Raw genomic sequence first — 288,358 nt, 5'->3', positions numbered from 1 at the left:
CTCAGATGCAGAGCTAGGCTTCACGCGGTGCAGCGATCAAAGAGAAAGAGGAAGTACAGGAATTGCCACTACAGGCCCCTCGCCGATTGACAGCTCCATAGGCTTCAAAAACATGGCCGACGTGTGATAGCATTGGGAAACTACAGGAAAATGGCCACCGAACTACACAAACATGGCCGCCGATTATACATGCAGTCATCCACAGCAAAATAGCGGCTACACATGGCACCCATGCGGCTCCTGGGGCCCCCAGAGGACCCCCAGGTACACTTGGACAGTAAGGGGGGACCCCACTAGAGACCCCCACCAGGACCATCCCCCCCAAAAAACTAGTTTTGCGCAGCTGACGGGGCACCCCCCCGGCCCCCAGCACCTACTCGACACCCCCAAACAGAAAAAACAGGCATGACCACCCCGGGGGAGGGGGGGATAGGCATGCGTGAATAGGGGGGGGGTCTGCATAGGGACACCGATAGTGAGGGAGGGAAGGAAGGGCACTCGGGAGTCCAACCAACCTAGGGAGGGGCCCACATCCACCCTGAAAAACCACCAGAAGGGAGGGGGGGCACTAGTTACCACACCTTGGGCCCGGGTTGGCACCGCTCAAGGCAGACCATTGCACCATCTTGGAATGGGGGTGCTGTCGGCCAGAGGCATGCTGCGACTCAGGTCGTGACCAGGGCTGTGACCAAGGCTATGCGTCCTCGCAAGGCGTTTAACTCAATGGCCAGCCCCGTATGTCACGGCTAACCTAGCACGGAGCCAAGGTCGGGTCGCGCTCGCTGGCCAGACTGGGAAGATTGTAAGGATCTAGGCTATCCAGTCCATCGCCCAGTCCGGCAGTTGATTGTAGTTCTCACGGGAACAGAGAAAAAAAATTCAGTTTAAAAAGGAAAAAATGCTAGGACCAGAGATCTCAGCAAGGAACTTGGTCCTTACTTCTGACTAGGGATAGACCAATTACCGGCAAGGCTGATATATCGGTGGTCGATATGCACTTTCCCGATATATTGGTATTGGCCCCGGAACTGGCCGATATTTTTGTGACGTCATTCTGCCTTCTTATGCCGCGTCCCTCGCCTTGGACAGCCTCATCTAGAGTCGGGACTAGTCTCGTGGGAGTGTATCACAGCTATACACTCACCCACAGCAGCCCGGTGCCAGCCAGCCACCCACATCCACAGGCCCTGTACCAGTCAGTCAGCCACAGGCACTGTACCAGCCAGCAAGTCACCCACAGGCCCTATACCAGCCAGCCAGCCACCCACAGCCCCTGTGCCAGCCAGCCACCCACCACAGAGTGCCAGCCAGCCAGCCACCCACCACAGGGTGCCAGCCAGCCAGCCATCCACCACGGGGTGCCAGTAAGCCAGCCATTAAGCATTAAACAAAAATTTAACATGTTCAGTACCAGATTTGTGTCAAAAATTGTCTTTATTTTTCAATCGGCCGATATTCCATATCGGCCGATACCGATACGTTGTGACCAAAATATCGGTATCGGCCCTGAAAAAAACATATTGGTCTATCCCTACTCCTGACTAGCAGAAAAAAAACTGAATACCTATAGCAGGAAGTGGGAGTATACCCACTGGGACTGCCCCATAGGCGTAGTCAAACCTTTTTCCGCCTAGTGTCCTACTCCTGTAGGGGGCAGCATAAACTCAAGGGTCAAGAAGATCTGGAGCTGTGTCCGTCAATGAACGAAAGAGTAAGAGGAAATTTGCAGATCACTTTAAATTAACATGATGGTACTAATTTTCAGTTCCTCATTGAGCCTCCCCATGGCTCATAGAACTAAGGGTAAATATCCAAAAAGTCTCTCTATGACATAGTCTAGAATATCTTTCACCTTCTGGCAACTGCAAAGAGATGGCTTTGATTCCAAAAAATTCTAAGCCACTGGTGTTTTCATTATGATACTTACTGAAGTGATGCGTTACACTATGTTTCAGACTAGGAGGTCATCTGCTGGAACACCTCCTGTGTTCATTAAACCTCTTCCGTATAGTGCGGATTGTATGACCTACATAGTATAAACCACATGGACACCTTGATCCACAAATGACATATTGGGTGCCACATGTGATAAACTGACCTATTTTGTAGGTTTTTCTATTGGTATTTTTTACATAGTGAGGTTGAAAAAAGACATCCGTTCATCCAGTTCAACCTATGATGTGTGTGTTTGCTGTTAACCGTACATTGTATACCCCTGTATGTTGTGGTCTTTAAGGTGCCCATCTAATAGTTTTTTGAAACTATCAATGCTCCCTGCTGATACTACTGCTTGTGGAAGAGAATTCCACATCCTTACCGCTCTTACAGTGAAGAACCCCTTACGCACTTTAAGGTTAAACCGCTTTTCCTCTAGTTTTAGTGAGTGGCCACGTGTCTTATTATATTGCCTTTCTCTGAATAGTTTGTTCCTTATGCTAGGGTCGCCAGTACAGTATTTGTACATTGATATCATATCCCCCCATTAGTCGTCTCTTCTCCAGAGAGAATAAGTTCAGTGCTTGTAGTCTTTCCTCATAGCTGATGTCCTCCATTCCCCTAATTATTTTTGTTGCCCTTCTCTGGACTCTTTCAAGTTCCAGCACATCCTTCCTGAGGACCGGTGCCCAGAACTGGACAGCATACTCCAGATGTGGCCGGACCAGAGTCTTGTAGAGCGGGAGAATAATCTCTTTATTTCTGGAGTGAATCCCCTTTTTTATACATCCCAGTATTCTGTTGGCTTTGCTTGCAGCGGCTTGGCATTGCATGCCACTGCCAAGCCTGTTGTCTACCAGTACCCCCAGGTCCTTTTCCATCCTAGACTCACCCAGAGGTTCCCCCCCTAGTGAGTAGCTTGCTTTCTGGTTTCTGGCACCCAAGTGCATTACTTTACGTTTTTCAACATTAAACCTCATCTGCCATGTAGTTGCCCACCCCATTATTTTGTTCAGTTCTGCTTGTAAGGTTTCCACATCCTGCATAGAAGATATTGGCATGCTTAGTTTAGTATCATCTGCAAATACTGAGATTGTACTAGATATCCCCTCCTCTAGATCATTTATGAATAAATTAAACAGGATTGGTCCCAGGACAGAACCCTGGGGGACCCCACTTTCCACACCCGCCCAATCTGAGTACTCCCCATTAGTCACCACCCTCTGGACTCTCCCCTGGAGCCAGTTCACTATCCAGGTACTCACCTTATGGTCCATACCTACCTTCCTTAGTTTGTACAGTAAGTGTTTGTGGGGAACGGTGTCAAAGGCCTTTGCAAAGTCCAGATACACCACATCCACAGGCTTACCTTTATCTAGGTTGCAGCTCACTTCATCGTAGAAGGTTAACAGATTGGTTTGGCAAGAACGATTTTTCATGAATCCATGCTGATTACTACTAATAATATCGTTTTCATTACTAAAGTCTTGTATGTAGTCCCTTATCATCCCCTCCAAAATCTTGCAGACTACAGATGTTAGGCTGACCGGCCTATAGTTACCCGGGATATATCTCGGCAGTGGCGGCTGGTGCATAGGGGGCGCCAGGGCGCCGCCCCCCCCCCCCTAAAAAAAGAAAAAAAAAGATAAAAAAAAAGATTACAAAACGAGCAATAAAGTTTGAAAAAAGAAAAAAATTGCGTTCGCCGCCGGCCGATGTGGAGGGGGAGGGGGGGTGGGGTTACCACCCAGAAGAGGCGCCGATTGGCTGCCTTCTGGGGGGCGTGGGGGCGTAACCTGGGCGCAAGGCAGATTGCTTGGAAACCCCCACTTTGTGGATTCCTGGCTGTGATTGGTCCAGCCTCCAGCCTGGACCAATCACAGCATCCAGGACATCCGACGCTGACCCCGCTGACGTCACTCGCAGCAGTGGACCGGACCCGGACGGACAATGGAGTCGGGTGGACACCGGATGGGAGTGACGGCGGCACCGGAGAGGAGACCAGACCACCAGCATCTGATCCAGACGACCGGACCGGTCACCTCACCAGGCCGCAGCTCGAGGAGCGGAGGTCATCTGCTGGAAGAAGAGAAGACATCACCACTGGTAAGTGAGTCCTCGTGGTCCTCCTGTCCTGTCAGTCCTCCATGACTATCCATCCATCCAGCCTTTCCACCGCCATCCCCCTCTGCTCTGCCTCATCCCATGACCATCCATCCATCCATCCAGCCTTTCCACCGCCATCCCCCTCTGCTCTGCCTCATCCCATGACCATCCATCCATCCATCCAGCCTTTCCACCGCCATCCCCCTCTGCTCTGCCTCATCCCATGACCATCCATCCATCCAGCCTTTCCACCGCCATCCCCCTCTGCTCTGCCTCATCCCATGACCATCCATCCATCCAGCCTTTCCACCGCCATCCCCCTCTGCTCTGCCTCATCCCATGACCATCCATCCATCCAGCCTTTCCACCGCCGTCCCCCTCTGCTCTGCCTCATCCCATGACCATCCATCCATCCAGCCTTTCCACCGCCATCCCCCTCTGCTCTGCCTCATCCCATGACCATCCATCCATCCAGCCTTTCCACCGCCATCCCTCTCTGCTCTGCCTCATCCCATGACCATCCATCCATCCAGCCTTTCCACCGCCGTCCCCCTCTGCTCTGCCTCATCCCATGACCATCCATCCATCCAGCCTTTCCACCACCATCCCCCTCTGCTCTGCCTCATCCCATGACCATCCATCCATCCAGCCTTTCCACCGCCATCCCCCTCTGCTCTGCCTCATCCCATGACCATCCATCCATCCTTTCCACCGCCATCCCTCTCTGCTCTGCCTCATCCCATGACCATCCATCCATCCAGCCTTTCCACCGCCGTCCCCCTCTGCTCTGCCTCATCCCATGACCATCCATCCATCCAGCCTTTCCACCGCCATCCCCCTCTGCTCTGCCTCATCCCATGACCATCCATCCATCCAGCCTTTCCACCGCCATCCCCCTCTGCTCTGCCTCATCCCATGACCATCCATCCATCCAGCCTTTCCACCGCCATCCCCCTCTGCTCTGCCTCATCCCATGATCATCCAACCATCCAGCCTTTCCACCGCCATCCCCCTCTGCTCTGCCTCATCCCATGACCATCCAACCATCCAGCCTTTCCACCGCCGTCCCCCTCTGCTCTGCCTCATCCCATGACCATCCATCCATCCAGCCTTTCCACTGCCGTCCCCCTCTGCTCTGCCTCATCCCATGACCATCCATCCATCCAGCCTTTCCACCGCCATCCCCCTCTGCTCTGCCTCATCCCATGACCATCCATCCAGCCTTTCCACCGCCATCCCCCTCTGCTCTGCCTCACCCCATGACCATCCCTCCCACTGCCATCCCTCTCTGCCTCATGCCCTCATCCCTCCCACCGCCATCCCTTTGCCTGATCCCATCTCTCCCACCACCATCCCTCTGCCTGATCCCATCTCTCCCACCGCCATCCCTCTGCCTGATCCCATCTCTCTCACCTCCATCCCTCTGCCTGATCTCATCCCGCCCACCGCCTGATCCAATCTCTCCCACCTCCATCCCTCTGCCTGATCCCATCTCTCCCACCTCCATCCCTCTGCCTGATCCCATCTCTCCCACCTCCATCCCTCTGCCTGATCCCATCTCTCCCACCACCATCCCTCTGCCTGATCCCATCTCTCCCACTGCCATACCTCTGCAGGGGGCATGTACGCTTGTCACTACATTGAAAGGGGGCATGTACGCTGGTCACTACATTGAAAGGGGGCATGTACGCTGGTCACTACATTGAAAGGGGGCATGTACGCTGGTCACTACATTGAAAGGGGGCATGTATGCTGGTCACTACATTGAAAGGGGGCATGTACGCTGGTCACTACATTGAAAGGGGGCATGTATGCTGGTCACTACATTGAAAGGGGGCCTGTATACTGGTCACTACATTGAAAGGGGGCATGTACGCTGGTCACTACATTTAAAGGGGGCCTGTATACTGGTCACTACATTGAAAGGGGGCATGTACGCTGGTCACTACATTTAAAGGGGGCCTGTATACTGGTCACTACATTGAAAGGGAGCCTGTATACTGGTCACTACATTGAAAGGGGGCATGTACACTGGTCACTACATTGAAAGGGGGCCTGTATACTGGTCACTACATTGAAAGGGGGCATGTACGCTGGTCACTACATTGAAAGGGGGCATGTACGCTGGTCACTACATTGAAAGGGGGCCTGTATACTGGTCACTACATTGAAAGGGGGCATGTACGCTGGTCACTACATTGAAAGGAGGCATGTACTCTGGTCACTACATTGAAAGGGGGCATGTACTGTGTGGTCTGTGCTAGGGGGTCTGTACTGTGGGGTTTGTGCTAGGGGGGTCTGTACTGTGGGGTTTGTGCTAGGGAGTCTGTACTGTGGGGTTTGTGCTAGGGAGTCTGTACTGTGGGGTTTGTGCTATGGGGTCTGTACTGTGGGGTTTGTGCTAGGGGGTCTGTACTGTGGGGTTTGTGCTAGGGGGTCTGTACTGTGGGGTTTGTGCTAGGGGGTCTGTACTGTGGGGTTTGTGCTAGGGGGTCTGTACTGTGGGGTTTGTGCTAGGGAGTCTGTACTGTGGGGTTTGTACAAGGGGCCTGTACTGTGGGGTTTGTGCCACTCTCAGTCAGTGTATCCCATAATAGGGCCCCTGCTCCCTTTTATGGGATATACTAGTACTGAGAGACCCCTTAATATGTGATATATTGGGAGAATTGGTTCACGCAAGCAAAATACAGGGGACAAAATGGGTGGGGTCTATAAGGGGTGTGGCTTCTGAGAAATGGGAGGGGCCAAAATAGAAGGGCGGGGTCTTGCGCCCCCCATCTTAAAACTTCACCAGCCGCCACTGTATCTCGGCCCCTTTTTAAATATTGGTACCACGTTGGCTTTTTTCCAATCAGCTGGTACCATACCCGTCTGTAAACTATCCTTAATGATCAAGAATAATGGTCTGGCAATCACCTGGCTGAGCTCTTTAAGAACCGTCTGGTGCAAGCCATTCGGTCCCGGTGATTTATTTATGTTAAGGTTCTCTAGTTTAGTTCTAAGTCTATCTTCTGTTAGCCATGGCGGCAATTCCTGAGGTGTGTTGTTTAGTTTGGCCTTACAAGCTGGGTTAGTGTAGCCCCCCGATTCTTTTGTGAAGACTGAAGAGAAGAAATTATCTAACACTTCCGCCTTTTCTCTGTCCTCAGTGGCCATATTTCCTTTGTCCTCTTTTATGGGGCCAATGTGTTCTGGCCTCGCTTTCTTACTGTTTATATACTTAAAGAATTTCTTGGGGTTCTTTTTACTCTCTTCCGCTATATGCCTCTCGTGTTCTATTTTAGCCGCCCTGATTTCATCTTTACATTTCTTATTGCACTCTTTGTAATGCTTAAATGCTGCCAATGACCCCTCAGTCTTGTATTTTTTGAAGGCCTTTTCTTTAGCACTAATATGCATTTTTATGTTGGAGTTTAGCCACCCAGGGTTTAGTTTTGCTCTTTTAAATTTATTTCCCTTTGGAATGCACTGGCCAATCCCCTTGTTAAGTATGCTCTTGAAGCACTCCCATTTTTCCTCTGTGTTCTTTGTTCCAAGGGTTATATCCCATTTGATATTTTCTAGCAGCGAGCGCAGTTTTGGGAAATTGGCTCTTTTGAAATTCAGTGTCCTTATATTACCCTTGTGTTTCCTATTACTGTAATTAATACTGAAACTTATTGACCTATGGTCACTGTTTCCTAAGTTGCCTCGTATTTCTATATCCGTGAGCAGGTCTGTATTGTTGGTAATCAGTAGGTCAAGTACCGCATTGTTTCTTGTCGGTGCATTCACCATCTGACCCATAAAATTGTCCTGCAGAACATTTAGGAACTGCCGAGCCTTGGCTGAGTGTGCGGTTCCTTCTGCCCAGTCTATATCTGGATAATTAAATCCCCCCATTATAATGACATTTCCCATCCTATCCGCCTCCCCCTCCTCCCTCTGGTTGGGGGGCCTATAGCATACGCCCAATATTACCTTCCCCACCGTGCCTTGCCTTTGAAACTCTACCCATAGGGATTCTGCCTCATCCATAACTCCATTATTAATATCATCCCTCATATTTACCTGTATACTGTTCTTAATATACAGACATACCCCTCCCCCTTTTTTACCTTCTCTATCTCTGCGATAAAGGGAATACCCCTGAATGGTCGCCATCCAGTCATGAGAGCTGTCAAACCAAGTCTCTGTTATCCCCACAAAATCTAAGTCCTCCTCAAACATCAGTAGCTCCAGCTCTCCCATCTTGTTGGCCAGGCTTCTGGCATTGGTATACAAACCTCTTAATTTTGACCGGTTACATATATCCTCATTTGATGTTTTTAGGCTGCTCTCTTGATTTTTTCTCCATACCCACCCTGGGTTTAGGAGCTCCGAACACCCTACCGCTGATGTCCCCATTTGTGCCCTCTGAATCTTGCTTTCCACTGGCTAATTCTACATCTGTACCCTCCCCCCGTCACCTAGTTTAAAAGCCCCTCTAACTTTTTGGCCATCCTCTCACCCAGTACAGCTGCACCTCCCCATTTAGGTGCAATCCGTCCCTACCAAAGAGCCGGTGGCCGACTGAGAAGTCGGCCCAGTTCTCCAGGAACCCGAAACCCTCCTTACTACACCAGCTCCTCAGCCACTTGTTAACTTCTCTAATCTCCCGCTGCCTCTCTGGTGTGGCTCGAGTTACAGGTAGTATTTCTGAAAACACTACCTTGGAGGTCCTAGTCCGCAACTTAGCTCCTAAGTCCATGAAATCATTTAGGACTCTCCATCTTCCTCTGCCTATGTCATTGGTACCCACGTGTACCATGACAGCTGGGTCTTCCCCAGCCCCACCCAATAATCTGTCCACCCGATCCGCGATGTGCCGAACCCGAGCGCCCAGCAAACAACAGACTGGGCGTATCTATTGGGGTGCTCCAGCCCAGGATCAGCCTCCTTGCCTTGTCCCCTTCTACCCCTCCTAACTGTCACCCCTCTATTCTGCTCTGATGCCTGCACCTCCATTACTCCGCCCACCTCTGTGCAGGCCCCTGCCTGCGCCTGACGGGTACGATCCTGGCTCTCATCCGGTATGCTTCCCTAGATTCAGGACCTGAGCTTCCAGGGAAGCAACTTGCACACATTTTGCGCATTTGTATTCGCCCTCGATCGCATGACCGAGGAACGCATACATATCACAAGATGTACACAGAGTCGCATCTCCACACCCGCCGGGCATTGTACGTACTAATCTAATCTAATGGGGATTCAGTGATTTAAGTCTATCCTAAGTGGCTTTTTCCTGGCTTCCTAACTCTACCTTCTCACCCTCTGGTACTCCACTACCCTCACTTGACACTCAGTTGCACAACACTCACAATCTCACAGCCATGTCAGTCGCACAACACTCCCAGTCGCACCACCCGGTCAGTCGCACAACACTCACAGTCGCACCACACTCACAGTCGCACAGCCCGGTCAGTCGCACCACACTCCCAGTCGCACGGCTCGGTCAGTCGCACCACACTCCCAGTCGCACCACAATCACAGTTGCACAGCCCGGTCAGTCGCACAACACTCTTAGTTGCCCAACACTCTCAGTCGCACAGCCCGGTCAGTCGCACAACACTCTCTGTTGCCCAACACTCTGAGTCGCACAGCCCGTTCAGTCGCCCAACACTCACAGTCGCCCAACACTCACAGTCGCACAACACTCACAGACCTGTAGTAATAGGTACTCACAGGCCCTCAGGTAGTAATAGGTACTCCCAGACACTCAGGTAGTAATAGGTACTCCCAGACACTCAGGTAGTAATAGGTACTCCCAGACACTCAGGTAGTAATAGGTACTCCCAGACACTGAGGTGGTAATAGGTACTCACAGGCACTCAGTAGTAATAGGTACTCACAGTCACTCAGGTAGTAATGGGTACTCACAGGCCCTCAGGTAGTAATAAGTACTCACAGGCACTCAGGTAGTAATAGGTACTCCCAGACACTCAGGTAGTAATAGGTACTCCCAGACACTCAAGTAGTAATAGGTACTCACAGGCCCTCAGGTAGTAATAGGTACTCACAACACTCAGGTATTAATAGGTACTCCCAGACACTCGGGTAGTAATAGGTACTCACAACACTCGGGTAGTAATAGGTACTCCCAGACACTCAGGTAGTAATAGGTACTCACAACACTCAGGTAGTAATAGGTACTCCCAGACACTTGGGTAGTAATAGGTACTCACAACACTCAGGTAGTAATAGGTACTCCCAGACACTCAGGTAGTAATAGGTACTCACAACACTCAGGTATTAATAGGTACTCCCAGACACTCGGGTAGTAATAGGTACTCACAACACTCGGGTAGTAATAGGTACTCCCAGACACTCAGGTAGTAATAGGTACTCACAACACTCAGGTAGTAATAGGTACTCCCAGACACTTGGGTAGTAATAGGTACTCACAACACTCGGGTAGTAATAGGTACTCCCAGACACTCAGGTAGTAATAGGTACTCACAACACTCAGGTAGTAATAGGTACTCCCAGACACTCAGGTAGTAATAGGTACTCACAGATACTCAGGTACTACACTACACCCTCAGTCAGTGTTCAATCTCAGTCACCAGTCACCAGTCTTACTTACCTAGTGTGTGTCCCTGACGGTGATTCCTCCCTCCTCCCTCAGACGGTCAGTCTTCCTCTCTGCACCCGCCTCCCTCGGTCACTTTCCGGTTAGCCTTTGTGTCTGCTAGTCTCCTCCGCTCCCTCTCTGTGGGGGGGTCCCGCTCTGCTCGCCGCAAGGGAGGTTTTAATACACGCTGCCCACAACAAGGGAGGGAGGGGGGGTTACCGCACCGCTCGCTGCAATGGAGGGTTTACTGTACGCCGCCCGCAACAAGGGAGGGAGGGGGGGTCACCGCACCGCTTGCCGCCCGATTTTACTTGGGGGGGGTTCTAGCACCGGACGCCGCCGCCGCTCTACTGGGGGGGTACTCACACACACACGGTCTGTCACACACCCGCTCCTCTCACTCGCATGCAGCCACTGATCCCGCGCTCTCTGCTCCACAGCACCACCTGCCAGCCCCCTGACAAGCTCTTTTTCACCATGTTTTATAAATGCACAGGCTTTACAGTTGGGTTTTTTGCATTCATAACTGCCCTGAAAGTTAAACATGGAGGGAATATTCATACTCTTGTGGTGTACCTCTTTTATATTACTAGGTGCTATGCAACTTTTGATGTTCCTGGCCCTCCTAAACACCATATTAGGCCTTGATACTAAGATGTTGGTGAGAGCCGTGTCTTGATAAAAGGATGGGTTTTTGAAAGATACTCTTGATTTTTCAATGTTGGTCATTATAATTAGTAATTAATATTGTGGAGAGGTCCCTGGGGTCCTTTTTAAGATTTATAGGGGTTGTGTCACCACAGTCATTACCAAGATATTTGTCTAAGGCATCCTGAATAAGTTCCTCATTATAGCCCTTTTCCATTAATGTTTTGTGTAGAACTTTACTTTGATTCCTACAGACTGAAACATTGGTACAAATTCTACTTAATCTGTTAAATTGTAAGGTATGTTTTTTTTCCAACTACATAAATGATAGCTCCTAATGCAAATAGGAGTTGCCAGCAGTCTCCTTGAAATGGGTTTTTGAGATGATGTTATCAAGCAAGGTGCAAAATGGGCTCCCATGGCTGTGCCAGGTGTTTGCAAATAATTGAAAGGAATTGAAAATAATTGTGTTAATGCAAATTCTGTTCAGTTACTGATGAACTGAGCTTGGAGAGGGTTAAGAAACTCAGTGTTCTGGAAAGAAAATAATTCAATGCCTCTATACCTGCTGTGTGAGGAATAGATGTGTATAAAGAACACACATCCAATGACAAGCCCATATATTGAGAAGGATATTTGCATTTGTAGGGTTGAAGTAGTTGGTAGTGGATTGGATTGGAGTCACTCAGTGGACTACCTCTGCAGTAGGGCACTCACTGCAACTGCAGCAGTCAGTGCAAAACTGCTAGAAAAAAAGCTAGGCAACAGCTAGACAGTGGATTGGATTGGCGTCACTCAGTGGACTACCTCTGCAGGAGGGCACTCACTGCAACTGCAGCAGTCAGTGCAAAACTGCTAGAAAAAAAAGGTAGGCAACAGCTAGACATTGGATTGGATTGGACTCTTTGCAGTAGGGCACTCACTGCAACTACAGCAGTAAGTGCAAAACTGCTAGAAAAAAAGCTAGACAAAAGCTAGACAGTGGATTGGAGTGGACACTACTCTTTTCAATAATTCCAGTTAAGTAGAACAACATTATAATGCAGAAAGCAGAACATGTCCATGGTCACCTGTTAAAGGTCTTCTGTTTTGTTCATACAATGCTGCCACTTCATAAACATGCTCAGGAGGAGTGGAGGACAGAGGAGCAGAGAGAGAGGTATCTTCTAGCATGGGAAGCAAGTATTTTGTAGCGTGCCTCATTTTCTTTCCACCACAGAGGATGACTTCTTCTGTCAATTACTGCTTCTTTCAAATAGAGAGGAAGTTCATCATCCAGGCTCATAGTTGCAGATTTAGAAGAAATTGAATCCTCTGATGAGGCACCAATAAAACACTGAAAATGTCCTGATATATTCGATGACGATGAAGAAGATTCTCTTCTGTTCGTTGACGTATTTTTGGACATTTTTCTGTTTTTGCAGCATGCTGCTCTTCATAAAAATAGCGTTCTGGTCTTGTCTTTTGGCAGGAACCTCCTGTTTAATATCTTCTGTCAGCCATTGTTTCGCCTCAGCCAATACATCATCAGAAGAGAAAGCATGGTTCTTGAATCGAGGATTCAAAAGACTTGCAAGCACAACATTTTTAATCTCTTAATGCTTCTCAAAACATATATCAATCAAAGGTCTTTGGCTTGACAGACCATCATTTGAAAGTTTGAAAGTTGGAGGGTATTGATGTGCACACTAATATTTCAAAGTAAGTGAATCTAGTGAGGATTTAGGCGGCTGATTTGTTCCCATTTTTCTTGTGGTGGGACGTGGCGACTGTATTTCCTCTCCATTCCCTCCCCCATGTACCATCGGGGAGATTGCGGGCAGTGGAGAGTGCGTCGCACATCCCTCCATTACTGCGCATGTGCGGCCTTTCGCGCATGCGCGGTAGCATCCTCTTGTCTGACGATCTCCGGGCAATAGCCGGAGACGTCAGCAATTAGCGGGGAATGAATGATAGCTGGCGGCGGCTGCAGCTTTGGCGCCAAACCAGCCATTCAAATAGCCCAGTGGTCTGTTAGCACAGCGAGACTGCTGTGTGAGCAGACCAGACGGGCTAAGAGTAAGTACTTCACTCTTCCTCCCAGAAATCAGCAGATAGCAAATAGAAATAGAAATCAGCAGCTATCTGCTGATTTCTGGGAGGAAGAGTGACATCTCCTAATGCATTACTCATAATATTGTCTTTTATAGAATCCCTATATATGTGGACTATATAAACTTCGGGCATTTGAATAACTGGCTGGAGGATTTTTCATCTAACTAGGCATCTAAGCCCACTACAGCAGTCCCAATACCCCTTGAAATCCTGAACTGGTAGGCTATGTTTTTATATCAAACATAGTATCAGCTGTTTTTGCTGACATTTAACTGTCAAGATAAGTATTGCAATAAATGTTCCTCTAATTTCATAGGGGTCCTCCTGGTGAGCAAAATAACTCCCAGAAGGGCAGGGGCAGAGCCAACAGTGGAGAATTTTATTTGACCAAATAAACCCCGGCTATCCTTCCATGCTTCCCCCTTTTTGGACAATAAAGGATTGACACTTATGATAATCTGGGCAGCATACGAATTTTATCTGTGGGAATTGGATCCCATATATGGATAATCCAAACTTTAATTGTTTTTGGACGCTCAACTGGCCCTTAACATATGTGAGACCACTCTTTGATTTGTGAGTATGTGCATCTTTGTAATTCTGAGAAAATGTACTTTTACACAATATATGATTTGATTAAGTCTACTCTACATCTTACATTTATATACATCGCAAGAACTTAAAAATGTAAGCTAAAACAACAATGTTTACAGTGTATTTATACCTTCTATTTTGTTTTCTTGTATGTCAGTACTAACAACCCTATGAATCTTTGTGAACCCTCGGCACCTATCTTTCCCTGAAGAAGCCGTACAGGCGAAATGCATTGGAGATCCCTACCCTGCACCACTGTAGGATAATCCTATATATATATTTATGTGGGACTGGGTGTGGGTAAGGTGTTTCATAGAGGTCCACACATGTCTTTTTAGGACATGTGTAGGTGGTTGTATCAATATATGTTTGTTATATTATATCGTAGAATTTGTATCTTTAAATAAAGGTTTTTTATATTACTTTGTTTGAACTAAATTCATTGTCTCCAGGGGCGGGATATACAGCACCGATATAGCCCCCTCTCTAGCTCCTCAACCATTTTTATATTGTGTGCATGACACCGAGGTATGACATATCAGCAAGCCTCATTGCTTTCCGCATGTTTGCTCCACTTCCTCGAAGTTGCACAAGCATCACTCGGTCTTTGTTGATTCCCCATTCTTCAAGCATGCCTAGAAACATTTCTCTACTGCACTCACTGTGGGATCCTTGCATCACTTTTGTATTCAACACCAATTGCCTTTTTGTCCATCCGCTGTCAATGAAGTGGCATGTAAGAATCATTAGTGACTCTGACTCTGTTTGTGACCAGCAGTCTTTCATGAATGAGAGTGAGTTGCCAGCATTCTCTGGTTGCAGCATAGCCTTTACTTTGTCAACGACCTTTTGGTGAAGCTTTGCCAGCATTTCGGTTCGATAATACTGCTCACACTTCAGTGTGTAGGTTGGCTCAATATGGACATCAACCGCTGAAAATGAGGAGTAAAATATACAAAGTATATTTCCTGCGCCAAATGGAGAAACCTAAAACTTATAAATAAATGATCAAATAAATAAATGTTATTTGCAGCTGCTATAGTAAAGTGCGAGTGCTCAAATGTGAAGTAATCTGTTTGTATAGGATTACCTATACCGCTTGCTTAATTTAAATAATTGCAATATTTAAAAATTGTAAAGTGCGTATAAACCTTGTGATCTAATGCAGATGGTATATAAAATTATATGTAAATGTACTGTACTTAAATAAAATTGCAATAATTAATAAATATGATAATAAATATAAATATAATAAAAAAGTGCAAGTTCATATATAGTGCAAAAAATATAAATATTCCCATAAAATTTCCTTAAAGTTCATGTGCGAAATAAGCTCATGTGCAAAAAATTGTATAATAATGTGACTTCTTGGTGATGAAAGTTCAAAATAAAGTGCACAGTGAATAGTGCTTGGTGCTTCGTGATAGGTTTTTCCACTCTATCCCTGGTGTCCCTTCTTGTGTTCCACTGTGACAAGATAGATGAATTTCACACTCACTGGATTACGTGGGTCCTATGTGCCTTATGACACTAAGACCATAAGAGCTTTGGTGACCCCAGGGCCGGGGTTAATTCCCTCCAGACAGGTACCTTTTCCTGCAGCAACGCTCCTCCTGTCATCCACCTCCAGTAAGGGATGTATAAAAAAAGGGAAGGTCCAGATAGTGCAGTACCGTTTTTGTAAACTGATATTTTTATTGCACACAATCCAGATAATCCATAACAAAGTCCCAATATAAAATAAAACAAGTAGAAACAGGAAAAAATCCAATAAAACGCCGTCACACGCGAGCTACGGTGTGGAGAGCGGCACTTCCTGCTTGCGTTCCACCGAGCTCATGTGACGTCACGACGTGCGTTCCACATAACGCATTTTGTCACTGGCTAGATGTCTTCAGAGGTCAACCGCTGAAATCAGACACCATTGTAAATGGATGGTTATCAGTGACAATCATCTCTGTGATTACTCTGTCCAGCAGTTGGGATCTTCAATCCGAATCTAGACAGTGATGTGTTTTTTTTCACAAACATATCTGTTATTGTTGCCTGGGATAGTGGAGGAGGTACTGAACTGGATAGGAGTGGTGGGGGCAGCATACAGAGGAACCAATCCCCTCCATTTTCCTCCTGCAGCTACAGGAGGAAAAAGGAGGACAGTGATTTTTCTACATGCTGCCCCCGCCGCCCCGCCTATCCAGGTGTACAGGGGAGCCGCACAGGCCCCCTGGAGCATGGGGCCCGGTTGCAATTGCAACCCCTGTAGTTACACCCCTGCAATATGATGAACTCTTAGATGGGCCCAAGGATTTGACGTATTTTTGTTTTTTGCAGTTACTGATCCCATGCTTATGTTTTTTGTACATGTTTTGCACACTGCTGCTTTTCCTGCAGAAGGTTGAGACGAGAAATAGTCCCAGACCACACTTTTACTTTTTCTCTCCTCATCCATCTCCATTTCAATTTGAAAGACACAAAAAAGATTTAAAAAAATGGCTTGCCAAAGTTGCTGCTGCTGCTGGCACCCTGTTGTGGGTTGGTGGCTGATGCCTGGCAGTGTTGGTGGTTGCTTGCTGACACCCTGTTGTGGGTTGGTGGCTGACGCCTGGCAATGTGGGTTGCTTGCTGGCAACCTGTTGTGGGTTGGTGGCTGACGCCTGGCAGTGTGGGTTGGTGGCTGACGCCTGGCAGTGTGGGTGGTTGCTTGCTGGCACCCTGTTGTGGGTTGGTGGCTGACGCCTGGCAGTGTGGGTGGTTGCTTGCTGGCACCCTGTTGTGGGTTGGTGGCTGACGCCTGGCAGTGTGGGTTTCTTGCTGGCACCCTGTTGTGGGTTGGTGACTGACGCCTGGCAGCGTGGGTTGGTGGCTGATGCTTGGCATTGTGGGTGGCTTGGTGTCACCCTGTTGTGGGTGGCTGGCTTGGGGTCACCCTGTTGTGTGGGTGGCTGGCTTGATGTCACTCACTCACCCTGGCCTGTTATGGGTGGCTGGCTTGCTGGAACACTGTGTGGTCACTGGTCACGGTGGCTGGCTTTGTGTCATCTTGGTTGCTAGTTTGTTTGATCGCTGGAACTCTGTTGTGGTCTGGCTGGGTGGATGCTGGCCGGCTGGCACCCTAGCCTGTTCTGTTGTTGTAGGTCGGATGGCTGGCCGCTGGCACCCTGTGGTGGGTGGCTGAGGTCAGGGCCTGTGGGTGGATGGATGGCTGGCACCGTGACCGGACTGAAACTGGCTGTACACGAGGCTGTCTGAGGCGTGGGAGGCGGTCTTAAGGCAGAGAACGTGTGTAGCGCGTCTTGAAATGGCGTTACGTATGGGCCGCGCATGGGAGGCGGCCTTCGAAGGCAGAACGCGTGCGCGCAACATACGCAATGACGTCACGAAAATATCGGCAATATCGGTAAATCCAAAGGCCGATTACAATATATCAGGGAAAGTGCATATCGGCCCCCGATATATCGGTGTTGCTGATAATCAGTCGATCTCTACTATGTAGTAATGTTTTAAACTAGGATAGTGGATCTTTGCTTAATTTCTGATTTGTGTCTGTGTCAGAAAGTAGCCGGTTGGCTTCCTTTATGTAATCATCTCTATTTAAAATCTCTATACCACCATCTTTGTCAGCATTACGAATAACGATCTTATCATTTTTGCCTAGGTTACCCAGGACCTGTTTGTCAGATAATCTCAAGTTGGAAAAGTGATTGTGATTTGGATTCTGATTTATTTTACAAACTCCGAATACACCATGGAATAGAATGTTTTGATGTATTCCCTGTTTGCAGGATGAGGATAAAAAACGGCCTTTATGATGTATGTAAAATAGGATTATAGGAGTGTATATCATAAGGGAAGAAAATGGAGGCACTGAAGACTTTCATGGTACCGCAAGGATTTACAACACCCTAATAATAAAAAATATACATATTTTATTGCTTTATATAAATATTAAAAACCACAACAACCACCCATATAGGGAGGAAAATAGACAACACAGCAATTGTTAGCATAGTTCAATGACGCCACCTAGGCCATAGAATATGAACTGAACACAAACAATTTTCCAATATGAATTCCTCGAACATAGATGGAATATTGGGGTACCTTCCCACACAGAGGGGGGCCACTGATCAACCTCCAATCTTACTCTACATGTTTTGCGATGAATTCGCTTCATCAGAACTATTCGGGAGGAATTGATATATATAAAAATACAAACTGTCAACATTAACATAGCAAAAATAGCAAATATATAATGCATTCACAATGGTAAATAAGCAAACAAGCAATTGGATAACAACTCCATTACCTCGTGGATACATTGACCATAAGTGTATGGCCCAATTCCCTTGCTCATAAGAGGAACCCCAGTCCAAAAGATAAAAGATGTCACATAGACAGAAACCCATTCAATCCCAAGGATAGCTGGGTCTTTTTACAACAAACTATCCGCGATTTAAAATTGTGTAAATGGCAGCCTATGGACTCCAACCTAACTTCTGAACTATTGACAGCCCTTCAATCACTCCAAGCTAATGATAACATTGTCATTAAACCATCTGATAATATGAAAAAAAAACCATCTGGGAATATTGTTGTTATGTCTCACCCCTAATACCGGATCATGGGTCTTAACATTCTTAGAAATCGACAGTGTTACCGTCCAATTCAGGAGAACCAGATTCCAGTCTTTACCAATGAACTCCATAGGTTATGCACTAAGGCAAATATGGATGGTTTGATAGATAAGAACACCTTAGAGTACCTGATCATTACATTTCCACGCTTGGCTACTTTTTATGCACTACCCAAGGTGCATAAGGATTTTACCAATCCCTGGGTAGACCCATCATCTCGGGCAACGAGTCACTAACTGAAAGAGCTAGTAGATTAGTTTATTCATTTTTTGATGCCCTGCGTTGTGGCATTACCCTTCTACATTTGTGACACCTTGGACTTCCTCAAACATGTGGAGGGGACTAATGTTCCCCCGGTTGCCCTGCTCATTGCTGTGGATATAGAGGCTTGCTACTCTAGTATCCCGCATGAGCGGGGCATCCAGGTGAGGAGTCTTTCCTCATGGAACAGGATTGAACTACCTGGCCTCTGAATAGATTTATCCTAGATCTATTGAAGTTAATTTTGACCCGTAATCATTTTATCTTTCTGCATCAATTTTATCTTCAGATTCATGGTGTTGCGATGGGCACATGTTGTGCCCCGGCTTACGCCAATCTTTATCTGGGAGGTTGGGAAAGATACATCTTTGCTAATGATGCGTACATTTCATGGCTTGCCAATATTTTATACTGGATTTGGTTCATTGATGATCTATTAATTATCTGGACGGGTCCCAGGGAAGAATTATTGTCATTCTTCGAAGCCTTAAATGTTAATGATTTTAATCTGAAATTTACACACAGTATTAGTGAACAAAATATATCCTTTCTTGATCTTACTCTCTCCATCAATGATGAAGGATATCTAACCACCAATCTTTACCGCAAACCAAGTTCTGACAATACCATACCACGTGCATCCAGTTCCCATCCAGCTCCATTAATTAAAAGTATACCATATGCCCAGTATTTGCGGATACATAGAAATTGCTCATCAGAAGAGGACCTTATTATTCAGTCCAGGGCACTACAACAAAGAATAATTATCCGCGGATATTCTAAATTCTTATTAAGGAAAGCATTCAATAGAGCCAAAGCTCGATCTAGGTCCAATCTTTTATATAGGGGCATACATAAGACCCAGTCTAATACATTAAAATTTATCACACGTTATTCGGCATATGAACAGCCCTTACGGGCTCTTATGTCATGACATTAGCATTTATTGTCAGAAGATCACATATTATCTAAATACGTATGGCCGACTCCAGAACTCGTGTTCAGATGGGCTACTTCTTTACCCTGACTGCCAGCCATTATTCAGATCGATCTCATTTGGCCTCCGAACCTAGGGGCACATTAAAATGTGAACAGTGTCCCTGGTGCCCCAGGGTAACAGAAGGTGGAGGTATACTTCTACTAATGACAATCGATCATAACATCATGCTGACTGCAGAACTCAAGGTTATTTACTTGATGTGTAAATGTCATGCATTTTATGTGGGAAAAAGCATCAAAGAATTTGGTCAGAGGATCAGGGGCCATATTTATTACTCAGGTAATGGCAAAGTGGTCATCCATGTCACAAGACATATAGGTCTGCACCATAGTTTTGATAGCTCGGTTGTTTCATTTCCTGTTTTGAAAGTGGTCCCCGCCAACCCCAGAGGGGGGAATTGGGACAATCGTATCCGAATCCCTATGGATTGAAAAATTAGCCGCAACTTACCCCCCCCGCATTGAGATTAATTCTTATAAACTTTTTTTATGATCTTTACTCTGAAATCTGTGTGCATGAATTGTGCATAATTTATGTGAGTCATTCGTCTATATGCTAGTGGTATGATACAAGTTCACTAATCAATCATATGGTGGAATCGTACCACTTTTCCAATCACTTTCCCCTATGTTGTTCCTTAAGCTGGATACACACTATCCAACTTTTGTGGTTAGATTTCCTTCAGATTTACCTTTTCTATGTAGTGCAAGGGCCTGCCAGATTGTATACAAATTGAAAGTGTTTAGGTTTGACCTCATATTTTATGGTTTTGGTAAGTCTAAAGGAAAAAGTCTTCAGAAAATCTTATAGTGTGTATGGCCCATTAGTGTCCCTTCTAATTAATTTTTTAATCCATTTTACAACTGACCTTCGTTCATTGTGATTATATGATGGATGACCTGCACAACCATTGTTTTTGACAACCACTGTGATATGTGTTATAGAACTATACTGATTACTTGTTATGTTTATTGACATGTTTTTATTATGTATGTTATTTTTGTTTTTTATTGTGTAATATATACTTCTGTATTGATCCCAATTCCTTCTGCCATTTGGCTCCAGTTTTCCATGGTTGTACCTAGACAACCCTGGTGCTCGGGTTGTCTCCATGTGGTAGCCCTTTTCCAGGTGAGTGTGCAATCCCCCCTAATTCTCTTGCCCCTGGGCTGCCGCTTCTGTCCACCAGACGGAGGTGGTTGCTGTTGTGGATGGTAGTTGGATGGGCGGATGGCATCGGATCGAGAATTGATCAGACTTCTCCCAGCAATACTGCGCATACGCCCTTGATGCATGCGCAGTTCGGGATCAGGTTCAACCACGTCATCCGCCCGCTGCGGTCACGCAGCGTTGGCGAGATGGTCGGACAGGACCCAGGCCATTTTATATTGGGAGCATATCTCCCTGTCTTTTACATTGAATGGCGGCGTTGATTCGAGTCTGATAGCCGAGGTAGGTGTTTTTCACCAGTGACAGAGAGAGATATGTATACATATTCATTGGCATTATTCTTCTTAATTTTTGTATTGATTCCCTATTGTATATTTTTGTATAATTTAGATATCAGTCTCTCCATGTATAATTTAGATATCAGTCTCTCCATTTCTCATTGGACTATCAGAGTGATCCGTATCCCACATAGATTGAACTACATGGTCTTGGCATTTATATAAACCATTGAGGTGAGGCTCTTTGGATAACTATGGATGTATCCTATTACAACCTTTCAAAGCATGTATATTATGCTAGGGTAACATTCCCTTTTATAGGGAATGGAAATATTACCATTATGTTGGTTTTTGCTTCTAGGTCAGCTCAAACTTTTATCCAAAGCCTGCTTGCCCACTTCAACTACTCTCTGGGGCCCACTATCTTCCCAGTTATCATATAGGTGTAGATCTATTTTGCCCTAGAGGTTGTACTTACCTTGCAATAAAACAATACTATTGTTTTACTTTTTTAGTTTTGAATCATTTCTATATATATATATATATATATATATATATTTAATATTTTTAAAAACATCCCTCTTAACTTTGTTCTGGATCATGTTTGAGGAGGTTCGAGGTGTCACATATGTAGGAGGGTAATCCCACAACGCGGGGCATCAAAAAATGATCAACTAATCTACTAGCTCTTTCAGTTAGTGACTCATTGCCCGAGATGAGGAGTCTACCCGGGGGATTGGTAAGATCCTTATGCACCTTGGGTAGTGCATAAAAAGTAGCCAAGCGTGGAATCTAATGATCAGGTACTCTAAGGTGTTCTTATCTATCAAACCATCCATATATGCCTTAGTGTATAATGTATGGAGTTCATTGGTAAAGACTGGAACCTGGCCCTCCTGAATTGGACGGTAACACTGTCGATTTCTAAGTATGTTAAGACCCATGATCCGGTATTAGGGGTGGGACATAACAACAATATTCCCACCCTTATCAGATGGTTTAATGACAATGTTATCATTAGCCTTGAGTGATTGAAGGGCTGTCAATGGTTCAGAAGTTAAGTCGGAGGCATAGGCTGCCATTTACACACTTTAAATTAAATCACAAATAGTTTGCTGTAAAAAGGCCCAGCTATCCTTGGGATTGAATAGGCGTCTGTCTACGTGATATCTTTTATTATTAGGACTGGGGTTCCTCTTATGTGAGAGGGAATTGGGCCATACACTTAAGGTCTATGTATCCACATAAGATAGTGAAGTTGTTATCCAATTGCTTGTTTGCTTATTTACCATATTGTACAATTGTTTGTGTTCAGTTCATATTGAATGGCCTAGGTGCTATCATTGAACTATGAAAACATATAGTTACATAGTAGTTGATGTTGAATAAGAATAATAGTCCATCCAGTTCAACCTGTGTAGGCGTGCGTGGCTGTAATCATCTCTCATACCCCTTAATGTTCTGATCCTTGAGATGTACGTCCAAGAGTCTTTTGAAAGTAGCCATACTTCCCACAGAAACTACCTCTTGTGGTAGAGAATTCCACACTCTTGTAGCCCTAACAGTAAAGAACCCCCTGCCTTGCCTGAGGTCAAAACGCTTCTCCTCTAATTGCATTGTATGTCCTCGAGTCCTCATACAATCCTTGCGACTGAATAGCTTTTTTTCTATGCTGAGAACACCATTGAGGTATTTATAAATTGCAATCATGTCTCCTCTCAGGCGTCTCTTCTCCAGGGAGAATAAATTAAGCAATTGTAGAGGCTCTTCATAATTAAGATCCTCCAATCCCCTAATTAGTTTAGTTGCCCTTCTCTGGACTCTCTCCAGCTCCAACACATCCCTCCTGAGGACTGGAAAACAATTGCTGTGTTGTCTCATTTCCTCCCTATATGGGTGGTTGTGGAAAGAGCAAATGACTCCTGCGCTTAAGGGGTGTCCTTGCGGCTGGTATCCGGAAAATGCGATTCAGGTCAAATTGTAGTAAATTCAGGCTGTGCTGCCACTCTCAACGGGTCGTGGTAACCCAAAGAAGATACTGGAAAAGAGAAATGGACAGAGGGCGCACCAGCCTAGCGCATTATCTTTAAAACAATTTATTGTAATAGACATGTATACACATTATACTCACAAAACGATTATGAAACACGGGCAATAAGCAATGAGGGACCACCAGGGGTCTCCACTGGGCATCCTCAGCTGCCGCAGGCCGTGGAAGGATGTAGACCTCCAAAAAACCGCTTACGCGTTTTGGGGTGTTCCCCCTTCATCAGAGCTAGTTGGGGGAATGAGTGATAGGGCTTTTGTATATTCCAAAAGGTCACATGATCAAGTCCCAAAGCCCCACCCTTTGTGGGTGGGTCAAGAACAATATAAATGTAAAGAAGTATATTACTAATGACAATAAAAGCATAAGCATATAAATATATATAAAACCAATGCATATGCAAAGAAATCAATAAAATTTGATTACCACAATACATGACAATATGACTATGGAAGAGCCAGCCATGCAGTGTTGCCTGACATGGAACAAACATCAGACCCTATTACCTTGTGCGATCATAAATGCCATCCAAATGCAGCCACAGACTTAGTGTATGGTAGAAGAAATCCCCTGCTATATAATATGTTATAGTACATGTCAAAGTTGCATATGCCACAGCTTTCATATAGATTGGAGCCAGAGTGTCATAAAGAAGGGACCGACTGAAATGTAAACCATCAGTGCAGATACTGAGAACAGGATTATGTTGCTATTAGAATCATTACCGGAGCATCCCTGTGTCTGGGGTCTTTGTGTCTCCATTTCCGCTGGTGTCCTATTGTGGATATCCTGTGTCATCCTGAATACTTCCTGTATACATCACTTCCAGTTCCTGTAAGGCATGTGGAAGTGACATAGTCTGTCTGTCAAGACGAATCTCGCAATGCATGGGTGGTTGTGGTTTTTAATATTTATATAAAGCAATAAATGTGTATATTTTTTATTAATACGGTGTTGTAAATCTTAGCGGTACCATGAAAATCCTCAGTGCCTCCATTTTCTTCTCTTATGATATATGAAACTTTAGGGTTCCGGTACAATACTACCCAATATTATATAGCACACAATACCATATAATAGTGAGTGGATAACATGTTATTCATGTCAAATGTCTGGCCCTCTTCATATAACTCCTCCAGTATGTCTAAAATCTCCAGTTCACCAGTATTGCAATAATGTGTCATTTGTCAAATTGGCAATTTGTGGCTCTACAACACTTGGGGGGCTAATATTGTATTTTTCATTGACATTTAAAAAAAAAAAATGTTTGACCGTAATATTCCTAATAAATTTGTGTAGATCTGTAAATAGTTAAAATAAATTGGCTTTACAGCTCTGTAAGAAATGTAGTCCTTTTTGTAGTAGGTTCAGATCACCTTCAGTTAAATTGTGCAAACATAGATTAAATATTTCTACAGTAGCATTGGACTCCCGTTTCCCTCTTTTTCTTTCCACGTTTTCTTCCTCCTCTTGATCCTCTGTATTTTCCATTTTTCTGGGAGGATTGTTTTGACTAAGAAATTCTGGTTAATGGTCAAACAATTAGCATCATACGTACTAAAGAGTCTGTAGCAGGGCCATCTGTGTTTAAAACTTCGAAGGAGTTCACAGTTGCTACATTACAGTGGGTACGAAAAGTATTCAGACCCCCTTAAAATTTTCACTCTTTGTTATATTGCAGCCATTTGCTAAAAGCATTTAAGTTCATTCTTCTTCCTCATGAATGTACACACAGCTCCCCATATTGACGGAAAAACACAGAATTGTTGACATTGTTGCAGATTTATTAAAAAAGAAAAAGGCCCATACACTGATGGAAATCGGACGAAATATCCTCTGATGTTTCTGTCTCTTGCTCAGCGTTCATAACCGTTTTTAGTTGACAGTGCATAAATGTTCAAAAAATTTCTAGTCCGATTTTTTTTTTTGATACATTTGTTCCTAGACTCCTGGGTTGTCAGCCACTTCAGATCATGCACGGTCTTTCGTATCTGATTTTTCATGGACGTACTGCATACACCTTATTCGAACATTCGGACTATAGCTCACTGTCGCTGGAGGCACATTGCTGCGAGCGGGCGGCTTGCATACAGCCCACTGGCAGCTGCATGGTGTTGAACCGTGGACACTCATCGCCAGCTCCTTCTGAATCCTGCCTGGAGCCCTGGATACCATAGAGCTTGAGCGCTCATGCAGCTTATTACAGATGCTACTGTTTACAAGAACACAATGTGAGTGTTTAGGGATACTTTGCTTTTTATCTTTTTTATGATAACCACTTATGGACCGGAAAGATTTACCCCCTTAATGACCAGGAAATGTTTTACGATATGGCTCTGCGTTATTTTAACTGACAATTGCGTGGTCATGTGACACTGTACCCCAAAAAAAAAAAAAAAAATCGATGTGCTTTTTTCCCCACAAATAGAGCTTTATTTTGGTATTTATCACGTGTGCTATCTTTACTTTTTGTGCTATAAACAAAAAAAGAGCGACTATTCTGGAAAAAAAAAAAAAACACAATATTTTTTACTTTATGCTATATACCATTCCAAAAAAAAAGTAGTGTATATTGATGGGTTTGCGCAGAAGGTATTGCGTCTACAAACTAGGGATAAGATTTATGTCATTTTTATTCATTTCTCTTTACTAGTAATGGCGGCAATCAGCGATTTTTAGCGGGGCTGCGACATTGTGGTGGACAAATCGGACACCTGACATTTTTGGGGGGATCAGTGACATTACTACAGTAATCAGTGCTAAAAATATGCACTGTTACTGTACTGACACTGGGTTCCTAGGGGGTGTTTTCTAACAATGGATGGGCTTACTGCATGAACACAGAGACCTGTGTTCCTAAATAAGAGGAACACAGGATCCCTGTGTTCATAACTGACAGAACAGTGGTCTGCTGTGTTTACAATAGCAGACCGCCGTTCTGTCTCCACGGGGAGCAATCGCGGGTGCTGGACTCGCTGATTGGCTTCCCCTGTGGTGAATGGGCGCACCCATGCCCCCACTAGCAGTCCTGCGAACCGATGTACAGTTACATCGTTTCGCGGGACGCAGTAAAACTGCGGCGGGCGGTCATTAAGTGGTTAATAAACAATATTGCACTAGGAGCTGGTACGCTCTGTCTATATTTCTTTTTAACAATTGTGTATGGCCTGTGGCATCAAGTTAACACATGAAAGTTTACGGCCCCCTCTGTAACCTTCATAGGCAAAGTCAATGGAATATGATCAGAGACCTTTACACGATAGGAGGGCCATAAAAGTGTAAAGCCCTTTTATGTCAGGGAATTCTATAAATAGTTTAATGCTCTCTGGAAGTTAAGGTAAAAAAATATGTTCCTAACATAAATTGATAACTGTAGACTGCCAGGCCCCAACACTTTTTGAACAGCTGTCAGCAAACTGCCTGTACAATATCGGTTTAGACCAGTGGTCTCCAAACTGTGGCCCCTTGTTTGCCTCTATCTGACCTTTGGGACACTATTTCTCCAATTGATACCAATAATGAGGCACTATTCTGCCCACTGATACCATCAATGGGGCACTACTCCTCCTGCTAAGACCAATGATGGGGCACAATTCCTCCCACTGACACCGCTCATGGGGCACTATTCCACCCATGGAAATAGTCGATGAAGCACTATTACTTCTATTGATACCAACCATGGGGCACAATTCCTCCCACTGACACCGCTCATGGGGCACTATTCCACCCATGGAAATAGTCGATGAAGCACTATTACTTCTATTGATACCAACCATGGGGCACTATTCCTCCCACGGACGCCGTTGATGGGGAACTATTCCTTCCACTGATACCAACCATGGGGCACTATTCCTGCTGCTAAGGCTGGGTTTACACTGTGTGCGGACATGGCTCATAGCAGGGGTCCGGTGCGTCCCTGTTGTCGGTTTCAGGGACGAATCAAGCCCATGTTTATGCCTGAATTCGGACCTCAAAACGGAGCCAAAGCACTCTGCGGCCGCCCTGGAGATGTGTGAACTGGCTCCATTGAGGGCCGATCCCAGTCTCCTGTCATGCAAATTGGATGCGGGAAACCCGTATCCAATTTGCATGCGTGTTAACCCTGCCTAAAACCTTAAATGGGGCCCTATTCCTCATGTTAAAACTAATGATGGGAAAGTGTTTACTCCTACTGATCCTGGGACATTTTCTCCTCACACTGGCCACAGGCTGGCCCCCGTAAAGTCTGAAGGACAGTAAACTGTTGAGACCACATTCACCAAACCATTGGTAACACAATACACCGTGGATTGAAATTCTGCAGCGCCTGCAAGGTCCCTCTTCTCAAGGAGGCACATGTATAGGCCCATCTAAAGTTTTTCAATGAAAAACCCAGAGGGTTCTTAACCACTTAAGCCCCGGAAGATTTTACCCCCTTCCTGACCAGGGTTTTTTTTTGCGATTTTTTACTGCGTGACTTTAACAGACAATTGCGCGGTCGTGCGACGCTGTACCTAAAGGAATTTGATGTCCTTTTTTTCCCACAAACAGAGCTTTCTTTTGGTGGTATTTGATCACCTGTGCGATTTTTTGATCATGCGCTATAAACAAAAAAAAGAGCATCAATTTTGCAAAAATAACAATATTTTTCACATTTTTTTATATGAAATTCCCCCCCAAAAAAATGTAAAAATTTAAAATTTTTTAACATTTTCGGCCAATTTGTTTTATGCTACATATGTTTGGTAAAAAAAAAAAAAAAAAAAAAAAAAAAAAAAAAAAATCGCAAAAAGCGTATTTTGATTGGTTTGCGCAAAAGTTATCGCGTTTACTAACAAAAGGGAAAGATTTTTGTCATTTTTAGTGTTTTTTTTAACGCGTAATGGCGGTGATCTGCGATTTTTTTTGCGGGACTGCGACATTGCGGCGGACAGATCGGACCCTTGACTGACATTTTTTACACTTTTGGGGTTACCAGTGACATTACTGCAGTAATCAGTGCTATACATATGCACTGTTACTGTAAAAATGACACTGGCAGGGAAGGGGTTAACTGTATTGGAGAGGGAGGGGTTAAGTGTGTCCTAGGGGCGTGCTTCTAACTGTGATTGGCTGTGGCTACTACTGTAAAAACAGAGATCAACGGTCCTACATAGTAGAACCCACTGATCTCCATTTTTACACAGGGGAGAATGACAGGCAGCTTGTTTACATTAGCCGCCTGCCTTTCTCCCTCTCTACCGATGATCGCAGTGTGACCAGCAGACATCGGGTCCGCCGGTCACATGCACAGACTCCTTAGTGAACGAGCCGGGGCGGCCCGCTATTGGCTCACAAGCCGGTGACAGGCTAGTGACGTATATATACGTCACTTTGCCTGGCTGGGGCTGACTGCCGCAGTCTATGTACTTGCGGCAGTTGGCAAGCGGTTAAAGAGCTCAGACAGGTGATTGCCAGACCATTATTACAAGTCTTTAGGGATAGTCTACAGACGGGCATGGTGCCAGCTGATTGGAAAAAAGCCAACGTGGTACCAATATTTAAAAAAGGGCGGAGATATATCCTGGGTAACTATAGGCCGGTCAGCCTAACATTAGTAGTCTGCATGATTTTGGAGGGGATGTTAAGGGACCATATACAAGACTTTAGTAATTGAAACGGTATTAGTAGTAATCAGCATGGATTCATGAAAAATCGTTCTTGCCAAACCAATCTATTAACTTTCTACGATGAAGTGAGCTGCCACCTAGCTAAAGGTAAGCCTGTGGATGTGTTGTGTCTGGACTTTGCAAAGGCCTTTGACACTGTTCCCCACAAACGCTTACTGTACAAACTAAGGAATGTAGGTATGGACCATAGGGTGAGTACCTGGATAGAGAACTGGCTCAAGGGGAGATTAATGGGGAGTACTCGGATTGGGCGGGTGAGGAAAGTGGGGTCCCCCAAGGTTCTGTCCTGGGACCAATCTTGTTTAATTTATTCATAAATGATCAAGAGGGGATATCTAGCACAATCTCGGTATTTGCGGATGATACTAAACTAAGCATGCCAATATCTTCTATGCAGGATGTGGAAACCTTACAAGCGGACCTGAACAAAATAATGGGGTGGGCAACTACATGGCAGATGAGGTTTAATGTTGAAAAATGTAAAGTAATGCACTTGGGCGTCAGAAACACGAAAGCAAGCTACTCACTAGGGGGGAAACCTATGGGTGAATCTACGATGGAAAAGGACCTGGGGGTCCTAGTGGACAACAGGCTTGGCAGTGGCATGCAATGCCAAGCTGCCTCAAGCAAAGCCAACAGAATACTGGCATGTATAAAAAAAAACGGGATTCGACCCCGCAACCGAAAGCGGTCGCACTCCACCCTACGATTGGGGTTACCCTATCTATCGGCAGGAAATTGTGCCAAGTCGGCCGACGAGCCCCGCTGCTGTCCCCCTTGCTCTCGATCGCCGGGAACGAATATACACCAAGCGAGACACTTGGTTGGAAACGGACGCTGGGTATCTAGAGACACCATGTCTGATCAGATCGCGCATTCGGCGCATTGTCCTTCTGGCAAAAGATGCAGCTGGCCCATTACCTACACTCGTTACCCCCGGCAGCCTCCTTCGCAAGAAGCCCTTCGAGAAACTCTGTGCAGAAAATGGCCCACTGCACCACTCAATCTCTCTGCTCTACCGCATGCTGTCATCCCCTGAACCAGACTCTAGGTTCAGGGGATTTAGGGATATCCCTGTCCAACCATCAAGTAGACCGGCTCCTGCTTTTTGCGTATAATAGCTCCACCTGCTCTAAATATCAAGAAGCTGGATACAAATTCCTGACCAGGCGGTACTCGACACCGACTAAACTACACAAAATGTTCCCAGCCTGCCCCAACCAATGCTGGAGATGCGGAAAAAAAGGGTGCGCTCCTCCATATTTATTGGTCCTGCAACAGTATCCAACCCTTTTGGTCCGAGGTGCTGCGCATCTCCCAAAAACTTACCGACCACACCCTCAATTTGGATCCGGCCCTCTTTCTCTTACACCACAACGAGTTTCCGAGGGCGGCGTACCAGAAATCGATTCTGCCCCTTCTACTGACAGCAGCCAGGAGCTGCATTCCTCTACTCTGGAAACAATCTCAACCCCCCACAGTGGCCATGTGGCTATGCAAGGTGGTGGCTATTAACGAAATGGAGGACCTCGTGGCAGCTGAACGTGGCACGAGAGACAAATTCACCAAATGCTGGCACTACTGGCACGAGTACAAGCTCTCCGCGGAATACGGAGATCTGACTTCGGAGTATAGCACACTCGACGGGCGGCCATCCCCACGGCCGCACTCACCCTCTTTCTCTCCCTCCCTGCTGCCCCCCCCCTTCCAACTCCTCACGCCTTCCTGGCCCACTCGCCAAATTAATATCCCTCCCTCCCAAATACACCTGCCCAACGGGCAGGGAAATCACATCTCTCTTACTTCCCCACGGGGCAAACCAACAAGCAACAGATCCCAGGGACAACAAGGCAGCCACTTCCTAACTCGGGATATGCTCCGCAGCCCCCCTATACCGGCCACCTGAGAGACGCCGGCGGGAATGGGCAGTATCTCTGAGTCGTGCTGTACGATCATCTCTCCCTCCCCGAACTCCCAGACCACACAAGCTCTCATTGATACATGACAGTGACCTCTCAACAGGGACCTGGTTCCCACAGACGGTTTTCTACACACAGGACCATAGGCCCTGGGATACCCCTCAAGCCCCCACGGAAAGGGCCGGAGGCCGGCCTTACCGGCCACAATGATCCGCCCTTGACATTAGCTCCCGATCAAACCGTACGCCCCTGGTCACATACCACAAATAATGAACCTAAGAGAGACGCCTGGGATACCCCCACTCTAGGCCTCCCGGGCCCAACCCGGATGGAGGCCACAGGGGACCTTGCCCCCCTCGCACACTAAGCGCCCCTTGCCCCTCATGACTTAGCTCCCCCCCGCTTAGCTGGCAAATCTCCTCCACCCAACCCAAATATCCGTCAGGTCAGACTACTAAAGGCTTCACCCTAGCTACACTTCTCTCTTTCCTTCTCTCCATCCTCTTCCCCTCTCTGCCCTTCCTCTCTTTCCTTCTCTCCATCCTCTTCCCCTCTCTGCCTTTCCTATCCCCTCACTACTAAATGCAATACACAGGCTCCCCCGGAGTCTCATTTGTGTTTGATAAATGTACACCTCTACTGTTGATTGAAATGTCCCCTCGGGGTTTTGCTGTATACTTGCCTTTCAAAAATTCTCTCAATAAAAATCAAAATTAAAAAAAAAAGGGGATTCACTCCAGACATAAAAGAATTTTTGTAAGAACTTACCGTAAAATGCTTTTCTCCGAGTCCTCTGCCAGTCGCCGCCCACTCATACAGTCTTCACTTATGGGGTATTGGTCTTATCCACAGGAGTAAGCTAGGCAGAAGATTTTGTTAGAAATATTCACAAAACTTTGCATAGACACACCTACAGGGGGCTGTCCCTCTGGTCCAATACCCCCGGCTAGCCTCATTCCCAATTCAGTTTGGTAGCAAGCAGTAGTGTGAAGACTGTATGAGTGGGCAGCGACTGTCCGAGGACTCAGAGAAAATAATTTTACGGTAAGTTCTTACAAAAATTCTATTTTCTCTTACGTCCACTGACAGTCGCCGCCCACTCATACAGTCTTCACTTATGGGATGTCCCAAAGCAGTGTAGTCATGAGGGGTGGGAAACGCAACCGTCTCAAAGGCAACGCAGCACCCAAGGTCAGATAAAAGAACCGTATCTGAACCAGAAAGGTAACCCACTGGGTAACAGGAAAGCTCAACAGGAGTGAATAAACCCAGGAAGGCAAAATAACCAAGGGGGAAAAAACCCCAACAGGAGGGGACAGGCTAAAAGCGCCATGTCACCCCCAAAGTACTGCCGCACTCAGAACTGTGAAGCCAAAGGAGGCATCTTCCGATGCCCAAACATCAAATTTGCAAATTTTTTGCAACATTTTGAAAAGGTGTGCACAGACGACCTGGTCGCTGCTTTGCACGCCCAGGACACGGACGCCTGATGGCGAAAGGCCCAAGACGCACCCACCGCTCAGGAGAGTGCGCCGTGACAGGGAATGGCGGAACCCGTTCCCTATGTGAATAAGTCTGTACAACCGTCCGTCTGAACCATTCAGAAATAGTTATCCCAGACGCAGCCATACCCTTCCGAGGTCCCTCAGGAAGGACAAAAAGAGAATCCGACTTCTTTTTAAGGATTTAGTAGACGACAGGTAACCCTGATCGTCCGGACTACATCCAAGGAAAGCAAAAGGCAAACTCCGTAGGATGTATAGGATTCGGACACAGCGAAGGTAAGACAATGTCCCCGTTAAGAGGAAAATCGGATACAACCTTTGGAAGGAAAGATTGGTGAGGTCGCAAGACCACCACATCCCTATTAACAACCAGGTAGGGGGAGCGGCAAGCCAGGGCCGCCAACTCTGACACTCTGCGAGCAGATGTGATCGCCACCAGAAAACCGACTTTCCGTGACAGTGCAGGCAGAGGAATCTCCCCGATGTTCTCAAATGGAGGACGTTGCAAAACCAAATTCAGGTCCGAAGGAGGCAAGAGCGCCCTCCCAGGGGAAGCCAGATGACGCACCCCTTGAACAAAGGTACGGATCAAGGAATTAGACGCCAAAGGGCGCTGGAAAAGAATTGCCAGCGCCGACAACTGACCCTTAATAGTGCAAGACGCTGGACCACACCAGATTGCAGGAAGGCTAACACCCTCGCCACCGCAAAGGAGCGAGGATGAAAATCCTGCGATTCACACCAGGCGAAATAAGCCTTCCAGGTACAGTAATAAATCTTACCGGACGAGGCCTTCCTAGCCTTGAGCAGGGTAGGAATGACTGCCGACGAGAGACCCCGATCTCTTAAGACCCGGCTCTCAACAGCCACGTTGTTAAGGCCAGCGTCTGTAAAGCAGGATGGAAGATCGGCCCCTGAGACAGCAGATCGTCTCGCAACGGGAGCCGCCAGGGAGGCTCGACGACCAGGTGCATCCAGCTTCGGTTCCGAGACCAACCTGCGAAGGAACCTGGACAACAACAGAATCGGGGGGAAGGCATAAATCAGGTGATACAGATTTCAAGGCACTACCAGCACATCCGAGGCGTCTGCCAGAGGGTAGCGCGTTCTTGCCACAAATCTTCCCACGTTGTTGTTTAAACGAGACGCGAACAGATTCACGTCCGGGGATCCCCATCGCGCACACAACATCTGAAAACACCTCCGGGTGTAAGGACCATTCCCCCTGGTCCAGGGTCTGACGGCACAGATAGCCGGCCTGTCAGTTCTCCACACCTGGAATGTGAACTGCCGAAATCGCCGGGACCTGCGTCTCGGCCCACGACAGAATCTTGGTCACTTCCTGGGCCGCCCGGGCACTCCTGGCTCCCCCTTGGCGCTTGACGTAAGCCACCACAGTTGCGTTGTCCGTCTGCACACGCACAGGGCGGCCCCGAAGATGATCCGACCAACGGAGCAAACATAGTCTGATCGCTCGCAGTTCCAAGACATTTATAGGTAGGGAGGACTCCTCCTCCGACCAAGTGCCCCGGGCAGACAAATTGCCCAGAACGCCACCCCAGCCCGACAGGCTGGCGTCCGTGGTGATCACCGTCCATAACAACGGCCGGAAGGATTTCCCTTCCGTCAGAGCCAGAGACTGGAGCCACCACGGAAGATTCGCTCTGACTTGGTGACTCAAAGATATCCTCCTTTCCAAGGACTGAGGATGCCTGTCCCACCTGGCCAGGATCTCCGCTTGCAGAGATCGTGTGTGGAACTGTGCAAACGGTATCGCCTCGAAGGCTGACACCATCAATCCCAGGGACCGCATGCAGGTCTTGAGCGATGAGGATTAGTTGTCCGAGGGACCTGACCTCGTTCTGCAGAGTCCGGAGTTTGTCCTCCGGCAAAAAAACTTTTGCATGGGCGGAGTCCAGAACCATCCCCCGGTAAGGGAGACGAACAGAAGGGGACAATGTTGACTTCTGAAAATTGATGGTCCACCCGAACTCCTGGAGCGCCTGAACCGTGGTTGACAGATCGCGCAACAGAGTTGGACTGGAACTCAACCTTAACAGGAGATCGTCCAGATATCCAAGGATTGCGATCCCCTGTGCCCGCAACAGGGCCAGAACAGGAGCCAACACTTTGGTAAACACCCTTGGATCCGAAGCGAGACCGAAAGGTAATGCCACAAACTGATAGTGCCCCTCCGCGATTGCGAATCGGAGGTACCTCTGATGACCCTCGAAGATAGAGATGTGTAGATATGCATCCTTGAGGTTGATGGAAGCCAGGAAATCTCCCGGGCTCAGGGAGGACACCACCGATCTGAATTCTTGAACCCGCATGAAGCGGTTTAGAAACTTTAAATCCAGAATCGGACGCACCTTGCCCACCTTCCGGGGCACCGTGAACAGATTCGAGTAAAACCCCCAAAAGCTGTCCCGATGTGGCACCGGGACGATCACCCCCTGGGCGAGGAGATGCTCAACCGCCCGTTAAAGATCGTGAAAACAATCTGGGGTCAAATGAAGATTTGAGGGAAAGAATCTGCCTGCTGGGCGCGATCGGAATTCGATCTTGTACCCTGACCAAATGAGTTCCTGAACCCACCTGTCCTGAATCCGGGTCAGCCAAGGTTCGGGAAAACAGCGCAGACGTGCCCCCACCCCTGAAACGGGTGAGGGCGCCCCTTCAGGTCGAGGCGGACTGGGCCGCCCTGCCAGTGTGGGCAGCTTTTGACTTGCCCACTCAAGGCTTCTTCTGGCCACCAGAGGCCTTGAAGGATATGCCCTTGTCTTGTGCCTGAAGGCACGAAAGGACCCCTGGTTAGGTTTAAAGGAAGGGCCCCGCTTACTGTGGAAAAACTTACCCTTGGACACTTGGGGCAGCAGAGTGCTTTTGCCCCCAGTGACCCCCTTAACTAACTCGTCCAGGGAGTCCCCAAAAAAGCGATTCCCTGCATAAGGGATGTCAGACACCGTCTTCCTGGAAGTCTGGTCGGCCGACCAGCTCTACAGCCACACAATGCGACAGATTATTACTGCGACAGCAGATAAGCGTGAGACTAAAGGGGCCTCATCCAAGGCCGCATCACACAGGTATAAAACAGCCTGAATAATTTGGTCCACCATCTCCAAAGTAGCAGGAGGGGCGGAATCAGCCACAAGGTGCGTCTGAGCACCTCAGACCACTCCACCACAGCCTGAGAGACCATTACGGAGGGAAACACGGGTTTCATCAAGGAACCTGCCACCATACAGGAGTGGCGGGTAAGAGATTCCACCCGCCTATCCGCCGGGTCTCTAAACACCAGAGAATCCTCCGTGGGCATCAGAGTGGCCTTGTTTAATCTGGATACCGTGTGTGTTTAACATCTTTTTTTTGGTTTTTCAAATAATACACATTTATCACGACCAGTACATATTAAACATAGACTACATTTATCACATCAAACACACCCTAATAAAAAAAAAAAAAAAAAAAGAAAGAAGGGGGGGGGGGGGGTTGTGGGAGTGGGTAAGGGGAGACCCTCCTGGCGGGGCGGTGTTAGTTTTACTAAACTTCTTTCAGTTTTAATGTTATTTCAATATTACTCCTCAACATATCACTTGCCCTTCTGGTTATGATTATTACCCATCACCTCCAATCCAGTTACTGTCTTAAATTTTTTCCAGATTTACCATATTTTATTACCCTTATTTATCTGCCCTTTAGAGATATACGTAAGATCCTCCATAAGTGCTATGGAGTCGACTTTAATACACCACTCTCTCAAAGTAGGTGGTTCCACTTGCCCCCATTTTACTGGGATAACTGCTTTTGCTGCATTCAAAGGATGTGGTATTATGGAGCTTTTATATACCTTCAGGGGTTCCATAGTACAGTGAAAGAACTCTCCAGGGGTCTCGTGTCAAATCAAAACCCGTTATTTATAGTTAATAATATTTTATCCCAATACTGTTGGATAGCCGGGCACGTCCACCAAATATGCGCATGTGTTGCCACCTGACCACAATTCCTCCAGCACAAAGCTGATCGTGTAGGAAACATTGCATGTATCTTTGCTGGGGTATAGTGCCATCTTGACAAGAGTTTAAAATTAACTTCCACTATTTTAGAAGATATTGAGGAAGAAAGGGCCACCTGTAAAATTCTCCCCCTCTGAAAATCCGATAAAACACTCCCCAAATCTTTTTCCCATTTGGCCAGATAGCTCGGTTCCTCAGGGTAATACTTTTTCAACAATACATTTTAAAAGGCTGAAATGGCATGCTTTAGTGGCTGTTTAATCCGAAATAGCTCTTCTATAGGATTGAGCTCACAATCTTTCCTTATAGGTTTAGGAAGCAAGTTCAAAAAATTCACCAACTGGCCATATCTCCATTCATCCATCCTAGATGGGTGTCTTGGATACAGGATTTCATTTAAGGGTTTAATTTGGTTCTCCTTATAAACATGGCCTATACAGATATCCTCTTCCCAGGACCAATTTTTGAAACCGGGATCTAAAAGGCCTGGAGGGAACATAGCATGTCCCACTAATGGCATCAAGGGTGAATTATACCTCCATTTAAATTTTTTATGTAGAGCATCCCAAACCGATAACGATGACAGTAATTGGTGAAACCAAAGCATCTAATGTTCTATATTTATGTGGTATCCACGGGGACCTAGAAATATCTACCCAGCTTAGTTCCTGCTCTACCTGCACCCAGAGTTTAAACTTATTCATATGCACCAAATCCACCAATCTTGATAAGGCTACCGCATAATAGCATAATTTCATTTGGGGTAACGTGAGGCTCCCTTTTGACTTAATACGAAATAGGGTCGTACTTGCGACTCTAGGTATCTTACCTTTCCAAATAAATTTAGAAACTAACCTTTGAATAACAGAAAAAAAACTAGTAGGAACGCCCAATGGCACCATCTGAAATAAAAATAGTATCCGGGGTAATATGGCCATTTTTATTACATTTACCTTCCCCAGCCACGAGTGTGGAATAGTTGACCACCTTCGTAGGAGGTCCTTAATCCCATTCATTAGTGGTATATAATTATATTTAAATAACCTAGAGATTTTAGGCGTAAGCTGAATCCCTAGATATTTTAAACTCTGTGATTGCCACCTGAACGGAAATGAAGGCTTAATTGTGTCAATCTCTGAAGGGGAAAGAATAATATTCATTATTTCCGATTTATTCATATTAATCTTGAAGTTAGATAATAATTGATACTCCTTCAATGCTGAGACTAAATTAGGTAGAGAGAGAGAAAAGGTTTTTGTAAAAAAAAAAAGGATATCGTCCGCATATGCAGCATATTTATGTATATATTTTCCTATCTGTATCCCCTTAATATCTACACTGTTTCTTGCTGTAGCCAGAAACGGTTCTAGCGAAGCAACAAACAGTATAGGAGAAAGAGGGCACCCCTGCCTAGTCCCATTATACAAAACAATGGGGTCACTCAGGGAGCCGTTTATTTTGACCCTTGCTGTTGGAGAAGCATAGAGTGCAAATATCCGCTCCATCATCTTAGGACCAAGTCCAAAATGTTGGAGAGTCGCCTTTAAGTAATCCCAGTCCACCCTATCAAACGCCTTCTCAGCATCTGTAGAGAGGAAAAGGGTGGACTGGGATTTTAGTCTAACAAAATGGATCAGGGAGATTGCTCTCAGTACATTATCCCGGGCTTCCCGCCCTTGTACAAAGCCAGATTGATCCGAGGCCACCCTTCGTGGTATCAGGGGCCCTAAATGGGAAGCCAAAACTTTCGCCATCAGTTTTACATCTACATTCAGTAAAGAGATAGGACGGTAGCTAGAACTACATGATGGGTCTTTATCTGGCTTTGGCAAGACCGTAATTTGTGCCTCTAATGTCTCCGTTCTTAATTTACCCCCTGTTGAATTTGCGTATGTTGTTAAGAATGGTAGAATTTGTACATTGAATATCTTATAATAGTTTACCATTAGGCCATCAGGTCCCGGTGCTTTTCCTCCTTCCATGGACTCTAATGCTGCTTTAAATTGTCTCTGTCAAATCGTCTTCCAGAGATATCAAAGATTCAGATGGAATAGTTGGTAGGTTAGCCCGTTTAAGGTATGTATTAATCCTTTCACTCTTTGCTTCCTTTGTCAAATGAAAAAGCTCCCCTTTTACATGGTAAAGGTCTGTGTAATATTCCTGGAAAACCTTAGCAATCTCTGGGGTGGAGTGAACCAAAGTACCAGACGATGCTTTAAATATAATTATATACCACTAATGAATGGGATTAAGGACCTCCTACGAAGGTGGTCAACTATTCCACACTCGTGGCTGGGGAAGGTAAATGTAATAAAAATGGCCATATTATCCTGGATACTATTTTTATTTCAGATGGTGCCATTGGGCGTTCCTACTAGTTTTTTTTCTGTTATTCAAAGGTTACTTTCTAAATTTATTTGGAAAGGTAAGACACCTAGAGTCGCAAGTACGACTCTATATAAAAGGAAGCCGTATTTTTAGTTTGCAGAGAGCGTGCCAATTGCTTTCCAGGCTTATCACCCCATTCATAAACTGTACGCGCTATTTTCTGTGCCTGTCTCCTTATATCCAGGTCAAGGAGCATACAGAGCTCCTCCCTTTTCTTTCCAATGGTTCCTGATATTGAGCCTGCAGGGACAGTTTATGTTTAGTCTCCAGTATCTTAATTTCTGACAAAAGTTGTTTCCTTTGTAGACCTCTTTCCTTTTTCCTCCTAGCCCCTAGTTCTATCAGGACTCCTCTAATTTTGGCCTTGTGGGCTTCCCAGAGTACAGAGGGAGAAATGCCATTGAGTTTTCAGCAAAGTATTGCGTCAGGGCCAGGGAGACAGACGCAACATCTGCCGAGTTTACTAGAAGGGCTTCATTTAATCGCCATAAATTAACTTTTTCCGTTAATGATGGAAATACCAATGTAATCTGGGTTGGTGCATGGTCAGAAATTGAGAGTTGGCCTATCAATGCTTCCTTTACCAATGGATACCGTGTGGCCCACCTTAGGGGCCACAGTCCAGCGCGAATCCACTGGAGACGCAAAAGGATAGCGGCACTGAAACCGCTTAGGTACCACAAGGTTGCGCTTTAAATAGCGCCATTGCACGGTCACCGTTTTGTGAAACTGCAACGGGACAGGGAAATACCTGAGCCGCTTCTGGGTTCTGCGGGTCCCAAGGAAGACCGCCTACCCGGCGGGTGGGGCTCATCCTCTAAATGTAGCGTATCTTTAATAGAACTATGAGCGCAGACATTGCAGCGCTTTCACTGGCCAACCCAGAGGGGGAGTCTTCCCCCTCCCCCCCGACTGAGAGGACCGAGACCCCTCAGGGGGTCACTGTCTATGGCAACCATATCTAGCTCCGAATCAGAAGATTGAGAAAACCTGGACCTTTTCTAGAAGCCCCTCAGACATCAACAGAACCACTTTAGACGCTAAAGTTACAAGTGCAGCAGTAAGGGAGCCTATCGCAGAGGATTCAGGAGTACCTGAACCCTCCACCAGAGCTGGGGGGAATTTGCTGTCCTGGGACTCCATAAAACACACTTAAAAATGTTATGGCACTGGCCCTTTAAATCAGCAATAGCGGCGGATCCCACCGCAATGAGGACTAGCCTGTGCTACTAAATACTGAAGAATATAACTGCCAGCAAGATATTATCCCGAAAACATAGCAGAAAAGCCCCCCAGAAGTGTATCTGTACAATACCACGTTTCCAGCTCGATCTGACTGCCTGGAGAAAGGAACTGATGTCACGCCGCTAGAGACCAAAATAGGACTGAGCCAAAAGAAAAATGGTTGCCAATGCAATGAGGCTCCAGGAAAATTGCCGTCGAGCACATGGGAAAATACATTGCCCACACTAAAGATGGCGCCCGAAAGGGCGCCAATTACACTACAGGGAAAATGGCTGCTGATGCCCTTACATGAAGCCGAACAGCCTGCCCACACCCAAAATGGCGGCCCCGCGATTTTTACACCGCTGCGGCCCCCACAACCATGTCTGTACCCCCAAACGTTGCACAAGCACTACCAAGGGACTCAGGGACCCCCGCACCCCCCCACAGCACGGCATGACCGCAATAGCGCCCCCGCAGGGACCGTGAGGGACACACAGGAACCATACAGACAGACATGAGGGGATATCACAGACTCCAAACAGACTGCCATCCCCATGACAGAGGCCCCACATACACCCCCCGACATACAATGCCATAGACAGAGGGGGTAGCATGGTACTCACGGAACCAGCGAAGGCGTGGGTGCCACTCTGACGGAAAGCCTCCCACTCTGGGTGGGGGGTGCCGTCAGCCGAACAGGACGCTAGCAACACGCGGCGTACCGCAGTTGAGACATCCTAGCGAAGTAGCTACTTTGCGGGCTTTGTCCCTGAGGACAGGGACAGGTCGTTTGCAAGGCCAGAGCGTAAGCATAGCCTTCTAAATGCTCGATGGCGACCTGGGATTCCATAAGGCTCTAGTACAACCAGTTCGATTCCCAGCTCCTCAAACGCTGTAGTCTTCCGAAGTCTGACTAAGCGCAGGAACAAATAAAAAGCTATCAGTGTAAAGAAAACACACTTAGCAGAAATAAAAATTAAGAAAACAGAAGAAAAGGCTGAGACTTTAGCCCCAGCTAAGGGAAGCCTGCCTACTCCTCAACTAGGCAAAAGACAAACTGAATTGGGAATGAGGCTAGTCGGGGGTATTGGACCAGAGGGACAGCCCCCTGTAGGTGTGTCTATGCAAAGTTTTGTGAATGTTTCTAACAAAATCTTCTGCCTAGCTTACTCCTGTGGATAAGACCAATACCCCTTAAGTGAAGACTGTATGAGTGGGCGGCAACTGTCAGAGGACGCAAGAGAAAAAGAGATTATTCTCCCACTCTACAAGACTCTGGTCAGGCCACATCTGGAGTATGCTGTCCAGTTCTGGGCACCAGTCCTCAGGAAGGATGTGCTGGAACTGGAGAGAGTCCAGAGAAGGGCAACAAAAATAATTAGGGGAATGGTGGGCATCGGCTATGAGGAAAGACTACCAGCATTGAACTTATTCTCTCTGGAGAAGAGACGCTTGAGGGGGGATATGATATCAATTTACAAATACTGTACTGGTGAGTACCCTAGCATAAGGAACAAACTTTTTAGAGAAAGGGAATACAAGAAGACACGTGGCCCCTCACTAAAACTAGAGGAAAAACGGTTTAACCTTAAAATACGTAAGGGGTTCTTCACTGACAGAGCAGTAAGGATGTGGAATTCGCTTCCACAAGCAGTCGTATCAGCAGGGAGCATCGATAGTTTCAAAAAACTATTAGATGGGCACCTAAAAGACCACAACATACAGGGGTATACAATGTACTAACACACACACATCATAGGTTGAACTGGATGGACTGATGTCTTTTTTCAACCTCACAAACTATGTAACTTGTATTTATTTTAAATGCTAAGGGCAAAACTTTTTTTCTATCAATCAGGTTTTATTGAATGAAATAAAGTATATTACAAAGAGAGACATAGGATTGCAGTATAACGGAGGCTTAAGCCGCATGACATTAATAAATGATTCAGAGAAGGATTGGGAAAAAATGCTGTGGTCAGATGAAACCAAAATTGGGCTCTTTGGCATTAACTCAACCGTGTTTGCAGGAAGAAAAATGCTTACTATGACCCTAAGAACACCATCCCTACAGTCAAGAAAGGAGGTGGAAACATTATGCTTTGGGGCCGTTTCTCTGCTAAGGGTACAGGCAGACTTTGCTGCAGTGAGGGGCCGATGGATGGGCCATGTATTGTAAACTCTTGGATAAGAACCTTCTTCCCTCAGCCAGAACACTGAAGATGGGTCGTGGGTGGGTCTTCCAGCATGACAATGACCCAAAACATACTGCCAAGGCAACAAAGGAGTGGCTCAAGAATTGCTTGATTTTTGGTTGATATTCTGTCTCTATCATTTAAAATACACCTATGATAAAAATTATAGACCCTTCATTTCTTTGTAAATGGGTAAACTTACAAAATCTGCAGGGGATCAAATAAATATTTTCCCCACTGCAAGCATATCATAAAATATACAAGCATTAAAAGGAAAAATACACAACACTGTTATACATGTAAATCAGTATTTATTTTAGACTGGCTTTTTGCTCCATGATGAATAAAACAAAAAAGGCAACAAAAAAACTTGCATACAGAATTAAAAACAAAAAATTTGCAACATACTGATAAAATGTATATTTATACTAAATAGAAACAATTGGTGAATAAAAAATGCCAGCAGCTTTATAATATTTTGCACACATTGTATGGGTAATTAACACTTGAAAACAATGTAAATATTTTATCTTCTGTAAAAACTGTGGAGCATGTCACATCTGCTTTCCGCATCATCATTAGCAACCTTGCAATTAAAAAGAATCTGCCATAAAGCACAGTCACCTATATAAGAAGTCATTAATGGAAGCTCCAAACCACACAGTGGTTTCAGGATAGTGACTTCACAGGGAGTAAAGCTGAAGAGAATACTCTTGGAAGAGGAGACATTGCTATATAATGTTTTAACAAAGCATCATTAGGAAACTGATAAAATTAGTATTGCTGATAAAAAAAAACCTGCAAATTAAAAAGTACTTATTTTGTGAAACTACTAAACAGGAAAGAAAATTAGAGCAGAGTATCCACGTTACAACCAAAGTGTTTACTATTGCAAAGTTTGAGCTGCAGATATTCTACAAAACATCCAATCGTATATATGTTTCATTTAGCACATTTCATATCCAATGTATACATGCAACTGTAAATTAATAAGTGACCAAGCAACATACAAGTACTAAATATTCCCTTTAGCTGAAATTACATATCAATGTACTGCATAGTTTAAACACATTGGTGTTAATCAATTGTGTTCCCTTGTATTTTTTTTTCTTTTATCAAAGTGCTGTGCAATGTTCTTTTTATATTACTATTCATTTTTCTACTTGCCATGGGATAACACTCTAGTCTTATATTCTGTAGTATATAATGCTGAATATGATAACTGCTCGGTTTTGAAACGTGTAAAATCATGGGATCAATTTTGTATGCATATAACTTAAATGTTAAGTTTAATTTAACCACTGCTGATGCCGGTGAATAAAAAAAAATAAAACTATAGAGTCAAATTTTCTGTAAGTGCAAAAATGTTGGACAATTACATAACAGAAATAAAAACCCAAACAATTTGGCTCTGCTTAGTTGGCAGTGAAAGAACTGCTTAACCTTTTATAGTGCTATGTTTTTCTGTAACTGTATGTGATCTTATATTCAGGGTAATATGTCTCCAATGTGCAAGGATTAGTTAGAATTACTCAGGGTATAAACATCAAATGACTGTTGGCTGGGACTGTGACCATCTCATGTCCGCAGTGGCAGTGAGTAAACACTCACCAGCTGACAGTTCTCGGTGGGAACATTGACTGTACTGGTTTCTCACTAATGAGCAGTGCAAGCAGCAAATCCCCTCTCCATGTACTGATAAACTTGCTAGGTCAGCAGAACGGATATAAATCATCAAAACATTCAACTGCCTTCTACATTTGAGTCTTGCTTTTGTAACAATCACACTTATACAATTCTCTCTTTTACCTGCTTTTCTTGCAATGGCAGAACAGCTAGTCTCTAGTTGAGTAACTGAGTTTAATGTGTTTTGTGTCTGTGACTACCACGCACACCTCAACATTATCCACTGTCACGCAGCAAAGTGGAAGCTCCTACTGCATCATTAAACAATATTTTTATTCCTGCTTAGCCATGTCATGCTGAGGAGAGCAATTGATGTGAATTTTTTTTTCTCTCACCACATGAATGGAATAAATAACCAGCTTTTATCCTTTAAAACATTGGTCCTCAACCCTGGCCTACAGGGCCCACTAACAGGCCAGATTTTCAAGATAACTGAAATACATCCCAGGTGATATAATTTGCTGCTCAGTGATTGCAGTATTCTAGTCTGCATCTCCCCAAGGTAATACCTAAAATCTGGCCTGTTAGTGGGCCCTGTAGGCCAGGGTTGAGGACCACTGCTTTAAAAGACCCTTCAAGTGAAGATAAGTAATTGTTTATCTGCCAGGATAGCATAAAACAGTTATTCTTTTTTCTAATAATTATTGAACAGATATAATAAAATTCTTTAAATGGTATGGCAGACCAAAAGGGAGCAAATAAGAGAGGTAAATTAGTATGTTGTTAGGGTGTACATACATTTTATTATCAGGTGTAGAGGTTCCCTTTAGTTAAATAAATATGGCAAAACGAAAAATAAATACAGGCAGCTGCAGGACATGTCAGTCAAGCTTGGACTCCCTTTATATTACAACAGAATTGAAGCCTGCCAACAGCAAGAACTCCCTACCATTTAATTCTGTGATAAATGGTAAGTATACTTGAACTAAGTACTGTTACCCTAGAATGGTGATGGCGAACCTTGGCACCCCAGATGTTTTGGAATTACATTTCCCATGATGCTCACCTACACTGCAAAGGGTATTAGCTTTGTGAGAAATGTAGTTCCAAAACATCTGGGGTGCCAAGGTTCACCATCACTGCCCTAGAACAAAAAAAAAAAAAAAAAAAAAAGACGACTCAATGTGAAGATGGTAGCAGGCATTTGGACTTGGAGCTGTAAATCTGTATCTAGATGCCTTCTGTCATTGTTTTGTGAAGTACAGACAAAAGTAATAATGCAATCTTGTTAGGCTGCCCTTAATTAGTTCTATAAAGTGTACTCCATTAGAAAGATTTAAAGTAGAAACCCATCAGAGAAAAAAAGTTTTCAATGTAAACAATATGAACCAACTCAAGTAAAATCTATGTTCCTACATAACAAATGATAATGGGGATGTGATGTGTCTAATGTAGAAAAATACATGACAACATAGCATCGTCCCACCCTATTGATAATGCATTAGTCTTCTAAAAATATGTTATTATTTATTAAAGAGTAAAAATTAACACTGTGCATTCAGGAGTCTTTCCTTAACATGATAAATAAAAATACACAAGTCTCAAACTTTGAAACATGCACAAGTGCAACATATTAACATATTGGCCTGAATACTGTTAAGAGATCACAACATACAATTTATGTTTTTAGAAGAGCATTACTGTGTATCATTACAGTAGACCTCTTGCCACAGCAGGCAGCTTTTAGGCTGAAGAATAGATTGGAAATAGAGTTAATTATTTTCACAGAATGTCTGGGTCTTGCTAGCACCGGCTGTTTGCATATATTTGCAGGCAAGATGATGAGCTTTAACGGCAAGCTGCCATATATTGGTGTTCAGCTGGTGTACCTTGTTTGTGCAGGGAGTGCGCACACTCAGTGTTTCTAGCACAGTGACTGCGATATCACAAACAGCTCCCAATCATGGCTTACAATTGGGAGCCAGTAGGGTGGGCTCACAATCCATGATCCTGTGACAGCAAACCACAGTGACCACATGTCTGGGAAGGCCATGTAACGCCTCCAGCATTAAAAACCTTTGAAGGGTCAGCTCCCCCCATCTGGTAAGGGTTGAAGAACACAATAGATGAAAAACTGGAATGTCTTAACACACAGATGTATGAAAATATTCCATCCTAATGCTATCCTATCAGGAGAGACATATAAAAGCTACTAATGCCAACTTCTTTAGCTCTGGGGCTGTCCTCCAATGCCAACTTCTTTAGCTCTGGGGCTGTCCTCCTTTCCCTATTTGCCTGTTTAAAGCAGAAGTAAACTCTATAGGGACATGGACGACCAAGTTTGGGGTGGAGAAACTTGACTGGCCTGCACTTCAACCTGATAGAACATGTTTGGGATGAATTAGAATGGAGACTGCGAGCCAGGCTCTCTCATCCAACATCAGTGCCTGACCTCACAAATGTGCTTCTGGAAGAATGGTTAAACATTCCCATAGACACACTCCTAAACCTTGCAAACAGCCTTCCCAGAAGTGTTAAAGCTGTTTTAGCTGCAAAGGGTGGGCCAACTCAATATTGAACCCTACGGACTAAGACTGGGATGCCATTAAAGTTCATGTGTGTAAAGACAGGCGTCCCAAAACTTTTGACAATATAGTGTATATCAAGTTCCATCTCTCTAACCCGACATTTTACATTTAAAAAGAGACTGTCACTTTACTTAGTCAGGACCCACTCATACTTCTCTTCTCCATGTCAATGTCCCCCTCACAGCAACAAAGAACTCAGTGCCAACTGAAATGAGGAGGCCTGGGTACTTCTTCTATACTACAGTGCTTCATCCTAGGGAGAGGAGAGCAACACAATCTGAGAAGGAGCTTACATGATTAGGACTGCAAGGAAGTGTGGGAAAGGTATGGACAGAATAAGTGGGTTGGAAAAGCGGGGCATTTTGTTGCTTTTTCTAGGATCAAAGTGGCATTGTTTCCTAAAGTGGACTTATGCTGACATGATTTGTAGTACTTATATTTTTCTTTTTTTTTGTTTAGTTTAAAAAAATGCTCAATTTTTTAGAGAACAAAAAATTAGTTTATATATCAGTGCAATTTATTTTTGATCACTTTTATACAAGACTAAATGAGAAAATATTCCTGAAATGCGATTTTATCACCAGCTGTTAGATAAAACTATATCTCTGTATGAAACTTTGTTTCTGCTGTTTGATAAAACTATATGAAACTTTTGTGTTCTCATCTTAAAATGAATGGGTCATTGCACATTTTTTACTTGTACTGTAAAAATAGAACTAGACGCATAAAAACAAGTTAAAACTGTACATTTGTCCTAATCTCATAAATAGCACATTAAAATTATCCAACCTAAGGGACAAGTTCTATATACTCTTCATAAGCAATGGTAGGAGCTCCGAACACTCTGCTACCACAGACAAGGGTAACAGTTGATTAATCATAGCAACATGCTCAAAACACCAAATCGACAAACTGATACGGGATGCAGATGAAAGCAGATCCTCTATAGGGTCATTTAACAATGAGGGACTTCTATGTGTCCATGAAAAATGCATCTTCTGAAACACGAGTGAGGTCATTCAATGGGGATGGAAAATTCCTAGGTAGGACACAAGACTGAAAAAGAAAAAAACTCATAGTTATCAAAAAACATACCGCACATGTAGTGGCTTACATATGAAAAATTCTGTACAGGAAAATGATTATTGTTGCACATGACAACCATATTTTTTTTTTTCAAGATATGCACTAAAAAAAAAAAAAAAAAAAAAAAAAAAAAGATTGTCAATTAAGTGTCATTCTGCACAATATGGTCATGCTGACTTTTTAATCTACACCTCCTGACACTGCAACCCCTTAGAGAGTTCTAAAATATTTATTAACCTCCTAAGCCCAGGCACTGCTGAAGTCCCATTTTCCCAAGCCCTGAGTAAGGAGGGGAGTGCAAACCCTTAAAATGTGATGGACTTTTATAGCTAATAAATGTTTTCTGGACTCTAAAATCACTTCCAGAAGTTATTTGCTATTTGGGAATACTCCTGTTGCAGCCCCACTTAAGAAATCCAGCTGAGTTGTAGTAAAGTAGGTCATTCCCATTTCTAGACATTGATAGGAGATCTATTGGCTCCATTATACTGTATGTATTAAGAAACAGGAACCTGACCGAGGTTTTAACCCTTACATGTGCAATGCAGGACAAATGAAAAAATTTGGACACCACACACCAGCTAAAGCAGTGCCACAAAACACTTTTCTGGCCAGCTCACCCAAGACCTAACTTATTAATACAATAAGTAGTTACCTATAAACTATCAAAATGACTAATGATTAAAACAATTACACAATTGTATTGCTGCTCACAATAAAAACTGCATTGAAACTTTACTTGCCAGTTTATATGCCCAAAAAGGTTAAAGTTGTTGTAAACCCTTACATATACCAACTGAACTGAATAGCCCCAGGTAATACAGAGATAAAACAAATCCTCCTACATAAGTTGTACGCTCTCCTCTATGGCTTCCTAAAGCACACATTTTAGACATCATTCTTCCGTTCTAGAAGGCGGGGGGTGGGGGCTGAGGTCATATTCTGCACAGCATAGAGCAGGGAAGTATAATCTGAGAGGAGGGAAGCAACCTCAACTCTACACAGTTTCGCCAAGGCTGCATAGACTGTCCGAAATTATAGCAGATAGAGTAATGACAGAGCAGGGGAGAGGTTTATGGGAAGGCTGGAGGAGTTTTTAAACTAGGATTGAGGGGGGAGGTGAATTAGATTATAATGGGGCAGACAGGTCAGACAGGGGTCAGCCCCTATTGGTGGGTGGATTGGGGAAAGATGGGGGGAGAGTTGGGCAGAGGATAAAAAGGTTCCCATGTTACAAACAACCATTGGAGATGGTACTATTTGTACCAAAACTAAAAATATGGAAAATAAGCGGGCAAAATGTGACAATGATTTAAAGCAAAATAGGCGAGGTGGAAGCTCTGATGCACTAGGAGAACTATGACTTAATTTGTATTGCTGAATCTTGGCTTCATTCTTCATATGACTGGACTATCAATATTCCTGGCTATACTCTCTTTCGGAAAGACAGGATAAAACGGAGGTGTGGTGGTGTCTGTCTCTAGGTGATAAGTGATCTCAACGCGAGTGTGAAAGAGGACCTAGATGATGGAGAGTGTGCTGAGTCTGAAGCAGTATGGGTGGAAATGTACATGGGTGTGCGTAATACAAGGATTATCATTGGAGTTTGTTATAGACCTCCCAGTATTAATGAGGAGGTGGAGACTCAGCTCCTGGCAAAGATAGAAAGGGCTGCAAGGGCTGGGACAATGTTAATAAAGGGGGATTTTAACTACCCAGACATTGACTGGAGTAATGGCACTGCTTGAACAGTTAAAGGGCAAAATTTTATAAACCTATTACAAGACAATTTTATGGTACAGTTTATGGAAGCCCCCACTAGAAATGATGCTCTGTTGGACCTTGTAATCTCAAACCATATTTTCCAAGGATGAGGGCTGCTCTCCAGGATTTAGACTGGGAGGGAATATTGGCATCGATGAGCACAGAACAGAAATGGGAAACTTTCAAAAAGACTTTATACAAACTCACTGTAAAGCATATTCCCATGGGTAATAAGTTTCAAAGCTAAAAATAAAACCTGTGTGGCTCACGGCCAAAGTTAAAAAAGCTATAGATAAAAAGAAAAAGAGCTTTTAAAAAATATAAAAATGAAGGAACACTAGCATTGTTTAATTGTTACAAAGAATATAACAGAATATGTAAAAAGGAAATCAAGGATGCAAAAATGTAAAATGGACAGATTGCAAAAGATAGGACAAACCCCCACACATTCTTTAAATTTATTAACAGTTAAAAGGTTAGGTCTGAGCATGTAAGCCTCTTTACAAAATAATCTGGAGTGGGTGACAGGGGACAAAGAGAAGGCAAATGTATTAAATACTTTCTTCAGCTCTGTGTATACAATGGAACATGGGGGAGCTCATGATCATAATGAGGATGGTATTGACACAGCCCCAAATGATCCACAATGGCTCAAAACTGATATGGTCCAGAAATATTTAGACAGAATACGGGTGGATAAAGCGCCTGGACTAGATGGCATCCACCATCCTAAATGAATGGAGTGCTGTAATTTCAAAGCCTTGGTTTCTAATTTTGAGGGACTCATTAAGGACTGGAATAGTACCACTGGATTGGCATAGGGCCAATGTGGTGCCTATATTTAAAAAGGGATCAAAGTCTTTGACAAGTAACTATAGACCTGTTAGTTTAACTTCTATAGTCTGGAAGATACTGGAGAATTTAATAAAAGAACACATAGATGAGTTCTTGCTGGAAAAATAATATTTTAAGCAACAGACAGCATGGATTAATGAAAGACAGAAGTTTCAAACAAACCTGATTTATTTTTATGAGGAGGTAAGTAAAACCTTGGACAGAGGGGTGGCTGTGGACATAGTATACTTGGATTTTGCAAAAGCGTTTGACACAGTTCCCCACACACGGCTAATGTGTAAGGTAAAGTCTACTGGCTTGGAAAGATCGGTTTGTAATTGGATAGAAAATTGGCTAAAAGACAGGATTCAGAGAGTAGTGGTTAATGATTCTTACTCTGATTGGTCTAAGGTTATCAGTAGTGTACCCCAAGGTTCAGTGTTGGGCCCCTTACTTTTTAATATCTTTATAAATGATATAGGGTCTGGGATTAAAAGTACCATTTCAGTCTTTGCAGATGACACCAAGCTTTGCAGTGGAATAACTTCCTTACAGGATGTCTCCAACTTACAAGCTGATCTCAATGCACTGTTTCATTGGACAACTATGTGGCAAATGAGGTTTAATGTTGATAAATGTAAAGTTATGCACTTTGGGGATAAGAATATGCATGCATCATACATACTAGGTGGCGTAGAACTGGGGGAATCCATAGCGGAGAAGGATCTGGGTGTTCTGGTAGATCATAAGCTTAATAATAGCATGCAATGCCAAACTGTGGTTTCCAAAGCAAGCAAAGTCCTTTCCTGTATTAACAGAGGCATGGACTCCAGAGATATAATTTTGCCCCTGTACAAATCATTAGTAAGACCTCAATATGGACCTCAACTGGAATATGCAGTTCAGTTTTGGGAACCAGTTCTTAAAAAGGATATCGGGGAACTGGAGAAAGTGCAGAGAAGGGCAACCAAAGTGATAGGAGGCATGGAGGAGCTCAGCCATGAGAAAAGATTAGAGGAACTGAATTCTGTATTCTCTCAAGAAGAGGAGATTAAGGGGGATATGATCAACACGTATAAATACATAAGGGGTCCATATAGTGAACTTGGTGTTCAGTTGTTCACTTTGACCACATAACGACCGCCCACCGCAGATATATTGCGGCAGGCAGCCGCTGCTGGGCAAAGTGACGTAGGGGTACGTCACTTGCTCAGCCGCCTGTGGGGGGCGAGTGCGTGCCGCCGGAGGCACGCTCCCGCCCCCACTCGTTCACTGAGATCCCTGTGCGAGTGACCGGCGGCTCCAATGTCCACCGGTCGCGATCTCCCGCAGGAGAGGGATGTAAACACAGCCGTCTGTCATTCTCCCTGATGTACAGTGCATTGCGAAAGTATTCGGCCCCCTTGAACTTTTAGAACCTTTTGCCACATTTCAGGCTTCAAACAAAGATATAAAGCGGTAATTTTTTGTGAAGAATCAACAAGTGGGACACAATCATGAAGTGGAACGAAATTTATTGGATATTTCAAACTTTTTTAACAAATAAAAAACTGAAAAATTGGGCGTGCAAAATTATTCAGCCCCCTTAAGTTAATACTTTGTAGCGCCACCTTTTGCTGCGATTATAGCTGTAAGTCGCTTGGGGTATGTCTCTATCAGTTTTGCACATCGAGAGACTGAAATTTTTGCCCATTCCTCCTTGCAAAACAGCTCGAGCTCAGTGAGGTTGGATGGAGAGCGTTTGTGAACAGCAGTTTTAAGTTTTTTCCACAGATTCAAGATTGGATTCAGGTCTGGACTTTGACTTGGCCATTCTAACACCTGGATATGTTTATTTGTGAACCATTTCATTTTAGATTTTGCTTTATGTTTTGGATCATTGTCTTGTTGGAAGACAAATCTCTGTCCAAGTCTCAGGTCTTTTGCAGACTCCATCAGGTTTTCTTCCAGAATGGTCCTGTATTTGGCTCCATCCATCTTCCCATCAATTTTAACCATCTTCCCTGTCCCTGCTGAAGAAAGCAGGCCCAAACCATGATGCTGCCACCACCATGTTTGACAGTGGGGATGGTGTGTTCAGGGTGATGAGCTGTGTTGCTTTTACGCCAAACATAACCTTTTGCATTGTTGCCAAAAAGTTCAATTTTGGTTTCATCTGACCAGAGCACCTTCTTCCACATGTTTGATGCGTCTCCCAGGTGGCTTGTGGCAAACTTTAAACGACACTTTTTGGTTATCTTTAAGAAATGGCTTTCTTCTTGCCACTCTTCCATAAAGGCCAGATTTGTGCAGTATACGACTGATTGTCCTATGGACAGAGTCTCCCACCTGTTGGCCTGCCAACTCTCCTGACCTGAACCCCATAGAGAATCTGTGGGATGTTGTGAAGAGAAAGTTGAGAGACGCAAGACCCAACACTCTGGATGAGCTCAAGGCCGCTATCGAAGCATCCTGGGCCTCCATAACACCTCAGCAGTGCCACAGGCTGATTGCCTCCATGCCACGCCGCATTGAAGCAGTCATTTCTGCAAAAGGATTCCCGACCAAGTATTGAGTGCATAACTGAACATAATTATTTGAAGGTTGACTTTTTTTTGTATTAAAAACACTTTTTTTTTTTATTGGTCGGATGAAATATGCAAATTTTTTGAGATAGGAATTTTGTTTTTTCATGAGCTGTATGCCAAAATCATCAATATTAAAACAATAAAAGGCTTGCACTACTTCAGTTGTGTGTAATGAATCTAAAATATATGAAAGTCTAATGTTTATCAGTACATTACGGAAAATAATGAACTTTATCACAATATGCTAATTTTTTGAGAGGGACCTGTACTTGGTTCACACAGGCGCATACTTATTTACCTTTGGTGAGTGTGCATTCTGACGGGGGTGGCACTGAGTGATGGTGGAGGTGCACTGGTGTATAGAAGAAGCTTATATTTTCATTATAAAGTCCAAGGATCTTGCACTGTTGTTGGACTTTCTTTTGCATGGGAATCCAGCTATTGTTGACTGGACTACGGTGTATTTTCACACTTGCATACTGAACAATAATACGGTGTCCCTATTTTATTTTATTTGACATATTATATTTATTTATGCATTTCATTATTTTAGCGCTGCTAGTGTCACTGTGTTCAATACTAATCATCTGAATGAGTAACTTGCAAGTCAGCCCGCGTCGCGCCCCCTCCCCCCTGGCCCTGGGGGGGAGTTAGATGATGGAGACTAGGCAGGGGGGGGGACGCCAATAATGAGGAGTGCCGTTGGGAAGGAATGACACAATGGGGTCCTACCAACCCAGGGAGGGGCCTGCGTCAACCCGAGCATTTACCAGAGGGAAGGGGGGACACTACTCACTACAGCATGGAACTTGGCGGGCAGCACTCCAGGCAGACCACCTCACCATGTTGGAATGGGGGTGCTGTGGGCCAGAAGTTTGCTGCGACTCAGGTCATGACCAGGGTTATGCGCCCTCATGAGATGTTTTAACTCGTCGGCCAACCCCCCGTCCAGTGGGGCTATGTCGTGGCCGAACTAGCGCAGAGTTGCGGTTGGGTCGTGCTCACTGGCCGGACTGGGAAGACTAAGGATCTAGGATATCCAGTGTGTCGCCCAGTCCAGCAGTTGATTGTAGTTCTCACTGGAACAGACTTTATTATAGTTCAGAAAATAAAAGAAAAAAAAATGTCCATTTAAAAAAAGAAAAAAAATTGGACCAAAGATCCCAGCAAGGAAATGGGTCCTTACTCCTGAGTAGGCAGAAAAAAACTGAAGTCCTATAGCAGGAAGTGGGAGTATACCCCCCTAGGACTGCCCTGTAGGCGTAGTCAATTATTTTCCGCCTAGTGTCCTACTCCTATGAAAAATAGCATAACCCAAGAGTCAAAGATGATATGGAGCTGTGCCCGTCAATGAAGGAAAGAGAAAAAACTGGATTTTTGTAAGAACTTACCGTAAAATCAGTTTCTCTGAAGTCCATTGACAGACGCAGCTCTTATGCTTCTTCACTATTGGGGCGTCCCAAAGCAGTATAGGCATGAAGGGAGGGAAGACACGCAACCAACAGTGAACGTATGTCCAAGGCTTAAAACGTAGCCAACTGGGTAACAAAAAGCTCAACCCGTACCAACAGGAGCTTACCCCCAAAGCAAAAATTCAACCCTATAAAGAGAAAAAAAACCAAGTCTCTTTTAAACAGCAGCCTGCAAAACCTTGCGGCCAAAGGAGGCATCTGAGGATGCCATTAAATCAACTTTGTAGAATTTCGTAAAAATTGATTTTTGTAAGATCTTACCGTAAAATCCTTTTCTCTTAAGCTCATTGACAGACGCAGTCCTCTTGATTAATATCAATTGGGTTATACTGCCCTCTACAGGAGTAGGACACTAGGCAGAAGAAAACGTTCTGGCCACACCTTAGGGGCAGTCCCAGAGGGTATATCCTCTCACTTCCTGCTACAGGATGTCAGTTATGTCACAAAGCAGTGTCAGAGAATTTAACCCAACCCAACTCAGAATAGAGGGGCGGGTACTGCGTCTGTCAATGAGCTTAAGAGAAAAGGATTTTACGGTAAGATCTTCCAAAAATCCATTTTCTCTGTCGCTCATTGACAGACGCAGTCCTCTTGATTAATATCAATTGGGACGTCCCAAAGCAGTGCCACAAATGAGGGGTGGGATAATGGAAGTCAAAATCCAATCCAGAAGGCCCAACCGGAGCCAACCAGAAGCATCAAGGACTCATCGAGCAAAAAGATGAGACCCAAGTGAAAAACTCAACAAACCCTCGAGGTAGACCAACGGTCTCCTCAAATAGCGGCCTGCAGGAACCTTGCGGCCAAAAGAGGCATCCGCCGATGCCAGCACATCAACCTTATACAATTTTGTAAAGGTATGAACCGACGACCAGGTAGTCGCCTTGCAAACCTGAACCACTGACGCCTGATGGCGGAAGGCCCAGGAAGCACTAAGCGCCCGAGTGGAGTGCGCCTTAACAGGGAACGGAGAATCCCGACCCTTAATAGAATAAGCCTGTACCACCGTCTGTCTGATCCATCTAGAGACGGTCGCAGCAGAAGCAGGCAACCCCTTTCTAGGGCCATCCGTGATCACAAAAAGTGAATCCGTCTTACGAAACGAGTTCGTAGTAGTCAAATATACCCTGATCGCCCGAACCACATCCAAGGAGTGTTACGCAAACTCCCAAGGATGGCTGGGCTTAGGACACAGGGAAGGTAACACAATATCCTCATTCAGATGAAACTCTGAAACCACTTTAGGAAGGAAGGATGGATTCGGACGAAGAACCACCTTATCCTTATGTAGCACCAGATCTGGGGAACAACAGGCCAACGTGGCCAGTTCTGACACCCTGCATGCAGAAGTGATAGCCACCAAAAAGGCCACCTTCTGGGATAGCAAGGGAATCTCCCTAATATCTTCAAAGGGAGGTTTCTGAAGAACCGACAACACCAAATTAAGATCCCAGGCGGTAAGAGCGCGCGCACCGGCGGAGCCAGGTGCCGCACCCCCTGGATGAAATTCCGTACCAAGGAATGAGTAGCCAAAGGCTTCTGAAAGAAGATTGCTAACGCTAAAACCTGACCCTTGATAGTGCTTAAGGACAGTTTCTGCTCAACTCCCTTTTGCAGAAAAGCCAATATTCTGGCCACCGAGTAGGAACGTGGAGGAAACCCAAGGGATTCACACCACGCAATGTAAGACTTCCATGTGCGCTGATAGACCTTTCTGAAAAATCGCTTTCCTTGCTTTAATCAGAGTAGGAATAACTGAAGCCGACAACCCCTTGTCCTTCAGCACCTGGGTCTCAACAGCCAGACCGTTAAGCCAGCGATCGTAAAACAGCATGGAAGATTGGTCCCTGAGACAGCAGATCCTTCCTGAGAGGAAGTCGCCAAGGGAAGTCCACGACCAGCCTGACCAGGTCAGTGTACCAGGCCCGACGGGGCCAATCCGAAGTCACAGGGATGACTGGAATTCCCTCCACCTCTATCCTGCGAAGAAGTTTCGGCAGCAACTTGAGAGGAGGGAAGGCATACAGCAGCTGGTACTGCCCCCACGGGGCAACCAGCGCGTCTGCTAGAGGATCGTGGGAGCGAACTACAAACCTCCGCACCTTCCTGTTGAGCCGAGATGCCAAAAGATCTATATCCGGGGTGCCCCAATGAAGGCACATTTGGTGAAATACCTCTGGATGGAGAGACCATCCCCCTTGATCCAGAATGTGACGGCTGAGGAAATCTGCCTGCCAATTTTCCACCCCCAGAATGAATACCGCGGAGAGAGCTGGAACAAATCGTTCCGCCCAACGAAGTATGCCAGCCACTTCTATGGCCGTCAGGTCACTCTTGGTGCTCCCCTGGTGATTGACGTAAGCTACTGCCGTGGCATTGTCCGACTGAATCCGCACCGGGCTGCCCCGGAGCTGCTCGGTCCAGTAAATCAGACAAAGTCTGATCGCTCTCAGTTTCAATACATTTATCGGTAACCTGGATTCTTCCAGGGACCAGGGCCTTTGAGCAGATAGTCTGCGGAGAACCCCACCCGGATAGTCTGGCATCCGTGGTGACAATAGTCCAATAGATTGGACGAAATTACTTCCCCTGACTGAGCATTGGTGACCGAAGCCACCAAACCAGAGATTCCCTGGTTCGTTCGCTCAGCCGGATCCGATTGTCCAGGGAATCGGGATTCCGGTTCCATTTGAGAAGAATCTCCTTTTGGAGAATTCGGGTATGAGACTGGGCAACCGGTACTGCCTCGAAGGAGGGCACCATCAGTCCCAGAACCCTCATGCAAATCTGAAGGGAAGGCCAGTTGACAGAGAATCACAACTGAGTCGTCGACTGAATCCTCTGGAGTTTCTCCGCAGGGAGAAACACCTTTGCCAAGGATGTATCTAAAGTTAGGCCCAGATAGTCCAGTCTTTTGGTGGGGACCAGGGATGATTTCTGCAGGTTCACCAGCCACCCGAACTGTTCCAAAGAGACCATGGTGATCTCCAAGTTTGGCAACAGAGCCTAAGGAGACTCTGCACAGACAAGAAGGTCGTCCAGGTAGCCTAAAACCGACATGCCTCGCTGTCGCAACAGCGTCAAATTCGGGGTAAAAACACTTTTGTGAAGACCCGGGGAGCAGAGGCGAGACCAAGGGGTAACGCCACAACTGATAATGGTTCTCTCCCACAGCAAAGCGAAGGAACGCTGATGTCCTGCATAAATGGGAATGTGAAGCTAGGTATCTTTGATGTCTATGGACGCCAAACAATCCATCTGATGCAGGGAGGCCTCCACGGTGCGAATGGACTCCCTTTTGAATTTTTGCACCCGGACAAAATAATTGAGGGCCCTCAAGTCCAGAATTGGACGCAGCTTGCCCTCTTTCCTGGGTACTGTGAACAGGTTCGAGTAGAATCCCTGAAACTTTTTCCCCCCCAAGGGACCGGACCACTCCTTGCCCAGCAGAGCCTTTAAGCGATCCGGGATAGTCGTATGTAGGAAGGGAAGAATCGCACCGGTGGAAATTTTTCGAAAACTCGATCTTGTATCCTGCCCCTATGACCTCGCGAACCCATTTGTCTGGATTTCTGGAAAGCCACGGGTCCGGAAACCGGTGAAGACATCCCCCCACCCCAGATATGGGTGGGGGCGCACCTTCAGGCTGTGTGGTCTTATTTTCAGGTCTGGAAGGACCGGATCTTTGTTACCTGACCAGCGTTAAGCCTACAGCACCTGGTATTCCCAGGCGGTTTCTCATACAGGTACTAAACAGGCCCAACCCTGTTTAGTTTCCGAGATCGGGGGCATTCAAGGTGATGCGGCCGTAGGCCCCCTTGAAACCCCCTGCGGGGTCTTTGGAGGAGCTCGCCTTATTACTCGCCTTAGAGGAACGAAACAATTTTTTATGAACAGAAAAAGAAGGTCCCCGTCTGCGACGAGGTTCCCTTACCTTTCGTAGCCTGTGGTAGAAAGGTGCTCTTGCCTCCAATGAGACCCTTGATAATTTTAACCAAGGTAGCACCAAACAGGCGATCCCTTTGAAAAGGGGGGGTCGGTCAAAAGCTCTTTTGGAAGCTTAATATGCCGACCAGCACTTTAACCATAACATGCGCTGAAGGACCCCGCCGAGATCGATACACGCCCCAACAATGGAACGGTGTCCAGGGCGGCGTCACAGACAAGCTGTAGTGCTTGTATATTTGCTCCAGCAAGTCCGATACTGCCGGGGGGAGACTTCTCCCCTCCAGATCTCGGCGTAACAACTTGGTCCACTCGGTCAATGTTTGTGCAACCAGACGAGCGGGATAAAGATTCCGCCTTACGGTCCACTGGATCCCGAAAAGACGGAGCATCCTCCAACGGGATAACAGTAGCTTTATTTAGTCTGGAAACCGGCAAATCCACCAATGGTGGTACCGTCCATTTATTAAGGAGAGATTCTTCAAACGGATAGCGTCTAGCAATGCGTTTGGAAATACCAGGGGTTCGTTTTTGGACAGACCCATTCTTCCTTAATTATATCTTGAAAACATTTGGGCAAAGGAAACACCTTTGCCGTCTTGGTAGGCATGCGAGTACCAAAGGCAATTCTTAAGGTTTCCCGCACAGACACAATCAGTGCATCTACTAGCGCTTCATTTTGCGAGTAGATGGGACATGAGACACTAGCCTCAGAAGAGGGGCCTGCAGCTGCTGCGACAGGCTCAGAATCCGTATCTGAAAATGTCAGATGAGATAGGGGTAGGCGGGGGTCGCTTTTTTGCCCCCCGTCCCTGACAGGCCACCTCCACCCGGGATACAAAAGACTCCAAAACCGCTGACAATGCATCAATAGTAAATGGGGAACTGGAGGGTCCTGCGGCCACCTCAAGGGGATCAGGTGGGGATACATGTGTGGCAGGGTCCATGATTAATCCAAGAACACTTGCCAGAAAACAAGAATTGAAAAAGAAAAAAAAAACTTTTTTTTTGTAATCCCCCCAGCGCCCCTCAGTGTTACCTGCTTCGGACTCCCACAGAGAGAGCGAGAGAGAGAGAGACCCCAAGGGCTCACTACCTGATGCCCAGAAGCTTCTACCGAACTGCTCTCAGTGCTGTCCTTTACAGAACAGGAAGTCTTGTGGATCGTTTTCCCGGGTAAAGGAGGTGGCTCTGCCCCTTTACATGCCTTCCGGCACTCCCACTGCTACTCCTCGGGTAGCTGGGTGTATACAAAATGGCCGCCCCCATGCAGGAGACACCAGGCTATGCCAAAATGGCGGCCCCGCGCGGCCTGCGGGAGATGGCGGCGGCCTGCGGACGGCCTGTGGAAGGATGGCGGCGGCCTGCGGATTCCGTGCGGCCTGCGGGAGGATGGCGGTAGTCCATGAAGCTGCATCACTAGCATTAGGTAGGTGCTTGATCATATCACCCTCTCTTACATGACTACTTCAAACAGTAACGCCAGCGGCGCCCTGTCCCCATCCCTGACTGATCTCAGTCATGGCTTCCTCCTTTTACAGCGCCAGTTCTTTGCAGTGACTATCAGATAGTCAGCTCCCAAACCAAGCCTCCTGGAGTGGTATCTCTTATTCACCAAATCACACTATCAAGAGGGAGATCTGTGAAGCATGTCATAGGATAGGGGGGGAACCCAGGATCAAGAGGGTCCAACCATCCACAGAGGGGCCCGTATCCATTCCCAAAACCCGACAGGGGAGAGGGGGAACATTCTACTCACCATACCGGAACAGGCGGGCACCCACTCCTAACAGAACCCCTCTCCACTGAGGTGGGGGGGCTGTCGACCAATACGGACGCCGCGACTCAGTTTCCGACTGGTCGTAGGCGTCCTGGCGAGACGTTTAACTCGCAGGGCCAGTCCCCGTCCAGTGGGACTATGTCGCAGGCAGACCCAGCGCGGAGCTAGGGCCTGCCTGCGCTCGTAGGCTGACTGGGGTGACCACTGGATCTCAACATCCAGCCTGCCACCCAGCTCCAGCATAATAGTTTAAATGTGTCGCGACCGATCCAGCGCGGAGCTGGAATCTACACGCGATTGTAGGCCGGCTGGGGTGACCACTGGACCTCAACATCCAGCCCGTCGCCCAGATCCGGCATAATTGCTTGAAGATCTCACAGGAACAACTGGAGAAAAAAAGCTAACTAAAAAGAATTTATCTAAAAAATCTTGCCAGGACCAAAGATCCCAGCAAGGAACTTAGGTCCTTACTCCTGACAGAAAAAAACTGACATCCTGTAGCAGGAAGTGAGAGGATATACCCTCTGGGACTGCCCCTAAGGTGTGGCCAGAACATTTTCTTCTGCCTAGTGTCCTACTCCTGTAGAGGGCAGTATAACCCAATTGATATTAATCAAGAGGACTGCGTCTGTCAATGAGCGACAGAGAAAAGTATGTACGGACAACCAAGTCGCCGCTTTACACACTTGAGTAACAGATGCCTGATGGCAAAAAGCCCAAAAGGCACTAAGCACTCTAGTAGAATGCGCCTTCACAGGGAAGGGAGGAACCTGACCATTCAATGAATAGGCCTGAACAATTGTCTCCCTGATCCATTTGGATATGGTCGCAGCAGACACAGCCGAACCCTTACGAGATCCCTCAGTAAGGACAAACAGAGAATCAGATGTCCTAAAAGGCTCTGTGGCCAACATGTAAACCCTGATCGCCCGAACCCCATCCAGAGAATGCAAGACAAATTCCTTGGGATGCTTAGGCTTAGGACAGAGCGAAGGTAAAATATCTTCGTTGAGGTGGAAAGCAGACACCACCTTAGGAAGGAAAGATCGATTAGGTCAGAGAACAACCTTATCTCTATGAACTGTCCAAATAAGGCGAGCGACAGGAAAGCGTCGCCAACTCAGACACTCTGCGGGCAGAAGTGATAGCCACCAGAAAGGCGACCTGAGACAACAAAAGCAGAGATATGTCCCTAATATTTTCAAAAGGAGGCTGTTGAACAGACAAAACCTAATTCAGATCCCACGGAGGCAAAGGGGATCTTCTTGAAGGAGCCATATGACGCACCCCTTGAATAAAGGTGCGGATCAAGGAATTAGTCGCCAACGGGTGTTGGAAGTAAATGGCTAAGGCCCATACTTGTCCTTTAATCGTGCCTAAAGCCAAACGTTGCTCAACTCCTTTCTGCAAGAAAGCCAAGACTCTCGCCACCGAAAACGAGCGAGGATGCAATTTTTGCGATTCACACCAGGTAATATACATCTTCCAAATACAATGATAAATCTTCCTGGAAGTCGCTTTTCTATCCTTCAACAGGGTAGGAATCACAGAATCAGAGAGACCTCTGTCTCAACACCTGGCCTTCAACAGCCACGCCATTAAAGCCAGCGAACGTAAAGCAGGATAGAAGATCGGCCCTTGAGATAGCAGATCCTCTCTCAAAAGGTAGCCGCCAAGGAGGCTCGACGCCCATCTTTACCAGATCTGCGTACCAAGACCGGAAAGGCCAGTCTGGAGCTACCAGAATCACTGGCACCGTTTCCATCGCCAACCTGCGGAGGAACCTCGACAATAGCTGTATCGGAGGAAAGGCAAAAATCAGCCGATATTGGCTCCAGGGCACCACCAATGCGTCTGTGGCGTCGGCCAGCGGGTCTCGAGCCCTGGCCACAAACCTCTGTACCTTTTTGTTCAGACGAGACGCAAACATATCCACCTCCGGGGTTCCCCATCGGGTACACAGGGGGTGAAAAACCTCTGGATGCAGGGACCATTCTCCCTGATCCAGAACCTGACGACTCAGGTAATTCGCCTGCCAATTCTCCACACCGGGAATGTGAACTGCGGAGAGAGCCGGAACATGGTCCTCGGCCCAAGTCAGAATCTCGACAACCTCCCTGGCCGCCCGGACACTCTTGGTGCCCCCTTGATGATTGATGTAAGCCACAGCCGTGGCATTGTCGGATTTTACCCAAACTGGTAGACTGTGCAGCCGAGTCGTCCAATGAAGGAGGCAGAGCTTGACCTCCCTGAGCTCCAGGACATTTATTGGTAAGGAGGATTCCTCTGTTGACCAGCTGCCCTGGGCACAGAGGTTGTCCAGCACACCACCCCAGCCCGACAGGCTGGCATTCATGGTGACCACTGTCCACAACAGTGGTAGAAAAGACCTGCCCTGGCTCAGAGTGGGCAACTGAAGCCACCACAAGAGCTCCAACCTTGTGAAATGGCTTAGACATATTCTGTCTAAGGACTGCAGATCCTTGTCCCACTTGACAAGAATCTCTTTTTGTAGAGGTCTTGTGTGAAATTGAGCAAACGGGACCACCTCGAAGGTCGACACCATCAGCCCTAAAGACCTCATACAAGTCCGCAGGGAGGAGAGATCGGCGTCCATCAGTGACCTGATCTCGCTCTGCAAAGTCTGAAGTTTTCCCCGGGGAGAAAGACCCTTGCCAGAGAGGAGTCCAAAATCATACCCAGGTAATTCAAGCGCACTGATGGGGTCAGTGCAGACTTCTTGATGTTGATGGTCCACCCAAACTCCTGAAGGGTCTGAACCGTGATAGACAGGTCACCCAACAGGGTCTGATGAGAACTTGCCCTCAACAGGAGATCGTCCAGATATCCGAGGATCGCAATCCCCTTTTTGCAGAGCAAGCACCGGGACCAAAATCTTGGTAAAGACTCTGGGAGCGGAGGCTAGACCAAAGGGTAATGCCACAAATTGAAAGTGCTCCTCCGCCACAGCGAAACGGAGATACCGCTGATGACCCTCGTAGATAGGGATGTGCAGATACACATCTTTTATATCGATGGAGGCCAGAAAGTCCTTGTCCCTTGATATTAAAGATGCTACCACCGACTGAATGGATTCCATCTGAAACTTCTGCACCAACACAAAGTGGTTCAGTGATTTGAGGTCCAGAATTGGACGCACCTTGTCCTCCTTTCTGGGCACTGTGAACAGGTTTGGATAAAAACCTTGAAACCTTTCCTGCCGAGGAACCGGCACAATCACTCCCTGTGCAAGGAGATCCTGCACCGCCACCCTGAGATCCTTCAATCGATCCGGAGACAGATGGAAAGAACCTGTCTGCTGGGCGATCTTGTACCCTTAACGAATTAGTGTGTGAACCCATTTGTCCTAAATCAGAGACGTCCAGGGTTCTTGAAAGTAACGCAGACGTCCCCCACACCCGAATCGGGTGAGGGCGTCCCTTCATGTAGAGGAGGACTTGCTGGTCTTGGGATTACCCGACAAAGTCTTCTTGTTCCCTCTGGAGGCTCTGAACGGTTTACCATTGTATTGCGCCCCTGAGGCATGAAAAAGCCGCCTGTGAGCCGTGAAGGAAGGCCGCCGCTTACTGCGAGGACCCTTACCTTTTGAGGGTTGGGGAAGAAGAGTACTCTTACCCCCCGTTAGGCCCTTGATCGAATTATCTCAGGAGTCACCAAACAGGCGTTCACCCAAAAATGGGAGATCCGTTAAGGCCTTCTTAGAAGCCTGGTCTGCCGACCAGCTCTTCAGCCACACCATGCGGTGCATGGCAATCCCCATTGCAGACACTCTGGTAACCAGAGGAGCAGCGACCAGGGCCGCATCACACAGGTACACCATGGCCTGGGCCATCTGGTACGCGAGATCAATTAGAGCCAGGGGAAACTGCCTCAGGGTTCAAGTTACCCCTAAGTACCTTAACCCATTCAATAACCATCTGAGAAACCAGGACACAAGCGAATACGGGTGAAAGAATCGAGCCTGCCAATAAATGTAGGTGGCGGGAAAGGGATTCCAATGGTCTGTCCACCGGGTCTGTGAATGCTGGGGAGTCTTCCACAGGTACCACAGTAGATTTGTTCAACCCAACCAGGAAACAGTGTGATCCACCTTAAGCGACACTGTCCAACGATTGGAGACTGAGTCAGCAAAGGGGTAACGGCGTTTAAAGCACTTTGGCACCACCAGCACGTGCTTAATGCGCCGCCATTGCTCATTCACAATATTGTGAAAGTCTTCGTGACAACATTTTTAAACCCCCCCAGGCGTCAGACGCCAACTATAGCGCCCCCAGCGGGAGCAGGGAGGGCAGGGCCTGTCCTGATAGGCCTGGGGGAGCTTTCAGAGAAAACACACAGCCCTGTTATCCCCAGGAGTGGGCCAACATCTCCCCCTCAGAGATCTGCTTCAGAGACATGAATGGCGTTGCAGCACTCACCATACTATTGACCGGGTGCGCTCCGCTCCAAAACAGCTCGCCTCCCACCCTGAGTGGGGGTGCTGCCAGCCAAAAGAGGTACGATGCAACTCAGGACGTTCCAGGTCGATGCGTCCCGGCGAGGCATCCGCTCGCAAGCTCATCCCCATCCATTGGGGCACCGTCGTGGCGAGGCCTGGCGGACCATAACCTGCTCATGCTCGTTGGCCAGGCTGGGAAAACGTAAGGATCTAGATTATCCAGTGCAAAACCGCAGCCAGCTGTCGCTTGTAGTTCACCCAGAGGATCCCCCTCACACTAGCGACAGTGAGTAAAGAGAAATAAACAAACATTCTTAAAAGAATATAAAAACTGAGACCAAAGTCCCAGCAGAAAACCTAGGTCCTACTCCTTCATTAGGCAGCAAGAAAATGATATGACAGCACAGTGTGTCTGGGGTTATGTTGCAAGGGACAACCCCTATAGGCATTTTCACTGCCTAGTCTATTCCTGTAGATGACGCATATCCCAAAAGTGAAGAAGCATAAGAGCTGCGTCTGTCAATGGACGATAGAGAAATATATAATGTTTGGGGGTTCCAAGGAAATTTGCTAGCAAAGAAAAAAAGATTTTTACGTGTAGGAGCGACGTGTCACAATAGGCTTGGGAAAGAGGTGGTTAAAGCACTCCTGCTTTTCATCCATGTTTCTTTGGGCTCTAGAATATCTTCCCATTTGATGTCATGAAGTATAAAAAGCAGTAAATATTTTATTATATCTTTTCATGTGACAACACTGAAGAAATTACACTTTGCTACAATGTAAAGTAGTGAGTGTACAGCTTGTATAGCAGTGTAAAATTTGCTGTTCCTTTAAAATAACTCAACACACAGCCGTTAATGTCTAAATCACTGGCAACAAAAGTGAGTACAGCCATCAGTCAAAATGTCCAAACTGGGCCCAATTAGCCATTTTCCCTTCCCCGGTGGCATGTGATTTGTTAGTGTTACAAAGTCTCAGGTGTGAATGGGGAGCAGGTGTGTTAAACTTGTTATCTCTCTCTCATACTGGTCACTGGAAGTTCAACATGGCACCTAATGCAAAAAACTCTGAGGATCTGAAAAAAAAGAATTGCTGCTCTACATAAAGATGGCCTAGGCTATATAACAATTGCCAAGACCCCGAATCTGATCTGCAGCACGGTGGCTAAAACCATACAGCGGTTTACCAGAACAGGTTCCACTCAGAACAGGCCTCGCCATGGCTGCCCAAAGAAGTTGAGTGCACGTGCTCAGCATCATATCCAGAAGTTGTCTTTGGGAAATAGACGTATGAGTGCTGCCAGCATTGCTGCAGAGGTTTAAGGAGTGGGGGGTCAGCCTGTCAGTGCTCAGACCATATGCCGCACACTGCATTGAATTGGTCTGCATGGATGTTGCCCCAGAAGGAAGCCTCTTCTAAAGATGATGCACAATAAAGCCCGCAAACAGTTTGCTGAAGAGAAGCCGACTAAGGACATGGATTACTGGAACCATGTCCTGCGGTCAGATGAGATCAAGATAAACTTATTCGGTTCAGATGGTGGCGGCAACCAGGTGAGGAGTACAAAGACAAGTGTGTCTTGCCTACAGTCAAGCACGGTGGTGGGAGTGTCATGGTCTGGGACTGCATGAGTGCTGCTGGGGAGCTATAGTTCATTGAGGTAACCATGAATGCCAACATGTATTGTGACATACTGAAGCAGAGCATGACCCCCTCACTTCGGTGACTGGGCCGCAGGGCTGTATTCAAACATATAGACCCTAAACACACTCCCAAGACTACCACTGCCTTGCTAAAGAAGCTTAGGGTAAAGGTGATGGACTGGCCCAGCATGTCTCCAGACCTAAACCCTATTGAGCATCTGTGGGGCATCCTCAAACGGGAAGTGGAGGAACGCAAGGCATCGAACATCTACCAGCTCCGTGATGTCGTCATGGAGGAGTGGAAGAGGACTCCAGTGGCAACCTGTGAAACTCTGGTGAACTCCATGCCCAAGAGAGTTAGGGCAGTGCAGGAAAATAATGGTGGCCATTTAAAATATTGACACTTTTGGCTCAGTTTGGACATGTTCACTCAGGGGTGTACTCACTTTTGTTGCCAGCGGTTTAGACATTAATGGCTGTGTGTTGAGTTATTGTGAGGGGACACTAAATTTACACCGTTATATATACTTGTGCTACCTTCGTGTCTGCATTTCCTGTGCTTTAGAGTGAACGTAATTGCCCTGTGATCGTTGTTTCCCAAGTTATCCCTTACTTCCACATCTGCTATCAGCTCTGGTTTGCTTGTGATTAGTAGGTCTAGCAGAGCCTTGTTTTTAGTTGGGGCATCCATCAATTGACATACAAAATTGTCCAGTGAGACATTTAAAAGTGCCAAGCCTTAGATGAGCGAGCAGTTCAATATCTGGATAATTACAGTATCTCACAAAAGTGAGTACACCCGTCACATTTTTGTAAATATTTTAATATATATTTTCATGTGACAACACCTAAGAAATTACAGTTTGATACAATGTAAAGTAGTGAGTATACAGCTTGTATAACAGTGTAAATTTGCTGCCCCCTCAAAATAACTCAACAGAGCCAATAATGTCTAAACCGCTGTCAACAAAAGTGAGTACACCCCCTAAGTGAAAATTTCCAAATTTGGCCCAAAGTGTCAATATTTTGTGTGGCCAACATTACTTTCCAGCACTGCCTCAACCCTCTTGGGCATGAAGTTCACCAGAGCTTCACAGGTTGCCACTGGAGTCCTTTTCCACTCCTCCATGACAAAATCATGGATCTGGTGGATGTTAGAGAACTTGCGCTCCTCCGCGTTCTGTTTGAGGATGCCCCACGGATGCTCAATAGGGTTTAGGTCTGGAGACATGCTGGGCCAGTCCATCAATCAGCTTCTTTAGCAAGGCAGCAGTTGTCTTGGAGGTGTGTTTGGGGTCGTTATCATGTTAGAATACTGCCCTGCGGCCCAGTCTCTGATGGGAGGGGATCATGCTCTGCTTCAGTATGTCACAGTACATGTTGGCATTCATAATTCCTTCAAAGAACTTTAGCTCCCCAATTCCGATAGCACTCAGGCAGCCCCAGACCATGACACTGCAACCACCAAGCTTGACTGTAGGCAAGATACACTTGTATTTGTACTCCTCACTTGGTTGCCGCCACACACGCTTGACACCATCTGAACCAAATATGTTTATCTTGGTCGCATCGGAGCACAGGACATGGTTCCAGTAATCCATGTCTTTAGTCTACTTGTCTTCAGCAAACTATTTGCGAGCTTTCTTGTGCACCCTCTTTAGAAGAGACTTCCTTCTGGGACGACAGCCATACAGATACATTTGATGCAGTGTGCGGCGTATGGTCTGAGCACTGACAGGCTCACCCCCCACCCCTTCAACCTCTACAGCAATGCTGGCAGCACTCGTATGTCTATTTCCCAAAGACAACCATTGGATACAACGCTGAGCATGTGCACTCAACTTCTTTGGTCGACCATGGCGAGGCCTGTTCTGAGTGGAACCTGTCCTGTTAAACCGCTGTATAGTCTTGGCCACCGTGCTGCAGCTCAGTTTCAGGGTCTTGGCAATCTTCTTATAGCCTAGGCCATCTTTATGTAGAGCAACATTTCTTTTTCTCAGATCCTCAGAGTTCTTTGCCATGAGGTGCAATATTGAGCTTCCAGTGACCAGTATGAGAGAGTGAGAGCGATAACACCAAATTTAACACACCTGCTCCTCATTCACACCTGAGACCTTGTAACACTAAGGAGTCACATGACACCAGGCAGTGCAATAAAATTCTTCCAGGATGTGAATAAGCTGACCTCGATGCACAATTTAATTGAGCAACTATGTGGTAAATTAGGTTTAATGTTGATAAATGTAAGTTATGCACTAGGGAATAAAAACATGCATGAATCATATTCTAGGGGAAGCTGTATTTAACAGATGCAAAGAGAGCATTGAAAATGGTTGTCAAGGTTTTCATATACATTACCATAACAGAACATACCTTTTAAAATGTAGTCAGTTAGCAATGTTGGAACTTTTTCACTGTCCTCTTTCATTGCACGGAGAACTGACAATATAAAAAGAAAAGATAGTTATATGAAAAAAAATAATTTCAGAGAACAGTAAATAAAATTATAAAGCATGATTAAACTTGCACTAATACAGGACAAAATTCTTTCTGGTTTCCCAAAGCCATTAGATAGTCCCTGGAACACATTCTACAGTACTATTTCTTATAAATTAATAGCCATTTAATCTGCCTTATTTTAAACTCATTCACAACCCACAAAGTGAGTTAGAACTAACTTCTGTTGAAGACTATTCCACATTTTTATTGTTTCTCGTGTTTATCCTGGACCCATAGTGTGGTGGCTGTTGCAGGCCCCTCTATCCTGGACCTGAATTCCTTCTTATCCGTGGCTACTGACCAGTCTGGCTTTCTTGCTGGATGTTTCTTGGCTGCGCTCCCCAAGGGTCCTAATCTTGTACATGTCGGCAGTGTGACAATAGCCCTCTTGATACTATGAGGGATGTTTTTGGTGTTTTTTAATCTAGTTGGCTGACGTATGTTCTACCACTATAAAGAAAGAATTCCATTCTGAAACGTGTTGAGTTTGTGTGTGTAATTGCTCTGGTTTTGATCTGTGATTTTCACAGTATATGTAGAACATAATGTACTCTATTGTTCTTCTCTGAAGTGATCTACCTGTCTGTACTTTTTATTATTTATGCCAAATAAAATTTGCTTACTACTTTTACTGACATTTTCTAATTTTTGATTACATACTACTTGGGCCTATATATTCCTGTTAGCGGGGGACCCCCTTCCTGGTTGTCTAGATTTTTGGGATGGCAGCCCCATATTCCCTTTGAACACACCACCTCTATTTTTTATTTTTATAGCTTGACCCCTTTCTGTATGTGAAGGGTAAAGCCTCGCACACACTAGTTTTTTTTTTTTATTCAACCTAGCAGGAGGAGCCACTGTATTATCAATCTGATGTTAGTACAGCAATTTCCCCTGCTGTTCTACAGTGTTCTGACAGAGGGGACGCCCCCTGCCAGAACTATTGGCTGAGAGCCCTAATCAGCAGACCTTTTTGGGTCATGCCTCTGTGACAGAAGCCGGCTTCTGTCGGACTAACTTCAGCACACACCGGCCAAATGTCGGTCCGTGTGTACTAGGCTTAGGGCTCTTTTCTTTCAGGCCAGAGTGGCCCCCGTGTCTTTTGCGTTGACCTTATAGTAAACAATTTTGCACCTACTTTGCTTTATGCACAACTAATGTATTTATAAAATATGTTCACACATCACCATTAGGGTGCTTTCATACCTGCAAATGCACCCAACGCCAATTATATGCGAGAACCCAAACCCCGGTGATTAGCTGGGGGAGACAGCGCCACTGAAAGTAATGGGAGGCTGCTGGCTCACGCAGCTAATCATAGCCACTCATATGTAATCAATCATGCAGCCTTCACATGCGTGTTATGGGCCCTGGATGCATACTGCGTGGTGTAGTCCTAGCAACCAAACAACAGCTTGTTATTATGAAAAGTCACCCTGGCAACTCCCTCTTCCGCCCTCTGTCCAGAACTATGCTACCTTCCACTCTGTTCTGTGTACATAAGCCAGTAGGATAGACACTGCTTATGCTTGTGCAGAGGGGTGATGTTAAGGAAGCAGGGGACACTGCTATGGGGTTAAGATGGGGCATGGGACACTGCTATTGGGAGGAAGGGGGCAGAGAGCACTGCTGTGGGGTGGGGGGTGGATAGAGAAAACTGCTGTGGGTGGGGGTGGATAGAGAATACTGCTGTGGGGTGGGGGGCGGGCAGAGAACAAAGCCGTAGAGTGGGGGGGGGGGGGCAGAGATTACTGCTATGGGGAAAAAATGTGGGGGGGGCAGAGGACACTACTGTGGGGGGAGGTGTTGTTAAGGGGACAGAGGACACTGCTATGGGCAGGGCTGACACCGGCATAAGGCTGCTTAAGCAGCTGCCTTCGGCACCAGGGTAGGAGGGGGACAGTAAAATCTGAATTCCAAGCCACTTGCTGGGAATTCAGATTTTTTAAATACCTGTCTTCTGATGATCTCCCTTATTTTCCTCCTGCAGCAGCTGAAAGCCAGCTTCTCCTCTTTTCCCTCACTGGCATACAGCTGCTGCAGGAGGAAAATCCGTGGATCAGTTACAGTAAATGCCTCCCCTCCTATCCTTGTTCCTCTTTTTCTGCTGCCCCCCCCATGCGCTCCCCTTTCACCAAAGCCCCCCAACAATAAAATTGTAAAAAAAAAAAAAAATACTGACACCATCCACTGTCCTACTGACAGACACTGTCCACTTTTAAGGTAGGTGAAGTTTATATGTTTTCAGTGAGATTTGTTTTAGTTTTATTATATTTTTCTAAGTTTTCCTTATGGTGCAGTGAGGCATTGCTAGGTAATTTCTGGGGGAAAAAATGGTTCTGAACCCCGGTGATCTTTGAACTCTCATGGTATTCAGGTAGATTTCCTCCCCTCAAAGGTTGCCTGTCTACCGCTGCATAGAGTAGGATTATGTTTCTTTCTTGAGTTTATGATTCTAATACAAGAAAGCTTTCTGCTTCCTACTGAAACTGCAAGATGGCATTGCATATTATTATTACGTTTATACTCCAACTGGACACCAAGACCCTTCTCCGCCATTAATTTAGCCAGAAATTCAAGAAAAAAATGGGGAGAAAAAACTATTTTATTTGACATCCACTGCTCAGATTTAACAGGCTTTTTTTTGCGTCTGGTGTCAGTTCTTTAACCACTTGCCGCAGAATCGCGTACCTGTACGTCATTTTGCTCAAGTGGTTGAACCACTGCAGGCATCACCCTGTTCGATTTTTTTTTTTTTAGAGCGAACGGTCAGCTTTTTTTGTGATAACAACTGATGCGACAAAGCAGCCACTCCCCCCCCCCCCCCCCACTTCTGCCGTTTCGCCCGGGTCTCCTGTCCCACCGGGAGACCCGAATGACCAGCTGACACGTCCACTGGCTGGCTGGAGACCCGAACAAAGCTGTAATCTGCTTTGATCAGGTCTTTGATGTAATAAAACTGGAAACGTCACAACTGCACTTCCGGTTTACTCAAAAGCCAACAGCGCCAGTTTTAAAAAATTCAAAAAAGCAGATCTTGGGGTTTTGAATACTTTCAAGTGCAGAGGGAATGCTTGTGGCCAGTCCACAAGCGTATGCAATTTTAAAGCGTGACGTGTTAGGTATCCATTTACTTGGCGTAATATCTTTCACATTATATAAAAAAAACGGTTTAATGAATAAAAAAAACAAAAAAAAAAAAACTAAAAAGTGTATTTTTTTTTTTTTAATGCGTTTGAAAGACCGCTGCGCAAATACAGTGTAACATAAAATATTGCAGCCATTACCCTTTTATTCTGTAGGGTCTCTGTAAAAAAAAACAAAACTGGATTTTTGTTTTACGGTAAAACCCTTTTCTCTGAAGTTCATCGACGGACACAGCTCTATATCTTCTTTGACCCTTGGGTTATGCTGCTCTACATAGGAGTAGGACTAGGTGGAAACAAAACTACACCCCTAGGGCAGTCCTAGGGGGTATACTTCTCTCTTCCCGCTATAGGACTTCAGTTTGTAACAAGCAGGGGGTGGGAAAAACACAGCAATGCACATAATTCCCAAAAAGTCTAAACCTAGACAACCAGGTAAACCAGGAACAACTGAAGCTCACCAACCAGAAATAATACACCCTCAAGAAGCAGGAACCTCTGTTCACATACTGGCATATCGGATCGCGATTCTGTCCGAGATCCCGAATTATTGCAAATCGCGGGACGCCCGGCGCGATTTTGCCGCGATTATTGCCCAACGAATCACAGTAAAATCTCGCAAACAGAATTGCAGGAGGCCTGTCACCCAAAAGAAGTATCTTAGTTTTGTTTTAACGGTTTTGTCTGAGTTTAAATCTAGGTTTGTCCCAAGCATGTTTAACCACTTAAGCCCCGAAGATTTTACCCCCTTCCTGACCAGGGGGTTTTTTGCGATTTTTTACTGCGTGACTTTAACGGACAATTGCGCGGTCGTGCGACGCTGTACCTAAACGAATTTGACGTCCTTTTTTCCCACAAACAGAGCTTTCTTTTGGTGGTATTTGATCACCTGTGCGATTTTTTGATCATGCGCTATCAACAAAAAAAGAGCGTAAATTTTGAAAAAATAACAATATTTTTCACTTTTTTTTATATGAAATTTCCCCCCCAAAAAAATGTAAAAATCAAATTTTTTTAACATTTTCGGCAAATTTGTTTTATGCTAAAAAAAAGCGTATTTTGATTGGTTTGCGCAAAAGTTATCGCGTTTACTAACAAAGGGAAAGATATTTGTCATTTTTGGTGTTTTTTTTTTAACGAATAATGGCGGTGATCTGCGATTTTTTTTGCGGTACTGCAACATTGCGGCGGACAGATCGGACCCTTGACTGACATTTTTGACACTTTTGGGGATACCAGTGACATTACTGCAGTAATCAGTGCTATGCATATGCACTGTTACTGTAAAAATGACACTGGCAGGGAAGGGGTTAACTGTATTGGACAGGGAGGGGTTAAGTGTGTCCTAGGGGCGTGTTTCTAACTGTAGTGGGACAGGTCTCCTATTGTAAAAACAGAGATCAACAGTTCTACATAGTAGAACCGTCTGATCTCCATTTTTACACAGGGGAGAATGACAGGCGGCTTGTTTACACAAGCTGTCCGCCTTTCTCCCACTCTACCGACGATCGTAGTGTGACCGGCAGACATCGGGTCCACCGGTCACACGCCCGGACTCCTCTGTGAACGAGCCGAGCGGGCCCGCTATTGGCTCAAAACCCGGTGACAGGCTAGCGACGTAGATCTACGTCACTCTGCCTGGCCGGGGCTGACTGCCGCAGTAAATATACTATGCGCAGTCGGCAAGAGGTTAAATCCACTTACGGTTGACTAAGTACCTCTACTGAAAGTATTTTTCAAGAATAAAGGATAACTCCACTTTTGTGAGAAAAAAAAGCAAATAAAAAAAAAAAAATTATAGTGCATGCAATTGTGAATCAAGGCATAGCGTAACTGAATGAGTTTAAAAAACAGAATTTTTGTAAAATCTTACCGTAAAATTCCTTTCTCCGAGTCCTCCGACAGTCGCCGCCCACTCATACTCATGCAGTCTTCACCAATGAGGTATTGACTTCATCTCCACAGGAGTAACTAGGCATAAGACTTGATAAAAAAACAAAGCATTTACATAGACGCACCTATGGGGACTGTCCCACTGGTCCAATACCCCCTGCAATCAGCCAACCCAACTCAGTTTGGTAGCAAGCAGTTAAGTGTATAAGAACCCTAATAGAGGGGCGGGGGCGGCGACTGTCGGAGGACTCAGAGAAAGGAATTTTACGGTAAGATTTTACACAAAATCAGTTTTCTCTTACGTCCTCCGACAGTCGCCGCCCACTCATACAGTCTTCACCAATGGGGATGTCCCAAAGCAGTGTAGACATGAGGGGTGGGCAACGCAACTGCCAGAAAGGCAACGCAGTACCCACAACAGAGAAAGGGACCTTACGTGAACAGAAAGGTAACCTACTGGGTAACAAAAAAGGCTCAACAGGAGCAACAACCCAGGAAAGCAAATAACCAAGGGGATAAACAACCCCAACAGCCAGGGACCCACAATAAAACCAGGGTCCCCTCACGGTACTGCCGCACAGAGAACCTTGCAGCCAAAGGAGGCATCAGCCGATGCCAGAACATCAATTTTGTAAAATTTTGAAAAGGTGTGTACTGACGACCAAGTCGCAGCCTTACACACCTGGGCCATCGAAGCCTGATGTCAGAAAGCCCGGGACACACTCACCGCTCTGGTAGAGTGTGCCTTGACAGGGAACAAAGGTACCCGTTCCTTCAACGAATAGGCCTGTACAATTGTCTGTCTGATCCATTTTGAAATGGTCGCCGCAGACGCAGCCATACCCTTCCGAGGTCCCTCAGGAAGGACAAAGAGAGAATCTGATTTCCAAAAGGATTCAGCCGACGACAGGTAAACCCTGATCGCCCTGACAACATCCAAGGAATGCAAAGCAACCTCCTTAGGATGCTTAGGCTTCGCACAGAGCGAAGGCAAAACAATGTCCTCATTAAGGTGAAAATCAGAAACCACCTTTGGAAGAAAGGACAGGTTACGTCGCAAGACCACCTTATCCCTATGAACCACCAGGTAAGGGGAGCCGCCAACTCCGACACTCTGCGAGCAGAAGTGATTGCCACAAGAAAGGCAACCTTTCTAGACAGCAGAGGTAACGAGATTTCCCTGATGTTTTCAAACGGGGAACGTTGCAATACGGACAGGACCAAGTTCAAGTCCCATGGAGGTAAGGGCTCCCTACGAGGAGGGTCAAGTGGCGCACACCTTGAATGAAGGTGCGAATCAAAGAATCATATGCCACGGGGCGCTGGAAAAGGACTACCAGTGCAGATACCTGGCCCTTAATCGTGGCAAACGCAAGGCGCTGGTCCACACCAGTCTGAAGGAAAGCCAACACTCTCGCCACCTTGTATGAACGAGGAGAGAAGCCCCTGGACTCACACCAGGCAAAATAAGCTTTCCATGTACGGTAATAAATCTTACCAGATGATGCTTTCCTAGCCTTGATTAAGGTAGGAATGACCTCTGAGGAGAGACCCCTGTCCCTCAGGACCTGGCTTTCAACAGCCATGCCATTAAAGCCAGCGACTGTAAAGCAGGATGGAAGATCGGTCCCTGAGACAGTAGATCTCACATTGGCAGCCGCCATGGAGGCTCGACTGCCAGGTGAATGATGTGCGCGTACCAGGACCGGCGTGGCCAGTCCGGTGCCACCAGAATCACCAATGTTGGTTCCGAGGCCAACCTGCGAAGGAACCTGGACAACAACTGAATCGGAGGAAAGGCATACATCAGATGATACTGATGCCAGGGCACCACCAGCGCATCCGAGGCGTCTGCCAGAGGATCGCGGGTTCTTGCCACGAACCTTTCCACCTTATGGTTTAGCCGAGGCGCGAACAGATCCACATCCGGGGATCCCCATTTCACACACCGCATTTGAAACCTCTCCGGGTGTAGGGACCATTCCCCCTGGTCCAGGGTCTGGCGGGTCAGGTAATCGGCCTGTCAATTCTCTACACCTGGAATGTGAACTGCCGATATTGCCGGGACATGAGTCTCGGCCCAAGACAGAATACTGGTCACTTCCTGGGCTGCCCGGGCATTCCTGGTGCCCCCTTGGTGATTGATGTAAGCCACCGCAGTGGCATTGTCCGTCTGCATACGTACAGGGCGGCCCTGAAGACGGTCCGACCAATGGAGTAGGCACAGCCTGATCGCTCTCAATTCCAATATGTTTATGGGGAGGGAGGATTCCTCCACCGACCAAGCGCCCTGGGCAGACAGGTTGCCCAGGACTCCTCCCCAGCTCAACAGGCTGGCATCCGTGGTAAGTACTGTCCACAGCAAGGGCCGGAAGGATTTTCCTTGCGCCACCGCTGGGGACTGAAGCCACCACAGAAGATCCACTCTGGTTTGGTGACACAGAGACACTCTCAGATCCAAAGACTACGGGAGTCTGTCCCATCTTTTCAGGATCTCCGCTTGGAGAGACCTTGTGTGAAACTGTGGTAACGGTATCGCCTCGAAGGCTGACACTATCAACCCCAGGGCCCGCATACAGGTCCTGAGTGACAAGGATTCGTTGTCCCGGAGGGCTCTGACCTCGTCCTGTAGGGTCCGGAGCTTGTTCTCCGGCAGAAACACCTTCGCTTGAGCAGAGTCCAGAACCATTCCCAAATATGGGAGACGAACAGAAGGAGATAAAGTCGACTTCTGCACGTTGATGATCCATCCGAACTCCTGAAGCGTCTGCACCGTAGTGGACAGATCGCGCAGCAGGCTCTGGCTGGCACTCAACCTTAACAGGAGATCGTCCAGATATCCCAAGACCGCAATGCCCTGAGCCCGCAACAGGCCCAGAACTGGAGCCAGCACTTTGGTAAACACCCTTGGAGCCGAAGCGATGGCGAATCGGAGGTACCTCTGATGACCCTCGAAAATGGGGATGTACAGATTCGCATCCTTCAGGTCGATAGAGGCCAGGAACTCGCCTGGACTCAGGGAGGTTACCACCGAGCAGAGTGATTCCATGCGGAACTTCCGACCGCGTACAAAGCGGTTCAGAGCATTTAAGTCCAGAATCTGACGCACCTTGCCCTCCTTTCTGGGCACGGTAAACAGATTCGAGTAAAACCCCCAAAACCTGTCCCGATGAGGCACCGGGACGATCACCACCTGGGCGAGGAGATCCTGCACCACCTGATCGAATGATTTCCTGAACCCATCTGTCCGGAATTCGGAGCAGCCAAGGTTGGAGGAAACCGCACAAACGTCCCCCCACCCCGGAAACGGGTGAGGGCGTCCCATCAGGCAGAGGCGGACTGGGCTGCCGCACCAGCCTGGCCGGATTCTTGCTTGCCCGCCCAGGGCTTTCTGTGGCCACCCTGGCCCTTGAAGGGTTTCCCCTTGTTCTGTGCCTTGACGGCACAAAAGGACACCTGATCTGGTTTAAAGGAGGGGCCCCGCTTACCACGGAAAAACTTGCCTTTAGGATTCTGGGGCAGCAGAGTGCTCTTGCCCCCAGTGACCCCTTTAACCAATTCATCCAGGGATTCCCCAAACAGGCGAGACCCCGCATAAGGGATGTCAGCCACTGTTTTTCTCCAAGTCTGGTCAGCCGACCAGCTCTTTAACCATATCAGGCGACGGTTAATGACCGCGACACTGGACAGGCGCGCAGCCAATGGGGCCTCATTCAAGGCCGCATCACACAATCACATGACTCCTTGATGGATCTGGTCCACCATTGCCACGGTAGTAGGAGGAGCGGAATCAGCCACGAGGGTGCGTTTCAGCACCTTGGTCCAGTCCGCCACAGCCTGAGCCGCCATGACAGAGGCGAAAATGGGCTTTAGCAGGGAACCTGCCACCATGTAGGCATGGCGGGCAAGGGATTCCACCCTCCTATCCGTAGGATCCCTAAACACCGGAGAATCCTCGGTGGGTACTAGAGTGGCCTTGTTCAATCTGGCCACAGTGTGATCCACCTGAGGGGCCACACACCAGCGCGAATCCGTAGGAGACGCAAAGGGATAAAGGAGTTGAAACCTTTTTGGCACCACAAAGGTGCGTTTTAAATGATGCCATTGATCATTCACAGTAGCGTGAAACTCAGCGGGGCAAGGGAACACCTGCGCCGCCTTGCGGGTCCTGAGCCCTCCCCCCCGTCTAGGAGACGGGGGGGAGGGCTCAGAAGTAGAGTCAGTGAGGAGGGAGCAGAGGACTGAAGGCAGCTGTAGGGTCAGCAGCGACAGTAGGTCCACAATGTCAATTGGCAGGTCTGTGCGGGAAAATCTCAGACCAAACAGGAATAAACATAACCGCCAATTGCGCTTAACTTCCGTAAAACTAAGAGGGGTATATGCTAATGCCAGGAGCCTAGCTAATAAAATGGATGAGTTGGAAATACTGGTACATGAGGAGGACATAGACCTTGTGGGAATAACAGAGACTTGGTTCGACCCCTCACATGACTGGCTGGCCAATATCCAAGGGTATTCGGTGTACCGGAAGGACAGGGTAGGAAAAAGAGGGGGAGGGGTATGTCTCTATGTCAAGAACAATATAAAGGTGATAGAAAGGAGTGACATTACGGATGGGATGAGCATGGATTTAGAATCTGTGTGGGTTGAACTCCATAGGGAAGGAGAAAAGGGAAAAGTAATTGTGGGGGTTTGCTATAGGCCACCTAACCAAGGGGAGGAGGTAGAGCTGGAATTCTTAGCACTAATGAGTAAAGTGGCAAAATTGGGATCAGTCGTCATATTGGGGGACTTCAATTATCCCGACATTGACTGGGACGAGGGGACTGCACACTCACAGAAGGCCCGCCTATTCACGGAAACCTTACTGGATAATTACATGTCACAGTTGGTGGATTCTCCGACTAGAGAAAATGCAGTCCTGGATCTATTGATCACTAATGACCCAGACCTAATCTCGCAGGTAGGAGTCCAGGACAATCTGGGCTCTAGTGATCACAGGATGATCACATTTAGTATAAATAACAATATAACAAGGCAAGTGGGGAACATAAGAACCCTAAACTTCAGAAGGGCAAACTTTCCAAAATTGTACTCATTGATGGAAAGGGTAAACTGGGACCAAACCCTGGGATCCCTGACCACAGAGGAAAAATGGGAATGCTTTAGGAACATATTAGGCAAAGGCATCTTGCAGTGCATTCCTATGGGAAATAAATTTAGAAGAGACAAAGCCAAACCTGGCTGGCTAAACCGTAGCGTCAAAAAACTTATTAGGGGAAAAAAATTGGCCTTCAAGAAGTATAAATCAGAGGGCACAGTATCGACTTTCGAGCAATACAAGGAGGCAAATAAGAAAAGTAAACAAGAAATCAAGATGGCTAAAATCAACTTTGAGAGACAAATAGCGGAGGATAGTAAAAAAAACCCAAAGAAATTCTTTAAATATATCAACAGCAAAAAAACTAGGGCAGAGCATATTGCACACATAATTAACAATGATGGGAGGATGGTTACAGAGGACACTGAAAAAGCAACCGTGCTGAATGCTTTTTTCTCGTCAGTCTTTACACAGGAAACGGAGGGGTACACTGACCATGACTGTTTGGTTAGTAGTAATACACAGGACTTGCCACTATGGCTAACAGAGGGTGAAATCAGGGAAAGGCTGGATAAACTCAACACAAACAAATCACCAGGCCCGGATGGCGTACATCCGAGAGTACTCAAGGAACTCAGTAAGGTTATATCCAGACCACTGTTCCTGATCTTTGCTGACAGTATTAGGACAGGAGATGTACCAGGGGATTGGAAGAAAGCTAACGTGATTCCGATATTCAAAAAGGGCCAGAGGCATATCCCGGGAAATTATAGGCCTGTCAGTTTGACATCAATAGTATGTAAACTCCTGGAGGGGATGATAAGGGACTATATCGTAGAGTTTGCTAAAGACAACATCATCAGCAGTAATCAGCACGGGTTTACAAATGGGCGTTCCTGTCAAACCAATCTATTAACATTTTACGAGGAGGTGAGCTGTGAGCTAGATAGGGGGAGACCAGTGGATGTGGTGTACTTGGATTTCGCTAAGGCGTTTGATACAGTTCCCCACAAGCGCTTAATTTATAAAATAAGATCTGCAGGTATCGACAGCAGGGTTTGCTCTTGGATACGGAATTGGGCGTGTCCAAAGAGTGGTAATAAGAGTGGTAATAAACAGCGCATACTCAGACTGGTCTGAGGTAGTAAGCGGGGTGCCCCAGGGCTCAGTCCTGGGACCAACCTTGTTCAATTTATTCATAAACAACATTGAGGTCGGGATCAGTAGTTCGATATCAGTTTTTGCAGATGACACAAAATTGGCCAGAGCAATAACTGCACAGCATGAAGCAGATATCCTACAGAATGACCTGGACAAAATTACAGAGTGGGCAACGACATGGCAAATGAGGTTTAACGTGGAGAAGTGTAAGGTTTTGCACTTGGGGACTAAAAACATAAAAGCACAATACACGTTAGGAGGGGAACCCTTGGGGGAATCAAAAATGGAGAAGGATCTGGGAGTCTTGGTTGATGATAGATTAGGCAACAGCATGCAATGTCAAGCGGCAGCTGCCAAAGCCAGCAGAATATTGGCATGCATAAAGAAAGTGATGTATTCCAGAGATAAGACTATAATCCTTCCACTTTATAAAACTCTGGTCCGACCGCATCTGGAGTATTCTGTCCAGTTCTGGTCGCCAGTCCTCAGGAGGGATGTGTTGGAGCTGGAGAGAGTCCAGAGAAGGGCAACTAAACTAATTAGGGGATTGGAGGACCTTGACTATGAAGAGCGTCTACAATCGCTCGATTTATTCTCCCTGGAGAAGAGACGTCTGAGGGGGGACATGATAGTAATTTATAAATATCTTAATGGGGATCCCAGCTTAGAAAAAAAGCTGTTCATTCGAAGGGATTGCATGAGGACTCGAGGGCATAAAATGCGATTAGAGGAGAAGCGTTTTAACCTCAGGCAACGTGGGGGGTTCTTTACTGTTAGGGCTACAAGATTGTGGAATTCTCTACCACAAGAGGTGGTTTCTGCGGGTAGTATGGTGGCTTTCAAAAGACTCTTAGACTTACATCTCAAGGATCAGAACATTCAGGGGTATGTGAGATGATTACAGCCACACACACCTACACAGGTTGAACTGGATGGACTATTGTCTTTATTCAACCTCACCTACTATGTAACTATGTGTGCCATAAGAGGACACAATGCCCGGAGGATCGGGCTCATCTTCTAAATGGGTTTCTTTTATGGCAAGAATGAGTGCATCCATAGCTGCGCGGTCCTCGGCCGTCCCAGGGGGGAATCATCCACCCCTGCAACCTCCGCCTCCCCCTCAGACTGAGAAGAGCGAGACCCCTCAAAGGGTACGGCACCTATGGCAACCATATCAGATTCAGAATCAGAAGACAAGAACAAACGAGGCCTTTTCCTGGCAGCACGTTCAGACATCAGAATCTCCACTTTGGACACCAAAGTCGCCACTGCAGCAGACAAAGTAGACAGAGCAGAGGATTCAGATGAACCTGAATCCCCCACCAGGGCTGTGGGAAATTTGCTGTCCTGAGAATCCATGTTAAAAAACAAAATCTTTTTTTTTTTTTTTTTTATAAAAAGGTACTGGCCCTTTTAGCGAGCCGCGGACCCCCGCAGCACACCGCTACAAAGACTGTGAACACACAGACCCTCAATCAGGATAACTGATAGCCAGAAGGACTGCACAAGGAAAAATACAGCAGACAGACCCCCACAAGTGTTACCACCGCAGTCAAACTCTCCAGAGTAAAAGGAGAAAGTGATGTCACCGCAGGAGGCTGAACTGAGGCTGCAGGCTAAGGAAAAATGGTTGCCAATAGAAAGTAATGGGAGGTTTTGGTAAAATGGCCGCCGACATGTGCTCGGAACGAACGTTTTGCCACACACAAGATGGCGCCACAAGGCGACAAAAAACACCACATACAATGCTGTATAAGCGCCCACAGTGAAGCCAGACATGCTGCCCACACCTAAAATGGCGGACCGGCGGTTTTTAACCCCGCAGCGGTCGCCACACGTGTCTGTACCTCCAAAAAGCACCCTAAGGTGACACAGAAGAGGGACCCCCACAAAACCTCACAGCCCCGCAGGGACCGGGATCAGGGAGCCCAAAAACGCACAGACATGAGGGGATAACACAGACACACAGGACTGCCAGCCCCAGACAGAGGCCCCACACAGAATGTACTTACCTGTACCCGATGGTGTGGGGTGCCTCTCATCGACGGGAAACCGCCCACCCTCAGATGGCAGGGGTGCCGTCAGCCAAAAGACGCAGGACGGAGAAATGTGGATGAGATGTCCAGGCGAGGTAGCCACCTCGCAGGCTACATCCCTGAGGACAGGGATGGGTCGTTTGCGAGGCCAGGGCGAACACATAGCCTGCTAAACGCTCGATGGCGGGCTGGGATTCCATCAGGCCCTCTGTCCTGGAAAACCAGGACGACCAGTCCGACTCCCAGCTCCGCAAACGCCGTCTTCATCCGAAGATCTGACTAACGCTGACAAAATAAACATCTAGTAGTGCAGAGAAAAAAACACATTTGCAGTAAATAAAATCATAAAATAGAAGAAGGCTGAGACTGAAGCCTCAGCACAGAGAAGCCTATCTTACTCCTTAACTAGGCAGAAGACAAACTGAGTTGGGATGGCTGATTGCAGGGGGTATTGGACCAGTGGGACAGCCCCCATAGGTGTGTATGTAAATGCTTTGTTTTTTAACAAGTCTTATGCCTAGTTACTCCTGTGGAGATGAAGTCAATACCCCATTGGTGAAGACTGTATGAGTGGGCGGCGACTGTCGGAGGACGTAAGAGAAATGACATTTCCTTTTCAATCTACAGCGCTGTAACTTTCTGTAAAATGCAATATGGCTACCTTAAGGCGGTCTGTATCCCCCAGAAATGTATTTTTCTGCTTATGTTATTGGCTTACTGATTTTCCCAGAAGTCAGCACTAAGATACAACTCAGATTTTGGCATCCCCTGCAACAAAAACTGATTTTTTTGTAAAATCTTACCGTAAAATTCCTTTCTCTGAGTCCTATGACAGTCGCCGCCCATTCACACAGACTTCACTAATGGGTATTGCTTCCTCTCTGCAAGAGTTTCTAGGCAAAAGACTTGTAAAAGAACAATTCATCTACATAGTCACACCCATGGGGGCTTTCCTTCTAGTCCAATACCCCCCTGCAATAGCCATCCCAACTCAGTTTGGTCGCAAACAGTATTAGTGTAGAAAAAAAACCCCAAAAGAGGGGCGGGGACTGTCGGAGGACTCAGAGAAAGGAATTTTACGGTAGGATTTTACAAAAATTTTGTTTTCTCTTACGTCCTCCGACAGTCGCCGCCCATTCACACAGTCTTCACTAATGGGGATGTCCCAAAGCAGTGTAGACATGAGGAGTGGGCAACGCAACCGCCAGAAAAGCAACGCAGTACCCACATCAGAGAAAGGAACCTTACATGCACAGAAAGGTAACCTTCTGGGTAACAAAAAAGGAAAACAAATAACCATGGGGAAAAAACAACCCCAACAGCCAGGGACCCGTACGAAAAACCAGGGTTCCCTATGGCACAGCCGCACAGAGAACTTTGCGGCCTAAGGAGGCATCAGCTGATGCCAGAACATCAATTTTATAGAATTTTGAAAAGGTGTGCACTGACGACCAGCCTTGCACACCTGGGCCACCGAAGCCTGATGCCGGAAGGCCCAGGACGCACTCTCCGACCTGGTAGAATGCGCCTTGACAGGGAAGGGAGGAAACCGTTCCCGCAACGAATAGGCCTGTACAATGGTCTGTCTGATCCATTTGGCAATGGTTGCCGCAGACGCAGCCATACCCTTCCGAGGACCCTCAGGAAGTACAAAGAGAGAATCCGATTTCCGAAAGGATTCAGTCAACGACAGGTAAACCCTGATCGCCCTGACAACATCCAAAGAATGCAAGGCAATCCCTTTTGGATGCTTAGGTTTCGCACAAAGCGAAGGTAAAACAATGTCCTCATTGAGGTGAAAATCCGAAACCACCTTTGGCAGAAAGGACGGATTAGGTCGCAAGACCACCTTATCCCTATGAACCACCACGTAAGGGGAACGGCAAGACAACGCCGCCAACTCCGACACTCGGCGAGCAGGAGTGATCGCTACCAGGAACGCAACCTTCTTAGATAGCATAGGTAACGAAATTTCCCTGATGTTTTCAAACGGGGAACGCTGCAACACGAACAGAACCAAGTTCAAGTCCCATGGAGGTAAGGGCTCCCTTCTGGGAGGGGCCAAGTGACGCACACCTTGAATAAAGGTGCAAATCAAGGAATTAGAAGCCACAGGGCGCTGGAAAAGAATAGCCAGTGAAGATACCTGGCCCTTAATCATGGCCAACGCAAGGCGCTGGTCCACTCCAGTCTGGAGGAAAGCTAACACCCTCGCCACAGAGTAGGAACGAGGAGAGAAACCCCTGGACTCACTCCAGGCAAAATAGGCTTTCCATGTACGGTAATAAATCTTACCAGAAGAGGCTTTTCTAGCCTTGATCAAAGTAGGAATGACCTCTGAGTAGAGACCCCTGTCTCTCAGGACCTGGCTTTCAAAAGCCATGCCGTTAAACCCAGCGACTGTAAAGCAGGATGGAAGATCGGTCCCTGAGACAGCAGATCTTCCCGCATTGGCAGCTGCAGATGTCCGCGTACCAGGACCTACGAGGCCAGTCCGGCGCTACCAGAATCACCAGTGATTGTTCCGAGGCCAACCTGCGAAGGAACCTGGACAACAAGTGAATCGGAGGAAAGGCATACATCAGATGATACTGATGCCAGGGCACCACCAGCGCATACGAGGCGTCTGCCAGATGATCACGCATTCTTGCCACGAACCTTTCCACCTTGTGGTTTAGCCGAGACGCGAACAGATCCACATCCGGGGATCCCCATTTTGCACACAGCATTTGAAATACCTCCAGGTGCAGGGACCATTCCCCCTGGTCCAGGGTCTGGCGGCTCAGATCGGCCTGCCAATTCTCTACACCCGGAATGTGAACTGCCGATATTGACGGGACATGAGTCTCGGTCCAAGACAGAATACTGGTCACTTCCTGGGCCGCCTGGGCACTCCTGGTGCCCCCTTGGTGATTGATGTAAGCCACCGCAGTGGCATTGTCCGTCTGCACATGTACAGGACGGCCCTGAAGACGATACGACCAATGGAGCAGGCACAGCCTGATCGCTCTTAATTCCAAAATGTTTATCGGGAGGGAGGATTCCTCCTCCGACCAAGTGCCCTGGGCAGACAGGTTGCCCAAAACGCCACCCCAGCCCGACAGGCTGGCATCCGTGGTTATCACCGTCCACAGAATCGGCCGGAAGGATTTTCCGTCCGACACCGCCGGGGACTGAAGCCATCACAAGAGATCCATTCTGGTTTGGCGACTCAGAGACACTCTCAGGTCCAAGGACTGAGGCAGTCTGTCCCACCTGGCCAGAATCTCCGCTTGGAGACAGCGCGTGTGAAACTGTGCAAACGGTATCGCCTCGAAGGCTGACACCTTCAACCCCAGGGACCGCATACAGGTCCGGAGTTACGAGGATTTGTTGTCCCTGAGGGACCTGACCTCGTCCTGTAGGGTCCGGAGCTTGTGCTCCTCCGGTAAGAACACCTTTGCTTGAGCAGAGTCCAGAACCATTCCCAGATATGGGAGACGAACCGAAGGCGACAAGGTCGACTTCTGAATGTTGATTGTCCAACCAAACTCCTGGAGCGTCTGGACCGTAGTGGACAGATCGTGCAACAGGCTCTGACTGGCACTCGATCTTAACAGGAGATCGTCCAGATATCCCAAGACCGCAATGCCCTGTGCCCGCAACAGGCCCAGAACAGGCGCCAACACTTTGGTAAAGACCCTTGGAGCCGAAGCGAGACCGAAAGGTAACGCCACAAACTGCAAATGATCCTCCGCGAAAGCGAATCAGAGGTACCTCCGATGACCCTCGAAAATGGGGATGTGCAGATACGCATTCTTCAGGTCTATAGAGGCCCAGAAGCCACCACCGAGTGGAGTGATTCCATGCGGAATTTTTGAACGCGCACAAAGCGGTTCAGCGCTTTCAAGTCCAGAATCGGACGCACTTTGCCCTCTTTTCTGGGCACAGTGAACAGATTTGAATAAAACCCCCGAAACCTGTCCTGATGAGGCACCGGGATGACAACCCCCTTGATAAGGAGATCATGCACCACCTGATGCAAGTCCCGCAACCGCCTTGGGGTCAAATTAAGATTTGAGGGAAAGAATCTGTTTGCCGGCCGATTTCCTGAACCCACCTGTCCGTGATCCGGAGCAGCCAAGGTTGGAGGAAACCGTGCAGACGTCCCCCCCACCCCTGAAACGGGTGAGGGCGCCCCTTCAGGCAGAGGTGGACTGAGCCGCCATCCCAGCTTGGCCGGATTTTTGTTTGCTGAACCAGGGCTTCTTCTGGCCACCTTGGCCCTTGAAGGGTTTTCCCTTGTTCTGCGGACCAGAGTAGCCCTGTTCAATCTGGCTACCGTGTGATCCACTCGAGGAGGCACACACCAGCGTGCAACCGTAGTAGCCGCAAATGGGTAGAGTAGTTGAAACTTCTTAGGCACCACGAAGGTGTGATTCAAATTACGCCATTGCTCATTCACCTTATGGTGAAATTTTGCGGGGCAAGGAAAAACCTGCACCGTCTTGCGGGTCCTGTGTGTACCAAAAGAGGACACAACGCCTGGAGGAGTGGGCTCATCCTCCAAATGTAGTGTTTCCTTCACGGCAAGAATCAGCGCATCCATAGCTGCGCGTTCCTTGGGCGACCCAGGGGGGGGAATCATCCACCCCTGCAACCTCCGCCTCCCCCTCAGACTCTTGCGAGTCCTGAGAAGAGCGAGACCCCGAAAGGGCCACGCTACCTACAGCAACCATGTCACACTCAGAATCAGAAGAAAAAGAAATCCTAGGCCTTTTTCTAGCAGCACGTTCAGTCATCAGCACCTCCCATCATTGACACCAAAGTTGCCACAACAGCAGCCAAATTAGTGACGGTAGAGGATTCAGAGGAACCTGAATCCCCCACCAAAGCTGGTGGGAATTTGCTGTCCTGGGATTCCATTGCAGAAATAAAAAAAGTTTTTTTTTGTACTGGCCCTTTAAGAGCGCCGCGGACCCCCGCAGCACACCGCAATAAGGACTGTAAAACACAGACCCCCCGCAGGGACAAAAGCTGACCAGGAAGATTGCACAAGTAGGAAAGTAAAGGAACAGCAGGACAGGACCCCACCAGTGTGTTACCAGCTCCTTCGGTCGCTCTGTGAGAAAGAAGGAAGTGATGTCACCGCCGGAGGCTGAACTGAGGCTGCAGACCCAGGGAAAATGGATGCCTATTGAAAACAAATGGGAGGCTTCGGCAAGATGGCCGCCGACACGTGCTCGGAAAGATCGTTCGCCACACGCAAGATGGCGCCGCAAGGCGCCAAAAACACTACATAGCATGCTGTATAAACGCCCACAGTGAAGCCAGACATGCTGCCCACACTTAAAATGGCGGACCGGCGGTTTTTAACCCCGCAGCGGTCGCCGCATGTGTCTGCACTTCCAAGCACCCTAAAGTGAAATTAGGAGAGGGACCCCCAAAACCCCACACAGCGCTGCTGTGAGAGAATAAAACCCCCGCAGGGAGCCCAAAAACGCACAGACATAGGTGACACCACAGAAACACAGGACTGCCGACCCCAGACAGAGGCCCCACACAGTGTACTTACCTGTACCCGATGGCTTGGGGTGCCTCATAGAAACGGAAAACTGCCCACCTTCAAATGGCAGGGGAGTGCCGTCAGCCAGAAACGCAGGACACAAGTAGTGCATGGACGTACCTATGCTGTGTCCAGTGAGGTAGCCACCTCACATGGCTGCATCCCTGAGGACAGGGATGGGTCGTTTGCGAGGCCAGGGCGAACACATAGCCTGCGAAACGCTCGATGGCAGGCTGGGAATCCCTCTGACCCTCTGTCCTGGAGAACCAGGACGGTCAGTCCGATTCCCAGCTCCGCAAACGCCATCTTCATCCGAAGATCCAACTAACTAGCGCTGATAAAATAAACAGCTAGCAATGTAAAGAAAAAATACATTTTTAGAAAAGAAATCTTAAGAGAAAAGAAGAAGGCTGAGACTGTAGCCTCAGCACAGGGAAGCCTATCCACTCCTAAGCTAGGCAGAAGACAAACTGAGTTGGGATGGCTATTGCAGGGGGGTATTGGACTAGAAGGATGGCCCCCATGGGTGTGACTATGTAGATGAATTGTTCTTTTACAAGTCTTTTGCCTAGAAACTCCTGGAAGCAATACCCATTAGTGAAGACTGTGTGAATGGGCGGCGACTGTCGGAGGACTTAAGAGAAATTAAATTTTTGGTAAAATACTCCCAAAGGGAAATTATGTCTAAAGGAATCCAGACCCTGCCACTTTCCTCATTAGAGCCCTGCAGGTGCAACAGCTGATTGATAATTAAAAAACCACTTTATACCAGATTCATTCTGAACATGGACACAGAAGAACAAATATATATTTCTTCAGGATAACAAAAGGTAGGAATCTACAGCAGTTTGTTAAAATCCCTGCTACGTACATAGATCACTCATTGGGAAATATTTTTTCCTCAACAAAAGTGGAGTTACTCTTTAACTACCATCTCGATAAAATAGTATTTTCTAAGAATAATTTTGAACTTTCCTCCAGATAGTTTGAAGTCATGTCTCAATGTTCTTGAGCTTGGCTTCATATTCTATATACTGCCCTCCTGAACCTTATGTATACCCTTTAAGTATTTAACCCCTTTAACCCTTAGGGCGTACCTGTACTGTATATCTCAGGTTGAAGAGGTTTAACTGGAGTGATGCTTGTACCAGCAGGCAACATCCAGTATCAAAAATTTAAGCTGGCGATGGGCTTTCATATAGAAGTGATCCAGGCGGTGGTGCAGCTGCTCGATCACTTATACAGGGCGTGGAAGGGCCACTACCACGTGTAAGGGGCTCTCCTATGTGATAGGGGAGCCCGGTTCCACTGCCACTTGGATCCCTGGTGCACTCAGAGGGGAGGAAGGTACGTCTATACCCGACTCCCCTCTGTGATGTAAGAAACCGGGAAAGCAATGAGAATTTCCATCACTTTTGATTTTGGTTTGATGTTTACAAGCAGTTACCGGCTTGTAAAGCATCTGGTTAAACCAATCTCGGTTTAATCAGATGCTTTCAGGGCAGAGGAGAGATCTGGGGTCTAATAGACCACAGATGAGAAAGAAAATCACTTGATTTTCTAGCAGTTTGATGGGGGAATCCCTCCTGCTGGGCTATTGTGTTTTCCTGCCTGGGGAGTCATCCTGGCTGAGAGAACACACAGTGAATATTGCTTGCGGCTATAGCTGCTCGCAATAATCGCATGAAACATCTGACTGGCTGATTGTATCCAAGTTGATTGGTCAATCAACTAGGGTACAATTAGCCTGCCCATACATGGTTTGAACCGTCTATAGCCGGCTTAAGGGTAATCAATCTGGAAACTGTTAGACAGTTCAGGGTATGAAGCAGTCAGATCAGATAACTGAGGAATGAGGGTTGAAAGTAGAGGGCTGGCTTAACATTTTTTCAAGTTTGCCAGTGTTCAAACCTCCTGAAAGTGGCAGTATAGCCAAAATGCTCAAGAATTACTATATTTTTGTGTCCCTAAAGAGACAAAAAAGAAAATGCATTTAATGACATATTAATGGATTACAAAACTACAATATTTTTTCCCCCTGGAATTCAGCTTTAAATGTGTTCAATGACTGTCAGTGGAAAGGGCAGGGAGGGTAACATTCACTCATTTTGAAATTATGCTACTACAGTAAGAACTTTTTCACATTCAAGAACAGATGTTGCCAAACATCCATGAACAGGTTTTTATCAGGCATGGGACTGTGATTTATAATTAGAGCAAATGTTGCCAAATGAATTGTGTGATTGAAAACTGCAGAAAGTTTTTATTGTTGTTTGTATTTCTGCTTAGGAGATTTAGCAGAGCCAGCAGGACAGAAAGAGAAGGATAAGAAATCCACAATAATACAACTGTCACCTGGAAAGGGAAAATGCAAGTGGAACATCTGTTGAGATAACAACTGTTTTATTGAACAACTTCACTTTAGAGTTATTTCCTCTTACTTTTTGTACACAACACTCAACACAACACATCTCTGGGACCAAAGTGAACATAAATTATGAAAGAAGTTAATAAATTCAAAAAACTTGATAGGGGTTTTAACAATTTCCGACCCTATCCAAAAGTGAAAAAGTGACTTTAGAAAAAAAGAAAATGTAACACTGTTTTTAACTACTTGCCTTCTGTGCACTTAAACACCCTTCCCATCCAGACCAATTTTTAGCTTTCAGCGCTCGCACACTTTGAATGACAATTGCGCGGTCATGCTACACTGTACCCATATAAAATTTTTATCATTTTTTTCACACAAATAGAGCTTTCTTTTGGTGGCATTTAATCATCTCTGGGTTTTTTATTTTTTATAAAAAAAAAAGAAAAAAGACAGAAAATTTTGAAAAAAAAAAAGTTTTTCTTCTTTTTTTGCGAGTAAATTTTGAAAATAAATAAATTTTTCTCCTTCACTGATGTGTGCTGATGAGGCGGCACTGATAGGCTGCACTGATGGGCACTGATGAGGTGGCACTTATGGGCACTGATGAGGTGGCACTGATGAGGAGGTACTAATATGCCGCACTGATGAGCACTGATAGGCGGCACTGATGAGCACTGATAGGCGGCACTGCTGGGCACTGAGAGGTGGCACTGCTGGGCACTGAGAGGTGGCACTGACGGGCACTGAGAGGTGGCACTGATGGGCACTGGCGGGCGGCACTGATGGGCGGCACTGATGGGCACTGGCGGGTGGCACTGATGGGCACTGGCGGGCGGCACTGATGGGCACTGATGGGCAGCACCATCAGTGCCCACACAGTGCCCATAGTGCTGCCAGTCAGTGCTCATCAGTGCCTAGATGAGCAGGCACTGATGGGCACTGACTGGCAGCACTATGGGCACTGATTGTGTGCACTGATGGGGGGCACTGATGGTGGGCACTGTGGGCATTGAAGGTGTGTTTGGTGTACCTCTAGTAATCAGGGCACTGGTGATCGGTGCCCTGATTACTTTTTTCTGTGTCCCCGGCGCTGTGCAGCTCTCCCTCCTTCCTCACACGCAGGCTCTGTGTGAGGAAGGAGCGCCGGCGATGAGAGATGATCTCATATGTTTACATATGAGATCATCTCTCATTGGACGGCTTGATCACGTGGTGAATGGCCGCTGTGATTGGCCATTCACCACGATCTGTGATCGGCTGTGTCCAAGGGACACGGCCGACACAGATTCCCCCCGATGCGCGCTCGCGGGAGCGCGCGGGGGGGGCGTGTCACTGGAGGCCGTTTAAAAACGGCCTCCAGAAAATTCGAGTCCGCGCTGCAGCCGTATATAGGCTGTAGCGCGGATGGCAGGAGGTTAAACTCTAGCACAAACTAACAATGACATGCCTACTTACTTTTGGTTAGTATCTGGAGATCTTCAACGGAAGGTGGAGTATTTTTTTTCTCATAAGGAATAACTGTGGTTAAATACTGTAAAAAAAAAAAAACACTTTTGTTAATTATAACTCTGCATTTCACATTTGCATCACAGATAACTTAAAGGGTAACTCTACTTTTCATGGAGGAAAAAATAGCAAAGAAAAAATATAGCGTATACAATTGCAACAGAAGTCATATTGTAATTGAATGTTATTAAAAAATACCTTGTAAGGAGTATGTAGTCAACTAAAGGGAAATGTGTTACCATAATCCCTAAACATTGGTTTCAAAAAGGAACCCCAAAAAACAGAGTGTGGGACTTTATGGGTAACAATAAATTATTAGTAAAATAGTATTATTTCTAAAATATTTTATTGAGAGCTGTAGCATATATATGTCTAGTGTCACTAATTCTTAGTGGTACATTATCCAACGCGTTTTGATACATGTGTGATAAATGACATAAATCTTCGTCAGGGATTTCTGATTCCACTCCTGAAAAAGTACAACATGGTATAAGCTTGATAAAATATTCTATACAGAGAAAGCATTTTTATGCATCTGTGGTTCTTCTTTTTTTTTTTTTTTTTTGTACTAATTCTTCTCTTCCACCTTTCTCCCCATACCAGATGAAAGATGAATGAACGGGCTCCCCCCTCTCCTCTCTCTTCTCCTGGTGCGTGGAAATTGAGGGGATAATATGCTTAATATACAATCTATGTTTGTATTGTATATCGTTTCAAATTTAATGTATGAGCCATTTTTGTTATATGGCCAGAACAAGTTATGATACCCTGTACCATGTATAATCATTAAGAATTAGTGACACTAGACATATATATGCTACAGCTCTCAATAAAATATTTTAGAAATAATACTATTTTACTAATAATTTATTGTTACCCATAAAGTCCCACACTCTGTTTTTGGGGGTTCCTTTTTGAAATTAAAAAATACCTTTTCTTTTCAATCTGCAGCCACTGTAATTTTCTGAAAATGCAATGCAATATGGCTACTTGGAGGTGTTCTGTACACAGAATGTGTACAGAACTCCACCCCAGGAACATAATGTCCTGGTTGTGCAATTGGCTCACTGATTTTCTCAGAAGTCTGCACTAAGATGCAAGTCAGATTTCAGGCATCAGTAAAGTGCGCTTAAATCATACAAACACTTGCATGTGATGAATAATTACTATCCACATATCTCTAGAAAAAAATTGAATTGTATCACTGTATATAAATGTATAAAAATACAATGTGAATTAAAATATCAATGTGTATCAATGTATCACTGAGTGCATCACTGCATATAAATCAAAATAATGTGAGACAAAATAGGCTCGGTGAAAAAAAAAAAAAACAAAACAAAAAATTGGAGCAGTAAGAAAATTCCAGTTCCATAAGCGAAAGAGAAAATCCCCAGCCAGTGACACAATGTTAACCGTACTGAAATTAATATTCCTCCAGGTGCTCAGTGATCCACCTTCGTGCTAATTGCTAAATAGCCACTTACCAAAAGGCTGCGGTCATGCAGCATGATACAAAATTCCACCACATATAAAACAGCTCAGAATCGAACTTCAATGTGCATCAAGGATCCAGCAGTGGGGGCATGTATGCAAGGCAACAGATTCACTTGATATGAGATATAATCATGTGCAGAGAAAAATGGATTTTTGTAAGAACTTACCGTAAAATCCTTTTCTCTTAGCTCATTGACAGACGCAGTCCTCTTAAATTAATATCAAATTGGGTTATACTGCCCTCTACAGGAGTAGGACACTAGGCAGAAGAAAACGTTCTGGCCACACCTTAGGGGCAGTCCCAGAGGGTATATCCTCTCTCTCTCTCTGCTACAGGATGTCAGTTATGTCACAAAGCAGTGTCAGAGAATTTAACCCAACCCAACTCAAAAATAGAGGGGCGGGTACTGCGTCTGTCAATGAGCTAAGAGAAAAGGATTTTACGGTAAGTTCTTACAAAAATCCATTTTTCTCTGTCGCTCATTGACAGACGCAGTCCTCTTTGATTAATATCAAATTGGGACGTCCCAAAGCAGTGCCACAAATGAGGGGTGGGATTAACGGAAACCAAAATCCAATCTAGAAGGCCCAACCGGTGCCAACTAGAAGTCTTAAAGGCTCATCAGACAAAAGGATGAGACTCAACTGAAAATCCAACAGAAAAAAACCCTCGAGGTAGACCACCGGTCTCCTCAAATAGCGGCCTGCAGAACCTTGCGGCCAAAAGAGGCATCCGCCGATGCCATCACATCAACTTTATAAAATTTTGCAAAGGTATGCACCGACGACCATGTAGCCGCCTTGCAAACCTGAAGCACTGACGCCTGATGGCGAAAGGGCCATGAAGCACTAAGCGCCCGAGTGGAGTGCGCCTTAACAGGGAACGGAGGCTCCCGACCCTTAATAGAATAAGCCTGTACCACCGTCTGTCTGATCCATTTGGAGATAGTCGCGGCAGATGCAGGCAACCCCTTCTTAGGGCCATCCGTGATCACAAAAAGTGAATCCGTCTTACGAAATGAATCCGTAGTATTCAAGTATACCCTGATCGCCCGAACCACATCCAAGGAATGCAACGCGAATTCCCGAGGATGACTGGGCTTAGGACACAGGGAAGGCAATAAAATGTCCTCATTCAAATGAAACTCTGAAATCACCTTAGGAAGGAAGGATGGATTCGGACGAAGAACAACCTTATCCCTATGAACCACCAGATATGGGGAACAACAGGATAATGCGGCCAGTTCTGACACCCTGCGTGCAGAAGTGATAGCCACCAAGAAGGCCACCTTCTGGGATAAAGTAAGCAAGGGAATATCCCTGATATTTTCAAAGGGAGGTTTCTGAAGAACCGACAATACTAAATTAAGATCCCAGGGCGGCAAGGGTGCGCGCACCGGCGGAGCCAGGTGCCGCACTCCCTGGATGAAATTCCGCATCAAGGAATGAGTAGCCAGAGGCTTCTGAAAGAAGATTGCTAACGCTGAAACCTGACCCTTGATAGTGCTCAAGGACAGTTTCTGCTCAACCCCCTTTTGCAGAAAGGCCAATATTCGGGCCACCGAGTAAGAACGTGGAGGGAACCCAAGGGATTCACACCACGCGATATAAGACTTCCATGTGCGATGATCTTGTATTATATCACCCCTTTACATGACTACTAGTAACGCCCGCCCCTGTCTCCATCCTTGACCCCAGTCATGGCCTCTTACAGCCCTTACAGTAACTATTAGATAGTCAGCTCCCAAACCAAGCCTCCTGGAGTGTATCTCTTATTCACCAAATCACACTATCAAGAGGGAGATCTGTGAAACATGTCATAGGATAGAGGGGGAACCCTAAGATCAAAGGGTCCGGCCATCCACAGAGGGGCCCGTATCCATCCCAAAACCCGACAGGGGGGGAAGGGGGAACATTCTACTCACCATACCGGAACCAGCGGGCACCCACTCCTAACAGAACCCCTCTCCACCGAGGTGGGGGGGCTGTCGACCAATACGGACGCCATGACTCAGCTTCCGACTGGTCGTAGGCGTCCTGGCGAGACATTTAACTCGCAGGGCCAGTCCCTCCAGCGGGACTATGTCGCAGGCCGACCCAGCGCGGAGCTAGGGCCTGCACGCGTTCGTAATCCGGCTGGGGTGACCACTGGATCTCAACATCCAGCCCGTCGCCCAGATCCGGCATAATTTGCTTAAAGATCTCACAGGAAACTGGAGAAAAAAGCGAACTAAAAAATGATCTAAAAAATCTTGCCAGGACCAAAAGATCCCAGCAAGGAACTTAGGGCCTTACTCCTGACTAGACAGAAAAAAACTGACATCCTGTAGCAGAGAGAGAGAGGATATACCCTCTGGGACTGCCCCTAAGGTGTGGCCAGAACGTTTTCTTCTGCCTAGTGTCCTACTCCTGTAGAGGGCAGTATAACCCAATTTGATATTAATCAAAGAGGACTGCGTCTGTCAATGAGCGACAGAGAAAAAGGAGCTGCATTATCTTTAAAACGAGTGGATTTATTAATAAAATATTGCACTTACATAAAACACGAAGCTTTGCGACATTCAAGAAAAAGGTGTGCACGGCAGCCTGCAGTGCGGACCATGGAACAGTGACAAGCATGGCTACTCCATCCTACGGGTTTCCCCCTCTTTTCACGTGTATTTTTCCCGATATTCAGAAATATTAAGTGCAGTAATCTATCGGTTTCTAGTCAGCGCATCCTCATTCTTTTTTTTTTTTTTTTAGATTTCAGGCATTCCTTGCAACAAAAATATAATTTTTGTGGAAATACTCCAATTAGGAACACATCTAAAAGGGATACAGGGCTCAGAAGCTTTCCTCATTAGTGCCCTGCAGCTGATTGAGAATTATGAAACCACCCCCATTAGACTCACTCAGCACAGGGGCACAGAGGAAAAAAACTGATTTCTTCAGAATAAAGCAGGCCAAACAATAGTGGAAAAATCGTTCAAACTCATTTTCAAAAAATCGGCCGTGAAAGCAGACGATGGTACCATTATGTAAAGACCGAATTTCGAACGATAAATCGTTCCATGGACGTTTTTCCTTCAATTTGTCACATATGCCTAGTGCAAAAAGTTTGGTTGAGAAACACATTAACCTTTCAATTTATCGTTCGTTCGGCAGAATTTTACAAACTGTTCCTTCGATTTTTCGGCTCTGAAAAGTTAAAAACGATTTTCTATTTGTGCTCATTAGTTGGGACGAAAAACAAACAATTGGACCAAACGACAGATTTTCGAAAAAAAATTTTGGCTAGTGTATGGCCAGCATAACAAATTATCGAATTCAGCAACAATGTTTGTTAAAATCCTTGCAATGTACATAGATCACCCAGGAGGGAATGTTTTTTTTCTCAACAAAAGAGTTACGCTTTAAATTGCACTTCTAGGAAGTGTACCCTATTAGTAAAGGTGATTCTACTATAAGACCATGAAAAAGGGAAAGCAAAGGGGTGTCCATATGAACCACTCTTCATGTGTTTGCTTCAATTTTGTAAGCTATACTAGAAAAATAAATTTTTCATGCGAAACGCGCTCATTTTTTTTTTATATACAGAAAACAAAAGCCGTAAAGTAAAATTCCAGGCTATTACTAATTAAGCCTAAACCTGCCCCCACTCCTAACTACCCTGTAAAAGGAACATGCTTATACTTACCTCTTCTCAGGGAATTGTAGTCCCATCTTGATCTCTCCAGCAGCAGGCTTCAGGGGAAAGGAGAGAGCAGTGGCAATGGCTGCAATGCCTAAGCGGTGACGTCACCCATAGGCTTACTATGGAGCACCTGTTGTTGGCTGTCCCTCCTCTCCTCTGAAGGTGCTGCTGGGAGCTGATCATGTGACCTAGCTAAAGTGCTCAGAAAAAAACGTCGGTATAAGCATCTTCTTTTTACAGGGTAGTTAGAAAGGAGGTATGAGCAGATTAAAATTTAGTTAGTAATAGCCTGGACTTCTACTCTAAGAAATACTCCCCATCAAAAGCCGTGATAATTACTATAGTATGCCAGACATTTTTTTTTTTCTTTCACCAAGGGTAGAACCTCAGTAAGACTTCCTGAAGTTGGTGCATCAGGGATGACATTTTCTCTCATGTGGATTACTTCACTGTTATGTCCTTTTCTCCCCAGTTACCAACACCTGCCAGACTCTTTGCTGCATAGCTCCCTTATTCTGGACTCCCTTCATTGTGCACTTTAGGCATTCCATAAGCCTCTAAATATTTGCAGACTAAAGAAGGGTTTCATATATTTTGTCCTCTTTAACCACTTCTGGACCGGAAGGTTTTACCCCCTTAATGACCAGGCCATTTGTTTGCGATAAGGCACTGTGTTACTTTAACTGACAATTGCGCAGTCGTGAGACGATGTACCAAAAAAAAATAAAAAATTTTCCCCCACAAATAGAGCTTTCTTTTGGCGGTATTTGATCAACTCTGCGGTTATCTTTTGGGCTATAAAAAAAAATAAAAAACATTTTTTACTATCTGCTATAAAACACAGCCAATATATTTTTTTTTTTTTTTAAATGGGATTTTTGTACTTACTGTAAAATCCATTTCTCTGAGTTTATCGACGGACACAGCGCTCCATAAATCATAACTAGAAGGTACCAGTACAAGGCAAACCAAAAAACACCTGGCTATGCCCATGGGCCGTCCTCAGCTGGTGTACAACCCCCCTCTCTGCTCTAGGTAATCAGTTTAGTAGCAAGCAATATTAGAAGTATAAGAACTCCATAGAGGGGTGGGTGCTGTGTCTGTCGATGAACTCAGAGATATAGATTTTACGGTAAGTACAAAAAATCCAATTTTTCTTTCCTTCATCGACGGACACAGCGCTCCATAAATTATACCTAGTGAAACGTCCAAAAGGAAAATGAGGGGTAGGAAAAAATAACCCAAGGCTGAAAAAATAAGAGCCCTTACCCAGGACACATGAGCTTTATCGGGCCACAGGAGCCCCATTTGAAAAATTAAAGTTTAAAGAGGGAACAGCCCCTCTTAAACAGCACCCTGCAAAACTTTGCGGCCAAAAGAAGCATCCGCAGATGCCAAAGTATCAACCTTGAAGCCTGATGACGGAGGGCCCAAGAAGCACTTAGCGCCCGAGCAGAATGCATCGTGAAAGGAGAAGTGGGAACCTGACCTTTAATGGAAAAGGCCTGAGTCACCGTCCGTTTGATACCTCTGGAGATGGTAGCTGAAGAAGCGGTCAGCCCTTTTCTTGGTCCGTCCATAACCATAAAAGCAACCTCCGAAAGGACTAAGTAGCTGCCAGATACACCCGAATCGCATAAACCACATCCAAGATATGCAAAGCAAATTCTTTGGGATGAGCCAGCTTAGGACACAAGGAAGGCAACACAATGTCCTCAATCAAATGGAAGTCAGAGACAACTTTGGGCAGGATTGATGGACAGGAACGAAGAAACACTTTATCCCTATGGACCACTAAATAGGAACTTCGACAGGATAATGACGCCAATTCCGATACCCTGTGGGCCAAAGTAATGGCCACCAAGAATGTCACCTTCTGGGATAACGTAGGCAAGGGAATCTACCGAATATTCTGAAATGGAGGTTTCCAGAGAACTGAAGAGTACCAAATTTAAATCCCATGGCGACAAAAGAGACCGTACAGGTGGAGTGACATGTTGACCCCCTGAATGAAGGTACGAACTAAAGAGTGCATGGCTAGGGGTTGCTGAAAGAAGATTGCCAGGGCAGACACCTGGCCCTTGAAGGTACTCAAGGCCAACTTCTGATTAACACCCTGTTGAAGAAAGGTTAAGATCCGAGGCACAGAAAAGGATCGAAGATAAGCGCCAATCGACTTGCACCAAGAAATGTACGCTTTCCACGTCCGATGCTTTATCTTGCTGTAAGACAACTTCCTCACCTTCACCATAGTATGGAACACTGATCCAGACAGACCTCGATCCCTTAGTACCTGGCTTTCAATAGCTAAGCCATTAAAACCAGCGACTGTAAAGCAGGATGGTAGATCAGCCTTTGGGACAACTGGTCTTCTCGCTCTTGATTCCTTACCGGAACTGCGGAAGAAGCCTTAGCCGATGAGGATACTGGCCTTACCGTACTCCTTGGACACCTGCGGCGTCTATCAGAGGACCCCGTGACCTTGTCACAAACTTCAGTATCCTTCTGTGGAGCCGAACCTGCTAAAGGAGCTGCATGTAAGACTGTGCAAAAAGAACTGTCTTGAAGGTGGATACCACCAGACTTAGAACCTGTATGCAAAATGGGAGAGAGAACTAACTGTGTGACAGCAGCCGGTGAATCTGGTGAAACCCTAAAGTTTGTGCAGAGGAAGGACCACCCTAGTCAGAAATAGAATCAGACCTAGGTAAATCAATTCTCTGGACAGGGATAGGGGGTAATTCGGACATCACCTGAGACTCAGGACCTAAAAAACCTGAAAAGGACAAGCTTTGTCCCCTTTTCTGGGTACCCCCAAAAGAAACATTTCACAGATCTCCTTGACGCTCAAAGAAGTCCACAGGGCAGGAAACCAGCAAAGATGTCCCCCCCACCCCAATAATGGGTGAGGGCAGACCTTCATGCTGAAGGAGTCTTTTCTGCTGATCTGGGGAAGCTAGCTCTAGGCTTACCAGACCAAGGTTGTTTGGAATCTCCAGGGGAAGATTTAAAATATTTATTTCCCTTATTCTCCGTCCCAGAAGCACAAAATAAATTTCTTTGGGCTGAGGTACATGGCCCCTGTCTGCGGCGAGTCTCCTTCCCTTTCCTTGACTGCGGCAGGAAGGTACTCTTCTCTCCCGTGATACCCTTAATGATGTCATCCAGGGTAACCCCCAAACAAGCAATCGCCTTGAAAGGGCAAATCAATGAGAGCTTTCTTAGAAGCTTGGTATTCGTACCAATTCTTAAGCCACAGCACGTGCCTAATCACCACCGCAAACAGAAAGTTTGGACAGCACAGGAGCTGTATCCAAAGCTGAATCACAAATAAACTGCACCCCATGGACCAACTGTCCGCTAAATCAACATAAGCAGCGGGGACCTGCTCCCCCCTCTGGCACAAAAGCTTGGCCCATTCAGTTAGGATCTGAGACAAAGACTGGCTGCCATGCCGAACCAGCCATACAAAACACGCTGCATGCCACAGCCTCCGCTTTCTTGTCAGCCGGGTCCTTTAAAGATGGGGATTCTTCTACTAGGATTATGGTTGTTTTTTTCAACCTGGAAAAAAGATGGTCCACCACTGGTGGACTAGCCCACTTTTTTAAAAGTGACTCCTTAAAAAGGGTACCGCACAGCAAAACATTCGGGGACCACAAAGGGTAATTTTGTGGTACCTATTCCTTACAGGAACACCTGTCAAAATAACGCAAATAAGGAAACACCTTTGGAGGACGATGCGACTTGTGCATACCAAACGATCAGCTGCATCCTCTATTTTTAAAGTCCCATGCACTGCAGTGATAAGTGTGTCTACCAGCGCTTTTTCTTTCGCTGCTGTGACCATGGAGCAATCATCCTCACTATCGGATGGATCAGGGGGCGTGATAGGACACACGTTTAGGGGGGGGGGGGGGGGGGACTCTGCTGTGCACTCTGCACCGGTCTCTGCACTGGGAACCTCCCTGCACTATACCTACACTGCAAAGAGCACCTAGGGGTCCGCTACACTGGGACCCCTCCAGACTACCAGGGCGGGACACATACTATCCTTGGACAGTGGGGATAGCCGGGGAGATCCCAGGGGTCTCTGCTGCATTCTCTGCACTGGGACCCCCACCGGAGTCTAGGTTCAAACGGGGGGGGGGGATGGGAGTGGGGGGAAGCCCAGCTCAGTGAGGGATTTAGGGATGGGAGGAGGGAACCTGTGGGCAGGTCCCACCGTCCCAGGTGGTTACTCGTATCCACCCGAAAGAAAACCACCAAAAGGGGAGAGGGGGGGACTGTACTTACCCTACCATGGTGTAGGTAATGCTCCATACAGAACTCCTCACCACCGAAGTAGGGGAGCTGTCGGCCAAGGGACCGCTGCAACTCAGACCCAAGCCTGGTCATATGTGACCCTGCGAGATGTTTAACTAGCCGGTCAGCCTCTGTCCGTGGGGATATGTCGCGGCTGACCTAGCGCGTAGTTGCGGTCTGCACGCGTTTGCTGGCTGGGGGGACCACTGGATCTAGATTGTCCAGCCCATCGCCCAGCCCAGCAGTTGATTGTAAATCTCCCGAGAACAAACATAAAAGATGCAAGAAAAGAGAAAATTCCCAGGACCAGAGATCCCAGCCGGGAGCTTAGGTCCTTACTCCTGACTAGACAGATTAAAACTGATTACCTAGAGCATGGAGGGAGATTATATACCAGCCGAGGACGGCCCATGGGCATAGCCAGATGTTTTTGTTCTGGCTAGTCCTACACCTGGAGGAGGCAATATAACCCACTAGTTATCTATTGTGAAATAAATATGGGTTGATGAGTTATTCGCCATGGCACTGGAGCCTTTAGCGGCACAAGTCCGTGCCTCTCCTGAGATAGTGGGCTTCAGACGGCCCCACACACGGATGTCATATCACTATATGTGGATGATACCCTGCTTTACCTAGGTGATACCCCACCCCGGAGTCCCTGCAGGCGGTGATGTCTCTCATAGATTACTTTGGCTCTCTTTCGGGATTTTCCATAAACTGGGACAAGTCGGTCCTGATGCCCTTAGATCCTCTTACCGCACCTCTGCCTGCTTGTGCTTCGTCGGTGAGGGTAGTAGACTCATTTAAATATCTAGGGATTCAAGTTTCCCCTTACCCTACTCAATACCTTGAGATGAACTTGGTACCTCTGTTGCACAGATTTCGCTTCAATGCACAAGCTGGTGCAAACTTCCGTTATCGGTCGCTGGCCGAGTTAATTTAATTAAGATGGTTTGGGCGCCCCAACTCCTATATGTCCTTCATAATGCCCCTTAAGTGGATACCCAGGAGGTGGTTCCGTCGGATGGAATCCCTATTCCGTGAGCTGATATGGTGTAAAAAGGTAGCTAGGATTAAGCTCTCTACCCTTCAATTGGTAAAAGATAGTGGCGGGCTGGCGGTACCTAACCCTAGGGTGTACTTTCTGGCCTCGCAGATTCAACAAATGGGAAGCTGGGGGATCCCAGACCTCTCCGATCCCATCGGAACCCTTTTGGTCCCATCGGGCTCCCCTCACCCGGTACTTGTCCATCTGGAGGCAGGGTTTTCACATATGCCGGCAGGAATGCTGACGATCTCCCTGCTTAGGATGGTGTGGCGCTGTTTCAAGGGGATGCTACAGATAAGGGGCCCCAATCTGGCACAACCAGAACTACAGGGAACTGCTCCGATTGGAGGGTGCAGATGTCTGGGAAACATTGGGCGTCTATTTCATGAGGCAATTATTTAGAGCTCATGTGTTGAAATCTTTCCAAGATCTACAGAGGGAATGTGACAATCCCAGAAAGTACTTTTTTAAATATTTACAGTCGAGACATACCATCTCAACCCAGGCCAAGATTTCCATGCTGCAACTCACTACTCACCGACTTATTGGGGAGGTTTTCCAGGCCTCGGACAAAAAGGGCATGATTTCCGCTGTCTACGCTACCATACTAGGTTCTTTACAAGATCCAGCTACCCTGCCGCCCCGAGCGGGATGGGAGGGAGATCTTGGCCCCATTGATGGAGAAACATGGGAGCTGTGCCTTTCCTTAATCCCATTGGTATTGGTATCAGCCTCGCAGAAGGTCTCGCACCTATTCCTGTTTAATAGAGCCTATAGAACCCCAATACAATTGTTTCACTGGGGCCGCAGGTCCAACTCTCTATGCCTGAAATGTGAAAGCGAGCAAGGTACGCTTATACATATGCTATGGAGGTGTCCCAAATTATTTCGCTACTGGTCAGAAGTAATTGCTACAATATCTAGAGTATATAATTTTCAACTGTTGCGGGATCCTGTGGTCTGTTTGCTTGGTGCTCTGGAGGTGGAAACTCTGTCTCCAAACGCCCATGTGGCTATTCTGCGGTTGCTTTATATTGCTCGTAAGCTTATTGCTAGATTCTGGATCTCCTCCCGGGTACCAAGCGCAGGACAGTGGATTGCACAGGTTAATGCTTCTTTGATTAGGGAAAAACTAACGTATCAGCACAGGAAGGCTCACAAGAGGTTTTCCTCACTATGGCAACCATGGCTAGATGACCCATCACTGGCTCCACCGCAACTGGTCATGAATAGGCTCCTAGAAGGTGTGCTTAGACCAAATGTATCTAGTTATACCTTACAGTGGAATATCTCCTCCCCCCCCCCTATTTTTTATTTCTTTTTTCCCCTACCACCCTTTTTAACCCCTTTCTCTCCCCCCCCCCCCCCCCCCGACTCCCTTTATCTGCCATTCCTCCTCTTTCTCCTCCCCGTGTTATCTGCCGAAATCCTCCCCTTAAGAGTTTTTCCAACTTTTGGTTTTAGAAATGTTGATGAGGTATATATTATTTTGACAAGCTTGGCTGAAACACAAAGTTTCCCAATCATACGGTAGACCTATTTTATGCTCTATACTGCAAATGTTATATTTTTAAAGTGTATACAGACCCATCTGAGTCTTATTTTTCTACTATACACTCATTGTACTAATGTATATGCCAAGTGTCATGTATTCTCTTTGTGATAATTGTACAATGCTCTGTTTAACCTCAATAAAAATTTCATTTTTCTTGAAAAAAAAAAAAGAGCTTTGGTCATACTTCTCATTTAAGCCACATCACAGGGATCGGTTTAACTTTGCCATGAAAAGGGTCTATATCTCTAAATTTATGTAAAAAACTAATTACTGTTGGATATGCACATACAAAACAAGTGACAGATGAAGAAGTGAGAAAATAACTGAAAGACAACAGAAATAAGAGAAAAGAATCCCAGCACCTGTTTCTCACCACCTGAATTCCCAAACGTCTGGCGAAAGCTATTCTGTATGACATTTGACAGACCTTCCATGCTGAAGCGCTATAGAAGCACAGAAGTACAGCAAGCAGTGGAGAAAGGAAGAGAAAGGTTGTTAGTAAAGTGTTTAATAATTGACATGTTATTTCAGACAAACTTGCAAAAAATGCAGCAACACCTTGTAAGCATTAGAAGAGAGGCTGTAACTACATTTATTTGACACTAGCTTGCACCTGGTTCAACTAAGATCCTAAACAAATTCCCTTATAAGCATATTATGATTTTGATTTGAAACAGAAATTAAATTATTACTGAAGTGATGCTGTATCTTCAGACATTGGACCCTTATTTGTCCATTACCTAAAGGATAAGTCCAGTCAAAAACTAAAGCTAAACCTGCTCTTTGCCACATTCTAAGACTAATTTATCTAACCCTGTAAAGAAAAATCACCGTACTTACCTTTTCTACACCCGATCCGGTCCCATGCTGATCTGTCAGTGGCAGCTTCAGCGTGGAAGTGGGTGCAGGAGTGGCACTAGACAACGGAAGCCCCATATTAAGTCTAAGGGTTACGTCACTTTCTATTCATTTCACAGCCATTGTCGGTCCTCTCCTGCACAGGCCTTCCGTCGCTGGAGACCAGACTGGATTGGGGGTAGAAAGGGTAAGTACAGAAATTTTTGCTTTCATGGGTTAGATAAAATAGTCTTAGAATGTGGCAAAGAGCAGGTTTAGCGTTAGTTTTTGACTGGACTTATCCTTCAACTAATCAAGAGCTAAATAACATTAAGTACAATTTATGTAACATGTAAAGGGCGTGTCCAAAGGGTGGTAATAAACAGCGCATACTCAGACTGGTCTGAGGTAGTAAGCGGGGTGCCCCAGGGCTCAGTCCTGGGACCAACCTTGTTCAATTTATTCATAAACAGCATTGAGGTCGGGATCAGTGGTTCCTTATCAGTTTTTGCAGATGACACAAAATTGGCCAGGGCAATAACTGCACAGCATGAAGCAGATATCCTACAGAATGACCTGGACAAAATAACGGAGTGAGCAATGACATGGCAAATGAGGTTTAATGTGGAGAAGTGTAAGGTTTTGCACTTGGGGACTAAAAACATAAAAACACAATACATGTTAGGAGGGGAACCCTTGGGGGAATAAAAAATGGAGAAGGATCTGGGAGTCTTGGTTGATGATAGATTAGGCAACAGCATGCAATGTCAAGCAGCAGCTGCCAAAGCCAGCAGAATATTAGCATGCATAAAGAAAGGGATGTATTCTAGAGATAAGACTAAATTCCTTCCACTTTATAAAACTCTGGAGTATTCTGTCCAGTTCTGGTCGCCGGTCCTCAGGAGGGATGTGTTGGAGCTGGAGAGGGTCCAAAGAAGGGCAACTAAACTGATTAGGGGATTGGAGGACCTTAATTATGAAGAGCGTCTGCAATCGCTCGATTTATTCTCCCTGGAGAAGAGACACCTGAGGGGGGACATGATAGCAATTTATAAATATCTCAATGGGGATCTCAGCTTAGAAAAAAAGCTGTTCAGTCGAAGGGATTGCATGAGGACAAGAGGGCATACAATGCGATTAGAGGAGAAGTGTTTTAACCTCAGGCAACGTGGGGAGTTCTTTACTGTTAGGGCTACAAGATTGTGGAATTCTCTACCACAAGAGGTGGTTTCTGCGGGAAGTATTGTGGCTTTCAAAAGACTCTTAGACGTACATCTCAAGGATCAGGACATTCAGGGCTATGTGAGATGATTACAGCCACACACACCTACACAGGTTGAACTGGATGGACTATTGTCTTTATTCAACCTCACCTACTATGTAACTATGTACATTTCTCAACAACATATACGTCTGACACTGGGCTGATAAATGAATGTTCTTAAGTTAAAACATATCTAAAACCTTAATTTATTTTTTTATTTTTTTGGTTATGTATATGGTAGGAAAGGTCTACAATCCTGTCAGGTTTAACCACTTGCCGACCGAGTACGGTAATAGTACTGCGGCAAAGTGTTTCGTTATCGTCTGACGACGTAGTATTAACGTCGTCAGACACTCCCCCTTCTGGGCGGCGCTTGCGCGCCGCCGGAGGCTCGCTCCCGCTGTTTTCATTCACAGCGGGAGTCGGGCCAGGGGAGGAGCAGCTGCGATCGCCGCTGCTCTGCCCCGATCGCCGGGGATCTAGTGTGGAGATCCGCCCGCTGTGTGTAAACACAGCGGGCGGATCTCCATAGTGACAGGGAGTGACAGATCGGACTGTTCAGCATAGCTGGACATCCGATCTGTCCATGACTCACACAGTCACCTCCCCCCCTACACGTCAGTAAGCACCAGGCATACATTAACCCCTCCCTCTCCAATAAAATTAACCCCTTCCCTGCCAGTGTCATTTTTACAGTAACAGTGCATATATATAGCACTGATTACTGCAGTAATGTCACTGGTAACCCCAAAAGTGTCAAAAATGTCAGTCAAGGGTCCGATCTTTCCGCCGCAATGTCGCAGTCCCACAAAAAAAAAAATCTCAGATCGCCGCCATTACGCGATAAAAAAAAAAAACACCAAAAATGACAGAAATCTTTCCCTTTGTTAGTAAACGCAATAACTTTTGCGCAAACCAATCAAAATACGCTTATTGTGATTTTTTTTACCAAACATAGGTAGCAGAAAACAAATTGGCCAAAAATTTTTTTAAAAATTGTACAATTTTACATCTTTTTTGGGGGGAATTTCATATAAAAAAATGTTAAAAATATTGTTATTTTTTCAAAATAAACGCTCTTTTTTTGTTTATAGCGCAAAAAGTAAAAAATCGCACAGGTGATCAAATACCACCAAAAGAAAGCTCTGTTTGTGGGAAAAAAAGGACGTAAATTTCGTTTGGGTACGGCGTCGCACGACCGCGCAATTGTCAGTTGAAGTCGCACAGCGCCGAATCGCAAAAAGTGGCCTGGACGGAAGACAGCAAAATCCTCCGGTGGTAAAGTGGTTAACTGGGTCCCCACTGGGGAGAATTCCTCTCTCTATTTGTCCTGGCGACCATTGTCACTGCAAAAGAAAGCATTGGGGAATAAAGCATTTACAGTTGTCACTGATCGAGGAGGTGAGAAAAATTTCCTCTTATTTACTGTTAAAGCTCCTCTCCACAGCGCTGATATCGGGTTCCTTTTTTTTTTATATACCTTTTTTATGGCTTAAGTGCCGGGTCACACTTCTGCGATGCGGGAAGGCTGCGAATTCGCAGCCTGTTCCCGCATCGCAAACGCACATCTGGCAGTTCACACTGCCATATGCGATACGCAGGGGGTGTCAATTAAATGTTAACGACACCCCCAGTTTGATCGCATATCGCAGTGATCTGACAGTTCGCACAGGATCGGATCGCACAAGTGTGAACCACTGTGCGATCCGATCCTGATGCGGCTGAAAAAAAGGGTCATGTGCGACTTTTGTGCGGGTGCAGTGCGAATTTAGCCATACAAAGTGTATGGCTGAATGCGCACTGCACATCCGATCGCATGTAATGAAGGAGCAGTGCGCTTCGATATTACATGCGATCGCCGCAAACGCTATAGTGTGAACTGGCACTAAAAGGCTCTGCCCACCCCACCCCACCTCTCAACCTCTGGAATTTACCTAGGCGACTGACACTGTCCAGTTGGTGCCTTGCATGTCGTGCAGTCCCATTCAGTAACGAGTAGGGGCGCCTACACCCGGAAGGGCTGTCAGCTGTCACAGGCAACATGGCGGTGCCGGACCAGTGCAGTGGCTGCAGAGGGGAGGATCCCAGCAGCTCAATTCTGGATCCACTGGCTAGGTAAGTATCCTTACTGTGCTGAACACTGTATTAGGTAAACGGGGGGGGGAAAAGATGGGGGAAGAGGAAAGGCTTAATTTCTCTAAGCATTTGGGTCAGAAAGTGGAGGAAAATATTCCCAATGGAATAACAGCAGTAAAAACTAACCAAGGTGAGTTTCAATCCTTCTCTAGTCTAAAATAAAAAAAATACTGTGTTTCCCCGAAAATTAGACCGGACTTATAATAATTTTGGCTAAAAAAAACACACTAGGGCTTATTTTCAGGGGATGTCTATTTATTTACGGTATGTACAATATTCTACATTTATTTAAATAGTTATGTCAACATGACAATCTTAGCCCCGGTTCACACTAGGGCGACCTGTGAGGCGACCTGGTCGCCTCACAGGTCGCCGCAGGTCGCCTCCCATAGGGAAGCTACGGACCCGTTCTAATAGGAGCGACACAAGTCGCTCCGACCTAGAAAAAGGGTCCGGAGCTTCTTTGGGGCGACCAGGAGGCGACCGCCATAGACTTCAATGTTATGAAGTCTGTGGCGGCCGCTCCGAGGTCGCGGCGCGCTGCTCGCACCGCGATCTCGGAGGTCGCCCCTGAAAGTAGCGTCGCGCCAGTGTGAACCGGCGCTTAAATTGGTTGTAACACTAAAAAAAAAAGATATCCTGATCCTTTAAACCATGATAGACTGCACAGTGCTTGTGCTGTGTCATTTACCCCCCTATATGCTCCAAAAAACATGGAACAAAACAATAAAATGTTTTTAAAAAAGTTCCTGTGCACCCTGTCTTCTCTCCCTCCATCAGCTTAGGAGTTAGCATCATGACATTCTGTAATCCCAAAAATAAACCTTGGTTAACGTATCATAAAATTATGTAACCGGTTATTATATTATATTATATATCAGTATTTTTTGCTAGAAAACTACTTAGAACCCCCAAACATTATATATATTTTTTTAGCAAAGACTCTGGAGAATAACATGGCGGTCATTGCAATATTTTTTGTCACGCAGTATTTGCGCAGCGGTCTTTTCAAACCCATTTTTTTGGAAAAATTATGAAAAATCACATTTCACTGCATTTAAAAAAAACTAAACAGTAAAGTTAGCTTATTTTTTTTTTGTATATTGTGAAAGATGATGTCACGCCGAGTAAATAGATACCCAACATGTTACGGTTTAAAATTGCGCACACCCGCGGAATGGCGACAAACTATGGTCAATAAAAATCTCCATAGGCGGCCCTTTAAAATGTTTTAATGGTTACCAGTTTAGAATTAGAGTGTAGCTCTTTTTTTTTTTTAATTATTGCTCATGCTCTGGCGATCGCGGCGATACCTCACATGCGTGGTTTGAAAAGCGATTTCATTTGCTGCGCGACTTCCATATACGTTTTCTTTCGTGCACGAGCTAATGGCGACGGGGGTGGCTAAATTTTTTTTTTCCAATTTATTTTATTTTTTAATTTTTAGGGTCCGTTCACATGTGAGCGTATGGATCGCGGGCAGAACCGCCGCGGTTCCGCCCGCGATCCGGAGATTTATTGCAAATCGCGGGACGCCTAGCGTTGCCCGTTGATTTGCAATAGCCCCCCAAACGCCGAGCGATGTTGCCGCGATTTCCGCCTGCCGAATCGCGGCAACATCGCGCAAACAAAATCGCGGGACGCAATACGCTCCAAAGAAGCTCTTGTACTTCTTTGCAAATCAACGGGCAACGTCCCGCGATTTGCAATAATCTCCGGATCGCGGGCGGAACCGTGGCGGTTCTGCCCGCGATCCAAACGCTGACATGTGAATGCAGCCTAACACAGGTTTAAAAAAAAAAAAAAAAAAATCTGATCAGTTTTATTGCTGTCACAAGCAATGTAAACATCCCTTGTGACAGCAATATGCAGTGACAGGTACTCTTTATGGAGGGATCGAGACCCCTCCACTACACTTCCATGTATTCAAAACGCCAAAAAACTGGATTTTTGACTTACCGTCACTTTTTGAATCTGCCGCCTTTAGCAGCAGAGTAACCCGGACGTGACGTCATGGACGCCGCCTCCGGGTTACATCATCGGAGACCCGATCGAAGCCGCTTCCGGCTTCGATCGGGACTCCATCCAGCCGGCTGGGTGCTTGGGTCTCCCGGTGGGACGGGAGATCCGGGCAAAGCCGCGAAAGTCGGCAGGAGGGTAACGATCGAGCGACTCCCGAGCCGCATCGGTCATTACCGCCGGAAAGCCGACTGCCAGCTCTAAAAAACAGTACCGGGATGATGCCTCTAGCTAGAGGCATCGCCATGGTACAACCACGCAAAGTCAGCCGACGAAGGTCTACTTGGCTAGATGTTAAGCGCCCATTCAGACTGGCGCGACACGACTTTGTGGCGCAACTTGCACGGACTTCATATAATTGAAGTCAATGCAAGTCACCTCCAGGTCGCCCCAAAGCAGTACAGGACCCTTTTTCCAAGTCGGATGGCGACCGACCGACCGCGACTTGTCAGGCGACCAAGTCGCGCTAGTGTGAATGGACCCTAAGTGGTTAAGAAGAAAAAAAAAACAAAAATACAGCTTATCTTAAATTCTCTGTTCCAGACACTCTAATAAAGAAAAAAGGCTAGGTAGTTTTCTTTGTTTATGAGGGGGCAGGGCACCTGTGTTTGCATAATTAACCCTGTCTGCATTGTGCAGGCAGATCTTTATAATTTGCAACTAGATTTGAAAACTATGATCTAACAAACGGTTAAAGATGTAGAGGCTGGGCTTCTTACACTGTATGGCAGACATGGGAGTAAGTCACACATTTGCAAGTCACAAGCAAGTCTCAAGTCTTAACCTTCAAGTCTCAAGCAAGTCCCAAGTTACTGTGACAAAAAGCAAGTCAAGTCGAGTCCCTGCTAGAAGTCAAGCAAGTCAAGTCATTTATTTTGGTCCAGTCACAAATCAAGTCAAAATACTGATCTACCCCAATTTTCACCTTTTAAATCAGTTAAAAGTCAGTGGTCAGGAAAGGTTTTGTTTTATTTTCAACATTAACAAAACTGCTTAGTGCTTTTCTCTTGGCATATTAAGAAACACTTTGAATGCCCAAACAGCTCAAAATCCTTCGTCCGGTCATGTTTCAACACCACAGTCACTAAAAACAAAGTATTTCCATTGTTAAACAACCAGTGTCCTAAAAATCAGAACACACTGAGGTGTTTTAAGTGACTGTGGTGTCAGAAACATAACAGACACATTAATTTTGCTTTAACACATCTTGAGAAAATGCAAATATTTAATAAATTAAAAAGGTAAAGTAATTTCGAATCATATGTCTCAAGTCATGAATACCAAGTCAAAGTCAAGTCGAGTCTTTAATAATTTTAGTCAAGCAAGTCTCAAGTCCTCAAACTGGTGACTTAAGTCAAGTCATGTGACTCAAGCCCCCCACCTCTGATGTATGGTAATGAGGACAAACTTGGGACAGGCTTAATTTAATATAAAAATGTGAAAAACAAAAAAAACTTTCTGTGCTATCCCTGTGTATTAAGGCCCCATGCACACGGGGCGTTAGAAAAAACGTACGTCAAAGTTAGTTCTGACGCCGGAAAAAGCAGCTGTAAAAACGTGCTTTCAGTAGCTTTTTCCATTGGCGTCATTGCACGTTTTGCCACGTTGCTTTTAGCAGCGTTTTTTTTTCTTCCATTCAAAATCAATGGTTCCCTATGGGAGCCTATTGATTTGAATGGAGGTCGCACCGCAACACCGCAAGTCGGATCCGACTTGCGCTGTGGGAATCTTGAGGGGGAACTCCACGCCAAAATGTGAAAAAAACGGCGTGGGGTCCCCCCCCAAGGTTCCAAACCAGGCCCTTCGGGTCTGTTATGGAATTTGAGGGTAGCCCCATGCCGAAAAAACGGCGTGGGGTCCCCCCCAAAATCCATACCAGACCCTTATCCGAGCATGCAGCCCGGCAGGCCAGGAAAGGGGAGGGGACGAGCGAGCGGCCCCACCCCCCCTGGACCACACCAGGCCACATGCCCTCAACATGGGGGGGTGTTGGTGCTTTGGGGCAGGGGGAGCTCTGCACCCCCCACCTCAAAGCACCTTGCCCCCATGTTGATGAGGACAAGGGCCTCATCCCCACAACCCTGGCCGGTGGTTGTGGGGGTCTGCGGGCAGGGGGCTCATCGGAATCTGGAAGCACCCTTTAACAAGGGGGCCCCCCAGATCCCGGACCCCCTCCCTATGTGAATGGGTATGGGGTACACTGTACCCCTACCCATTCACCCCATAAAAGGCAGTGTATGGAAATAACGACAAGAGACGTTTTGGAAAGTTTATTAAAAATCTTCATCCGACTCTTCTTGTCTTCTCCTCTCCGGGGTCTTCTCCGGGGTCTTCTGCTCTTTTGCTGTCCGCCCTTCTTGTCTTCTCCTCTCCGGGGTCTTCTGCTCTTTTGCTGTCCCCCTCTTCTTGTGTTCTTCTCTCCGGGGTCTTCTGCTGTCCCCTCTTCTGCTGTCCTCTCTTCTTTTCTTCTCCTCTCCGGTCTTCTGCTCTTTTGCTGTCGGCTGTCGGCTGTCTTCTTCCTCCGGTCCTCCTCCTCCGACGTCTCCGCTGATTATGCCTATCTCCGGTCTCTTCAGCTTATTATATAGCCATTAGGGGCGTGGCCCCGATGACGTCATCGGGAGGCCCCGCCCCCTCATGTCACAGATGACGTCATCTGTGACATGAGGGGGCGGGGCCTCCCGATGACGTCATCGGGGCCACGCCCCTAATGGCTATATAATAAGCTGAAGAGACCGGAGATAGGCATAATCAGCGGAGACGTCGGAGGAGGAGGACCGGAGGAAGAAGACAGCCGACAGCCGACAGCAAAAGAGCAGAAGACCGGAGAGGAGAAGAAAAGAAGAGAGGACAGCAGAAGAGGGGACAGCAGAAGACCCCGGAGAGAAGAACACAAGAAGAGGGGGACAGCAAAAGAGCAGAAGACCCCGGAGAGGAGAAGACAAGAAGGGCGGACAGCAAAAGAGCAGAAGACCCCGGAGAGGAGAAGACAAGAAGAGTCGGATGAAGATTTTTAATAAACTTTTCAAAACGTCTCTTGTCGTTATTTCCATACACTGCCTTTTATGGGGTGAATGGGTAGGGGTACAGTGTACCCCATACCCATTCACATAGGGAGGGGGTCCGGGATCTGGGGGGCCCCCTTGTTAAAGGGTGCTTCCAGATTCCGATGAGCCCCCTGCCCGCAGACCCCCACAACCACCGGCCAGGGTTGTGGGGATGAGGCCCTTGTCCTCATCAACATGGGGGCAAGGTGCTTTGAGGTGGGGGGTGCAGAGCTCCCCCTGCCCCAAAGCACCAACACCCCCCCATGTTGAGGGCATGTGGCCTGGTGTGGTCCAGGGGGGGTGGGGCCGCTCGCTCGTCCCCTCCCCTTTCCTGGCCTGCCGGGCTGCATGCTCGGATAAGGGTCTGGTATGGATTTTGGGGGGGACCCCACGCCGTTTTTTCGGCATGGGGCTACCCTCAAATTCCATAACAGACCCGAAGGGCCTGGTTTGGAACCTTGGTGGGGGAACCCCACGCCGTTTTTTTCACATTTTGGCGTGGAGTTCCCCCTCAAGATTCCCACAGCGCAAGTCACCCCGCAAGTCGGATCCGACTTGCGGTGTTGCGGTGCGACCTCCATTCAAATCAATAGGCTCCCATAGGGAACCATTGATTTTGAATGGAAGAAAAAAAAACGTATAACGTGGCTTAACGCACGTTAAGCAACGTTATAGCAAAGTTATTCAGCTTTTAGCAGCGTCAGGCGTTTTTAACGCTGTAACGCTGGTCCTCAGAACGCGCAGGTGGTGGGTTCTTGTTGCAGCCTAAAAACGCCTAAGCCACTTACAGCTCAAAAACGTCTGAGTGTGCATGAGGCCATAGAATAACATGGAGGGGCGTTTTTAGGCTGCAAAAAGAAAACGCCTGACGCTGCTTACAGCAGCGTTAAAAACGTCCCGTGTGCAGGGGGCCTAAAAAAAAACACCTATTACTCAACGCTATATACTATAGGATGCAGCTAGCATCACTATGCATCCAACCACCTGTACAAAATTCAATAAATATATACATAGATATATATATTCACAAAAAAAAGTGCAGCGCTCTTCTTCAATAAAGTACATTCAAATTATAGTGCATAATTTTTATTTTTTACTAATTAAAGGAAGTCTATATGCGCTTGGCAGTGTTATTAGTGGCACCACTCCCACTGGCTGTACATTCCAAATCCGTAGCTCTCAGCTTGGTGTCAATCATATAGGAGGCAAGAGGAAAGAACCATAGTCCAAATCGCTAATAAAAAGTATTTATTCCCATATAAAAATCCACTCACATTTTAGAAGTAAAAAAACAGGCATTTCACAACATAATCCTTGGCATACACAGCTCCACCTAGTCCCAGCGGGATTACATCCCCATCCACCTCACGCGTAGCCTCCAGTCGGCTTTCTCAAAGGTTCAGGAGCCTGGCGTTTGGAGTGTACAGCCAGCAGGAGCGGTGCCACATAGAACACTGTAAAGCGCATATAGACCTCCTATTATTAGTGAAGTCCATTCAAGCAGGTGAGAAGACCCCAATAGGTGGGGTGAAGGGCACTGTGGTGATAAGAGGCAATTACTGAAGAGTTTTTGGTGTATGGGAGTGCACTTTGTTTCACGGATATTGAATCATTTATTCATAGACTGTATATATATATTTAAGAGAGAAGACGGACTTACGTAGATTTATTATATATAGATGATTTTTTACACTGTCTTCAGATATTTATTTATGCACTATAATTTCAATGCACTTTATTGAAGGAGAGTGCTGCACTTTTTTGTAACTATATAGGCTTAGTTTAATATTGTTCAAAAAAGCTTGCAGTCAGAATTGACATCTTCCCCTGAGAAACATCTAAAAATGTAAAAAAAACGTTTGAAACAACATTTTTGTTAGCGACGTTGTGTGAATGGGAATAGATAAACATAGAAGGGTTTTCTCAAAGCTGACTGCCAAAGTAGAAATACACTTTATAAACCAAATATGTTGTTTCACACATTCCTGTAATGTCAAAATGTTAATCTTTTTCTTATACAGGTCCTTCTCAAAAAATTAGCATATTGTGATAAAGTTCATTATTTTCTGTAATGTACTGATAAACATTAGACTTTCATATATTTTAGATTCATTACACACAACTGAAGTAGTGCAAGCCTTTTATTGTTGTAATATTGATGATTTTGGCATACAGCTCATGAAAACCCAAAATTCCTATCACAAAAAATTAGCAGATCATGAAAAGGTTCTCTAAACGAGCTATTAACCTAATCATCTGAATCAACTAATTAACTCTAAAAACCTGCAAAAGATTCCTGAGGCTTTTAAAAACTCCCAGCCTGGTTCATTACTCAAAACCGCAATCATGGGTAAGACTGCCGACCTGACTGCTGTCCAGAAGGCCATCATTGACACCCTCAAGCATGATGGTAAGACACAGAAAAAAAATTCTGAACGAATAGGCTGTTCCCAGAGTGCTGTATCAAGGCACCTCAGTGGGAAGTCTGTGGGAAGGAAAAAGTGTGGCAGAAAACGCTGCACAACAAGAAGAGGTGACCGGACCCTGAGGAAGATTGTGGAGAAGGACCGATTCCAGACCTTGGGGGACCTGCGGAAGCAGTGGATTGAGTCTGGAGTAGAAATATCTAGAGCCACCGTGTACAGGCGTGTGCAGGAAATGGGCTACAGGTGCCGCATTCCCCAGGTCAAGCCACTTTTGGACCAGAAACAGCGGCAGAAGCGCCTGACCTGGGCTACAGAGAAGCAGCACTGGACTGTTGCTCAGTGGTCCAAAGTACTTTTTTCGGATGAAAGCAAATTTTGCATGTCATTCGGAAATCAAGGTGCCAGAGTCTGGAGGAAGACTGGGGAGAGGGAAATGCCAAAATGCCTGAAGTCCAGTGTCAAGTACCCACAGTCAGTGATGGTCTGGGGTGCCATGTCAGCTGCTGGTGTTGGTCCACTGTGTTTTATCAAGGGCAGGGTCAATGCAGCTAGCTATCAGGAGATTTTGGAGCACTTCATGCTTCCATCTGCTGAAAAGCTTTATGGAGATGAAGATTTCATTTTTCAGCATGACCTGGCACCTGCTCACAGTGCCAAAACCAATGGTAAATGGTTTACTGACCATGGCATTACTGTGCTCAATTGGCCTGCCAACTCTCCTGACCTGAACCCCATAGAGCATCTGTGGGATGTTGTGAAGAGAAAGTTGAGAGACGCAAGACCCAACACACTGGATGAGCTCAAGGCTGCTATCGAAGCATCCTGGGCCTCCATAGCACCTCAGCAGTGCCACAGGCTGATTGCCTCCATGCCACGCCGCATTGAAGCAGTCATTTCTGCAAAAGGATTCTCGACCAAGTATTGAGTGCATAACTGAACATCATTTTTTGAAGGTTGACTTTTTTTGTATTAAAAACACTTTTCTTTTATTGGTCGGATGAAATATGCTAATTTTTTGAGATAGGAATTTTGGGTTTTCATGAGCTGTATGCCAAAATCATCAATATTAAAACAATAAAAGGCTTGCACTACTTCAGTTGTGTGTAATGAATCTAAAATATATGAAAGTCTAATGTTTATCAGTACATTACAGAAAATAATGAACTTTATCACAATATGCTAATTTTTTGAGAAGGACCTGTATATACTACTGGCAACATTTTTAGAAGAGCACCACTTTTCCATTTATTGAATTCAAGCCGTTCAAGTACAGTGAATAACCTAAAATGGTACAAAGGTAAGTGGTACCTAACAACTAAAAAATACCGTAAATTTCAATGTTAAATTGACTGCTTCCCATACTTAAGATGTATAAAAACACCCTCCGAGGGAAGTAGTTATACCAGGATTATGGCTGCAACTGCAACCTTAAAGCAGGTGATGGGATTTCTGGTATAAGTGATCGAGTGGCTCTACAGCTACCTGATCACTTTTACAAGCATAGGAAGAAGGTTTCCTTATCCCCACTGCTTTTCCCAGGCTCTCCGGTGTCACTTCCATTCCCTCCCCCTCCTCTGGTATATCAGAAAAAGGAAGTGACAAGGATTTCATCACTTCCAGTTTTGGTTTGTTTAGGCTGCTTGTAAAGCAGCCAATCAAAACTGGCCTCCACAGCAGCTAATCAAACCTGAGATAGAGTAGAATGTGAGGGTATCTGCATGAAGAGGACCTGCCACTGCCCATGCAATCACAAGTGATGTTGATAGCAATAAAGTTCAAGTAAAAATAAATTAAATACATTTTTTTAAAGCTCCTTCATCCCCCTGTGCTCATGCACAAATGAGAACACACACGTAGGTTCTCCCACTCATATATGTAAATGGTGATTGCACCACATATGTGAAGAATCATTGTGAACATGAGAGTGAGAGCAAGAATTTTTGCACCAGACCTACTCTTTAAATCTAAACTGGTAAACCTGTAAAGGCTTTTAAAGCGTTGCCTATGGATAAGTTAAAGAACGGTAGTATTTTTTCTACAGGCATTTGCACTTTTATAGCATGACAGGTTAGGCATCTATTTACTCAGTGTAACATCTTTTATAGTTTACCAAAAATTGTGTATTCTATTGTGTTTGTATGTGCTAAAATTAATGAAATTGTATTTTTCCTGAAAATTTGCATTTGTTAAACCACTGCGCAAATATTGTGACGTAAAAAATTGCAATACCCACCATTTTATTCTTTGGAAACCATTTTTTTTCTGAAAATATATATTGTTAGGGTGATTCTAAGTAAGTTTCTAAGACAAAAATGCAGATTTTTTCACATATGTGAGAATTGTCAGTATTGGTCTTTCAATTAGGAAAAGAAAGTGGGACAGGCTGTCCCTGTCCACTTTCTTTTCCTAATTGAAAGACCAATACTGACAATTCTCACATACATGAAAAAAATCTGCATTTTTCTCTGGCAGACCAAAACCAACCAGAATTAGAAGACAGATTTCTGAGAGGTAACTTGCACGATAGGTAGCTCATAGAACAAGAGATTCAAAAGCACGGCATATCAGTAATTAAGCAAGAAAGCCTCACTTAACTGCGACAAGAACACTTCAACCTGCAGGTCCGACAGCTCAAGGGGAAGGAAGGAAGACATTTCTAAAAATGGCAAGATAAGAAAGATGCATGCTTGAGCCAGGAACTGCCAGTAATGAACTGCTAAAGACTGGAAAAAAATGTCTCTTGAACTGGTTAAAATTTTAAATCTTCAGTTCATCGCCTAGGGTTTTTGTATGTCCACAGGTAGGTGAAAAGATGATACCTCTGTGTGATAGCAGCTATCAAACCTGGAGGAGGAATTATGATGGTTTCAGACACTTTTGCTGGATCCAAATTTGGCAACTTGCACCTTCCCTGAACCAAAAGGCCTAACATAGCATTTTGCAGTGCCTGGTAAGTCAGGGATTTATTCAACCGCAAGACAATAATCCAAAACATACCTCCAGGTTATGCAAGAACTACCTTAGAAGAAAACAACAAGACGGTGGGGGATTCAAATCATGAACAGGTAGCCTAGTCTCCTAACTTGAATGCTACAGAGCTGGTTCAAGATGAACTTTAGCTCAATGGTAGTGCAGATTAGTGAGATTAGTCCACTTCAGCAACTCTGTTTAAGGGTTTGGTGGCTTACTTTTGTTAAAAAGAACAGAAAACTTCACAAAAGACATCAGTTACCCACAGGGGATTTCCCACCATTACTGTAATTTGCACAACAGAATACTTCAGCCTCCTGGCTCACTCTCTTGCCACACGGCTGCTCCAGCTCTTAGGCTTAGGCCTTTGGTCTGATTCTCAGATCAACATACACAGTCCCTTAAACTCCAGCTTTCCCATAGATTACTCTTGATCAGATCCTTGCTGCTCTGTCGCTAAATGTAATCCTGCAGATACAGTTGTGCTCATAAGTTTACATACCCTGGCAGAATTCATGATTTCTTGGTCATTTTTCAGAGAATATGAATGATAACACAAAAACTTTGATTTTACTCATGGTTAGTGTTTGGCTGAAGCCATTTATTATCAATCAACTGTGTTTACTCTTTAAATCATAATGACAACAGAAACTACCCAAATTACCCTGATCAAAAGTTTACAAACCCTGGTGATTTTGGCCTGACAACATGCACACAAGTTGACACAAAGGGGTTTGAATGGCTATTTTTTTTTTGTTTATTCATTTTTCAAAATACACAACATACAAAAAATGCTTTAAAGAAATTATCTTTTCAATCACTTTTTCTCCGCCTTTTCCCTCCCCTTCCCTCCACCTCCCATCCCCTCCCTATCCCTCCCTCCCACCATTCCCCTCACCCTCCTCCTCTCTTTCTCTCCACTTGGTATATTCCTTAGTTTTCTTGAACACATTCCAATCATCCCAGATATTTTCCCATTCTGCCGTTTCTTCTTCACCCCCATTTTTTAAATATTCCATCGTTCTTATTTTCTCTACCCTATTAAACCAATCTCCTACATTCGGTGCTTCATCTCTCTGCCAAAACAGAGGTATCAAGCCCTTTGCAGCATTCATTAAATGTGGTATTACCGTTATTTTATATTGTTTTACTGATTTCTGTATTCCATGAAATAAACAAAAACCATGGCTCCTATGGGACCTCAATATTTGTAACTTTCTTAATTTGGGCTAGTACTTCCTTCCAATATGTTTTAATCTTAGGGCAATTCCACCATATATGTGCCATTGTTCCAATTTCCCCACATCCCCTCCAACAATATTTGGATTTCTCCTTCTGAGAATTAGAAACTTTATCAGGCGTTATATACCATCTAGAAAGGCATTTATAATTCATTTCTGCTGTTTTTAGGTCTACTGCTTCAAACTTTTTCCCAAGTGAAAGTCCCCTCTGTGTTCCCAGCTCTCCTTCCCATTTTTTTATGAACGGGGGTACAGTCGGTTCCATCTCGGACACTAGAATTTTATAAATATTAGAGATGCTATTTTTACTCCCTTCTGAAACACACATTTTCTCAAAGGGTAGTAACTTCGCCTCGGTTCTTAGTGGTTTAGGCAGCGACGCCACAAAGTGTTGCAACTGACTGTATCTCCATTCATCTACTTTCCATTTTTTCTTTTTAAGTTCATTTATTGTGCACATTTTATTTTTAACCAAGATATCTTTTAATCTTATATCCTCCCCTCCCATCCAATGACCCCATAATTTTCCTTGGCCTGGTGAAAAAAAACTTGTGTCTTTTAATGGGATTAATGGTGAATTATATTCCCGTTTTTCTTTTTTGTGATTTAAATCCAAAAGCAAAATCTACAATGGAATGGTTCACAAATAAACATATCCAGGTGTTAGAATGGCCAAGTCAAAGTCCAGACCTGAATCCAATCTGTGGAAAGAACTGAAAACTGCTGTTCACAAACGCTCTCGATCCAACCTCACTGAGCTCAAGCTGTTTTGCAAGGAGGAATGGGCAAAAATTTCAGTCTCGGTGTGCAAAACTGATAGAGACATACCCCAAGCGACTTACAGCTGTAATCGCAGCAAAAGGTGGTGCTACAAGGTATTAACTTAAAGGGGCTGAATCATTTTGCACGCCCGATTTTTCAGTTTTTTATTTGTTAAAGTTTGAAATATCCAATAAATTTCGTTCCACTTCATGATTGTGTCCCACTTGTTGATTATTCACAAAAAATTACAGTTTTATATCTTTATGTTTGAAGCCTGAAATGTGGCAAAAGGTCGAAAAGTTCAAGGGGGCCGAATACTTTCGCAAGGCACTGTATTCTTTTAACTTAGGAATTAACAGATCTTTAAACCTTTTATAATAACTCACTGTAAACCCGTCTGGCCCTGGGATCTTACCTGAGCTAGTTTCTTTTAATACTTTAACTAGTTCTTCTTCTGCAATTGGGTCTTCTAACTGATCTAACTGTTCCTTCTGTACCTGAGGCAATTTCGCTTCTTTCAGATATTTTATAATTTTCTCCCTTCTCCCCGGATCCGTCTTTCCCGCCTCCTCTTTTTTGATATCATACAATCTTCCATAAAATTCTTGGAACACCTTTGCTATTTCTGTTGAAGAATACCTTATTTCTACCCCTTTGTCCCTTATCCGCTCTATAAAGTTCATAGATTTGTTCGTTTTTACTGCCTTTGCTAATGTTTTCCCTATCTTATTACTCCATTGATAACTTTCTTTTGCTATCCTATTGACCTCCTGTTTAGTTTCCTGCTCTAGTAATAGTTTTAGTTCATCTCTTTTTATTACTAGCCTATGATGGGTTTCCACACTCTGTTCTTTTATGCCCCTGTTCTAATTCAAATATCTCTTTTTATTAACCTTTCTTTATTTGCTGATCTTTCTTTTTTCCTCTGAACTCCTTTCGCTATTAAGATCCCTCGTATGTAAGCCTTATGCGTTTCCCATAATATATCTTTAGGGGTTTCTTCTTTTTCATTTGTCAGAAAATATAATTCCAGCTCTTTTTTTATTTCCTCCTCCCATTTTTTTTCCCCTTAATAACTTAATAGTTAACTTAAGAGTTCTTCATTTATTCTCCAGATATTTATCTTAAATTGCTCACCCGCTATTTTCAACTTCATTTTAACAGGAGCGTGGTCCGACCATGATTTTATACCTATTTTCACTTCTAGGACGGACTCTATCCCTCTATGTTCGATCAACAGATAGTCGATCCTAGAATACGTCCCGTGGACCAAGGAGTAGAACGTATAATCCCGTTCTTCTGGATGTAATGCTCTCCATGTATCCAAAAGTTGGGATTGATATCATTTCTTTTCTATTGCTCTTAAATGTAGTCTCTTACTCCTCTGTCCACTCGACGTACTATCCCTCTCTGGGTCTAAGAGAGCACCATGAGTCCATATTCCAAGAGATAAATCAGAAGCCAGGCCTCTAAGGTGGTAGATCGCATCAAGGTTCCTGCTCCTCACGTTGTCGGGCACACAGAGAGGGCTCACTAACATCCAACCACTCAGCTGCTTCTCTGGCTGTATTGAAAAAGCGGGTTTGACCCCTAGCAGTGACTCTCAGACGGGCAGGGTACAGCATAGCATAGGGCAGTTGTATCTTCTGTAAACGCTGCTTGACCTCATGGAATTTAGCCCTTTTCTTTTGGAACTCCGCAGAGAAGTCCAGGTATATGGACACTTGCACCCCATTGAACTTAATCACAGCCTTTTCCCTGGCCAGCCGGAGCACCTTCTCCCAGTCCCTGTAGTGTAACAGGCGGGCCAAGACCGGCCGAGGAGCATTGCCCAGAACAGCCCGCGTGGGGGTACGGTGGGTCCTCTCCACTGCGAAGATAGGGGAGAACACATCCCTCCCAAAGGTATCAACCAGCCACTGCTCCACAAACTGAGTGGGGTCCCTGCCCTCCACCTTCTCAGGGAGTCTCACTATGCGAATATTGTTCCGCCTGAGGCAGTTTTCTATATCAGCCTTGTCCTGCAGAGCCCATGCCAAGGCCGAGTTAGCTTGAGTATCCCCTATAAGCACAGGCAGTCTATCCACCACATCACTAATTCGCCCCTCCACCGCAGTAGTGCGCTCCCTTATCTTCTGGAGAACATGGCGTAACAAGGAAATCTCCTCAGTTAGGCCCCCCAGCCTCTCCTTTACTGTGTACACTGAAGCAGTGCAGTGTTGGACTGCTGCAAGGTGGGCTGGGGGTCTCCCTTCTGCATATCTTCGAGGGGCATAGATGAATTATCAGACACTGGAGGTAGAGGGCTCAGGCTCTGCAACATGGTCAGTGTCCATAGGAGACAGCATGTCTGCCCCTGTGGCCACGGCGCCATTTTGGACTTTAGAGGCCGTGCCGTCTTCCCGGCCTTTCCGGGTCATCATGGCGGGTAGCGCGAGCATAAAAGTATCCTGCGACTCCCGAGGACAGGAGGAATAGGATGGTGCAAGTCACAGGTGGATCAGTGACCGGAGGAAGGATCGGTGAAAGGATTACGTGCAGCTTGTCCGCTCACATGCCCTGCGTGGCCACGCCCCGTGTTCTATTTATTTTTAGTGGCACCAAAATGTGGTGTCTTTTTTCTGTGGTAGTTGAGTGATTTTTCCCACAACAAGCATCCATAACCATGCTGTTTTGATGCCACTAAAAATGAATAGAACACAAAACACATGTGCTGCATTTTGCCAGCATTTCAGTGTGATTTGGAATTGCGTGCAGAATCACGGTGATATTCTGCCCATGATCCCAAATTGCTACATGTGAAAAATCAGGGCCTAACAGACTAACACAACAGCAATTATGGAGGCCTCAGCCTCAACATATTTTATAGGTACAAGGAAGCCCAGGTTTTGTTTAACCCTGTCCCTTAAGACCCTCCAACTCTGTTTTGCCACACCCATTTTTTTCACAGCGCCGCACATAGCACCGCAAGTCACTTCCTCCTCGTCATGTCCCTCATTCTTGGACGCTCAGAAGTTGTGAGGTATGTTCTGTATGTATGAACAATGCACAGTACTGCTTCTCTTGCCTAAATTGCCAGGTTAACAAAAAAATCTGAGTGCTTCCTTCCACAAGATGGTGCCCCTTTGCACCTGCCCAGTAAGATTGGCTATTACAGTGCACCACCCTGTGGTAGGCAGTCCAACGGCTGAGAGGAGAGAACTGTCCACTGTGTTCTGTTGAGGGGGGGGGGGGGACACAATAGCACAGCTGGGGAGATCGCTGTACTAACAAAGTGAGTTTTAGTACAGTAATCTGTCAGTTTTTTTAGTTCAGCCAGTACCCAGCTTTAGACTGGACAATAGCCAACCAAACTTGGCAATGTTTATAACTGGAAGAAGGCAAAACTGAAATCAGGCTAAATTTTTAAGAGGATCTGAGAAAACAGAATTAGGAATGTAATTGCTTTCTATGAGCAACACAGTTTTTTCTTTTTACAGTTTTTAATTTGGTGCTCTTTGTTTTATTTAAAAAGACTTTTACTTAGTACCTGCTGCTGAACCTCCACACAGAACAAAAATTTATCATGGCATAGCAGTGCAAAAAACAAGAACAAAAAGTATTTAAACATACAGTAGCAGCAAGTCAGATGAGTGGGTGCTATGTCCTCCAACAAGCTAAGAAAATGAAATAAAAAAAACTGTGGTGATTAAAAAAAAAAAGAAAATGAAAAAAAAAAAAAAAAAAAAAGAATATTTTTTTTTTTTTTTTCATTGGAAGACAAAAGGTCTGTTTTAGATAATCAACCATGACATCCCAAGGCAGTGCCACAATGGGGTGGGCAAGGAAACTGAAGGGAAAATAATCATCTTGAAGGAAAATACAGGACAAACTGGCTGCAAAACTTTTCATCCAAAATTGCATTGGCTGAATGCTGCCACATCCAGCATATAATATGGTGTCTGTATGAAACGATAACAGAGTGGCTGCCTTATAAAAACTTGAAATCAAATGCGGATTGTAGAATGCCCAGGATACACTCATCTCCCTGCCTGAGTGTACTTTAACCAGAAACAGTTGTTCTTGGTGCTTGATTGATGCTTCATTTGGACAATAGATTTCTGGATTTAGCACAAGATCATAGCAGATGGCACTGCAAGATCTTTATGTGGGTCCTCTACAATTAAGAGCAGGTTGTGTGTTCTATCTAACTCAGCTGTGGAATAGAATACACCTAAACTTCCTTAGGGTGTACTGGTTTGGGACACAGTGACAGAAGCGTGGTGTCCCCATTCAGGTGAATGGCAAACACCTCTTAAGGCATAAAGGACAGTACCAGCATCCAGTGTTATTACGTGACGTACCTTGATTTCCCTGTCCACCAACAAGAGATCTGTTTCACTGTGACAGAATCTTGTGCTGCAACATTCCTGTGTGATGTTGCACATAGGAAATCGCTTTGAATGATGCTACCATTAGACCCAACACTTGGTGAATGGAAGACCACTTGCGAGCATGCAGTAGGCAGATTGACAGCTGTAGCTTCCATAGTTTTTTTACATGGAAGAAAACTTTGGGGTGTCTGGTATTCAAAATCAGCCCCAAGTATTGCAGGTGAAGTGACAGAATTAGCAAGGATTTCTGTAGGTTCAGGATCTACCTGAATTCCTCCAGAGCCCAAATGGTAATAGATAGGTTAGACTCCAGCTCCTAGCAAGACTTTTCCTGCAACAGATTGTTTGGATACCCCATGATCTATATCCTGCTTCCCCAGAAGAAGACTAACACTGGCATCAAAATTTTGGTGAACACAGGAGCCATGGTAGGCCGAGCTACTTGTCCACTGGTCCAATAGGCAAGAACCACTGCTGATTCTGGAAAAAAAGCTATATGAAGGTAAGTGTCCTTGATGTCTATGGATGCTAGGAAGTACCCCTAATATCACCTTTAACTGGATCAACTCTATCTTGAACTTGACGATTTTACCTAAACGTTAGTGGTTTAAGTAGTTTAAGCAAAATCCCTAAAATACTTCTGGGCTAGAAACTGACATCACTAGTCCCTTGACCAGGAGTTTGTCGACAGCCAAGCGCTAACCTCTGAAGATGGGTGTTGGTTGGAAACAAATCTTTGAGGAGGGGGCTATGAAATTTGATTCTGTACCATAAGGCTATATGCACAAGCCCATTTCTCCAGTACACAGACAACCCAGAAGTCTGAGAATAGTAGACATCTTCCCCTCTTGAGCTGGACAGGAGGGGACAAAACAATCTAAAGAGCAGCTATTCAATGGACTTGGACTGCCAGGGGTGCTTGCCCCCTACAGTGGTAGAGGGAGTAGGGTTTAGATCCCTTGTCCAAAATTCCTCACCAAGGAATAACACGCTCATGGGCTAAAAAAGTAAAACCCAGATTTACAGCTGAGGCATAAAAAGGTACTCTTTCTTCTCGGGAAGTTTTTAATGATCTCACCCAGCGACGCAAAGAACAGTCACTTCCCTGTGAATGGCATATCCGTAAGAGACATCCAGTCAACATTTAGGCCACAGCAACCTGCTAATGACCACAGAGGACGCTGACAACCTAGATGCCAGGGAGCCACCAACATTGCATTGCAAACCTATTTTTTAAGCCCCATACCAGCTGACCCGCTAAGTCCGCACAGTGGCGTACCAACGGGGGGTGCGGCCCGCCCCGGGTGCCACGCACTGGGGGGGTGTCAGGCTGTGTCATATCAGTGTGAAGGAGCTGCTCCTTCAGTCCGCGATGCTCGCGGGGGCGGCGGCCGGCGGGAAGAAGGTGAGCACTGAGCAGCCTCCTGTGTGTGTGTGTGTGACTGCATAGGAGAGGAGATGGGACAGCTGCATATAGAGGAATTCACCTTTCCGTATTCCTCCTGCTGCCGTTGAATGGCTGATTCTCCTCCTCTCCCTCCTGCAGTCATTCAGCGGCTGCAGGAGGAATATGTAACGATCAAATCATCTATATGCAGCTGTCCCATCCCCTCTCCTATACAACTTGCTGGCCCCCTAGTGCTCTCCAGCCCCCCCTCCCCATGTTCTTAACACCCCCCCAGTGCTCTTAAAACCCTCCTGCTCTTAGCACCCCCCAGTGCTCTTAAAGCCCCCCTGCTCTTAACACCCCCCCAGTGCTCTTAAATCCCCCCTGCTCTTAACACCCCCTTAGTGCTCTTAACACCCCTGCCCCCAGTGCTCATAAAACCCCCCCTGCTCTTAATCCCCCCATGCTCTTAACCCCTCAGTGCTCTTCCCCCCCCCCAGCGCTCCTTAGCCCCCCAGTGCTCTTGGGCCCCCCCCAGTGCTCCTTAGCCCCCCAGTGCTCTTCAGGTCCCCCCTATGCTCTCTGGCTCCCCCAGTGCTTTCCACCCCCCTGTGCTCCCTGGCTCCCCCCTCAGTGAGTTCCAGTTCCCCCCATGCTCTCCATCCCCCTGGTTTTCCCTGCCCCCCAGTGCTCTCCACCCCCTGCGCCTTCCAACACCCCTACAATGCTTTTCAAACCACTCTTAATTCTCTCCAGCCCCCCCCCCCACGCCCTTAAGCTCCTCCAGTGCTCTCTGCTTGCCCTGTGCTCTCCGGCCCCCCTAGTGCTCTTCTATCTTCTATCATGTCTGCAGTCTCTGACCGTCTTTTGTATCATGTCTGCTGTCTCTGACCATCTCTTGGATCATGTCTGCTGTCTCTGACCAGCTCTTGGATCATGTCCTCAGTCTCTGACCAGCTCTTGGATCATGTCCTCAGTCTCTGACCAGCTCTTGGATCATGTCCTCAGTCTCTGACCAGCTCTTGGATCATGTCCTCAGTCTCTGACCATCTCTTGGATCATGTCCTCAGTCTCTGACCATCTCTTGGATCATGTCCTCAGTCTCTGACCAGCTCTTGGATCATGCCCTCAGTCTCTGACCAGCTCTTGGATCATGCCCTCAGTCTCTGACCAGCTCTTGGATCATGCCCTCAGTCTCTGACCATCTCTTGGATCATGCCCTCAGTCTCTGACCATCTCTTGGATCATGCCCTCAGTCTCTGACCATCTCTTGGATCATGCCCTCAGTCTCTGACCAGCTCTTGGATCATGCCCTCAGTCTCTGACCAGCTCTTGGATCATGTCCTCAGTCTCTGACCAGCTCTTGGATCATGTCCTCAGTCTCTGACCAGCTCTTGGATCATGTCCTCAGTCTCTGACCAGCTCTTGGATCATGTCCTCAGTCTCTGACCAGCTCTTGGATCATGTCCTCAGTCTCTGACCAGCTCTTGGATCATGTCCTCAGTCTCTGACCAGCTCTTGGATCATGTCCTCAGTCTCTGACTATCTCCTTCAGCATGTCTCCAATCTCTTAAACATAAACACATTGATAATAGTATTAGCTATCTGTTTATGCCAAAGGTAGGACTGTGCAGTGGAGGCAGAGAGTGCAAAAGGGGGAACTGTGATTAGAGAGACGGGGGGGGGGGGTGGCAGACTGCAAAGGGCACTGTAATAGGGGGGCTGTGAAATTTGTGCAATAAATATTCTTTTAGACATTACAAATTTTTGCGGTTGTTTTTACATTTTAAAGTGTGGGGGGGGGGGGGTTCCAGATATAGGATCCGCCCCGGGTGCCAAATGCTCTAGGTACGCCACTGAGTCCACATAAACATTGAGACTCATTCCTCTTCAAAACCCTTGTTCAAGAGTTGTGCCCACTCTTTTAGTGCTTCAAGGGCCAAATAAAGGCAAGCAAAGGGCCACCATCTGGCCCCCGGGCCGCAGTTTGGAGAACACTGATCTAGGGCATAGTATACTGGTGTTATATGTTATATATGTTAGTCACATTGAACTAAAATCTTGATCAGAAAATTTGAAGATGTTTAACAACTCACTCGCTATGTTCTAGTAGGTTAGGGAGTTGAGCAGCTTAAGGAAATAGGTATAGGGCCTGACATATGTTTGCTTACTAAGAAGCAAACTTTCCTATATAGCCACCAAAAATTTTGCAGCCACATATTTCTGTTCTTAAAAGTTCCCTTGAATAACAATTGAAAACTGTATAGTTTGAAATCAGGATAGCTGTGATTAAATGGTTCCTGTTGCTAAGAAAAGAAGCTACAAACATGGAAATATACTTATTAAATGGACAAGTAGCAATCATTATGCATCTCATTATCTTAGTTTAAAGGATATGTTCACCTTAAAAATAAATAAATGCAATTTTTTTTTTATCAGGTGGGAGAGCTGCAGATGCTGGAACATGTTAACATATTGTACCCTAAAAACAGGTGAAACATGTAACATGTTAGAAAAGAGAACTTATCCTTTAAATGAAAAAACATCAGAATTCATTAAGGAGTCAATCTACCAAAAACTGTTCTTTTGGCCACTGGCTTGTTTAATCTCTCAGGGACTCCTTTGGCAAGATTTCACAGGTCTACTTTTCTACAATAAATAGTGAAAACTTCTGTCTCCCTCTGTTGAAGGCTACTTTAAATGTATCATGAAAAAGGAGAGGGATGCCATTAAAGTCCATTGTAAAGGGGCTGTTTGGAATTGGAAAGAATGCAGTGCACAATTCAACTCAATAGTGTCCTTTCATAACTGAAATATCAGTTCTAAGTGATCTGTCCATTAAAACAAAGAGCTTCAAGGCTGCCATCCTGATGCTAGTTTTATTATCTAGTGAATCAATGACAAGTATGTATTGAACAAGCAGACAGCCCAGTCCCATTCGGTATACTTGTTCCAGGTTAGTTAACCTGATAGTGAAGCGAAGATCGGGATTAGTGTCTGGGACATACGCCACTATTTTAACCAAGGCAGCAGTCGCAACTCCCATATTTCTGTTCTCACTGGTTCCCTGTAAGTTACTGTAAACTCACAAAGGCATATGGACCTGCACACTATAAAAACGTTTCACAAAGACAAAGGATTAGATAAATATATGTACCGTTCCTGGTAAATGACTTCTTTCCTGCTTGCCGTTCTGTGTACTGTTACTTTTTAGCTTTTTCTTCTTTTTCACATTTTCCTTGTGCTCTTTTTGTTTATTTTGAACTTCAATTAGGACAGAAATGAAGCTGTTCTTTACTTCTTTCTCAAACTCAAGCTCATCTCTTAAGGCCAAATGCTGTACCAGTTCCTCTGAATAATTCTTAATGGCAATCTCAATTTCCTCCAGAAGATCGTTTAGCTCTGGAACAGTCATCTGTTTCACCCCTTCGCAAAAAAGACAGCAAAAAAAATATTTAAAAAAATTACAAAATGTGCATACAAACCTACATTACATCCCTATTCTATTATTTTTCCAGAATGTACAATTTTTTCATGTATTGAATTAAATTTGTACTAAGGTAGATGTAGGATGTATTTGTAAACTAATTCTGAAAATCTTACGGATTTAATACAATGTCATGGAAGCAAAAAACATAAAAACAATATATAGTTAATCTCTTTGAAAAAAAGAAAAAAGTCCATTCGGTTCAACCGACAGAGAAAGAAACACACACTCTATATACACAGTTCTACACCCACAGTTGATCCAGAGGAAGGCAAAAACAACAGAGCATGATCTAATTTGCTCTAACAGGGGAAAATACATTTCTTCCTGATCCCTCAAAAAGCACTGGAATATTCTTTGGATAAACTTTACCCATAGATTATGTATCCAGTTTTATTTTGTGCATTTAGGAAAGAGTTCAGGCCTTTTTAAAACAAACTACTGAGCTGGCAATGGCCAGCTCTTGGGAGGGTATATTCCTTATTGTCACAGCTCTTACTGTGAAGAAGCCTTACTGTGAAGAATCTCTTTCCTACAGACCTAAAGAGTGTCCGCTTGTCCCCTACGATGACCTTAAAGTGAGCAACTCTACACTATACGGACCACTTCTGTATTTAAACATTTTGATCATATCTCCACCTTAATCTCTTCTTCCCAATAGAGAATAAATACAGTTCAGCTAATCTTTCCTCACAGCTGAGCCCCCCCATGCCTCTTATCAGTTTGGTTGCCTTTCTTCAGTTTAATATCCTTGTGAACTGGTGCCCAAAACTGAACTGCATTTTCTTGATAAGGTGTTACTAATGATTTGTACAGGGGTAAAAATATCTCTCACTCTCGGCAGTCCATAACTCTTAATACAGGAAAAAAAATTTACTTGCTTTGGAAACCGCGGCTTGGCATTGCATGCTATTATTAACCTCTTCATGCCTAAAGGCAAAACAAATAATAATGCCCAAGCACAATTTTTCAACTTTTAAATTAGTAAAACCGTACACAGCATCACAACTACTTTGTGCATCCAGGTGGATTATGCCTTGTTTTTTATTTCAGGACAAATTGGGCTTTCATTTGGTATTAAATGGTGTCTCCAGATTATTTTTTTTATTATCAAAGGAAAACTAGCCCAAAATAGTTTAAAAAAAAAAAAACACTTTTTTTATTTTTAATTTAGTTGTATATTTCTTGTTACTACCATAATCTACCACCAAAGAAAAACCCAAAATACATTTTCCTGCTTACATGTGTATGTTATTTGTTGTTTGTACCCATAGTACAGCAGCAGTGTGAATTTTTTATTTTTGTACTGACCCTTACTTGACCCAAACACTAGCCCTGCCACTAACCTAGATCAGGGCTGGACAAACCTCATGAGTCCGATCTGATCTGATCCACGGGATGGATAGAAAATAGAACCACCATCCGTCTGTTTTTGGCGGACAGGATCAGATGGTGGCAGATTACTGCTCCATAGAGGAGACTGAAGGGTCCCATCAGGTCTGCCTGAAAAACTGACAGGCGGACCTGATCAGACAGCCCGTGTGAAAGGGGCCTTCGGCTGTGTGGCTGTGGCATGGCGATGAGGAAAAAAAAAAAAAAAAATTATATATTTTTAAATTTTAATAATTGAAAAAAAAAAAAAAAGAAAAACAATAAATTATTATTTTTTTTTAATAATAATTTAAAAAAGAAATAAATAAATAATAATAATAATAACCACACTCCCTGTCCACTTACCTTTAAGCAAAGGTAAGTGGACAGGGAGATGAAGCCTGCAAAAACTTCCCTCTCATCTCCTCTTGGGAAGGAGATGGACAGGCATTGAGGACAGGCAGGGGAAACAGCTCATTAGTGACTGCTTGTCAAACTACCGGCCACCACAAGAGGGCGCCAGTTCCCTGTTCTCTCACTGAAGAAGGCCGAAAAGCCGCGGCCTCAATTATCGGATGGTGTGGTAGTCCATGCACTCGGTGAGTGGGTGGGGAGGGGGAGCAAAAGGGACAGGACACCTCCTGCAGTGCACCCCAGGCACCAGGTCGCCAGTGCGACCTGGCGCCCGGGGTTTGTCGAGCCCTGTTTTAAAGGATCGCCCATGGAAAACATAGGGTACTGGCATGTTTAAAGTTAGACATATTGGGCATCTATTTACTTAGTGCAACCTTTGCTTTTACATTTTACCAAAAAATGGGGTAATTGATTGTGTCTTTGTGCCCACAAAAGTAACTTTTAATGTGTTTTTTACAGAATTTTTTGTGTTTCCCTTTGCGGTAATATTGTGTGACGTAAAAAATTAGAACTACCACTATTGTATTCTCTAGGGTGTCTGCTTTCAGAAAATATATGTTTGAGGGTTTTATGTAATCTTCAGGCCTAAAGTGATTTTTTAAACCTGTGCAAAAAATGCAAAAAACGCAAAAATGGCCGTGAAAAGGTTAAAGAAGTTCACCTTCAGGAACATGTTACATGTTCCACCATAAGACTGGTTAGTTAAAAAAAACTGGCTCCTAACTTTTTTAGCTGGCTTCTTTCTAGATTCAAATCAAATCAGTCAAGCCCTGACCTAGATCAACCTAGATCAATCTGTGATCTAGGTATTTTTATCTAAATTTCCTTTTCTTTTTTCACGCAGTTTTTTTCCCTCTCTGCAAGGAAAGAGAAAGATACATAGCATCTTTCCTCTCCATTGACAGTGAGAGAAACACAAGGATGGGCTTCACAGTGACTGCTCACTGTGGTAGCCAAATCAGAGGCTACCACAGCGATCAGGTGACCTGAAATCGGGAGTTCTGGGCCCCTATCGTTCGTACAGGACCCAGGGCTTTCAGTGAGACCCTGGTCTCTGTGCTGGAAGCGCACTGTGTGGCATATTCCCACCACAAAGGGAGATACGCATATACACGGGTCCAAAGGAAAAAAGCCCAGTGCAGTGGGGCCACATATATGACGCGGGTCCAAGGAAAAAAGCCCAGTGCAGTGGGGCCACATATACGTGTTAAGTTGGTGGGAAGGAGTTAGCCTTATGATCTACCAGAACACCCAGATCCTCTTTCACCACTGATTCCCCCAGGTGTACTCCCTTCTAGTATGTATGATAAGTGCATAACCTTACATTTATCAACAATAAACCTTATTTGCCAGGCAGACTGTTGGGCCTGTATCCCCCCTCCCCTCCCCCGCCAGCTGCCCTCTAGGGATGCTCTGGGGCTTTTCTGTGCTTGTTACAACCCTGGTATGCTTTATTCTGATCTATACCACCTTGATATGCTTTATTCTGATCTATACCACCTTGATATGCTGATGTATCTTTGTCTTGTTGGACCTTCTTACTCTCTGATGTAATTACCCTTTGGATTGGTACGGCACCTAACAGTGTCAAATGGTGTGCGTTATATTTATGTATACTGTATTATACTGATGTCAATAAAGAATTCCTGTTTTGTCACATAGTCCCCCAATTAAACCGTGCATTGAGGTCGGCTTGTAAGTTGGAGACATCCTTTAAGGAAGTTATTCCACTGCAAAGCTTGGTATCATCTGCAAAGACTGAAATGGTACCTTTGATCCCAGACTCTGGCATTTATAAATATATTAAAAAGTATGGGTCCCAATAATGAACCTTGGAGGCACACCATTAATAAATAACCTTAGACCATTCAGAGATCATTCAGAGTATGAATCATTAAGGTCTTTTAGCAAGTTTCGATCCATTTACATATTCTTACTTATTTTTCCAAGCCTGTAGACCTTACACATTGGCCATGTGTGGGGAACTATGTCATGCGAGTTTGTAAAATCAAGTATACTACATCCACAGCCACTCACTTGTCTAAGGTTTTTCTCATCAAAAAAAGAAATCAGATTGGTTTGACAACTTCAGAATCCATGCTGTTTACTGCTTAAAATATATATATATTTTTTTAGCAAAAACTCATCTATGTGGTATTTTATTAAACTCTCCAGTATCTTCCCAACTATAGAAGTTAAACTAACAGGTCTATCTATAGTTACTCGGTAAAGACTTTGACCCCTTTTTAAATATAAGCACCATATTGGCCTTACGCCAATCCAGTGCTACTATGCCAGTCATTAGAGTCCCTAAAAAGTAGAAACAATAGTTTTGAAAACAGAGCTCAATTCTTTTACCACATGTGGGTGCATGCCATCTGATTCAGGTGCATTATTAACCTTTATTCTGTATAAATATTTCCAGACCATATCCATTTTGAGCCAAAGAGGTTCATTTGGGGCTATGTCCATATCATCCCCATTATGGACTTGAGCTCCACCATTCTCCTTTGTATACACTGAGCTGAAGATGATATATTTAGTAAATGTGCCTTCTCTTTGTCCTCACTTGCCATCTCCAAATTATTTTGTACAGCGCCTACATGCTCAGACCTGACCTTTATACTTTTAATATACTGGAAGAATTTATTTAGGGTTTGTCCTACTCTTTGGCAATCTGTCCTTCATTTTGAATGTTTGAAGCCTTGATTTCTTTTTTACATGTTCTGTTCTATTCTTTTTCTCTTCCAATGTTTTTATTGAATATTCAACATAGAAAAACAAATGATCAATATTGTACAGACAATGTGGTAAATGAACATAACTAAATCACATAACTAAACACTGTCAGTAGCTCTGAAGGAAGATACATGGGTCGGGTGGACCTCGACTGAGGTAAGCATTAGTAGACTGTACGGGCAATTCCCCTATTATCCCCAACCCATCAACACTAAGACATTTTTTAATTTTTAGTCTTGAAGACCCGCTTAAACCATAACGAGAATATCAAAGAAATTGTGTTGGGAAAGACCAACCTAAAGAAAGTAAGAAAGAGGGGAAAGAAGAAGAAATGATAAAATAAGAAATAGTGTGAGAAAATATCAGATTGTAGAGTGGGTAAAATTACTTCAGGTCAAATTTAATTAGGGTATATAATGCAAGTTACCGAACGGTACCAGCATGCTCAAAGTAGGCCCACCTACGTGGCCTACAATGGTCCAGCTCGGGGGTCCCCTTCCAGATACCCAATCCACAGGCTCCAAACCGTTTCAAAAAGCTTCACTTTGTTATTGAGTATGGCCGAGAGGCGTTCATTGAATGCGAGATTTCTGTCCATCTGGGGCACCCGTAGCCCTCGTACTGGCACACGCCTCCTTCCCTCCATGTCCTCTGTACAGAGGAGGGAAGTTCCCCGTGCCGGTGGGAGGATGTGGGCTGGCCGCGGCTTCACGGCGGTCCCGCCCCTCCGCCTCGAGTGAAGGGACAACGGACCCCGCCCCTCTACGTCATGTGGAGGGGGAGGCGGCGCCGAGCCCCAACCTCCCAGGGAGCCCTATTAGGCTCAGGTACACGTACCTTCCAGCTCCTCCTCACAGCTATCAGCTGTTCACAATTCATCCAATTTCAATCAGCTATATAGAAGCACACACTCTCCCCATTTACTCCATTCCACCGTGCCTCTGTCACGGTTACACTTCGGTCTGGCTTCACTTTGGATATCCTGAACAAATTGTAAGTAGGATGCTGGGATTAACCTCTTACTTTTTCTTTATGCATGTTGCTGTTGTTCCTTTGACTGATCCCTTAATTGGGATCAGTTTACCTACACCATTATAATCATTTCTTGCTCTCCTAACCCAACTTGCAACACTGCCACCTATGCATGTTTTACATTGTGTAACTTCTTTCTTTCATGCACAATGCTATTATATTTTTTTATTTTTTTCTTTGCCTGATGTTTTTATTAGTTCACCTTTATCACCATACTTACTTTGGGTTTTTTTAAAAAAAAAAACCCTCTTTTGCTACACTGGCACTTACTTTTTGTCTCTATTTTACTTCAGCACATACTGTTTCACATCACAGCTCTTTTTTTTTTTTTTTTTTTTTTATTCTATCACTGGCACTTTGGTTTCTTTTTTGGCTCATTCAAAATTTTTATTATTTACACTGCTATAACTTAGCACTTTGTCACTTGGTTTGTCACATCACCTCACCTATACATGATTTTTGTGTCCTGGCCAAAAAATTTTGCCTTCTTATAGGAATACCATCATTTAATTTCTAGGAAACAGCCTTTACATCTTCCTTACACCCGAGCCTGCTTTTTGTTTTGGACTCCAGCCGCACACAGTTTCCTTTGGATGGTTCTATGTGAGCTCCACATAAAATTTGAAAGGGGTTCACCCCTCCAGATACAGGTCTCTTGACCTTGTATGCATCTGTTTATGAATTATACCCCCTAGTGGACACAGAGAGAATGCTGAGCCTGCCGAACTGATTTTAAATCCATGCATGCAGAATTTCTTCTAATACAGACAGAGACCCTACAAGTATGTATTCACTCAGTACCTTCCTTCTAATACTATGTAAAAAATTATTATGCGAAGTCTCAAAAAATTGGTTGAGGTACATCCTATAATGTATTGTTTCTAACATACTTCTATGTTTCCATTATAGAAATTTATGTGCAATACTTTACATTAACCCTGAAGAAGAAGCGATTTGCTTCGAAACGTGTTGGGTATATGGTTGTGAATCCAATTGCACGTCTCTGTAGCTGTACTGTATTGCATTTTCTGTATGTGTATTTTCTATGTACTTATTTTTGTTGTTTTTAGATTTTCATGGTTGTTTAATAAAAAAAATTTTGATATATTTTTTTCAAAACATACTCTACTACTTTGTTTCATACCAATCTGAGTGCCTTAAAAGTCCCAATCCCTTAGGGGAACCCCCTTCTTTTGCTGTATTTGCTTACCAGGGATGTGGCACCTCCTCTAGGGGGCTCTGGCTGAGGATAACCCTTTGTCTATGTGATTTAAATTGGGACGTTTTCTTATAATTACCATCAGTTCTACACTTTATACCTTTTGGAAGGGTAAAAACCTTTTTGGTCCAGAAAAGTCCCCATCTTTTTTGGGGGATCGGGTATGTTTGGAGCTAGGTGGTGTCTCAAATTTATAGCTTTCCGATAAATAAAACGGGGTTTTGTCAGGAAGGATGAGGTTAAGGGTCTTATATCTTTCTTAAGAATAGGCCAGTATTTATGAATAATGGCTTCTACTTGTTTATAGTTCCTATTGAAATTGGTGAGAAAGGAAAATTCACCTTTTCTATCATCTCTTTTGTTTTTCTCGCTCAACAAGTCTCTCCTAGGTATTCTCCTTACATTCTCTCTTATCTTTTGGACTTCACAATGGTTGTAACCTTTTTCCAATAAACCTATTTAAGAGGATATTGGACTGGGTATCATAATCGTCATCCCTCTTGCAATTGCGACGAATGCGCATAAATTGCCCTTTGGGGATGGCGTCCAGCCATTGTTGGTGATGACAGCGTTTACTTGGTATAAAACTATTCTTGTCTGTCTCTTTGAAAAAGGTTTTGGTATTAATAATGGCGCCTCTTTTTTCTAGGGTTAGATCTAGAAAGTGAACCTCATATCTACTCCATGTGGCGGTGAAGACTAAGCCATATTGATTTTGATTTATTCTCTTAATGAAGTCTCTAAGAGAATCCTCTGACCCATTCCAGATAACCAGGAGGTCATCTATATACCTTTTGTATAATTTTAACCACTTGCCGACCCCCCCCCCCCCAAGTACATATACTGCTGCGGTCAGCCCCGTGCAGGCAAAGTGACATACCGGTACGTCACTAGCCTGTGAGCCAATAGGGGGCGAGCGCGCGCCGCCGGGGGCCCCCGGCGGCGCGCGCTCCCGCCCCTGCTCGTTCACTGACACCTCAGCGCGAGTGACCGGCGGACGTCCTCGCGATCGTCAGTTACAGAGGGAGAAAGGCAGGCGGCTAATGTAAACAAAGCCGCTTGTCATTCTCCCCTGTGTAACAGCAGAAATCATACGGTCCTGCTATGTAGGATCGTAGATCTCTGCTGTTACACAAACAGCCACATCCCTGCACAGTTAGAAGCACGTCCCTAGGGACACACTAAACCCCTCCTTCCCCAATAAAGTTAACCCCTTCCCTGCCAGTGTCATTTTTACAGTAACAGTGCATATGTATAGCACTGATTACTGTAGTAATGTCACTGGTACCCCCAAAAGTGTCAAAAATGTCAGTCAAGGATCCGATCTGTCCACCGCAATGTCGCAGTCCCGCAAAAAAAAAAAAAAAAGACAAAAATCTTTCCCTTAGTAAAAAGCAATAACTTTTTCACAAACCAATCAAAATACGCTTATTGCAATTTTTTTTACCAAACATATGTAGCAGAAAACAAATTGGCCAAAAATGTTAAAACATTTAGATTTTTACATTTTTTGGGGGGAATTTCATATAAAAAAAAAATGTTAAAAATATTGTTGTTTTTGCAAAATTGTCGCTCTTTTTTGTTTATAGCGCATGTTCAAAAAATCGCAGAGGTGATCAAATACCACCAAAAGAAAGCTCTGTTTGTGGGAAAAAAAAGGGCGTCAGGTACAGCGACGCACGACCGCGCAATTGTCCGTTAAAGTCACACAGTGCCGAATGTGAATAGCAGCATAGCTAAAATAGGGAGTGGTCAGGAAGGGGGTAAAATCTTCCGGGGCTTAAGTGGTTAATTACGACTCCGGCCTGGAGAAAATCACCTCCACTTCCAATTCTCCTAGTAGGAGGTTAGCCACACTGGGTTCACCCATAGCTACCCCTTTAAATTGGTTGCAACATGAGCCTTGATGCAAGAAATAGTTATTGTTCATCGCTAGTTCCAGCGAATCACAAATAAATTTCTTTTGAATGCTCTTCAAGTTGTTTTTATTTAGGGCAGCAGTGGTGGTGAGAAGTACATCCTGTTGCTTAAGACTTGTGTACAGGGACTCAACGTCTATGGTGACCATAAACGTATCGTCCTGTACTGAAAGATCTTCTAAAATATTAATCAATCAGATGTTTGGCATCTCGTAGATGGGAAGGATAGGTAGGTACAAGAGGCTGTAAAAAAGAACATACTCTCCAATCCTAGAAAAAAAATGGATCCTATCCCGCTTATAATGGGCCTACCTGGGGGATCAATATTCCTTTTGTGTATTTTTGGCAGTTGATAAATGGTAGGTAGCCGTAGAGCTTCAGGTACCAGATATCGTGCTTCTTTTTTTGATAGTATACCATTTTCTTTAGCCTTCTTAACTCATTTTTCTAATTTGGTTTTTGACCTACTGGTGGGATTATGTTTAAGTTTTTTGTAGGTAACTGTGTCACCCACCAACCTATCCAGCTCCTTATAATAATCACTTTTCCTCAAGATGACAATTCCCCCGCCTTTATCGGCTGGACGTATAACTATATCCTTCCTACATTCCAGCTCTTCAATGCCTTTTTTAAAATCTCTTCTGACAAAATGACTTTTGGGTTTGAGTTTGCGGATGTCATCCTCTACCATATTTTTAAAAACTTCTAAATGGTGATTGGATGAAGTGGGAGGATTGAATGTGGAGTTATTCCGAAGTCCACTATTTTCATAAGTACTGACAGAATTAGTCCCAATAGGTGGTTTTTCCGTAAAAAAATTCTTAATTTTTAATTTTCGCACATATTTCTCGATATCGATAAAGGTGTGGATTTTATCCACACCCTTGTTGGGTGCATATTTTAAGCCGAGGTCTAAAACTTTACGTTCATTTGCTGAAAAGGTGGAATCGCTCAAATTAAATATGCCACTCCCTGATATTCCCGCCTTCTTTTTATTTTTGATCTTTCTCCCCCCCCCCCCCCCCCACAACCTCTTCTTGGTTTTCATGATTTCCTTGAGGGGTCCATTTCTCTGGGAAGACTCCCATGTTGCTTGGTAGGTGTAGGCTTTTTTGTTTGTATGATCTATGAGAGCTCTGCATCCTGGTATTAAAGATTCCAAGGTGGACGGTTCATTTATGGTTGGAATAACACAGTGGAAATAGTGTATACCCTGTCCTGCATCTGTGTAATAAGGCTCCTACTGACCCCCTATAATTTGAGGGTCTACCATCTCTGGTAAGCAGTTTGACTCACCGGGTGGTCCAGATGGCTGGTGGAGGTGTTACTATTAGAAGAGGCATTATTTAAGGACCCTTCAGATATTCCAATTTTTTGGACAGTGCTAATTGGCTGCATTTGTGGTCCAACATTACTAGTATTATTTATTTATCTACACATATACTTGCACCTAATTTATGATTGTTGGTCAATAGTTATTGCACTTGGTATTTATATTTATATTTATCCAGTCACTATCAATTTGTTTGCTACATATGCTTTATCTAAATTTGTGGTGACAGTCCAGACAATATATTATATATATTACTTATTTATTCATTGGTTGAGCGCGGCCATTTTTTTTATCATTATATAATATTTTTTTAAATTTCACATGTTTTTCACGTTTACGCTGGGGCTCCCCATTCCTTTTGAATTTCACATATTGTGGATCACTTGGATTGATTATATATATTGGTTTACTTATATATATATATCAAGTCTTCCAAATGTTCCCATTGCGCAGGACTGTTGGTGCTTAACGCCAACTACTTTCTCATTCATTCCTGAATTCTCAGTGTCCCTGCAGCAATGGACATATTTAATTTTATGAACAACAGAGATTCTAAATATCTTTTTTCAGCACAAAATCTAGCTTCCAAAGATATGGAACACAATTTAAAAACCCTCAAAAGCACATTAGATAAAAAGACTTAGGTCTCGTGGGATGTAGCAACTTTAGAACAATACTACAAAATGAAAATGACCCCCAGAAGGCTGAGGTGGGACCTAGGCCCGAACGATGGTCTTGATAATTCAGACCTCAACCAGGATTGGTGCAACTTTTTTAATTCTTGCGAATCCAGGTTGCTTAGTCTGATCATTTGCAGGAGAAAGGCTAAGATGACGAAACTGGAAGCAAAAATTTGTGAACTGAAAACCAACCTGGAGCCTTTTAAAGACACACCCGAATTTTTAGAAAAGACCACACAAACACAAAAGTTTTTAGAAAAATTTGACAGGGATACTAGGAACAAAAAAATTCAAAAATATCAGATTTAAAAGACTACAATGAATCAAAAAAGTTTACAAGTGGCAGGATACCCCTGTTATTAACTCCACCCAGTCTTCCCCTATTAGGGCGACAGGGCTGGAAAGATTTTTAACCCTGACTACACACCCATTGGAGGTTCCCCAGGTTTTGACCTTGAGGGGCCACAAGCGACTCTTGTCCCCAGGTCAAATAATACACGCGGAACCCCTTACCGTATCAGATCTAATTCCGAATTTTATTATGACGTACCTACTTACAACAGTTACTCACCCCAAGCACAACCCTCATATGGATACCAACAACCGGGGGATTTTCAGACGAGGTGGCGGGGTTGGGCCCCCGGGTCCAAGAGGAGGCTGCTTTGGCCACCCACACAGAGCACTAAGGGGACACAGAGGGGGAAGAAGAGGTTGACAAGGACATCGTGGGAGGGGCTCCCAGAATTGGTGGAGACCCCCCCCCCCACTATCCTCAAGACCACGAGAGACCCCAGTGGGAAGCCTACCCCTACCAAACAACATGGGAGTCTTCCCAGAGAACTGGACCCCGTCAAGGAAATCACGAAAACCAAGAAGAGGCTGTAGAGGGGGGGGGGGGGGAGAAAGATCAAAAATAAAAAGAAAGCGGGAATATTAGGGAGTGGCATATTTGATTTGAGTGATGCCACCTTTTCAGCAAATGAACTTAAAGTTTTAGACCTTGGCATAAAATATGCACCCGACAAGGGTGTGGATAAATTCCACACCTTTAATCGATATCGAAAAATGTGAGAAAATTTAAAATTAAGAAATTTTTTACGTAAAAAACACCTATTGGGACTAATTCTGTCAGTACCTATGAAAATAGTGGACTTCGGAATAACTCCACATTCAATCCTCCCACTTCATCCAATCACCATTTAGATGTTTTTAAAAATATGGTAGAGGATGACATCCGCAAACTCAAACCCAAAAGTCATTTTGTCAGAAGAGATTTTGATAATGGCATTGAAGAGCTGGAACGTAGGAAGGATATAGTTATACGTCCAGCCGATAAAGGCGGGGGAATTGTCATCTTTAGGAAAAGTGATTATTATAAGGAGCTGGATAGGTTGGTGGGTGACACAGTTACCTACAAAAAACTTTAACATAATCCCACCAGTAGGTTAAAAACCAAATTAGAAAAATGAGTTAAGAAGGCCAAAGAAAATGGTATACTATCAAAAAAAAAAAAAGCACGATATCTGGTACCTGAAGCTCCACGGCAACCTACCATTTATCAACTGACGAAAATACACAAAAGGAAGATTGATCCCCCAGGTAGGCCCATTATAAGCGGGATAGGATCATTTTTTCCCAGGATTGGAGAGTATGTTGATCTTTTTTTACAGCCCCTTGTACCTACCTATCCTTCCCATCTACGAGATACCAAACATCTGATTAATATTTTAGAAGATCTTTCAGTACATGACGATACGTTTATGGTCACCATAGACGTTGAGTCCCTATACACAAGTCTTAAGCAACAGGATGTACTTCTCACCACCACTGCTGCCCTAAATAAAAAAATCAACTTGAAGAGCATTCAAAAGAAATGTATTTGCGATTCGCTGGAACTAGCGATGAACAATAACTATTTCTGGCATCAAGGCTCATGTTACAACCAATTTAAAGGGGTAGCTATGGGTGCAAAATATGCACCCAGTGTGGCTAACATCCTACTAGGAGAATGGGAAGAGGAGGCGATTTTCTCCAGGCCGGAGCCGTCATTAAAATTATACAAAAAAGTATATAGATGACCTCCTGGTTCTCTGGAATGGGTCAGAGGATTCTCTTAGCGACTTCATTAAGAGAATAAATCAAAATCAATATGGCTTAGTCTTCACCACCACATGGAGCAGACATGAGGTTCACTTTCTAGATCTAACCCTGGAAAAAAGAGGCACCATTATTAATACCAAGACCTTTTTCAAAGACAGACAAGAATAGTTTTATACCAACTAAAAGCTATCATCACCCACAATGGCTGGGCGCCATCCCCAAAGGGTAATTTATGCGCATTCGTCGCAATTGCAAGAGGGATGACGATTATGATACCCAGTCCAATATCCTCTTGAATAGGTTTATTGAAAAAGGATACAACCATTGTGAAGTCCAAAAGATGAGAGAATGTAAGGAGAATACCTAGGAGAGACTTGTTGAGCTAGAAAAACAAAATAGACGATAGAAAAGGTGAATTTGCCTTTCTCACCAATTTCAATAGGAACTATAAACAAGTAGAAGCCATTATTCGTAAATATTGGCCTATTCTTAAGAAAGATAAGACCCTTAACACCATCCTTCCTGACAACCCCGATTTTATTTATCGGAAAGCTATAAATTTGAGACACCACCTAGCTCCAAACATACCCGATCCCCCAAAAAAGATGGTGACTTTTCTGGACCAAAAAGGTTTTTATCCTTGCAAAAGGTGTAAAGTATGTAGAACTGTTGGTAATTATAAGAAAAAGTCCCAATTTAAATCAAATAACACAGGCCAAGTTTGCAACATAAAGAAATTTATATCGAGCCACTCTACTCACGTAACCTACCTCCTGACATGCCCATGTGGGCTACAGTAAATTGGGAGGACTACCCGTCAATTGAAAACAAGAATTAACGAACATCTTAATAATATAGTTAAAGGTTTTCCCAAACATAGCTTATCGAACCACTTCCGTCTGTTCCACAATCGCAATCCACGTGGTCTTACCGTGTGCGGTATCGATAAAAACATGTCCCATTGGAGGGAAGGGAATTTAACACAAAAAATCTCCATGAATGAGACAGAGTGGATTTACCGATTAAACACATTACAGCCTATGGGCCTAAATATTGATTTAAACTGCTTCATATCCAATTACTAGTTGCTGATTAGTATTATTTGTTTTCCCACTGCCCATACACGTTAGTTTTGATCAATATTGTATACAACAAAATAATACTTTTTGGTCATTCATTACTTCATAAATTTAACCACCCATGTTTGTATTTATATTGATTTAGTTATCTAATACAACATACTATATACAGTTTTCCTTTAGAAATTCAATCTATTTATGGAAACAGGTGTTCATTGTTTCAATGTACATCCTGTTTATTTGCTGCTTTGTTTCTTTGCTGCTAGGTTTATTAATTTCATTAATTTTATTTTAAGGAATTTATTGATAGTGTGATATCCTGTTTTGTATTAAATGGTTTTATGGTACCTCATATTGCTAATATATTAATTTATAATTTATTATTAATACCATAAAATTTATTAGGGAAAGGTTTGGGTCAACTCACCCCTTTAATTATTAATTACTAATTTTTAATCTCTATTTTTACATCCATTTTATAATATAAATTTTATATATTAATTCATTCCTATATTTTATATATTTTTTATAAATATATTTATGAGTCAGGGAATGATTAATACATTTTAGCACATTATAATAAATTGTATGTGTATAATATATCAGGTACTTGTCTCATGGACCTAATAAATTCAGCCAGTCGAATTTGTGAAACTTGAATAAATTAGCTATGCTGCTATTCACATTTGAGAGTTATCTATAGGCCCTTTACAACCAAAAAGATGGCGCCGCTATCGTTCGGTAGGCGGGTCATTGATAATTAATCCAGACGGATTGGCCGTCCAATGAGACTGTCCTGTATATATATCCCATGACACGAGTGCGATCACATGACCCTTGAGAACGTCAGCTGCGCGATGACGAAACGCGTCGGGACATCTGATCGCATCACGCAATACGTTGCCACGTCATTTCCGGGCTTCGGGTGGAACGCAATCACCGGAAAGCGGAAGCGGCGTTCCCCGGGACTTCTGCCTGTATTGTCTTTTACTGTCTGTATCAAGAAACCACACTGTAAGTGTTAACTCTATTAATAAACCGTATTGCACCGATATACTTCACTATGGAGTCCCTTTTTTGTTTGTATGATCTATGAGAGCTCTGCATCCTGGTATTAAAGACTCCAAGGTGGATGGTTCAATTATGGTTGGAATAACACAGTGGAAATCGTGTATACCCTTTCCTGCATCTGTGTAAAAGGTTCCTACTGACCCCCTATAATTTGGGGGTCTACCATCTCTGGTAAGCAGTTTGACTCACCGGGTGGTCCAGTTGGCTGGTGGAGGTGTTACTATCGGAAGAGGCATTGTTTAAGGACCCTTCAGATATTTCAATTTTTTGGACAGTGCTAATTGGAATTGGACTGCATTTGTGGTCCAACATTATCTACTGTTGGGACTTTTTCCTGCACTTTACCTTATTAGTCACTCTTGCACTTTAATAATTTTCATTCTTACTCATTGAATATTAATTTTACTAGTATTATTTATTTATCTACACATATACTTGAACCTAATTTATGATTGTTGGTCAATAGTTATTGCACTTGGTATTTATATTTATCTTTATATTTATCCAGTCCCTATCAATTTGTTTGCTACATGTGCTTTATCTAAATTAGTGGTGACAGTCACTACAATATATTATATATATTATTTATTCATTCTTTCATTGGTTGAGCGCGGCCATTATATATCATTATATAATATTTTTTCACAAATCCCACTGACCACCTGCTCAGTGAGCAGAAGACACATTTCAAGGTAGTCAGTTTTGCCGTGTTGCAATTAAAGAGCAACCCACTCACATCTGTTGCATTGTTATTAATCTTGAAGCTGTTGCTCCTTTACAGCATACATGCAGCACACCTTAAACCTTGCTAGCACTCACTATGCCAGTTACAATATTTATTTTCTTACAAGAAATGTCAGCGGGCAAGCTAAAGGGGGTTCTACAGAAAGGCCTCTTTCACATGGAGCGGGCCGTATTTCGATCCGCTCCGGCACGTTTTTTTTTTACGGACACGGATGACACTTGTGTCATCCGGTCCGTATGTCCGCATATCATCCCATCCGTTTGCGGATAATATAGGTCTATGGGATTGCGGATGTCAGCGGATGACACCGACATCCGATTTTGCGTCCTTTCCGTTTTTTAAACAGAAGAAAAATAGGGTTCGGTTCCGTTCCAAAAAACGGAACAGAACTGAAAGGACGCAAATCGGATGTCAGCGGATGGTCATCTGCAATCCCATTGACATGCATTATGTCCCTATATAACCCGAAAACGGATGGGGTGATATCCGGACATCCGGAACGCCCATGTGAAAGAGGCCAAATACTACCTTGTAGCACCTGTGAACAATTACCACTCCCCTTAATTAGCAGACTGGAGGAAGGAAATTAAACAAAAAGCTGCTTGAAAAGTGATAGAAAAATGTGTTTTAAAAGCTGCCAGCAAAGATCCCAAAGAAGAAGATAAAACTACAACTACAAGCAATCACAGCAGTCAAAAGCACAACTTCTGTTTATTACGAGCCACTCAAATTTCAAATTTTTCAGCTTCCAGCCAGCAAAACGTGAACCAAAAAAAAAAAAAACTTGCCGCCCACCCACAGTAGTTTTACTGCGAGCTGGTGTAAGCTACAGGCCAGGAATGTACCTGTATATTGCCCCTCACATGCACACTGGCACGATTGTGCCTCCCGGTTGCAATCACATTGTAAACACAACAGTTATGAATTGTTTTTACTTGGAACACCTGGGCTTAGTATTGTGATGCTGTGATTGGCCCTCAGCTATCACATGGTACCTGGGCCAATCACAACACCCTGTACCATGTGATAGCTGTGGGCACATGACACCATCACGAAAAAATTACATAAAAAAAAAAAAACTCGCCATGCCTCCTACAAAATACCTCAAACTGTCTACCTTAAAAAAATGTAGTCATTCGGGGGGTATTTGTATTGTCCTGGTATTTTAGGCCCTCAAGAACGGAGGCCATCAGTACATCAGAATTTATCAATTTTCAAATATAACCACCATAGTTTGTAGATGCTATAACTTTCGCACAAACCATATACAACAATTTCCACTTTTTTTTTTTTTTTTTACCAAAGACATGTAGCAGAGTACATTTTGGCATAAATTTATGAAGAAATAAAATTTTATTGAATAAGTTTTATAAAAGGAAGTAGAAAATCTTTTTTTCAAGAATTTTGGTTTACGTTTATATAGCAAAAAATTTACGAAAAACCCAGTGTTGATTAAAAACCACCAGAGGAAAGCTCTATTTGTGTGAAAGAAATCATATAAATTTCATTTAATTACAGTGTTGCATGACCGAACATTTGTCAGATTATTGCTGAACAGCAAAAAATTACCTAGTCATGAAGGCAGTAAAACCTTCCGGAGGTCAAGTGGTTAACTAGATGCATGCTTCTCATGGGTCTGATTAGGAAAGCATTAAAAAATGGGAGCCGCTGTGAAAAGCCACATGGTGTAAATGGAATTGTTAGGTAACCATAAAAGACCATGGTGTTCAAATCAATTTGTCAAGCACAGCAAACAGCTGGGTTAATGTTCACTGGAAATCTCCTAAAAATTGCTTCAATGTGCTCTTAAATGTAAAAAAAAAAAATGTCTTAGGGGAAAATAAATTAGGTATACTAGATCTTGCAAGAATATCTATATAACGGTTATAAAAAAAAAAAGCCATTCCAAAGTGATAATATTCTGTGTGATGTTTAATATCTTAAAGTTCATTTCAAAAACACAATGCTTAAACTGGGTGGGGCCTCCCATTTCCTCAAAACAGCCTCCTTTCCTAATGGATTCCAAAAACGTACCTTTGAAATTTTGGTGCATGCCAACATAATTGCATGACCCAGTTAGTGCAAATTTGTCGGCTGCACATTCGTTCTGTAAATCTCCTGTTCAATACCATCTTAACCCTTTTACTGCCAGGTCCATACGCCGTACGGACCTCATTTCCCCCCTCTCCTATAAGCTCATGGCAACTTCAATGACCATTAACTTATAACAGAATTGTTTAACAGACTGCTGAACAATTCTATATCTCTAATCAGCAGATTACAATCTGCTGATCAGTTATTAACCTAAAATGTGACTGACCGCCCCCCCCCCTCCCCATGCAGCCACTTCCCTGTCCCCAGCCTCTCCACCTCCTGCCCGTTTTCTGCCACCTAAAACTACTCCCCCTCACTCTCCTTTCCCCTTCATCCCACTCAGCACTAATTACCTTCCCCCACAACCGATCCGACCCCCCCCCCCTACAAACCTGATCCCTACCTTTAGAAGCCGGCATTCCTCCTCTCTGCCACTCCCGCCAGCTCTAGTTGCCGCTGGGGCTTGGAGGGGATCTCAGCATGTCCTTCCCACCTGTCTGATCACCCCCCTATACGGGCCCCCACGCCCCTGATCCATCCCTGCTCCAGCGGCTTCCCCCCCCCCCCCTTCCCCTCCTGAAGCTGCTGACCGGTACTCTGTCTGGCGAGTTGTCAGCCTGAGAGTGGGTGGGGGGATTGCTGGTGAAGCTGGGGCATGTGAAGCTGATGAATGTGTTTACCAGCCCCCTCCCTGTAGAACAGTGGACCGAGGCTCCTATGTCCACTGACACCTGATCAGATGCCTGAGAGTTTACTATGTCAGACTGTCAGTTTATGAATGGATAAGGAGTCTCTATACAGACTCATTTTTTAAATGTAAAGTGGTTCAGAAAAAAAAAAGATATGGGGGTCTGTTTAGACCTCTGATATCTCACCAAGGACACCCCCCCCAAAAAAAATATATAAAAAAAATCTAACAAGTAAAAAACAAAAATACAAAAACAAACATGTAGCAGACTGTCAAGCAGATCCGCCTGCTAAAGGTCCATGTCTGTTCTGCAGATGCAGAGGTCTCAAAAAAATCTAATTTTTGTAAGAACTTACCATAAAATTCTCTGACAGTCGCCGCCCACTCATACAGTCTTCACTACTGGGTATTGGTCTTATCCACAGGAGTAAGCTAGGCAGAAGATTTTGTTAGAAAACATTCACAAAAGCTTGTATAGACACACCTACAGGAGGCAGTGCCTCTGGTCCAATACTCCCCCTGCTAGCAGCATTTCCAATTCAGTTTGGTAGCAAGCAGTATATAGGTCCATGAACCCCAAAAGAGGGGTGGGGGGGCGACGACTGTCAGAGGACTCTGAGAAAATAATTTTATAATTTTAATAAGTTCTTAAAAAAATTATATTTTCTCTTACGTCCTCTTGACAGTTGCCGCCCACTCATACAGTCTTCACTACTGGGATGTCCCAAAGCAGTGTAGATGTAAGGGGTGGGAAACGTAACCGTCTAAAAGGCAACGCAGCACCCAGTTCAGAGAAAAGAACCTTATCTGAACCAGAAAGGTAAAACACTGGATAACAGGAAAGCTCAACAGGAGCGAACAAACCCAGGAAAGCAAATTAACCAAGGGAGGGGAAAAACCCCAACAGGAGGGGACAGGCTAAAAAAACGCCATGTCTCCTCTAAGGCACTGCCGCACTCAGAACTTTGCGGCCAAAGGAGGCATCTGCCGATGCCAAAACATCAAGTTTGTAAAATTTTGTACAGGTGTGCACGGACGATCAGGTTGCCGCTTTGCACACCTGGGACACCGACGCCTGATGGCGGAAGGCCCAAGACGCACTCACCGCTCGCCGTGACAGGGAAGGGCGGAACCTGTTCCCTAAGCGAATAAGCCTGTACAATCGTCTGTCTGATACATTTAGAAATGGTTGCCGCAGACGCAGCCATACCCTTCCGAGGTCCCACAGGAAGGACAAAAAGAGAATCCAACTTTCTGAAGGATTCAGTAGACGACAGGTAAACCCTGATCTCCCAGACTACATCCAAGGAATGTAAGGCAAACTCCTTAGGATGCTTAGGTTTCGCACACAGCGAAGGCAAGACAATGTCCTAGTTGAGATGAAAATCGGAACACTACCTTTGGAAGGAAGGATTGATAAGGTTGCAAGACCACTTTATCCCTATGAACAACCAGGTAGGGGGAGCGGCAAGACAGGGCCGCCAACTCCGACACTCTGCGAGCAGATGTGATCGCCACCAGAAAGGCGACTTTCCTTGACAGCGCAGGCAGAGGAATCTCCCAGATGTTCTCAAAGGGAGGACGTTGCAAAACGGACAGAACCAAATTCAAGTCCCAAGGAGGCAAGGGTGCCCTCCTATGGGGAGCCAGATGACGCACCCCTTGAATAAAGGTGCGGATCAAGGAATTTGACGCCAAGGGGCGCTGGAAGAGAATGGCCAGCGCAGATAACTGACCCCTAATAGTGGTCAGCGCAAGACGCTGGTCCACACCAGATTGCAGGAAGGCTAACACCCTCGCCACCAAAAAGGAGCGAGGATGGAAACCCTGCGATTCACATCAGGCGAAATAAGCCTTCCAGGTACGATAATAAATCTTACCGGACGAGGCCTTCCTAGCCTTGAGTAAGGTAGGAATGACCGCCGATGAGAGACCCCGATCTCTTAAGACCTGGCTTTCAACAGCCACGCCGTTAAAGCCAGTGACTGTAAAGCAGGATGGAAGATCGGCCCCTGAGACAGCAGATCGTCCCGTAATGGGAGCTGCCAGGGAGGCTCGACGACCAGTCGTACGATGTCCGCGTACCAAGACTGGCGCTGCCAGTCTGGGGCCACTAGAATCACCAACCTCAGGTCCGAGGCCAACCTGCGAAGGAACCTGGACAGCAATTGAATCGGGGGGAAGGCATAAATCAGGCGATACCGATTCCAAGGCACCACCAACGCATCCGAGGCGTCTGCCCGAGGGTCGCGTGTTCTTGCCACGAACCTTCCCATCTTGTTGTTTAGCCGTGACGCGAACAGATCCACATCCGGGGATCCCCACCGCGCACACAGCATCTGAAACACCTCCGGGTGTAGGGACCATTCCCCCTGGTCCAGGGTCTGACGGCTCAGATAGTCGGCCTGCCAGTTCTCCACACCTGGAATGTGAACTGCTGAAATCGCCGGGACCTGCGTCTTGGCCCAAGACAGAATCTCGGCCACTTCCTTGGCCGCCCCGGCACTCCTGGTGCCCCCTTGGTGATGTATGTAAGGCACCGCAGTTGCATTGTCCGTCTGCACACGCACAGGGTGGCCCCGAAGACGATCCGACCAACGGAACAAACATAGTCTGATCGCTCACAGTTCCAAGATCGCTCACAGTTCCAAGATATTGATCGACAGGGAGGATTCCACCTCCGACCAAGTGCCCTGGGCAGACAAATTGCCCAGAACGCCACCCCAGCCCGACAGGCTGGCGTCCGTGGTGACCACCGTCCATAACAGCGGCCGGAAGGATTTCCCTTCCATCAGAGCTGGAGACTGGAGCCACCACAGAAGATCCGCTCTGACTTGGTGGCTTAACTAGATCCTCCTTTCAAAGGAATCAGGACGTCTGTCCCACCTGGCCAGAATGTCCACTTGCAGAGATCGTGTGTGGAACTGCGCAAATGGTATCGCCTCGAAGGCTGACACCATCAATCCCAGGGACCGCATGCAGGTCCTGAGTTTTGAGGGACTCGTTGTCCCTGAGGGACCTGGCCTCGTTCTGCAGAGTCCGGAGTTTGTCCTCCGGCAGGAAGACTTTTGCCTGGGCAGAGTCCAGAACCATCCCCAGGTAAGGGAGGCGAACAGAAGGAGACAAAGTCGACTTCTGAAAATTGATGGTCCACCCGAACTCCTGAAGCATCTGAACCGTGGTTGACAGATTGCGCAACAGAGTGACACTGGAACTCGACCTTAATAGGAGATCGTCCAGATACCCAAGGATTGCAATCCCCTGCGCCCGCAACAGGGCCAGAACCGGAGCCAACACTTTGGTAAACACCCTTGGAGCCGAAGCGAGACCGAAAGGCAACGCCACTAACTGATAGGGCTCATCCGCGATTGCGAATTGGAGGTACCTCTGATAACCTACGTAAATGGGGATATGTAAATATGCATCCTTGAGGTCAATGGAAGCCAGGAAATCTCCTGGATTCAGGGAGGCCACCACCGAACGGAGGGACTCCATGCAGAATTTCTGAACCGCACAAAGCGGTTCAGAAACTTTAGGTCCAGAATTGGACGCACCTTGCCCTCCTTTCTGGGCACCGGGAAGAGATTTGAGTAAAAACCCCGAAACTTGTCCCGATGTGGCACCGGGACGATTAGCCCCTGGGCGAGGAGATCCTGAACCGCCCGTTGGAGATCTTGGAAATGATCTGGGGTCAAATGAAGATTTGAGGGAAAAAATCTGTCTGTTGGGCGTGATCGAAATTCGATCTTGTACCCTGACCGAATGAGTTCCTGAACCCATCTGTCCTGAATCCTGGCCAGCCAGGGCTCGGGAAAACAGCACAGATGTCCCCCCACCCCTGAGACGGGTGAGGGCGCCCCTTTGGGTCGAGGCGATCTGGGCCGCTGTGCCAGAGTGGGCGGCTTTTGATTTTCCCGCCCAAGGCTTCTTCTGGCCACCAGAGGCCTTAAAGGATTTGCCCTTGTCTTGTGCCTTGAAGTCACGAAAGGACCACTGGTTAGGTTTAAAGGAAGGGCCCCGCTTACCGTGGAAAGACTTGCTCCTGGACACCTGGGGCAGCAGCCTGCTTTTACCTCCAGTGACCCCCTTCACCAATTCGTCCAGGGAGTCCCCAAAAAGGCGATTCCCAGCATAAGGGATGTCAGACACCGTCTTCTTGGAAGACTGGTCGGCCGACCAACTTTTCAACCAATGCGACGGATCGTCCCTGCGACTGCAGATGAGCATGAGACTAAAGGGGCCTCATTCAAGGCCACATCACACAGGTACAAAACAGCCTGAATAATTTGGTCCACCATCTCCAGAGTAGCAGGAGGGGTGGAATCAGCCACAAGGGTGCGTCTTAGCACCTTAGTCCACTCCACCACAGCCTGAGAGACCATTACTGAGGCGAACACGGGTTTCATCAAGGAACCTGCTACCAGATAGGAGTGGCGGGTAATAGACTCCACCCGCCTATCCGCCGGGTCTTTAAACACCGGAGAATCCTCCGCTGGCATCAAAGTGGCTTTATTTAACCTGGACACAGTGTGGTCCACCTTAGGGGCCACAGTCCAGCATGAATCCACCGGAGACGCAAAGGGATAACGGTACTGAAACCGCTTAGGCACCACAAAATTGCGCTTTAAATTTTGCCATTGTTCATTCACTGTTTCGTGAAACTCAGCGGGACAGGGAAACACCTGAACCGACTTCTGGGCTTTGCGGGTCCCAAAAGGAAGGCCGCTTATCCGGCAGGTGAGGCTCATCTTCTAAATGTAGCGTGTCTTTAACAGAGCTAATGAGCGCAGACATTGCAGCGCGTTCTCTTGCTGACCCAGAGGGGGAATCATCCACCTCCTCCTCCCCATTCGACTGAGAGGACTGAGACCCCTCAGGGGGTACACTGTCCGTGGCAACCATATCTGGCTCTGAATCAGAAGACTGAGAAATCCTGGGCCTTTTCTTAGAAGCCCGCTCAGACATCAACAGATCCACTTTGGACGCTAAAGTCGTAAGTGCAGCAGTAAGTGAGACTATTTCAGAGGATTCAGGAGTACCTGAACCCTCCACCAGAGCTAGGGGGAATTTTCTATCCTGGGACTCCATCAGAAACACTTAGAGATTAAATAGCGCTGGCCCTTTAAATCGGCGATAACTGCGGTTCCCACCGCAATGCACCGCAATGAATAACCAGCTACTAAGCACTGAAAAGTAATAACTGCCAGCAGAGATATAAACCAGAAAAAACAGCAGAAAATTCCCCAGAAGTGTGCTATACTGTACCCCCGCTGCCAGCTCGATCTGTGTGCCAGGAGACAGGAAATTATGTCACGCCACTAGAGGCAGAACATAGTTCTGAGCCACAAGAAAATGGTTGCCAATGTAAGTCTATGGGGGAGGCTCCGAGAAAATGGCCACTGAGCACATGAGGAAACACATTGCCCACAGTAAAGATGGCGCCCGAAGGGCGACAAAGCATTACAGAAAATGGCTGCTGCCCTCACAATGAGGCAAACAGCCTGCCCACCGATTGTGGCCCCCACAAGCATGTCTGTACCCCCAAAACGTTGCACAAGCACCACAGGGACTCGGGGACCCCCGCAAACCCCCCACACCGCGGCAGAACCACTATAGTGCCCTCACAGGGACCGGGAAGGGACACACGGGAACTGTACTGACAGACATGAGGGGGATATCACAGACTCCACATAGACTGCCATCCCCATAACAGAGGCCCCACATACACCCCCCAACATATAATGCCATAGACAGAGGGGTAGCATGGTACTCACCGGTCCAGCGAAAACGTGGGTACCGCTCTGTGACAGGAAGCCTCCCACTCTGGGTGGGGGTGCCGTCAGCCAAACAGGACGCTAGCAACACGCGGCGTACCGCAGTTGAGACGTCCCAGCGAAGTAGCCACTTCGCAGGCTTGTCCCTGAGGACAGGGACAGGTCGTTTGGGAGGCCTGGGCGTACGCATAGCCTGCTAACGCTCGATGGCAGGCTGGGATTCCGTAAGGCTCTACGACAACCAGTGCGATTCCCAGCTCCGCAAACTGTAGTCTTCCGAAGTCTGACTAACTAAGCGCAGGAACAAATAAAAAGCTATCAGTGTAAAGAAAAAAATCACTTTTTTAGAAATAAAATATAAGAAGAAGAAAGGCTGAGACTGCAGCCCCAGCCAAGGGAAGCCTGCCTACTCCTAACTAGGCAAAAGACAAACTGAATTGGGAATGCTGCTAGCAGGGGGTATTGGACCAGAGGGACAGCCCCCTGTAGGTGTGTCTATACAAGGTTTTGTGAATGTTTTCTAATAAAATCTTCTGCCTAGCTTACTCCTCTGGATAAGACCAATACCCAGTAGTGAAGACTGTATGAGTGGGCGGCGACTGTCAGAGGACGTAAGAGAAAAGAGTTATGGGGGTCTGTTTAGACCTCTTATCTCACCAAGGAACCCCCCCCAAAAAAAAAGAAAAAATACAAAAGAAAAGTATTAAAAAAATTATTGAAAAAAATTTTGAAAAGGTAAAAAAAAATAAAAAAAACAAGGAGCGAACTCTGATCCCCGCTGAGCAGGCGGATGACAGGTCCATTCTGCTAATGCCTGCTGTTCTCTATGGGGCGGTCGGATAGAAACAGGCCGCCTATCCATTTCCATCAGATACCATCCGATCCAATGTGCTAGATGGATGGGGAATTGGATCCCCATCCGTCTGCTTTTAGTGGATAGGATCAGATGCAGCTGGGTGTAAATGGACACATGTCCATTTACATTAGCCTCTCCATAGAAAACAATGGGTGGTCGGAATGGGTACCCTTAAAAATGGATAGGCAAACCCTGATCGGTCTGCTTGTGTGAAAGGGACCTAAGGCACACACAGGGCATACACAGCTTACCTTTACAGGGATGTACAGGTGTTTCATGCATCTTTGTGCAGGCAGTCACATTGATGTCATTTGGGATGTAGCAACTGCACTAACAGAGCCTTTGCCCCAATTTGACATCCATGTAGGTTCACGTGCATGTCCCAGAGCTCACACACGTCTGCATTCGGGGTCATGCACCCACACCCACACTGATGTCAGATTGGGAACAGCAGCTATGCCTGTGCAGCCGTTGCCTCCCAATTGACATAAATAGGACTGCCTGTAAGGGGATACACGGAACACTTATGCATCCCTGTGGGGTCTTTTCAAATTCTGAAAACTGTAAGTGAAAATTGGTAACCTCTTTTTTTTTTTTTTATTTACAGTTTTGCGTACCTTCAGTTTTCACCATTTCACAAAAAGGTGCAACTTAAAATGTACAAATATTTGTTATTTATTAACTAAATACAGGTTTAACTTGTATATTTAGTAGGAATTTAGCAGGAATTTTGTACAGTTTGTCATGTATGAATCCATCCAATTAAAGGATTTTAGTGTATTTTTAGCGAAAATATTGGCTTGATAAACATTTGCTCAAATATTGCGGTGCCTTAAAAATCAGTAACACCTTATTTATTAACTCAATAAAGGTTTAGCTTTTATATTTACAAGAAACTTAGCAGGAATGTTGTGACATTTGCTGGGTTTGTATCTAATAATGATTTTAGTGCATTTTTAGCCAAAATATTATTGTTTTGGTAAACATTCGCGCAAATATCGTGCGGCCTAAAAAAATCAGTAGCACCTTCTTGTGCCCCCCTGGTGATTGATATAAGCCACGGCCATTGCATTGTCCGATTGAATGCGCACTGGACATCCCTGAAGACGATCTGTCCAATGTTCCAGGCACAGTCTGATCGCTCGGACTTCCATGACATTGATCGGAAGTTTGGACAATTCCAGTGTCCAGACCCCCTGAGCAGAATATTTGCCAAGGACACTTCCCCACCCAGACAGGCTGGCATCCGTGGTGACCACTGTCCAAGACTCAATCCAGCTCAATATAGAGGGGCGGGTACTGCGTCCGTCAATGAACTTAAGAGAAAAGGATTTTACAGTAAGTCAAAAATTCAGTTCTCTATCGTTCATTGAGGGACGCAGTTCTCTGATCCATATCAGTAGGGACGTCCCAAAGCAGTGCCATAAAATGAGGGATGGGAACAGCAGAAAAGAACATGTCCCCAAGGCTAAACCTAGCCGACCAGGCAACATAAGACTCATCAGAACAAAAGATGAGGCCCACCTGAAACAAACAGTAAGCATCCTCAAGGAAGGCCAAAAGCCCTCCAGACAGCAGCCAGCAAAAACTTGCGGCCAAAAGAGGCATCTGCAGATGCCAGCACATCCACCTCATAAAATTTGGTAAAGGTGTGAACAGATGAAGAACTTGTGGCCATAGGCCCAGGTAACCATCTTGCAACCTAAGAACAGATGCCTGTATGGCGAAAAGCCGAGGAAAGCACCAGGCACCCCAGTAGAAAGCGCCAAAACCGGGAAAGGTAGGACCTGACCCCTAATTGAATAAGCCTGCACCATCGACTGTCCAATCCATCTGGAAATAGTCGCAGCAGGCGCAGGCAGCCCTGTTCTTGGGCCATCCATGAGTACAGAGAGCGAACCTGCCTCACGAAAAGACTCAGTAGTCGCCAAGTACACCTTGAGTGCCCGGGCACCATCTAGAGTATGCAACGCACATTCCTTAGGATGTGAGGACTTAGGACACAAGATGGTAATACAATGTCCTCGTGCAAGTGAACACCAGAAACCACCTTCGGAGGGAAGGACGGATCCGTACGAAGTACCACTTGGCCCCATGAACCAACACATAGGGAGAACGACAGGACAAGTCGCCAGTGCCTACACCCTGCGCACAGAGTGACAGCAACCAAGAAGGCCACCTTCTATAATTAGGTAGGCAGGGGATACCCCCGAATACTCGCAAACAAAGGTTCTTGAAGAACTGACTGCACCAAATTAAGGTACCCAGTTGATGACGGAGGTCGCACCAAAAGTACCAAGTGTTGCACCCCCTGGAGGAATTTATGCACCAGGAAATGGGCGGCAAACAGCCTTTGGAAGAAAATTGTCAAAGCCGAAACCTGACCCTTGATAGTACTTAAGCCAGCTTTTTGATCAACTCCCCGTTGAAGGAAGCCAAGATCCAGGCCACTGAGTTAAGCCCCGTACACACGAAACGATTATCGGCCGACCGATCATCCGTCTTTTGTCCAGAGTTGTGTTTTGGAATGTGCCTAGACTGCACACGAATTTTCTCACCCAACAAAAATCTACTTCAGAAGTGATGTCATGTGTTGGTTAACTTTCTTTGTGTTCTTTCTTCACTGAGCATGCCCAGACTTGCTCATTAGATTTTTCCCTGTCGAAATCTGTACTGACTGCACGAAAAATCGCCCGTGTTATGACGGCAGACTGTCACCAGACTTTTTTCGGCCGAAAAGTCGGAGTCGGTTATCGGAAGCATCATACTAACAAGCCGAAAATCGGCAGATCGGTCGTTGGACGAAAATTCCCTGCCAATTTTCGACGCATGTATACGAGGCTTAAGAACGAGGGGGAGCCCAAGGAGACTCTCATCACACAATATACGACTTTCTCGTATGAGGAAGAATCATCCTAGAAGTCGCTTCCCACGTTTTAAGCAGGGTGGAAACCACTGAAGCAGACAATCCCCCATCCTCCAGCACCTGGCTTTTAATAGCCAAGCCAGCAAAGCCAGCGACCACAAAGTCAGATGGGAGATTGGCCCTGGAGACAATAACTCCTCCCTGAGAGGAATTCTCCAAGGAGCGTCTGTGGCTAGCCTGACAGGGTCGGCGTACCAAGCTCAGCGGGGCCAGTTCAGAGCCACGAGAAAGACCTTCCGCCTCAATCCTGCGAAGAATTCTTGGCAGCAACTTGAGAGGAGGAAAGGCAGACGGCAGCTGATACTGACCTTGGCCCATCAGTGAGCACTCTCACACGACCATGCCGTCGTCAGCCTTGCACAGGTGACCACGCTAAACTTCTTGGCATCATTCAAGTTGAACTTCTACTATCCAGTAAATGCAACGCCAACAGGTCCATGTCTGGAGCGCCCCCAACGAAGGCACAACTGCTGAAACCCCTCCGGATGAAGGGACCATTACCCTACATCCAAGGCCTGTTGACTGAGGCAATCCGCCTGCCAATGTCTCCACACCAGGAAAGGGAACAGCAGAGAGAGCTGGAACAAGGCGCTCTGCCCAACGAAGAATTGTCACTTCCAAGGCCGCAGGGGCCCCCTTGGTGAATTACATAAGCCACGGTCATGGCGTAGTAGAATTAATGTGCACCGGACAGCTGCAGGTGCCCGATCCAGTGAACAAGGCAAAGTCGGATCGCTTTAAGCTCCAGGACACTGATCGGTAACATGGATCTTCCAGGGACCATACTCTCGAAGCAGAGAACCTGCCGAGGACTCCTCCCCACCCGGACAGGCTTGCATCCGCGGTGACAATTGTCCAGTAAAAAGGGGAGGAAACATTCCAGATCAAGACTCCCTGGTCAGCCGGCTCCGAATCCAGAGTTTGGATTCTAGTCCCATTCGAGAAGGATAGCCATCTGGGGGATCCCCAAGAGAGATTGAGCAAAAGATTCATCTCGAAAGATGACACCATCGGTCCCAGAACTCGTATGCAGGTCCGAAGGGACGACCATGTGCGGGACAGCAACAGCTGAACCGCAGTCCAAAGTTTCAAGAGTTTTTTCCCCAGAGGGAGAAAACACCCTGACTGAGGACGAGTCCAAAGCCAGGCCCAGATATTCCAGTCTCATGGAAGGGACCAGGGATGACTTCTGAAGGTTCAGAGTAGGGATGCACCGAATGTTCGGCGGCCGAACATTATTCGGCCGAAAATAAAAAAAATAGCACTTTCGGTGTTCGGCCGAATAAGTCAAAAGGCCGAATAATTTTGTGCCGAATAATAGGGCTGAACGTTAGTCGATATGATATCGACTATCGTTCTGTGGCCGTAGGCGATATTCATATCGCCGAGGTCACGATATTTACAGGGGGAAGGGACTCGGAGGAGGACAGGAGGACTCACAGACTTCCGTGAAGCCGGGACACTTCAGCGGTGAGCATACATACATTACTCACTCGTGCACTGCAGCCCGCCCCACACATTCAGTGAGTCTTACTCTCCTCCCTAGTTTTTTCAATGGCACATTCAGGAAGCCAATCACGCCGTGATTAGCTGCACAGCGAACCAATCACGCGTGCCTGCACACCCGATTGGTTCCGCTGTGCCGCTACTCACGGCGTGATTGGCTTCCTGAATGTGCCATTGAAAAAACTAGGGAGGAGAGTAAGACTCACTGAATGTGTGGGGCGGGCTGCAGTGCACGAGTGAGTAATGTATGTATGCGGCTGTGCTCCTTTCCAGGCTACTACTAGTCCACCTCCAGCCTCCTTCTACCACCACTATGAGAGACTGTATAATCTGATCGAGTCCACACTGACACTGACTGACTGTCACTGAGTAATTGATGTTACCACATTAACCCTGACCTGCCCAGTGCCCTGTATCTGCAATTAAAATTTACAAGGCTGCCTGCATGCTTCCTGATTTCCATTCCCAGCATCCTTCCCAATCCCTACAGTGTCACTAACATTAACCCTATGGTACAAGGCTGCAGTGTGCACTGAATCCCATTCCCTACAGTAACATTTAGGGAGAGAGAGAGAGAGACATGAGAGGACAAGAGAGAGAGAGGACAAGAGAGAGAGAGACATGAGAGGACAAGAGAGAGAGAGTGAGAGGACAAGAGAGAGAGACACGAGAGGACAAGAGAGAGGACAAAAAATTGGCAAAATAAATGGAAAAAATGTGAAACACCGCGTTCGGTATTCGGCCTTCGGCCAAACATTTTATTATTATTTCATTTCGGTGCATCCCTAGTTCAGAGCCCACCTGAACTCCTCTAGAGTTCACATGGTGACTTCCAAATGCGTTGTCAGCATCGTAGGGGACACCTCACGGAGAAGCAGATCGGCCAGGGAACCAGGACCCATACGCCCCGCTGCCGCAACAGCGCTAGGACCGGAGCCAACACCCTTGTGAACACCTGAGGAGCAGAGGCGAGACACCAAGGGGTAACGCCACAAACCGGTAGAGATTCTTCCCCACAGCAAAAAACGGAGAAACCATTGGCATCCTGAACATAACGGGATGTGAAGGTAGGCATCTTGATGTCTATGGAGGACAGGAATCCCCCTGATGTAGGGAAGCCACCATCGTGCGAACCAATATCATCTTGAATTTTTGATCTGTACGGAACCATCAAAGGGCCAGTAGGTCCAGCTTGTTAAACCAGAGCCTAAACTGCCCCACAGAGCGCCTTCAAGCGATCCAGGGGACAGCCGTACATTGGAAGGGAAAACCTTGCCGGAAAAAAAAAACGGATCAAAACTCGATCTTGCAACCGGGCCGCAAAACCTCCTGAACCCAGCTGCCTGGGAACCGGGCCAGCCGCAGGCCCAAGAACCGACAAAAACGTCCCCCCACCCCATAAATGGGTGAGGATGCACCTTTAGGCCGAGTAGGCCTTGTCCGCAGGTCTGGAAAAAGAACGATCTCTTGTTCGCCAGATCAGGGTCGTTTGGAACCACCTGAGGAAGTCTTGAAGGACTTTGCCACATCGCCGACGAAGGCCCTTACCCCTGTTAGCCTGTGGAAGAAAAGGCACTCTTCCCCTTCGTGAGACCCTTATACAATGTCATCCAGGGAAGCACCAAACAGGCGATCTCCCTGAAAAGGGAGATCCATTAAAGCCTTCTTAGAAGTTTGATCAGCAGACCAATACTCCGGTCAAGTATACGTCGGACCACCGCCGCCGAAACCAATAGGTGAACCATAGAAAAGGAGCCGCGTCCAGCGCGGAATCGCAAACAACTCGCAGCCCCTGCGCCAACTGGACCAACAGCTCCCCCAGGGCAGGAGGGACTTGCCCCTCACCAAGTCACGCCATTGGAACTCCCGCCAGGGAGTAGAGATCGTGGGCCAGAGCCCACGCCATTATATCCCCAGTCCTTAAAAGACGGGGATTCCTCCATCGGAACAACGGTAGTCCTATGCAACCTAGAGACTGTACGTCCACCAAAGGCGAAACAGTCCACTGTACAGGTCTAGCAGCCGCTTAGACACACCAGGGGAACGTCCCAGACAGCCCCATCCTACATGAGAATGCTAGCAAAATAAGCTGCTCCAGATGGCAGGTGAGTGCCAGATGCTAGCTGCGCACCAGGTGCAGCCGCAGCTGCGTCCTCCAAATTGCAGGGCGTCATGCACTGAAACAAACAGTGCATCCACCAATGCCTGTATCATGCGCGGCAGAGGAGGTAGAAATGTCATCCTCATTATCCGAGGAGACAGGGCGTGAGGTAACAGACCCGGCAGGGAGGCCCCACATCTGTGGCGGCTGAGTCAGACTCAGAATTTGAGACATCAGATGAAGCAGGGGTAGGTGGAGAAACGTTACCTTCACCCGGGCCCACGTGCTTCCCGACCGCCGAAAAAAGCACTGATGGCCAGTGGAGATCCGGAAAGGCCCTGCGGCCTCCATGAGGGGGTCAGGTGGGGACACATGGCCTGCAGGGTCCATACTGAACCTGAGGAACCCGCCAGCAAAATTTGCAAAAAATTACATTTTTTTTTACTTTGAAAGGAAGCGGCCCCACAGCGCTACAGTACTCCTCGGAGGTCAGGCACGCACTAATGCACCCCCACAGAGAGAGACTACCTTCATGACACACTGTCCCCAAACAAGCAATCGTATTAGGAGGTTCTCAGCGGTGACTCAATGAAAGCAAGTGAGCCAGGAAGCTGCCCGGGAAGAAAGGAAGGGCTCCTCCCACCAAAAACGCCTCCAGGCACTCCCATCGACTTTCACAGCAAGAAATCATCCGCAAATTGGCGGGAAATGGGTGTACCAAAATGGCCGCCGCCATAGAAGCAGACGGAGGCTACAGGAAACTGGCTGCCCGGTGCGGGAATGAGGTAATCAGGAGCCACAGGGAGACCCCCCGCCAGCCCATCTACACCATCCAGCTGTAGGAACCTCACCAAGGCCCCCCCCACCTCAAAGCACGATCGGTCAAGCGCCGCGGTCGGCGCACTTCCCGGTCCCCCAATACGGCCTGTAAAAGAGGTCCCAGCCCCAGGTAGTCCCAAACAGTCCCCCATGTGGTTGGGAGGGAGGGTCACAACAGGATAGAGGGAAACCCAGGAGTGTGAGGGTCCGACCATCCCAGGGAGAGGGCCCACGTCCACCCCAAAATCCATCAGGGAAGGGGGGGGAATGTTTACTCACCATACCAGGAACAAAGGCGGGCGCCATCTCCTGACAGGACCCCATGCCACCGAAGTGGGGGGGGGCTGTCGGCCAAATAGGAACGCCGCAACAAAAGCCTAGACACTGTCGTGTGCGTCCTGGCGAGATGTTTAACTCGCGGGGCCAGTCCCCGTCCAGTGGGACTATGTCACGGCTGACCCAGCTTGGAGCTAAGGCCTGCACGCGCTCACTGGCCAGACTGGGGTGACCACTGGATATAGAGATCCAGCTCGTCACCCAGCCCGGCATAGTTGCTTGAAGAAGATCTCACAGGAAAAAATTCCGGAGAAAAAAAGCTAGCTAAAAAAATCTACATAAAAAAATACTTTTATGCCAGGACCAAAGATCACAGCAAGGAACTAGGTCCTTACTGACTAGGCAGATTAAAACTGGCATCTTATGCAGGAAGTGAGAAGGTGTACCCTGCGGGACTGCCCATAGGCGTAGCCAGAACTTTTTTTCTGCCTAGTGTCCTACTCCTGTAGGGGGCAGTATAACCCTACTGATATGGATCAGGGAACTGCGTCTGTCAATGAACGATAGAGAAAATATGGCTGCAAAGGTACGGGTGGATCTTGAACCCTTTGTCCTGCGATCCAGTCAAACGAAAGCGACGCTTTTGAGTCGAGAAAAAAGGACCACTTTCAGGACGATGTTCCTTGCCCCTAGCAACCTGCAGAAGCAAAGTACACTTACCTCCCATAAGACCTTTAATGATCTCCTCCATAGAGGCACCGAAAAAACAGTTGATCCCCTTCCAGATCCTGCCGTAAGATTTTTGCCTATTCCGTTAAAGACTGGTATACCAAGTACCAAGGTGATCGCAAACACCGGATTCAAAAATTGAACCCGCCACGGTGAAAAGTTATCCGACCAGAGCCTCAGCTCTTTTGTCCACAGGGTCCTTAAAAGACGGGGAATCCTCCACCTGAAGAACCGTGGCCTTATTCAACCTGGAAACCTGAGAGTCCACAGTCGGTGAAACTGTCAGCTTCTTCAAGAGAGACTAATCAAAAGGGATATCTCCTAGCGAAACGCTTAGGTATTCCAACCATGCATTTCAGAAACCCCCACTGACTAGCGACAATCTCATCAAAATAGGCAGGAAAGGGAAACCCCATAGTCACCTTGTATAATCTGCAGTGCCAAACTGCACCTGCGTAACCAACTCAGCATCAGATAAGTCCTTGAACTTTAAAGTTTCCCGCACTGATACAATCAGTGCCTCCACCAGCGCCTTTTTATACGTGGCTGCAGTGAAAGCGGATTTATCTCTTTTAGAGCACTCAGGGCACACAGGGTGTGTGTACGCAGTCCCAGTGTGTTGGCTCGCTTCCACCAAAACCACCTTAGACTCTAAGGAGGCGGGGGATGCAGGTGAAGGTGGGGGGCGTTTGATAGGCTGCTTTTGCAGGGCCATATCAACCTTTGACACAAGTGACTGCAGGGCCACTGTCTTGGCCACCAGTGCAGACTGAGACCCAGAGGGTCCCGCAGCTTCTGAGAGGGGTCAAGTGGTGATACTCGCTCCAGGTGCTCCATGATTAAATCAGAGGTAGCACTGTGTACAAAGAAAAAAAAAAAAAGCCTTACATCGCTACCGCTGAGGTACTACAAGAATCAGCGCACCAGCGGTGCTGCTATGGCAGAGAAGGGGCTGTATAACCGCAGGGACTCACCATACACTCAGAATTGGATACTGAGCGCCAAACTGCCTACCACGCTGCGATCAGAAAGGAAGAGGAAGCGCTGACACTGTCACTAGAGGCCCCACCACACGCAACTGCTCCAGACTTCAAGAAAATGGCCGCTGCATTGACTAGAATAGCAAACTCAAAAAACATGGCCGCTGGATTACACTAACATGGCCGTTGAGGCTGAATACAGCCATCCACAACAAATTGGTGGCATCGTGTGGCAACCAGGGCCCCACTGGACCCCCAAGGTACTTGTATTCCACCGGGGGGAGCCCCCGCAGGGACCCCCTGCACAGCCATTGCCGCAGTCACACCAGAAAGGAGCCAGCGGCGCGCTCCCACCGCCCTCCAGCCCATCACCAAAAAGGGATATCCCTCACCCAGAAACATCTGTGCACCCAAAGAGGGGACTAAGGGGGGGGGGGGAAGAGGGGAGTAGGTAAGCGCAACCATTACAGGGGAACCCCGCCAGTGAGAGTGGGGGGGGGTAATGAGGAGAGGAAGGGCACGGAAGGGACCTACCAACCCGAGGAAGGGCCCGCGTCCACCCCAGCTTTACCCAGAGAAGAGAGAGGGGACACTATTCACCACACCTGGGAATCAAGCAGGCACCACACCTTGCAGTCCACCGCGCCATCTTGAAAAGCGGGTGCTGCATCCAGAGGGTACGTTGCGACTCTGGTCGTGACCATTGCTGTGACCAGGGCTATGCATCCTCGTGAGGTGTTTCACTTGCCGTCCAGCCAATCTAGCGTGAAGCTAACAAATGGGTCGCACTCGCAAGCCAGACTGGAAAGATTGTAAGGATCTATGATATCCAGTGCATCACCCAGTCCGGCTGTTGATTGTAGTTCATGCAGGAACAGAAAAAAATCAAAAGGAAGGAAAAAATTCCATTAAAAAGGAAAAAATGCCATGACCGCAGATCTCAGCAGGGAGCCAGGTCCTTACTCCTAACTAGGCATAGAAAACTGGAGTCCTATAGCAGCAAGTGAGGGTTTACCCCCTGGGACTGCCTCAGGGGCGTAGCCAATTTTGTTTCCGCCTAGTCTTACTCCTGAAGAGAGCAGCATAAGCCCAAGGGTCTAAGAAGATATGAAGATGTGTCCGTCAGTGAACGAAAGAGAAAGGGATAATTTAATTTTTTTTAACCCCATTATTACAGGTGATACAAAAAAAAAAAGCATGCTTCTACTACTACTGGGGGGCGCGCAGAGCGCATTATCCTGCTGCCGTCAAATGATGTCCGGTCAGGATAATGTAACCACCTTCCCGCCGTCATTTGCCTATAGGGCGGGTGGGAAGTGGTTAAATAAAAAACTTGATCTCAGAGTCTGATAAGATTTACCAGATTTAACCTCTAATAGTATATACAGTATATCTCTTCTGACTATTATTCTCAGAGTGGATTAGAGATTTTGCTCCCTAACCATATAGTTAGTTATTTACCACTGTGTGTATATATATATATATATATATATATATATATATATATATATATTTAAGAATAAATTGCCTTTTTTTTTTTTTTTAAAACATTACATATTAGTTTAACTAAACCATACACCATACTTTTTTTAAGGTTATTATGCGATTAATGGAAACAATCGGCCACCAAATCGATGATGAAAGTCGTTAGTTGTAGTCCTATACACAAATAATCATAAATAAATAAAAATAATAAATAAAATAATAATAAAATGGAAACTATGTAATGAATTAACCCTTAAAAAAAAAAAAAAAAATAAACATCCCAAAACAAAAAATAATGATTATTAGTATTATCTTAACCTCTTTACCTCTTGCTACTGCAGCAATGTGGCTCGTTATCGTCCAGCGACGTAGACCTACGTCGCTGGACTCCGCCCCTTGTGGGCGGCGCGCGCGCGCCGCCGGAGGCTCGCTCCCGCTGTTTTCATTCACAGCGGGAGTCGGGCCAGGGGAGGAGCGGCGGCGATCGCCGCCGCTCTTCCCCCGATCGTGGGGGAATCTAGTTTGGAGATCCGCCCACTTGTGTAAACAGAGCGGGCGGATCTCCTCAGTGACAAGGAGTGACAGATTGCAGTGTTCAGCATAGCTGAACACTGCGATCTGTCCCTGTGTCACTCAGTCACCTCCCCCACCACACGTTAGTAAGCACCAGGCATACATTAACCCCTCCCTCTCCAATCAAATTAACCCCTTCCCTGCCAGTGTCATTTTTACAGTAACAGTGCATATATATAGCACTGATTACTGGAGTAATGTCACTGGTACCCCCAAAAGTGTCAAAAATGTCAGTCAAGAGTCCGATCTGTCCGCCGCAATGTCGCAGTCCCGCAAAAAAAAAAAAAAAAAAAAAAAAAAAAAATCGCAAATCGCCGCCATTACGCGTTAAAAAAAAAAACACCAAAAATGACAGAAATCTTTCCCTTAGTTATTAAACGCAATAACTTCTGCGCAAACCAATCAAAATACGCTTATTATGATTTTTTTTTTACCAAACATAGGTAGCAGAAAACAAATTGGCCAAAAATTTAAAAAAATTTAGATTTTTAAATTTTTTTGGGGGGAATTTCATATAAAAAAAATGTTAAAAATATTGTTATTTTTTCAAAATAAACGCTCTTTTTTTGTTTATAGCGCAAAAAGTAAAAATCGCACAGGTGATCAAATACCACCAAAATAAAGCTCTATTTGTGGGGGAAAAAAGGACGTAAATTTCGTTTGGGTACGGCGTTGTACGACCGCGCAATTGTCAGTTAAAGTCGCACAGCGCCGAATCGCAAAAAGTGGCCTGGACGTAAGACAGCAAAATCCTCCGGTGGTAAAGTGGTTAAGAGATTCAAATAATGTATTTTTCTGTACGGGTTTGGGTGTTCACTATTAATAACAACTTATTTAATATTTTTTAAGGTTAGGGGTTATTTATGTATTATTACAGTTCAATTTATTTTATGAATTTTAGTTGTGTATATATTTTACATTTATTTATTCAAATATAATTAGCATTTTTTTTTTAATTTTGTCATTTGAGCAGAAAATCGTGCAAAAATGTGCGACAAAATGCACAAAAGCACACAAACAGCGTGCAAATCGCACGTTTGCATTAATTTCTATGGGTATAAAAACACACCAAAAATACGCAAATCTGCCCAATATGAGCTACAAAAAAAGCTCCTGAACTTTTTTGAGCATCAGGTGACTTGGAATGGAGATGTAAACCATCTCTATAGAGAATAATTGATTATTTTATTTCTTCTCTAGAGTTTTGGAGCTTCAAGTTACAAAACACTGGGGAGGGAATGGGGCCTAATTCTCTGCACTTCTCTCCTGCACAAACTGCTCACTGTCAAACCCTCTGCACTCTGCTACGGAATGTACAACTTGCCATCTTACTCTCCATACTATTACACAACTCTGCTACGGAATGTACAACTTGCCCATCTTACTCTCCATACTATTACACATACTGGCTGCTGTAATGCCCTCTTCTGCAGACCATTCCTGTACATACCACTCACTATCCTACTCTTCGTACTACTCTCCACCACCTTACCCTCTGCGCATTCCTCCTTTGCTCATGCCCCTTTCGTATTTCTGTACTTGCACTGTCTCCTGCTTCGGTCATACATTCCACATTTCTCATGCGCATACTGCCCAGTCACATACCCTTTTGCACGCGTTCCCCTCACTGCCTGCTGTCATACCTTCCACTCGCTCGCTCTCCTGCACATACTGCCTATTAAGACAGCTCTTTAGCATAATTTGTAAAATCCTCTACATTGCTTGTTTTGGAATGGGCACACTTTTAAAGTATCTTTTTATATTCCATCAATCATACTTTCATATGCCCAACAATAGGGTAAGTGGGTCTCAGGAATGAGAAAAAAAAAAAAGCAAATACTATATGATCTCCATACAGACATACCAGTTCAACCGAAGTCTCACAGCAATACTGATAGAAGGGATTTAACAACCTTAAAGTGGTAGTAAAGGCATAAGGTTTTTTTTGGGCTTTTTTTTTTACCTTAACACATTCTCTTTGTTATGGTAAAAAACTTCCATGAACAGCTCCACACAAGCACCCTCTTAGTACTTAGGAGTTCTCTCTCGATCCAGTGCTAATATTTCGCTCTCCTCAAAGGACTTAGAGGCGGCAGCAGCAGGAGCCATTGGCTCCGTCTGCTGTCAATCAAATCCTAGGAGGAGAGAGCTGGAAAGGGGCTGAGCCGGGCTGTGTGTCAAAAGACACACACACAGCCTGGCATAGGATCGAGGCTACGAGCGCCCTTACAGTAAGAAACTTGCTATGTGGGCAGTCTGAAGGTAGGAGGAGTTGCGAGCACTGCTGGCGGACCCCAAAAGAAGAGTAAAGAGACTGCAAAACCATTGCAGAGAGCAGGTATGTATAACATGTTATTTCAATTATTTTTAACCACATCTAGACCAGAAGGAGTTACCCCCTTAATGACCAGGCCATTTTTTGCGATACGGCACTGCATTATTTTAACTGACAACTGCGGTGTCGTGCAATGCTGTACCCAAATAAAATGTATGTCCTTTTCTTCCCACAAATAGAGCTTTCTTTTGGCGGCATTTGATCACCTGTGCGATTTTTATTTTTTGCGCTATAAACAAAAAAGTGCGACAATTCTGAAAAAAATATATATTTTTTACTTTCTGCTATATAAAATGTCATCATTTTAGGCCAGTTAAATTGCACAAAAAGTTATCGCGTCTACAAACTAGGGGAAAACTGGATTTTTGACTTACCGTAAAATCCTTCTCTCTGAAGTTCATTGACAGACGCAGCTCAATATTCTTCTTGACGATTGGGTTATGCTGCCCTCTACAGGACTAGGACACTAGTCAGGAAAAATCTTTACCACACCTATGGGGCAGTCCCTGCAGGCATACACCCACTGACTCTGCTATAGGATCCAGTTTTGTTGCAAGCAGTGTTTAGAAGAAAAAAAAAAAATTTTACGGTAAGTCAAAAATCCAGTTTTCTCGGTCATTCATTGACAGACGCAGCTCCATATTCTTCTTGACCATTGGGACGTCCCAAACCAGTATTTGCATTAAGGGTGGGGGAAAAAAATGCAGAAAAGAACGTAATTCCCTAAAGGCTAAATTTAGCCAACCAATGAACATGGAGTTCAACTAGGAACAACTGGAGCTCACCTAGAAAACAAACCCTCAAAGAGAACATTTTCTCTTTTAAACAGCAGCCTGCAAAACCTTGTGGCAAAAAGAAGCATCCGAGGATGCCAACACATTTGCTTTGTAGAATTTTGTGAATGTGTGCATAGACGACCAAGTTGTCACCTTGTAAACTTGCATTACTGATGCCTGATGGCGAAAAGCCCAAGAGGCACTCAGCACCCTAGTAGAATGCACCTTCACAGGGAAAGGAGGAACCTGACCCTTCAGTGAATAAGCCTGTACTACCGTCTGGCCTGATCCATCTGGATATGGTCACGGCAGACGCAGCCAATCCCTTTCGAGGTCCTTCCGTGAGGACAAAAAGTCTGATATCCTGAAAGATTCAGTAGCCGCCAAGTAAACCTTATTTGCCCGAACCACATCTATAGAATGCAAGTCAATTTTCTTGAGATGCTTGGGCTTAGGACAGTGTAAAGGCAGAACAATGTCTTCATTCAAATGGAAATCTGAAACCACCTTAGGAAAAAACGACAGACTAGGTCGAAGTACCACCTTATCTCTGTGGACCACCAGATAAGGTGAATGGCAGGATAGCGCCACCAATTCAGATACTCTGCGAGCAAAGGTATAGCCACCAAAAAGGCTACATTTGGCAACAGTGTAAGCAGAGGAATCTCCACATTGTTCTTAAAAGGAGGTTTTTGAAGAACAGACACAATACCAAATTAAGATCACACGGAGGTAACGGGGGTCGCCTCGGAGGAGCCATATGGCGAACCCCTTGAATAAAAGTGCGAATCAAAGCATGCATCGCTAAAGGGCGTTGGGAAAGCACAGCCAAAGCCGACACTTGGCCGTTAATAGTACCCAAGGCCAACCGCTGTTCAACCCCTCTTTGGAGAAAAGTCTAAATCCTAGCCAATGAAAAAAAAGACGAGGATGCACCTTCAGTGATTCATACCATGAGATGTACGATTTCCACGTACGTTGATCGATTTTCCTGGAGGTTGGAGGTTGATTTTCTAGCCTTCAACAGTGTAGGAATCAGTGAGTCAGAAAGACCCCTGTCCTTCAATACCTGGCTTTCATCAGTCACGCCGTTGAATTCAGGAACTGTAAAGCAGGATGGAAGATCAGTCCTTAAGACGGCAGATCTTCCCTGAGAGGAAGTCTCCAAGTAGCATCAGCGACCAACCTTACCAGATCTGCGTACCAAGACCGGTAAGGTCAGTCTGGGGAGACCAGAATGACCGGAATTCATCCCACCTCAATTCTGCGCAGAAGCCTCGGCAGGAGTTTCAGCGGAGGGAACGCATACATCAGCCAATACTGACCCCAAGGAGCCACCAGTGTGTCTGTGGCGCCAGCCAGAGGATCCAGAGACCTGGCAACAAACCTCTGTACCTTCTTGTTGAGTCGAGAGGCTAACAGGTTGACGTTGGATGTCCCCCACCTGACACACAGCAGATGAAACCCCTCCAGGTGCAGGGACCATTCCCCCTGATCCAACATCTGGAGAAATCAGGTAGTCTGCCTGCCTGTTGTCCGCCTGCCAGTTCTCCACTCCTATAATATGCATGGTGGAAAGGGCTGGAACAAAATTTTCTGCCCATTTCAGGATCTCGGCCACCTCCCGGGCCGCCAAGACACTCTTGGTGCTCCCTTGAAGATGGACGTAGGCCACGGGCGTTGCACTGTCCGATTGAATCCGAACTGGACAACCCTGCAGACAGACAATTTGCCCAGTGACTCCGGCAAAGCTTTATCTGAGTTCCAGAATATTGATCGGTCGTCTGGACTCCTCCACGGTCCAGGACCCCTGGATACACAGCTTCCCAAGCACTCCTCCCCAGCCAGACAGGCTGGCATCTGTGGTAACCACGGTCCAATACAATGGGAGGAAGGACGTGCCCTGGCGTAGGGCTACGAGCGAAGCCACCACAGAAGAGCACTCCTTAGGCTGGGACTCAACCGAAATCATAGTGTCCAAGGATTTTGGATCTTTGTTCCACTTGACAAGAATTTCCCTTTGTAAGGGTCTCGTGTGGAACTGAGTAAACGGAACCGCCTCGAAGGTCGACACCATCAGGTTTAAGGTTTGCATGCAAGTCTGCAGAGAGGACAGGTTGCTGCATAACAGCAAATGAATCGCCCTCTGCAACTTTTGCAGCTTTTCCAGGAGAAGAAACACCCACTTCAAAGCTGAGTCAGGCCCATATAATCCAGTTTTGAAGATGGTACCAGAGCAGATTTTTTTAAATTGATGTTCCAACCGAACAATTTCAGAGTTTGTACAGTAATTGTCAAGTCGCCCAACAGGACTGAATGCAAGTCTGCTCTTAAAAGGAGATCGTCCAGGCACCCCAGTACCGCAATCCCTCGTTGTCGCAGTAACGCCAATACCGGAGCCAACACTTTGGTGAAGACCCTTAGAGCGGGAGCGAGACCAAAGGGTAACACCACAAATTGCGAAGCGCAGAAAATGCTGGTGTTCAGCGTAAGTAGGGATGTGTAGCTATGCGTCCTTGATATCGATGGAGGCCAAAAAGTCTCCTTGGTGTAGGGACGCCACTACCGTGCAAATGGACTCTATTTGAAATGTCTGTACCCAGACAAAGCGGTTCAGAGCCGTGCGGTCCAGGATTGGACGTACTTTGCATTCTTTCTTGGAACAGCAAACAGGTTTGAACAGAACCCCTGAAAGCGTTCCCGAGAGGGAACCCGGACACAATCACCCCTTGCGACAGCAGATCTTGTACCGTCTCTCGTAGATCCCTTAACTGATCTGGAGATAGGCGTAGATTGGACGGAATCGGTCCCACGGTCAAGACCTAAATTCGATCTTTTAACCCAATCGTATCAGTTCATGGACCCATTTGTCCTGAATCAAGGAGGTCGAAGGTTCCGGAAAGAAGCGAAGATGTCCCCCCACCCCAGTTACGGGCGAGGGCGTCCCTTCATGCAGACGGGGATTTGTCTGTAGATTTGGTTGGCCTGCTCTCGGCTTACCCGACCATGTCTTCTTGGAACCCCCAGAAGGCCTAAATGGCTTAAATTTTTTCTCCTGCGTGCCGGAGGCACGAAAAGGCCACCTGTGGGCTGTAAAATAAGGCACCCGTCTATTACATGGTGACTTGCCCTTGGAGGATTGAGGAAGAAGAGTACTCTTCCCATCTGTAAGACCCTTGATCAGTTCATCCAATGAGGATCCAAACAAATGATCCCTGTAAAGGGGGAACTCTTGATAGAGCCTTTTTTGAAACCTGATCCACAGACCAGCTTTTTAGCCACACCATGCGTCTAATAGCTATCCCCACCGCAGATACTATGGCTACAAGAGGGGCCGCATCTAGCGAGGCATCACAAATAGTAGGGCTTGGACCATTTGGTCCGTTAGCTCTGCCAGGCCCAGGGGGGGAGCTGTTCTGTTTCTAGGTCACTTTTTAGTAACTTTGCCCATTCCATTATGGTCTGAGACACCAGAATGATCATGAAGATCGGTTTAAAAAGTGTTCCAGCCTCCCCCTCCAAAAATTAAAAGTCAGCAGCTACACATACCACAGGAGGGATCTAAATATAGTGTTAATGATATGAAACATTTTTAGTGGGATAACCACCAGGGAGTTGTGGAGTAGGTATAACAGTTGTGGCATGAGGATCCTCTTAATAAGGTTAGTCCGACCAACCAGAGACATTTTAAATTGTGCCCATATTTTTACTCTATCCCTAAATTTGGCAAGCGGGGGGGGGGGGTCAGATTTAGGGTTATATAGTCCAAAGGTCGAGGTGTGACCTGAATACCAAGATATTTAATTTGGGAGGAAATGGGTATGTCAGCTGTAATCTGTGATGTAACCTCCAGGCTCCCATCCAGGGGCATCAGGGAGGACTTTGACCAGTTTATGTGCAAACCTGAGTATGTGCCAAACTCCGAGATTACCAACATTGTTTCTTCAAGAGAGGTTGTAGTATCACCCAACATGAACATGGTATCATCTGCATATAACATAATTTTTTCTTGTAACTGTCCATATATAAACCCGCAAGCATTGGATCTAATGATCACCGCCATAGACTCAATAGCCAGCACAAACAAGAGCAGTGACAGGGGGCAGCCCTATCTTGTTCCCCTGTGGAGATCGAAGCTGGCCAACATTTAGCCAGCTTCCGTAATGGCCGCCTTTGGGGTATAATAAAGTAATTGAATCCATGAGATAAACCCTTCACCAAAGCCAAAATTTACGCATTACTGACCACAAGTACTTCCATTCAATGCGGTCAATGGCCTTATGAGCATCAAGCGACAGCAACGCTCTGTCACCCACATTATTCCCTGCAGATGGTAAGTTTAGGAATAGTCTGCATAGGTTATATAGTGTAGATGTTTGTGGCATAAAGCCCGTCTGATCATCATGTGTCATAGATGCAATAACCTTCTTAAGTCGCAGTGCCAATGCCTTTGCGAGTATCTTAAGGTCGCTCTGTAAAAGCGAAATGGGACTGTAGGACCCTGGAACCAGCGGATCCTTCCCAGGTTTCGGCATCGGGATAACATTAGCCCTGATCATACCCAGAGGAAGGCAACCACTGGCCCTGGCTTCATTAAACACCTGTAGCAATTTAGGTAAGATCTCATCCCCAAAGGTCTTGTACACCTCTATTGGCAACCCATCCTCTCCAGGGGCCTTCGAGTTAGGGAACAGACTAGTCGCCCCCTCAACTCCTCCAACATCAGTGGTGCATCTAACATGTCTTGGTCCACCGATGAAAGCGATGGCAAAGGGACAGCATCCACATATCGTACCAATTGGTCCTCTGAGTCGGATTGTTTAGAGAGGTAAAGGGTGGAATAATAATTGACCAGTTCAGTCATGATCAGCTCGAGTGGTAACTGTCTTGCCATCACGAAATCTCAAAACACTAAATACCCGGGGAGGACCGGTGGGGGTGAGCAAGCTAAGCTAGTAGGTGACCCGTCTGCTCCCCTCCTTCGTAGAATGCCAACCTGTTAAAGAAGCGCTTGCTCTCAGAAGCTCAAGTGGTTATGTGGGATAATGCCTCCTGAGCTGCCAGCCACCCCTCTCTATTCCATTCTGTCGGATCATCAATGAATTTGGTTTTAAGGTCATGCACCAGTCTTTGCACCCCTTCCTCCTGAGCCGCTGTTGCCCTTTAACGGCCTGGATTTCCAATCTGAAACGGCCCCGCAAGAGAATAGGGAGCTTTTTCCTAGTGGTATTTTTGAAAACCAAATCCAAAATTTTAACACCAGGTTTTCCAAAACCGCCATTAAGGCAGACAGGGGTTGCGACCCGGAGGTCCCTGCAACCGAAGAAGGGGATCTGTAGGTGAAATTTGTTCCTGGGACTCCATATGAACCCTGGAATAGCGCAGTGTCACTTCAAGAAAACTGCGAAAAACTGACCCACACCGCTGCACCAGTGGTACTACAAGTCACCAGCCACTAGCACTGCAGATAGCAGGGTGAGAGAGGAAGACCTACAGGGACCCCAATAGACATACCACCATTCGATATGGAGGAGAACAGGATCGGTCTGCTGTGTATAGAAAACGATCTTCACAGGAAGAGGCAGTACCTGGGTCATTACTAGCGTAAAGGCCTAGCTGTTCCCTGCTGTCCAGCATTCGCGGACTCCGAGAAAAGGGCCGTCCAATACTTTCCTATGGGGAAACAACAAAAACCTGGCCGCCCATGCATTTCAATAGGAACTTCTGCAAAATGAGGCTGAGCTATTCTACAGTGAAATGGCGGTCTCCTCGGCGCGCCATGCAGTCTCCAGGACCCTCTAAGAGGTCCAAATGATTAGTGGCACCGGGGGGTGCCCGGAAGGGACCCCCACCAGAATTAACCCCCCCAAGCAGATCCGCTATAGTGGCATCAGTGCGTCCAAGGACCTCCGTCACTGACTGAGGTAGGGACCTCTATGATGGTGGTGAGGGAGGTCTTGGGGGAGCCTAGTACATACCAAGAGGCCAGGGGAATGAGGGGTACCCGAGGGAGGGGCCACATCCGCCATAAGACCGCCAGAGCTATGGGGGACGCTACTCACCATACCAAGGACATCAGGTGGGCGCCACTCTGGACAGACTACCTCCTCTCCATTTGGGGTGGGGGTGCTGACAGAAAAAGGGTACGCTGCCACTAGGCCCGAACCAGGTCGTGTGCATCCTGGCGAGGTTATTCACTCGCGGGCCAGCCCCCGTCCATTAGGGATCTGTCGTGGCGAAGCCCAGTGCTGGGCTATAACCTGCACAGGCTCGCTGGCTGGGCTGGCAGACCTTAGGGATCTAGGATATCCAGTCCGAAACTCAGTCCGGCTGTTGATTGCAGTTCTCTCAGGAACATAAGTAGCAAAAATTTTACTTTTTAACAAAGGTTCCCTTTACAAATAAAAAAGACAAGCTAAGACCGAAGTCCCAGTCGGGAACCAGGTCCTACTCCTAAACTAGGCAGAAACAAACTGAATCCTATAGCAGAGTGTGTGGGTGTATGCTGCAGGGACTGTGTGGGTCAGGGGGTGTTGGTATGGGGGGCTACCACCTTGTACAACAAAATCATGGTGTATGTGGTCCCACAAGAAAAGTGCACCGCGATCATATAATAGCAATTATGTGCAAAAACGTTTTGTATATAATATATAAGGTGCTGCGTGCTTTGAACGAGACAATACAATGTGCAAACAGTGCAAGAAATACTATCCACGGTACATATTGCTGGGTGAATTGTACCATCTATGTGCCTGTCAGCGGATATACAGTGGGTACAGAAAGTATTCAGACCCCCTTAAATTTTTCACTCTTTGTTACATTGCAGCCATTTGCTAAAATCATTTAAGTTCATTCTTCTTCCTCATGAATGTACACATAGCACCCCATACTGACAGAAAAACACAGAATTGTTGACATTGTTGCAGATTTATTAAAAAAGAAAAACTGAAATATCACATGGTCCTAAGTATTCAGACCCTTTGCTCAGTATTTAGTAGAAGCCCCCTTTTGATCTAATACAGCCAGGAGTCTTTTTGGGAAAGATGCAACAAGTCTTTCACACCTGGATTTGGGGATCCTCTGCCATTCCTCCTTGCAGATCCTCTCCAGTTCTGTCAGGTTGGATGGTAAACGTTGGTGGACAGCCATTTTTAGGTCTCTCCAGAGATGCTCAATTGGGTTTAAGTCAGGGCTCTGGCTGGGCCATTCAAGAACAGTCACGGATTTGTTGTGAAGCCATTCCTTCGTTATTTTAGCTGTGTGCTTAGGGTCATTGTCTTGTTGGAAGGTAAACCTTCGGCCCAGTCTGAGGTCCAGAGCACTCTGGAGAAGGTTTTTGTCCAGGATATCCCTGTACTTGGCCGCATTCATCTTTCCCTCGATTGCAACCAGTCGTCCTGTCCCTGCAGCTGAAAAACACCCCCACAGCATGATGCTGCCACCACCATGCTTCACTGTTGGGACTGTATTGGACAGGTGATGAGCAGTGCCTGGTTTTCTCCACACATACCGCTTAGAATTAAGGCCAAAAAGTTCTATTTTGGTCTCATCAGACCAGAGAATCTTATTTCTCACCATCTTGGAGTCCTTCAGGTGTTTTTTTAGCAAACTCCATGCAGGCTTTTATGTGTCTTACACTGAGGAGAGGCTTCCGTCGAGCCACTCTGCCATAAAGCCCCGACTGGTGGAGGGCTGCAGTGATGGTTGACTTTCTACAACTTTCTCCCATCTCCTGACTGCATCTCTGGAGCTCAGCCACAGTGATCTTTGGGTTCTTCTTTACCTCTCTCACCAAGGCTCTTCTCCCCCGATAGCTCAGTTTGGCCAGACCGCCAGCTCTAGGAAGGGTTCTGGTCCTCCCAAACGTCTTCCATTTGAGGATTATGGAGGCCACTGTGCTCTTAGGAACCTTAAGTGCAGCAGAAATCTTTTTGTAACCTTGGCCAGATCTGTGCCTTGCCACAATTCTGTCTCTGAGCTCTTCAGGCAGTTCCTTTGACCTTATGATGCTCATTTGCTCTTACATGCATTGTGATCTGGAAGGTCTTATATAGACAGGTGTGTGTCTTTCCTAATCAAGTCCAATCAGTATAAATCAAACACAGCTGGACTCAAATGAAGGTGTAGAACCATCTCAAGGATGATCAGAAGAAATGGAAAGCACCTGAGTTAAATATATGAGTGTCACAGCAAAGGGTCTGAATACTTAGGACCATGTGATATTTCAGTTTTTATTTTTTAATAAATCTGCAACAATGTCAACAATTCTGTGTTTTTCTGTCAGTATGGGGTGCTATGTGTACATTCATGAGGAAGAAGAATGAACTTAAATGATTTTAGCAAATGGCTGCAATATAACAAAGAGTGAAAAATTTAAGGGGGTCTGAATACTTTCCGTACCCACTGTATACTTAAAATGCGACCATCAACCGGTGGTCGGTGAGAAAGTGCAAAAGTGCAAAAAAATAGGTGAATAAACTTAAAATGAAAAGCCTTTATTGCGACATCCCCTTGTGGGGGAGACTAACATCCGTGGTTGGTAAAGCCAGTGGTAATACAATGGAGTGATGAGTGAGTTGCACTATTTAGGGCGCGTGCTGGGAGTAAAGAATGCTTGATACCGGAGGTAAAGCACTTACCAAGGACTCTCCCTTGCTCCACACTCAGCCTGGTTGGTTGCTTCTCCCCTTAGTATGATGCCTGCAATATTTTGCGTTTGGATGGTTCACCGAAGTGGTTATGCTCGCATCTAGGGAGTCAGTATACAAAACCAAAAGAGGCTTCCATGGCGTAGTACAGCATTACATTAGAGAAAAAAATGTAGCGACTCGATGTATAAGAAGTTCACCGTCAGCTTTGTTCAATGTGTTTCTGGCGTTCGGCCGTGCGGCGCTTCCGCGTTCCACCGGCCAGAACCACCTCACCGGAAGTGACGTATGACGCTGGTTGCCGCTCTACGCGTTTCGTCAGTGTGACGTCATCTGGGGCGGCCCGATGTCGCACCGACGAAACGTGTAGAGCGGCAACCAGCGTCATACGTCACTTCCGGTGAGGTGGTTCTGGCCGGTGGAACGCGGAAGCGCCGCACGGCCGAACGCCAGAAACACATTGAACAAAGCTGACGGTGAACTTCTTATACAGTGAGTTGCTACATTTTTTTCCTCTAATGTAATGCTGTACTACGCCATGGAAGCCTCTTTTGGTTTTGTATACTGACTCCCTAGATGCGAGCATAACCACTTCGGTGAACCATCCAAACGTAAAATATTGCAGGCATCATACTAAGGGGAGAAGCAACCAACCAGGCAGAGTGTGGAGCAAGGGAGAGTCCTTGGTAAGTGCTTTACCTCCGGTATTAAGCACTCTTTACTCCCAGCACGCGCCCTAAATAGCGCAACTCACTCATCACTCCATTGTATTACCACTGGCTTTACCAACCACGGATGTTAGTCTCCCCCGCAAGGGGATGTCCCAATAAAGGCTTTTCATTTTCATTTTAAGTTTATTCACCTATTTTTTTGCACTTTGGCACTTTCTCACCGACCACCGGTTGATGGTCGCATTTTAAGTATATATCCGCTGACAGGCACATAGATGGTACAATTCACCCAGCAATATGTACCGTGGATAGTATTTCTTGCACTGTTTGCACATTGTATTGTCTCGTTCAAAGCACGCAGCACCTTATATATTATATACAAAACGTTTTTGCACATAATTGCTATTATATGATCACGGTGCACTTTTCTTGTGGGACCACATACACCATGATTTTGTTGTACAAGGTGGTAGCGCCCCATACCAATACCCCCTTACCCACACATTTTTTACCCTTGCGGTAAGTTGGAGGCAGCATAACCATCTGGTCCCCCCGGTTATTAAACCGTTTTAAACATTTTAAACAAGTTCAGTATTTGAGGTATTATCTATAGTGCGGGTGCACCCCAATTTTAATTTTACCATGCTGCAGAGACTGCCCCATAGGCGTGGTAAAATTTTTTCCTGCGTAGTAACCTACTCTTGTAGGGGGCAGCATAACCCAATGGTCAAGAAGAATATGGAGCTGCGTCTGTCAATGAACAATAGAGAAAGATTTATGGCATTTTTGTTTATTTTAGGGTTTTTTTTACTAGTAATGGCGGGGATCAGTGATTTTTAGCGGGACTGCGACATTGCGGCGGACAGATTGGACACCTAACTTGACATTTTTTTAAAACTTTTTTGGGGGGGAACCAATGACAGTACAGTAACAGTGCATATTTTTAGCACTGATTACTATAGTATTAACGACACTGGCAGGGAAGGGGTTAACACCAGGGACAATCAAAGGGTTACATGCGTCCCTAGGGGGTGCTTTCTAACTGTGGGGTGGGTGGGCTTTCTGCATGAACACAGAGACCTGTGTTCCTAAATCGGAAGAACACAGGATTCCTGTGTTCATAACTAACAGAAAGGCAATCTGCCGTGTTTACAACTGCAGACCGCCGTTCTGTCTCCACGGGGAGCGATGGCGGGTATCCAGGGGCAATTCGCCGCTGCCACACCTGCTGATCGGCTTCCCCTGTGGTGAATGGGCGCGCGTGCGCCCCCGCTAGCAAGCCAGCGAAGCGACGTGCAGTTAGGCCATTTCGCAGGACAGAGCCGAGCTGCCGCAGTAAGACTGCGTTGGGCAGTCATTAAGCGGTAAAGAACGTTTACAATACTATAGAAGAATCCCCGGTTATTCGGAACCCAGGATGTGTAACGGTGCCGGTGACCCACGGACGGATCCGATTTTGGCACCACCACGTGCCTTACTATACTTCTCATAGACACTTGATATTGTATATATACATATATAGGCATACGCTGTTTTCCCTCAAGTTTGGGCTAGGTTTGCCATGTCATTTAATATCGGATTCCCTCAAGAGATTACATATACTTCATAGTCCTTGATACAGTCACCCTTACAGTGCTCGTTGAGAGACAACACTCTGACCGTTCACTTTGGGAGCCTTGTGAGACCCCTGAGGATCAGCGGTACCTTCCATCTGCCGCCTTTTAGCAAGCAGCACCATCCTAGTGGCAGTGTCATCCATATTACTCCTATGCACAGTCTCTCTTTCGTTTACCCTTCACGACATTCTACTGTACATGGTCATCTTGACGCCTTGAACATTCCTCTGGAAATCACAATACTCCATCAATTTACCCCTGAAGAAAGGTGTTCCTACCTGAAACGCGTCAGGTTTGGAGGATTTCCACATGTCACATTCAGTCGTGATTGATACTGTATACAAGCCGTCATTTTGTTTTCATCCAAACAACTTAGGTTATATATACGTATTTGTCTCTATGTTTGTTGATAGTGTACATATCTAAGTTATTTCTTACAATGATCAAGTATTGATCTTTTTTAATATATTAAATAAAATTATATTCTTATATCAATAGGATGTGTGGTAGCCTACATAGTCCGACTCCAAGGGAGGATTCTTTGCTGTTTACAATACTATCACTTTACCAGGAATTTGCACACTAACTAAAAAAAAAAAAAAAAAAAAAAAAAAAAAAAAAAAATGTAAAATTTGTCTTTTTATTTTGATAAAAAAGTGAGTTTATTTTGCACCCACTAGATTGTAGTGTTGCATAAAACGAGACGACTTTGAAGTCACATTTGGTAAAGTCCCCACTGGCTAGGTTTCTCCTTCACTGTTGTAGTATTAAGAGTTTCATGCATATTGCATATCTTGAGGCAAATTATATTCAAGGACACAGCATCTGCCTATTCATTTCATGTTGCATGTTCTGCTTTGTTAATCTACATATTATTAAAAACTATCCAGGTTACAAGATCATTTTGCAATCTAATGCTGGGTATACTACACCGATCACAAATCCGCCAAAAACAGTCTGTTTGGCAGGAATCGGCCAAGTTTCAGTCAGTGTCTCTCTCTTGGTCTTGCAACCGGCTTCTGTTGAAACACCATGCTAGAAAACCATTCCCGTTGTCAGAACACAATAACTTAGAGGAGGAGATCAGTGCACTAATATCACAGTTAGTATGGCGGCCTCTCCGTATTTTTTTTTTCGTTCAGGCCGCTGGGTTGAATGAAAAAAAAAAAAAAACTACTTGCGCAACAGGATTTCATTTACCCTCACTTTGCTAGAATCATATACACACACAAATATTTTATTGAAAAAAAATGCACACCTTATTAAAAGCAGACACACCAACATGTATTGAAAGGGGGTGACACGGGGAGGTGATTTACTACAGGTAAATAGACTGTGCAGTTTGTAAGTGCAGTTGCTCCACAGCTTAGTAAATGAGGTAAAGCTTTACAAAAAGAATACCCAATAACATGCAAGGAAAAAAAAAATGGATTTTTGTAAAAACTTACCGTAAAATCCTTTTCTCTGAAGTCCATTGACAGACGTAGCTCTCATACTTCCTATCAATTGGGTTATGCTGCCCCCTGCAGGAGTAGTTCTATGCAGGAAAAAAGCAATTCACCACACCCACGGGGCTGTCCCCATAGGCATAACCCACACACACCCTGCTCCAGCAAACCAGTTTTTTTGCAAGCAGTGAAAAAAGATACAAAAACCATCCCCATAACAGAGGGGCGGGTGCTGTGTCTGTCAATGGACTTCAGAGTAAGTTCTTACAAAAATCCAGTTTTCTTTATCGTCCATTCACTGATGCAGCTCTCATACTTCTTATCCATTGGGATGTCCCAAAGCGGTGTAGGCATGAGGAGTGGGGAGAACGCAACCAGATTGTAACGTAAACTCCAAAGGCTAAACTTAGCCAACTGGGTAACATGAAGCTCAACCAGGAACAACAGGAGCTCACCCATGAAAGACAAAACCCCTAAAGAGAAATCAACGATTCTCTTATGAAACAGAAGCCTGCAAAACCCTGTGGCCAAAGGAAGCATCCGAAGATGCCAACAAATCTACCTTGTAGAATTTTGTGAAAGTGTGCACAGACGACCAAGTCGCTGCTTTACAAACTTGCACTACTGAGGTCTAATGGCGGAAAGCCCAAGGAGGCACTGAGCGCTCTGGTAGAATGCGCCTTCACAGGGAAAGGAGGAACCTGACCCTTGAGTGAATAAGCCTTAACAACCGTCTGCCTGATCCATCTGGATATGGTCACAGCAGATGCAGCCAAACCTTTTCGAGGTCCTTCAGTAAGCACAAAGAGAGTCCAATTTCCTAAAAGACTAAGTTAGCATCAGATAAACCCTTATCGCCCAAACCACATGCAGAGAGTGCAAGGCAATTTCCTTGGGATGCTTAGGCTTAGGACATAGGGAAGGCAACCCAATGTCTTCGTTGAGGTGAAAATCCGACACCACCTTAGAGAGAAAAGACGGATTAGGTCGGAGTACCTCTATCACTGGGGACCATGAAATAAGGTGAACGATAGGACAGCGCCCCCAACTCCGACACTCTGCGAGCAGAAGTAATAGCCACCAAAAAAGCAACCTTCTGCGACAAAGAAAGCAGAGAAATCTTCCTAATATTTTCAAAAGGAGGCTTTTGAAGAATAGACAAAACTAGACTCAGATCCCATGGAGGCAACGGGGATCTCCTTGTAGGAGCCTGATGACTCACCCCCTAAATAACAGTGTGAATCAAGCTATTAGTAGCCAACAGACAATGGAAGAAAATAGCCAAGGCTGACACTTGGCCCTTGATATTGCCCAAAGTCAAACGCTGCTTAAAGGCCAAAACCCTAGCTATAGAAAATAAGCTAGGGTGCTTCTGCAGGGATTCACACAATGAAATGTACGATTTCCACATACCATGATCGATCTTCCTGGACGTCGATTTCCTGGCCTTCCCTCAACACCTTGCTTTCAACAGCCATGCCATTAAAGCCAACGACTATAAAGCAGGCTTGAAGATCGGTCCCTGGGACAGCAGATCCTTTCGCATAGGAAGTCTCCATGGAGGATCGACGACCATATTTACTAGGTCTGTGTACCAAGACCACCGAGGCCAGACTGGGGCCACCAGAACGACCAGAATTCCTTCCACCGCCACCCTGCAAAGAAACCTCGGCAGGAGTATGAGCGGAGGGAAGGTATAAATCAGCCAATACTGGCTCCAAGGAGCCACCAAAGCGTCTGTGGCCAGAGGATCCCGAGACCTGGCCAGAAACCTCTACACCTTTCTGTTGAGGCGGGACATAAACAGATCCACCTCCGGAGTCCCCCTTTGGACACACAGGAGATGAAACACCTCCGAATGAAAAGACCATTCCCCTTGATCCAGCACCTGACTCAGGTAATCCGCTTGCCAATTCTCCACACCCGGACTGCGAAGAGAGCCAGAACATTATCTTCCACCCATACCAGAATCTCGGCCACCTCCTTGGCCGCCAGGACACTTTTGGTGCCCCCTTGAAGATTGATGTAAGCCACAGCCGTGGCATTGTCCGATTGTTTCCAAACCAGGGAACCGCCTAGCCGACTCGTCCAGTGGAACAGGCAAAGCTTGATCGCTCAGAGCTCCAGAATATTGATCAACAAGAAAGACTCTTCTGTCGACCAAGTCCCCTGGCTCAAGCAAATCTTCTGGTCCAACAACCGAGGTTCCCTGTTCCATTTTGCAGGAATCTCTTTCTGCAGAGGACTCGAGTGAGACTAAGCAAACGGGACCACCACGAAGGTCGATACCATCAGACCTAGGGCCCTCATGCAAGTCCATAGGGAAGACCAATCGATTTCCATCAGCAACCTGATCACCCCTTCCAACTTCTGAAGCTCTTCCAAGGGAAGAAAGACCTTCGCCAGGGTGGAGTCGAGAGTCAGCCCCAGATAAGTGACCCATATGGAGGGCGTCAGAGCAGTTTTTTTTTTTTAAATTGATCTTCCCCCCGAATTCCTGAAGGGTCTGAACTGTGATTGAGATGTCGCTCAGCAGATCCAAATGAGGGTCTGCTTGTAACCGGAGACTGTCCAGATATCCCAAGATCGCAATCCCTCTCTGACGTGACAAGGCCGGCACTGGTGCCAGGACCTTAGTAAAAACTCGGTGAGCGGAGGTGAGACCAAAGGGTAATGCCACAAATTGAAAATGCTCCTCTGCCATTGAAAAGCGGAGGAATCGCTGGTGTCCCTCGAAGATGGGGACGTGCAAGTACGCATTCTTGATAATCGATGGAGGCCCGAAAATCCCCCCGATTCAAAGATGCCACAACTGACCGAATGGACTCCATTTGAAACTTCTGCACCCGCACAAAGCGGTTCAGAGCCTTGAGGTCCAGGATTGGACGCACCTTGCCCTCCTTTCTGGGCACCGTGAACAGGTTTGAATAGAAAACCTTAAAAGCGTTCCTGCGGAGGAACCAGCACAATCACTCCTTGAACAAGGAGATCCTGCACAGCCTCCCGGAGATCCTTCAAATGATCCGGAGACAGGTGAAGACTCGACTGAAAGAACCTGTCTGCCGGCCGGGACCGAAATTCGATCTTGTACCCGGAACAAATCAGTTTGTGAACCCATTTGTCTTAAAGGAAGGAAGTCCAGGGTTCCTGAAAGAAGCGCAGACGTCCCCCCACCCCAGAAGCGGGTAAGGGGTCCCTTCATACTGAAGAGGACTTGTCCGCAGAACCGGACTGACTGGTCTTGTGCTTGCCCCAGGGCTTCTTAGGCCCTCCAGAAGCTCTGAACAGCATACCTTTTTCTTGCGCCCAGGAGGCATGACAAAACTATCTATGAGCGGTGAAGGAAGTCCCCTGCTTATTACGGGGTGCTTTACCTTTGGAGGATTGAGGAAGAAGAGTACTCTTCCCACCAGTCAGACCCTTAATCACCTCATCCAGCGGGTCGCCAAATAATCGCTCTCTCAGAAAAGGAAGATCAGTTAAGGCTTTCTTGGAAGCCTGGTCAGCCGACCAGCTTTTCAGCCAAACCATGTGTCTTAAGGCAATTCCCACAGCCAACACTCTGGCCACCAGGGGAGCCCCATCCAAGGATGCATCACACAGGAATACTAGGGCCTGGGCCATTTGGTCCTTAAGTTCCATCAGCTCCGGGGAACTATGTCAGGATCCAAGTTCCCCTTCAGAACCTTCACCCATTCCGTAACCATCTGTGATACCAAAACAGACACAAAAACAGGTTTCAGAATAAAACCCGCCAACACATGAAGATGGCGGGAAAGGGATTCTACTCGCCTGTCCACCATCCGGTAGACAGGCAGGTGGAATCCCTTTCCCTCCATCTTCATGTAAAAACCGGGGAATCTTCCACAGGCACTTTAGTCAATTTGTTCAAAGAGGAGACAGGATTATCCACCTTGGGCGGTAACGTCCAACGGTTGGAAACCGCCTCAGCAAAGGGATAACGGTGTTTGAATCGCTTAGGCCAAGAATGGGCAAACTACGGCCCGGCAGACCTTTTAATCCGGCCTGCGGAGCGCTAGCTAATTTATTCATTTATTCCCCTCACTTTCTAGAGGACGCAGCGTAATCTCGCGATGGCCGGCTAGTGTAGTGCAAGGGGCTGGATACCGTGGAGAGCTAGAGAGCCACGCCCCCCCAAAGCCCCTCCCACCCATTCATAAGCCTGTATGGATGGCATGGTAGTGGCTGGGCCGGCCAGCAGCTAGTGGGGGGGGGGGCCGTGGGCGGAGTACGGATTGAGCCGTATGAGCCGTTATTTATAGATCTTTATTCTCACTGCGCAGTCTCATTTGATGGCTGGTGGCGACTGTGCGGCCTGCATCTTTTACCCTGCTACACAGTAAGTAGTGGTTGTTAAAGCAAGTTAATTCAAGACTTGAATGTGAACTTTCCCTCCCTCTGACTGTCAGAGTGACCAGGAATATTTAACTTTTTCTAGAATCCCAAAATGAGTGGGGCAAAGAAAAGAAAATTGGACAGTGAATGCAGAGTGTTTAATAAGGAATGGATAGCAAAATATTTTTTTACGGAAGTCCGATCAATGGCTGTATGTCTCATTTGCCAGGAAACTGTTGCGGTTTTTAAAGAATATAATATCAGCAGTTATTTTGCTATGAAGCATGCTAACTATGCTAGCAAGCAGTCACCCCAAGAACGGGGGTCTACAGCTCGGAGGTTGATGGCTAAATTACAGGCTCAGCAAAATTTATTTCAAAGACAAACTGCGATTCAAGAGTCAAGTACCAAAGCAAGTTTTATGCTCTCATTCAAATTAGCAAAAGCTAGTAAACCCCTCTATGAAAGAGAGTTTTTAAAAGAATGCATGATAGAGACCGCAGGTCTTTTGTGTCCAGAGAGCAAAGACAAGTTTGAAAAACTCAGTTTATCACGCAGGACAGTGACTCGTCGTGTGGAACGGATTGATAAAGACATAACAAACAAGTTAAATAATATTGCAGAGTCCTTTAAATTATATTCGCTAGCACTGGACGAAAGTACAGACATAAAAGACACAGCTCAGCTCTTAATTTTTATCCAAGGGATTAGCGACAGTTTTGAAATAACAGGAGGTTTTGGCCATGGAGCCACTTAAAGGAAAAACACGGGGAGAAGATTTGTATGACCGGGTGTCTGCTGTCATCGAGAGTATGAAGCTACCTTGGAGTAAACTTGCTAATGTCACTATGGATGGATCTCCAAATTTAACTGGAAAAAAATGTGGGATTGCTGAAAAGAACTCAGGATAAAGTGAAAGAGTAAAACCCAAAGCAAGAAGTTATTTTTCTCCACTGCATCATACACCAAGAATCTTTGTGTAAATCTGTATTACAGCTTAGTCATGTTGTGAATCCAGTTATAAAGCTTGTTAACTGCATACGAGCAAAGGGACCGTCAGTTAATTGCATTTCTGGAGGAAACCGACGCAGACCACCAAGACTTGCTTTACCACTCTCGTGTCCCCTGGTTGAGTTTGGGCAAAGTGTTTAAACGAGTGTGGGATCTTAAAGAAGCGATTGATACATTTTTGGAGTTAAAGGGGAAGTCTGATGATTTTCCAGAGCTAAGCGACAAGAATTGGCTGTGTGACTTTGCGTTTGCTGTTGACATTTTTTCTCACATGAATGAGCTTAACGTCAAGCTACAGGGAAAAGTATGTGCACGACATGTATAGTAATGTAAATACCTTCAAAGCCAAGTTGACTTTTTTTTTCTAGGCAAATTTCAAAGAAAAACTTCTCTCATTTTCCCACACTAGCCACACAGGAAAAGGTCATCCAAAATGTGAATAAATATAGCAAAATCACTGAATGACCTGCATGAAGAATTCTGCCATCGGTTTTCAGATTTTGAAAAAATTGAAAAGTCACTTCAGCTAGTGGCCTGTCCCTTGTCACAAGACCCAGAAACAGCACCACAAGAAGTGCAATTGGAACTAATCGATCTTCAATCTGATGCAATCCTAAAGGAGAACTTCCGCTCTCTTCCACTAAAAGTTCTATGCCTCACTTAAAGATGACTGTTTTCCAAACCTCCGGGGGATGGCACAGAAGATTCTGACCTTGTTTGGCTCGGCCTACGTGTGTGAGCAGACGTTCAGCCTCATGAACATTACAGATCCCAGTTAACTGACCAACACCTCAGATCTATTCTGCGAATTGCAACAACAAAGCTAACTCCTAACTTTGATGCCTTAACAAAAAAGGGAGACCAACAACACTGTTCCCACTAAAATTGAAGGTACTATTTTATGGAAGAAATACATTGCATAAAAGTTTTGTAAAATAACTTTTTATGCATTTCTACCTTAACCACTTAAGCCCCGGAAGATTTTACCCCCTTCCTGACCAGGGTTTTTTTTGCGATTTTTTACTGCGTGACTTTAATGGACAATTGCGCGGTCGTGCGACGCTGTACCTAAACGAGTTTAACGTCCTTTTTTTCCCACAAACATAGCTTTCTTTTGGTGGTATTTGATCACCTGTGCGATTTTTACTTTTTGCGCTATAAACAAAAAAAGAGCGTAAATTTTGCAAAAACAACAAAAATATTTTTCACATTTTTTTATATGAAATTCCCCCCCCAAAAAAATGTAAAAATCAAAATTTTTAACATTTTTGGCCAATTTGTTTTCTACTACATGTTTGGTAAAAAAAAAAAAAAAAAAAAAAAAAAATCGCAAAAAGCGTATTTTGATTGGTTTGCGTAAAAGTTATCGCTTTTACTAACAAAGGGAAAGATTTTTGTCATTTTTGGTGTTTTTTTTTTTTTTTTTTTTAACGGTTAATGGCGGCGATCTGCGATTTTTTGCGGTACTGCGACATTGCGGCGGACAGATCGGACCCTTGACTGACATTTTTGACACTTTTGGGGTTACCAGTGACATTACTGCAGTAATCAGTGCTATACATATGCACTGTTACTGCAAAATGACACTGGTAGTGAAGGGGTTAACTTTATTTGAGAGGGAGGGGTGGTGTGTGTCCCTAGGGGCGTGATTCTTACTGTGATTGGCTGTGGCTTGAAGTGTAGGAACAGTGATCAACGGTCCTACATAGTAGAACCGTATGATCACTGTTTCTACACAGGAGAGAATGACAGGCGGCTTGTTTACATCAGCCGCCTGACTTTCTCCCTCTGCAGCGACGATCGGCGAGTGACCGGCGGACATCGGGTCCGCCGGTCACACGCACAGACTTGCTGGGGAGCGAGCCGGGGCGGGAGCGCGCTCGCCTGCTATTGGCTCCCTAGCAAGTGACAGGCTAGTGACGTATATATATATATATATACGTCACTTTGCCTGGCCGGGGCGGACTGCCGACGTATATCGTCGTGCGGCGGTCGGCAACCAGTTAAATTAATCTAAACATTTAATATATGAACCCATTGTGGCCCTTTGAGTCAAAAAGTTTGCCCACCCCTGGCTTAGGCACTACTAGCAAGTGCTTGATGCATCGCCATTGGTCATTAACAACATCATGAAAATTCTTGGGACAAGGAAAAATCTTGCCCGATTTTTGGGTCTTGCGGGAGCCAAAAGACACCAGTGTCCCTGCCAGCGTGGGCTCATCTGCCATTTTCAAAGTTTCCCTTACTAAAACATTTAGGGCTTCCACCAAAGCGGGTTCCCGCACCGCAGCTGAAGAGGAGAGGTCCTCTTCACCATCGGATTGCGAGGACAGCGACCCCTCAGGTAGGGAGGCGTTCGTGGCGACCATATCAGTCTCTGAATCAGGGGACCCCACCAATGATAGAAAAGGCAACGGCCGTTTTCGACTAGTAAACTTTTTCAATACATAATCAACCTTGGTCGCCAGGCTTTCAAGTGCTGATGAAATCGCGGCCAGCGACTGCAATCCGGAAGGTCCTGTAGTCGCACTAAGGGGGTCTGAGGGTGAATTGACTGCCTGGGACTCCATATTCATTGCAACAGAAAAAAGGAGTACTGTCACTTTAAAAACGCTGATCGCGGTCCCCACTGCTGATTGCCACAGTATGCAGAGTTCCCCTTAAATATATACCGACAGCAGAGAGTGCAGGGATATGCCCACAAAGACCCCAGTACTTTACCACCTTCAGAGAAACCCTCCTAAATCGGACTGTACAGCAGGAAGTAAGTCACAGGATATGACATCAGCCTGGTATGTGAAAGGTCACGCTGCCTGTGCAGCTCCATAGGGCTACACAAAAATGTCTGCCAATGCAAATCAATGGGAAGCACAGGGAAAATGGCTGCCCCATACAAGTCAATGGGAAAAATATATTACATTGCCGACACTAAAGATGGCGGTGCCCACGGCGTGCCCTGCAGTCAGGGACCCCCAATATGAAGACCCAAGGGATCTACAACCAGGCCCAGCAGTAAAAAAGGTACCATTTCCACACCCCCCCCCCCAGGATGCCAGGCGCCCCAGCTATAGTGCCCCCCAGGGGACAGAAGAGGTGGACAGGGCACAGGGCTGGGTATCCTGACAGGCCAGGGGGATCTTTTGGGAAGTCCAGGTCCTATTATCCCCAGGAGAGGGCCCACATCACCCCCCCCCCCCAAGACCACCAAGGGGGGCTACATTTACTCACCATACCATGGACCGGAGTGGGGGTGCTGCCAGCAGAGGGGTACGCTGCGACCCAGGGCGTTCCAGGTCGTCGCGTCCCAGCAAGACATCCATTTGCAGGCTCGTCCCCATCCAAAAAGGGGCTCCGTCGTGGCGATGCCTAGTGTGGGACTAAAACGTACTTACGCTCGTAGGCCAGGCTGGGAGACCTTAAGGATCTAGATTATCCAGTGCGAAACCTCAGCCGGCATTGTTTGTATATCACCAGGAGGATCCCCTTGAACACTAACTAGCAAAGTGAGTAAAGATACATAAAACAAAAATATTCTTAAAAGAATAAAAAAAAAACTGGGACCGAAGCCCCAGCAGGAAACTTAGGTCCTACTCCTTCTCTAGGCAGAAACAAACTAGTTTGCTGGAGCAGGGTGTGAGGGTTATGCCTATGGGGACAGCCCCGTGGGAGTGGCGAATTGCTTTTTTCCTGCCTAGAACTACTCCTGCAGAGGGCAGCATAACCCGATGGATAAGAAGAATGAGAGCTGTGTTGGTCAATGGACAATAGAGAAAACACAGCATTTTTCTTGCACAACTGGAGAATGGAGGTCACCAGAGCTTTACCACATTTACTAAGCTCTGGAGCAATTGCACATGCAAAGTGCACAATCTATTTGCCTTTAATAAATCAACCCCTTTGCCTTTTTACTGGGGACTCCGATCTGTTGTATTCAGCACTATACCCACTATGATGGTCTTTCCTTTAAACTGTACCTAAACTTCTCACACAAATGTTTATAAGCTATATATATATGTTTATTTGTCTTATACACTGAAAATCCCAGCAGCAGATTCCTCTATCTGTGAAAGAGCTACGGCAACTTTTTGTGTCAGTCCAGCTATGATCATAACAGGTAATCGCTGCTGTGCAGTCACAAATAGGCGCAGCCACCAACTGCCTGTCACTGAATGGTACAAGCTCAGCAGTCACAGCATTTTGCACACGTGTCAGTTCGAGTCAAAGGGGCTTTAAGTTGGCCATACATGTTCATGTTTCTAATCATTAGAAAATTGGCAGCAGGAGGGAACGTTTTACCTAAACTAACAAATCGTTTTTTTTGAAAATTGTTTTTGTTTAACAAAAACACATAAAAAAAAAAAAAAAAAAGGCACCTGTAAGTCGCCAGGTGCTTAACCTTTTTGCTGCCAGGCCTTGTGCTCCACTTTTAACTCAGCTGGCCAGACCATTTTTGCAATTTTTCCTTTGCATTTTTAAAGCTTTCAGAGTTCAAATCTCTACTAAATATAAAAGCTAAACCTGTATAAAGTTAATAACAAATATATGCACATTTTAAACTGCGCCTTTTTGAAAATTGGTGAAAAATCGAATGTACCCAAAACATTCTCCAAAAATCTGGGAGGTTTTCATTTTTCACTTTCAGCTTTTAGAGTTTGTAAAAGACCCCCCCCCCCCCTCCCAACCATATATTTTCAGAAAGCACATAGCCAGTAGAATAAAAAGAAGGTGCTACTGATTTTTAAAGTCCCGTGATTTTTGCGCAAATTGCTATTTTCACAAAAAAAAAAAAAAAAAAAAAACACTAAAATCCTTATTATTTGCACACAAACACAGTATAGCTTACTTAATTCCTGCTAAATTCCTACTAAGACATCGCTCAGTGGGGTGTGCTAAAGCGTACACCCATAGAGGGCTGTGTTTACCTGCACAGAGAAGCACAGGTATTCTGTGCATCCCAGTGCAGGCAGTCCTGTTCATGTCAATTGGGACGCATCAGCTGCAAGGACAGATCTGATATCCATGCCAGTGTAGGTGAATGAAACCAAACACAGACAGTGTGAGTTCAGGGACATGCACCCACATGAATGTCAAGTTGGGAGCAGTGGCTATGTCCTTGCAGCTGGTGCTTCTCAATTGACATGAATGGGACTGCCTGCACAGGAATGCATAGAATACCTGTGCATTCCCGTGCAGCTGATGTGCCCCAATTGACATCAAGGGACCGCCTGCATAGGGATGCGCAAAACACCTATGCATCCCTCTACAGCTCAACACGGCCCTGTAGTATGCCTCACATGAACAATGCCTTAGGCTTTTTTAGACTTACGGTTGGGGGGAGGGGAGCTGCGTTTTTGCCACCCACCAACCACACCCCTCAAGCTGCAATAGGCAGTGGACAGGGGTGTTTACATGCTGGGGCTGCAATGCTTCCTGTCTGTGGCAAAGTTTACCTGACTTGTAGCTGATGCTGCCTGCCGAACACATTTAAATTAATATGGAAGTGTGCAATGCATGCAGTTGCGGCGCATTTGTCATAAATGGGGTTAAAACACGCGATGACTCCTCACCGCCTGCGAGTAGCCTCTGAAGCGTAGCCTCTGGCTTCAGAGGCAAGGGCAATTTAGACGCATGTCTAAATCTACCCTTCGGGCCCTTTCACACAGGCTGTCTGATTAGGTCCGCCTCAGTTTTTCAGGCAGACCCGATTGGACCCTTCATTCACCCCTATGAACACAATTCCAACCATGTTCCTAGGTTATGATCAAGCGCACAAGCATCCCAACAAAAAATCTGACAGCAGCTAGATGAATCCACAACACTCCCTGGCAGATGTTAACCAAATTTAGTCCACACCATCCAGCGCTATATGGCAAACACTCCTCTATTCAACAAGTCTGTGTATGTTCAATATCCCAGGCTCTAACCAGATGTATTGACCCATATACAAATAAATAGGTCCAAAAACCGCTTATTCTCCAAACTGTCCCCATATCTTATCTAGTTGTTTTCTTCATTCATCCGCACGTGTTCCCAAAAAAAACTCATATTGTAGTACCCTCAAATCTAATAGAAAATATTTACTCAAAATACGCTCACATGTACAGTGCCTTGTGAAAGTATTCGGCCCCCTTGAACGTTTCGACCTTTTGCCACATTTCAGGCTTCAAACATAAAGATATAAAACTGTAATTTTTGTGAAGAATCAACAAGTGGGACACACTCATGAAGTGGAACGAAATTTATTGTATATTTCAAACTTTTTTAACAAATAAAAAACTGAAAAAAATTGGGCGTGCAAAATTATTCAGCCCCCTTAAGTGAATACTTTGTAGCGCCACCTTTTGCTGCGATTACAGCTGTAAGTCGCTTGGGGTATGTCTCTATCAGTTTTGCACTTCGAGAGAGTGACATTTTTGCCCATTCCTCCTTGCAAAACAGCTTGAGCTCAGTGAGGTTGGATGGAGAGCATTTGTGAGCAGCAGTTTTCAGTTCTTTCTACAGATTCTCGATTGGATTCAGGTCTGGACTTTTGACTTGGCCATTCTAACACCTGGATATGTTTATTTGTGAACCATTCCATTGTAGATTTTGCTTTATGTTTTGGATCATTGTCTTGTTGGAAGACAAATCTCCGTCCCAGTCTCAGGTCTTTTGCAGACTCCATCAGGTTTTCTTCCAGAATGGTCCTGTATTTGGCTGTATCCTGTATTTGGCTCCATCCATCTTCCCATCAATTCTAACCATCTTCCCTGTCCCTGCTGAAGAAAAGCAGGCCCAAACCATGATGCTGCCACCACCATGTTTGACAGTGGGGATGGTGTGTTCAGGGTGATGAGCTGTGTTGCTTTTACGCCAAACAAAGTTTTTGTATTGTTGCCAAAAAGTTAGATTTTGGTTTCATCTGACCAGAGCACCTTCTTCCACATGTTTGGTGTGTCTCCCAGGTGGCTTGTGGCAAACTTTAAATGACACTTTTTATGGATATCTTTAAGAAATGGCTTTCTTCTTGACATTGTTGTCCTATGGACAGAGTCTCCCACCTCAGCTGTAGATCTCTGCAGTTCATCCAGAGTGATCATGGGCCTCTTGGCTGCATCTCTGATCAGTCTGCTCCTTGTATGAGCTGAAAGTTTAGAGGGACGGCCAGGTCTTCGTAGATTTGCAGTGGTCTGATACTCCTTCCATTTCAATATTATCGCTTGCACAGTGCTCCTTGGGATGTTTAAAGCTTGGGAAATCTTTTTGTATCCAAATCTGGCTTTAAACTTCTCCACAACAGTATCTCGGACCTGCCTGGTGTGTTCCTTGTTCTTCATGATGCTCTCTGTGCTTTTAACGGACCTCTGAGACTATCACAGTGCAGGTGCATTAATACAGAGACTTGATTACACACAGGTGGATTCTATTTATTATCATTAGTCATTTAGGTCAACATTGGATCATTCAAAGATCCTCACTGAACTTCTGGAGAGAGTTTGCTGCACTGAAAGTAAAGGGGCTGAATAATTTTGCACGCCCGATTTTTCAGTTTTTTATTTGTTAACAAAGTTTGAAATATCCAATAAATTTCAATCCACTTCATGATTGTGTCCCACTTGTTGATTCTTCACAAAAAAATTACAGTTTTATATCTTTATGTTTGAAGCCTGAAATGTGGCAAAAGGTCGCAAAGTTCAAGGTGTCGAATACTTTTGCAAGGCACTGTAATTAGGGGAATGGAGGACATCAGCTATGAGGAAAGACTACAAGCACTTAACTTATTCTCTCTGAAGAAGAGACGACTGAGGGGGGATATGATATCAATGTACAAATACTGTACTGGCGACCCTTGCATAAGGAACAAACTATTCAGAGAAAGGGAATACAATAAGACACGTGGCCACTCACTAAAACTAGAGGAAAGGCGGTTTAACCTTAAAATACGTAGGGGGTTCTTCACTGTAAGAGCAGTAAGGATGTGGAATTCTCTTCCACAAGCAGTCGTATCAGCAGGGAGCATTGATAGTTTCAAAAAACTATTAGATGGGCATCTTAAAGACCACAACATACAGGGGTATACAATGTACGGTTAACAGCAAACACACATGCACATCATAGGTTGAACTGGATGGACGGATGTCTTTTTTCGACCTCACTAACTTTGTAACTATGTAACTAAAAGTGTAAAATTTCCCGTCCCCTCAAAATAACAACACAGCCATGAATGTTTAAATCACTGGCAGCAAAATTAAGTACATCCCTAATTGAAAATGTCCAAATTGGGCCTAATTAGCCATTTTTCCTCTCTTTAGTGTCACAAGGTCTTAGATGTGAATGGGGAGCAGGTGTGGTAAATTTGGTGTTATCACTCTCACTCTGTCATACTGGTCACTGGAAGTTCAACATGGCATCTCATGGCAATGAGCTCCCTGAGGATCTGAAAAAAAGAATTGTTGCTCTACATAAAGATGGCCTAGGCTATAAGAAGATTGCCAAGACCCTGAAACTGAGCTGCAGCACAGTGGCCAAGACCATACAGTGGTTTAACAGGACAGGTTCCACTCAGAACAGGCATTGCCATGGTCGACCAAAGAAGTTGAGTGCACGTGCTGAGTGTCATATCTAGATATTGTCTTTGGGAATTAGACGTATGAGTGCTGCCAGCATTGCTGCAGAGGTTGAAGGAGTGGGGGGGGGGGGGTGTCAGCCTGTCAGTGCTCAGACCATACGTCGCCTTCCCAGAAGGAAGTCTCTTCTAAAGATGATGCACAAGAAAGCCCGCAAACAGTTTGCTGAAGACAAGCAAACTAAGGACATGGATTACTGGAACCATGTCCTGTGGTCTGAGGAGACCAATATAAACCTATTTCGTTCAGATGGTGTCAAGCATGTGTGGCGGCAACCAGGTGAGGAGTACAAAGACAAGTGCGTCTTGCCTACAGTCAAGCATGGTGGTGGGAGTGTCATGGTCTGGGGCTGCACGAGTGCTGCCCGCACCGGGGAGCTACAGTTCATTGAGGGAACCATGAATGCCAACATGTACTGTGACATACTGAAGCAGAGCATGATTCCCTCTCTTCGAAGACTGGGCTGCAGGGATGACCAAGATGACCACTGCCTTGCTAAAGAAGTTGAGGGTAAAGGTGATGGACTGGCAAAGCACGTCTCCAGACCTAATCCCTATTAAGCATCTATGGGGCATCCTCAAATGGAAGGCGGAGGAGTGCAAGGTCTCTAACATCCACCAGGTCTGTGTCGTCATGGAGGAGTAGAAGAGTACTCCAGTGGAAACCTGTGAAGCTCTGGTGAACTCCATGCCCAAGAGGGTTAAGGTAGTGCTTGAAAATCATGGCAGCGACACAAAATATTGACACTTTGGGCACAATTTGGAAATGTCTTAAGGGTGTATTCGCTTGTGTGTTGGGTTATTTTGAGGGGACAGCAAATTTAAATGGTTATACAATCTTTACACTGCAGCAAAGTGTAATTTATTCAGTGTTGTCACATGAAACGATATAATAAAAAATTTACAAAAATGTTAGAGGTGTACTCACTTTTGTGAGATAATGTGCGTATATATATATATATTGATATTTACTAGCTTGTGTTTAACCCCTTCATGCCTAAGCCTTATTCTGACACTTGTTGCTTACAAGTTAAAATCAGTATTTGTTTGCTAGAAAATACTTAGCATCCCCAAACCCTATAGAATAAAATGGCGATCATTGCAATATTTTATGTCACACTGTATTTGCACAGCTGTCTTTCAAATGTTTCAAACTTTCATGAATTTAAAAAAAAAAAAAAGGAAAGTTGGCATAACCTTTCACGTTATACAAAAAATTGGGCTGAAACACAATATATAGCCCAATTTTTCCGTAAAATATAAACGATGTTATGCGGAGTAAATAGATACCCAACGGCGTGATGAGAGGACGTGTCCTGCAGTAGCTCCGCTGGCATCCTGATCAAATCTCCTGCTCATCTTCACCATCCTACCTTTTCTTCACCTCAATCGATCCCGGGCAGTTCTCAGACCTCCTGTACTTACCTGCCAGGGGAGTATTGTAGATCTTCGCAATGTCTAGAAGGGGCCCGAGCACCCGTCAGGTGGCGGACCCGGGAATCCAAGATGGCGGCACTGCGGCCCGCTCGGCAAAAGAGAAGCAGAAAGAGGCGGCTCAGAGGCTTATCTCCAGACCCCAAGGTAAAGAACTACCTCAGCACCCCTCCTCTGCTGATGTGGGAGAGGACATGATTATGGGGGATGTGGGGTGGGGTGAGGTGGTACCCCCCCCCCCGATGCCAGCGAACGGGACTTACCCCGCCATGCACACTATACCCACCACGTGGCCTACATCAAGTTTCCCAGATACAGATCCTGAACCCACTCTGCGGAAAATCTTCTCGGCGGTGACTACTGGGAATGCCACCATAGCAGAGCTGGCGGGGGAGGTGAAGGGGATGAAAGTGGAACTCTCCCTCGTCCGCCAAGATATGCAAAAACTCAGAGACCGCACTGCTGCATTGGATGGCAGAGTTAGCTCCCTGAAGATGACTGGCAGCCATTGCAGCAGGATGTGAAATATATTCAGTGTCCTCAGCTAATGCTGCCAAATTGGAGGACTTGGAGAACCGTCTCTGGAGAAGTAATGTGAGAGCAGTGGGGATGCCCGAAAAAGCCTGAGGGGAAGAACCCTGTAGCTTTTATAGAAGCCTGGCTCATTGACACATTTGGCAGGGACTCTTTCTCCCCCATGTTTGCGGTGGAACGGGCACACCATGTCCCCGCTAGACCCCCTTCACCTGAGGCGCCCCCCAGACCCTTCCTCTTTAAACTCCTTAATTACAAAGATCGGGATGCGATTCTTACCAAAGCCAGAACCACAGCAGACCTTTCGGTCAGCAATTACCAAATCTCTTTATATCCCGACTTCTCTGCAGAGGTACAACGCCCCCATGCAAAGTTTATGGATATTAAGAAGAGGCTGCGCACTTTGAATGTCCAATATTTTATGCTATATCCTGCAAAATTGAAGGTGATGGCCAACAGCTCTACCCAGTTTTTGACAACTCCTCCACGGCTCTGCATTGGCTGGAAAGGGAGGAACGTAACCTGAAAGGCCCTGCACCCACTTAGTTGCCTGGAATAATTATCCTTGGATTGGTGTGATCTTGTAATGGAGCACGAAAGGAACATTTTCCAAGAAACACCCCATCGCCTGGTGTTTTACCCCTCCCGGGTATTGTTTAAGCATTTTTTCCACTCAGTTGAGCGTGATTACTAAAACCCCTTTTTTTTTAGCTTTTTCTTTATCTAATGCAGATGTTGTACTTGTCCTTCTTCCATCCTGCTGTCCTGCGAGGACACTATTGTTCTGTGAGGCAGAACACCGCATTTGGTTGGGCCCTGTTGGCCCCATTACTCCAGTTACTTTTGTTTGGTTCTCTTTCTTACTTTTCACAGGCAAGACCCTACCCAGACTGGCTGACCTTTGCTCCATCTGAACTGCATGGACTGCTCCGATTTGAATTCCTGTGGCTCAAAACTACAGGATGAGGTCCCTTACTACTGGTGGGGTTTTATATGTATTTTCAAGCCCTACTTGGGGACATTGTTATATGTACCTCTTTGGGAATGGAACATGGAATGTTCGGGGCCTGGCTGATAGTGTCAAGTGAAAAGCTATCTTTAGCTACTTTAAAAAATTGCGACCTGCCTTAATTTGCCTTCAGGAAACTCATTTGCTTAGCATCACTACACAGTTGCTGCGGTCCAGGGCTTATCCTTTGCAGTACCATTCTGTCCACTTCTCCTACTCAAGGGGAGTAAGTGTTCTGGTGTCTAGAGATGACGTTTTTGTGTTTACAGCAGTGGCTGGATGAACATGGGAGATTCGTATTTTTGTTGTGCAAAATGAATGGCTTTTTAGGTATCCTGACTTCTGTGTATAACCCTCCACCCTTCTCGCATGAGGTCCTGCGTTTACTGGCACAATTTGTAGCCCCTCAATCCACTACTTCAGTACTGGCTATGGGGTATTTTAATAATTACCTTGACCAATCGCTGGACAAATTTAACCCTTCCCATCGGGTACCTACCCCCGCCTCCCGCCCCACGGCGTTTGCCAAACTCCTAATGCAGCTGATAAATGCTATTTCTGTTACTCGGCTACTCATGGGGGTCTGTCCCATATAGATCTAGCCCTGGGAAACGAGACTATGCGACCGCATGTCGCGGATTTGGCATATGAGCTCCGTTTGGTGTCTGACCACGCTCCACTCTGGGTTAGGGTATCCATTGCTGGGCCAACAGTGCGTCCATTATGGCGGGTGAACCCGTTTTGGTTGACCCTTTTCCCTGACCCGGACCCTATACTGGCTGATTTGGCGGATTTTCTCCATGTCAATCAGGATACAGCCTTGGTGTCCACTGTGTGGGAGACCCTGAAGGCTTTTTTGTGTGGTGTCATCATACAGGGGATAACCTGTGTTAAACGTAAGTCTGCGGCATGGGAGGACATTGTCCGGGGTGAAATGCAACATAGGGAAGCAGCTATGATAAATGACCCGACCCCTTCTACTCATAAGGCTTGGTTGGAAGCTCAGGCATTGTATAATTCAGTTGTCCTATCTGCAGGAGAAAAAAAAACGGTACTTCTTGCAACAAACCTACTTTAAGGAGGGGAAGAATACAGGCCACATGCTGGCCCTGGTGGCGAGGGCCCAGCAGGACTAGGGTTCAGTGATGGCGGTTATTGCAGCCTTGGGGAAGGTTGTGACTTCTACAGAGGGAGGTAGTTGAGGTCTTTCGCCAATTTTACACAAACTTATATCAATCAAAATATGCGGGTGCAACATCTGCAATGTCCTCCTTGCTAGATAGGTGTTCCCTTCCCCACCTGAACAGCCAGGATAGGATGTCCCTTAATGCCCTCCTCGTGATGGACGAACTGACGGTGCTCTAGCACAAGCTCCCACTAATAAAGCAGCAGGATGGCCTCCCTGAGGTGTATGAAATATGGTAAAGCCATTTTGCCTGCCCTCCTGTCCACCATGCAGGATATCATGCGCACTGTACTATACCGGATTCAATGAGGGAAGCCATTGTAGTAGTTCTGCTTAAGCCGGGGAAGGACCCGCTCCTCCCAGATTCCTACAGACCTATCTCTTCACTGACTACTGACATCAAACTTCTAGCCCATAGCCCCACGAATAGGTTGTCCAAGGTTCCATAGTTACATAGTTTGTGAGGTTGAAAAAAATACATCAGTCCATCCAGTTCAACCTATGATGTGTGTGTGTTTGCTGTTAACCGTGCATTGTATACCTCTGTATATTGTGGTCTTTAAGGTGACTTTTTTGAAACCATCGATGCTCCCTGCTGATACTACTGCTTGTGGAAGAGAATTCCACATCCTTACTGCTCTGACAGTAAAGAATCCCTTACGTATTTTAAGGTTAAACCGTTTTTCCTCTAGTTTTATTAAGTGGCCACGTGCCTTATTGTATTCCCTTTCTCTGAAAAATGTGTTCCTTATGCTAGAGTCATCCCCAGTACAGTATTTGTACATAGATATCATATCCCCCCTCAAGCGTCTCTTCTCCGGAGAGAATAAGTTCAAAGCTTGTAGTCTTTCCTCATAGCTGATGTCCTCCATTCCCCTAATTATTTTTGTTGCCCTTCTCTGGACTCTCTCCAGTTCCAGCTTATCCTTTCTGAGGACCGGTGCCCAGAACTGGATGGAATACTCCAGATGTGGCCGGACCAGGTCCTTTTCCATCTTCGATTTACCCAGAGGTCCCCCCCTAGTGAGTAGCTTGCTTTCGTGTTTCTGACACCCAAGTGCATTACTTTACATTTTTAAACATTAAACCTAATCGGCCATGTAGTTGCCCACCCCATTATTTTGCTCAGGTCTGCTTGTAAGGTTTCCACATCCTGCATAGAAGATATTGGCATGCTTAGTTTAGTATCATCCGCAAATACTGATATTGTGCTAGATATCCCATCCTCTAGGTCGTTTATGAATAAATTAAACAGGATTGGTCCCAGGACAGAACCTTGGACCCCACTTTCCACACCCACCCAATCCGAGTAGTCCCCATTTATCACCACCCTCTGGACTCACCCCTGGAGCCAGTTCTCTATACAGGTACTCTCCCTATGGTCCATACCAACGTACCTTAGTTTGTACAATAAGCATCATAACTAAACGAATCCATCCTGATCAATCAGGGTTTATCCCTGGGAGATCCACTGCTAAATGTTCGGAGACTCTTCCTTTACCTGCAGATTACTGTTGATAACCCGGGTAATAGGGCCAAAGCGTTTGATAGTGTGGAGTGGCCCTATTTGTGGGAAGCACTTTTGATGACTTGGACTGAGGGACGAATTTATTAGCTGGATACAGGCCCTATACTCAGCACCGCGTGCGAGGATTAGAGTGAATGGGACACTCACCGTTTCCTCGGTTTCGGGGAACCTGGCAGGCCTGTCCCCGGTCTTCCTTATTATTCGATTTGGCGATTGAGCCGCTTGCAGCCCTTGTCAGAGGCAATCCAAGGGTGATGGGCTTTTGTAGGGGGGAAGTTGAGGAAAAGATATCCCTGTACATGGATGATATGTTATTGTTCCTGGGGGATACGGCTGGTTCCCTGAGTGCCCTTATGCAGTTGAAGAATTTGGATCATTCTCTGGTTTTACAATTAATTGGGAGAAGTCTATTCTGATGCCCCTGGATCCCTACTAAGTCTTCTCCCATGACCATCTCCATGTGCATGATTCCTTCAGATATCTAGGGGTAGTGGTCTCCCCTGTACCTTCCCAATACTTACATTTGAACTTGCTGCCTCTCCTAGATAAACAACATGCCAAGTGCCGCAGCTGGTGCAAACTCCCATGTCCGTTGTAGGCAGGGTGAATCTGATCAAAATGATTTGGGCACCACAATTAATTGTATGTGTTTCACAATTCACCTGTGTGGATTCCGCAACGTTGGTATAGGCGGGTGGAGTCACAGTTTCGGGACCTAATCTGGAAGAGGCAGCAACCTAGAATTAAACTGTCCACTCTCCAATTCCCCAAGGATAAAGGGGGTTTGGCGGTTCCTCAGCCCAAAATGTATTTCCTTGCGGCGCAGTTCCAACATTTGGCAGGGTGGGGCTCCGCGGATCTGTCGGACTCCTCGGCCACATTATTGACCCCTGCGAATCCCTCTCTGTTGGCGGCCTCTCATCTGGAAATGGATCTACCTACGCTTCCAGGCTCGGCACCCACCGGCGTTCTGCTGCGACGGGTGTGGAGGGAACTCAAGACTTTCTCCAACACAGTGGGATTTCTTGACTATACCCCTCTGTGGGATAATCCATTGTATCCTGAGATTTCTAAAAATTACAAGATTCCCTGGGGTGGAGGGGCTTGGGCTTAACGTATATAGCACAATTATTTCTAGGTAATACCTTTAAATCCTAAGAACAGCTGCGTTCTGAATTCCAGCTCCCTCACCAGCATTTTTACAGATATCTGCAGCTGCAACATGTGGTACAGGCTCAGAGGCGTGTGACTCCATTTTGTAGGGCTGACTCGACACTGACGGACTCTGTGATTAAGGCGACAGAGAAAAGGGGTCTGATTTCTTATAAATACCAATGACTTCTCTCGTGCATACAGGATCCGGCGTCTCTAAAATGTAGGACTGCATGGGTGAAGGACCTGGGTACTATAGACGGGGATCAGTGGGATCAGGCTCTGGAGATACTCCCTACTGTGTCTCCATCTGCTTCACACAAACTTTCTCAACTGTTCATTCTTCACAGAATGTACCGTACACCGGTTTATCTGTTTAAATGGATACCATAAAAGAAGAGGGGAAAAAAGCACCAAAGGAGTGCAATTAAAAAAGTTTTATTAAAACAACAGGTTATGGTGACTCTATTCTGAACTCACTTCTGTGCAGTCACTGTGGTGCCCTCCGTTATGTGATCAGGTAGCTGGGTGCCTGCTCTGGGTCCTGGTGCGGTCCAATCGTCCGGGGGTAGTCTCAGGCGACTTCCGGGTCGGATCGGCATAGGAGCTGTGGAGAGCTGTGGTGGTTGCGTCCGGCTGCGTCTGACATCACGGGCAGTCTGGGCTTAGTGGGCGTATCCGGGCATCACTACATGTTTCGGAGCATGCGCAACATGCCGCTGTCGGGCATGCGCACTCTTTTGTCAAGTGTCTACTTGACAAACGAGTGCGCATGCCCGACAGCGGCATGTTGCACATGCTCCGAAACATGTAGTGATGCCTGGATACGCCCACTAAGCCCAGACTGCCTGTGACGTCAGACGCAGCCGGACGCAGCCACCACAGCTCTCCACAGCTCCTATGTCGATCCGACCCGGAAGTCGCCTGAGACTACCCCCGGACTTCTCCCGGACGATTGAACCGCACCAGGACCCAGAGCAGGCACCCAGCTACCTGATCACATCACGGAGGGCACCACAGTGACTGCACAGAAGTGAGTTCAGAATAGAGTCACCATAACCTGTTTTAATAAAACTTTTTTAATTGCACTCCTTTGGCGCTTTTTTCCCCTCTTCTTTTATGGTAAACATTGAGCTGCTTCGCTCACCCGGATAGCAGCCCGGAGTGCCGCCCACCCACACCCTCCCCCCTCCACCTGAAGAACAGTGGATTGTTTACACCCGGATCTCCCCCCCCCTCCCCTCCTCTGTATCGAGGTCAGCCCAATACCCTCAGCTCATACCCACAGGCACTTGAACCTTTTATCCCACCCCCTCCAAGGCTGCTCCAGCTTACAGCCTTTTGAAGTGCCAGTGCCTTGATTGACTTCCACCTGACTATTTGCAGCCACAACAGAGAGCAGCACCCCTTGTGAGCGCTATAAAATATATTCTCTGTTTAAATGGGGTCGCCGAGGCTCACCTCTTTGCCCAAAATGTGGACAGAATAGAGGCGATTTTATTCACTTGATATGGAGGTGCCCGAAACTGGTCAGATACTGGATGCAGGTAATGCACTGTATTTCACAGGTGTCCCATTCCACATTGTCTGTTGACCCTCTAGTGTGCCTATTGGGCATACTGGACCCGTACCCATATCAGCCGGGCACCTACACTATGATCCAATGATTACCATACCTGGCTAGGAAGGCGATAGCTAGCTAATGGATTAGCCCCACGATTACACAGTGGATAACTAGAGTGAATTCAATGCTGCTGAGGGAACAACTAGCTTACCGCCACAGAAATGCGGTCAGGAAGTTTCATGTGATCTGGCAAGACTGGTTGGATTGTCCGGGCTTAGCCCCGCCTCAATTGTTAATGGATAGGATCGTGCAGGCTTAGTTCAGTGTGTCACTTTCATCTGACCTCTGGGGGATTCTCACCTGTTCTCGTCTTTGTTCCTTTCTTTATTTTGCTTTTCTTCTTTCCCTTTACTTAGCCTCTCAACTTCTCTCTCTTTTCGGTTTCTTTTTACTCTGTTCTGTATTCTCAAGGTTTTGCAATATTTTATTGCGGGAGGTCATGTATTTACCTATGCTGCCTGAGAGTGGGGTACGTCTTAGGGTTATCTTGCACAGGGCCTAGCGGCCCACTAGTTGAACCCTGCTGACTTCTGTAATTATTTGCTGGTGTGTCATTTAAAACAGTTGCAAAGTGGGTTCTATTGCATAATATTTACTCCACTGTTTATCTATATACTTTACTGTATGACTGTCATTGACTGTCATTGAGAGATGATATACAGTTATATCTCCTACGACTTATGTTTTCATTGTATGTTTTTTCTGTTTGTTATTCAATAAACTTTGGATTTAAAAAAAAAAATAGATACCCAACAGGTTATGCTTTAAAAGTGCGTACACTCCTGGAATGAGAGCAAACTACGTTACTTCAATATCTCCAACTTTGAACATTTTTAACGGCTACCTGTTTTGAGTTACAGAGATATAGTGCTAGAAATACTTCTCTCACTTTGACTATCACAGCGATATCTCACGTGTCAGACAAAGCTCCATATTCTTCTCGACCATTGGGATGTCCCAAAGCAGTTTTTGCATTAAGGGTGGGAAAACAAAGCATGAAAAGAACGTAATTCCCCAAAGGCTAAACTTAGCCAACCAGGAACAACTGGAACTCACCTAGAAAACATACACCCTGAAAGAGAATATTTTATCTTTTAAACAGCAGCCTGCAAAACCTTGCGACCAAAAGAAGCATCCAAGGATGCCAACACATCTACATTGTAGAATTTTGTGAATGTGTGCACAGATGACCAAGTTGCGGCCTTGCAAACTTGCATTACTGACGCCTGATGGCGAAAAGCCCAAGAGGCATTCAGCGTCCTAGTAGAATGAGGCTTCACTGGGAAAGGTGGAACCTAACCCGTCAGTGAATAAGCCTGTACCACCGTCTGCCTGATCCATCTGGATATGGTCGCGGCAGACGCAGCCAATCCCTTTCGAGGTCCTTCCGTGAGGACAAAAAGAGAGTCTGATTTCCTGAATGATTCAGTAGCCGCCAGGTAAACCCTAATTGCCCGAACCACTTCCAAAGAATGCAAGGCAATTTCCTTGGGATGCTTGGGCTTAGGACAGTGTGAATGCAGCACAATGACTTCATTCAAATGGAAATCAGAAACCACCTTAGGAAGAAACGACTGAATAGGTCGAAGTACCATCTTATCTCTGTGGACCACCAGATAAGGTGAACGGCAGGATAGCGCCGCCAATTCAGACTCTGCGAGCAGCGGTAATAGCCACCAAAAAGGCTACCTTCTGTGACAGTGTAAGCAGAGGAATCTCCCTAATGTTCTCAAAGGGAGATTTTTGAAGAAAAGACAGTACCAAATTAAGATCCCACGGAGGTAATGGGGATCGTATCGGAGGAGCCTTATGACGAACCCCTTAAATAAAAGTGCGAATCAAAGCATGCATAGCCAAAGGGCGTTGGAAAAACAAAGCCAAAGCCGACACTTGTCATTTAATAGTACCCAAGGCCAACCGCTGTTTAACCCCTCTTTGGAGAAAGATCAAATTCCTAGCCACCAAAAAAAGGCGATTCACACCATGAGATGTACGATTGCCAAGTACAATGATAGATTTTCCTGGAGGTAGATTTTCTAGCCTTCAACAGTGTAGGAATCACTGAGTCAAAAAGACCCCTGTCCTTCAATACCTGGCTTTCAACAGTCATAACGTTAAAGCCAGCGACTGTAAAGCAGGATGCAAGATCGGCCCTTGAGACAGCAGATTTTCCCTGAGAGGAAGTTTCCAAGGAGCATCGGTGACCAACCTTATCAGATCTGCGTACCAAGACTGGCGAGGCCAGTCTGGGGCCACCAGAATGACCGGAATCTCTTCCGCCTCTATTCTGCGCAGAAGCCTCAGCAGGAGTTTCAGTGGAGGGAACGCATACATCAGCCGATACTGACCCCAAGAAGCCACCAGTGCATCTGTGGCGTTGGCCAGAGGATCCCGAGACCTGGTTACAAACCTCTGTACCTTCTTGTTGAGTCGAGAGGCTAATAGGTCGACATTTGGTTTCCCCCAAAGGACACACAGCAGGTGAAACACCTCCGGGTGCAGGAAGCATTCCCCCTGATATAACCAGACGACTCAGGTAATCCTCCTGCCAGTTCTCCACTCCTGGGATATGCATGGCGGAAAGGGCTGGAACATAATTTTCTGTCCATTTCAGGATCTCAGCCACCTCCCGGACCGCCAAGACACTCTTGGTGCCCCCTTGATGATCGACATAAGCCACGGCCGTGGTATTGTCTGATTGATCCGAACTGGACAACCCTGCAGACAATTTGACCAGTGACTCAGGCAAAGCTTTATCACTCTGAGTTCCACAATATTGATCAGTAGTCTGAACTCCTCAACGATCCAGAACCCCTGGACACACAGCTTCCCAAGCGCTTCTCCCGAGCCGGATAAACTGGCATCCGTGGTTACCACAGTCCAATAAAGCGGCAGGAAGGACTTGGCCTGGCGTAGGGCCAACGAGCGAAGCCACCACAGAAGAGTACTCCTTATGCAGCGACTCAACCGTATCATAGTGTCCAAGGATTTTGGATCTTTGTTCCACTTGACAAGAATTTCCCTTTGTAAGGGTCTCGTGTGGAACTGAGCAAATGGAACCGCCTCAGAAGTCAACACCATCAGACCCAAGGCTCGAATGCAAGTCCGCAGAGAGGACAGGTTGCTGGATAACAGCAAACAAATCGCCCTCTGCAACTTTTGCAGCTTTTCCGGGGGAAGAAACACCCTCGCCAAAGCTGAGTCCAGAGTCAGGCCCAGATAATCCAGTTTTGAAGCTGGTACCAGAGCAGATTTTTTAAAAATTGATGTTCCAACTGAACTCTTGCAGAGTCCATACAGTGAATGTCAAGTCGCCCAACAGGACTGAATGTGAGTCTGCTCTTAAAAGGAGATCGTCCAGGCAGCCCAGTACCGCAATCCCCCGTTGTCCCAGTCATGCCAATACTGGAGCCAACACTTTGGTGAAGACCCTGAGAGTGGAGGCGAGACCAAGGGGTAATGCCACAAATTGATAATGGGCCTCTCCTACAGCGAAGCAGAAAACGCTGGTGTCCAGCATAAAGAGGAATGTGTAGATATGTGTCCTTGATATCGATGGAGGCCAAAAAGTCTCCTTGGTGTAGGGACGCCACTACTGTGCGAATGGACTCCATTCAAAACTTCTGTACCCGCACAAAGCGGTTCAGAGCCTTGAGGTCCAGGATTGGATGCACTTTACCTTCTTTCCTGGGAACAGCGAACAGGCTTGAATAGAACCCCTGAAAGCATTTCCGAGAGGGAACCGGCAAAATGACCCCTTGCAACAGCAGATCTGTACCGCCTCTCGTAGATCCCTTAACTTATCTGGAGATAGGCGTAGATTGGACGGGAAGAATCTGTCTGACGGTTGAGACCTGAATTTGATCTTTTAACCTAATCGGATCAGTTTGTGGACCCATTTGTCCTGAATCAAGGAGGTCCATAGTTCTGGAAAGAGGCAAAGACGTCCCCCCACCCCAGTTAGGGGTGAGGGCGTCCCTTCATGCAGACGGGGATTAGTCTGTAGCTCTAGATTGGCCTGCTCTCGGCTTACCCGATCATGTCTTCTAGGAACTCCCAGAAGACCTAAATGGCTTAGATCCTTTCTCCTGCGTGCCGGAGGCACGAAAGGGGCGTCTGTGGGCTGGAAAATAAGGCCCTCGTCTATTACGTGGCGATATGCCCTTGGAGGATTGAGGAAGAAGAGTACTCTTCCCACCTGTAAGACACTTGATCAGTTCATTCAATGAGGATCCAAACAAACGGTCCCCCATAAAGGGGAGCTCTGATAGAGGCTTTTTTGAAGCCTGGTCCGCAGACCACCTTTTTAGCCGTACCATGCATCTAATAGTTACATAGTTAGCGAGGTTGAAAAAAGACATCAGTCCATCCAGTTCAACCTATGATGTGTGTGTGTTTGCTGTTAACCGTACATTGTATACCCCTGTATGTTGTGGTCTTTAAGGTGCCCATCTAATAGTTTTTTGAAACTATCAATGCTCCCTGCTGATACCACTGTTTGCAGAAGGGAATTCCACATCCTTACTGCTCTCACAGTGAAGAACCCCCTGCATGTTTTAAGGTTAAACCGCCTTTCCTCTAGTTTTAGTGAGTGGCCACGTGTCTTATTGTATTTCCTTTCCCTGAATAGGTTTTTCCATATGCTAGCGTTGCCAGTACAATATTTGTACATTGAGATCATATCCCCCCTCAATCGTCTCTTCTCCAGAGAGAATAAGTTCAGTGCTTGTAGTCTTTCCTCATAGCGGATGTCCTCCATTCCCCTAATTATTTTTGTTGCCCTTCTCTGGACTCTCTCCAGTTCCAGCACGTCCAGAACTGGACAGCATACTCCAGATGTGGCCGGACCAGAGTCTTGTAGAGGGGGAGAATAATCTCTTTATTTCTGGAGTGAATCCCCTGTTTTATACATCCCAGTATTCTGTTTTCTTTGCTTGCAGCGGCTTGGCATTGCATGCCACTGCCAAGCATGTTGTCTACCAGTACCCCCAGGTCCTTTTCCACCCTAAACTCACCCAGAGGTCCCCCCCCCCCCTAGTGAGTAGCTTGCTTTCTGGTTTCTGGCACCCAGGTGCATTACTTTACATTTTTTCCACATTAAACCTCATCTGCCACCATCATCTGTCACATTAAACCTCATCTGCCTCATCTGCCCACCCCATAATTTTGTTCAGGTCCGCTTGTAAGGTTTCCACATCCTGCCAAGAAGATATTGGCCTGCTTAGTTTAGTATCATCCGCAAATACTGAGATTTTACTCGATATCCCCTCCTCTAGATCATTTATGAATAAATTTAACAGGATAGGCCCCAGGACAGAACCCTGGGGGACCCCGCTTTCCACACCCGCCCAATCTGAGTACTCCCCATTAATCACCACCCTTTGCAACCTCCCATGGAGCCAGTTCTCTATCCAGGTACTCACCTTATGTTCCACACCTACCTTCCTTAGTTTGAACAGTAAGTGTTTGTGGGGAACGGTGTCAAAGGCCTTTGCGAAGTCCAGGTACACCACATCCACAGGCTTACCTTTATCTAGGTGGCAGCTCACTTCATCATAATAGGTTAATAGATTGGTTTGGCAATAACGATTTTTCATGAATCCATGCTGATTACTACTAATAAAACCGTTTTCATTACTAAAGTCTTGTATGTGGTCCCTTAACATCCCCTCCAAAACCTTGCAGACTACTGATGTTAGGCTGACCGGCCTATAGTTACCCGGGATATATCTCTGCCCCTTTTTAAATATTGGTACCACGTTGGCTTTTTTCCAATCAGCTGGCACCATACCCATCTTTAAACTATCCTTAAAGATCAAGAATAATGGTGCAAGCCACCCGGTCATTTATTTATGTTAAGTTTCTCTAGTTTAGTTCTAAGTCTATCTTCTGTTAGCCAAGGCGGTGTGTTGTTTAGTTTGGCCTTACAAGCTGGGTTAGTGTAGCCCCCCAATTCTTTTGTGAAGACTGAAGAGAAGAAATTATTTAACACTACCGCCTTTTCTCTGTCCTCTGTGGCCAAAACTCCCTTATCGTCTTTTATGGGGCCAATGTGTTCTGGCCTCGCTTTCTTACTGTTTATATACTTAAAGAATTTCTTGGGGTTCTTTTTACTCTCTTCCGCTATATGTCTCTCGTGTTCTATTTTAGCCGCCCTGATTTCATCTTTACATTTCTTATTACACTCAATAATAACAATAATAATAATAGCTACCCCCACCGCGGATACTCTGACTACAAGAGGGGCCACATCTAGCGACGTATCACATAATAGTAGGGCTTGGACCATTTGATCCATTAGCTCTGCCAGGCCCGGAGGGAGCGGTTCTGTTTCTAGGTCACTTTTTAGTAACTTGCCCATTCCGTTATGGTCTGGGACATTAGAGTGATCACGAAGATCGGTTTAGGTATTGAGCCCGCTATCACATGTAAGTGGCAGGACAGAGACTCAAGCCTTCTATCCACAGGGTCTGTAAAGACCAGGGACTCCTCCACCAGGACCACAGTAGATTTGTTCCAGTCTGGAGACCAGATGGTCCACCTTGGGTGGAACGGACCATTTTGCGGCTACTGCGTCCGCAAATGAATAGCGCCTCTTAAAACGCTTCGGGACTACGAACACCTGTTTGAGGCGCCCCCATTGATCAGAGACAATTTTGTCACAAGGTTCCCGACAAGGGAAAACCTTGCCCGACTTCTGGGATTTGCGAGTGCCAAATGACACTTGCGTCCCTGACGCTGCATAGTCATCCGCCATTTTTAGAGTTTCCCGCACTGACAAAATAAGTGCCTCCACCAGCGTGGCAGCTGCAGACGATATGTTGTCCTCACTATCAGAGTGGGATGACGCAGAACCCTCAGGGTGACATGCGTCCGCGGCGGCCATATCTACCTCAGAATCTGAGGATATAGAAGAGGCAGGGGAGGGCATAGGGCGCTTTTTATTAGTGGCATTTTTTTAAAACCAAATCCACTTTTGACACCAGGTTTCCCAAAACTGCCATTAAGGCAGATAGGGGTTGCAACCCGGAGGTCCCCGCAACCGCAAGGAGGGGGGATCTGTAGGTGAAATTTTTTCCTGGGAGAGAGAGAGACCTACAGGGACCCCAATAGACATACCACCATTTGATAGGGAGGAGAACAGGATCGGTCGGTCAAGCATAGAAAACGATCTTCACAGGAAGAAGTAGTACCTGGGTCATTACTAGAGTAAAAGCCTAGCTGCTCCCTGCTGTCCAGCATTCGCAAACTCAGAGAAAACGGCTGCTCAATGCATTCTTATGGGGAAACCACAAAAACATGGCCCCCCTCGCTGACTGAGGTATGGTGGGGAGGGAGGCCTTGGGGGAGCCTGGTACATACCGAGAGGCCAGGGGGAATGAGGGGTACCCGAGGTTCAGACCTACCCAGGGAGGGGCCCACGTCCGCCCCGAGACCGCCAGAACTATGGGGGGGGGGACACAACTCGCCATACCAACGACATTGGGTGGGCGCCACTCCGGACAGACTACCTCTACACTCGGGTGGGGGTGCTGATGGCCAAGGGGTATGCTGCGACTCAGGACTAACCAGGTCATGTGCGTCCCGACGAGGTGTTTCACCTGCGGGCCAGCCTCCGTCCATTGGGGCTCGGTCATGGCATTGGGGCTATAACCTGCACAGACTCGCTGGCCGGGCTTGGAGACTAAGGATCTCAGATATAAAGTGCGAAATCCAGTTCAGCTGTTGATTTTAGTTCTCTCAGGAACATAACTAGCTATAAAATTAAATTTTTTAACAAAGGTTCCCTTTAAATAAAAAAGACAAGCTAAGACCAAAGTCACAGCCATGAACTAAGCCCCACTTCTAAACTAGGCAGAAACAAACTGAATCTTATAGCAGAGGGAGTGGGTGTATGCCTGCCCCATAGGCGTGGAAAAGATTTTTCCTGCCTAGTGTCTTGCTCCTGAAGGGGACAGCATAACCCAATGGTAAAGAAGAATATGGAACTGCATCCGTCAATGAACGATAAATATTTTTTTTTTTTTTTCAGAATTGTCGCTCTTTTTTTGTTTATAGCGCAAAAAATTAAATAAAATCACACAGATGATCAAATACCACCAAAAGAAAGCTATATCTGTGGGAAAAAAGGACATAATTATTATCTTCGTACGGTATCGCACGACCGCGTAATTTTCCGTTAAAGTTAACACAAGCCGAATCGCAAAAAGTGGCCTGGTCTTTAAGGGGCAAATCCTTCTGGTCCACAAGTGGTTAAAGAGGACATGTTCTGCTTATTTCTATTACAAGGGGTGTTTTTACATTCCTTGTAATAGGAATAAAAGTGATCAACATTTTTTTTTAAAGTTACAGTGCAAAAATATGTGCAGAAGTGAATGCATACGCAAGTCACGCCCACATGTAGTGGATATAATTGGATTTTTTGTAAGAACTTACCGTAAAATCCTTTTCTCTTAAGCTCATTGACAGACGCAGTCCTCTTTGATTAATATCAGTAGGGTTATACTGCCCCCTACAGGAGTAGGACACTAGGCAGGAAAAACGTTCTGGCCACACCTTAGGGGCAGTCCCAGAGGGTATATCCTCTCTCTCCCTGCTACAGGATGTCAGTTATGTCACAAAGCAGTGTCAGAGAATTTAACCCAACCCAACTCAAAATAGAGGGGCGGGTACTGCGTCTGTCAATGAGCTTGAGAAAAGGATTTTACGGTAAGTTCTTACAAAAAAATCCAATTTTCTCTGTCGCTCATTGACAGACGCAGTCCTCTTTGATTAATATCAGTAGGGACGTCCCAAAGCAGTGCCACAAATGAGGGGTGGGATAATGGAAATCAAAATCCAATCCAGAAGGCCCAACCGGTGCCAACCAGAAGTCTTAAAGGCTCATCACACAAAAGGATGAGACTCAACTGAAAACCCAACAGAAAAAAACCCTCGAGGTAGACCACCGGTCTCCTCAAATAGCGGCCTGCAGAACCTTGCAGCCAAAAGAGGCATCCGCCGATGCCAGCACATCAACTTTGTAAAATTTTGTAAAGGTATGAACCGACGACCAGGTAGCCGCCCTGCAAACCTGAACCACTGACCCCTGATGGCGGAAGGCCCAGGAAGCACTAAGCGCCCGAGTGGAGTGCGCCTTAACAGGGAACGGAGGAACCCGACCCTTAATAGAATAAGCCTGTACCACCGTCTGTCTGATCCATCTAGAGATAGTCGCGGCAGACGCAGGCAACCCCTTTCTAGGGCCATCCGTGATCACAAAAAGTGAATCCGTCTTACGGAAAGATTACGTAGTAGTCAAGTACACCCTGATCGCCCTAACTACATTCAAGGAGTGTAACGCAAACTCCCGAGGATGACTGGGCTTAGGACACAGGGAAGGTAATACAATATCTTCATTTAGATGGAAATCTGAAACCACCTTAGGAAGGAAGGATGGATTCGGACGAAGAACCACCTTATCCCTATGAACCACCAGATATGGGGAACGACAGGACAATGCGGCCAGTTCTGACACCCTGCGTGCAGACGTGATAGCCACCAAAAAGGCCACCTTCTGGGATAAGGTAAGCAAGGGAATCTCCCTAATATTTTCAAAGGAAGGTTTCTGAAGAACCGACAACACCAAATTAAGATCCCAGGGCGGCAAGGGCGCGCGCACCGGCAGAGCCAGGTGCCGCACCCCCTGGATGAAACTCCGCACCAAGGAATGAGTAGCCAGAGGCCTCTGAAAGAAGATTGCTAATGCTGAAACCTGACCCTTGATAGTGCTCAGCTCAAGGACAGTTTCTGCTCAACCCCCTTTTGCAGAAAAGCCAATATACGGGCCATGGGCCGAGTAAGAACGTGGAGGAAACCCAAGGGACTCACACCACGCAATGTAAGACTTCCATGTGCGATGATAGACCTTTCTAGAAGTCGCTTTCCTCGCTTTAATCAGAGTAGGAATAACTGAAGCCGACAAACCCCTGTCCTTCAGCACCTGGGTCTCAACAGCCAAGCCGTTAAAGCCAGCGATCGTAAAGCAGGATGGAAGATCGGTCCCTGAGACAGCAGATCCTCCCTGAGAGGAAGTAGCCAAGGAGCGTCCGCGACCAGCCTGACCAAGTCGGCGTACCAGGCCCGATGAGGCCAGTCCGGAGCCACAAGGATGACTGGAATTCCCTCCACCTCTATCCTGCGAAGAAGTTTCGGCAGCAATTTGAGAGGAGGAAAGGCATACAGTAGCTGGTACTGCCCCCACGGGGCGACCAGAGCGTCTGCGGCGTCCGCTAGAGGATCGCGGGAGCGAGCTACAAACCTCCGCACCTTCCTGTTGAGCCGAGATGCCAACAGATCCACATCCGGGGTGCCCCAACGAAGGCACAGTTGGTGAAATACCTCTGGATGAAGCGACCATTCCCCTTGATCCAGAATCTGGTGGCTGAGGAAATCTGCCTGCCAATTCTCCACCCCCGGAATGAATACCGCGGAGAGGGCTGGAACAAATCGTTCCGCCCAACGAAAGATGCTGGCCACTTCCATGGCCGCCAGGACACTCTTGGTGCCCCCCTGGTGATTGACGTAAGCCAAGGCCGTGGCATTGTCCGACTGGATCCGCACCGGGCTGCCCCGGAGCTGCTCGGTCCAGTGAATCAGACAAAGTCTGATCGCTCTCAGTTCCAATACATTTATCGGTAACCTGGATTCTTCCAGGGACCAGAGCCCCTGAGCAGATCGTCTGCCGAGAACCCCACCCCACCCGGATAGACTGGCATCCGTGCTGACAATCGTCCAATAGATTGGAAGAAATGACTTCCCCTGACTGAGCATTGGTGATCGAAGCCACCAAACCAGAGATTCCCTGGTCCGTTCGCTCAGCCAGATCCGATTGTCCAGGGAATCGGGATTCCGGTTCCATTTGAGAAGAATCTCCTTTTGGAGAATCCGGGTATGAGACTGGGCAAACGGTACTGCCTCGAAGGAGGCCACTATCAGTCCCAGAACCCTCATGCAAGTCCGCAGAGAAGGCCAGTTGACGGTCAATAATAACTGAGTCGCCGACTGAATCTTCCTGAGTTTCTCCCCCGGGAGAAACACTCTTGCTAAGGATGTATCCAAAGTTAGGCCCAGATAGTTCAGTCTCCTGGTAGGGACCAGGGATGATTTCTGCCGGTTCACCAGCCACCCGAACTCTTCCAAAGAGATCATCGTGGTCTCCAAGTTTAGTAACAGAGCCTGCGGAGACTCCACATGGAGTAGAAGGTTGTCTAGGTAGCCTAGAACCGATATGCCCCGCTGTCGCAACAGTGCCAAAACTGGGGCCAAGACCTTTGTGAAGACCCGGGGAGCAGAGGCGAGAGACCAAAGGGTAACGCCGCAAACTGATAATGGTTCTCTCCCACGGAAAAGCGAAGAAAACGCTGATGTCCTGCATAAATGGGAATGTGAAGATAGGCATCCTTGATGTCTATGGATGAAAGAAAATCCACCTGATGTAGGGAGGCCACTACTGTGCGAATGGACTCCATCTTGAATTTTTGTACCTGGACAAAAAAGATTGAGTGCTCTCAAGTCCAGAATTGGACGCACCTTGCCCTCTTTTCTGGGTATTGTGAATAGGTTCGAATAGAACCCCTGAAAACGTTCTGTCCAAGGAACGTGGACCACCACTCCTTGTTGCATTAAATCCGTCACTGCCCCTCGCAAAGCTTCTAAGCGGTCCGGGGATAGTCGGATATTGGAAGGGAAGAACCGCACCGGTGGAAGTGATCGAAACTCGATCTTGTATCCCGACCGTATGACCTCTTGAACCCATTTGTCTGGAATCCTGGAGAGCCATGGGTCCGGAAACCGGTGAAGACGTCCCCCCCACCCCAGATATGGGTGGGGGCGCACCTTCAGGCTGTATTGGTCTTATCTTCAGGTCTGGCAAGGCCGGACCTTTGTTTACTCGACCAGCGCCCTTTGAATCCCCCTGGGGGGGCTTTGGAGGACTTTGCCTTATCGCCCGCCCCAGAGGAGCGAAAAAAAATTTTATGAGCGGAAAAGGAACGCGGTGCTTTCCCCTTGGTAGTCTGTGGTAAAAATGTGCTCTTGCCGCCAGTGATACCCTTGATGATCTCATCCAAGGTGGCACCAAACAGGCGATCCCCTTGAAAAGGGAGATTAGTCAAAGCTTTTTTGGAAACTTGGTCCACTCTGTCAATGTTTGTGCAACCAGAGCAATGGTGAACACTGGCCTTAAGGCTGACCCTATCAGGGAAAATATCGAGCGGGATATAGATTCCGCTTTACGGTCCACTGGATCCCGAAAGGACGGAGCGTCCTCCACCGGGATAACCGTAGCTTTATTTAATCTGGAAAATCGGTGAATCCACCAACAGTGGAACCGTCCATTTATTAAGGAGAGATTCTTCAAATGGATAGCGTCTAGCAATCCGTTTGGAAATACCGTTTGGACGGACCCATTCTTCCTTAATTATATCTTGAAAACATTTGGGCAAAGGAAACACCTTTGCCATCTTGGTAGGCTTGCGAGTACCAAAAGCAATTTCAGTATCAACTGCTTCCGTAGGTATAAGCTCAAGTCTTAAAGTTTCCCGCACAGACACAATAAGTGCATCTACCAATGCTTCATCCTGCGCTATAGCGGAGGGAGAAATGTCTTCCTCACTATCCGAGTAGACGGGATATGAGACACTAGCCCCAGAAGAGGGACCTGCAGCTGCTGCGACAGGCTCAGAATCTGTATCTGAAATGTCAGATGAAATAGGGGTAGGCGGGGGTCGCTTCTTTGCGCCCCGTCCCTGACAGGCCACCTCCACCCGGGATACAAAAGACTCCAAAACCGCTGATAATGCATCAATAGTAAGTGGGGAACTGGAGGGTCCTGCGGCCACCTCGAGGGGATCAGGTGGGGATACATGTGTAGCAGGTTCCATGATAAATCGAGGAACACTTGCCAGCAACCAAGGATTGCAAAAGAAAAACCTTTTTTTTTTTTGTGTAATCCCCCAGTGCAACAGCGCCCCTCAGTGACACCTGCTTCGGACCCCCACAGAGAGAGAGAGAGAGAGAGAGAGAGAGAGAGAGAGAGACCCCAAGGGCTCACCACCTGATGCACAGAAGCTTCTACCGAACTGCTCTCAGCGCTGTCCTTACAGAACAGGAAGTCTTGTGAATCGATTTACCCGGGTAAAGGAGGCGGCTCCGCCCCTTTACACGCCTTCCGGCACTCCCACCGCTACTCCACGAGGTAGCTGGGTGTCTCCAAGATGGCCGCCCCCATGTAGGAGACATTAGGCTACGCCAAAATGGCGGCCCCGCGCGGCCTGCGGAAGGATGGCGGCCCGTGCGGCCTGTGGAAGGCTGGCGGTCCGTGCGGCCTGTGGAAGGCTGGCGGTCCGTGCGGCCTGCATCGCTATTCAATAGGTAGGTGCTTGACCGTATCACCCCTCTGCATGGCTATTTTCAAACAGTAACGCCAGCGGAGCCCTGTCCATCCCTGACTGAGCTCAGTCATGGCTCCTTCCTTTTATAATGCAGGCTCCTTGCAGTGACTTATGTAGATAGTCAGCTCCCAAACCAAGCCTCCTGGAGTGGTATACCTGCAAGTAGGGAGATATGTGGAGTGTGTCACAGGATAGAGGGGACCCGGGATCATGAGGGTCCGACCATCCACAGAAGGGCCCGCATCTATTCCCAAAACCCGACAGGAGGGAGGAGGAACATTCTACTCACCATACCGGAACAGGCGGGCACCCACTCCAAACAGAACCCCTCTCCACCGAGGTGGGGGGCTGTCGACCAATACGGACGCCGTGACTCAGTTTCTGACTGGTCGTAGGCGACCTGGCGAGATGTTTAACTCGCAGGGCCAATCCCCGTCCAATGGGACTATGTCGCGGCCGACCCAGCGGGGAGCTAGGGCCTGCACGCGTTCGTAGGCCGGCTGGGGTGACCACTGGATCTCAACATCCAGCCCGTCGCCCAGCTCCAGCATAATTGCTTGAAGATCTCACAGGAACAAAAAAACTGGAGAGAAAAAACTAACTAAAAAAGTTTTATCTGAAAAAGCTTGCCAGGACCAGAGATCCCAGCAAGGAACTTAGGTCCTTACTCCTGACTAGGCAGAAAAAAACTGACATCCTGTAGCAGGGAGAAAGAGGATATACCCTCTGGGACTGCCCCTAAGGTGTGGCCAGAACGTTTTCCTGCCTAGTGTCCTACTCCTGTAGGGGGCAGTATAACCCTACTGATATTAATCAAAGAGGACTGCGTCTGTCAATGAGCGACAGAGAAAAAAGTCTACACACCCCTGTTAAAACGTCAGGTTTCTGTGATTTAAAAAAAAATGAGACAAAGATAAAGAACTTTTTCCACCTTTAATGTGACTTATAAACTCAGTTGAACAACAAACTGAAATCTTTTAGGTGGAGAGAAGTAAAAATAAAAAAATAAAATAATATGGTTGCATAAGTGTGCCCCCTAAACTAATACTTTGTTGAAGCACCTTTTGATTTTATTACATCACTAAGGCCCCTTTCACACTTATGCAACGCAATTTTACAGCGATTTTGCCGCGATTTTGCCGCGATTGTGAAAGCAATGGCAAGGCTATATGCCTCAAAACGCATTAAAATCGTGGCAAAGTAGTGCAGGAACTACTTTGAAGTCGGTGTGACTTCAAAACGCACTAATATGAATGGGGCTTATTGAAAATAATGGAAAACGACTTGTTATGCGATTTTGCGGTCCAAAATCGCGGGACAAGTCGCACTAGTGTGAATGGGGCCTTAGTCTTTATGGGTATGAGTCTATCAGCATGGCACATCCTGAATTTGCAAAACCATTCCAAACCGGATTGCGAGGGCATCTCCTGTGCACATCCCTCTTCAGATCACCCCACAGATTTTCAACAGGTCGTCCAGTTCTTGGTAATGTCACTGTTGTGCCATATCTCCTCTTGATGATTACGGTCTTCACTGTGTTCCATGGTATATCTAATGCCTTAGAAATTCTTTTGTAGCCTTCTCCTGACTAATACCTTTTAACAATGAGATTCCTCTGATTATTTGGAAGCTCTCTGTGGACCATGGCTTTTGCTGTCAGATGTGACTAAGAAAATGTCAGGAAAGACCTACTAGAACAGCTGAACTTTATTTGATGGCAGGTGTGTACTAACTCCTATTTAACATGAGTTTGAATGTGATTGCTAATTTCTAAACACAGCTACATCCCCAGTTATAAGAGGGAGTGCACACTTATGCAACCCCATTAATTTTACTTCTTCCCCCTAAAAGATTTCAATTTGTTTTTCAATTGAGTTGTACAGTTTATAGGTCACATTAAAAAGGTGGAAAACGTTTTGAAATGCTTTAGCTTTGTCTCATTTTTTTACATCACAGAAACCTGATATTATAACAGGAGAGTGTAGACTTTTTAGAACCATGGAATATAAACTGTAATCAAACAACACATGTGAGGTATCGCCCCAATCGAAGGAGCCAGAAGTGGGGCACCCCGGAAGAGGAGGATCGGGGCTGCTCTGTGCAAAGCCCTTGCACACAGCAGGTAAGTATAACATGTTTGTGATTATAAAAAAAAAAAAAAAAAAAAAACAAACCTTTCCAATCACTTTAAGTGTAAAAGTAGAGATTTGGGGTCTTCTAGACCCCAGATCCCTCCATAAAGAGTACTTGTCACTGCCTAATACGGTCACAAGAGATGTTTACATTCCTTGTGACAGCAATAATTATTATTTTTTTTTTAATTTTTACACTCTACCCTTACATTTTTTTTTTTTTGTGCCCCATCCCTTCGTGCTTGTATGCCAAAGCAAACGCATACTTAAGCCGTGCTCGCAAATATAAACTGTGTTCAAGCCACACATGAGGTATCCCCATGTTCGTTAAAGTGAGTGCAATCATTCTAGCACTAGACCTCCTCCAACTCTAAACGGGTAACCTATAGAAATTTTTAAAGTCGCCTCTGGAGATTTTTAAGCACCAATGTTTGTTGCCATTCCACAAGCATGCGTAATTTTGAAGCATGACATGTTAGGTATCAATTTACTCGGCGTAACATTATCTTTCTCATTGTAGAAACAAATTGGGCTAACTTTACCGTTTTCTTATTTTTTTTAATTCAAAAAAGTGTATTTATTCCCAAAAAAATTGCGTTTGCAGGACCGCTGCGCAAATACTGTTTGACAAAAGGCTCCATTTTATTCTCTAGGGTCTCTGTAAAAAAATAAAAATAAAATAATACATAATGTTTGGGGTTCTAAATTTTCTAGCAAAAAATATTGATTTTAACTTGTACAGAACAAGTGCCAGAAGTGTCAGAAATAGGCCTGGTCCTTAAGTGGTTGACTAAATGTATTTTTGTAAAGGCTGAACTCAATAGACATAAGTTTTTTCAGCTGGTTTTTTCTAACCCAAAGTGGATGAGGGTTTTTTTTTTTTAAACTCCTCCTATTATTTTAACCCCCACAACCTTCAAAGGTTTTGAACACAGAAAGATAAAGACAAATATGTTCTAACACCAGCATCATAGCAAGCAGCTTAGAGAGTACTGTAAATGTATATTTTTTACAAAACCACAATCTGGGTCATGTATAAAGAGTTACATCTCCTTTCTGCGAAGAGGTCTACATTAAGACCTCATTTTTGTGTGCTGTGGTGAATAACAAAATCTTGATTGTTGCATCTCTATTGCAGTTTCTGGAACAAGACACAACCATAGGGATGAATACTAATTGTGCTGAGCATCATTCTCAGCATCTTGAGCCAAGAACAGGTACTAAGGCGGGTAGCTTTTTTTTCTTTTTTTTTTTAAATTATTAGCGCAAAGTTGGGCTTTAAGGTTCAAGTGATATTCTTGCTACAAAAAGAAATGTTTGGATGCAGAAGACATTGCTGGCAACAGCAAATATGCCAAACCTATTGATCTGGAATAGAAATTGGTATTCATTTACAGTACATGCTCACGTTCTGCAGGCTACAAGGATGAGGAAAGGTAAACTTATCAATTCTCCATTCATCCCTCTCCCCTCATTGCTCTGCCAGACCTCTGAGACACTGAGCGATCTTACCCTTGGGAGAGCTGGTAAACTTGGGTATCACCAGTAGAAAAAACTATCAAGAGCACCTAACACTTTGCCCTGAATTGGCATGTGTGCTTGAAAAAAATAAACAATAGGGGGAACAAAGAAAAAATGGATTTTTACTACAGCTTACCAGTAAAATCCTTTTCTTGGGAATACATCATGGGACACAGAACAGCCATAATATTTACTATCTGGGTTATAAGCCACCTATAGGTGAATGGACACTGACAAAAAGACAAGAAGTCCCCGTCTATATAACCCCTCCCATACAGGAAGTATTTCAGTTTTGTAGCAAGCAATTAACATCCCAGAGAAGAGAAGAGGGAACTCTGTGTCCCGTGATGTACTCCAAGAAGAGGATTTTACAGGTAAGCTATATGAAAAATCCAATTTTCTTTATCGTACATCACGGGACACATAGCAGCCATAATAATTACTATCTGGTATGTCCCAAAGCAATGCACTTGAGGCGAGGGGGGACACTAAATATGAAAAAAAAACAGCCATAAGACCGAAAAGATCTACACTGCAGCCAAATGCAGAAGCCTCCCCGGGTTCCAACATCCACCTGATAGAATCTAGCAAACGAATGTACTGAAGACCAAGTAGCGGCCCTGCAAATCTGAGCCATAGAAGCTTGATGGTGAACTGCCCAAGAAGCACCTACTCTTCTGGTAGTGTGTGCCTTTACACGAAAAGGTGGAACCTTCCTCTTTAAACCATACCCTGGATAATGACCTGGCGAATCTGCTAAGAAATTGTAGACCTAGATAATGCCTGCACTTTCCTGGGCCTTTCTGGCAGCACGAACAAAAGGTCGGTCTTCCGAATCTGAGCTGACATCTTCATATAGACCTTAAATGCACGTAATACATTGAGAGAATGTAACAACTTTTCCTCTGCCGTTTGAGGATTTGGAAAGAAGGAAGGCAGTAGAATGTCCTGATTCAAATGAAAAGTGTATACCACCTTGGGCAAAAACCCTGGGTGTGGACATAGAATCACCCTATCTTGATTCAAGATCAAAAATGGCTCCTTACAAGAGCGAGCCGCTAATTCTGACACTCTTCTAGCTGAAGTTACTGCAACCAAAAATACTAACTTTCTGGTCAAAAGAACTAGAGGAATACGCTGAATGGGCTCAAAGGGTTGTTTCTGTAGTACCGTCAGGACAAAATTGAAATCCCAAGGACACAACATAGGCCTAACTGGAGGAAGCATCCCTTGCTTGAACCAAGGAATGTGAAGCAATTGGTCTTTGAAAAAAATACTGACAGGGCTGAAATTTGACCTTTATTAGTGCCTAAGGTTAGCTTCATATCTACCCCTACTTCCAAGAAGGCGGGGATGCCACTTCCTGTCCTCACACCAGGAAATCTAAGACTTCCAGACTGTAATAAATGTCCCTAGAGACTGACTTTATAGTGTTTATTATGGTAGAGACTGCAGGACCAGATATACCCCGCTCCCCCCAAAATCCTGGCTTCAATAGCCAAACCATCAAATTTAGAGTTTGTAAAGCAGGGTGGAATATTAAACCCGGAGTGAGCAGGTCCGGACGCATTGTGAGAATCCATGGCCTTCCCACCGCTAACCTTAGAATTTGGACAGGCATGGAACAAATTTCTCTGCCCAGGATAGGATGAGACCCACCTCCTTCTGGGCTGACTCTTGGTGCCCCCCTGATGGTTGATATAGGCCACAGCCGTGGCATTGTCTGATTGTAACCCTGACGGGGCAACCCTGAAGTCTGGGAGCCCAGTACCTTAACGCCCCACAAACCGCTCAGATTTTCAGAATATTGATGGGGGAAGGCTTCTAACCAGGACCATTTTCCTTGGACAGCGGCTTCCTCCAGAACTGCTCCCACGCTGGAAAGACTGGCATCTGTAGTCACCACCTACTAGACCACTGGAAGAAAGGATATTCCGCTTTCCAGATTCCTGGCTACCAACCAACCGCCAACCTAGACTGACGTACCTTTGGTGATAGAGACATGCGACAATCTAGGGCCTGGATCTTTTTGCTCCAGGCTGACAGAATGTTGTTATGTAAAGGTCTGGCATAGAATTGGGCATAAGGAACTGCTTTGAATGAGGACCATTTTCCCTAGCAAAATCATACAAAGACATACACAGGGATACTTTTTCCCCTCTTAGGATCCGAACCAGATCCTTCAGGGCTACGACCCTTTTTGGCGGCAAAAACACCTTTGCCTGTACTGTCCAGAAAGAAACCCAGATACTCTAGACGGCTGCAATGCTAACTTTGCCAAATCCAGAATCCAACCCAGATGTTCCAAGAACTGAACTGCCCGGGACACATTCTGGCTTAGAGTAGAAGCCGACTGGTCTAGGAGTAATAGATCGTCCAGGTATCCTACAACTGCTATCCCTTGAGACCTTAGAATAGCCAATACTAGAGCTAGGGTTTTTGTGAACACTCGTGGAGCCATGGCTAGCCCAAAGGGCAAGGCCACAAACGAAAAATTACGGTCTTCCACCACAAAGCGCAAAAACCTTTGATGGGCCTGAAAAATTGGCACGTGAAGGTATGCATCTTTGATGTCTATGGATGCTAGAAATTCTCCTCCTTGTAGAGAGGCCATGACTGAGTGAATTGACTCAATTCGAAATGTGTGAATGTTTAAGAACTGGTTCAGGGCTTTGGGATCCAGAATAGGTCTCACATTTCTGTTTGATTGGGGACTACGAAAAGGTTAGAGTAAAAACCCCTGAATTTCTCATCTTTAGGAACTTCTGTAATCACTGCTTGAAATATCAGATGGTCAAGAGCAAGAAAAAGGATCTTTTTAGAGGACCTGCAGGTATGTTTGACATTACAAACCGAGGATGAGGAAACACCCAAAATTCTACTTTGTACCCCTGCAAGACTGGAAATAACCCAGTTGTCCTGAATAACTTCTACCCAGGCTGTAGCAGCCTTCGCCCCCACCCGACTGAGTGGGGGCGTTCCTTCACAAGGTAGATTTAGAGCTAGACTTGGTAGGCTTCTGGGCCCAGGGTTTCTTCTGCCCTTGACCTGGCTTGGCTCTAGATCCAAACGGCTGAGGCTGTCAAAACAGCCTGGGATTAGAAGTATTGGGAATCTGAGTGTTAAGACACCTTAAAAGAAGGATGTTTACTTCTCCTAACTGGTAGAAATGCACTTTTCGCCACCAAAATCTTTTGGATACATTTGTCCAGATAGTCACCAAATAGACACTCCCCATGAAAGGGAAAGCCAGCTAGTATTTTTTTTTTTACACGGTAATTCTGCAGACCAACTTTTTGGCTACAGGATTCTGCGCATATGAACTGACAGAAGAGCAAACCGTGACATTTGCTGTATGGAATCCTTAAGAGCATCTACTGCAAAACACAAAAACCGAGGTAAATCTGCTAAAACTTCAGCAGACTCTCCCTGAGAAGGAACACTCCTGGACACCCGTTTAATACAGTCTTTCAAAGATTGAATAACTCCTATAGCCGCCACTGCCGGTTCTATTGCAGACCCTGCAACAGCAAAGAAAGGTTTTTGTAAAGATTACAATTTTTTAACTGCTGGATCTTTAAAAACCTGGGCATTATCTACAGGACAGGTTAAATTGCCGTTTACAGAAGAAATAGCAGCATCCACTGTAGGCATACTCCATTTTCTTGTGAATTTTTCCTCCATAGGATACAACAAAGAAAACCTTTTGGGAGGAATAATAGCCCTATCAGGATGATCCCAATCAGTATATAGTATCTGTTCTAAAAGCGGATGTAGGGGAAAAGCCTGAGAATTTTGAGCAGGGCGTAACGAGCCTAATAAGGAAAAAGACTTCAGAAATCTCTCAGTGAGAGACTGAATTAATCTCTGGGATTGAGAGGCAGAGAATGGCTCCCCAGAAGTGGAATACTCTGCTTGGCCTTCTTCTAAGCCATTTACAGCTACTTCTTCCACATCCTTTGCCCAATCCTGTACTAAAATAGGGGGGCACAGGTGAGGGGGATCTATCACGTTTCCTCCCCCAAATTTTTACCTCAAGGCCGACTAAAGCTGATACCAAATCATCCTTTGTGACATAGGCTGAGAAAGAAGCACTAGATGTGGCTACTATGCCTGACAACCGTAATGGCTCAGATTGGCCAGTCACCTCTGGCCGCTCAGGGAGGGGTTAACACAGAGGATGCATGGCTAGGATCTTCAAATCCTGACGGCGGCACATTTGTGGCCCTTCCCGCTGTGCCCCCTCCTCTTCAGGGGAAGACATTGCTCCAGACAAGAAAACTTGAGGATCTACTTTAGTGTACTCAAAACCTGTGCCAAGCTGTAATAGCTTATCACACACAGCACAGTTATCCCAAAATAACAGAACCTGTCAGTGCCTGTAAACATCCACCTACAGTGACTCACGCATGCATCTGCTCTGTGTCCCATACAGCTTCTGAAAGAAGCTCACGCCGGCGGGAACACTTCTCAAATGCCATGCTGTCTCCGCCCCTTACTGCACATGTGCGTGTGCTATGTGCACATCCACATGCCACGTGCACGCCCAATGCGTCACAGACACGCCCCCCCTCCAGCTCCACGTGCAAACTCGTGCATGTAAACAGGCAGAACTCACGATCTACTGCCAGCAGGGATGGCAGCAAAGGTGCTCCCTGAACCTGAGCCACAGAGGGTAAGCAGATGCGCGGGCGGGATTTACGAAGTCCCACGGCACCAAAAGCATCAGGGGGGTTGAGAGCAGAAAAACATAAGGCATCTAAGGTACGTATGCCACGGTTCACATGGCATCGGTTCACCCCCAATTGAATCGGGCACATCACTGGTCCGCACATAATATTATAACACAATAATGTACAAAATGGTTTTAATTAAGAATAACTGTCATATGTGTTTGGTCATATTTTATGATTCAATAAAATGTATGCTTTATATGTACGGCGAACACAGCAAATAGGGAGTTCACATGATGAATAACACTGTTTAGGCTGCAGGGAAGGTGCACCAAGATGGCCGCCGGGTCCGGCTCCCAATTGGTGCACAAAGATGGCGACAGCCCAGCCTATAAAAAGACCGGGAGTAGCGCTAGATGGCACGCTCCAGATGACGTATGACGAAACACGTAGGGCGTGGTTTTGGTACGTCAGTACGTCACTTCCGGGAACGGTGGTTTGAGCCGGTGGAACGCGGAAGCGGCTCGGCGAACACCTTATGCTGATAGTGAACTCCCTAAATTGACCGAGGAGTGCTGAGCCACCTGTCTTACAAGTGCGGTAAGCAGCGGTGCAATTGGTGGAGATCCACTGGCGCCATACATTGTTTTAAACACATAATCACTCACGTGGTTAATGGTTTCAGTAGCACTCAGCACTTTCTATATGTATATGTATATGTGATATATGGTACACTGAGCACAGCCCATGCTATTTTACTGAAGTTTTACTAGCACGCAGCACTTTGCAATTTTAAACGCACTATATGCACTTTATAAATACGGACGTTTTATACAGTTTTTGAAACCGCACAAATACACATTTTTGATTTAAAGTGGTAGCGCCGGTCCCAACATTTCTTGCACTTTTTCCAATTTACTACCTCAGAGGTAGGTTGGGGGCAGCTGACACCACAATAACCACTATCCTAGTTCAATTAAGGTACTGAAACTCCATAGCGCTGGTATTCAACCCTTTCATGTATGCCACAGCTGAATACACACACTGCCTCTAGTGGAGACATAAAACATGGCACCCGGTATCTGTTAAATTATAAAGGTAACAGTGCATCATTGATTGTTTAAAGTGAACTTACCATTCCCACTGCAGGATTGTGCCTATAACTAGAATCCAATCTTCTGTCACTTGTGGACCTTTAAGGACTGGGTCCCCCCATTTGCTTTTTTTCTTTTTTAAAAGTTACCGGCGCAAAAAGTTGTCAGTTATTAAAAGTACCTCCTGAAAAAGCTAGTTGCCTGACACTATGGGGTCTATGTATAAAAAGTTCACTAAACATATGTGACAGACAGCTCCAAAGAAATGTGCCATATTCTGTGTTATATATTTATAAATAAATATATATTAATAAAAATATTGATAAAAAGCACCATCTAGTGGTTTCTTCAGGAAGAAAAAGTAAAGTTGGCCACTAGATGGAGCTTATGCCAATAGGAGATAATTATATAACAAAAGTTACGTTGGAGCTGTGCTGACATTCGTTCAGCAAACTTTTTATACCTAGACCCCTGTGTGACTTATATTTTGCGTAATGAGCCGGAACAAGAATTTGGCAAGTGAAGCCAAAGCTTTCGTATTGCTTTTCAAGGTCAGTGATTAGGAAATAACTAAAGCCAAAAATAACATCCAGTGTCTTTTTCTCAGTATGGGTTATTAAAAAAATTACTAAAAACAGTCCACGCATAGCTCTTAACACAGGGCCTTAAATGATGTACATGATACAGTTGATTAATACAAATGAATTTAACCACCTGCCTACCGGCCAATGTATATATACGTCCTGCGTTTAAACCTAAATTCCGGTGTTATGGCAGCAGATAGCTGCCATAACCCTGGTATTTTTTTAAACGGTGAACGGTTGGCTTTCCGATTAGGGTGGTCCCACCCCAGCGGGATGGCGGAAGAGGTGACCCCCCTCCCGCCGCGTCCCGGTCCTTTTCCCAGCTTATCGGACCCGCCAGCAGCGGGGAAAAAGATCCAGTCCCGGATCCTCACAGACAGGATGTCGAGTGAGGGCAAGCTTGCCCTCACTCAACTCTATGGTCTTGGAGGACCGTAGCGACGGCAAACGTCGTTGCCTAGCAACCGGTTTAACCACTTGCCTACTGTGCACTTAAACCCCCTTCCCATCCAGGCCGATTTTCAGCTTTCAGCGCTCTCACACTTTGAATGACAATTGCACAGTCATGCTACACTGTACCCATATGAAATTTTTATCATTTTTTTCACACAAATAGAGCTTTCTTTTGATGGTATTTAATCATCTCTGGGGTTTTTTTTTTTTACAAAAAAAAAGAAAAAATACAGAAAATTTTGAAAAAAAAAAAAAGTTTTTCTTATTTTCTGCGAGTAAATTTTGAAAATAAATTAATTTTTCTCCTTCACTGATGTGCGCTGATGAGGCGGCACTGATGGGCACTGATAGGCTGCACTGATGGGCACTGATGAGGTGGCACTTATGGGCACTGATGAGGAGGTACTAATATGCCGCACTGATGAGCACTGATAGGCGGCACTGATGAGCATTGAGAGGCGGCACTGAGAGGTGGCAGTGCTGGGCACTGAGAGGTGGCACTGATGGGCAGCACCATCAGTGTCCACACTCAGTGCCCATAGTGCTGCCAGTCAGAGCTCATCAGTGCCTAGATGAGCAGGCACTGACTGGCAGCACTATGGGCACTGTTTGTGGGCACTGATGGCAGGCACTGTGTGTATGTTTTTTTATCTTGTGTAATCAGGGCACTGGTGATCGGTGCCCTGATTACATTCTTCTGTGTCCCCGGCGGCTGATCGGCTCTCCTCCTTCCTCACACTGCAGTCTCCGTGTGAGAAAGGAGCGCTGGCGATGAGAGATGATCTCATATGTTTACATATGAGATCATCTCTCATTGGACAGTCCGATCACGTGGTGATTGGCCGCTGTGATTGGCCATTCACCACGATCTGTGATCGGCTGTGTCCAAGGGACACGGCCGACACAGATTTTCCCCGATGCGCGCTTGCGGGAGCGCGCAGGGAGCGTGTTACTGGGAGGCTGTATAAAGACGGCCTCCCGAAAATGTGAGTCCGCACTGCAGCCGTACATAGGCTGTAGCGCGGATGGGAGGTGGTTAAAGGTCTCTTTTTTTTTCATTTTATTTATTCTATCTTATAGTGTACTTGTGAGATCTGAGGACTTTTTGACCCAAGATCTCACAAAAAAGAGGTCCTGTCGTGCCTATTTCTATTACAAGGAATGTTTACATTCCTTGTAATAGAAATAAAAATGATCAATTTTTTTTTTTTTTTAAACGGTGTAAAAATAAAAAATAATAAATAAATAGTAAAAAAAAAAAAAAAAATTAAAGCGCCCTGTCCCCGTTAGCTCGTGCGCAGAAGCGAACGCATACGGAAACCCCTCCCACATATGTTAACAGTGTTTAAAGCACACATGTGAGGTATCGCCGCGATCGTTGGAGCAAGAGCAATAATTTGAGCCCTAGACCTCCTCTGTAACTCTAAGATGGCAACCTGTAGAAATTTTTAAAATGTCGCCTATGGGGATTTTTAAGTACCAAAGTTTGTCGCCATTCCGTGAGCGTGCGCAATTTTGAAGCATGACATGTTGGGTATCTATTTACTCGACGTAACCTTATCTTTCACATTATGGAAAAAAATTGGGCTAACTTTACTGGTTTCTTATTTAATTCAAAAAAGTGATTTTTTTCCAAAAAAATTGCGTTTGGAAGACCGCTGCGCAAATACGGTGTGATAAAAAATATTGCAATAATCTCCATTTTATTCTCTAGGGTCTCTGCTAAAAAAATATATATAATGTTAGGGGGTTCTAAGTAGTTTTATAGCAAAAACGACTGATTTTAGCTTGTAAACACCAAATGTCAAAAATAGGCCTAGTAGGCAAGAGATTAAACAATCTATATAAAAAAATCAAAATAAAGACAGCATTTTAGGAGGTTTTTGTGAAATTTAACAAAAGGATGTTGTTTCATCAGATTTTAAATTGTTTACTTACGGTCTTCATAGCTACTATTTGTAGAGGACTTCTTTAGTGTCTGGATCTCCTGTGAAAGCACAGAAAGTCTGTCTGACTGGGAAGGAGTATCATCCTCCTCTGGATCAGGAGATTCCTGCATCATTTCCTCAATCTCTTCTATAACCTATACAGAGATAAAAAAGCATAGGCGAAAGGATACAACTTATTAGTAATTATCATAGTTTTGAAGATCTATAAACCCCTATAGCCTTAAAAGGGGTTATAAAGGCAGAAGATTTTTTATCTTAATGCATTTGGTGCTTTAAGATAAAAAGCCTTTGTGTGCAGCAGCCCCCCTCAGCTCCCCTAATATTTAACTGAGGTCCATCTAGCTCCAGCGATGTTAAAGGAATGTCTCGGCCGTCCGGGACTCCCCTCCTCATTGGCTGAGCACAGCGCCATTGGCTCCTGCTTCTGTCAAAATCAGTCAGCCAATAAGAATAGAAAGAGGGCGGGGCTGGGCCGCAGCTCCGTGGCTGAAAGGACACAGGGAGCTGAGGCTCAGGAGCCCCCATAGGAAGCTGCTTGCTGTGGGGGCACCCAACATTAGGGAGGGGCCAGGAGAGCAGAAGAGGGACCCCAGAAGAGAAGGATCTGGGCTGCTTTGTGCAACAGAGTATATAAGTATAACATGTTTGTTACTTTTAATAATAATAATAATAATAATAAAAAAAAAAAAAAAAAAAAAAACAGACTTTACAATCACTTTTAAAACTGAAATGGAAACAAAACTTGAAAATGTTGAAAGCCATGGGTAAAACTTAAAGTGTTACTAAACCCTGATCCTGCATTCACTATATCTGGTCTCCCACAGTACACAGAACAATAAAAATGCAATAGTTTTAGAAAAGTTAAACTGATAAATACATTTTTTCATCAGCTGTAAATAGCAGTTGGGGCAATCTTGTGACTTGTATCAGTGTGTGCTGATAGCTTGTAGGAAGAATTTTCATTTCTCCCACGATTGTCCTATCAGGCTTCAAGACCCCTGACCCTCTGTCTGGGCATGTCTAGACAGTGCTGATTGGCCCTGTGCTGGTCACATGTACGCTCCCAAGAAAAACAAAACTCTCTAGCAATCCACACCAAACTGTGCCGCCTGACTCCATAGACCGTAAATATCAGGATATTTTTTTGGGAGTCTGTGGAAGAAGGAGAGAATCCGAGCAGAAAGGATCAAGCAGCTTTTTTACACAATGCTGAGAATTAACCCCTTAGGTTCCAAAGAATATAACAAGCATGCTTTACTGCATATAGAGTACAGACTGATTTTACTGTGGTGGGTTTAGTAACACTTTAATCATTCACCTGGGGTGGCATCTTTATTGGTAATAGTGTTCCATATTTCAATGAGCCTCCGTCCACAGACCATGTTACCTGCCACAACACATATATAAAAGGGGGGGGGTGGGGGTAGAGTGTTAGCAAGGCAGCAGTGGGGTGCCAGGTGTGGTGAGGATGCCAGGAGGTAGGGTGTTAGCAATGTGGCAGTGGGGTGCCAGGTATGATGAGGTTGACAGGGGGTAGGGTGTTAGCAAGGTGGCATTGGGGTGTCAGGCATGAGGAGGATGACAGGATATAGGTTGTTAGCAAGGTTGCAGTGGGGTGCCAGGTGTGATGAACATGAGAATGACAGGGGGGTAGGGTGTTAGCAAGGTTGCAGTGGGTTGCCAGGTGTGATGAGGTTGACAGGGGGTAGGTTGTTAGCAAGGTGGCCGTGGGGTGCCAGGTGTAAGGAGGATGACAGGGGGTAGGGCGTTGGAAAGCTGGCAGTGGTGTGCCAGGTGTGATGAAAATGAGGACGACAGGGGTAGTGAATTAGGAAGGTTACAGTGAAGTGCCAGCTGTGATGAGGAGGAGGATGACAGGAGGTAGGGTGTTGGCAAGCTGGCAATGGTGTGCCAGGTGTGATGAAAATGAGGATGATGGTGGGGGGATGGGGGAGTAGTGTATTAGCAAGGTTGCAAAGGGGTGCCAGGTGTATAAACGGGAGGGTGATGAGGGGGAAGGGGTTAGCAAGGTTGCAGTGGGGTGCCAGGTATGAGAAGGATGATGGAGTAATGTGTTAGGAAGGTTGCAGAGGGGTGCCATGAGAATGACAGGGGGTAATATGTTAGCAAGATGAGAATGACAGGGGGTAATATGTTAGCAAGGTGGCAGTGGGATGCCAGGTGTGATAAACATGAGGGTGACAGGGGGTAGGGTGCTAGCAAGGTTGCAGTGGGTTGCCAGGTGTGATGAAGATAAGGATGACAGGGGTGGGGTGTCACTCAAACCCCACTCAAAGTGCCTATATTCTAAAAGTTCTGGAGTTTTTACTGTCGTATAATTTTTTTCGTTCAATGGCTCTTTCTATCTCCAGAGGTGTGGGGCTGCGATGGGGGCAAAGTTTTCGCCCTCACTCGCCAACCTTTTCATGGATTGGTGGGAGTGGTCCCACATCTTTGGAAATAGAAATCCATTTAGGCAGTATATACATTTATTTTTTCGTTATATAGATGATTTGTTGTTCATCTGCGACAGTAAAATGGGTGGTTTGGATTCCTTTTTGAGCTATTTAAATACTAATGAAAAAAACTTGTCTTTTACTGGTTGCATGAACAATCACCAAATATGTTTTCTAGATGTTCTTCTCACTTCCTCTAACTGTCGGGTAATTACCAATCTTTATAGGAAGCCTCTAGCTGGGAACACTCTTCTCATGACCCAATCTGACCATCCAACCCACACAATCAGGGGCATACCAATCAGCAAATTCATCCGATTGCGCCGTATATGCAGTGAAAACACGGACTTTGAACGGGAGTCAAAGGAGTTGTTTCTGAGGTTCAGACAGAGGGGTTACTCTGTGTGGATGCTTAAACGTGCTAAAAAGATTGCAGAAAATAAGGACAGGCGAGAGCTCCTTTCCGAACATCAGAAACGCAGAAATAAGCAGATGGACAAACCGGCATTGGTCACTACTTTTAGTCAAGATTTTTACCAAGTGAGGGATGTAATAAACAAATACCTGCCAATCTTATTTGAGGATGAATTACAAATGAAAATATTAGAAAATGGCATCAACGCCATTCCCAGACGAGCGCGTTCTTTAGGTGCCTCCCTTTCTCAGAGTCTCTTTTGCCCAGCTGTTAAACCTCAAACCACATGGTTATATTGTAAGGGCAGCCACAAATGTGGTAGCAATGCTTGTTCCAGTTGTCCCTACATATTTGGAGGCCAAACCGTTGTTTCTACTTTGAACGGTAAGAGTGTTCAATTGAAACAATTTTTCAATTGCAATACCAGCAATGTAATATACATTATCACCTGCGGGATATGCGGTATGCAATACATAGGACGTACAACCCATAAACTACGAGAGAAATTTCGGGAACACCTGAGTGCAATTAGGACAAGAAAGTCCACTAACATCGCAAGACACTTTAACAATCTACACAATGGGGATTTCAGTTCCTTGCAGGTTCAGGTAATAGAAAAAGGTTAAACTTCCCTTTAGAGGAGGCGATCTGTTCAGAAGCCTATTTAAAGAGAGGAGTACTGGATATTTCATTTAGGCACCCGCATTCCGAAAGGAATGAATTATGAGTGGGATGTATCCCATTATTTTGAGTAAATAAGCCTTTGTCCAATTTTCCCTCAAACTTTTTGTCCTTTTTCAGTCAATTTCTTCACATACAACATATATTAGGCTTGCAGTCACTCTCACTGCAATGAAGTGATTTAATATATCTTCATCCTACATAAACAAGTTAGTCGTCTATTCAGGGGAGATACACATATAAGAAAATTTTATTTCATATCGGGCACTAGGGGTCAAAGTTTTTTTTTCCGGATATGCATCATGTTCTTGATAGGATTAAAAGTCGTATGTGGAATATGTAGGGGAATACTTTTATGGGGTTGTGAATATGTAATTTTATATAAAACTTTTTTATAAAGGCTTTTTATTATTTATAAACACATCCCTGATTGTATTCCTTTTATGTATGTCCGTGCGTCCGAGGTGACTAACTTTGCACGTGGATTTGAATTTTTTTGGTTCTATAGACTGTTTATTATATAAACACATGTACAAAAGTCTCTCCGGATGCACTTCAGCTTTTAGTGGGTTGCTAGTGCTCAGCTGGTCTTTTAATATATATGGTGCGCATAATTATTATATTATGGTTTTAAATGGTATACCAATTCTTTTTTATCATCTTTTTTCTCTCAATGTGCATTATGTATATTTCTTTCCACCCCTTTTTTTTGTATCTACACATATGCATTCAACCATTTATTTTTTGTTTGATTTTTAGAAAGATTTTGTCTTTCTTTGTCAGTGATTTTATATATATTTTTTGATACAATGTTTGTCTGTTCATTTATTCAACGTTGTGGATTTTTATATACACATGCAATCTATATGTTGTCTATGGGATTACTTTTTAAGTAGAATCCGTTTGCACATATCTGAACAACGATTAAAACCAGAGTATTGCATGTGTACGATTAGGTTTTGCAACTAGACGATTGTGTCTTCTTTTATAAGAGCCAGGTGTCTATGTCCCGGAAACTACTTTTTGATTGGACAAGGTGATGCTACCAGGTCCATAAAGGAAGACACATGTCCGATTGCAATTAGCAATTAATAAGCACATGGTGTGAAACTCGTCTGCTGATCCAGTTTGTCTTGTATACATGTACGATGTTGGACCTTTGATTTAAACAAATAAATTCAAGTTTCTAGTTTCCTGGGACTGGAAGTGCCGCTTTCTTTTCTACATTACATAGGGGTGGGGTGTTAGCAAGGTATCAGTGGGGTGCCAGGTGTGATAAACATGAGGATGACAGGGGGTGGGGTGTTAGGAAGGTTGCAGTGGGGTGCCAGGTGTGATGAGGATGACGGGGGGTGTGGTGTTAGGGTTGCAGTGGGTTTCCAGATGTGATGAACATGAGGATGAAAATGACAGGGGTGGGGTGTTAGCAAGGTATCAGTGGGGTGCTAGGTGTGATGAAAATGAGGATGACAGGGGGTAGTGTGTTAGCAAGGGGGCAGTGGTATGTCAAGTAGGAGGAGGATGAGTATGACAGGGGGGAGAGAGAAAAAGAGGAAAGGCACAGAAAGAAAGAAGGATCACAAATATGAAAAAATAAATCATAACACATTTTTGGCATGATTTGGATTATTTATGAATTTAGAAATTGTGAAATAAATGTTTATAAATTTCTAATTACCTCAATATGCATGTCTGCAGGCTGTAACTGATGCTGTTTAGAGGTCAGAAGAGAACACTGCAAAAACATGTACAGGGGTGTTATCTCCTTTATGGAATCACTGCCTCTTGAAATCCACTATAGCCTGTGTTCTCGTGCTTTTATTGAAGGCGGATCATCCATGAATCAAGATGTGACATCCCACCCACTGTGTTCTTTTTTAGTTACTGAGCATGGAGAAGGGAGGGAGGGACTGGGCTGTCATTTAGAATCTGTATACATGCCAAAATGTGTCATATCAATACCATGTAACCTGAACAGCTCAAATAGTATATGTTCTCTCCAGCAATAGAGACCAAACTGAGCATGTGCAGATGGAATACTCTGACTGTGTCTTATCTGGACATGCCCAGAGTGACATTGCAGGGGGGGGGGGGTATGTGCATAGGGGATCCAACAGCCTTTTTACACAATGCAGAGGAATATTCACTTCAGTGAATGTAACAAGCATTACAAGCATGCTATTCTGCATATACAGCCTGATTTTACTTTTGCAACACTTTAAGAACCATGCAAACATTTAGCCCAACATCTACCCAATTAAAGCAGTTTTCAATTAAAAGTCACACCATAAAAGACACAAATTCATTCCAGTTAAATTCAAACTAGGACCTAAGTGGAAAGTGTGCCTGTCAGTGGAATCTGAAAAGTTAAGAAAACGATCAACTCGCATCTACAATGGACAGTAACCAAGTTCCCATTCAAAGCAAAGAACATTCGCATTATCAAGCAGAGGCCCATGATACTACAGTTTATTTACAGTCTTCATAGAAGAATGACCTAAATCCCATGTGTAGTGGCCTTTGCAGCTGTAGGAGCTCTAAAAGACCCTAGGCCTGCAAATGGCGAATCCTCTAAATGCAGCACAATACATAATGCAAAAAACCCAGTTGGAAACGCCCCCTAAATCTGAATATGCAGTTTACTCCCAAAAAAAAAAAAAAAAAAGTCTTTCCAGAAGTAACTTGTGAGGATTCTGAATCTGAGAAAAAAAGCCTAGAAGGGTTAGAGATAGACTGTGCTGGGGATGGTGCCAGAGCGAGCTTTGAGCCTCTGCAAGCAAATTGCTCCACTAATTGGGCACAAACTGACAAAATGGTTTGATGATTTAATGATCAAACTGATTTAATGATTTAATAAAATATCAGTTCCTCCAAATATACCAGGTAAATGCTGCAGAGCTGTGGATACCCATTAGAGTTGCAGACTGTCCTCCGCACATCGAGGAGACATTTTGCACCACATGGCAAAAAACTAGATCCAAAATAAGGCAAGGACTTGTTTTCTCACAAACTCAAGCAGCTGGGCCGGATGAAGGTGCCAGGCAGCCAGAGGTAACTTAGTTAATGTAGGCGGACAGTGAAATGAGACTGAAGACCAAACAATCCATGTGGTGCTTCAGAAGCAGCAGTGGGATGGTTCTTCCCCCTCTAGGCTAAATGGCAGTACATAACAGATGGTGTAAGTGCTGGAGTCTCTCACCCTAAACTGTTCTGCAGTAAAACCAGCTGCGGTAGAATAAAAAAAAAAAAAAAAAAAAAAAAGTGCTAAAGCCTGACTGTTATTACTCACAAAGTAAGTCTTCAGAGACTAGTTTACACTTAGGGCTCTGCTATTGCTCTGGATCCGAATAACACGAAACAGTATACAAAGGTATGTAAAGCTCCACAAACCAAAGCCATGTACTGCAAAATCACATTCCAGTCAAGCCCCCAAATCCACCAGTCCAGAAGGGTGCAGGTATGGTCACCAAAGCTGTTGCAGAGGATGCACTGACCCAAACAGCTTACTGTGTAGACTAGCTAAAGCAACAATTCTTTTTTTGAAAAATTCTTTTTATTGATTTTTAAAGAAAGAACAGAGTAACACAAACAGACATACACAGCAGCCAAAAAAAAAGGCAGACAATAACCCAACAACAACCTCCCCCCCCCCCCCACCCACCCAAAAACGACCACCAGCACCCTGAGAAGACCAGGAGCGACGAGGTCAGGGGGTCAGCGCAGGCCACCGTCCAAGGACAGCACGACCTACCACCGGCCTCCGGAGTAAACAACCTTCGGTCCCTTCTCATAAACAACACACCATATCTCCCCCCTACCCGGGATCAAAACATGTCAATTCAACATTAAAGAGACCCAGTATCTGGCTGGTCTTGCAGGACTACAAAGCTAGAAGACAAGATAGCATAAGTACACTTCTATAGAGCGTTCAATCCACCAGCTTCATAACAGTTACACAATATGCAGTTCAGCCCACAGTGTCTGAGGAATCCACCCACGCCCTCCAAACCTTGTCAAATTTTTTCGGGCAACCTCGTGAGACATAGGTGGCTTTGTAGAGGGGTAGCATCGCATTCACTAGGCCTTTCCAGAACAGTAAGGATGGCGGGGAAACCTTCTTCCAATGTAGTAAAATAGCCTTTTTGGCATAGAATAGAAGAACGCTCAGCAAAGTCCTGTGTGCCACCGAGGGGACCACCTCCTCCACCAAACCCAGCAAACAGACTCGCTGGGTTCGCGGAATCGGAGTCAGCAGCACCTCGGCGAGACAGGACGTCACTGCAGTCCAAAACTGCTGAATTTGGCCACAGCCCCAAAAAATGTGAGTTGCATCTGCGGGGGAAGCGGAACAACGCCAACACTCCGCAGACGAAGTCGGGAAGATTCTGGCTAGACGGGCCGGAGTATAGTAAATCCTGTGGAGGAATTTAAATTGAATCAGCTTGTCCCTAGCAGCCACTAAATATTTGAAAGGCTCCGTCCATACATCATCCCAGTCCTCCCCCTGTAGGTCCGGCACCTCAGCCGTCCATTTTTCCCTACATCTAACTATGCCAGGGGGTGTAAGTCGGAACATATCCTTGTACACAGTGGAGAGAGTTTTGAGTGTGGTATCACATGTCAATACGCATTCTAAGTCCGAAGGAGACAGCTCTACAGAGGATGAGGCAAATTGGGCCTGAAAGGCACGACGCAATTGGAGGTATCTGAATATAAAGCCACTAGGCAGGTCGAATTTCTCCCGCAAACGGTCAAACGGCAAGAGAGCCCCCGCCGCTGTTATATCTCCCAAGGTTTTTATACCCCGTGTCGCCCACAACATCAAATCAGGTAAGTGACGAAAATGGGGAAAGGTAGGGTTCATCCACAACGGCTCGGAAGGGGAGGATCCAACATAACTGGGGCATGTCGATTTCAATGACTGGGCCCAAGCCCTAACAGCCGCCCTCATGGAGAGCGTTAAAGGGAGATCTGAGCCCAGACCCCTAAACAGCGCCAACCTAAGGGTTTCGAAGGAGCCCAGGTGGGCCGCCTCTAAGATTGTTGCCGAATCCTCCCCGTCCGCCCGCAGCCAGCGCCGCGCAAACACCATCTGTCCTGCCAAATAATACTTGCGCCAATCGGGCAGTGCCAGGCCCCCATTACCCCACGGTTCCTGGAGGGCCCGAAGGCCAATCCTGGGAACCCCGGGCGACCAGAGGAATGAACAGACGAGGCTGTCCAACTTCCGGAAAAAGGTCAGTGGTACCCATAGCGGAGAATTGCGGAGGAAATATAAGACTACAGGCAGAAATTTCATCTTAAGGACACTAATACGACCTAATAAGGAAAGTTGTAGACGCTTCCAAGCTTGGATATTTTGTTGGAGTTTAGGCAATAGAGGAGCCAGATTCAACGAGAAATAATCCTGGGGACGCCTAGTTATCTTGACCCCCAAGTAGGTGAAGCTATCCACCCAGCGAAGAGGCAGGTCCCCGGCCGCAGCAGGTCGAGCACCGTCATCGAGAGGCAAAATGGAGGACTTACTCCAGTTAACGCGAAGCCCTGAGCACTTGCCAAAATCATTCAGGATGGACAGGGCCGCTCTCAAGGAGGGACCCGGATCCTCCAGGAACAACAGCATGTCATCGGCATATAACGCCAGACATTCTTTAATAGAGCCGACTTTAATCGACCCCACGGCCGGGGAGCTGCGCAGTGCGGTCGCGATGGGTTCAAGGGTAAGGGCAAACAGGAACGGGGAAAGGGGACACCCCTGCCTCGTCCCCCTCCCCACCCGGAAATATGGAGAAGTGAGATAGCCCAATCGTATGGCTGTTCTAGGGCTTGCGTAAAGGAGTCGGATCCAGGTCTTGAATTTGGGTCCGAACCCCATACGATCCAGCGTCTTGTGCATAAAGGCCCAGTCGACCGAATCAAAGGCCTTCTCAAAGTCGATTGAGACCACCACCCGCTGCCCCGACACCTCCCCAGGAATTTGAAGATGGGTGAACAATCGTCGAATGTTAGTGTCCACAGGTTTACCCGGCATAAAGCCCGTTTGATCCGGGTCTATCAATGAGTGAATAACCCCAGCCAAACGAGTGGCCAGGACCTTCGTCAGGATTTTAAGGTCCATATTTAAAAGGGCGATAGGGCGATACGAGGAGCAGTCCAGGGGGTCCTTACCCGGTTTCTGAAGCAGCACCATATAGGCATCCATCATGGAGGGAGGAAGTTCCCCCACCTCCAAACAGTGCTGCAACAGAGAGCTAAGTCTAGGCGCTAAATGTTCGGAATATTGTTTTTAAAAGTCAGCAGGGAAACCGTCAGGACCCGGGGCCTTATGTGGTGGGAAGGCCGCAATGGCTCTTGCCACCTCTAAAGTTGTTATCGGAGCATCCATGAGGGCGCTATCCTCCGCCGACAAGGATGGCAAGTCAACTCCCTCCAGGAGGGCATCCGCGTGCGCAGAGTCACTATCCGGTAGCGGGGCGTGCAGGGCCTCAAAATAGTCAGTAAACGTCTCCAAAATGTCACGAGGATCCGACCTGAGCACACCCTCAGCGGCCCTGATAAGCGGGATATTAACTGGCGGCTGCTGGTCAGCCACCAGCAGTGCCAGGAACTTGCTATTCTTATCGCCCTGTGCGAATATAGAAGCCCGTAGATTGTTAGCTTCTGTATGAGCAAGATCAGAGACGTGAAGAGAGAGAAGGCGTCTCACCTCCAGCAATGCAGCATAGCTGGAATCAGACGGCAAGGCCGCGTTCTCCTCCGCACGTCTCCGCTCCTCCTCCTGTAACATCCTCACCTCCTCATTGTGATCTTTCCTAGCGGATTTAATGGCCGATATACACTCTCCCCTCGCCACTGACTTAAATGCCTCCCACACCACTCTCTGATCAGCTGAGTCCACATTTTCTAGCCAATATGACTGGATCGACTTTTCAAGGCGGGAAGCGACCTGATCCTGTTGGAGCCAGCCCGCAGCCAGGCGCCAACCCCGCACTCCAGCCCCCAATTGGAGGTTCACTGTCAAGAGTAGCGGGTTGTGATCAGACACTCCCCCGGCCCTGTATTCCGAGGCAGTCAAAAGGGACTGCATTCTGGCAGTACCAAACGCCAGATCTATGCGAGCAGAGGAACGATGAGCGGTGGACAGGTGAGAGTATTCCCTCAAGAGCGGATGCTTCCATCTCCAAAGTTCAGTCAAGCCCACCGTGGAAGCCCAGGTGAGCAGATCCACCGAGGGCGGTCTATTGGGGTTGGAAGTATCCAAGGTAGCATCCAGGATGGCATTAAAATCACCCATGAACAATACAGGTAAATGCATATATTCAGCCAACTTATCAGTTAAATCATATAGCAGTTGTATCTGAAAAGGTGGAGGCACATAAACAGCGACCAACAGCATGGTAACAGAGTACATATCCAAAAGCACAGCCACGTATCTGCCCCCTGGATCGGAGATCACCCGCTGGATTGAACATGGGATAGATTTACTAATGAGAATGGAGACCCCTCTAGCATAGGTGGAGTACGTGGCATGAAATGCCCTTTGTATCCACGGCCTACGGAGAGCCAAAATCAAGTTCCCATCAAGGTGGGTCTCCTGCAGGAGGATGACATGTGGCTTAATGAGCTTTAAATACTGAAAGACACTGGCACGTTTGAACTTATTGTTCAGGCCCCTCACATTCCATGAGAGAAAAGTTTTATATTGTCAGCCATGGGAATCGAGAAAAAAATTACACAGAGCCCAGGTAAGGGCTATGGGCAGGATGAAAAAAAAAAGGGACCCATAAATCACCCCCTCAAAATATACATGAGCAAACAAAAACAGGTGCTGGTGCAAAACTCCCCATGCCATTATACCAGAACAACCCCCCCAACAAACAAAGAAAAAGGGAAAGTTGAACAAAAACGAGCTTTCCCAAAACATGAAAATCGTAGCCTGGTATGCGGCTTCAATCCCAAACTGCCCAAAAAAAAAACCGTGACGCACGTCAGTTCCCCAATGTGAGCAACAGTCCGGTATAGAAGATGTTCTTACAGTTCCGATGGAGTCTCTGAGACCGGATCACCCGGTGTGCAAGAAGGGCGCCACGATACACCCCTCCTCCAATAACCAGTCTCCAGATAGCAGGATAGGGAACCCCAAAAGTAGACATTCCTAAACCATCAACAAGCCGTAGACATCCAGAAGGAATGGTATAACAGGAGGAGAAAGTCAGCAGGGGCAGCGTACAACAGGAAAACAAAAAAGTAAAAAGAAAAAACGGACCACATCCAAAGGGGAGCCAGCCGAGAGCACTGGCAGTCAGGACTCATCACACGCCATCCAGCCAGTCCGAAGCCTCTTGAGGAGTGTCAAAGAATTTCACCGAGCCCTTGTACTGTACTCTGAGCCTGCTAGGATATTGCATACTATAGATAAGTTCCTTGGCCCTTAGGCGCTTCCTGACATCCGTAAAGGAACGCCTGCGGCGTTGTGTCTCCGCCGAGAAATCGGGGAATAGCATGACACGTGCATTCTCAAAGCGAAGTTCAGGGTGTTTCCGCGCCTCCGAGAGGAGCATGTCTCTGTCCCTGTAATTAAGGAACTTCACCAGGAACGGACGGGGGGGGGCTCCAGGGGGCCTGGCCCCAGTTGGCACTCTATGAGCCCTTTCTACCACATACGTGGGGGGTAAATTCTCCAGAGAGAGCAGTTGTTTGAAGAACTGCTCCCCGAATGTAGCAGGCTTTTTCCCCTCCAGCCCCTCAGGAAGCCCCACCACCCTTACATTATTCCGGCGCTGTCTATCCTCCGCATCGTCAGCTCGGTGTTGCAAGGATTTCACAATGTTCTGGAGTTCAGCCAGCTGAGTGCCATGGGAGTGTGAGCTGTCCACCTCCGAGATGCGATCCTCTGCAGCAGTGAGTCTCCCCCTGAAGTTATCCAGGTCATGGCGGATGAGCGTGCACTCCGATGCCAGGTGATCTATACGCACCATCAACGCCGCTTTGCAAGCATCTATGGCTTCTAGGATGGGGGCCGTGATCGCCCGCTGGTCCGCGGCCACCTCCTGAGCCTGTCCCTGAGAAGTGCCGGAGAGCACGGGGTTCGTAGGCTTCTGAGACTCCATGCCTGCACCCGTATCACCGCTCCTCCGTGAAGACGTTGGCGCCAAGATGGCGGAGGCGGAGCCTGAGCCCTGGCTCTTGACGGAGCGGGTCTGGCGCTGGTCCTGTGGCGGCTGCCGGGCGGGTTTTGGGGTCGAGGATGGCATCGCTGGAGACCTGAGAGCTTTCCCCACAAGATGGTATAGGAGAGCAGCCCCACCGCACACCGAAAACGGAGGTAAGTTGCAGGATGAACAGAGAGCTCCGGTCCGGCACTTCTACCCTCGCTCACATCCGGCCACGCCCCCTAAAGCAACAATTCTTAAATAAGGTCACTAAGGAGGAAAACATTTTCTACAGTGTACCACTTATCTTGATTTAGGTTAACAGAAAGAAAAAAGAAAAAAAAAAGAAAAAAAAAAAACAAGGTTTGAAAATCTATGTTTGGACTTTTTCAGCAGAGCTGAAGAAAAGGCATTCAGTTTTCTAGGATACTTGCAAAAACTGACACAATTAGAGGCAGGGTTATACAGGGACTGGCAGTGGAACTTTTTTGGACAGCATTCCAACTGTCTTTGGCAGCTCTATAACCCGGAAACTGCAGAGGTGATGGCAAAAAGGGAATCTAATTGTGGGAGAGAAGACACACGAATCTCCCTGAAAGGTTCAAAGGGAGTATTCTGAAGAACTGACAGATCATGTAGGGATGCTACACAGTCAAGGGTGGTCGTACGTACAAGTGGCGCTATGTGAGCAACACCCTGGACAAAGGCTTTTATCAAAAACAAAATTGTGAGGGTCCTGAATGGACCTTAGATAACTCAAAGCTAAAATGTTTATCCAGACTAAGATAGTCAGTATGCATCCAACAGAGTACCTCCTGGAATGAAATGTCCTTTCCCTGCCCCATGCAAACTAAGCTTTCCAAGGGTGATGAAAGACCTTGCAACAGCATTATTTTCTAGCAATAGATGCAAAGGAATAGCTGAATCAGATAGGCCCTTATCTTTTAGGACCTGGGATTCAACAGCCAACTCTATAAATACAGCAACCATGAAGCAGAGTGGTAGACTGGTCCTTCGAACAGAAGATCCAGATTACGTGGGAGTGCCAATGCAAAGTGTGATGGTTATCTGAGGAGGTCTAAGTACCACATCTGCATGGGCCAGTTCAGTGCAATGAGTAGCATCACACTGAAAAGCCAAAACAAATCAATATTTGGTGTAGCCACCCTTTAACTTCAAAACAGCATCAATTCTTCTAGGTACACTTGCACACGGTTTTTGAAGGAAGTCGGCAGGTAGGTTGTTCCAAACATCTTGGAGAACTAACTACAGATCTTTCGTGGATGTAAGTTGCCTTAAATCCAGCTATCTCTTCATGCAATCCCAGGCAGACTCGACGTTGAGATCAGGGCTCTGTGGGAACCAAATCATCACTTCCAGGACTCTGTACTTCTTTATATTGAAGATAGTTCTTAATGACATGGGCTGCATGTTTGGAGTAGTTGACCTGCTGCAAAATAAATTTGGGATCCATTACATGCCTCCCTGATGGTATGGCATGATGGATAAGTATCTGCCTACTTTTCTCAGCATTAAGGATACCACTGATCCGGACCAAATCTTCAACTTCATTTGCAGAATTGCATCCCCAAACTTGCAAGGAACCTCCTTCTTGCTTCACTGTTGCCTACAATCATCACTGTACCACTCTCCAGCCCTTCGCATACAAACTGCCTCCTGCTAGAGCCTAATTCTTCAAATTTGAACTCTTCAGTCCAGAGCACCTGCTGTCAATTTTCTGCACCCCAGTTCCTGTTTTCATGTATAGCTGAGTCGCTTAGCCTTGTTTCCATGTCCTAAGCACGAAAACATAGGCTGGTGTGGCAGGGTTTTAGATCCTGGGCTAGCCTCCAGTTTTTTTTTTATTCCTGGAGTTCAGTCCTCATGTTGGCAGCAGTATAACCAATTGTAGTCTAACTAGAAAAGCGGTGTCCCTCAATATAAAATAAAGAAAGAGGTTTATTACATGGTTTCTACTTTTACACATTATTTATGTTATGCTTTGGTTAGCCCTATTTTAAGCAAAACTTTAGTCTAGGGGCTTTTCTGTTTTTTTTTTTTTTTTTGGCAGCCCTACACCACAATTCACAATGACATGTCCTGTTCCCGCAGCTACCTGGATTACATATCCCAGGAGGCTGTGGGAGCCCAATCACAAAATGACCAGGAGGGTGGAACAGTTGTGTCATTGAGGCCCAGGCTTCCAGAACCCAGCAGCTGTCAGTTCCGACTGCAGTAGGGGGCAGTGTAATGCGTAATTAAGTGCATCGCCCAGCTCCCTTTTTTCTCACTGAACTTTGTTTGAAGTGTACAAAGGTACACTTTATTCATGTTACTGTACAGTGCACTGTGATATAATGCAGCACATTGCAGCTCCAGACTGCACTTAAGTGTGCATGGGACACATGGAAAACAAACAAGAGAGCATTACTTTACCTGCTCAGCCGTGAAGAGTGGCTCTTCATTTATGCATGATACAATGATTGAATGCATGTCTAATTGTTCCCTTAACTCCTCGTCATCAGATAGGTCAAGAATTAGATTGTCATTTGTCTGGAAAACAATTTAATTTAGAACAGTATTATGTTTTGTATGGATTGCATTTGAAGTACAAACAAGAGCAAATTCAATAACGTTGCTTGTGTTTTGGGTCTACGTGCCTGCTGCGGCCACTAAGGGGCTCTCATACTATTTGGATATTCCATTAAGAATGTAGTGGGATTTTCTAGATGCGTGGGATCACACAACTGCCCAGTGGCAGAAAATCTTCCTGTTGGGAGTATTCAAGATATGCTACCACATTACAGGTGCATCTCAAAAAATTAGAATATCAACAAAAAGCTAATTTATTTCAGTAATTTAATTCAAAAAGTGGAACTCATGTTTTATATAGATGCGTTACACACCGAGTGATCTATTTCAAGCATTTCTTTCTTTTAATGTTGAGGATTATGGCTTGCAGCTAGTGAATACCCAAAATTCAGTATCTCAGAAAATTAGAATTTTACAATAAAAAAAAAAAAAAAAAAGGATTTTTAAATACATAAAAATGTTGGCTTACTGAAAAGTATGTCTATGTACAATAAAGTATTCACTCAATACTTGGCCGGAGCTCCTTTTGGATTAATTACTGTATCAACGCAGCGTGGCATAGAGGCGTTCAGCCTGTGGCACTGTTGAGATGTTGTGGAAGCCCAGGTTGCATTAATAGCTGCCTTCTCGTTGGCATTGTTGGGTCTGGTGTCTCTCATCTTCCTCTTGACAATACCCCACAGATTCTCTAAGGGGGTTAGGTGAGTTCAAACAGACCTAAACCCCATAGAGAATCTGGGGGGTATTGTCAAGAGCAAGATGAGAGACACCAGACCCAACAATGCAGATGAGCTAAAGACCACTATCAAAGAAACCTGGGCTTATATAACACTTTAGCAGTGCCACATAATGATCGCCTCCATACCACGCCGCATTGATGCCCCCTGTCCGGAGAGCTGCCTATTGGCTCTCCTCTACTTACACCCTTGTCAGCCTGAATAGAGGAATGTGAATATCCGACACACCACAATACCAATCGATGCGCACAAGCTGCTCATTCTGAAGGAATGAGACATATGACGTCCAGATAGAACAGGACCAGCCACCGCCCCGCTGGGTGGGATGTGGTTAAAAGGTAACTTTATTAAAGAACTGAAACCATGACAAATCACAGGTAATACCAAATAGTCTTTACTACGGTGAATTAATTTATTTTCAAATTGAAAAATAAGGACTATTTTTATGTCTAAATGTGATTTCCCGGGGACAGATGACCTATTTACGGTTAAATAGAAAAATGTACACTAATCTAGTGCAACATGGATAAAAACAGCCTCAGGTGTCTTCTGGGTTTCTAGATGATTAAACTGGGCATTTTATTGTAGGAGATTCCCAGCATCAGAAAAAAAAAACAGATACATTAAATATTTATATTATACAGCGATTACATTTTTTTTTTTCTACCACTGAGAATATTCTAAAGTTCTTCATCTTGTGTGCTTTCTTGCATTACACAAGTGCATGTGTTGACTGTTCACAGAACATGTAAAACTGATTTTTACCAATTTCCTTTTGGAAATGTTAGTTGCCTGGCTGCCAAGCTGACCCTCTCACTTGGGGGTTCCCCGAAATGCATGGTTGGAATACCTAAGCACTTCGATAGGAGATATCCATTTGAGGAGTCTCTTCTGAAGAAACTGGTGTTTCGTCAGTGGACTCTCAAGTTTTCAGGCTAAATAGTGAGAATCTTGTCAAAATAGGCAAGAAAGGGGAACACCTTAGTCACCTTGGAAAGTTTGTGGGTGCTAAACTGCACCGGCGTCACCGATTCAGTATTCGCTGAGTCTTCCAACTTTAAAGTTTCCTGCACTGACACAATTAGAGCCTCCACCAGCGCTTTTGCATATCTACTTTGGATACAAGTTTGTTTTTTTTTTTTTTGCTCGAGAATCAGCGCACCCGCGGCGCTGTATATAGAAGAGGAAGGGTCGTATACCCCCAGAGACTCACCACCCAGAGCTGGAGAGCGCCAGTCTGCCACAATGCGATGTAAAAAGGAAGAGGAAGTGCCAGAGGGACACTAGAGGCCCCCGCAGCACATCACCGTACTCAGACTACAAGGAAATGGCCGCCGTTATTCTCTATGGGGAAACCTGGAATACAGAATCCATGGCAAAATGGCGGTGCCAAGCAGCGCTGCACGGGACCCCAGGGAGAAGGTCATACACCAGGAGGGGACCTCCCAGGGACCCCCCCCCCAAAGGCACCCAGGTAGGAGACCCCCAAAAAGGGGGGCCGACAGTGGCACCTACCAACCATTCTCCAGCCCAACACCAAACAAGCCACCCTACTCAAATGTACCCTTGCCCCCCAAGAGGGGCTGAGGGGAGGGGGGAGACAAGGGGCAGGTGAGGGCAATCTACGCAGGGGGAACCCTGCTGTAGAGATGGAGGAAAAAACACATGAGGGGGAGGGAGGACACAGGAGAGGGCCTACCATCCCCAGGGAGGGCCCACGACCACCCTAGCAATTCTGTAAGAAAGGAGGGAGGACACTACTCACCACACCACGGTACCGGGTGGGCACTATTCCCAGCAGTCCACCACACCATCTTGGAATGAGGGTGCTGCGGCCTGGGATACGCTGCTATTGTGATCATGACTGATGTCGTGACAAGGGCTATGCAACCTCGCAAGGTTTTTCACTCGCCGGCCAGCCCCCGTCTAGTGGGGTTATGTTGCGGCCAACCTAGCGCGGAGCTAATAGTTGGGTCGTGTTCGCAGGCCAGACTGGGAAGACCATAATGATCTAGAATATCCAGTGCATCGCCCAGTCTAGCTGTGGATTGTAGTTCACACAGGAACAAGTTGATTGTAGTTCACACAGGAGCAAAAATAATAAAGAAAAAGTAAAAAAAAAACTCCATTTAAAAAGGAAAGAATGTTAGGACCGCAGTATGCACCGATGACCAAGTGGCTGCCTTGTAAACTTAAGATATTGACGCTTGATGACGGAAGGCCCAAGAAGTACTAAGCACCCGAGTAGAATGCGCCGTTACAGGGAAAGGAGGAACCTGATCTTTATTCGAATAGGCCTGAGTCACCGTCAGACTGATTCATCTAGAGATGGCAGCCAAAGCCCTTTCCTTGTGTAACCACAAAAATCAAATCTGACCGCCGAAAAAGGACCCCGTGGCTGCCAGATACACCTGAATCGCTCGAACCACATCCGAGGTATGCAGAGCAAATTCCTTAGGATGATCCGGCTTGGGACACAAGGAAGGCAAACACAATGTCCTCATTCAAATTGAAGTCTGAGACAACCTTAGATAGGAACGAGGTACAGGGACAAGTAACCACCTTATTTCTATGGACCACCAAATAGGGACTATGACAGGATAATGCCGCCAACTCCAATACCCTGCATGCTGATGTAACAGCCACCAAGAACGCCATCTTCTGTGGCAACGTAGGCAAGGGAATCTCCCGAATATTCTCAAATGAAGGTTTCAGGAGAACCAAGAGCACTAAGTTTATATCCCACGGCGGCAAAAGAGACTGTACGTGTGGAGCCACATGTCGAACCCCTGAATGAAGGTACGAACTAAAGAGTGCCTGGCTAGGGGTGGCTGAAAGATGATTGCCAAGGAAGACACCTGGCCCTTGATTGTACTTAAGGCCAACTTCTGCTCAACGTCCCACTGAAGAAAGGCTAAGATCCGAGCCACAGAAAAGGAGTGAGGATTAGAGCCAATTTACACCAAGAAATGTACGCTTTCCACGTATGATGATCTTGCTAGAAGACAACTTCCTTGCCTTCAACATAGTAGAGATCATTGATCTAGACAAACCTCTATCCCTCAGTACCTGGCTTTCAATAGCTAAGCCATTAAAACCAGCGACTGTAAAGCAGGATGATAGATGAGCCCTTGAGACAACTGGTCCTCTCTGAGAGGTAGCTCCCAAGGTACGTTTACAGCCACCAGAATGATTGAAAGAGCCTCACCCCTGATTATTTTCAGAGACCGCAGCTTGAGCCAAGGAGGATACTGGTCTTAAGCCCCGTACACACGCGTCGAAAATTGGCAGGGAATTTTCGGCCAACGTCCGATCTGCCGATTTTCGGCTTGTTAGTATGATGCTTCTGACAACCAACTCCGACTTTTCGGCCGAAAAAAATCTGGTGTGCAGACTATAAAATTTTTGTTGGCCGTCAACACAACGGCCGATTTTCGTGCAGTCAGTACAGATTTCGACAGGGAAAAATCTGATGAGCAAGTCTGGGCATGCTCAGTGAAGAAAAAACACAAAGAAAACAAATCAACACATGACATCACTTCTGAAGTAGAATTTTGTTGGCCGAGAAAATTCGTGTGCAGTCTAGGCACATTCCAACAAAACACAACTTGGACAAAAGTCGGACGATCGGTCGGCCGATAATCGTTGCGTGTGTACGAGGCTTTACAGTGCCCCTCAGACGTCTGCCAGAGGAACCCGTGACCTCGCCAAAAACCTAGTTATCCTCCTGTGGAGCCGAATCTGCTGATGGAGCTGCATACAGGACTGTGCAAAGTGCACTGTCTTGAAGGTGGACACCACCAGACATAGAACCTGTATGAAAGTCAAGAGAGAAGACTGTCTGCGTAACAGCAGCAGTCAATTCACGGCCTGTGATTCTCAAAGTTTAACCAGAACAAGGACCACCCTCGTCAACAATAAATTCAGAGTAAGACCCAGGTGATTAAATTACCTGGACGGGATGGGGGGGACCTTGGGTAGTTCGAACGTCACCCGAACATTTGCAGGAATTATATCCGCACAAGGAGGCTCAAGGCCTACAAACCCCACAATGGACAAACTCTGCCCCATTACTTTGGTACCCCCAAAGGGATCATTTCGTGGATCCCACTTGACGCTCATGAAGGAGGCCCATGGGGCCGGAAACCAGTGAATATTTCCCCCCACCCCAGTTATGGGTGAGGGTAGACCATCATGCTGAAGGGGTCCTGTCTGCGGGTCCGGAGAAGCCAGCTCTAGGCCTACATGACCAATGGTTGCTTGGAACCTCCTTGGGAAGATTTGAAAGACCTATTTCGCTTATATGCAGTTGCAGAAGCACAAAATAATTTTCTGTGGCCTGAGAAGGAGGGGCCATACTTGCGACAAGGCTCCTTCTCTTTCCTAGACTGTGTCAGGAATGTACCCCCTTCCCCCGGTGAGACCCTTGATGATTTAATCTAGAGTAGCTTCAAAAAAACAGGCAATCACCTTGAAAGGACAGATCAAGGAGAGCTTTCTTGGAGGCTTGGTCTGCAGACCATTTCTTAAGCCACAGCACGGACCTAATCACCACCGCTGTAACAGACAGCTTGGACAGTACTGGAGCCGCATCCAAAGATGCATCACATAAGAACTGCAGCCCCTGGACCAACTGGTGCGCCAGATCATCGTAAGTAGAGGGAACGTCCTTTTTACCCAGACCCTGGAGCAAAAGCTTGGCCCATTCAGTTAGGGTCTGAGACACCAGGACCGAGGCTAAGGCTGGTCGCAATGCCCAACCAGCCATAGCAAACATGCTGCATGCCACAGCCTCTGCTTTCCTGTCAGCGGGGTCTTTAAAGGATGGGCATTCTTCTACTGGGAACGTGGTTGCTTTATTCAACCTAGAAACAGGGAGGGTCCACAACTAGTGGAGTCAATTTTTTTAAAAAGGGATTCCTCAAAAGGCATAACTGACAGAAACTTTTGTAGACAACAAGGAGTGGCTTTGGTTGCCCCCACACCTTATAGATGAATCTGTCAAAAAAAGGAAGATAAGGAAACGCTTTAGCTATACGAGGTGAGTACCAAAAGGGGCCAAATCAGCCACATCATCCATTTTCAAAATCTCACGCACTGCAATAATAAGTGCGTGCACCAGCGTTTTTTCTCATTCACTGCTGTGACCGTGGAGGAGTCATCCTCACTAACCGGACAGATCAGGGGCTGTGCGATATCAAGTCCCACTGGACAGGCCACGCCCACGGCAGCACCAGGCTCAGAATCATTTAAGACAGACTGAGAAGGAGAAGGCGGGGGACACTTCCCCGGGCCTTTGCCCACACACCACTTTCACCCAGGATACCAAGGTCTGTAGGATCACCATCAGCACAACAATGGGGAGCGGCATTTCCAAGGGACTGGGCACCTCCATGAGATGGTCAGTAAGGGAAGATGTGACCCAGAGACACCATAGGATGAGGGAGACCCCACAGCAACAAAAATGTTTTGCCACCATTATGGATCCCCATACACTTTAGGACACCTACTAGCAGAGAGAGAGAGAGAGAGAGAGAGAGAGAAAGAGAGAGAGATAGGGACACCCAAGGACTCCCCCCTACCCGCCGGAGGAGCGTCGTATGTCTGGACCCTGCAGCTCGCCATGGGTGCCATTAGTTCATATCCTTGAGGAAGAGGAGGGTCTAGAGCCCAGGCACCGCCGCACGGCTCCAGCCATTTCCAGTGTCACGCCGGACCAAGGAAAAATAGCCGCTGTGACGTCATGGACTACAAAACATGGCTGCCAGCCGAAGAACAAGCAAAACCAAGGGAAAATGGCCACTGTGACGTCATTGACCACACAAACATAACTGCCATCCATGCTGAACGCTGCCAGAACGATGGCAGACTGTCATAGGCGTCCCCGCTGCGTCCTCTGCACCGGGACGGAACCCCCACCAGACTCAAGGTACTGCACCCCATACTGCCAGGGCAGGACACATCACCCCATTGACTTTACAGAGAGGGGATGGGGGGGGGGGGGGGGAAGAAACACCCAGGGGTCTCCACTGCGTCCTCTGCACTGGAACCCCCATGACTCCAGGTCTGGGGAACATTCACAGAGGGGGGACCTAGCGCATAGCTGCGGTCTGCACGTGCTCGCTCGCTGGCTGGACTGGGGAGACTACTGAATCTAGATTATCCATCTGGTCGCCCAGCCCGACAGTTGACTGTAGATCACCCAGGAAAAAAAGCAAATAGATGCATGGAAGGAGAAAAAATTGCTAGGACCAAGAGATCCCAGCAGGGAGCCCAGGTCTTTACTCCTGACTAGACACTGAATACCTATAGCAGAGAGGGGGGTTTATATACCAGCTGAGGATGGACCATGGGCATAGCCAAGTTTTTTCGTTCTGCATATTCCTACTTCTGCAGGAGGCGATATAACCCCATAGTCATAATTAATGGAGCGCTGTATCCGTCAATGAACTAAAAGAGAAATATATAGTAGCTTACACATCGGCTCCTCTGCATTTACATCAGCGGTTTTAGTTTTAGCAATAATTTTCATTAATTAATTCAATCAGTAGGTGGAGCCTTTGACACTTTAGCCACAATATATTTCAAAGTTTCATGTTTCATTGTAGTTATGAATAAAGTCATGTAGGCTTAAAACGTGTCAACTGACTGTACCTGCGTACTGTACACTGTGGTTTCCTGAATAAAAGCAAGATTTTAGAGCAACAGCAGTAGTACGGATCATCTTTATTAATCATTACTCTCAGATGGGCGCCTGTGGATCAGACACCTGTGAGCGCTGTTGAGGGTGGATAATATGGGTAGCAGCACTGAACTCTGTTTGCACAAACGTTAAGTACAGTTCTATAAAATATGGGAGCTACTTCATTAAAGCATGACTTACTTCGCACTCTATCACTCTGTTACAAAAACAACAAACGCAAAATATTGCAATTAGTAGTTTGTAATGGTAAGGGACAGGAAAAGGGCTAGGTCACCCTGTAAATGTACCATGCCCCTTCTTGATAAAATAGTACTCTAGTCCACTTATGCACCTCCATTGTGGGTGTGCAACAACGTTACAGTGCTCCTTTTACCCTAAATAGCAAGCATTGCCCTCGTGAGACTGGGGCCATTTTCCAGCCTCGGAGTAACCACCTTCCTTTTAACCTACTTTACAGCGGAGATCATTGGTGTGAGCGATTATGTCTTCCGTCAGAATTCAGATAAGTGCCTATATTTTTTTTTCTCCTTTTTGTTTTCTTTTTGAGGGTTAGTATATTTGCAGACGGTGCCTCCTCTTGGGAGGTTGACACCTCTTTTCCCACTCACCAAGGTTAATAATTGCTCTGGGCCAGATCAGCCCCCAACGGTTATCAGTTGCTTGATCCCAGGGGTCGCAGACTTGGCACACTTTGGTAAGGGGTCTGATGGAGGCTTTTCAGACTCCCCCTCTCCTGCATGGTCCAACGGGGTCCCTGGATAGCAAAGTTAGCTCTTCAGTGATACCTGTGGGGCCAGACCTAGGTTTCTTTGTTTGAATTTTAACCTGTATTGGTGAGTGCGTGTGTTGCCCTGTCATTGTCCCTTTGTAATATTGCTTCACAGCCAAGTTTAACTGTATCTTCTATCTTTGGCTTTTGTACAAGTTTTCATGTTTGTTTGTTTTAAAAAAAAAAGAAGAGTAAAAAAAAAAAAAAATAGCCAGCAGTGTAGCAGCCTCTATTAAACTAATAATCATCAACCGCAACAAAAAATAAATAAAAGTTATTTTTTTTTTCCCTTCTGAACTCCAGCGCCCCTATGTACCAATATACCGCTAGAGTACTTCTGTAGCAGAAAAGATAAAGCTTTCTTAGTATTTTAGGACAGTCTTTCCTGTCCAGCTCCAGCTTGCTCCATAGAAAAGTTCATGACTTTCTGGTAAGTAGATTTACAGCAAATTGTTAAAGTAGTTCTAAAGCTTTATTTTTATGTAATAAAATAACAAACATGTTATACTTATCTGCTTTGTGCAATGCTTTTGCACAGAGCAGCCCTGATCGTATTCTTCTGGGTCCCCTGCCGGGGCTCCAGGCCCCTCCTCTTCGTAAGCTGCTTTCCATGGGGGCACCCGTGCATGCTCCCTCCTGAGCCCTGCTGCTGCATCCATTGACACAGACAGTGGGACTTGGCCCTGCGTCAGAGGATTTGATTGACAGCAGAAGAAACCAATGGAGCCCGCTGCTATCAATCTGTCCAATGAGGAGAAAGACAGCGGCTAGAGCCGCTGTGCTCGTGCGGATCACTGGATCGGGTTCAAGTAAGAAAAAAGGGGATCTGGGGGGAGCTGCAGCACAGGTGGTTTTTTAACTTAATACATAGAATACTTAATACATAAAAACCCTAAGAGAGGAGGTCCAGGCTACTTCAGAAAAAATTAAAACTCAGCAGCTATAAATACTGCAGCTGCTGACTTAATATTAGGACACTGACCTGTCCAGGAATCCATCAGTGTCTTCACACCAGACGATTTTTCCATCGGCCCTCGGGTGCTGCCGCCGCCACTGCTTGTAAGGCAGACCTTCACTGCGCTTTGTGAATGGCCCGGTGGCGGGGGAAGGAGGAAGGGGGGCCGCAGCGAGATCAAGCGGATGTGGAAGCGGGTACCGGTCAAAACCAGGTACCCGCTACCCCCTCCCCCACCAAAGGTGCCAAAATGTGGCACCGGGGGGGGCTGAGGCAGATAAGCAGAGCTTCCCCTGTTAGATGGAGCTCCGCTTTAGGCTTTAGAACCATTTTATAACATAGGAAGTAATTGCACAGGGATGGTTAATAATGGTCAAATTAAACACCTTTATTAGTTCACATATTGGAGGCAAGGCATTTTTTTCAGTCAAACACGAACAATACCAAAATCTACTCCAACACCCCCTATTCTAAGCCTATTCTTTCTACCCCGAGAAAGGAAAGATCTGTATATTTAACTATTCTCAGAGCAGTCTGGTCTAGTAATATGATTGGGTCCCAGTGCCTCCTTCAGTGTAGAGGTGGGACAGCATACAACAGAGGCCCTATAGCTAGGCTTTTGGGTGATGTCATCGTCCAGGTTCTGCAGCGGTTGGTGGCAATCTCTGCTCTTCACTGAAACTGGGACCTGATCATGTGACCAGACCGAAGCACTCTCAGCATAGGCAAGTACAAAGATCTTTTCTTTACAGGATAGACATTACAGGCTTGGCATAAGGGGGGGGGGGATTTAGGTATAGTTAGTGTTTCAGTTAACTAATAAAACATTATTGTAGAAGAGAGATGCAGTAAGAAACACCTACCTGCCTGCTCGCAGTCTTCTTCTGAATGCACACTGAGCTGTGTATGTGCTGCTCAGTGTGCATTCCTTGCACAATCCGGCTGAATGACAGGCCTCTGTGCACTTGCCATCCCCCGACCAGCCAGACAAGAGGCCAAAAAGTCAACACCTGGAAGTACCCAGGGAGAAGGAGGCAGCAGCCATCAAGGGACTTACCCATTACATCCCTGGAATTGAGAGGCGTATTTCTGGGAGTCTAGTTTCACTTTGGGAAAAGCTCAATGATATACACATATATATTTACATAGACTGGATATTTTAGCTTTGTAACTGTTGCTGCATGCACATAAGTGGAAAGAGACCTTAAAGCAAATCTGGCACCAACATCCATTTGCATACTTACAGCTTTCTCCACAAGGTTTAGTGTTGGTAAGTGCAATGCTCTTGTATGAGAGGATTTCCAATCCACAGGCATTACATTGCCATAGTTGTCATTCAAAGCGTTCCAGATTCTGAAATGGAAATATACAAAAAAAACTGTAAATGATTAGGCAGATAGGCAGTCTACCTAAATCTACAATTCCAAAAAAGTTGGGACGCTGTGTAAAATCTACATAGACAGAATGCAAAAGGTAGAAAGAAAGAAGTCTCATAACTCCATATTTTTTCACAATAACAAAAAAATCTCAAATATGAAGATGTATCTTTTTTTTTTAGGGAGAAATAACGGAATTTTTGTAAAATCTTACCTGTAAAATTCCTTTCTCTGAGTCCTCCGACAGTTGCCGCCTCTTCATATTCGTCACATATGGGGTATTAGACTTTGCTCCGAAGGAGTAGCTAGGCAACAGAATATGTTAACATTAAAGCTTTTAACATATCCCACCCTCAAGGGGTGGTCCCCTCAGTCAATACCCTCCTACTTCCTGCAACCATATCTCAGTTTTAGTGGAATAGCAGTAGAGTATACAACCAAACCCCAAAAGAGGGGCGGGGGCGGCGACTGTCGGAGGACTCAGAGAAAGGAATTTTACAGGTAAGATTTTACAAAAATTCCGTTTTCTCTTACGTCCTCCGACAGTCGCCGCCTCTTCATATTCGTCACATATGGGGACGTCCCAAAGCAGTGCAAACATGAGGGGTGGGAAACGCATCCGCGCCGAAAAGGCAACGCAGTCTCCGCATCAAAGAAAGGAACCTTACCAAAGGAAGGAAACCAGCTGGGCAACAGGAAAAACAAGTGCTCAACAGGAGCAACAAGCCAGGAAAAAGACAAATAACCAGGGGATAAAAAACTTATCCCAACAGCCAGAGGTCCCCAACAAGGGACCCTAGGGAATTGCCGCACTAAGAACCTTGCGGCCAAAGGAAGCATCCACCGATGCCTGAACATCTACTTTGTAGAATTTTGTGAAAGTGTGCACGGTCGACCAAGTCGCCGCCTTACACACCTGGGCTACAGAAGCCCCATGACGACAGGCCCAAGACGTACTCAGAGATCTAGTAGAGTGCGCCTTCACAGGCACAGGGGGGACCTTCCCCTGCAAGGCATAGGCCTGTTCAATGGTCTGCCTGATCCATTTGGCGATGGTAGAGGCCGACGGCGCCATGCCCTTCCGAGGACCCTCTGGAAGAACAAACAAGGAGTCCGTCTTTCGAAAAGACTCAGTCGATTTAAGGTAAACCCTTATCGCCCGAACAACATCCAGAGAATGTAATCTCACCTCCTTTGGATGTTTAGGCTTCGCGCACAGCGAAGGCAAGACAATATCCTCATTAAGATGGAATTCCGAAACTCGTTTCGGAAGAAAAGAAGGATTAGGTCGCAAGACCACCTTATCCAAATGAACAACCAGATACGGAGACTTGCAGGACAAAGCTGCCAGCTCCGACACTCTGCGAGCCGAAGTGATCGCCACCAAAAAGGCGACCTTTTTGGACAACATAGACAACGAGATCTCCCTGATCTGTTCAAAAGGAGCACGTTGCAACACAGACAGAACGAGATTCAAGTCCCAAGGGGGCAAAGGATCCCTCCTAGGAGGAACCAGATGCCGCACACCCTGAACAAAAGTGCCAACCAAGGAGTTGGAAGCCACGGGACGTTGAAACAGAACGGCCAGCGCAGACACCTGACCCTTTATCGTAGCCAGCGCCAAACGCTGATCGACACCCGTTTGAAGGAAGGACAGCACTCGGGAAACCGAGTACGTGCGGGGTGAAAACCCCCTGGACTCACACCAGGCAAAATAGGCCTTCCAAGTACGGTAATAAACCTTCCCCGAGGAAGACTTCCTCGCGTTGATCAAAGTATGAACGACCTCTGGGGAGAGACCCTTCTCCTTCAGGACCTCGGTCTCAACAGCCAGGCCGTCAAAGCCAGAGACTGTAAAGCAGGATGGTATATCGGTCCTTGAGACAGGAGATCGTCTCGAAGAGGCAGACGCCACGGGGCGTCGACCGCCAGATTCACGAGGTCTGCGTACCAGGACCGGCGAGGCCAGTCCGGTGCCACAAGAATCACCATGCTGCGTTCCGAGTGTAACCTGCGAAGGAACCTGGACAGCAACTGAATCGGTGGAAACGCATACATCAGCCTGTACTGATGCCACGGGGCCACTAACGCGTCCGGCACGTCTGCCCGAGGGTCGCGCGTCCTTGCCACGAACCTTCTCACCTTGTTGTTGAGACGAGACGCGAACAGGTCCACATCTGGAAGACCCCACTTCGCGCACAACATCTGGAAGACAGCCGGGTGGAGAGACCATTCCCCCTGATCCAGGGTCTGGCGACTCAGATAGTCCGCCTGCCAGTTCTCCACCCCCGGAATGTGAACCGCCGTTATCGCCGGGACATGAGTCTCGGCCCAAGACAGAATGTCTGCCACTTCTCGAGCCGCTCGGGCACTCCTGGTGCCCCCTTGGTGGTTGATGTAGGCCACCGCCGTGGCATTGTCCGTCTGCACCCGAACCGGGCAGCCCTGCAGTCGGTCCGTCCAGCGATGAAGACAGATTTATCGCACGCAATTCCAGAATGTTGATCGGAAGGGAAGACTCCCCCTCCGACCAAGTTCCCTGGGCGGACAGAACGCCCAGAACACCACCCCAGCCCGACAGGCTGGCATCCGTGGTGATCACCGTCCACGAGATAGGACGAAACGACTTGCCCCCGGACACCATCGGGGACTGGAGCCACCACAGAAGGTCTCTTCTGGTGCGATGACTCAACGAGATTTGAAGATCCAGAGATTGAGGTCGCCCGTCCCACATGGACAGGATCTCCGCTTGGAGACCCCGCGTGTGAAACTGGGCGAAGGGAATCGCCTCGAAGGCCGAGACCATCAATCCCAGACATCTTATGCACGTCCGCAGAGACGAGTGCGGAACGTCCCTGAGGGACCTGACTTCCTCCTGAAGAGTTCTGAGTTTGTCCTCCGGCAGGAAGACCTTCGCCTGCACCGAGTCCAGAATCATTCCCAGGTAGGGAAGACGAACTGACGGACTCAGTGTCGACTTTGGAAAATTTATCGTCCAACCAAACTCCTGCAGAGTTTGCATCGTGACAGACAGGTCCTTCTCCAGACCCTGGCTGGTCGCAGACCGAACCAGAATGTCGTCCAGATACCCCAGGACAGAAATGCCCTGGGCCCTCAATAATGCCAGAACCGGCGCAAGCACCTTGGTGAAGACCCGCGGAGCCGAGGCGAGACCAAAAGGCAACGCCACGAACTGGTAGTGATCCTCCGCAATGGCAAATCGAAGGAACCTCTGGTGACCCTCGAAAATGGGGATGTGAAGTTACGCATCCTTCAAATCGATGGAGGCCATGAATTCCCCCGGAACCAGGGCAGCCACCACCGACCGCAGGGATTCCATGCGGAACTTGCGAACCCGCACAGAGCGGTTCAGAGCCTTCAAGTCCAGAATTGGACGAACCTTGCCCTCCTTTCTGGGCACGGTGAACAGATTGGAATAAAACCCCCGAAACCTGTCCCGATGAGGCACCGGAACTACCACTCCCTGAGCCCTCAGGTCCCGCACCGCCAGGTGCAGGTCCCGTAAAACGCTCTGGAGACAGTTGAAGATTTGAGGGAAAAAAATCTGCTCTCCGGCCGAGAGAGAAACTCGATCTTGTAACCAGATCGAACGATCTCCTGAACCCATCTGTCCCGCACGCGGGTCAACCAGGGCTGAAGAAAACCGAGCAAGCGTCCCCCCACCCCAAAACTGGGTGAGGGCGCCCCTTCAGGCCGCACTGTTATGGGCTGCGGATCCGGATTGACCGGACTTCTGTTTTCCAGACCAGGGCTTCTTCTGAGAGCCTTGACCTTTGAACGGTTTGCCCTTGTAGTGCGACCGAAAGGCACGAAAGGACCCCTGAGGGGGCCGAAAATTAGCATGCTTCTTCCCAGAAGCCCCCTTAGCCTTGGGGAAATGGGGCAAGAGAGTGCTCTTACCTCCGGTGATCCCCTTAATCAACACATCCAAGGACTCCCCAAAAAGGCGAGACCCATCATAAGGCAGATTGGCTAAGGTCTTACGTGAAGACTGGTCCACCGACCAACATTTCAACCAAACCAGGCGGCGAGACAACACCGCCACACTGTGCACACGTGCAGCCAACGGGACTAGGTCCAAGTCCGCATCACACAGATACATGACACCCTGGTGGATTTGATCCACCATATCCAGGGTCGCTGGCGAGGCCGAATCGGCCACTAGGACGCGCCTAAGCATCTGCGTCCAACTTGCGACCGCCTGGGCCGCCATGAGAGAGGCAAACAGAGCCTTAAGCATAGAACCCGTAACAGAATAAGTATGACGGGCAAGAGACTCCAATCTCCTATCCGTGGCATCACGGAACACAGGGGAATCCTCTGCAGGAATCGCAGTGGATTGGTTTAAAACCGCAATTGCGTGATCCACTGGGGGTGGCACACACCACCTTTCATCAGTGGAAGGCGAGAAAGGATAACGCAGCTTGAACCTACTTGGTACAGCAAAAGGTTTGCGTAGATTGCGCCATTGTTCCTTAACAGCGCGCTGAAAATCATCATTGCAGGGAAAAACCTGCGGCGTCCTGCGTTTTCTCTGCGTCCCATAAGCCGCCAAGGCAGCGGGGGGACACACTTCATCCTGCAAACGCAGCGTTTGTTTTATGGAAGCAATCAATTCATCCATGATTGCAAGCTCTTCAGGCGAGCCAGGGGGAGAATTATCAACCCCTTCAACTTCAGCCTCCACCTCGGACCCCACTAGATCCAGGGAGGAGCGGGACCCCGATAAGGAGGCCCCCGCCATAACAACCCCATCACCTTCACCCTCAGAATCAGAGGAAAAAGCAACTCTGGGTCTTTTAGTAGATTGAGCAGCCACCAGCATCTGCACCTGAGCAGGAAGGCCAGCCACAATAGTGGCTAAATCCCCCCCTGGGGGGGAAACAGCGGTCCCCTGGCTTTCCACCAAGGCGGTAGGAAATTTGCCCTCCTGAGAATCCATTGCCCCTATAACAAATGCCGGATAATAAAGGGTTAACTGCCCCTTTAACAAGCGCGGCGAGCGCAGCCCACCGCACCACGCACAAGCACAATGAGACCCCCACAGGGACAATAAAACTGACACAGGCAATGGATAGGAAGGATATAACCTGAGGAGACCCTCGCCGCTGCTGCTGCCTCGATCGGTGTTCCTGGAGAAGAGGAAGTGATGCTGCCAGGGCGCTCTATGAAAGCCTATGGGAGGCTACAAGAAAATGGCCGCCATGCATGTAGAACATGCGGCCGGAGCGAGTGTAGGCAAAATGGCGCCGTTTGGCGCCGAAACCGCCGCTCCACAGTACAGTAATGCACACATGTCTGTATATAAAAAAACATGTCAGATCGCCGCAGGGATCGCTGTATAATGCCCAAACATGCCACAAAACATGCCCCACAGCACACAGCTTCTCACACTGACAAGGCTGACACACACAGTGTCACACAGCTCCCCCCCCCCTTGCAGCCCACAGCATGCAGCCGAGAGATAGGGAGACAAACAGTGTGAATAGAGGCAGGTTACACAGTCCCAGACTGACACCCCCCCAGACAGACAGGTCCCCACATAAATACACTTACCTCACAGTGGCGTGGGGGACCCGCACAGGCGAACAAGCCGCTGCACATGAGGCAGGGAGAGTCGCATACAAGACGCACAGAATGGGGGTTAAGAAACCGCACAGCGTCCAGTGAGGTAGCCACCTCACCAATCATCCCTGCACCAAACAGGGATGGGTCGTTCACTGTGCCAGGAGCGTTACCTGGCTGAACGCTCGATGGCAGGCTGGGAAGCCACTGACCCACGACCTGCGACCAGGGGGATCAGCCCGAGACCCAGCCCGCATGATCCTCTTCATCCGAAGAACTAACTAATGCTGACAAAAAGAACAGCTAAGTAAAGGTAGAGAGAAAACTCAAACAAAAAATCAAAAAAGAAGAAAGAGTCTGGGGCACAAAGCCCCAGCACAGAGAGAGCCAGCCACTCCTGACAAGCTAGACATTAAAACTGAGATATGGTTGCAGGAAGTAGGAGGGTATTGACTGAGGGGACCACCCCTTGAGGGTGGGATATGTTAAAAGCTTTAATGTTAACATATTCTGTTGCCTAGCTACTCCTTCGGAGCAAAGTCTAATACCCCATATGTGACGAATATGAAGAGGCAGCGACTGTCGGAGGACGCAAGAGAAAAGGGAAGTTTTGAAATTGATGGCAGTAACATCTAAAAAAAGCTGGCAAAGTAAAACTCCAAATCCAAAAAACAGTTGAGACAGGCCCATGTGTACCACGGGGTATTATCCCCTTTATTTCTAACAATCTGTAAACATCTTAGAACTTAGAAGACCAGTTGCTGGAGTTTTGGGACAGGAATGTTGTCCCATTCTTGCCTGAGCATATGCTGCTCTATAACCTTGATATACTGTATGTTTCAGCACTGATGGTGCCTCTCCTGATGTGCAAGCTGCCCATTCCATACACACTAATGCAACTCCATACCCTGAGAGATGCAGGTTTTTGAGCTCTGATAAGAAGCCGGAAAGTCCCTCTCCTCTTTAGTCCTTTTAGCATGGATGCCAAAAGGAATGTGAAATTTCAATTCGTCTGACCACAAAACAGTTTTCCACTTTGCAACAGTCCATTTTAAAACAAGGTTTGGCCCAGAGAAGATGGAGGCGTTTCTGGATCATGTTCAGATATGGCTTCTTCTTTGCATGATAGAGCGTTGGCTTGCATTTTTGGATGGCACTGTAAACTATGTTCACAAACAGTGGTTTTTGGAAGTACAGTATTCCTGAGCCCATGCAGCAATGCCCATCACAGAATCGGGATTGTAACTCAGTGCCGTCTAAGAGAGGAAGATCGCGACCATCCAACATTGCGTTTTGGCCTTGCCCCTTGCGCATAGAGAGATCTCCAGATTCTTGTAATCTTTTGATATTATGTACTGTAAATGATGAAATATTTAAAGTCTTTGCAGTTTTACATTGAGGAACTTTATTCTGAAATTGTTTGACAATATTTAGATAGCTGTTTACAGATTGGTGAACCTCTGCCCATCTTAACTTCTGAGACACTCCAAGATGCCACTTACATTGGCAGCTTTTTGTTGCCCTTTCCCAACTTTTAGGACATGCTACTGCCGCCATCAATTTCAAAATTAACTTATTTTCTTAAAATGGGACATTTTCTCAGTTTGAACATTTGATATGTTCTCTTCCTACCTTGAATAAAATATGGGGTTATGAGATTATTAAAGATTATTGAAAAGTCTTTCTGTGTGCCACCCTTTCATAAAATACAGCATAACTGGATTTTTGAACTACAATAAAATCTTTTTCTCTGAAGTTCATGCTCCATATTCTTGACCATTGGGTTATGCTGCCCTCTACAGTAGTAAGACACTAGGTAGGAAAAAACGTTACCACGGCTATGGGGCAGTCCCTGCAGGCATACACTCGCACACTCTGCTATAGCCTTCAGTTTTGTTGCAAGCAGTGTTTAGAAGAAAAAAACCCATTCCACTCATAATTAGAGGGGCGGGTCCTTCGGTAAGCACAAAGAGTCCAATTTCATGAAAAATTCAGTAGCCGCCAGGTAAACTCTAATTGCCTGAACCACATTCAAAGAATGTAAAGCACTTTCCTTGGGATGCTTGGGCTTAGGACAGAGTGAAAGCAGCCCAATGTCTTCATTCAAATGTAAATCAGAAACCACCTTAGGAAGAAATTACTGATTAGGTCGAAGCACCACTTTATCTCTGCGGACCACCAGATAAACAGAACCGCAAGACAACGCCGCCAATTCAGACACCCAGCGGGCAGAAGTGATAGCCACCAAAAAAGGCAACCTTCTGAGATAAAGTAAGGGAATCTCCCTGATGTTCTCAAAAGGAGGTTTTTGAAGAACTGATAACACCAAATTCAGATCCCACTGAGGTAACGGGGATCTCCTTGGAGGCGCCATATGACGCACCCCCCTGAATAAAAGTGCAAATCAGTGCATGCATAGCTAAAGGACATTGGAAAAACACAGCTAAAGCCGACACTTGGCCTTTGATAGTGCCCAAAGCCAAACACTGTTCAACCCCTTTTTGAAGAAAAGTTAAAAACCCTAGCTACCGAAAACAAGTGAGGATGCACTTTCAAGAATTCACACCACGAAATGTACGATTTCCACGTATGATAAATCTTTTTGGAAGTAGACTTCCGGGCCTTCAATAGTGTAGGAATCACAGAGTCAGAAAGACCTCTATCCTTCAATACCTGGCTTTCAACAGCCATGCCGTTAAACCCAGCGACTGTAAAGCAGGATGGAAGATCGGGCCTTGAGACAGCAGATCTTCCCTGAGAGGAAGTCTCCAAGAAGCATCGGCGACCAACCTTACCAGGTCTGCGTACCAAGACCGGCGAGGCCAACCTGGGGCCACCAGAATGACCGGAATCCCTGCTATTCTGCACAGCAGCTTTGCCAGGAGTTTCAGCAGAGGGAACACATAGATCAGCCGATACTGACCTCAAGGAACCACCAGTGCGTCTGTGGCATTGGCCAGAGGATCCCTTGACCTGGCCACAAACCTCTGAACCCTCTTGTTGAATCGAGAAGCACACAGGTCGACATCGGGTGTCCCCCACCGGACACACAGGAGGTGAAACACCTCCGGGTGTAGGGACCACTCCCCCTGATTCAACACATGACGACTCAGGTAATCCACACCTGGGATGTGCACAGCAGAGAGCTGGGACAAACTTTTCCGCCCAATCCAGAATCTTGGCCACCTCCCGGGCCGCCAAGACACTCTTGCTTGGACTACTCCACTGTCCAGGATCCCTGGGTCCAGAGTTTCCCCAGCACTCCTCCCAAGCCTGACAGGCTGGCGTCTGTGGTTACCACTGCCCAATACAACGGCAGGAAATACTTGCCTTGGCAAAGTGCTGATGCGTGAAGCCACCACAAAAGAGCAGACTTTGTGTTGGAACTCAACCGAATCAAATTATCCAAGGATTTTGGATCCTTGTTCCATTTTACGAGAATTTCCTCTCCTTAGGAGTAGCTAGGCAAAAGACTTGTTAAAACAAAAGCATTTCCATAGACACACCCATGGGGGTTGTCCCACTGGTCCAATACCCCTCCTGCAATAGCCATCTCAACTCAGTTTGGTATCAAAGCAGTTAAGTGCATAAGAACCCCAAAAGAGGGGTGGGGGCGGTGACTGTCGGAGGACTCAGAGAAAGGAATTTTACGGTAAGATTTTATAAAAATTCTGTTTTCTCTTACGTCCTCCGACAGTCGCCGCCCACTCATACAGTCTTTACAAATGGGGATGTCCCAAAGCAGTGTAGACATGAGGGGTGGGAAACGCAACCATCAGAAAAGGCAACGCAGTACCCATATCAGAGAAAAGAACCTTACATGAACAGCAAGGGAACCTTCTGGGTAACAAAAAAGGCTCAACAGGAGCAACAACTCAGGAAAGCAAAAAACCAAGGGGTAAACAACCCCAACAGCCAGGGACCCGCAATAAAACCTGGGTCCCCTACTGGACTGCCGCACAGAGAACTTTGCGGCCAAAGGAGGCATCAGCTGATGCCACAACATCAATTTAGTAGAATTTAGAAAAGAATCCGTCATTAAAGTTGTAGAGGATGTATCTATGTCCATATTCCTGAAGAAGCTAATGTGGCTCCAACAGCCCGCGAAACGCGTTGAATTATGGATGCCTTCTTGAGATCATCCTCACATGCGCTGTAATATGTATTTTCTATGCTAATTGTGTCCATGTTGGACTTTTTTTTATAAATGTTTTGTAATAAATCAATGAATTTTAATTCTTTTGCTTGCCTTCATTACTAGTCGATCCAATCCTACAAAGTCCCATTACTTTATTAGACAATGACCGGCTACATATACACATACACACACACACACAAATCATCTACAATACAACAGAACAATAGATTGTCATATTGATACAATTTATGTTGACAAAGCATAATAGGGGGGGAAAGAAAATTTTGGTTGCTTACCCGAGAGGAACAGGCAAACATAGGCAGCAGGGATAAGGGATGCCCCCAAGGCATTTACTACTATATTTTTACTATTCCTCTAATAGAAACTCACAACAGTGGATCGCCATATTAGATTACACCATAGATTTCAGTCTAATGCTGTCAAATTCATTGTGTTGGAGGTTGCCCCAAAGGACCCACGTGGAGGAGGAGATTGGGATTGTTTGAACCTCCAATGGGAAACACGGGGGATCAAATGGCTTAATGGCGATATCCTCCCTGGCCTCAAGGTCCTCACATATAAGCCCTTTTTTGCGATAGGACATTTTGGTATCGTTGAATTTAAACTACACACCCTTGACCAGGGCGGGCTTCTTGCTCAGTCCCTGGTTTTGTCCTCTCAATTCCTCATGGCTAGGTTTCCCCTCCCCCTCATCCCTTTTTCCCCTCCCCCCCATCCTTCCCCTATTCCCTACCAGGCTAATCCTATTGATTTTAATTAAATTGTTGTCTATTTCATATACTATCAGTATGTAATTAGCATAACCCCATTGCTATATTTGGTAATTAATGCAATACTATGTAAGCATTGTTCATTACATTTTGTATTGTCTTTATTAACTGTTTGCTTAGTTGACAGTCTGCTGAAACTCAGACTAACTGGCACTCGGGCAGCTGGGAGGAGGGGTTATTGTTCCCTTTTGGTGGGCATGTGTTCCTTTAGGCCTGGGGGCAGGAGGCATCTGCCCCCCTTCCTACCTGGATAGCATCTGGCTTTGACTGGCCATTTTCCATAGAAACATAGAAACATAGAATGTGTCGGCAGATAAGAACCATTTGGCCCATCTAGTCTGCCCAATATATCTGAATCCTATGAATAGCCCCTGGCCCTATCTTGTATGAAGGATAGCCTTATGCCTATCCCATGCATGCTTAAACTCCTTCACTGTATTTGCAGCTACCACTTCTGCAGGAAGGTTATTCCATGCATCCACTACTCTCTCAGTAAAGTAATACTTCCTCATATTACTTTTAAACCTTTGCCCCTCTAATTTAAAACTGTGTCCTCTTGTGGTAGTTTTTCTTCTTTTAAATATGCTCTCCTCCTTTACCGAGTTGATTCCCTTTATGTATTTAAAAGTTTCTATCATATCCCCTCTGTCTCTTCTTTCTTCCAAGCTATACATGTTAAGGTCCTTTAACCTTTCCTGGTAAGTTTTTTCCTGCAATCCATGTACTAGTTTAGTAGCTCTTCTCTGGACTCTCTCTAGAGTATCTATATCCTTCTGGAGATATGGCCTCCAGTACTGCGCACAATACTCCAAGTGAGGTCTCACCAGTGTTCTGTACAGCGGCATAAGCACTTCTCTCTTTCTACTGCTTATACCTCTCCCTATACATCCAAGCATTCTGCTGGCATTTCGTGCTGCTCTATTACATTGTCTTCCCACCTTTAAGTCTTCTGAAATAATTACTCCTAAATCCCTTTCCTCAGATACTGAGGTCAGGACTGTGTCAAATATTCTATATTCTGCCCTTGGGTTTTTACGCCCCAGGTGCATTATCTTGCACTTATCCACATTAAACTTCAGTTGCCAGAGTTCTGACCATTCTTCTAGTTTTCCTAAATCCTTTTCCATTTGGCGTTTCCCTCCAGGAACATCAACCCTGTTACATATCTTTGTGTCATCAGCAAAAAGACAAATCTTACCATCGAGGCCTTTTGCAATATCACTTATGAAGATATTAAACAAAATTGGTCCCAGTACAGATCCCCGAGGTACCCCACTGGTAACATGACCTTGTTCTGAATGTTCTCCATTGACTACAACCCTTTGTTGTCCGTCACTCAGCCACTGCCTAATCCACTCAACAATATGGGAGTCCATGCTCAATGACTGCAGTTTATTGATAAATCTTCTATGTGGGACAGTGTCAAAAGTCTTACTAAAATCTAGATATGCAATGTCTACTGCACCTCCACCGTCTATTATTTTAGTCACCCAGTCAAAAAAATCTATAAGATTTGTTTGACATGATCTCCCTGAAGTAAACCCATGTTGTTTTTCATCTTGCAATCCATGGGATTTAAGATGTTCTACAATCCTATCCTTTAATAGGGTTTCCATTAATTTGCCTACTATTGATGTCAGACTCACTGGTCTATAGTTGCTCGATTCCTCCCTACTACCTTTCTTGTAAATGGGCACGACATTTGCCAATTTCCAATCTTCCGGGACGACTCCTGTTACTAATGATTGGTTAAATAAATCTGTTAATGGTTTTGCCAGCTCACCACTAAGCTCTTTTAATAATTTTGGGTGTATCTCATCAGGACCCTGTGACTTATTTGTCTTCACTTTAGACAGCAATCTTAGAACGTCTTCCTCTGTAAAGACACATGCATCAAATGATTCATTAGTCATCCTTTCGAGTGGAGGTCCTTCTCCTTTTTCTTCTGTAAAAACTGAACAGAAGTATTCATTAAGGCAGTCGGCTAGCCCTTTATTCTCTTCTACATACCTTCCGTCCTTTGTTTTTAATTTAGTTATTCCTTGTTTTAATTTCCTTTTTTCATTTATATATCTGAAGAATGTCTTATCCCCCTTTTTCATAGACTGAGCTAGTTTTTCTTCTGCCTGCGCTTTAGAAGAAGTTCTTATAACTTGCTTGGCCTCTTTCTGCCTAATCTTGTAGATTTCCTTATCTTCATTGCTCTGGGTTTTTTTATAATTACAAAATGCTAGCTTTTTATTTTTAATGATTTGGGCCACTTCTGCTGAGTACCACAGTGGTCTCTTCCTTTTTTTGCTTTTACTGACAAGTCTAATGCAATTTTCTGTTGCCTTCAATAATGCACCTTTTAAGTAGTCCCATTTCTCCTGGACTCCATGTAATCCATTCCAGTCTGATAAGGACTCATTTATGACTAATTTCATTTTTGAAAAGTCTGTTTTTCTAAAATTTAAAACTTTTGTTTTTGTGTGGTGTGACTCTTTCCCAGTTCTTATATTAAACCACACTGACTGGTGATCACTAGATCCCAAGGTTTCGCCTACAATGACATCATATACCGAATCCCCATTTGTGAATACCAAATCCAAAATGGCCTCCCTCCGGGTTGGCTCCTCAACCACTTGTTGCAGAGACAACCCCAGTAGGGAATTTAGAATATCTGTACTCCTGGTAGAACTTGCTATTTTGGTTTTCCAGTTTATATCTGGAAGATTGAAATCTCCCATAATGATAACTTCTCCTTTCATTGTCATTTTAGCTATTTCTTCAACTAGTAGATCATCTAGTTCTTTAACTTGACCAGGTGGTCTATATATCACACCTACACGAGTTACTGCATGATTAGCAAACTGCAACGTAACCCAAACTGACTCTATGTTGGCCTCACCAACTTGTATTAGGTTAGATTTAATGCTATCTTTCACATACAGGGCCACTCCTCCACCTTTCTTGCCTTCTCTGTCTCTTCTGTATAAAGAGTACCCTGGTATGGTTATGTCCCAGTCATTTCTTTCATTAAACCATGTCTCCGTAACAGCCACTAAATCTACATTCTCAGATGCCATTATTGACCCAAGTTCATTGATTTTTTTACCTAAACTGCGAGCATTTGTGGACAGGACTCTGAGCTTATCATTTCTTAACCTCTGTGCTTCTGACCTGTTCTGGCATTGTTTCGGGGGGCAATTGGACTCTTGTATTTCCACTCTTTTGCCCCCCCTTCCTAGTTTAAATACTCTTTCACAAATTCTTGGAGTTGTTCACTAAGTACATTTGTTCCTTTGAGAGAAAGATGCAAACCATCTTTTTTGTACAGTTCCTTTCTATTCCAAGTAGAGCTATCATGAGAAACAAAGCCAAATCCTTGCTCTTGACACCATTTACTAAGCCATATGTTGAACTCCTTTATGCGCCCCTGCCTATCATTCTGAACATTATGCACAGGCAGAACTTCAGAAAATGAAATCGTGGATGCAAAATCCTGTAGGTCATTACCAAGTGTGATAAAAGATTTTTTCACCTCTGACACTTCATTGCAAGCCAGGTCATTTGTCCCTAGATGGACAAGAACATCCACGTCCCCTTCCTGCTTTGCTTGCTTAACAATATTTTCCATTATAGTTACATAGTAGTTGAGGTTGAATAAAGACATCAGGTATTTGTGTGTGTGTGTGTGTGTGTGTGTGTGTGTGTCAGTGGCTTGATCATTTCCCATAAACCTGAACATTGTGATCTGTGAGATGCACGCCCATGAGGCTTTTAAAAGTAGCCATACTCCCGCAGCTACCATCAATTGTGGAAGAGAGTTCCACATTCTCACCGCCCTTACAGTGAAGAACCCCTTACGCAGCTTAAGGTTAAACCGTCTCTCCTCTAATCCCATTGTGTGGCCACGTGTCCTCCTGCAATCCTTGAGACTAAATAGTTTTTTACTTATGCTGGGATCGCCATTGAAGTATTTGTAAATCGCTATCAAGTCCCGTCTCAGGCGTCTCCTCTCCAAGGAGAATAAATTAAGCACTTGTAATCGCTCCTTGTAATTAAGGTCCTCCAATCCCTTAATTAGTTTAGTTGCCCTTCTTTGGACTCTCTCCAGTTCCAGCACATCCCTTCTGAGGATTGGCGCCAAAAACTGGACAGAATACTCCAGGTGTGGCCGGACCAGGTTTTTTAGCTTTGTCTCTGGAGTATATCCCCTTCCTTATGCATGCTAATATTCTGCCAGCTTTGACAGCTGCAGCTTGACAATGCATGCTATTACTTAGTCTTCTACTAATCCTTCTACTAGAACCCCCAAATCCTTCTCCATCCTGGATTCCCCCAGAGATTCCCCCCCTACAGCATAATTTGCGTTTATGTTTTTTGCCCCCAAGTGCAATACCTTACATTTCTGTTCATGTACAGTATAGTATGCACTCGATACTTGGTCGGTGCTCCATTACATCAATTACTGTCTCAGTGCGGAGTGGCATGGAGGCAATCGGCCTGTGGCACTGCTGAGGTGTGATGGAAGCCCGGGTTTTTTTCATAGTGGCTTTCAGCTCATCTGCATTGTTGGGTCTGGTGTCTCATCTTCCTCTTGACAATTCCACACAGATTCTCTATGGGGTTTCGGACAGGCTAGTTTGCCGGCCAATCCAACACAGTGATAAAATGACCATTAAACCAGGTATTGGTACTTTTGGCACTGTGGGCAGGTGCCAGGTCCTGCTGGAAAATTAAATCAGAGGGAAGCACAAAGTGCTCTAGAATTTCCTGGTAGATGGCTGCACTGACTTTGGACTTTATAAAACACAGTGGACAAACACCAGCAGATGACATGGCTCCCCAAATCATCACTGACTGGGAAAACTTCACACTGTACCTTTTTTTTTAACTTTACAAAGTTTCATTTTGAACGACAAAATCCCTTCTCTTATGTGGCCCTGATATGTATCTTCACAGATGCATGACACAGGTGTACACACGGAAAATACACAAAGGTGTCGGTATGTAAAGAAAAAGAAAGAAAACCCCTCAAAAAAGAAAAAAAATGTAGCTCTGCTGCAGGTAAGAAGCATAGCTAAAGTTTTTTTCTGTTTGTTTTTAGATAGTAACCACTTCCCTTCACCCCAAACACAGCCTTCACAGTGTAAACAGAGACAGGCAAAAGGAATTGCTCATGCATGGGAATAGGAGGACAAAAGCCAGGCACCAGGACACAATTTCTATTTCCCATGGCGACCTGGGATTAGCCAAGCCTTGTGTTACTGCCAAGATCACCAGGTGAAAACAAACAGAGGGGGAAAAAAGCCTGGAAAAAAAAAAAATCAAACTAATGCAGCCATCACATCCAATGATTGATAACCTGCAACAGATTCAATTTGTTTTATTTTTTACCACTTTAACCACCTGCTGACCGCCCCACGTATATATAATGCGGGGCGGCGGCTCCTACAAGCGAAATCACATACCTGTACAGGGTTCGTACACATTTTTACCAATAAAATTCCATGACTTTTCCATGACTCTTTCATGACTTCAAGTAAATATTCATGACCTAATGTTTCATTAAATGTCTATGTAACTATTGTAATTTAACCAATATTATCAACTATATTTGAATATACTTGAGAAAGAAAGAGATTTGATGGGCGCTCCTGCTTGGGGATAAAGCTTCAGTTCAGGCAGTCATGATGCATAAGGTGCAGCCGGACTGGTATGGATGGCACAGATGCACAAATGCAGCGCTTACATAGAGGGCAGCTCTTTGTTAGGCCGAAGCGACAGTCTAACGAACAGGCAGAAAAGAGAGAAAGGCGCCACTCAGTGTAGCGGATGTAAATAAATGTTATTGACGCATATTAAAAACTTACATAGAGGTAAGCGTCTATCTGCATAGCGTCCTTCCGGGTCCGCGGTGATTCCGTCCCTGAGGCTGGCCAGTAGCCGGGTGATGACACTAGGGGAGAACTAATCAGGTGAGTCAGTCAGAACGAGGCAGCGGTGAAGCGCATACCTCACTGGAGGGCCGCACAAACATGATGAGGCGGGGGGGCGGTAACCGATTTCGGAGCATGCGTGAATCGCTACCTCCGCGTGATAACGTTCGTGCGACCCTCCAGTGAGGCATGCGCTTCACCGCTGCCTCGATCTGACTGAGTCCCCCGATTAGTTCTCCCCTAGTGTCCTCTCCCGGCTGCTGGCCAGCCTCAGGGATGGAAACACCACGGACCCGGAAGGACACCGAGCTATGAAGATAGACGCTTCCCTCCATGTGTCAATAAAATTATTTACATCTGCTATACTGAGTGACGCCTTTCTCTCTTTTCTGTATATTCGAATATACAGTGATTGTGAAACAAATTTCCATGACTTTTCCAAAACTTTGTTGGTTAAATTATTTTCCAAAACTTTTCCAGGCTTGGAAATTGTCATTTTAAAATTCCATGACTTTTCCAGGTTTTTCATGACCGTACGAACCCTGCTGTACGTCATCGCCTGTTTCGGGTGTGTGGCGCTCATGTGCGCCGCTGGCGACCAGCTCCCATTGTGATTGTACACAGCGGGAGCCAATCCGAGGTCTCCCGGGACCCACAGATCGTTGCCAAAACGCGCAGAACAGCGGTCTGCCTATGTAAGTGAGGCTGATCGCCATTTTGTGGCAAGGGAAAACAGAGATCCTGTGTTCCTGCTAAGCAGAAACAGGGATCTCTGTCTTCTTACAGTACAAGCACCCCCTCATAGTTACAAAGCACTCTCTAGGGACACATTTAACCCTTTAATCACCCCTAATTTTAACTTCTTCCCTGCCAGTGTCATTAGAACAGTGACAGTGCATATTTTTTAGCACTGATCACTAGGGCTGAAACAACTAATCGACTAAATCGATAATGACAATCGTTTTCAACGATTGTCATTATCGATTAGTTGCTCCGTCGATGAGTTGTGCTGCATTCTTGACATTCCCCGACTGTCAGCGAGCTCCGTCTCCTCTGTGAAGCTGCAGTGTGCACTCACTGTCTCATAGCTCTGCACTTCCGTGACCTCCCTCCTCCCTCCTCCCCCCTCCTTTCCTCTCAGTCAGTGAGGGAGTGAGTCATATCGAGCTGAGGGAGAAGCAGCAAAATGTGAGTCTCGTTCTTAGTACTAGTTACAGTGTCCATTCCATGCAATGCAGCCCGCCAAAAAACAGAATAAAGGCTTATCCAGATAAAAGAGTTCATATTCCTTATAAAGTGCAATATTATAAAAGAAAAATAAGTGGATTAAAAACGTCCATATAACACATATAGGTGGTCTTTCTATGCTGCCTATTTCATAACTATGGCTGACAGGGACGTTTTTATTCACTTATTTTTCTATTATAATATTGCACCTTATAAGGAATATTAACTCTTTTATCTAGATAAGCATTTATTATATTATTTACAGTATATAGGAGCTTAATTTAAAAAAAAAAAAAAAAAGAAGTTTTGGTATAAGTGCCGGTTCACACTTGTGCAGTTTGCGAGATTGCATGTAATTCGGAGCGCACTGCTCCTAAATTACATGCGATCTCATGTGCGGATGTGAGTTCAGCCATACATGAGGCTTTTTTTGAGCCGCCTCAGAATCGGATTGCACAGTAATAAGTGGTTCACACTAGTGCGATCCGATTCTGTGCGAACTTGCAGATCGCACTGCAATATGCGATCGCAACTGGGGGTGTCGTTAACTTTTAATTTGCACCCCCTGCGTATCGCATATGGCAGTGTGAACTGCCAGATGTGCGGATGCGATGGCCTTAGTGCCGGTTCACATTTGTGCGATGCGGGAACGCTGTAAATATGCAGCGTGTTCCCGCATCGCATCCGCACATCTGGCTGTTCACTGCCATATGCAATACAAAGGGGGTGCAAATTATAAGTTAACGACACCCCCAGTTGCGATCGCATATTGCAGTGCGATCTGCAAGTTCGCACAGAATCAGATCGCACAAGTGTGAACCACTTATTACTGTGCGATCCAATTCTGAGGCGGCTCAAAAAAAGCCTCATGTGTGAGTTTGCTGTGGTTGCGCTGCGAATTCAGCCATACAAAGTGTATGGCTGAACTCTCATCCGCACATGAGATCGCATGTAATTTAGGAGCAGTGCGCTCCGAATTACATGCGATTTCGCAAACCGCACAAGTGTGAACTGGCACTAACACTGTTTGTTCATCATTATTTTAAGTAAACGAAAAAAAAGGCATGTTGAGTTTTTTTATGATTTTATCCGATTAATCGAAAAAATAATCGGCAACTAATCGATTATTAAAATAATCGTTAGTTGCAGCCCTACTGATCACTGTATTGGTGTCATTGGTCCCCATAAAGTGTCACTTAGTGTCAGATTTGTCTGCCGCAATGTCACAGTCCTGCTATAAGCCGCTAATCACTGCCATTACCAGTAAAAAAATAAATAAATAAATAAAAATTCCATAAAAATATCCCATAGCTTGTAGACGCTATAACTTTTGTGCAAACCAATATACGCTTTATTGGGATTTTTTTTATTTTACCAGAAACCAAGTAGCAAAATACATATTGGCCTAAACTAATGAAGAAATTTGATTTTTTACATCTTTTTATTGGGTATGTTTTATATCAGAAAGTGCTACGGATTTTGATTTTTTAAAATTGTCTTTTTTTTTTTTTTTGTTTAGAGCGCAAAAAAAAAAAAGCACAGAGGTGATCAAATATCACTAAAAGAAAGCTCTATTTGTGGGGAAAAAAAGGACACCATGTTTATATAGGTAATCAAAAATGCAATAAAAATAACCCCGCTAAACCACAAAAATTCAATATGTGAGAAAATTAATTAAATCAGAGCTGCAGCTACAGTGGGAAACACCAAAGTAACAAATATAGAAAGGTAAAGCTGCGCTAAATGATATATGTAATAAAACAAAATACAGTGGATGATATCACAAGGAGATATCACATACAAATCAATGTGGTATCAAATATAATCATGTAGTCATGAAATTGAATAAATAAAAGGTGACTTCCAAATATATCAGATAAGCCCCCGTTCACACTGGGGCGACCTGTCAGGCGACCTGGTCGCCTGACAGGTCGCCTTCCATAGAGAAGCTGCGGACCCGTTCTAATAGGAGCGACACAAGTCGCTCCGTTTAGAAAAAGGGTCCGGAGCTTCTTTGGGGCGACCCGGAGCGACCTGCATAGACTTCAATGTTATGAAGTCCCTGCCGGCCGCTCCGAGGTCGCAGTGCGAGCAGCGCGCCGTGACCTATGAGGTCGCCCCGGCAAGTAGTGACGCCCCAGTGTGAACGGGCCTAAATAAACCACAAAGTCCATGAAAAGTAAATAAAGTTCAAAGATGTGTATAGTGGAGCTCAAAAACGAAATCCTCCACTGCAAAATAATACTTTCACCGTGTCGAGCGCTTACCAGAAAAATACTGTATTCAGGCATATAGGAATCAAGAGAATAAATCAACCAGCTCAACCGGGACCCTTGACACCTCCACTTGGACCAGCAAGATGGCTCCACTCAGATAAGCCGGATGGTAGACACCGCAGCAAACAGACCCGGACAATCCACAATCCAGCAGTGTTCATAAAAGAATAATAGCCACCATGGTGAAGTATGTACAAATAAACATTTATTTAAAAAGGTAAAACACTCACATGTATGAGAGCAAAAAAGCGCTTATCGGCAGGATCCAGATATCACACAGCCGCCCGACTTCCGGGTATTACGTGGCGACGTGGACAATGTAAAAATTTAATGGACAATGTAAACAAAAAAATAAAAAGTAAAATAAAAAAAAAAAAAAAAAAAAAAAGCCCTTCGCGCTCATGTGCAGAAATGCATGCATATATATGTAAATGGTGTTCGCCCCACACATGAGATATCCCCAGGAACGTTAGAGCAATAATTATAGAGCTAGACCTCCTCTATAACTCTAAACAGGTAACCGGTAAAGGGGTTTAAGACGTTGCCTATGGAGATTTTTTTAAGGTATCGTAGTTTGTCGGCATTCCACGAGCGTGAGCAATTTTGAAGTGTGACATGTTAGTTATCTATTTACTCGGCATAACATTGTTTATATTTTACAGAAAAATTGTGGCATATATTGGGTTTTGTTTTTTAAATTTTTTTAAATGTATTTTTGTCCAAAAAATTGGGTTTGGGGAAAAAAAAATCACTGGGCAAATACTGTGAAATATTAAAAAATTGCAACAATACCCATTTTATTCCCTAGTCTCTGATAAAAAAAAAAAAAAAAAAGTATAATGTATGGGGCTCCAAGTAATTTTCTAGCAAAATACTGATTCAAACTTGTAAACAAAAAGTGCCAGAAAAAGCTTGGTCCGCAACAAAAACAAAGCTGACAGATATTAAATTTGTTATATAACTTTCTCATTGTACGACTACCATTTTGACGAACTGTGTATCGTATTTATTTTTAATAAAATTTGTCTGGAATAAAAAAAAAAAATAAACAATGCTGCATGTACAATTGTACAACATCTAATAGAGGAACTAAGAGACAACAGATTGTCCCACCATATCATTTATTTAAACAGGATTTACGCTGTGGGTAATATTCCATATATTACCATTATATCTTTAGGTCGTACGCAGCAGCAATCCAATAATGCACAGTGGATGCACCAACATATAATATATAACAAATACCTTTTTAGCACAGTGTATTTTTAATAGGGATATGCGCAGTGAGTAATAACATTTATTACAATATCTTTGAATGCTGCATTGTACCTGGCTTCAGAGCAAAGTTGCCACTCTGGTGGCCTGGGCCTGCCTGCACTACAGTGGGTTGCTGTAGCTTGTCAATCAGCACCTAGTCCTACCCACTGCTTTCTGGATTGGCAGCACTTTCTCTGTTGCTAAAATCATCCCACTGTGAGCTGCAGTGTCTGGGAGGGCGAGCATTTGAGACACAAATTAAGGATTTAGCGCTGTCAAGAAAGGTAAAGGGCGTTTTTGGTTGTAAACTGGCTTATGAGATATGCGCTTCTCAACCCTGTGCTCAGCGCACCCCTGAACTCTGCATGTAAAGCATTCCTGCCAATTAACAATGCCCTACTATTAGTGCAGTTTGGCCACATGCGCCATCTTTTACAGCGTGCTCTCCTTCTGGGGGTTAGTTAAGTTCCTGCATCTATTCCTTGAAGTTAAAAAAAAAAAAAAGGCATGCAAATCCAAAACTGGAAGATATTTTATGTGCAGTGTGGTAGGCTCTATTCACACCACAGGGATGCGACCAAGTGCACGGGTTTTATTGCATGTTTTGGCCAGCCCATTTTAAAAGTGGCATTGCACCAAATGGCATGGCACTGTGCGCGTTTGCAAGAAATAGGAGGTCCACTGGTTTTTGTGTTTATTAAAAGTCAGCAGCTACAAAAAGTGTAGCTGCTAAATTTTAATAAACACTCACTCACCTGTCCAGTCCAGCGATGAGGCCAGGGGGAGTCTCGGTTTTCTCCATCTTCTCCCTGTGGTGCTGGCATCTGTAGTGTGGGCACCTGGCTGTGACAGCTTGCAGCTTCACAGCCGGGAGCGCACTGCACATGTGCAAGTTGCGTCCTGAATGGACAGGCAATCTTCTGGGACTTGTGACCTGTAACACAGTGTTCCCCAACCCCGGGCCACGGATCAAACGGTACCGGGCCACCCGAGGAAATTTAAACTATTTTACTGTGGCGGCAGCCAGGGCGCAGAGCACTCTGCGCTCGAGCCCGCCCATTGTGTGACAATAGCAAATGAAAATTCGCTATTGTCACACCGATCCTCCTCCTGGCCAATCAGGGAGTGGGTCCTTCCTGACTGGCCAAAAGGCAAAACTCATGCCATTGGCCGAGGAGGAGGCGGGAGGACTGAAGACTCGAGGACACCCGGGGACTGAAAAGAAGCTGCCGTGAGGTAAGTGCACTGGTCTCGGGGGAAACGCTGGCATCTCTGCATTGATTGGATTCATTGGGGGGCATGCTGTGGCCACTGAGCATTGATTGGGGGGCATGCTGTGGCCACTGTGCATTGATTGGGGGGCATGCTGTGGCCACTGTGCAGTGATTGGGGGGCATGCTGTGGCCACTGTGCAGTGATTGGGGGGCATGCTGTGGCCACTGTGCAGTGATTGGGGGGCATGCTGTGGCCACTGTGCAGTGATTGGGGGGCATGCTGTGGCCACTGTGCAGTGATTGGGGGGCATGCTGTGGCCACTGTGCAGTGATTGGGGGGCATGCTGTGGCCACTGTGCAGTGATTGGGGGGCATGCTGTGGCCACTGTGCAGTGATTGGGGGGCATGCTGTGGCCACTGTGCAGTGATTGGGGGGCATGCTGTGGCCACTGTGCAGTGATTGGGGGGCATGCTGTGGCCACTGTGCAGTGATTGGGGGGCATGCTGTGGCCACTGTGCAGTGATTGGGGGGCATGCTGTGGCCACTGTGCAGTGATTGGGGGGCACGCTGTGGCCACTGTGCATTGATTGGGGGGCATGCTGTGGCCACTGTGCAGTCATTGGGGGGCATGCTGTGGCCACTGTGCAGTCATTGGGGGGCATGCTGTGGCCACTGTGCAGTCATTGGGGGGCATGCTGTGGCCACTGTGCAGTCATTGGGGGGCATGCTGTGGCCACTGTGCAGTCATTGGGGGGCATGCTATGGCCACTGTGCAGTCATTGGGGGGCATGCTGTGGCCACTGTGCAGTCATTGGGGGGCATGCTGTGGCCACTGTGCAGTCATTGGGGGGCATGCTGTGGCCACTGTGCAATCATTGGGGGCATGCTGTGGCCACTGTGCAGTGATTGGGGGGCATGCTGTGGCCACTGTGCAGTGATTGGGGGGCATGCTGTGGCCACTGTGCAGTGATTGGGGGGCATGCTGTGGCCACTGTGCATTGAATGGGGGCACGCTGTGGCCACTGTGCATTGATTGGGGGGCATGCTGTGGCCACTGTGCATTGATTGGGGGGCATGCTGTGGCCACTGTGCATTGATTGGGGGGCATGCTGTGGCCACTGTGCATTGATTGGGGGGCATGCTGTGGCCACTGTGCATTGATTGGGGGCACGCTGTGGCCACTGTGCATTGATTGACGTCGCCCCCCCTCAGCGGGCCACAGAAAAATGATCAAACGTTGACCGGTCCGCGTCAATAAAAAGGTTGGGGAGCACTGCTGTAATAAGGAGGAAGGGGGAGAGAAGAACTTCTGCCCGAGTGGAAGTTGTAACGGGTACCTGTCAAATCTAGGCACCTGCTACCCTCCCCAATAAAGTGACATGCAAAATGTGGCTTGTCAGGGGGGGTCAGGACCACCTAAAGCGGAAGTTCCACTTTTGAGTGGAACTCGGCTTTAAGAATGAATGGCACCACCGTAGTGTTTGTGTGTTGCTGGAAAGTACACAATGTTGTGCCCTGGTGTGAAAGTGATAAAACTGAGCTGTGGGCTGCATAGTGCGGGGATATAGACAGGCAATAATCAGAGAACACACTCACTCGTCATCCTTCATAATGCCCTCCTCAGTGATGGGCCTGACGGGGGCGATGTTCCCAGTGTCGGTGCTGTAGTTGCGAAAACAAACGGTGAGCTTTTCATCGAAGTCATTGACCAGGTCCTCCATGGACTTAAAGCCTCCCATGATGTCAACAGTGAAGCTGTTATCCAGCTCTGTCAGGTCCTCCAGGGTACTCAGGCCTCCCTGGCTGCACGGCTTGGGGTTGACGTTGTCCAGGCTGTTCTTGGCCTCCCCAGAGCTGGACGGAGGACGGAACTCATAGAAATCCTGCCAATCCTCATCGAACTGGGCTAGCGGTGCCGCCATGTCGGGGGGGGAGCAGAATGGACGCTCCCCGGTTCTCTACCTCTTCCCCTCTTGCTGCTAGCAGCATTCACTGTGCGTTACACACCGGCTGTGTCCGCTCCCTGACTACTACTCTGGTGAAAGTAGGGAACTCTCTAGACGTGTTTACACTGGGACCGTGGGAGCTACCCAGGCTTGAATGAAGGGGAATGTGGGAGGAGCACAAACCACATGACTTCAATAAACTTTGCTGCAGCTGTCCATTTTAGTTTCTGGCAGAGTGACGTCACCCGTGTTTACCGAGCTACGTCTGGATTATCACATGAGGTGGAGTGATTTCTCTGTCCTAGATGTGACTGTATTTTCATTCACCTTAAAGAGGAAGTAAACCCTCCTCTGACACTTCCACCTATAGGTAAGCCTATGATAAGGCTTACTTATGGGTACTGTAAATATCTCCTAAACATGCACCGTTTAGGAGATATTTACCTTACATGCAGCCAGTGACGTCACTGGCGCATGCGCTCTGAAGGAACGGCCGATCGTGCCGTTCCTTCAGAGCCCCGTGCCGTGACCGTCGGCTCCCGCGCGCGTACGCGGGAGTGACGTCACCGTGGCTCCGGCCAATCAGATGGCCGGATGCCGCGATCCCGGAAGACGGGCGACTGGACATGTCGCCCGTCATAGAGGTAAGCGAGCGGCGCGGCGGGGGCTCGTTCTAAGGTAAGTATTTCATAATGAGCTAGTATGCGATGCATACTAGCTCATTATGTATTTTTCTTTCAGGGTGTAAAGAAAAAGAAAAAAAAAATTTCTCGGTTTACAACCTCTTTAAAGAGGTAGTAAGCCGCTGCAGAAAAAAAAAAAACCCACCTGTAAGACCTTAGGTGGCCAATTTTTAAAAAATTGAATCCAGGGACATATTTATTTTATTTATTTTTGGCAAACGGTAAACTATTTTATAATCATATTTTACCCAAATGATATATGCAGTGTATGTGGTATGTGTTTATGGAACGTTTGTATGATATATACGTGACTTCTTACATTTTGTCCCTGAGATAAAAAAATACTTCTTTTTTGGGGATAGGACTACCAAATGTTAAGAAGAAGATAGAGAAAAAAAACTTTTTAAAGTAAAGTATTAGTGCCGGTTCACACTTGTGCGATGCGGGAAGGCTGCGAATATGCAGCGTGTTCCCGCATCGCATCCGCACATCTGGCAGTTCACACTGCCATATGCGATACGCAGGGGGTGTCAATTAAAAGTTAACGACACCCCCAGTTGCGATCGCATATCGCAGTGCAATCTGAAAGTTCACACAGAATCGGATCGCACCAGTGTGAACCACTATGCGATCCGATTCTGCTGCGGCTCAAAAAAAGCCTCATGTGCGAGTTTGCTGCGGATTACAAGGTGTATGGCTGAACTCGCATGCACATATGAGATCGCATGTAATGAAGGAGCAGTGCGCTCCGAATTGCATGCAATCTCACAAACCGCACAAGTGTGAATCGGCACTTAGAGTGGTGCGGTGGGTAGTATGTGCAGGAGAGTGTGTGCAGGATAGTGGTTTGGCATGTATGTAGGTGGGTAGTATGTGCAGGAAAGTAGTGTGGCGTGTATGTAGGTGAGTAGTATGTGCAGGAGAGTGGTGTAGCGTGTATGGAGTTGGGTAGTATGTGCAGAAGAGGGGTGTGGCGTGTATAGAGGTGGGTAGTATGTGCAGGAAAGTGATGTGGCGTGTATGGAGTTGGGTAGTATGTGCAGAAGAGGGGTGTGGCGTGTATAGAGGTGGGTAGTATGTGCAGGAAAGTGATGTGGCGTGTATGGAGGTGGGTAGTATGTGCAGCAAGAGGTGTATGGCAGTGGGTAGTACTTGTAGGAGAGTGGTGTGGCGTGTATGTAGGTGGGTAGTATGTGCAGGAGAGTGGTGTGGCGTGTATGGAGGTGGGTAGTATTTGCAGGAGAGTGGTGTGGCGTGTATGGAGATGGGTAGTATGTGCAGGAGAGTGGTGTGGCGTGTATGGTGGTGAGTAGTATGTGCAGGAGAGTGGTGTGGCGTGTATGTAGGTGGGTAGTATGTGCAGGGAAGTAGTGTGGCGTGTATGTAGGTGAGTAGTATGTGCAGGAGAGTGGTGTAGCGTGTATGGAGGTGGGTAGTATGTGCAGGAGAGTGGTGTAGCGTGTATGGAGTTGGGTAGTATGTGCAGAAGAGGGATGTGGCGTGTATAGAGGTGGGTAGTATGTGCAGGAAAGTGATGTGGCGTGTATGGAGGTCGGTAGTATGTGCAGCAAGAGGTGTATGGCAGTGGGTAGTACTTGTAGGAGAGTGGTGTGGCGTGTATGTAGGTGGGTAGTATGTGCAGGAGAGTGGTGTGGCGTTTATGGAGGTGGGTAGTATTTGCAGAAGAGTGGTGTAGCGTGTATAGAGGTGGGTAGTATGTGCAGGAAAGTGATGTGGCGTGTATGGAGGTGGGTAGTATGTGCAGCAAGAGGTGTATGGCAGTGGGTAGTACTTGTAGGAGAGTGGTGTGGCATGTATGTAGGTGGGTAGTATGTGCAGGAGAGTGGTGTGGCGTCTATGTAGGTGGGTAGTATGTGCAGGAGAGTGGTGTGGCGTCTATGTAGGTGGGTAGTATGTGCAGGAGAGTGGTGTGGCGTGTATGGAGATGGGTAGTATGTGCAGGAGAGTGGTGTGGCGTGTATGGAGGTGGGTAGTATGTACAGGAGAGGGGTGTGGCGTGTATGGAGGTGGGTAGTATGTACAGTAGAGGGGTGTGGCGTGTATGGAGGTGGGTAGTATGCGCAGGAATGTGATGTTGCGTGTATGGAGGTGGGTAGTATGTGCAGCAAGAGGTGTGTGGCAGTGGGTAGTACGTGTAGGAGAGGGGTATGGAGTGTATGGCCTTGGGTAGTATGTACAAGTATGGAAGAAAAAGTTCTGCACTACTTAACAACTACAGATAAAAAAAACAATAAACACTCCCCAACCTGTCCAACACACTAGAAAAAGTGCCTGAATACCAAATGGATAATAAATGAACCCCAATAAGAGTAAATGAGAATTAATTTAAATCCACAAGTGCATATTTAAAGCACATTTGAAGAGCATTTGAATGCAGCCTCACCCTTGCCCATCAATGCAGCCTCACCAGTGCCCATCAATGCAGCCTCATCAGTTCCCATCAATGCAGCCTCACCAGTGCCCATCAATGCAGCCTCAACCAATGTCCATCAATGCAGCCTCACCAGTGTCCCTCAATGCAGCCTCACCAGTGTCCCTCAATGCAGCCTCACCAGTGTCCCTCAATGCAGCCTCATCAGTGCCCCATCGATGCAGCCTCATCAGTGCCCCATCGATGCAGCCTCACCAGTGCCTCATCAATGCAGCCTCACCAGTGCCTCATCAATGCAGCCTTGCCAGTGCCCCATCAGCCTTCACCAGTGCCCCATCAATTCAGCGTGATCAGTGCATGAGGATTAGAGAGCCGCCAGATTACATAGAGCAGGGATCTCCCACTAACCCGGCGCGGCCACTGTCATACAAAGTCCCACCTCCTGGACCTACTCTTACGATAGACGTCACCAGTGTGGGACTTTGTATGACAGCGGCTGCTGTGTAAGCGCAAGTTCCCTGCTCTGTGTAATCTGGCAGCCCCTTCCCCTCCGAGGCCCACCTGGACCCATGGTAAGGCAGGCCCTGGGTGCCCCCCCCCTCTGCCCCAGCTTGCGGTGCACCTGCCCAGGATTGGTCCTGCAAAGTGGGGGACAAAACAGGGGAGTGTCCCAGGAAACTGGGAACGTCTGGTCACCCTACCACAATGAATACTAGCACATTACGAAAAAACTTACCTTAGAACAAAGCCCTTCCAGTGGCACCTGGTCACCGCTGAGAGGGCTGACATCTTCCCCTGGACTTTCTTCCGTATTTGCAAGCTCTGGTGCTGTGAGTAGCCGGAGCCGCAATGACATCACTTGCCCGGGAGCCCTCGGTTTCGGCAAGAAGCTCTCAAGGTAAGGCATGGTATACCTTGAGAGCGCATGCGCCAGTGACATTAGCAGGTGCATGCAGGGTGAATACCGTTTAGGAGTGTCAGAATATTTATACTGCTCTGATATAATAGTGTCTATTTATAGAAATAAGTTGAGATTCTCCTAACTTACAGATCTTTGCTTATTTACATAAATAGACACTGTTATATCAGAGCAGTATAAATACTGACAGGAGATATTTATTTTACCTACAGGTAAGCCTTATTATAGGCTTGCCTGTAGGTAAAATGACCAAAGCAGGCTTTACTACTGCTTTAAATATACATCATAATGAGTACAAAAACATGGTACATTTACACATGGCTCACACTGGAGAATGTTATTCCTAAAATTACCCTCTTCAATACTGGGCACTTTCACCTCCTTCCTGCCCAGGCAAATTTTCAACGCTGTCGCAATTTTGAATGAAAATTTTACATTGTTCTGCAACACTGTAAGCAAATTACATTTTTATAATTTTTTTTCACACAAATAGAGCTTTCTTTTGGTGGTATTTAATCACTACTCTTTTTTTTTTTTGCTAAACAAATGAAAAAAAATTTAAATTTAAAAAAAATAAAAAGTTTTTTCTTAGTTTCTGCCATAAAATTTTGCAAATAAGTAATTTTTGTCCTTCAATGATGGGCACTGATTAGGCTGCACTAATAGGCGACACTGTTGGGCACTGATAGGCAGCTTTGATGAATGCTGATAGGCAGCACTGGTGAGCACTGTTGGGGCTGCAGGGATAATCAGGACACTGATGATCAGTGCCCTGATTATCAATGTAAAAGTCCCTGTCACATTTGCCTGTGACAGCGCGTGAGGAAAGGAATGCCGATAACCAGCAAGTGTGTTTGCAGGGTAAAGGGCCGCTGTGATTGGCCCTTTACCCCAATCTGTGATCAACCAAGTCCGAAGCAGGCACGGAGGGCATGATTCTGGGAGGATGTCCATGGACTCCCTCCCAGAACTTGACGACCACAGTTGGGAAGAGGCTATGATAGATCCAGGGAATCTCTCATTGCCTCCCCAGATATCAGAGATTGATTTTTTTTCCCCTGTGGAGTAAATTGGATAATGCTTTAGGCCCTGTTCACACTGCTGTGTTAAAACGCACCTTTCCAGAATTCAGTCTCCCCTCCTTCTTTTACAGCTTGGACATGCTATTGTAGTGCAATTTTGCTCACACTCATCCCCATTACAGATGGCCCCGATAGAGAAGCTACTTAGGAAACCAGACACACCACCAAATTGATCTCTGAATACTACCCTGTTCTAATGACTGACTCTAATCCCAGGTTTACTGCTACACAGACCTGTTGGACCGAGTTGAGGATCTAACTCACTGATGAGGACTGGACTGAATTTGTAGATACTTACAAGAACTCGGTTATATCCTCTATGGATGGAATTTTACAAATAAAGATATTTCATCATAGTCCCCTTACCCCTTTTCAAATGTGTACGATGGGTTCACGCCCCACATCTGAGTGTTTCAGAGATTGTGGAAATATAGCTGGTTTCATGGATTGTTTTTGGTCTTGTCCAACTGGTTCTTCGTTCTGGTCTGAAGTTATCTAATTTCTATCCACTGTATTGGGTTTACCTAATATCTTACATCCTAAAAATTGTCTTTTAGGCATTTTTGGTGAACTGTCTGTTACTGCATACATTAAATTCCTGTTACCGTATATTGCACTTCTATGCCAAGAAGACTATACTTTTAATCTGGAAAGGAACTTCGACCACCTGGCTTCAATTGATTAATAATAGCTTACTTCTGTATAAACTTACCTTTGAAATGCGAAAGCAACCCTATCTCTGATTAATTGTGGCATAGATGGATATCTAGCCCTCTTACCCTAACATCTGTGAGTCCAGGACATTCGGTTTTTGCTATTGTTATTTCCATTCATGTATGTGTAAGTAAATGAATGTACTGTATATTACGTATCTCTGCTGAAAAAAGGAAACAAAATCCAAAGCTTTTTCTCTTTCTGCGTATACATCCCTTTATGAGACACGGGAGGCATGATCCGGTCTGGTTGCGGTTGTAACCTGCTATTATTTATTGTTTTTTTGTAAGACAATTCAAACTCTTAATAAACATAAAAAAAAAAAAAAAAACACACCTTTCCAGGATGACAAAAGCACATGAAAAATAGTTTCTTTCAAAGCCAATCCTCCCCCATCTTTTTTTTTAACAACTGCTTACCTGGTACTGGGACATGAAATATGAACAAAGCTTATCTCTGTATAGTGTATGCTTGTCTCAAGAGCATTAAAACGGAAAATTGTATCATACTTACCGTAATTTTCCTTTCCTGGTGCCTATCCATAGCAACATACCTGTGATAGAGATAGATAATTGATAGACAACCTTTATGGTCAACAGTTCTCGATCCCCCACATCATAATTTCTTTCAGAGGAACTGAATAATCTGGAGAAAAAGGCAATAGGATGAAGTAAAGATTTGGCCCCTTGCCGTTGAGATAATATAGCCCCAACTGCATTTTCGGAAGCGTCCACATACATAGGGTAAAGCAGGATCAAGGTGCTTCAAAATAGGAGCAGAAGTGAACAAAGTTTTTAATTGTTTAAAAGCAGCTTGGGCCTCCGGAGTCCATTTAAATGGGGTATACTGCTTGGTCAACTGTGTAACTGGAGCTATGATGCCGGAAAAGTTCTTTATAAACTTCCCATAGAAGTTGGCAAAGCCCACAAAGAGCTGTATTGCTTTTTTGTCCTCTGGAGCAGGCCATTCCAATATAGCAGATACCTTTTGCGGGTCCATAGCAATGCCATCTGCAGAGATAAGTCCTAGGAATTGAATAGTCTGTTTTTTGAATTCACATTTTTCAGCCTTCGCATAGAGATGGTGTTGGCGAAGTCTGTCCAAACCTTTTTCACATGGCTTCTATGTAGGTCTAGTGAACTGGAAAATACAAGGATGTCATCCAAGTATACAATGATAAACAAATCAACATAGTCCCGGAATTTATCATTAACAAGATGTTGGAACGTGGCTGGGGCATTACAAAGGCCAAAGGGCATGACTAGATATTTGAAATGTCTCATTCACGAATCCCAACTAGATTGTATGCACCCCTCAAATCGAGTTTAGAGAAAACAAGCGCCCTTTGTAACCTCTGGAATAGTTCAGGAATTAGAGGAAGAGGGTAGCGATTTTTAACAGTTATCTTGTTGAGATTAATTCACGTTAATTGACGTTAATCCATGCAGGGCCTAAGGAAATGATCCTTCTTTTCAACAAAGAAAATACCAGATCCTGCAGGTGAAGTGGAGGGTTAGATAAATCCGTTTTACAAACTTTCATTAATATAACTACAGAGAGTTTCTAATTCAAGTTCAGAGAGAGGGAAGATTCAGACAAAAGGTATCTCAACCCCCGGAAACAGTTCTATGGGGCTATCATAAGTCTGATGGGGAGGAAGAGTATCAGCGTTCTTTTTATTAAAGACATCCAGATACTCATGGTAAACTGTGGGAACCAGTTTCAACACTTCAGGATCAGGATGCATACCAAGGAGAGGAGTAGCTGTAGAAGATTCCTTCGGAACACAATGTGCTTGGCAGTACGGAGAAGAAAAGAAAATCTCACCCGTAAGCCAATTAATGGTAGGGTTATGTGCCTTCAGCCAGGGCATACCGAGAATGATGGGGAACATAGGTGATGTTATGACATCAAGACATAGGAATTCTTGATACCCGAATGAGGAATGGCAGAGGATTGGAGCAGTCTCTTGAGTCACTGGGCCAGACTTGATACTGGAGCCATCAGCCAAGTGAACAATAAAACCTTGTTTCTTGATACAAAGAGGAAGATTGTGTTGGGCAGCAAAAGCACAGTCCACAAAACAGCTGTAGGCACCAGAGTCTATAACTGCAGGAACAAACAGCCTTTTCAGCAAGCTTCAGGTGACATAGGAAGGTAAGATGCGTTTGGTTAGTGTCGGGTGGATGCATCAAATAGATTCAGTTAGTGGAGGACTTGCAAGGCTTCACAGGACAGATCTGTATATAATAACCAGCATCACCACAGTAGAGGCAGAGGTTGGAACGATATCATCGAAGGCGTTCTGCAGAGGACAGAGGGGATCTCTAGAAACTCCTTTGGGAGGACACATGATGTGCAACAGAAATGTTATCAACAATGAAAGGAGCAGTAAACTCTGACCCTGGGCGGACTAAAGGACCTCTGCCCATACTCTCATTTAGTCATTCCCGTAGCCGTCAATCAATCTGGATAACGAGATTCACCAAATCCTCTAAGGCTGTTGGTACGGAACTGGTAATGGAGGGCTGAATTGTTCCATTGAGTATCGGCACTCCATAAACAGAAATCAATCACATAGTCTTCCACAGGCCTAGGGCCTTGCTGTAACTTGCTAAGTACTGATTCAGCAGTCTGATGACAAAAAGGGTTAGCGTATAGCTGAGACATGGCAGAGAAGAAAGAGTCCATAGTTGTCAATGCTGGATCATGTTGCTCTCGAAGATGGAAGGCCCAGGATTGAGGCTCATCCTGAAGAAGCGAGATAATAAACCCAACA

General features: G+C 45.9%; 1 protein-coding gene and 1 pseudogene across 3 annotated transcripts; one reads left to right on the top strand and one right to left on the bottom strand.

The window, feature by feature from the left end:
• Positions 1-47,075: 47,075 nt before the first annotated feature.
• Positions 47,076-279,765, bottom strand: FEZ2 (fasciculation and elongation protein zeta 2; the record flags this gene model as incomplete). Of its 2 annotated transcripts, XM_082251940.1 has the most annotated exons (9): positions 47,076-47,527; positions 68,395-68,460; positions 91,232-91,307; positions 103,726-103,806; positions 128,983-129,251; positions 229,583-229,727; positions 244,734-244,850; positions 255,298-255,406; positions 279,440-279,765. In XM_082251940.1, the coding sequence occupies 9 exons, from the start codon at positions 279,763-279,765 to the stop codon at positions 47,511-47,513; spliced, it is 1,206 nt and encodes a 401-aa protein (XP_082108066.1). In that variant the 3' UTR covers positions 47,076-47,510. The 2 variants fall into 2 exon arrangements, with proteins under 2 accessions (XP_082108066.1, XP_082108067.1); XM_082251941.1 differs by lacking the exon at positions 103,726-103,806.
• On the top strand, positions 186,954-187,565 carry LOC309551369 (EPM2A-interacting protein 1-like; annotated as a pseudogene). Its single transcript has one exon. The product of its transcript is annotated as an EPM2A-interacting protein 1-like (transcript).
• Positions 279,766-288,358: the final 8,593 nt, after the last annotated feature.

Source organism: Pelophylax lessonae (genome assembly GCF_965119305.1).
Source record: "Pelophylax lessonae genome assembly, chromosome: 3".
Classification (NCBI taxonomy): Eukaryota; Metazoa; Chordata; class Amphibia; order Anura; family Ranidae; genus Pelophylax; species Pelophylax lessonae.
Note: the sequence above shows the minus strand (reverse complement) of the source record. Positions and strands in the feature narration are given on the sequence as shown.